Genomic DNA, 278,360 nt, shown 5'->3' on the forward strand with positions numbered 1-278,360 from the left:
GCTGGCCTTGGGGGCAGTGAACCCCATCCTTAGGGAGCTCCAGGCCACATGGGTCCTTCTCAGGATGCCACATGAAAGGGAGGTGTGGGATTTTGGGGGGATAATTGGTCCACAAGTGTGTCCCAGCTGCTTTCCCCATCTGGGTATTCCCATTCCCCACCCTGTGCTGCTGCTGTCATATCCCTGGTCATGGGATGAAGAATAAACCCACCTCAGAGCTCATGGCGTGGAGCATCCCAGTGCCATCCAGAGGGGATGGGTGGCCCAGGCTGGGGCTTCTGGGGGTTCCACAGTAGGAAAATCCACCCCCATCCTCACACTCCCTGAGCACCACTGGCCAGCCCCATCCCCAGGGCTGCATTTCCTTCTCCACTCCACAATTTGGGGATTTTTGCCAAGCTCCAGAGCAACACCAGAGCACATCCATAGAGAAGGAGTTGTCCAGGGATGCCCCAGGCCTCAGTTCCTTAAAAAAGCCTGTCAGAGCAGCTTCTCCTCCCCATCAGAGAGGGAAAACTGATGGGCTGGGAGCCAATTCCTGAGGAGCCGTTGGGGAGGGAAGGGCTGGGGCAGGGGAGATAACGGGATGTGCCAGGGCTGGGCTGATGCTGCAGCACTTGGGGGCTGCCCCTCTGGAACCTCACAGGGTCCTGGGGACAGTTTTCCTCCCCTCCTTCACCACCTGGGAGACCTGCAGGGTGCCAGCACAGGGTGAGTCCCCACAGCTCCACTTCCCATCAAGTGGCTTCCCCCAAAAAGGGCCTGAAGAGCAGCTGGGAATAATTGATGGTGGAATTTGGGGATTTTTTTTTTCCCCTCCAGTAAATGATTCCCAAATAGATGTTTCCCACTATCTGGCCAGAGAAATGTCAGACCCATCAGTAGAATTATTTGGGATTTTTGGTGTTTCTTCATGCTGACTAACAGTGGATAAATGATTCAGGGTGTTACTTCTGACACCCCAGAGTCACCAGCCCCAGGGATGGTGATTGAGTGTTGCCTGACATTTGGATTTCCTTTGAGCCTCAGCTCCATGGGAGAAATCCAGCCTTCCAGGCTGGACTTGGTATTTGTAAAGGCAGAAGAATAGGAGGCCTTCTGGAGGTGGAGAAAAGCCAGAACAGGAGTGGCAAAGACTCAAAAAATCTGATGGACAATAGAAAGTGGTTTAATATGTTGCATATTGCGGGAGAAGAGAGGGTGTGGGAGATGTTTGAGCCTTTGGGCTGGATGAAGGCGATGGTCCAACATCCCTGAGGGTTCTGGAGATGCCTGAAACATGGATGTGGACAGCAGCACTTGAGAGGGACAAATTCCTGCACCCCTGTGCAGCATTTACCACGAGAAGTCACAAGCTGAGGATGATGAGTGGTCCCAAAACCATCAGTCAGGCACAGGTGATGCAGAGGAAGATCAGCAATGGGAAGGATTCCTGGGCATGGCTCTTGGGAGACACTCAGGCACCAGGCTGGAAGGTGCAGGGATATTTCGCAGCCCTGGAGATGAATCAGCTTTTAGGAGAATTTACCTGGGATTTATCCAAATTCTCCATCACACAGATTCAAGTGTTCAGCTAACAACTCCCTTTGGCTCCAAGTGATGTTTTAGGATGCTCTAGAACCCACCAGCCCTTCCAGAAGGACACAAAATTCAAGGACACTCCTGACACTGAGGACAACCAACCCAGAAAATTATTTGGGGCGCGTTGCTCCCTGTGTGGGCCAAAGCAAGAGTGACACTCAGTGGAAGTCACTCCTGGCAGCTGGAAACATCAGAAGGACACAGAAAAGTGCTAAAAGATAAATGACAGCACGAGAATTAATGTCAGCAGGAAACCAGTGCCTGACACAGGCCCAGCCACAGTGCTGTGTTATGAAGAGCTGACTGCAGAGGACAAAACCTCCCAGCCTGAGGCTTCAAGAGCTTAATTGACCCAAATACCTGGAAAGAAGGTGAAGAGGGGGCAGAGAAGAGCCCTGCAGGGAGGTCTGTCCTGCAGCACAAGCCTGGCAGGCTCCAGTGGCTGATTTCAGGAACTAGAGGCAGGAAAATGAGAGGGGAATTTGTAGCTGTAGGGCCTCGAAACCTCAGCTTGACTTGCCAAGGAGGAGGCACCTCAGTGCAGCTTTGTGCCTCTTATCTCAGCACAGCTATCTCTTACAGCCTAGGATTTATTCCAGATGCTGCCAGGAGAAGCTGTGGATGCCCTGGAAGTGTTCCAGGCCAGGATGGACAGGGCTTGGAGTGATCTGGTCTGTGGAAGGTGTCCCTGCCCATGGCAGGGGAGGATAGAGATTTTTTTTAAGGTCCCTTCCAACCCAAACTATTCCAGGATTCTTTTCTATGATTTTGTAACCTTTGGGCATGAAGGACCAGGCTGGATCGTTGTGACAATGTTCAATCTTGGTCCCTGGCTTCATCCCATGTGGCCTTGGCCATCAGAAAAGGGACATGGACAAGGGACAGAGGGACAGGATGAGGGGGAATGGCTTCCCAGTGCCAGAGGGCAGGGATGGATGGGATATTGGGAAGGAATTCCGGGCTGGAAGGGTGGGAAGGCCCTGGTACAGGGTGCCCAGAGCAGCTGTGGCTGTCCCTGTATCCCTGGAAGTGTCCAAAGCCAGGCTGGACAGGGCTTGGAGCGACCAAATCACAATCACAAGCTAGAAAGACTAAACCTCCCCATCTCCTGTGCCTCCTCAAGATCCTCATCACAAATATCCTTCATCCTTTCATGATGGGAATACTGGATTAACTCCACCACAGGTGGTGGCACATTTCTAGGACACGTAACCACCACAGCATCATCGCCCTGCCTTTACATCCCGAAAAACAGAAGAAATCCACGTCATGTGGATCTTTCTGAAATGACAAAATCAGGGAAGAGCGAATGGGGGGCAGGAATAAACAAGGAAGCAGAGTTACCCAGCATGTTTCCTTTGCCAGAAGCATGACCTTGTCCTGCTGGGAAATGGTCATTTGTGAAAAGGGAGCCTTGGCTTCATCCAGAAGACGCCTGGAGGCGGAAGGGGATGAAGAAGTGGGGGTTGGAATGAGATGGTCCTTAAGGTCTCTTCCAACCCAAACTATTCTGCAATTCCATCATTTTGTGAAGTAAAGGCTTTGCAAACCCCACCTGAACAGTGGTACCAGTGGCAATGGTTTGGAAGGGAGAATAATGGGCTGGGAAGTGTTGGAGACACAAAAAATGGGGGGAATAACAAGCATCTGCATTTCTCCTTTTTGGCTGGTTTTTTTTCCCTCAAACTTCATCCTTTTTAAGAAAGAAGCTGCAGACAGGGAATATCAAGACCCAGGTGAATATCAAGACCCAGGTGACAGGAGTCTCTCACGACCAGGTCCGAGCATGTTGTGCTCAGACCATCTGAAGAATCAGAGCCATTTTTTACACAGAGATGTGGGGAATTTCTCTGTCTGTGTATTGAGACAGGCTGGGCACTCAGTCCAGTTGCTTTCCCAGCTCCAGCCCCCCAGCAAAGGCACCAAGCAGCAGAGTTCCATGGCTGGTGACCCTGGCAAGAGCCAGTCTGACCGGCTTGCCCGGAGCAGCCAGGCAGGAACACCAGCTGCCTTCAACAACTGCCCATAACACTTTAAAAACCAAAACAGAGGTCACAGGCTAAAAAAAAAAAGTGACAAAACAAACCGGGGACAGGGAAATTGTCACTCAGCTTCACCTCAGTTTTCCCAAGGATGCCCATGGAGCCATTTCACTGGGAAAGTCTCCTGGTTTCCAGGAAGAAGGAGCAGATGAGTTGGGAGCTGTGGGGAGGGCAGGTCTGGTAGGTATCATCCCAACCCCGATGGAAGCGGCCATGCATTTCGGCACCTTATTTGGCATTGCTGCTCCTAGGGAGCGAGGACTTGTTGCAAACAGTGGGAAGAGCCCTGGGGATGCTTGGCTGGCTCTGACGCAAGAGCTGCGCCGGTGCATTTTTGACCTTGCTTCGCCTCTCCGCCACCACTGCAGCTCAGAGAGCCTCTCCCTCCGCAGAGGGAAGGAGTCCTTGGGATGGAGAAGGCAGGGAGAGGTGCCCTGAGGAAAGGGAAACTCTGCCCGTGGGTTTAGGAGCAGAAGGAGCCGGCAGCCTTTCCTCAGCGTGCAGCCAGCTGTACTAAAAGGTTACCAGCTCCGGGGCCGTATCCAATTGCATCAGCTGGGAACCTCGTCCAACACGCCGGGCCGAGAGTAACCCTTTCTATTTATTGCCCTATTGTTTGAGGCTGGAGGAACACGGAGATACCATCTGGGAAAGCTTTGTTGTTACAGACCGGCTCTCGCCTGCGCTCCAGAGTCACCCTCCAAATCACGCTCCGGCTTCCACGTTTGGGGGGATGGAATGGGGGCTCCTCTGAGCAGGGATTGAGGCCCCAGGAGGGTTGGAGGGGGGAGGTCACCTGCTACAGAGTCACACAATTTCCCTCTGGCAGCACCAGCCACGTTAGCAAAAACCCCTGGATAAAACCTGGCTAAGTCTGCCCAGAGTGACCTCAGGAAAGGTTTTATTAGTATTAAAGGTATTAAAGGTATATTAGGTATTAAAGCAGAGGAACAGCCTTTATAAATATCTCCATTATATTATAAATATCTCCATTAAATGGCAAAGTGAAAATTAGAAAAATTTTACCATCCTGTCAAGAGGTTTTGTTGTCTGTGTGGTGCCAAAGCAACCTGGTCTAGTGGAAGTTGTCCCTGCCCATGGCAGCAGGCTGGAACCAGACGGTCTCGTGGTCCCTTCCAACCCAAACCATGCCATGATTCCATGGTCCTGAAGCTCCCACTGCCATTCACCAGGAATGTGGGAATGGTGTTCCTGGCTGGCAGAGCCATCCCCGAGGCTGCCAGGGCAGGCACAGGTTTGCTGGGATGTGACTTCCCATCACCTGGCATGGAGCAGGATACATCCAGAGCTCTGGACCTCAAACCACAGCCCCTTCCGCGTGTTGGATTTTCAGGAAGCGCGGTTGCTTGGCGGGATGTGTGTATCACTGGGTGGAGGAGCTACAGGAAGCGGATAATATTTTTTTTTCCTCCATTTGTGCCGGTTCAGACCCTTTTATTTAAAGACAGTTCCCATTTCCCATATTCACACAGATTATGAGTATGGAGGGAACCAACCCATCTCCCAGCCTCAATGGGGGCACGAGCTACTATGCCAAGGTAGGGTTTTGCCAAACGGGAAGGATTTTTCCTATGAATTTGGGGGCAGTGCTAAAGAACACCCCAAAGGGTGTGGAGTGGGCACAGCTGGCATGGAACCCACGCGTGGTTGGGATGCCAAGGTTCCGCCAGCCCTAATGGATGCTATCCGGGCTGGCTCCTAAATTTCCCCCTCTGGATGCCCTGGGACCAGCGGCCATGAGCCGAGGGAGGCAGGGCTGAGCAAAGCCGGGCACAGCCGGGCTGGGATGGGATAAACTGGGATGAGCTGAGCCTGGATGAGGTGGGCCGGGCTGAGCAGAGCCAAGGCAGGATAAACCGAGCTGGGATAAACTGGGCCGAGCCGGGATGGGCAGAGCCCAGCCGGGATAAACCGAGCTGGAATAAACTGGGCCGAGCCGGGGTGGGCAGAGCCCAGCCGGGATAAACCGAGCTGGAATAAACTGGGCCGAGCCGGGGTGGGCAGAGCCCAGCCGGGATGAGCCGAACCGGGATGAGCCAGGCAGAGCTGAGCCGGGCCGGGCTGAGCCGAGCTGCGTTGAGCCGGGCCGAGCCAGGACGGGCACAGCCGAGCCGGGCTGGGCCGGGCCGAACCGGGACGATCCCAAGCCGGGCCGGACCGATCCCGGCCGGGCCGCCCCCCGGCGATTCCCGGATGTTGGAGCGGCCCCCACTTACTCCGTCCTTCGCTTCCATAAAAGGCCAAGGGGCCCGGCAGCCACAGGCGCGTTTTTCCTTTAATTATTATCCCCCTCCTCCTCCTCCCTCCCTCTCTTCCCTCCCTCCGCCTCCCGCTCTGCCCGCCCGCGCTGCTCCTCCCGCGGCGGCCCCTCAGGAGCGGCGGCGGTGGCGGCGGGGCAGCGCTGCGGCCCCGATCCCGCCCCACCGCGCCCCCAGCCCTGCCCCGGGGCGCGGAGCGGGCACAGCCGGGCCCATCCCGCTGCCGCTGCCGCTGCTGATCCCGCTCCCGCTCCGTGCCGGGCTCGGCCGGCGGCGCAGGAGGCCGGGGCCATGGCGCTGGACGGGATCCGCATGCCGGACGGCTGCTACGCCGACGGGACGTGGGAGCTGAGCGTCCATGTCACCGACCTGGGCCGCGACGTCACCCTGCGGGTCACCGGCGAGATCCACATCGGCGGCGTCATGCTGCGCCTCGTCGAGAAGCTCGGTGAGTGCCCCGGGATCCCTCGACCGGCCCGGCATCCTCCCAGTGCTCAGCACCCTGCTCCAGTGCTGTGCTTTAACTCCCAGCGCTCTGCCCAGTGCAGTGCCCAGCTCCCAGCACTCTGCTCCAGTGTTGTGCTCCAGCTCCCAGCACTCTGCTCCAGTGTTGTGCTCCAGCTCCCAGCACTCAGCTCCAGGACTGTGCTCCAGCTCCCAGCACTCTGCCCAGTGCAGTGCCAGAGTACCCCAGTTTATCCCACAGACTCAGCTCCAGGATTGTGCTCCAGTTCCCAGCCCCCTGCCCAGTGCAGTGCCAGAATACCCCAGTTTAACCCCCAATACTCTGCTCCAGTGCCTGCTTCGGCTCGCAGCACCCTGACCCAGTACCCTGACCCAGTACCCTGCTTTAGCTCCCAGCACCCCTGCTCCAGTACAGTGCTCCAGCACCCTGCTCCAGGACTGTACTTTTGTCCCCCAGCTCCCAGTACCCTCTCCCAGTACTGGGTGGGCTTTAGCTCCCAGCATCCTGCTCCAGTGCGGTGCCTGAGCACCCAGTGCTGTGCTCCAGCACCCAGCACCCTGCTCCAGTATTGCGGTTTATCTCCGGGTTTATATCCCAGTACTGTGCTCCAGAGAGGCTCCCAGCACCCTGCCCCAGGTTCCAGCATCCTGCCCCAGTGCTGTGTTTTAGCTCCAGCACCCTCTCCCAGTACTCTGCCTTAGCTCCGAGCCCCCCAGGTCCCCACACCCTTCTCTAGCACCCCATACCTTTCCAGGCTCGCCCTCTCACCTCCTACACCAGCCAGACTTCACCACCCCGGGGGCTCAGCTCCATCCACCGGCTGTTGCACTCCGGGGCTTTTGCACAGAGTTAGGAAACAGCTCCGTTTTCGGCTTGGGGCTGGGGGTTTGTTTGGGGGCGCTCCACAGTTTACACCAAAACTCCATCCTGAAGTTCCGTGCGAGCAAAGCGCTCCCGAAGAGCCCTTGGGGCGATCAGTGGGGTGATGTGGGCCAGGGGACCTCGGGGACACGGCGGTGTGCGGTGGCTTTGGGAGCACACCTGGACAAAGAGCCCGTTTGTCCGGGACGCGTGGGAACGCCGGGACGCGGCCGGGGCTCGGCTCGGTCCCCGGCGAAAGCGGGGAGCCCGGCCCCGCCGAACCTCCTCCTCCCCCCCTTGTCTTTTTATCGGCTCTTTAGGGCTCGGCTGTGTTTACTCAGCGGTGCAGCCCGGGCTGATGGCTGTAATTGCTCAAATAAAATATTAATTGCGAGGTCCCGCGCGTGCCTGCGGCTGTGGGAGTAGCGGAGCTGTCAGCTGCAGGTCCCGCTCCAGTGCGGAGCCCGCGGGTGGCTTTAAAAAGCCCTTCTCTTCCCCCGTGCTTGGGTTTTGATTTATTAATTATCTCGGAGGCGCAGGAAGGAAGAGATGGATATAAATACGCTGGGTTTCCAAAGGAAGCGAGCGCTCGCATCAAAGGGTCTCGTGCTGGAGGTAGCCTGAACTCCTCGAAAACTTGATTTTATTCGGCTTTTGATTTTTGTTTGGTTTTTTTACTTTAACGCTGGAGGTGCACAAAGTTTTGCTGAAGTCGGCTGGGGAAAAAGCAATCCGGCTTTCTCGAGGTGATGAAACATCCCCCCGTGAGTGAAGGAGCGATGCTCCCTCGGTGCTGCGTGCCGGGAGATGCCGGAGCAGCTCCAGGAGCAGCTCCAGGGCCGGAGCGTGTGTGGAAATGTGGAAAGCCAGGCATGTGCGCGGGGCCGGAGCCCGGCAGGACCTAAATTAGCTCCTGACGTAATCCATCCCCCCCGAAATGTTTGCCCGGATCCTCTCCACTTGTTAAATTAGGGATTGTATGAGAGGGAAGGAATGCGGCGGCCGCAGCGGCGTGGGGAGAGAGAGGGGCTGGAGCTCCCCGGGGGGCTCAGCCCCAGAGCCTCCCTTCCCAGCATGGTCACATCCATGGATATCTCCAGCTGCTGCCTTCCCTTTCCCCTTGGCTTTCGTTGTCCAGCCAAGCTATACGTATTTAGTTCCTTCTAATCTTTCTGCGTGTCAGCTCTTCCAGCCCTCTCATTATTTTTATGGCTCTTCTTTGAGCTGCTGCCAGTTGAGCGGGGTCGGGTGGGACGGGGCTCGTTCCTCATCCTCCCCTGCTCCTCAATGCCTCCCTTCATCCAGCCTCTGCATCAATTCATTTTGCAATTTTTCCACATCAAAACCCTTTCCCTGCATTTTTAACCTTTTCCTGCCTGTCGTTCCTCTGTTTAATTCCTTACTTCAACAACTTTCAGTGTTAAAAAGAATTATTCTTCTCCTGGCAAGCACATTTTCTGCTGTGAGTTTTAAGGAAAATTTCCTAAAAATAAAGTTTTCTTGGAGTTCTCTGCTTCCCTGTGGGATGCCCCATGGGCTCTGGCGGGAGGAAGGAAGGTGGGTCAGTGCCTTAGGCTGGGGTTTGCCTGCTCCATCCTTTGGGACAAATCCTGCAGGCTTTGGAAAGGAGATTTGTGTGGCCTGCCTGGAGTTCCACTGAAGTTTAGGACATCAGTGAGAATCTGCAGCAGATCAGCCATGCTGTGGTTGTAGGGTGCTGGTAGGAAAAATGCCTTCCCTCCCCCCAGCAGCAAAGAGAGCTTGGAAAAGGCAAAAAATCAGCACTTTTTGATGCTTGTAGGAGGAAGAGTGCAGTAAATATCCTGTTGGGATGAAGCAGGAGCCCAGCAAAGGTTTTCCTCCTTAAATTCAGGGCTGCAGATATCCATAAATCCCATGGACTCAGTTCCTGCCTGCACAGAGCTGCAGTTGGACTCTTTGGGAACAGGCAATTAAAATCTGTGGCTGATGCAGGCAAGGATTGGAGGAAGCCCAAGCAGCAGATAGGGATTCTGGTAACTCAAGTGAATTGCAATGACCTGTTGGCTCCCCTGTTATTCATCACCCGCTGGATTAAGCCACTCCATTAATTGAGCCGTGCCAAGTTCTTGGCAAAGTCATCCCTGAAAAATAAGCAAAAAACTGCTGAGGTTTTAAGAGCAGCAGCATTTAGTTGCTCTGTGAGGGCTGGGGTCTGTACTGGAAACTCCTGGTGCTCTCTCTGGGTTTTTTAGGAATTTTTCCACTATTGACTTACAAACAAACAAAAAAAAATTAAGCGAGGTTTAAAATCACTGGGAGCAGAGGAAGGAAGGAAGTGAACGCAGGTTATTGTTGTTGTCAACTTGAGGCTGTTTTAAACACATGGAATTAAAAAAATCCTGCTTTTTTTGAAGCATGCTTGGGAGGAGTTCTGTGGAGTTTATGGAATTCTGTGGGATATATGGGGGATGCTCTGTCTGGTCATGGGAATAAAGGAATAGCTGACAGAAACAGGGCAGGGGGGACAAATGGTGTCTGGCAGAGGCACAGCCTAAGACAGATGACCTAAATGTGCACTGAGCAGATTCAGAAAGTCCCTGGATAGAAGTTTTGTGATGGAAATGTGGATTTCTCTCTGGGATTTTTTACAGGCAGGATATGGGTGGCAGGCAGCTCCAGCTCCCAGGCTTTGCTGGGAGCACTGAGCACCTTTTTGGGCTTTTACCTGAGGAAAAGAGATAAGTGGGTGAAAAAAAATAAAAACCCAGCAAGATTTGGAAATATAGATGTCCTTCTGGACCAAAAGGGGTTAAGGATGGGTAACATGGTAGAATCCCTATTTTAGTGATCTGGGATGGGCAGGAGAGCTGACATGGGTAAATGTCAGAGCAATCCCTCTGCCCTCAGCCAGGCTGATAATGGCAGGCAGTGATGACATCTCCTGAAGCCTTGGGGTTTGTTTTTGTGAATTGAAGCTGGGGTAAGGGTTTGTGCAACTGATTTAACCTCCATTGTTCCCTTTGGCAGCTCCTCCACTATCTCCTTTTTGTCACCTGGGAGAGGGTGGGATGTCACCTGAGGACTGGCACAGGAGTTGTCCCATGCAGTTTTGGTTGTAGCACTTCAAGCTCGTTTTTAAAGTGGTTTCAGCCTGCAAATGTGTCTGGGATTTACCCCAGGGGCTCTCTTCACCATTAAATAGACTTTGCTGTGTTATCTTCCAAGGATTTCAGCTCCACTCCTTGCAAGATCAATTCTAAATATTAGTGTTATTCTGCCTGTGAAGTCTCCTCTCCTTAATGGACCCCTGAAAGGTTTATGAATAAAACACCAGCAAAGTGCAGTGTCATTGATTTGCCCAGGTTTGTGTTTGAGGTTTTGCAGTGCTTATAAACACTCCAGGCCCTCGTGAGACTGGCTGGGGAATTTTTTTGCCTTGCAACTGGAATGAACTCTTAGAAACAGCTTAAGGCTATGGGAGAGAAATGCAGAGTCCTTGTCCCAGCCCATTCTTGTTGTGAACACGAGGCAGGAGGAGGCTGCAGGGTTGTCGTGTAGGTGGCTTGTTCCTTGTGCTTTGGACCTTGCTGGAATGCTGCATCCAGATCTGGGAACCTCATAGGAAGGATATGGAGCTGCTGGAGCAAGTCCAGAGAGAGATGCTCCAAGGGCTGGAGCCAGGCTGGGAGAGCTGGGGGTGCTCACCTGGAGAGGAGAAGGCTCCAGGGAGAGCTCAGAGCCCCTGGCAGGGCCTGAAGGGGCTCCAGGAGAGCTGGAGAGGGACTGGGGACAAGGCATGGAGGGACAGGAGCCAGGGAATGGCTCCCAGTGCCAGAGGGCAGGGATGGTTGGGAGATTGGGAAGGAATTCTTCTCTGGTTTCCCAGAGCAGCTGTGGCTGCCCCTGGATGCCTGGAAGTGTCTCAGGCCAGGTTTAACAGGACTTGGAGCAGCCTGGGATGGTGGAAGTTGTCCCTGCTCATGGCAGGGGTGGAACTGGATGGATTTTAACTTCCATTCCAACCCAAACCTTTCTGAGTTTCTCTGACTGTAGCCACACTTCCCAGAATTAGGTGTCTGAGCATCCCAGCTCAGTGCCAGGTGTGAGCTCGGGGTGTTTCCCAATCTGTGCCCACGATGTCACCTGGGCACTTTCACTTGGGACATCTACAGCTGCTCATCTGTCCCTCAGCTGCCACCTGAGATGAGGCTTTTTCCCTTCAAAATCAGTGCTGGTCACTGCTCAGCGTTGCTTTCCAAGTGCATGACAGCCATGGGAGGACTCCAGGTGCCATTCAGTCCTTGGGGAGCTGTTTGTGTCCCCTCTGGGGCTGGGTGCTGAGACCTTGTCCCAAATAATGTCACAAATGAGGGTGGTGTTTGGGGCAGGCACTGATTTCCCTGGAAGATTTCTTCCCAAGTTTTTAAAACCTGCCCAGCTGGCAGTGGGATGGTGGGCACAGAGGGGATCTGGCACCTGCTGAGCACCAAAATCCTCCTGCTCCAGATCCTGGCAGGATTTTGGGCTGTTCTGGGTTGGAATTGGTACCCCACTGGATGCTTCCACTTCAGCAGCATCCTCCAGGAGACCAGCAGAGCTGCTCCCATCCCAATTTCCATACTGCCACTTGCTGAATTAATTGTGGATTCACGTGTGCCCTGTGCTGATCCTCACCCTCCAAACCATGTCACTAAATGTCACCATGGTTTTGGTGACATTTAGTGACACCATGCCAGTGCTGTGAACACACCCCCCCAGCCATGCACATTGATCTGTGAGGGGCTGGCTCATTCCTTTACATCCAGGAAGCTCCACCGTGGGCTCAGATTGATGGTGGCTCAAATAAAGTGCTCTTTGTGAGCCCGAGTGGAACATTCAGCTGAGCTGCCAGTGACCAGAGGAATTTAGGGTGGGGGGAGGTAAGAGCCACGTAGAGGCAGCTCTGAGCTGCAGTCACAGCAATTATTGTCTGTACTCAGAGTAATGATGACTCTTTAGGGGCAAAAACAATTAGGAATTTATTTTTATTTATTTCTTTTTTTTAATTCTGTCACTCTGAGCCATCTGATTTGGTTGGAAAGAGCTCTCAGGTCCCAGTGGGAGGGGAAGGAGAGTGGGGTGGGAGGTGGTGTTGGTACTCCTGCAGATCCCAGAGCCTGGGTTTGTCACACCACAGACAGGAAATTGTTGGGGTTGCTGCTCCCACCCAGCCCAAATCAGCAGTTTCCTCTTCCAGCTCCCTCAGGTTTCGATTTGACACAAGGCACGTGGGGAAGCTGGTGTGGGGAGCTGAAAAATTATAGAAATCATCTCATTCACACACTTCCCCTTTTTTTAAATAATTTTTTTTCTCTTTCCCTTTTTCTTCCATCTTCCTCTCCATCAGGGCTTGTGTTTCACCCAGGCATCTGCTGAGTCTGTCTAAACCATACAAAAACTCAAAGAAAATTGTACTCAGAATAGAATCCCTGGAAATGCTCAAGGCCATCTTGGACTTAGAGCACCCTGGTCCACTGGGAGGTGTCTCTTGGGGTGGACTTAAATGGTTTTTAAGGTCCCTTCCAACCCCAGCCACTCTGTGATTCCATGGTTCAGCAAAGCAGGCACCTGGATTTTAACCCTTGGTCTTTGATGTGATTTAAAAAAAAAAAGGATTGTGGATTACTGCCTGAAATTGTGGATATGGGGAATGTTTACTGAGTTGGGAAAGATGAGGGATTATTTGCTCTGCAAACTTCAGTTGTTTCAACATCACCAGGGACACCAACACTGCCAGCTCCTGCTTTGGGTGGTGGAGGAGTTTTTTTAGTGGTGGTTTTTCTGACAGATGAGGGGAAGGAAGGAGATTTACAGCCCTTGTGGAGCTCACTGACTTCAGCCCAGCATCCAGCCCTGGGTGTGCTTGGGGGAAAAAGTCTGGTGGTGTGAAAACATCCTGGGGAAGCTGCATTTCTTCATTCCCATTCTGAAATGTGAATTTACTGATTGCTTACAAAGGGGCAGAGAAACAAGACTGAGCAAAACTCGGCTGGCAGGATTCAGTTCTGAATGTTCCAGTGGCTTTCAGGGGTTTGTGGTGTGTAATTTGGAAAAGTGCTGAGACCCCCAAATTCCTGTTGGATGGAATTTTAGCAGAGTTGCTGTAATTCTGTTTTCTTGCCCAGGTTTGCTTTTGTCACATTGGTCTCATCTAGGCTGAAGCTTCCACCAGGTAGAACTGTTGGGAGTGCTCAGAACTGCTGAGAAGGTGCTCAGAAAACCAGAGGAAAGCTTTTTTATTTATTTATTTTTTATTTCTGCAGAACTGATCTTGGTTTTTCTTTTACTCACCCATTTTCCAGCGAGGATGCAGCTCTCACTCTGTGGCCATTCAGATGTTCCCTTCAGCTCGGAGCTGGGTGCATGGCATGGCCCTGTGCCAGCACTGATCCCCCTCTCCCAGACCAGCTGGGATCTTGGGACACCTTCACTTTCTGATAAAATCTGGCTGAATTTGGCCAGCAGGTTGAGAACAGCTCTGGTGGGGGATGCACATAAAAAACCAGCCCCACCAGCAGCTGCAGAAAATTCACAACCTCAGCTGATTTTTAGCTTGCACAACATCCTGACAGCACCCAAAAAATCCATCTTGCCAAAGGATTTTAAATCTCTTTCCAACCCATTACACCTGCTTGGCTGGTGGTTCTTTTCTTTCTTTTCCCCTGCAGGCACGTGTATTTGGGAAGGGTTGGTTGCTGAAACAACTATTCAGTTAGAAAGTCAAATTTTCCGAAATTGCCTGGAAGAAGCTCTGTCCCTGTCTTGCTCAGCTTCCCATCCTGCCTGATGCTCCACAGAGCAGCTCCAGAGCTTCTGCAGCAGGAATTGTCCCCGTCCTTTGTTATAGTAACCTCTTTGAGCCAGGTTTTAGGAGGTTTATAATACACTCAAGATAGCTCAACTATCTTTGGAGGCATGAAAATTAGCAAGATGGCTTCTGTTGTAATGTTGGAAACAAAAAGGTTTAATAAAAGGCAAAATAACAAATAGAAAAACTGAGCTAAGTGCTAAACATTTTTACTCTTAGTAAAAACACTTTACAAAAGCAATTAGTTTCTTTATTTACTTCTTTTTCTCGTTTATTGCTCAAGCAGAACTTTTTTGCTTCTGTCTAATTAGCTATCTTTAAGTTTGAAGTAAAGTCTCCTGAGTCTTATGAAGTGTCTTTTCACTTAATCAAAAAGAAAAACTTCTGAACTTCTTTCCTTTCAAGAAGACAAAAGATGGTTTAATCACTCCATCAACGAGGAGCACACTCCTGCAATCCCTCATGTCCTGCCCCAGGGCTTTAGTCCAGGACTTGGGCTTGTGATGGGTGAGGCAGATCCAGGCTCAAGGCTGGGGGTGTTAAAGGCCTTTAAAAGTGTTTTGTGTTCATTAATGAGCTTTGGTGAACAGGCAGAACCAAAAAGAAATCATGGAATCCTGCAATGGTTTGGGTTGGAAGGGACCATCTCATTCCACCCTTGCCATGAGCAGGGACACCTCCCTCTGTCCCAGGCTGCTCCAAGCCCTGTCCAGCCTGGCCTTGGACACTTCCAGGGATCCAGGGGCAGCCACAGCTCCTCTTGACACCCCGTGCCAGTGCCCTGTTCTTCCAGCCATGATACCACATGGATCTGTAGGAGAAGGACCAGCACTTACAGTTATGGAGTGGGGTGAGGCTCCCTGCTATCCTCAGGGCTCCAAAGGGATCTGAGCTTCAACCAGGGATAAACCATCACTAAAGCCCTTGGGGAACTGCCTGGTGAGAGGTTGGGAATTCAGGTTGCCCATCAATCTCCTTTCCCTGCCTGATGCTTCTTCCCTCCCAGTACACATCCTCTGGCTCCCTTGCTGGGTGTGATGTCTTTTTGGCAGCACCAGCTCCTCTGGCTTGCACATTCCTTGGGGATGAGTCAGGACTGCAGGCTGCTGTCACCCTGGGACACTTCTCCTTTTTGGAGAGGGAAGGGAGCATGATCTCTGGAGAAGTGCCTTTCCTTTCCTTTCCTTTCCTTTCCTTTCCTTTCCTTTCCTTTCCTTTCCTTTCCTTTCCTTTCCTTTCCTTTCCTTTCCTTTCCTTTCCTTTCCTTTCCTTTCCTTTCCTTTCCTTTCCTTTCCTTTCCTTTCCTTTCCTTTCCTTTCCTTTCCTTTCCTTTCCTTTCCTTCCTTTCCTTCCCTTTCCCCTTTCCCCTTTCCCCTTTCCCCTTTCCCCTTTCCCCTTTCCCCTTTCCCCTTTCCCCTTTCCCCTTTCCCCTTTCCCCTTTCCCCTTTCCCCTTTCCCCTTTCCCCTTTCCCCTTTCCCCTTTCCCCTTTCCCCTTTCCCCTTTCCCCTTTCCCCTTTCCCCTTTCCCCTTTCCCCTTTCCCCTTTCCCCTTTCCCCTTTCCCCTTTCCCCTTTCCCCTTTCCTTCCCAATGTTTCCTATTTTGTGCTGGATTAATCATGGAAACCACATTCTTTAATCAAATTTTCTGCCCATCCATGATTCTGTGGAGGCAGGAGCAGCCAGTGAAAGCCTGGTTGATCAGTGGGGGGGAGCAGTTGGCAAAATCAGGTTCTGAAGATCCTGTTTCAGAAAAAATCCAATTAAAAAAACACTAATTCACCTTTGCTTTCCTTTCTTCTGTGCCATAGCAAAATGAGTAATCCACATTTCTCTGGCTTGCTGGTGCAAGGATTTAAAGGAATTCTGGACAGCACTGGCAAAGACCTTCCGGAGCCCATCAGTGCTGGGAGTGCTGGGGAGCTGAGGTGACCTCTGGAGAGTTTCCCAATATTCCAGCTGGGTTCAGCATCACTGGAAAATTTCTCTCCCTTCTCATGGGTTTAGACAGGATTTGGTATAGCTGTGCAAGCATTTAAACGGAACATAAAGCTACCAAATATCCAAAAACCTAAAAATTACAGGGGAAATTTTGCAGGAAAACATGATGCCACATCCATGGAAGTGTTCAAGGCTGGGCTGGATGGGCCTTGGAGCACCCAGGGATAATGGGAAGTGTCCCTGCCCATGGCAGGGGAGTGGAATGAGGTACAATCCAAGTTAATAAACTTTCAAATAAGCTAATTGAGCAATCCTATTAACACTGGAAAGAGCTTCCTTCCTCGAGAAAGCACAGTGGCTTTCAGGCTTGTTAGGATTTGCTCTTCTCCCTGCATCCCATGGGCTGAGCAGCTTGAGCCCTGCACTGCCAGCCAGGAGCAGCATTTTGGGACAGTTGGGGTTGATGTATCAGCTCTTCAGGGCTCCAATTACCACCCCTGCCTCATCAAGACACAGACTTTCCATTGCAGAGCTCACTTAGAATCCCAATAAAAGCCAACAAAAGAATCCCACTTCTCTTTCCAGCAGCGCCTTCCCTCCTTAGCAGCAGACACTCTGTCATTTCCCTGAGCAAGGACAGACACATGGAACATCCACATGCAGCACTGCATCCCAATGGGCTCAGTCTCCTCCACTGGGCTTTTTTTTCTCTTTTTTTTCCCCTCCCTCCCTCTTTTTTCCTTGCTCTTGAATCACTCTGTGCCACTGCACGGGGGCTTTGACGTCAGGGCTGTGCCATGAGCTGTGCCCTGGCACACTGGGGGAAGAGGGAGGTCTCCTCAGCTGGGTCATGCTCATGGAATCACAAAATATGGGAACAAGGCTCCTTTTGTCCATGGTTTGTGCTTTATTAAATCAAACTATTTTTTCATGCAAGAAATATTCTTCTAAGACTGAAATTCCAGCACAAGTCCATCCTTTTTTGGGCACCTCCATGGGTGGGTGTGGATCTTCTCCTGAACATTTGTTTTCCTGAAAATTAAGCAGGATGCAGTTTTTGCTGGGGCAGACAGTGATAAGACAAGGGGAAATCTCCTCAACTGGGTCGTGCTCATGGAATCACAAAATATGGGAACAAGGCTCCTTTGGTCCATGTTTTATGCTTTATAAAAAGTAGGCAAAAAAAAAAATAAAAGAGGTTATAAAAATAAAAGAATTCCCAACCTCTTTATAAAAAATAGTCAAACTATTTTTTCATGCAAAAAATATTCTTCTAAGACTGAAATTCCAGCACAGGTCCACCCTTTTTTGGGCACCTCCATGGGTGGGTGTGGATCTTCTCCTGAACATTTGTTCTCCTGAAAATGAAGCAGGATGCAATTCTTGCAGACAGTGATAGGACGAGGGGGAATGGTTTTGAAGAGAGGAGATTTTTAGTTCCCAGCTCATTCCTGTTGCAAACACAGGGCAGGAGGAGGCTGCAGGTGTCTTGTTCCTTGTGCTTGGACTTTGCTGCATCCAGATTTGAGATCCTTGTAGGAAGGATATGGAGCTGCTGGAGCAAATCCAGAGGAGCTGCTCCAAAGGCTGGAGCCAGGCTGGGAGAGCTGGGGGTGCTCACCTGGAGAGGAGAAGGCTCCAGGGAGAGCTCAGAGCCCCTGGCAGGGCCTGAAGGGGCTCCAGGAGAGCTGGAGAGGGACTGGGGACAAGGGAAGGAGGGACAGGAGCCAGGGAATGGCTCCCAGTGCCAGAGGGCAGGGATGGTTGGGAGACTGGGAGGAATTATTTTCTGTGAGAGGCTGGCAGAGGTTTCCCAGAGCAGCTGTGGCTGCCCCTGGATCCCTGGCAGTGTCCAAGGCCAGGCTGGACAGGGCTTGGAGCAGCCTGGGACAGTGGGAGGTGTCCCTGCCTGCCCAGGTGGGACTGGATGAGCTTCAGTGTCCCTTCCCACCCAAACCATCCTGGGATTCCATGAAAGCACTGGTGAGAGTTGCCCATGGTGGCAGATCCAGGGGAATTTCAGGTGCCTTTCTGTGTTACCCCTGGATAAAATCCCTTCCACAGGTGCTGGCTGCAGAGTGGCTGCTGTACAGGCTGTTTTCCATTGCATGTGTCAGATACATGTGGGAGATGTGATTAAAACCCCTCTCAAGTCCCTTTAGCTCTGGGAGCATCAGCTTGTCCTGGCTGCAGCTTTATTACATCAGTCTGATGATAATTTTATGGGCTGTTTATCTCCCCATTTCAAAGGATAATTTTTCAAGTGTTGTGACCAGAGGCTGGAGGGATTTTTGTTCCATTTTGAACTTTGCTCTGCAGTTAAATCCCTGTTGGGGGATGGAGGGGACTCTACTCCAGTGCACTCCTGTTTTCCTAAAATTACAGCTTTTGCCCCAGGACAGTGACTGTGTCACCCAGCAAACACATCAGCAGTTCTGCTGGACTTGTGATAAATGAAAATAGCTCTGTTTGTACATTTTTTTTTTTTTGCTCCATAATTATCCTGAAAGGAGTGGCTTTGGCATGTTTAAAGGAATCTGGGTTTCCAGAGGTCAGTGGGAGCAGGGAGGACATTGGAGGGAGGGAGCAGTGGGTTCAGCTACACAGATATATGAGTGTTACACTTTATTTATATATATATATATATATATATATATATATATATATATATATATATAATAAATACATAACCACTATGAATAAATATAAATAAATATATATATTTTAAGACAAATCTTCAGCATCTTTGGGACCTTCAGTAGCTTTCTTGGCTATTGGGGTGTCCAGGGCCCAGAGTTGGGCTTGATGATCCTTGTTTATCCTTGCCAACTCAGGGTTTTCTTTTCCTTTCCCCTTCCCTTCCCTTCCCTTCCCTTCCCTTCCCTTCCCGTCCCTGTCCCTTCCCTTCCCTGCCCTTCCCTTCCCTTCCTGACCTTCCCTTCCCTTCCCTTCCCTTCCCTTCCCTTCCCTTCCCTTCCCTTCCCTTCCCTTCCCTTCCCGTCCTTCCCTTCCCTTCCTTCCCTTCCCTTCCCTTCCCTTCCCTTCCCTTCCCTTCCCTTCCCTTCCCTTCCCTTCCCTTCCCCTCTTTTTTCCCCTATTCCCCTTCTTCCCCCTTTCCTCTTCTTTATCCTTGCCCTTCCCTATCACTGCTCTCCTGCTCCATTCACCAATTTAGACTCTTTTTTTCAGCATTTCTGGATATTTTAGGAATATTTCCCCTCATCCCTGATTTTGTTTGTGCTCTGAGGCTGTGCCTTCCCCTCTCCTGGACACACAGAAAAGAAAAACCCACCAGAGCAGCCCCACAAGGTTCTGTGCAATGAATTGTGAGGGTTGGTTGTGGGGGTTTTTTCTCTTTTTTTCAATTTCTGCCTTAAATACTTCTACCTTGTTTTCTGTGGCTGTGGGTTTCAGTGGGTTTGGATTACATCCCCAGGGAGCAGGAGAGGGTATCCCCCATCCCTGAGCTCACCCAGGGCATTCCCAGCTCTTTATTGCTGGAAATCTTTTTTCCTTTCAAGGACTTTTTCTCCTCCTCCAGCTTCCCAAGAGGGGTGTGGATGCAGCCAACACCCAGCCCAGGGCTTGGAGAGCCCCTTGGAGCTGTGGGGGCTGGATTAAGGTGTTATCAGCAGGAATTTGTGTTTAAAGTGCTTTAAAAAGTGCCTGCACTCTGTGCTTTTTGTCCACATCTGTATTTTTTCAATTCAGTATGAAGTGCATATTAATTATAAAATCCAGAAATCACCAAAAAAAACAGGAAGTGGCCACTTGTATTTTAATTTTTTTTATAAAAAACCCTTGAGGAGTTTCAGCCCATCTGCACCAAACTCAGTGAAAAAGTGGAAAACTTGGGGTTGGTTTTGTGTAGATACAAATACAAAAATGACTTTTTGGCTTGTGAGTTGGTTTCAGTCCCTGCACTGTATCTTGAAGAGATAGATAGATAGATAGATAGATAGATAGATAGATAGATAGATAGATAGATAGATAGATAGATAGATAGATAGATAGATATAGATAGATAGATAGATAGATAGATAGATAGATAGATAGATATAGATAGATAGATAGATAGATAGATAGATAGATATAGATAGATAGATAGATAGATAGATAGATAGATAGATAGATAGATAGATAGATAGATAGATAGATAATGTGTGGCATTTAATTATGTATATATGTGGATATATTTTTATATGCATTTATTTTGTATGTTTATCTATAGTTCTATATGCATATAATTCAGTTTTGTCTCTATTTTATATATGCCTATATAAATATGGGGTAAATGTTTATGTGTATGTTTATATGCATAATATATCTTTTATATATATATATATATATATATATGTGTGTGTGTGTGTGTGTGTGTGTGTGTGTGTGTATTTGTGTATATATATGTTTAAACATGCATATTTGTTTTTTAAAAATTATTTTTATATAGATAAATTTGAGATAATGGAAGGGCATTTTTTGCCACCTCAGATTCCCAAGTGTGCCTGGAGCAGAGCAGGGATAATCCTGATTAAACCCACCCCTGGGAAGGAGCCAGGGAAAGCTGTGGAGCTCATTCTGCTCCTGTGGAAACCCCCCCAGTGTTTTGGTTCTCTCTGGCAGCTTTTGCTCCAGAGGGGGATGGTCCTCTTGGATTGCTCCTGTGGGAATGCTGAAGACTTGAATCCATTGCTCTAAAAGCCATCACTTTTAATTAAGGAATGAGCTGCAAACTCTGCTGCAGCTGCTTCTGCTTTCTCTCTGAAGGTGGAGAGAATTCCAGGGAAAACAGCATCAGCTGCAAATCCTCTGTTTCCAAAATTCCACCAAAAATCCATGATCCAACTCAGGCAGGCTGCAGAATTCCTCCTCAAGCTTATACAGGAAATTTTTAATTATTTATTATTAACCCCCAATGTTAAGGTGATGGAGACATTTGCAGGGTCTTGGCTGCCCTGTGGATTTAATCCTGGAAGTGGGTGGGAAAGGGAATCTGGTGATTCCCAGAGGTGGGAGCCACCCCTGCCTTCCAGATACCCATCCAGTGGGATTGAACCATGCACTGGGAAGGGGGAAAAAAGAGATTTCTTCAGTCATATCAGGGCTCTGTTGTCCTGAGCAGTGCATGGAAGGAGAGCCCATCTGCAACAGGGGATATCCCAAAATAACAAGGAAAATTCAGTGTTTACACAATGCTGGAGACTTGTATCCTACTGCCTGTCCTAAGCTGGCCTGGAGGAGCTGCCAAGTGGCAGCAGAGCTTCTGCAGGAAGGAGCTTCAGTAGCTGCTGCAGCAGGAAAGGGACTGCAAAAAACCATGGACTGGCAGAGGGAGAGTGTTTGGGAGCAGCCAAGTCCTGGGATTAATGGGATTGTTGGATTATGGTTTTTTCTGACCCAGAGATGGGGCAGCTGAGAGGTGTTTTAAAACTTTTATTCCATTTTCAGTCTCATGAGGAGGGTGAGACAATACAGATGGTTCAATTCACACCATCACAATCAGAAGCTAATTATTTCCTAATTACAATACACTGGAAGTGTTTCTTGGCCTATCAGCTTTTGTCACACCATGCTGTAAATTCCTTAAAGCCAGTCATGTAAAATTACCCCTCATAAGTCCTACTACAATACAATCTTCCATAATTCTATTTCTCCAAAATACCTTATCTAACTTACAAAACCACCCTTTAAAACTTATTTCTAGTTCCATTTCTCTCTCAACAATCTCCATCCTCTTCCACAACATTTCTAAATCAACATTTCTTATCTCAGAGTTTACATGCAAATATTTATTATGTGAGTCTTTTACCAAACTTTAAGAATTTTCTACAAATCCACTTCCCAGATGGGATAAATGGGATAAATGGGCTGCCAGGCAGGGCTGGCTCAATTTTCTTTGCCCTTCACCCAGATTCAGCCTTGCTGCTGGAATTCTGATTGTGTTTGTGGGTCTGTGTGCGACAGCCAGCCCAGAATTAAAGCACACCCTGTGTGCATCTCAATTCAGACTATTTGCTGCTTGGATTGTAGATTTCAGGGAATTCAGTGGTGGCTCTGGGAATTCAAATCTGCTGTTGTAATTCATGCTGGATGAGCTGGCAGGATGTGACTGCGTCCGGATTGAAAGCTGAGGATGTTTCAGGTTTAAAACACTTCCTAGAGCAGCCCTTCACTCCTTCTCTGGCTGTTGTGTCCTCACAGAGGTCTCTGCAGCCATTTGTGTGATTTAAGATGCCTCTCACATTCCCAGGACTGTCTGAATGGCTTTCCAAGGGGAACAGCCCTGTGGGTTTTGCTGTACAAAACATCCTGAACGTCCCTGGTGCACGTTCCTGCCTCTTGGCACAGTTCTGGGAAGCAAATGAAACACCAAGGGGAAAAAAAAAAATAAAAAAAAAATCACAGCTGGGTTTGCCAGCCCTCCCAGGCTCCAGAGGTTTGGGTTCAGGCTGCAGGGAAAGGTGGGGGTTTATTTTGGAGGCCGGGAAGGAAGCGCCCTGCTTCCCTTTCCCGAGGGTGTTGCTGCTGGGGTTGGGCTCCTGGAGCTCCCTGAGCCCAGCCCCAGCTCCAGCTGATGCTGACAGCTCCAGCTGCCACATCCCTGCTGCCTTCACCTGGGGGCTTCCTTGGCTGGGAGGGTGGCAGTGATTTCCTGTCACCCTTACGTGTGTGCAGCTCGTTTAATGGAATCCTGGAAGGGTTTGGCTTGGAAGAGAGTTCAAAGCCCATCCAGTTCCACCACCCCAGGCTGCTCCAAACCCTGTCCAGCCTGGCCTTGGACACTTCCAGGGATCCAGGGGCAGCCACAGCTGCTCTGGGCACCCTATGCCAGGGCCTGCCCACCCTCCCTGTGAAGAATCCCTTCCCAATCTCCCATCCATCCCTGTCCTCTGGCAGTGGGAGCCATTCCCTGAGTCCTGTCCCTCCATCCCCTGTCATGGAGTCTTTCTCCATCTTTCTTGTGGCTTCCTCAGGCGCTGGAAGGGCACAGTTAGATCGACTCACAGCTGCTTTTCTCCAGGTTGAGCAATCCCAGCTCTCCCAGCAGATGTGCTCCATCCCTCTGCTCATCCTGTGCCCCTGCTCTGGACTCCCTCCAGCAGCTCTGTCCCCATCACATTCAGCAGCTCAGAGGAGCTGCTGGATCTACAAACATCTCTGAGATCTGCAGCCTGTATAAACTTCTACATCCCAGGTCTGGGATCTCTAAGGTGAATTTGCAGTGATTGGAGACTTGGCTGAGTTCTGATAAATAAATGGCCAACTGATAAATTGATAATAGTTGATAAATATGAATAAGCTGATGAATGATAGGTAGGTGAATATGAAGTGGTTGGTGACTGATGGTAGTAGATGGGAAGAGCCTGAGCTGAAATATTCAGCCTTGCTGTGCAGCTGTAACCCCAACAAATCAGTAACTCATGAATTGGGACTCTGGTGAAGGTTTGTAAACCTTTGGTCAGATTTAACCAGGCTGCTGGCATTCCCTGTCTGCAGGGATTGCTCCAAGGAGTCCTGGATCCCTTGCAAAGCACCCAAGGCCCTTGTCAGTGTGTAAAACTCAACTCCACAAAGCAGCTGCTAAACATTTGCCAGCCTCTTTTATATATAACTACCCCGTGGGACAGGCACAGACCTTCCCCTTCCTGCTAGAACCAACATCTCACTGTTAATTGAAAGTGTTAATTACTCTCAGGCCCAGAGTGTTGTTTTTGTGCTGTGGCCTGAATGGTTAATCAGCAGTGTAAACTCAAATCCCCTTCTGTTAGGCATAAATGTTACTGATTCCAAATGCCTTTGGTTTTTTCCTCCCCCTGATTTTTGGTGCCAACTTGTTCAGCCTTCAGTAGGGCAGAAGTTGGACTTCATTACCAGAGTCCATTGTAATGATTTCTTGGATTTTTTTCCGGGTAGACAAGGCTTGTGCAAGTTTGCATGCTTTTCTATATTTGGTTTTGTTTAATTTGATTGTACAAAGCTGTTGAAAAGTCCAGCTGGATGTTTCCACTTTCTGCAGAGCTGATTGTGCCATCAAACCAGGAGTTCAAAGGGAAAATCCAGCTCCTGCTGGGTTGTCTCAGTAACCCTGAGCTCCAGGTCCTGCTTTGAGACAGGGACAGACAAAAGTTCATTTGTCACCTTGTTCTCATCTCAGCTTAATTCAGATGTGGCTCGTGGGGACAATCTTCACTCTCACAGGATCATGGAATATCCTGGGCTGGGAGGAACCACGAGGATCATCCAGTCCAGCTCCTCTACAGGACACCAAGAATCCCAGCATGATGTTGGTGCTGGATTGTGTTCCTTCAGTCCCTTTGGCATTGAGTCTGCTGGGACTTTACCTAATTCTGGAAATTCTCCAGTCCTCTGGAATTGCTCCTGCCTTTCTGGCTGGTGCCCTGTGGTGCTTAAGGATGGAGACAGGAGCTGTTGGAATAAATGTCAGCTGCTGGTTTTAATTGGGGTTAAACTGGTGTTTCATGGTGGAAATCCAGGATCCCAGAGGGATCTGGAGCTGAAAACTGAATTATTCTGTTACTAAATATATTCTTATATTTCATATCATTCCATTCTCTTCTCTCTATGGTGGAAGGACATGGCACTGTCATTGGTTGTCAGAGTGGAAAATGCTCTACAGGAATGGCAGGACCAGATGTTAGTGAAAAATCTTCCAGGTGTTAGGGAGAATATTGCACAGGGTTTGTCTTTTGGTGTTATCACCATACTTTGGTTCTCCAAATGCTTCCCCACCTGAAGGTGAGCACAGAGTGGAAAATGCTCTGTAGTAATGGCAGGGCCAGGTGTTAGTGAAAAATATTCCAGGTGGGAATATTTTGCACAGGGAAAATATTGCACAGGGTTTGTCTTTTGGAGTTATCACCATACTTTGGTTCCCCAAGTGCTTCCCAACCTAAAGGCGACTTCCAAGGACCCCATGGTTACATCCCAGCTGGAAGGAGATGTGGCTGTTGAGATTTTTTGGTCATTTGGGAGGCAGTTTTTTGTTTCAGTTGGGAATTTTCAGGGTGTTTTTTGTAGAAACTGAAAGTCCTGTTGAATTCTCCTTGCAAACCTCCTCCTGGTTCTGTTTTCCATGTGTGCTGAGGTGGTTGGGCTCACCTTTGGGATAGCACAGTTATCCTGGATGGTGGTGAAAAACCCAAGAATTGATAGTTAACCCCAAAAACTGTGCAAAATCCCTGCTGGGAGAAGTGTTGGGTCACTCATGACCCCTTGGCTTCGTGTTCCAGGTGGGATCACTGCCAGGCTGGTGATCCACAGAGACGTTGAGTCTCATCTTTATTTTATCCCTTGGATTCCTCCCTGCTTTTATATCCCATCAAAACACTACTGAATACAAGCAGTTCCTTGTATCCAGAAAGAGCTGCTGGAGTTTTTGGGTCCATAGTTCCTTCTCAGGAAAGGAGAAAAAAAAAAAAAAACCTTTAAAAACTTCTTTTGTCCTCTGAATGCTCGTTCTGGTGCCGCTTTTAACTGGGGGAAAATGGCTTCTTTGTTGCAGATGTCAAGAAGGACTGGTCTGATCACGCTCTGTGGTGGGAAAAGAAGAAAACTTGGCTCCTTAAAACTCACTGGACGTTGGATAAATACGGGATCCAGGCGGATGCCAAGCTCCAGTTCACCCCTCAGCACAAACTGCTGCGCCTGCAGCTGCCCAACATGAAGTACGTCAAAGTCAAAGTCAACTTCTCTGACAGGGTCTTCAAGGCTGTTTCTGACATCTGCAAAACCTTCAGTAAGTGTTGAAAAACCTCCCCCACCCTGGGGAGTTTCCTGGTTGGTTTGGCTCCTGCCTTTCCTCTGGTGCTTGTCCTGTAAATTTGATAAATCCTGGGTGTTTCTGGCTTTGAACAACCAGGAGTCACTTGGACATCAAACAGCCCAGGTGTCCTCTCTTTTTCCCTTCCTACTCTTTTGTGTGTAAAACTTCAATAACAGGACCAATTGAGCCAAAAAGTGATTTAAAAATTCATTTTTTGTGCTGAATTCCCTTCCATAGCAGAGCTGTCCTCGGGTTTGTCACAGGCGAGGTGGTACCAGCCCTGCTTGATATTCAGACTGGTTGTGATTTTTTTTTTCCCCCCTGCAAATTTATGTGCTGGATGAAAAGCAAACCCTGAAATGGGAAATCTGCCAGCCCTGTGGGTTGTCTTCTAGTGGAAAATTATATTAGAGATTAAGTGGTGAAGCTCCACTGTAAAACTGTCTGGTGGAGAGAAGGAACAGAGTCTTGCTGTCTCCTCTTCACCCTCATTTCCTGGTGGAGGAGAAGCCCATGAGAAAGGAGGGAACATTCCCTACCAGGTATAATTTTTTACCCATCTTACAAATTCCTTATCCCAAAACCCAGTGTTTCTTCCTGCCCACCAAAAAAAAACCCAAGGAGGACATGGCAACCCCACCCTGAGGAGCTCCAGGAAGCACTCCATGCTGGAATTCTCCCCTCCCACAGGAGCCTGCAACCCATCCTCAGCTCTAGCAAATCTATTCCTGCTCTCAGAAGGCAGCTGAGGTTACTCTTGGCTGACCCAGTTGTTTGGGGAGGCAGGAAGAGCTCATCCCTACCTGCAGTGTCCAGCACATCCGTGGCTTGGTTGGTATTTTTAGCTGGTTATGGATCTTTGCTGTTGCTTTCCTGTTTTGTTGGGGATTTTTTTTGAAATGTAAATATTGGGCAATTTCTCCTTAAAATAGAAAAGGCTTAGCCAGCATTGTTTCTGAGTGGATTTTGTTTCCCCCACCCCCATGTCCCACATTTGGGCATTTGGGATGTCGTGCTAGACAGGGAGGTCCCAGCCTTGGACACTGATGAATCTCTCCAGCAGTGACTCATGTCAGGAAATTCTGGTCTGGTTCATCATGGGACAGGAGATCTGTCACTGATGCTGTCAGAACCTTATGTGGGTCTGAAGCAGCCTTTTCTTCCAACTACAGAGCTTTTGGTGTATTTATGACCAAACCAGAATAAACCTGATATTTAAAGGTCTGGGAGGCAGGAAAAGCCTCTGGGATAGCAGAGGTTGGAGCTGTGAGCAGGCAGCAGGGACACATCCATCCAGGCTGGTGCTGACTTCCCTTCTGCAGCCTCTGAAGTACTGAAATGAAGTTCCTGATTTTGGGTGAAGCAGGGCTTTTACTGGAAATTTCACTTTCCTTGGAGTGCCTCTCAGCAGTCTGAGCTGTTTGAGGACAGACACAAACTGCAGTGATTAAATTGTTTAGCCCTCCCAGTTGTGTTTACTGGGAGCCAGATGTTCAGCAGAGCTACTGGGAAGATGATACATGAGCTTGGCATCAGCTGGAGGGAAGAGGGACTGGGATGTGGGGGTGCAGAAGTGCTGGAGTTGGAGGGGCTGGGATGCTCTTCCCAGAACCACAGAGGTATAAATACAAATGATGTACAAATACATTTTATATAAGTGTTAAAATGCTCTTAGAGATGTTTGAAATACCACTATTTATAGATGTCGTACCTAATGTGTTTGAACATTTATATACTTTTTATATATATAATATATATATTATACATTAATATAAAACCCCATATATTATATATTATACATTATACATTATATATTAGATATTAGATATTATATATTATACATTATATATTATATATTGTATATTATATATTATCTATTATATATTATATATTGTATCTATTACTTATTATATATATATATATGACATATTAGGATTCAGATATTGGCTCTGAGGGTGGCCCAGAGAAGCTGTGCCTGTCCCATCCCTGGAAGTGTCCAAGGCCAGGCTGGACAGACCTTGGACACCCTGGGATAGTGGAAGGTGTCCCTGCCCATGGCAGGGGGTTGGAATGGGATAATCTTTAAGGTCCCTCCCAATCCAAACTATTCTGTGATTTTGTGATTCTATGATTGTCCTTTTTCCCTCCCCATTTGTGTTTTCCTGCCCCATTTTTCTTCCATTACCTTTCCCTGCCCTCCTCAACATCCCTGCACAGAACTCTCATATTCCATCTTAATCAAGCTAATTGTCTCTCCAAGGAAAACTGGGCAGATATTTCAAGGTGGAAGGGAAAGTGATCCCAGCATAGTCCTTGTCTCTGTAATCCCTTGATTTCTGAGCTCCAGGGAACTCAGGACAGAGCTGTGCCTGGGAGTTGCTCAGATTTTGGCTGTACCTGTTTGCTGTCCTTGCCCCTGCATCATTTCATTACACACCTGAGGAACTCCAGCACAAAGCACCCCCAGTGAGTAACTGAGGATAATTCCTGATGTTCTCAGGACTCTGGCTGGTTGCATTTATGAAATCCTCACTGCACAAGCAGGAACACCCATGGATGAATTATTTAAGGCTGTCTTTTGCTTCTGTTGCCTTTCAGTTGTTACCCAGAGGTGTGACCCTTGCAGAGTGTGGTTGAGTTTTAAAGAGAAGGCTCTGTTCTTGTGCAGAGGGAAGTTATTCCACGGGGCAGCTCCCTGGGGCTCCCAGGAGGTGCCTGTGGGAAGATGCTGGAGCCACTCACACATCCCTCACTTTCCTGGAGGTCGTGTGAAGCCGGAAAAATCCCCAGTCTCACTCCCAGTGCTGGATTGCAGCCCCTTGATTCCCACAGCAGCCACTCAGGAGGGTTAAAGGCAGGGATTGACCCCAGCAGGCACGAGGAGAGGAGCAGGCAGTACATGGGATGGGCAGCCCTCATCCAGAGGGTGGCCTGGAATCCTGCCCAGGAGCAGCTGCTGGCAGGCAGCTCCAGCCTGAAGGGCCAGCTTTGATCTGCAATTAAAGACCAGAGAAAGAGAAAGTAAAACTTCACCTTTTTTTTTTTTTTTTTTTTCCCTGAGCAGCAGGGATTTGTGCTTCCTGCCTGGCTGGCAGTGGGACAGGGAATTTGGGATATTTGGGATAGGATGCTCCCTCCTGCTCTCATCATCCCAATGGGAGATAATTCCACCCAGAAAACTGCCCATCAAATATCCAGCTGCAGATTTGATGGGCTGTGCTGCCTTGTGCAGGCTGCCCTAGAGCAGAGGCTGGATGGAGTCCCAGAATAAAGCAGGGATTGATTCCAAGGATCTCCTCCATGGATCCACCTTGGGCAGCACCAGAGCCCAGCCAGGGCTGCACCCAAGATGACCCAAAATGGCCCCAAAATGCACGGCCGGGCACGGGGTCTCTCCCTGGGATCAGCTCTGCTCCATTCCCACCTTGCAGTTCATTGTCCCAGCCCAGCTTTAGCCCAGGCACTCCCACCCTGCTTGTTTTTCTCTCTCCAGCCCACGGGGTTTGTGCTCCTGGCCTGGGATTTGGCTCATTTGTCCTTGGTGCCCAGCTGGAGCAGGAATTGTTTTGTCCCCCTGCTCTGTGCACAGAGCTCACCATCCCATAATATGAACCCAGACCCACACAATAAAGCAGCACAGAATGTGAAAAATAGAAAACCTAAAACCTGAGGTGTCAGCTGCACTGAGCATTTTTTGGTGTGAGTGGGAATATCCTCATTGAAGGTGGGATCTGGGTAGGCAGGAGATGCTCACCCATCATCCAATGTAACAACAAATGGAAAAATCCTCTTTTCCTACAAAGAAATTCTCAGCTGTGGGGGCAGTGAGACACAGAGTGCCCAGAGCAGCTGTGGCTGCCCCTGGATCCCTGGCAGTGCCCAAGGCCAGGCTGGACAGGGCTTGGAGCAGCCTGGGACCGTGGAAGGTGTCCCTGCCATGGCAGGGAACTGGATGATCTCTAAGGTCCCTTCCAACCCAAACCAGGCTGGGATTCTGGGATGGCTTCACTTGATTCCAGCCCAGTGGATCCCTTACAGCTGCTCATGCCCTTCCAGCTTTCTGCCTGTATTTTTTCCATGTGTCCCAGGAGCTCCCAGGGACTCCAGGCAGGCTCTGCTGCTGCTCTGTGGGCACGTGGGACAGGAAAAGCAAACAGCAAGATGAAGCAGTGAGAGCTTTTTCCCAGGGCTCGGCGTTTCCTGCCCCAGCAATGCTCCTTCTCCTGGGGACACGACTTATGTTGGAGCTGCAGGGTGAGGGGAGATGCTGTGACAGCAGAAAACCTCCCATCCTTCTCCTCTTCTCCTGGCTGTGAAGATTTGGGACCTCTGCTGCCCTCCAGCCTGAGAAGAGGAGCAGGGAAAATTCATGGGAGCACAGAGAGAACAACTCAGTGCCAGAGGAGGAGGAAGCTCAGGGAGGAAACACTCGAAGACTCATGACCAATCCCTCCCTACCCACCCTGAGGCTCTTTTATTTCCCCAGAGTCTGGTGGAGCTCACACCCAGCTCCTGCCTCATAATCCGTGTGTATTAGTCACCTGTTTTGGAAAACAGAGTCTGGGGAGCATCCTGTGCCCAGCTGTGGCATTTCCATGCCCACATTCCATCTTGCTCTGCTCCCCAGCTCCCCTTCTTGCACAGGGTGAGGGTGGTGTGATGCTGAGGAGCTTGTGGAGCTGAGGGTGCAGAGTCCCATGAGGGTGCAGAGCTGCTTCCCATCATCCCAAAAATAAGGAGGTTCCTGAGACTCAGCAAGTGGTGGGGAGGTGACAGCCAGCCTTCCCTGCCTCAGCCTCCAGCCACCAAATGCAACCTGAGCCGAGGTGGCAGCGACATTTGGGAGTGGCAGGATGCCAGCCCAGCCCAGCCCAGGGAAGGTGACACCATCCCAGTGCCAAATGTGACCTTACCTTTTTTTTTTTTCCCCCTCTCCAAACACTCCCCGCTCCAGGACAGAACGTCCTCTGACTCCTGAAGTATTTGCAATATTTCCACGCCCTCAGCTGCCAAAAAGACTTCTATAAAAAGCCACTGTTTGTTGTTTTTTGGGGTTTTTTTGTTGTTTTTGGGCTTTTTGCAAAACTGGAACGCTTTGGTGGACGATGTGCAGCGTTCCCAGGGCTCTGTGACAGGCACATGGAGCTCCATCCCTGGCCCAGTTGCTTTCCAGGAGGCAAAGCTGCCTGGAGTTTGTGCAATCACAGAATATCCTGACTGGAAGGGACCCACAAGGATCACCAAGTCAAATCCAATCAAGTCCATCATCCTGGCCCTGCACAGGACAGGACTTCCACCATCCCTGGCCACTGCAAACCTCCTAAACTTTCTTTTCTTCCTTCACACCCTGCTGGTAAATAAAGTAGTGTTTTCCCTAAAATCATGGAGTCCTGGTAGATGCACATGAGCACCTCAGGGGGAATTTGGGGAGCAACAGCAGCATTCAGGAGGAATTTCTTCATGGAAAGTGTGGTCAGGCCTTGGAAGGGGCTGCCCAGGGAAGTCTGGAGTCCCCATCCCTGGAGGTGTCCAAGGAAGGACTGGACATGGCACTCGGTGCTCTGGGCTGGGTAACAAGGTGGGGATAAGTCACAGGTTGATCCTGGATGTCTTTTCCAACCTCAGTGACTCTGGGATCTGGGCATTCAGGCTGTGGATGCTCAGGAGCATCAGGAGGATGCTCAGGGATGACGTTCACAGGGAGGCGGCGGCGGTGAAACCCCGAGCATGGATCTGCTGCCTTTTCCTGCCACGAGCACAGAGCTTTGGCAGTGGCACAGCAATTTCTAAATATGTCCAGGGAATGGGTGTGGAAGGAAATCTTCCCATTTCCAGAGCTGGCCAGATTGCAGCGTCCTCAGCTTTTTCAACTGCAGGGCCCAAGGTTGGCTGCCAGCTGCGGCGTTTTCCCCTTTTATTGCCTGCCCGTGCTCAGCTGTCAGACCAAGCCCAGGAACTGGGGTCAGGGAAATAACCAGATTTAATTACAGAGTGTCTGAGATGGGGAAAAAAAAATCCTTTCTGCTCTCCCCCCCTGTCCCCACCTCGTGGTGTTCTGCGTGTGGAGGAGCATCAGGTTTTATGTCACCGTGTGAGTCAGAGAATTTTTTCATCCTTACTCTGCTGTTGACAGAGACCCTTTAAATAGAATTCCATCCTGAAGACTTTAGGGCATGCTGGCCAAGCCTTCCTTGGAATTAGCTGGATTGCTCTTTATGGGCTGAACCTAGAGGGAAGAGTGTGAGTGGATTGTTTTTCTCTTGTTTGTGGGATTAAATTAATGGAGTTTAATTGCACTGGAGCTGCAGTTCAGCCACTTCAGTGGCAAGGCTTGTAGTGCTGCCTGTGCTCCAGGAGGCATCCAGATAATGGGAGCCTGGGGATTTCGTCCCACTTATGGAAAAAAACATCCAAACATTCGAGTGTTTGTTGACTCTGCCTCTCCAATGGCTCTTTTTATTGGCCTTGCAGTAATGCTTGGCTCCATCACCACTGCCTGCATCCTCCTCCTCCTCTTCCTCCTTCTCCTCCTGTGCCTCTCTGGGCTGGTGGTGCCTGATTTGAGCTCTGGGAACCACTGGCACAAACATTCACACCCCTCCAAACCCCACTGACCCCATTCTTGGGTGGTTTTGCACATCACTGCTCCCTTGGCAAATCCATAAGTCAACAGGCACTTGGATTTTCCACCCACAATTTGGGAAGGCTCCAGCAAAACCTCTGCCAGGGTCAGCCCCAGCTGATTCCACACCCATAGCACTCCTTGGGCATCTCCAGAGATGTCCTGAGAGAGCTGCAGGGCCCAGGCAGTGAGTGGAGAGCTTGGCTTTTGCCCAGATAAATATTTAAGTTCCTGGGCATCTGAAGAACCCATAATAAAATGTACTGAATGTACAAACCCAGTAAACTGTGCTGGGGAGGTGAGGACCTGCTCCATCAGATACTGCCCAGTGTCCAACCCAGCCACAGCCTTATCTCCAGACACTCCTCAGGTTATGTAAGTTCCTTTTTTAGTTTCTTTTTTGGTTTTTTTTTTTTCCTCTGGTTTGTTTTGCAGAACTTTATCTCCAGAGAATTTATGTTGCAGATAAGTCGGATGCTTCGTTCTGTAAACTTACACTGTGAAAAACCATCCACAGAATTCACTCATTCCAAGGAAAAAAAGAAAAAAAAACACCCTTATTTTTGGTTTCAAATCTGAAATGGGGTTTGAGTTGTCATTTTTCTAAGACTTGTCAGAGTGATGCACAAAGGCTGTAATTTTCATGAGTCACTGGTTGGGGGGAGCAGTGATGGAGTGCAGAGAAATCCCACTTCCCAGAGATATCCCACTGCAAAACACATTTCCTGAAGGAAGGTGGCTGGATCAGCATTAAACAGAGGATTTCCCCTCAATACTGTCTGTGCTACAAGTAAATTTACGGAGTTTTTATTTTCAAGAATTAAGGAGGTGCAGCAGCCCTCTGGCCTTTAGGGGAGCCAGAAAAGGGGAAGGAAATTGGATGCCAGAAGCTTCTCTGCAACGTTAATTTTCTCTCTGCATCAAAAATTTCTTTGTGTCTCAGATTATTATCTGCATTTATGAGAACTGAATACTGAAAGTAGTGTGATTTCCCATAATTTCAGTTTTTGGGGACATCCATCAGCCCTTCCAGTCAATGATGTCATGTTGTAAGAAAACCATAAATCTGATTTCTTGTGGGAATGGGAGCACCTGGATCCCTGGAAATGTCCCAGGCCCGGTTGGACAGGGCATGGAGCAGCCTGGGATAGTGGAAGGTGTCCCTGCCATGGCAGGGGTGGAATGGGATGAGCTTTAAGGTCCCTTCCAACCCAAACCTTTCTGGGATCCCCATCACAACACACCTTGGTGGGTAAAGATGCAGCAGCTGCAAGATTTACTTGGTGGATTTGGTGCAAAAGAGCATAAATTGGGAATTTTACACCCTGTAAGGAAGATTTTTTTTTTTTTTAAAGTCAGTTTGCAGGGTGCAAATGGTGTTTTGTGAAGGAAGAGGGTTTAATCCCAGCTCTGGAGTTTGTCTTAAATGGGAGATGAATGGGCACAGCTGGGCTGGGTGAGCTGTGCAGGGGCTGGATGAGAAATGAGGGATGACACTGGAAAAAAAGGCCAAGGATTTCCCTTCAGCCACAGACAGCAGGCACAGGCAGGATCTTGCAGGCAAATGGAAGAGAAGATGCTGCAGGCAGCAAAATGGCTTCATCCAAGAGCTGGAAGAATTTCTCTTGGAGATTCAAAGCTGCCTTTCTGATCACATTTTGAGCTCCAAAACTCTGCTTTCCAGGCTCAGGCCTTTCTGTCTCCTTCCCATAGAATCCCAGAGTGGTTTGGGTTGGAAGGGATCTCAAAGCCCATCCCATGCCACCCCTGTCATGGCAGGGACACCTCCCACTGTCCCAGGGTTCTCCAAACCCCATCCAACCTGGCCTTGGGCACTTCCAGGGATCCAGGGGCAGCCACAGCTGCTCTTGGCACCCTGTTCCAGGGCATCACCACCCTCCCAGCCAGGAATTCCTTCCCAAGATCCCATCTCAACCTCCAGTTTGAAGCCATTCCCTGCCTGCCTTGTTGGTTTTGTAAAGTCCTGGAGCCTGTGGATGGAGGCACTTGGGAGGAATTTGCTGCTCATCCATAGGATCCCGGCTCATCCATGGGATCCCTGCTCATCCATGGGATCCCTGCTCATCCATGGGATCCCTGCTCATCCATAGGATCCCTGCTCATCCATAGGATCCCTGCTCATCCATGGGATCCCTGCTCATCCATAGGATCCCTGCTCATCCACGGGATCCCTGCTCATCCACGGGATCCCTGCTCATCCATGGGATCCCTGCTCATCCATAGGATCCCTGCTCATCCATGGGATCCCTGCTCATCCATAGGATCCCTGCTCATCCATGGGATCCCTGCTCATCCATGGGATCCTTGCTCATCCATAGGATCCCTGCTCATCCATGGGATCCCTGCTCATCCATAGGATCCCTGCTCATCCATAGGATCCCTGCTCATCCATGGCATCCCTGCTCATCCATGGGATCCCTGCTCATCCATAGGATCCCTGCTCATCCATGGATCCCTGCTCATCCATGGGATCCCTGCTCATCCATAGGATCCCGGCTCATCCATGGGATCCCTGCTCATCCATGGGATCCCTGCTCATCCATGGGATCCCTGCTCATCCATGGGATCCCTGCTCATCCATGGGATCCCTGCTCATCCATAGGATCCCTGCTCATCCATGGGATCCCTGCTCATCCATAGGATCCCTGCTCATCCATGGGATCCCTGCTCATCCATAGGATCCCTGCTCATCCATGGGATCCCTGCTCATCCATGGGATCCCTGCTCATCCATGGGATCCCTGCTCATCCATGGGATCCCTGCTCATCCATGGGATCCCTGCTCATCCATGGGATCCCTGCTCATCCATAGGATCCCTGCTCATCCATAGGATCCCTGCTCATCCATGGGATCCCTGCTCATCCATGGGATCCCTGCTCATCCATAGGATCCCTGCTCATCCATGGGATCCCTGCTCATCCATAGGATCCCTGCTCATCCATGGGATCCCTGCTCATCCATAGGATCCCTGCTCATCCATAGGATCTCTGCTCATCCATAGGATCCCTGCTCATCCATGGGATCCCTGCTCATCCATAGGATCCCTGCTCATCCATGGGATCCCTGCTCATCCATGGGATCCCTGCTCATCCATGGGATCCCTGCTCATCCATAGGATCGCTGCTCATCCATGGGATCCCTGCTCATCCATAGGATCTCTGCTCATCCATAGGATCTCTGCTCATCCATAGGATCCCTGCTCATCCATGGGATCCCTGCTCATCCATAGGATCCCTGCTCATCCATGGGATCCCTGCTGGCATCCCCAGGATGTGCTGCCTGCTCCACCCCCTGCAGCCTTGTGCTGCTTCCAAGCAGCTGCCCAAAACTTGCCCTGGATCCTTCCTATCCCGCTGGGAGCATCAGGAACAACTGAGGGGCTATAAAAAGTCTCTTTGATATCAGATGGTCAAACCCTGGGATGATTCCAGGATTGCTTCCAGAATCCCAGCCTGGCCCAGAGCCTCCTCCTGGCCTCCCTGAGTGCTTCCAGCTGAGAGTTGCTAATGCACCATAAATAAACCTCAGAGCCTCAACCTTGCTCCAAAATACCAGGGGAACTCCTCCATTTAGGCTGTGCTGCCTCTTGTCCCCTGCATGTGACCCTGGTTGTCCCAGCAGATTCCTGCTCCATGAGGTCAGCTGGCTGGGATAAATGGGAATGCATGGAGCTGCCTGCACTCAGCCTCTGGCTGTTTGTTGCTAGAAATGGTCAAAAAGTTGGGCAGGGAAACTGGAGGGGTGGGTGGTGGGGTTTAGTGAGATGATTTGTGTGGTAATAAATCAGGGTTAAATTAAAGCTGAAATTAGAGAAAGGTTATCTATAGAAAGTAATAAAATAGGTGAATCATATAGGAATAAATATCTCTAAATACAGAAATAAAACCAAATTATAAGTTTAAAAAGTTTGTCTATAAAATATAAATATATAAAAATCTACATATTTTTTAGAGATTTAAAATCCATATAGATATCTAAATCTGTGTATTTTTAGCCTGGAAGTGCTCAAGGCCAGATTGGACAAGACTTGGAGCAGGCTGGGATCGTGGAAGGTGTCCCTGCCCATGGCAGGGCGTGGAACAAGGTGGAATTAAAAGTTCCATCCAACCCAAACCATTCTGGGATTCAATGATATGATTGAAAGAAATACATAAATAAAGCTGAAAATAAATTATGCCTTCTAAAAATAATATATATATATGTAGTATGTATAAGTAACTACAAGAATATAAATAAAAATAAAATTTAAATTAAAATTAGGTAGTGGGATGGGACACCTACAATATAAAAGGCAGTTAAATCCAGAAGTGTGAAGCCTCTGGATTCAGGAATGCCAGGTTTATTTAGTGGGATCCCACTGAAAATCACCTGGATGGGGGAAGTTCCCAGTGTGGCATTTCCCAGCCAGTTTGCAGGAAGGAATGATGCTGGTGAGGGTGGGCAGTGTGGGGCTGTGTCCTGCTCAGCTCACGTGCTGGGCACCAAATTCCAGTGTTCATTATAATCCTGGGAGTGCTCAGGGAACTCCCACTGCTGCCAGCACTAGGTGGGATCCCAGCCCTGTAATCTCCTGGCTGGGATTGTGGCTGATTGTCTCCTTCAGCATTCCTTGGGTGGGAAAGCCCAGCCTGGCTGCAGGCAGCTCCTGGCTCCTGATCTCTGCTGCAGCAGGGATGGCACCAGGGCTGCTTTCCCTAGGGCATTCCAAAGGGAAAGCTCTGCAGCTGAGCATGTTGGGGTGATAGGTACAAAAAACAGAGCAGGAAAGAGCACAGGAGCTTCAGCATGGACAGCCAGCTGCAGAGGAGACTCCAGAGCTCCTTCCAGGCACGTCCAGAATCCCTGTCAGAGAATCACAGGATGGTTTGGATTGGAAAGGACCTTAAATCCCATCCCATTCCACCCCTGCCATGGCAAGAACACCTCCCCCCATCCCACATTGCTCCAAACACCATCCAGCCTGGCCTTGGGCACTGCCAGGGATCCAGGGGCAGCCACAGCTGCTCCTGCAATTCCATCCATTCCCTCCCCACCCTCTCAGCCAGGAATTCCCAATCTCCCATCCATCCCTGCCCTCTGGCACTGGGAGCCATTCCCTGGCTCCTGTCCCTCCATCCCTTGTCCCCAGTCCCTCTCCAGCTCTCCTGGAGCCCCTTCAGGCTCTGAGCTCTCCCTGGATTCTCTCCTCTCCAGGTGAGCACCCCCAGCTCTCCCAGGCTGTATTTTACCAATCCAGGCTGTATTTCAGAGCTCTCCAAGGCTTTCAGCACTGCAGTTGGATGGCTCCATGCCCAGGTGAATCCTTTCCAGGTCAGCTCCCACACACTGGCCAAGCACTGGGACTCCTGGTCCTGCTCCAGGCCCTCTGTGGTTTCAGTGGTACCAAGGACAGCAGGCTCTGCTTTCCCAGGAAACTCCTTCCCACCTGGAATTGAGTGCAGCACACCCAAAGTTCTGCCTTGGTGGTTAATAAAAATTCCCTTTTTCCTTGCTCCTCATATTCCCATGGCTGAAATCACAAACACAATGGGATGCTCCTCATTTTAAATGGGTTTTACATTGTTCAGGTTCGTCCCAGGCAGGAAAATGGAGAGGTGTGCTGTGAAAAAGAAACACTTTGGCCAAAAATCTCTTTAAAAAGTGGGTAAATTACAGGCTTTAAACTTTCCAGTCTGATGTGTAAATAAATGGCTTAATTCTTGGATTGCTCCAATGAAAGTGAGAGGGTCTGGTCTGTTACCTACATGGCTAAATAGGGATTTGTGTGCTGATTTCTATTTCTATTTCTATTATTTCTATTTCTATTTCTATTTTATTTCTATTTCTATTTTTTTATTTCCATTTTTATTTCCATTTTTATTTCCATTTCTTTATACTATTTCTATATTATTTTGTACTACTATAATACTATGTATTATTTCTAATTTTATATTATGAAGGGGGGGTTATTATTTTTTTATTATTTATATTTAATGTATGAAGGTGTTACTAGGCTCTGTCACAGTGCTCACATTTACATTTGAGTGACTGTGCCTGGGAAATTCCACATTTTATCCAAATGTTATGTTACCTTTCCAGCCAAGGACACTGCTTGTTTCCAACAGACTTGCAGGGAAAATGTTCTCAACCTGATTTTTAAGCATTACAGAGCAGGAAATTCATCCAAGGGAGATACTGAGCATTGCTGGATGTTGTTCCTAATGGAAGGATATTCTTCCTTTTCCCCTTTTTTCTCCCTTTTTCTCATTTTTTACTCCTTTTTTCCCATCCTGCCATTATAAAAGTGATCCATTTTCCCCTCCAGACATCAGGCATCCAGAAGAGCTCTCCCTTTTGAGGAAACCCAGAGATCCATCAAAGAAAAAAAAGAAGAAATTGGACGATCAATGTGAAGATGACACCTTCGAGCTGGAGGGGCCTCTGATCACACCAGGGTCGGGTGAGCTGGCAAAAAAAAATGGGAGCAGGGGAAAAAACTGGCACAGCAAGGTGGGGCTGATTGAATTTCTGAGGGTCTGTGCAAGAAACAGACCCCAGATCCATGGCACGAGTCCTGGCGGGCTGCAGCACTCGCTGGCACGGATGCATGTCTGGGGCTGGAGCTGTCACGCATTTCTGGGAGCAGAGCAACCCCCAGGCTTCACAGAACAAACCAGAGCCCAAGTGTGGCCACTTGAGCACTCTGATGATGTTGCTAAGAGCTTTTCTTAGCCTGTTAAGAAAGGAGTTAAATGGAAAATCGTTGTTAATGTCTGCATTCCTGGCGTGGTTTAGGCTGTGCCACCGTTCTACTCCGTATTTACAGCCCAGCAAGGGCAGAGTTTTATTAATTGCTTTAGTGTTGCCTTACATGAGCGGTGTAGCTGTGGATTGTGATGCTAAATAAATCCTTTTATTGCTGGGGGCTGGTTGGCCAGTGTGGATTTCAGCTCCAGAGCAGGACTGGGAAGGGAATTTCTGGTGGAGTAACATCCCTGATGGAGTTGCCACAGGCAGCAAATTGATGCAGGTGTTTGCAAGCAGAGGGGGTTTTTCAGCTTTTTTCCGTGGCTGCTGGAAGTCTGGTGTCTGAAGGCAAATGGCAGGAGTTGAAACCATAATTTTGGCCAAGTGGAAGCACTTTATCCCAAATGGATTTGTGGAGAAAGCCACAGTGGTGAGCAGGAGAGACGTGTCTGGCTGCCAAAGCTCTCGGGTTTAAATCCAGTAATCCAAGGGCAGCAGGGCAGCTTTAATTAAAAAAACTACCTTGGAATTGTAAAGTTGTGTTAATTGGTGTTAAATCAGCTGCAGGGAAGGTCACACAGTGTGGTTAATGCCAGTGGTGGCACAGGGCTTGCAGAAAGGAAGGTTTTGGCTGTGTGAGGTGATGTGCACCATGGGTCTGGAACAAGGAACAATAATCCTCCTTCTGCTCTGATCCCACTCTTTCTCCTCTCTTAAAATTAAAAATACTTCTGGGCTTGTCCTCTTCCACTCCTGGCTCAGAGAATTCGGGCAAGGCTCCAGTCAATTTTCATTTCCATTTGGTATTTTCATCTTTAGAGTCCATTCTAAGCCTTTCCAACAGCCAGTGTTCACAGAGAGTATCTCTGTTAGATTAATAGGAAAGACTTGGCCTTCTTTGGGGGAAATGTATGCAAAAGCTGGGCTTTATTTTAATTATTTATGGCTCTTCCAGTGAGTCACTTGGCTGGTTTTGCTCTCCTTGTGAATGAAATCACTCCCAGCAGGTTGAATCCCTGCCTCTTCAGGTGCCATTCGATAAAAGTCGTGGGTTTCATCTGAATAAATCATTTCTAGTGTTGTTCCAACATCAGTTTATGTGCTGAAAGCTTCTGGAAAACTAATTAATAATTCAGGAGGTGCTGATTTCAATGTCTTGGGAGTGTTTTGTCACTGAGTACCCCAAACCTGGCAGTGAAACCATTTAAATCCCAGTGGGCAGAGTTGTCAATACACCCACAGGATGTGTTGCCCAACACTTTCCATTAGACCTGTAGTCACTTGTTTATATAAATTAGCCGAATTTGTAGCTATTTCTGCTGGAACTTTCCATGACACTGCCTGCCTGGGGCAAATTTTTTAAGGGAGGCTTCTTTTGAGATGTCTCAGGTGTTTGGAGAAAGAGATGAGAAGAAAAGTGCAGGGCAAGTTTTGCTCTGATGGAGCAGACACTCAGTCAAGGAATGTGGGGGATATTAATGGAAAAAACTTCCCCAAAATTTGGGGCAAAAAGTGGGATTTCCTTTTGTTGTTCCAGTTGATGCTCAGCCTTGTGTGCTCGAGCCATGTGAAGGCTGAAGCTGCAGTGAGGGTGGCTGGGGAGGAGGGAAGAGCTCTTTTGGGAAGTGGTTTATGGGGGTTTATGGCTGGTTTTTGTTGGAGTTGTCTGCTCCAGTGCTGTAACAATCCATGGGGAGAGCACCTTCCTGCTGCTTTTATAATCACAGAATCACAGGATAGCTCAAGGAAGGGACCCTCAGGATCATGGAGTCCCAGCTCCTAAAGTGCAAGGACCTGGTGTGAAAACCTGGAAATCATCCCTGGCCTTTTCCTTGCAAATGAAGGTGGATTTTTCCATCCCTTGACATCCCTGCTGCTGTTTTGCTCCTGCCTGGTTTGCTGGATCTGTCTTGGTGACAGGTACCCGTGGTGCTTACAGGTCCCCAAATGATTCATCCTGACTGGGATGCCAGCAAAACAAGCAGGAGCATTAAAAGCATCCTTGTTTGGTGGTTTTCACTTACATTTTCCACCCTGGCAGGCAGTTTAGAATCAGGTTTGTAATTCTTTGGAGTTTCCTAGCCATGATATTGGCTGTCAGTGACATTGATGCTGCTGATTCCCACCGTTCTTCCTGCTCCTTGAGATGCCCATTGTGAAAATTGAAGGTTCAGAAAGGTTTTTCCATTTTTTGGTTGTGGACTTTTCCAGTCCAGCTCAGTTTTCTGTCATTCCTTGGCTGTGAGGGTGTGGGGATGGTTTGGAGCAAGGAGCTGGAGCCAAGGTGGTGGCTCAGGTGGCACAGAAGGTTTTGTTTGTGGCATCTCAACTCTGTCACCACCTTCAACACCCTCAGCAGAGCTCTGGGAGGGAGAGCTTGGGTGCATTGAATTGCAGGTTCATGATTTAGGAAGGACACAGCCCTTTCCCAAAATCCAGTGTGGTGTTGGACCTTCTGGTTCTGGTGGGCAGGTTTGTGCCCAGCAGGTGATGCTGGGTGAGCTCCTTGGCTGATGTGGGCATGCAGGGGAGTTCCTGCCATTAGGAGATGGTGGATGATCCTCCCTTATTCTGAAAATCGGGATTTTATATGAAAATTCAGTGTCCCTGTGAGGTGAAGAGGGGCTGTTTCATTGGATGGTTTGGGATGGAAGGGACTTAAAAAGGGACTTAAAAAGGGACTTAAAGCCCTTTTTTCATTCCACCCTCTGCCAAGGGCAGGGGCACCTTCCAGAGACCAGGTTGTCCAAGCCCCATCCACACTCTCCTGGAACACTTCCAGGGATGGGGCAGCCACAACCTCTCTGTTAAGCTCTCAGCTATTTTAAGCTATGAGATACCAAGCTGGATTTGTTTTTTTTTCTCTTCAAATGAATAATTTTAAAATGTTTGGGTGTTTTTATGTCTGCTTTGAGTCGGTACGAGCTGTGAAGCTTCAAAAGGCCTGGGAGTAACATTTGCTTTGGGATCAGTCTGGCACCACATTGCACCACTCAGCACATTAATCCTGAACTTGTGTGGCCACCTCAGCAAGCTTTTCCATCCGGGAGCGCCACATTTCCATGCCCAGCTGTCCTGGGGAAGTCACTTCAGTTGCTTTGCTGCCACCAGCGCTGCTGCAAACGCTCCATTAGGGTGGTGCAACCTCACCTGTGCTGTTCTGCCCTCTTCCAAAAATGCCCATTTTTGGCTTCTGTCCTTCTCCTGCTCTCCGGGTGACTTTCTCTCGCCTTCTCACTTCCCTCCTTTCTTTTCCCTCTCTATAGGCACCGATATTCTTTACATCGGCCCCGTCAAAGGTGAGCTCCACCTCAATAGGACTTTTGCCCTCTGCCTCTGGTCTCTTTGGCTGCACCCTTAGTTTATTTTCCTGCTCCTCTAAAACTTTTGACTTCCAAAATCTTTAAGCAACAGGTAATACCGGTAAGTCGGGGGCCACTCATGTCCCAGATGCCACAGAAACTCAGGGGGCAGGAGCTTCCCGGTGTGGGAGACCTGAGTCTTTCCCCATCCTTTGGGCTGGAACGAGTTTTCCATCAGTTTTGCTCTTGGAGAAGAGCCAAGAGAGAGGAGAGGGACAGGGAGAACGAGCAGCGCAGCGTTTTCCCATTGCCAAAAGATGAGAAGGGAAGGTCTTCCACGCGCCGGCTCCGGGTTTGCGCGGAGCCGGCGCAGCCGGGAGCGGGCAGGCCTTGGCCCGAGGCTAATTCCCGGCTTTTATTCCCCTCGCTGGTAGGAAATATCTATTCAAGCCCAGGACTCTATAGCAAAACGATGACGCCGACCTACGACGCCCACGACGGCAGCCCCCTGTCCCCCACGTCCGCCTGGTTCGGCGACAGCGCCCTGTCCGAGGGCAACCCGGGAATCCTGGCCGTGAGCCAGCCCGTCACCTCCCCGGAGTCCTTAGCCAAAATGTACAAGCCCCAGACGCTGCTCGATAAGGCCAAAATCAACCAAGGGTGAGTTCAGGAGATGAGGATTTGGGGGTGGTTTTTTTTTTTGGATGATTTTCTAATTGTGTTCTCGAGAGGCGTCGTGGCGACTCCGCCGGAGCGTTCCGTGTGCGTTATCCCGTGTTGGCAATCCACAGGTGGCTGGACTCGTCCCGATCCCTCATGGAGCAGGAGGTGAAGGAAAACGAGGCTTTGCTACTCCGGTTCAAGTACTACAGCTTTTTTGACCTGAATCCAAAGGTACAGAGCTCCTTGTTCCGCCCCCATTTTGAAATTTCCATCCTTTGGAGCGAAGGGTGCCTGATCTCTAACGTACTGTTGTGTCGGCAAATCTCCCAAAGACTGGAAGTTTGAAAGTTGGTTGTGCAGGCATCAATCCCAGGATTTGTGCTCCATTATTCCAGGGGATTTAGGTGTTGCTAGAGGTGCTTAAAGAGTTCTTAAATCCACTTCTTGTCAGTGGTGGATTTTCAGATCAAAGTGAAAAAGTCTCAGATTAAAGTGTTGTGTTGAGATGAGAGATCAGAGTATTCCAGAATAGTTTGGGTTGCAATGGGCCTTAAAGACCATCTCATTCCAACTCCCTGCCACGGGCAGGGACAGCTTCCAGTGGATGGGGTGGTTTGTGTTGAGCTGGGCTCCTGGTTTTCCGAGCGTTCCGCGTTTCTGTGCCGCAGTACGACGCGATCAGGATCAACCAGCTGTACGAGCAGTCCAAGTGGGCCATCCTGCTGGAGGAGATCGAGTGCACGGAGGAGGAGATGATGATGTTTGCAGCACTGCAGGTGAGACTCGGCCCCAGACACCCCTGGGTTGGGTTAGACTTGGTTTTGTTCTCAGACTTCTCTGCTCATTAATCTGATAAACGAAATTGTGGAATCCCAAAGTGGTTTGGGTTGGAAGGGACCAAAAAGCCCATCCAGTCCCAACTCCTTCTGCTATCCCAGGGTGCTCCAGTCTTGGACACTGCCAGGGATGGGGCAGCCACAGCTTCTCTGGGCACCCTGTGCCAGGGTCTCACCACCCTCACAGCCAAGAATTCCTTCCCAACACCCCATCTAAACCATCCCTTCTTCAATTTAAAATCATATTTTAAGCCTCACCTTGTCTCTGGTGGGAGTTTGGCCGTCTCATGCTGGTAGGAGTTGGAAGAAGTCATTTCCCATCTCCAGATCCTCACTTGAGTTTATGAGATAATTTAAATACTTGCCACTGATTATCCCTCATGAAAAAGAACTTGACCTGATCTTACCAAATATGTTTATATCTATCTTAACTTCTAGTTTTGTCCTTCTTAACCCATCCCATACAAACACGGGGTTACTGAACTGTGCCTTTCTGGCTCTCTGCCCCCAAACCAGCTGGGGATAATCTGTGGCTTTCCCAGAACTATTTATTTATCTGGTTTGTGAAATGCTCTGTGTGATTTGGCATAAATGCTCCACCTGCTATTGACTCCATGAGAGGATGGCAGGCATTTCTTCCGTGTGGTCTGGCACACCTTGGAGCTGTAGGATGCAGAAATATCCCCCTCAGGAGCAGGGCTGCCTGCTCCAAGGGCCCCTCCCAGGAAAAAAGAGAGGAAAGCAGAAATATAATGACTCAGTTTATATCCAAGTGCTCCAGAGTGGGTTGGGCACGGTTCTTCCTGTGAGATTTTATGGATGTTTTGGTTTTCTGGGGTGAAAACAGATGCAGAGACATAGAATCCTACAATGATTTGGGTGGGAATGGGCTTTAAAGGTCATCTTGTTCCACCCCCTGCCATGGGCAGGGACATTTCCACTATCCCAGGCTGCTCCAAGCTCTGTCCACCTTGGCCTTGGACACTTCCAGGGATGGGGGATCTTAAAAATATCCATAAACACCTGGTGGGAGACAGGAAAGGGGGTGGACAGGGGTGCCCAGTGGCAGGAGCAGAGGCCATGGACACAGCCTGGAACATGGGAGGGTCCCTCTGCACATCAGGCAGCACCTTCATTCCAGGAGGGTGACTGAGCACTGACCCAGTTTGCCCAGAGAGGCTGTGGATTGTCCATCCCTGGAGTTACTCCAAAACCAGGTGGATTTGGTCCTGGACAACAGCTCCAGGTGGCCCTGCTGGAGCAGGGAGTGGCACCAGGTGACCTCCAGAGGTCCCTTCCTATCTGAGCCTGGTGGAAAGAGCAGCTCTGCCCTGTGGGGTCCAGAGATCTCCTTCAGGGATCAGTGCCTGGAGGCTCCTTGGATTGGAAACACCCAGGATGGTCCCAGCAAACCCCCCAGTATTTGCTGGCCTCTGCTCCTGGTGTCCCACTCTGCTTCCCAAGCATGGTGGCTGTGTCACCATGATCCCGTGGGATCCTGGGGTCCCGGGAGCACCCAGGTGTGACCCTGGCCTTGCCTTGCAGTACCACATCAACAAGCTGTCCATCATGTCCTCGGAAAACCACCTGAACCACAGTGACAAGGACGTGGACGAGGTGGACGCCGCGCTCTCGGACCTGGAAATCACCTTGGAAGGTGGCAAGACATCAACAATCCTGGTGAGGGCTGCAGGGAGGGAGTTTTTCCAGGCATCCAACCTCATTTATTTCCTATTTTTCTTCTAATTCTAATTGCCCACCCCCCAGTAATTTTTTCTTTAAAATACAGGGATTTTAGATACCAAGGGATAGTTCTGGAAAGAGGGAAGCCCAGGCAGCATCTGGAAAAGTCTTGGAGGAGCCAGGATCTTACTGATCCCCCCTGCACCAAGCCACCCTCCTGATGAAATAATGGAAAACTAAATGGAAATTAAGTTGGGTTTTTTATCCCCACTACTGACTTTCCCAAATAACTGAGTTTTCCACGCTGAGGTTCCTCCTGCACTGTTTCTAATTCACATTTTACAGCACCTAAAGCAGCTGCTGGATTTTCAGAACTAATTTAGGCTTATGAAACCCTATTTTTATTAGACTGGATTTTAGCCTAGGTCTGTATTTCAGAGGATTTGGGGTTTTTCTTCTTGATATGTCATTTTAACACTGGTTTTCCACCTTTAAAAATATAAAGCCTGAAAATTAAAGTGCATTAAAAGGACTCAGTCCTGTCAGCTTTGGCCCAGCACAGCTTTTCCAGGCATTTTGCACATTTAAACCGTCTCTTTCCAACCCTAAAATCTGAAATTTTCCACTTTTACACTTCATATAATTTTTTAAGTGTTTATGACAGGTCTTTTTGAATCAACATCCATCCTTAGATGCTTTATTGGCATTAACAACAGCAGAGCTCTGCAGTATGAACCAGAAATAACAACAAATTTTTATCACCAAGACATATTTTCTAACTCCTTTCGCAAAACCAGATTTGAACCACATCACTGAGGAACAGATTCTGCCAGACAGGAGTGAAGAGGACAATGATTCATCCAAAAAAATCCCATCCCTTTCCATAGGGCTTTGGAGCAGGAGCCATTTCCAGATGCATTCGAGTAATTGAATACGGATAATGGGCAATTACTGGATTGTTTGTTTAGATTCTGCATTTTTTTTCCCCTGTGGTATCTGTAAACAGTTTCTCATTGCAGACTGAAAGTAAACTGTCCTGCTACTGGAAGCTGTTGGAGCAATCCTCCCTTTCCCTGCCCCTCGGAATTTTTTTTTACTTCTGGGAATTGCAATTGCCATCCTGATGCAAAAAAGGGAATTTAAACTCAATATTTTCAAAATTTTGGGGGAGAAAAAAAAAATCTTTCTAGGCTTAGAAATCCCAGTTAGTTCTCTGCAGAGCTGCTTCTTCCCTTTTGTTTGGAGCATCAGGAATGAGTGAAGGGAGGAGAAAATTCCCTGTTCCATGGTGACCCCCAGGCAGCAGGAATTCCTCAAAGGAAAATCAAACCTTGTCCTCTGCTTCCAAAACAGCAGAGCTGGGCCTTGCATTTTCCCACTGCTGGGAAGTGACTGAGGCTTTCTCAGGAGCAGTTTCACAGCCCCTAAGCCCTGATGGTGCTCCTGGTTCCCTCCCCTGCACCACATCCTTTCCCTGCTGATCCCACTGCTCCCAGTGATTGGGATAATCTTTGATTTCCAGGGTGACATCACTTCCATCCCAGAGCTGGCTGACTACATTAAAGTCTTCAAGTAAGTGCTGATGGGAAGAGCTGCTGTGGAACTGGTAATGCCTGTGAATAATTAATGGTCCTGCCTCTCAATTTCCTTTTTTTTAATTTTATCTCCCGGCCTTAAAATATTCAAAATATTCAATACTTAAGTTGATTGGTTCTTAAATACAAAATTCAGGATGTTTTCCCACTCTGGTGCACCCCGTAGCCAGCAGTGTGTGCTTGGATGTTTCTTTAACACATTTAATGCCCAGGAGAGAACAAACCATCCTAAAATGAGGAGTGAAACCTAAAAACCTCCCTCAGAGACTCCTCCTGGTCTGCAGGAGGAATTCTGTCCAGCCAGGATTCCAGTCTCTCCATGCCAAAAGGAGCAGGTTAAGCTGACTCTGCCCCTCTCCCAGCTTGCTCAGGATTTAGGGGTTATTTTTTAGCTTGCTTTGACTTGGTTGGTGGTTCATGGAAACCGGGAGCGGCGGCGGCTGCACTTGGAGGAACATTTTTGGCAGCCACCACCATCTTTTGCAATTTATTGCCTGCTGCAGTGAAAGTTCTGGAAGCTGGAAATGCTGATGGGATTTCACAGCAGAGCTGCAGGATAGTGCTGGGGTGGGGGGAGAAGCTGCAGACAGTGAAGTAGCTCTGGAACAAACCTTTATTTCATGAATTATTTGGTTCTGGAGACAGAACCTGGCACTCTCTGCTCTGAAAACCCCTTCTCCCTCTCCAGAGGTGAATTAATGAGGTCTCTGCCTCTGTCTGGGCTTGTGGTCTGGCTTAATTGGGATGAAGTTGCAAGGCTGTGCCCAGCCCCTCAGTGGGGGATTTTTCCCTCCCTTGAACAAACAAACAAACAAACAAAAAACTTGTTCTTCCCCTTGATCTGCTGATTTGCCAATCAAATTAGGCAGCACTCTGGGAGCTAATTGCCTGCAAATTGGCAGCACCAGGGGATGGAGCAGCCAGAAGCTGCTGGTTCCTCACTCAGTGCAAGCCCTAAGCCCTGGGGCTGGGGTTTGAGGCTGTCACATTGAACACAGAATTCTGTTTGCTCCTAAAAATGGGGCTCAGGTGGTATTTTAGTGCCAGAAATCCAGTGTGAATGGTGCAATGTTTGGAGCTGTCCCAGCTTTGGATGTGCCTCTTGTCACCCTTCAGCTGGGGAGGAGATCTGGGGGAGCAGTGTGTGTCCCTTGTATTCCATACATTTAACTCCATATATTTATTTTTAAAGGTGCCCCAGCACGTGCCTGCTGTGGCTGTAGAGATTTGGAATGGTTCTCTCTCCCCTGCCAGCCAGGTTACTGCCCTTGCCAGCTGAAATCTTAGAATTCCAGAGTGTTTGGGGTTGGGATGGACTTTAAAAACCATCCTGTTCCAAGCCCCTGCCATGGGCAGGGACACTTTGCACTATCCCAGGCTGCTCCAAGCCCCATCCAGCCTGGCCTTGGACACTTCCAGGAATCCAGGGGCAGCCACAGCTTCTCTGGGCACCCTGTGCCAGGGCCTTCCCACCCTCACAGAGAAGGATTTCTTCTTAATATCCCACCTAAAATACTCTCAGCAGCTGTTTCTGAGATGAAAACATGAGAAGCTGCAGATCCAGCCTTAGAATAAAGTTTTGAAATCAGGGAAGGTTAAAATATTCTGACACTTGGGGCTCCTAAAGGCTCTGGGCTTGTGCTGAGATGAGTTCAGGGTGCTTCACATTGCAGGGCCACCAGTTCTCCTGCAGAATTGAGCAAAACCCAAGGTTTCTGCAGAAAAGAAGGGAACCTTCTGTGCTGTGGAGTGTTTAAAAAGAAAACAAGGAGTGCACTCAGGCGTGTGCGTGACTGACACGTCCTTGGAAGTGCTGCTTCCCACCAGAGCCTGAGCAGAGCAGTTCCAGTTTCATGTGGTGCCTGGAGAGGCAGATTTTGCAGTGCTTCATGGACTCCTCTGTTTTTGTAGCACAGTCCTCCAGCTCCCCCCACCTTGCCCCAAATTATCTCCCTAGGATTGAAGAGTCCAAATTTGGAATTGGAGCTCAGCTCCTTGATCCAGCAGTGAATGAATGGCTGAGCCCCCAGGCAGGAGTGGGAATAACCCAGGCTGCTGACAGCAGCTTGCCAGGGCTGAAATTCTGAGGAAACACTGAGGTTTCCAGGGGAGCAGCTTGTTTTAGGAGCTCAGCCCAAGTGAGATGTCCCTCCACGTGTCCTGCAGGCCCAAGAAGCTGACGTTGAAAGGCTACAAGCCCTACTGGTGCACCTTCAAAGATACCTCCATCTCCTGCTACAAAAGTAAAGAGGAATCCAACGGGACTCCTGCTCACCAGATGAACCTGAGAGGTAAGAGAAGCACAAGGCTGGGCTAAGAGAAGCTGCTTTTTATTCCAGGAATAAGCTGCTCCTCCTGCATCTTGTTTTCTCACTTCTTTATCGTCTCGGAATTCCATCCTGGGGTTGGGTAAAGGTGTGGACAGGAATGAGGTGGCTGGGTTTGATATCATGGCACAGACTTGGAGTTCTGACTGTGATTATGTGTGATCCCCTGGGGAAGCACCACCAGCCTCCCAAAACCTTGGGAAGAGAGCTTGGAGAACCATGGAATGGCTCTCCAAACCTTGGTTCTTCCAAACCTTGTTCCAACCTTCCACTTGCCCTTCTCCTTTTTGTCAGCTCTCCAAAGGAATGCACTGACTCCCACAGCACAAACTGGAAAGGACAGACCATTTTCTTCCTATGCTGCCTTTATTTCTCCTCCTCTCCCTGCTGCTGGTTGGAAGCAGCCTCACTCCAGAGCTGAAATTCCTGCAGTGGCTGCCTGTCCTTATGTCAAGTGAAACATTCCTGCTTCAGCAGCCACGGAGCTGCAGTGAGCTTGTGTGTTCTCCCCGTGGATGCAGGAGCAGGGGGGATGCCAGGCGACCTCAGGCTGCTGTGGGATCAAGGCCTGGCCCCCAGGACCTCTCTGGGAGCTTTTGACAAATCTGCTGTGACGGCACTTTCAGAAATCTGGGAGGCGGCTTTGGCGCGGCTCCCGCGCTGCCGTGGCTGGGTCGGTTCATCACCCCTGTGTTTACACAACCCCTTGGAATGCTCTCCAGGCACCAGGAGCAGGATGCTCACAGCCAAATCATGGAATCCCTGAATGGTTTGGGTTGGAGGGGACTTTAAAGCCCATCCAGTTCCACCTCACTCCCATGGGCAGGGATACCTTACACTAAACCTGGGTGGTCCAAGCCCCACCCAGCCTGGCCTGAAACACTTCATGGCATCCCATCATTCATCAGTAACATAGAGGGGATTCAGGGTGAAAGTCTACACCCATCCAGTCACCTTTTCCTATCCTTTCATTTTGGATAGGATTTTGGGGTGTTTTCCAGCCATTGGATTATTTTCTGATTCCAGGCAAGATCCAGGAGTTCTGTGGGTTCACTTTTGCTTCATTGCTTTCAGATCATGTTTTGCTTTTGCCCCAATTTTCCTGGCACTTGGAAAGAGGGACATCTGATAGGTTTTTCTCTGTGCTGTGTGGAGTCTTCATCCCATCAGAGGTGTGGAACAAACCTTTGGCAGCACTGAGATGCCACCAGCAACTCTTGGGTCAGGGAGCTTTGCTCTTTCTTTTCCTATTTTCACTTTTCTTTGCCACTTTTTAAATCATCGTTCCTCACACCCCTGCTAAACACCATCTCCCTCATTGCAGGATGTGAAGTTACCCCTGATGTGAACATCTCTGGTCAGAAGTTCAACATCAAACTCCTGATTCCAGTGGCAGAGGGGATGAACGAGATTTGGCTGCGCTGTGACAACGTAAGTTCATGTCTTGGACTGGCCACCTCTTCAGCCTTTTCCCACCATCCTGCTCAGGGGCTGTTCTTTAAAAAACAAAACAAAAATGCTCTCACCTGTCTGATCTCAGCATTCCAAATGTGCTGCAAGTCACCTGTGAGTTCATGTGGGATTCACATTCTCTGAACCTGAGAGAAGCAGAGAAAAGAATGATCAAAACAATTCTGATCTCATCTGTTGCTCCTGTGTGCCAGAGTAGCATGCAACATGGAGATGGTTTACCCAGAGTGGTGCTTTGTTTCCTTGGCCTATCAGGACCAAGGGCATGTGCAGTCTGTTGGTCAGCAGACACTCATGAGATTCTGGGCAGTGGAGTTGAGTTGGGTGCTTTGTGCAGATTCAGTTTGGATGTAATGTAATATTGTGCAGTATAATATAGAATAATATAGTATAATCAAGTAATTAATTAGCCTTCTGATAAGATGGAGTCAGATGCTTCATTTCTCTCCCCTCATTGGGGATTGCCTGCTTTTCCTAGAAGTTCAGAGCAGAAAATAACCTTGGCTTTGTCATGTGTTTTTTGGCCACACGTTGGTTGGGTTTCTGCCTGTCTTTGTGCGTGCTGGAGTCTCCTGAGGCTGGGAGGGGAATGAGGTCTCCATGGGGTGTTTCCTGAGGGGTCTGGTGGTCCCCCCATGGCTGTGACAGACACATGTCCCTGTTTTGGGGGGCAGGAGACGCAGTACGCCAGCTGGATGGCCGCCTGCCGCCTGGCCTCCAAGGGCAAGACCATGGCCGACAGCTCCTACGGCATGGAAGTGCAGAACATCCTGTCCTTCCTGAAAATGCAGCATTTGAACCCAGACCCACAGCTGATCCCAGAGCAGATCAACACTGACATCAACCCCGAGTGCCTGGTGTCTCCTCGCTACCTGAAGAAGTACAAGAACAAGCAGGTAGGTGCTGCTGGTGGCCTTGGCTGGGCTGGGCACGCGTCCCGGCGGTGACTGGTGTTTAACACGGCGTGGTTTGGATGTTTTGGATGTCCTCACTCACTGGGATGCACGTGGTTACTAAAAGGAGGTGGGACTGAAGGGTGTGGTTTGGATCCAGCACCTGGGGATGGCACCCAGCACCGGGATTGTGCCGCATGCTGTGTGAAGTGCACGGACACGGCGGGGAACCTTCAATTGGAAATACATTTGAAATTGGTTGCTGTTTATTTTAAACACGTTCTGGGAATGGTTTGGCCCCTGCTGATAATGGTTTGGCTCCAGCTGCCCCATCTCTGCCCGGTGCTGGGGTTAAAACCCCTTCCCCTGCACAGAATCCATGGAGAAGTCCCCGGGATCAGCGGAGTTGCAGTTGCTTGCAGTGCTTTATCCACACTTGGCTGTAACACGGTTTGCATATTTCTCTCTTTGCTTTTCCACTGCTTCCAAATGCCAGTCCTTGGAACATTGCTTTGGTTTTGAGTTGCTGTGACTCGTGCTTGAACTCCATCCACACTCCATCCCATCCCTGCCTGACAGGGCTGAACTGTTCCGCACTGGGAATAAATGCAGGATTCTCTCAAAGAGAATTATATGTCAGAACAGCAGCAAAAATAAGGAAAGCATTGCTCCGTGGCCTTTTGGTGACTTAAATCCTTCAGGCTGCTGGCTGGGGCTGGATATGATTTCTCCAAGCCCAGAAGAAGGCTGCAAGTCAGAGAAGCCGGAAAAATATAACTTTTTATTGGCACAGCACGATGATTTCCTGGCAGTGGAGTTATATTTTATATAGCCCTTATTATTCTCCTGAATAAGCCTTTATATCCCCTTGGATGGAGGAGAGGCTGCATAAATACACTATTTTAACATATATAGATATAGAGATATATATTTATATATATGAAATACTTTCTAGGTTTCCGGGAAAACAGAGGCACCTGGAAAAATATTAGCTTGGAAAACTTGCTTACTGTGCAGGTATCCTGGTTATAAAAATAAAATCCATGGAATTCTGGGGATGGGCACGATGGGGATGATCCCAGTCAGGATGTGGCCATGGTGTGGACACCAGGGCCCTCACAGGCATGAACTAAGCAGTGGATTTAGGATTTTCTTTGGTGGCCAGAAGCAAAGCTTGGAGCAGCAGAGGATGTTTGCTGAGAGGAATGAGGGATGGAGGCTGCAGGAATGTCAGGAATTTGACCACAAGGGTCCTTCTGAGGCACAGGGAAGGAGGGGGAGGAGGAGGAGGCTGTGCAGCCCACAGGAGGTGCTGGAATGGGAATTGGCTGTGGATTTATGGAGGCTCTGCGTCCTCACCAGCCCTAAACGCACTGGGGTGATGTTTGTCTCCGTGTGCAGCAGCGTAGGGTTGGCAGGTTGGCATTGGCATTTGGAATCCTAAATGAAAATAAACAAAAACTGACTCAAAATAGGGATTTTCAAAGCTCCCAGGTGCCCTGCCAGAGTTTGGTGTCAGAGCTAGCAAGGGCAGACACATCTCTGAGGAGCACAGCTGGTGTTCCCTTCATCTGCTTGTTATCCCAAGCAGCATCCCAATCATTTCTCCACAAATCCCAAACAGAAAGGTCTGCTGAACTCTGAGTGAGCTCCTGAGCTTCCTCTCAAGCTTCCCCAGCCAGAAAGTGGCCTTGAGTTTGTGCAGAGATCTGGAGAGGAAAGTGAGGCCATGAACCCACCCATGAACTGGCAGCTTCACCCTCCCCTTCACCCCCCAGCAGGAATCACAGAATGTCCTGAGTGGGAAGGGACCCACAAGGATCAGAGTCCAGACCCCCAACAGTCCCACCCTGGGCATCCCTGGCAGCGCTGTCCAACCCCCCCTGAGCTCTGGCAGCCTTGGGGCAGTGCCCATTCCCTGGGGAGCCTGGGCAGTGCCCAGCACCCTCTGGGGGAGGAACCTTTCCCTGAAATCCATCCCAAACCATCTCAGGACCAAAACCATCTCTCCACAACTCCAGGGCCCAGCTGGGATCACTCCAGTGTTCCAGCAGGGCCAGCATGAGCAGTGACTCTCTGCTGGCTTGTCCCTGCTCACATTCCCTTTGGCTGCTTTTCCACCTAAGGAATTGTGCATGTGGTTTGTTTTGGATTTTTTTTTTTTGCTTGAACTTTCGTTTGCAGTTAATTTACACTTTTTCTTTGCTTTGTTGCCATATTTCTGATTGCTTTTTTTTCTTTCTGCCTCCTTTTCTTTTTTTTATTTTTTCATTTCGCCTTGCCATCTTCAGCCAGGCTATGTAAGAGACTTGGTAAGTGACAGCAACAATAAAATTAAGATAAACTTAAAATAAATTTAATCTAGAACCCCCTTGGTTTAGAGAGCAGCGGTGAAAGCACTAACAAAACCTGCACCCTCCCCGTGACACTTGGGCCCTGGTAGGTTTTTAACAGTCCCCAGTGATTTATGGGGTAAAACTGGAAACCCTACACCACAAAATTGCCTCGTTGTTCGCTCACATCCTTAAAGTTCCCAGGAGCATGAGTGGCTCTTTGCCTCCAGACAGCTCTGATCTAGATTTGCTTTCCTGTATCTGGAGGTGGGAAGCTCCACGTGGGCTCTGAGCAGTTGGAGCTGAAACAAAACCTCAGGGCAGGAATTATCGATTATCCGCGCTCAGATCCGCGGCGGCTCCCCGGCCACTCCTGTGCGCGTGGCAGCGGAGGTGGCACCGAGGTCCCCTGTCCCCTGACCCCGCTGTGTCTCGCCGCCCGCAGATCACGGCGCGCATCCTGGAGGCTCACCAGAACGTGGCCCAGATGAGCCTCATCGAGGCCAAGATGCGCTTTATCCAAGCCTGGCAGTCGCTGCCGGAGTTCGGCATCACGCACTTCAACGCGAGGTGGGTGGGGCTGTGGGGCTGGGCTGGGCTGGAGGAGTGTCCTTCATGGCTACAGGGAGTGGGTTAAATTCCCTGGAATCATCGTGGAATGGGTTGGGCAGGGCTGGGCTGGATTGGGTTTGGTTTGGTTTGGTTGGATTGGGTTGTGTTGGGTTGTGTTGGGTTTGATTGCGTTGGGTTGGGTTGGCTTTAGTTGGGTAGGGTTGGGTTGCATTGGATTGGATTGAGTTGGGTTGCACTGGGTTAGGTTGGGTTGGATTGCCTTGGGTTGGGTTGGGTTGGGCTGGGCTGGGTTGTGTTGGATTGGATTTGGTGGGTTGGGTTGGGTTACATTGGATCAGATTGGGTTGGGTTGGATTGGGTTAAGTTGGGCTGCATTGGGTTAGGTTGGATTGGATTGCCTTGGGCTGCGTTGGGTTGGATTTGGTTTGGTTGGGTTGGGTTTGGTTGGGTTGGGTTTGGTTGGGTTGCCTTAGGCTGCCTTGGATTGGGTTGGGTTGTGTTGGGTTGCCTTGGGTTGGGTTGGAAAAGACCTCAAAGTTCATCTCATTCCAACCCCCTGCCATGGGCAAGGACATCCCTGTGCACATGATTGGCTGGGGAAGTCGTGCTGCAGCTGAAATTAAAAACATGAGCTGCTGTGATTTATAACAATGATTTTACAAGCAAACTCTGCTGCTGGGTTTGTGTGTCTGACTTGCTTTTCTCAATCCCTCTGCCAGGTTCCAGGGTGGGAAGAAGGATGAGCTGATCGGCATCGCCTACAACCGGCTGATCCGCATGGACGCCAGCACGGGCGACGCCGTCAAGACCTGGCGCTTCAGCAACATGAAACAGTGGAATGTCAACTGGGAGATCAAAATGGTGAGATGTGCCTGACACCCTGTCCTCTACCCTGCTCCTGTCAGTGAGACAGGAACCACTCCTGGAGTCCTGGAATCCCAGATGGGTTGGGTTGGAAGGGACCTTAAAGCTCGTCTTGTTCCAACCCCTTACCATTATCCCAGGTTGCTCCAAGCCCCATCCAGCCTGGCCTTGGACACTTCCAGGCATCCAGGGGCAGCCACAGCTTCTCTGGACATGCTCACCACCCTCCCAGCCAGCAATTCCCAGTTCCCAATCTCCCATCCATCCCTGCGTTCTGGCAGTGGAAGCCATTCCCTGTGTCCTGTCACTTGTCCAAAGTCCCTCTCCAGCTCTCCTGGAGTCCCTTTAGGCACTGGTGGAATTGTGTGTGACCCTTAAGAAAAAACCCCAAATCTTTCTCTCCTGTAGCCAGGAATTGTTTTCTCCATTCTCTGAACCCCACACAATTAAATGAAGCGAAACCTCAGCACTGATGCTTGGGCTCCATCCTAACCCATAACACAAATATACAGGGTCTTATCCATACTAAAATTCCTTTCATTTGCTGTACAACTTAGACTTCCATGTAAATAGAAAACAAAACAGAGTGGTTACTTCCCCAGGCTCTGAGATGGGCTTTCCCCCTGCTGTTACATTTGGATGCAGAAATTTTTGGGCTCCTTTTTGGCAGAGCACACAATTAAAACTGCCAGGGATACGTGAGGGCTGTTCTCCTGCAGTTTGCAGCTCATTAAGAGTTGCTGGAAAAATTATTCAGCGTCCCCCTCTGCCTCAGAGTCATTGTTTTGACTCAGTTGCAAGCCCAGATATCCCAATTATCCAGTTTGGATACTCTGCTGGGAATCCCCATCCCTCCTGCAGAGCTGTCAGTGATGGGGGGACAAAAAGAGAAAGAGCATCAATAAATGAATGGTTTGTTCAGTCACTCCAAAATGAGCTCCCCCAGCCCCCATAAGGTATTTCAGTGGCCAAAATTCAACTTAGAAAACCAAGGAAGAGTGGAAAGAAAGCCCAGACTTCAACAGGTCTGTGCCCAGTCCCTGTTTCTCTGGAAGCAGGGAAAGTGTGGCCACGTGTTCACCATGGAGAGGTGGAAACACACTGGGGGATTCTTTCTGAGTCATGGGGGAACACAAGGGGTAATGGTAATTTAAATAAATAAATGAATGGATAAATAAATAGAAAACAATTAAAAAGGCAACACAAGGTATTTCAGTATCTAAATATTTGAATAAGAGTCGTAGGGTATTTAAAGGGGGAAGGAACTCATAAGGATCCTCAGGGCCAAATTACTATTCACAGGATCCCAGAATGGTTTGGGTTGGGAGGGACCTTAAAAATCAACTCATTCCACCCCTGCCATGGGCAGGGACATCTTCTACTATCCCAGGCTGCTCCAAGCCTCATCCAGCCTGGCCTTGGACACTTCCAGGGATCCAGGGGCAGCCACAGCTTCTCTGGGCAACCTGGGCCAGCCACACACAGATAAGAATTCCTTCCCTGCCCTCTGGCAGCGAGAGCCATTCCCTGGGTCCTGTCACTTGTCCAATGTCCCTCTCCAGCTCTCCTGGAGCCCCTTCAGGCCCTGCCAGGGGCTCTGAGCTCTGCCTGGAGCCTTCTCCTCTCCAGGTGAGCACCCCCAGCTCTCCCACTCTGCGCTCACTCCTACATTGGCACCAAAAAATGTTGCTCAGGCATTAGAAAACCCCGTGAACACCCCAAAAATGAGGGAGAAGGGAAGCAGCAGCCCCTGCGGAAGGCAGGGTGGGGCTGAGCTGTGTGTGCCCGGCAGGTGACGGTGGAGTTCGCAGATGAGGTGCGGGTGTCGTTCATCTGCACCGAGGTGGATTGCAAGGTGGTGCACGAGTTCATCGGGGGCTACATCTTCCTGTCCACGCGGGCCAAGGACCAGAACGAGAGCCTGGACGAGGAGATGTTCTACAAACTGACCAGTGGCTGGGTGTGAGCCCCGCCAGCCTCGCCCCGCAGGAACCCCCATGGCCATATTCATGTTTAACTTTCCAAAGCTGTCCTTTGAGATAATGCTGCTTAATAAAGTAAGCTTGAAATGTATCTTTTTTTTTTTTTTTAAACAATTGGATTTTTTTGTTGGGTTTTTTTTTTGTTTGTTTTTTTGTTTTCTTTTTTTTTTTTTTTTTCTTTTTTTTTTTTTTTGTTTTGGTTTTTAGTTTGTTTTGTTTTGTTTTGTTTTTTTCCTGCATTACCAGACCAGTTAATCTGTGTGCACTAATGAGCACTTCTGTTAATTTGCTATAACCAGGACCGTGTCTGGGCAGGGTGACAGTGACCCACAGATCCAGACTCCGATGGGCAGATCAGGATAAAGATTTAACTGACTTTAAAAAGCCAATTTTTGAAGAGAACTCTAAGCCATCTTCTTGTAAAGCCATCCAGGGCTAACCTATATGAAGTCTATTTATCATGTTTAATGCATGAGTGTTTTATTTCCTTTTTTTTGTGTTTTTATTCTGTACATTTGACCTGTTTGAAGTCGTCCTGCTCCCAAGCAGAGCTGCCATCTCTCCTCTCACACTACACCAGGACTCTGAAGGTGCCTGACATGACTTTGAGGATAGTTTTGTGTGGCCTCGAAGATGATCTTCTGTTAGTCTGTTATAGCTTGGTTTTATTTGTTTAACTTGCCTTTTGATAATCATTTATATTGTCTTTTTTTTTAATTTTATTTGTACACCGTATTGTATTATGACACTTTTAGTATTCACCAGCATAGTCACTGTTCTGCCTCTGATATGCAAATTTTTTCATTACGATATGAAGTAAAAGGTTTATGAAGTAAAGGTTTTTGTGTAACTAATGTAAAAAACCACAAATTTTATAAAGTTGTACAGTTTTTGTAACTAGTCTCACAAGCCAGCTAGGATATTGCATAGATCAGCAGTAACTGTAGGATGTCTGGAAGGGGTACGGGGACAAACCAAGGAATAAAAAACCCACAAAAAATACAATTTCAGTCCAGTAAATTTTGATCTAAGTTACAGGGGATTCCAGAGCTGTGCCACAACACCCTCAGTAGCTGATCCCTAGGGCCAGGAATGCCAGGTTCATTAAGCCATTCCCACATTAATGCTAATGAGGAGGGATCCCGTGCCCACCTAATGCCAAGGAATATCCAGTGTTGCGTTCCCACAGTCCGTGGTATCAAGACTATGTTCAAATACGTTTTATTTTAAATAAAAGTCAAATCTTCTATTTAACATTCAGCTGCCACTCCTGTTTTTGGGGTCTACCTGTACTAGGGGAAGGCCATAAACAACTCCATAGGATGGAGTCATCCCATACCAGCCTTGGGCTCCCTCCTGCTGCCTTATCCCAAGTTTGCTGAAACAAATGACACCAAAAAGCAACAAAAAAGTTACAAAATTCTGGAATGGTTTGGGTTGGAAGAGACCTTAAAGCTCAGCTTGTTCTACCTCCTGCCAAGGGCAGGGACACCTTCCACTGTCCCAGGCTGCTCCAAGCCCTGTCCAACCTGGCCTGGAACATTTCCAGGGATCCAGGGGCAGCCACAGCTGCTCTGGGCACCCTGTGCCAGGGCCTCACCTCCTTCACAGGAAGAATTCCTTCCCAATATCCCATCCATCCCTGTCCTCTGGCAGTGGGAAGCTGTTCCCTGGGTTCTGTCACTTGTCCCCAGTCCCTTCCCAGCTCTCCTGGAGCCCCTTTAGTCCCCTGTAGATCCTGCTCCCTGGCCAGGCAGTGGGAAGCAGCCCAGGGATTGAGGGAATCACAGGATCTAAACTGAACCCACCACTAAACCGTGTCCCCAACTGCCACATCCACAGAACTTTTACATCACTCCAGTGACTCCCTGCTACCCTGGGCATCTGTGCCAGTGCCTGACCATCATTCCATCAAGGAATTTCCCCTAATATTTCCTCAAATATCCAACCTAAGCCTCCCCTGGCACTAACTCATCTCCCCACTTCCTCACTGATCCTTTCACACCACGTGCCCTGGGACTGGCTGCACCCTTGCTCCATAAAATCCAGGATAAGGAAGGGGTGGCCTGGAGGGCTGGGCAATTCCTCCCACTCCAGCAGCAGCACCCAGGACGTGCCAGGGATGCTCCCAGTCCTGCCCCACACCCCCAGGCTCCTTTGGGATGCAGCAAGTCCAGGCAGCTCTGAGACACGCGAGCGGAGGGCGGCGAGCGCGCTCCTGGCAGGCAGCAGCTGGAACAGCTCCAAAGCTGGGTGTGTGATGGGGATGGCTCCCTGAAAACATTCACCTCCTATTGCCTCTCTGAAAACATTCACCTCCTATTGCCTCTCTGAAAACATTCACCTCCTACTGCCCAGCCTGAGGTCAGGCAGGGAGAGGAGGTGAAAAGGTGCATCCAGTGCCCTCGGTCCCCAGGCAGGGCTGCAGGGCTCGGCCTGGCCGGAGCTGGGGGAGGTGATGAGGCAGGAAACGCTGAGCAGAAAAGCAGAGGAGGTCGGGGAAGAGCCATGGGAAGGCAGAGGCTGCTGTCAAGCACAGCCCTTCCCCACACGGCCCCCGAGGGTGGGAGCTGGGAGAAGCTGGGTGGGAAGCGCTACTGGAGCTGCAGGAAACAGGGAAGGGTCACAGGGGGTTTGAGGTGATCCACAGGAGTTTTCCAAGAGTTTTCTGCTGGATTTTCCTAGATGAAAACTTCTTTTCTCCTTGGATGAAAAGATGCAAGAGGTAATGAGTAGAGTGGGGTAAAAAATGATGCGGTTTTCCTAAAATCTGGAGAAATACCAGATAAAATATGGCACAGATGGGAGTGGTCACACGCTGAGGATGGACAGGAGCGAGGAGGAAGCGTGAGGAGCACACTGGAAAAGGGATTAAGGAGGGCAATGGGGAGAGCTGGAGCCCACAGGAAGGGAAGGATGATCCACCTCAGGGACAGGCAGCAGAGAGGACAAGGAGGTTTGTGGTTGTTTGCTCCATGATCCTGAGCCAAAGGAAAACCAGGATGTGGTGGGCACAGAGAGTTTCCAGTGATGTGGAAATCACAGCTGGGTTTGGGGTGTCTGGGCATCAAACCCAGCAGCATGAGGAGGGTCTTGGCAAGACAAGGCACAGCCAGTCCCAGTTCCTGCAGCTCCAGCACTGGAAGAAGACACAGAGATTTATTTTGCTGAGACAAGGAAATCTGGCAGTGGTTGTTTCTTTTGAGTAATCAAAGCAGTAATCCAAATTCAAACCCAAACCAAAACCCAGGAGAAGCCAGCCCGTGGGTGTCCCCAGCCCCCGGAGTGACTCAGCCTCGGGGAGGAAAAGCTGTGACTGCCTGGCATCCACAAACCCGTGGCTGTGCTTGGGAAAGAGGAATTATTTCCAGCTTCCAGTGACAAGCACATGATGGGGAGGGAGATTCAAAGCCAACAGGGCTGCTCCAACCTTGGTTTAACAAAAAAAAGTGGCAGAGATGCCTGAGAATGGGACAGCTCCAGCCCTCCAACAGCAGCAGGGCCAGGGGGATGATGTTCCTCCCTTGCTGACCCCGCTCCAGGACCTTGAGGAGGGGAAAAGGAAAAAATAAATCACTTTTTGGCAAGGTACTGATGCAAACCGGCTGCCAGGCTGAAAATGCACCTCTCTGAATGCATGCAGCAGGGGACTGGGATGCCTGTTCGAGCCAGGCATGGCCTGGGGGGTCGGCTGAGATTCCTACAGCCTTTTAAGCCCCAAGTAATTTAATACCGTGCAGATGGGCGAGTCCCGGGACGGGTTTGGAGCAGGATCGGCACAGTTTTGGATGTGGGAGAGGTTTGCAGATGCTCAGATATTTTTAAAAAACAGCAATAAAAGATAAAAAATATCTAAATATATATATAAAGATATAAAATATCTATGTCTAAAATATATAAAATATCTCCCCAGCAGGGCTGTCCCCTGCAGCAGGCAGGGGGTGAGAGGTGGGTATGGAGACATCCTGCTGACAGGAATTGATGGAAAAGGGACAGTTGGGGGAGCTGCTGGTTTGGGGGGGATGGTGGAGAGGGCAATCACTGCCCATCCCTGGAAATTTTCAAGGTTAAGTGGATGGGGCTTGGAGCAACCTGGGATAGTGGAAGGTGTCTCTGGTTGGAAGGAGATGATGTTTGAGGTCCTTTCCAACCCAAAACATTCTGTGATTCTTCTCTAACACCAACTGATCCCCAAGCACTCCAGAAGGAGCTGGGTTATTCCCTCCACCCAGGACACGTGGATTTCCAAAAGCCCTCCCGTTCCTCCCGCCCGGGATGGCCGCCCCAGGGGCTTTCCTGGGGTGGGCAGGGACTGAAAAAAGCTCCTTAAATGAATCCGTAGTAAACCCCAGGCGGATGAGTCACTGCAGTGCCTCGGGAAGCACACTGGGGCTCCTGGGTGGCCCGCAGCACTGCCCTGGCTGTGAGCAAAGATCTCCCAAATTCCCGGTGCTCCCAGCAAGGGGGAATGCGGGAGCTTCACCCGACCTTGCCCTGCCTTGTCCGACCTCTCCAACATCCCAGGGCTGGGAGCAGCAGCACCTTTCACCCTGACCTGCCCCACACAGGGACCCTCTGAGGGTACTCAGGACCAGCAGGGTTGTTCCTGGAATTGATTAGGGATGCAGGAAAGGCAGACCTGGTGTCGCCAGAGCCAGGATCCAGCGCAGAGCTGGAACCACACACGGATGTGGATGTGCCTGGTTCTGTCTGGCCTCATTTCCCAGGTGTATTATCCCTCATCCCCGATGCAGGAAGGGAAGGGGAGGATCCAAAGCCTCCCCGAGTTGACAGCACCAGGAGTGCTTTAATGGGTCTAATTAAATCCGGGCAGAGAAGTGACCGAGCTCGGGCGGCTCCAAACCTTTCTGGAGACCAGTGGGGGTTTTATTTGTTTGCTTTCAGTCTCACAAGGGCCCCGGGTGCTTTGATTTGCAGCCCTGAGGCACTAAACAGATAAAAGATCCATAAATATCTGCTGGATGTTATAGATCTGAAACAAATAAAGTGCCTCCCCCCTGCTCACAGCTCTTCCCGTAAGCACCAGTGTGATCCTGGCCTGCTCCCGTTTCCATTGGCATCCCAGCCTTCCCTTTGAAATCCCCTGCATCCCTCCAGCTGTTCCACATATTTCAGGCTTCAGTCTCCCCCCAGAAACTGCTCCTTTGGTTTCCCTTGAGCTCTCCCGTCTGGTTTTCGTACTTGCAGGATGCAAACGGGGACTTTTCCCAGGCCGAAGGTCTGCGATCCCTCGGGATGCAAACCTGGATCTTTCCCTGCTGATGGGCTGTGGGGGAGAGGATGGGAAACTCCAGTTTAAGAAGTTCTTGAAATCCCAACATGCCAAATTCATCCCAGAAAAGCTGCCAGGGAGCTCACATCAGTGTGATCAGCATTTGGTCTGATCTGAGGAAGAGGCTGTGGAGCTGCATTTCAGATTTTCTTTTTTTAGCTTGACACAGCAAAATATTTCCCAAATTCCCAAGTGACTCAGAAAGGCCAATCCCATATTTCACAGTGGCTCAAATAGGCAGGAACCTGTCAGATACTGAAATCATTCAGAAATTTTTCCCTTTGATCCCTAGCTAGGACAAAGAGTTGGTAACAGAGCTCCCCTGTGCTGTCAGCTCCTGGTGAAGCTGCAGATTCCCAGCTGGTGGGAAGCCTCTGCTTGGAAAACTCCCACTCCCCCTCCCCTGAGAATGCAGCACTTTGAGCAAATAAAGCATTTGCTCTGGGTTTTATTTTTGGCTTTCGGTCAACAGCTGGTCCGTCCCTAATGAGTGAGCTGGGCTTTGATTTCCTGCCTGGAGAAGGGGGTGAGAAATGGGAGAGGATCTGGGTTAGAAATTTGACTCACACCAGTGATCCCAGCTGGGATTTACTCCCATTAGTCCTTTGCCTGGGGACATGTCCCAAAGAGAGGCACTGGAACAGCTCAGGAACAAGCTTAGGGGCCACAGGGGAGCTACAGGGGTGCCCAGAGAAAGTGAAGCTCCTGATCCCAGGCTGTGCAAGGACAGGCTCTGCACTGCCCTCCAAAATGGGCTCAGGCAATGGGATGACAGTGGCTCTGTTGTTCCCCTTGTGCAATTTCTTCATCGACATCACAGAATCCCAGAATGGTTTGAGTTCAGAGTGGCCTAAATCCCATCTTATTCCATGGGCAGGGACACCTCCCACTATCCCAGGTTGCTCAGAGCCCCATCTGACCTGGCACCAAAAGCTTCCAGGGATCCAGGGGCAGCCACATTTTCTTGGGCACCCTGTGCCAGGGCCTCACCACCCTCACAGCCAGGAATTTCTTCCCAATATCCCATCTAACCTTGCCCTCTTTCCCGCATCTTCTTTTGTTTCAGAGCATTTGAGCCCACTGAGCTCAGGTTTGTGCTCTCCCCCAGCAGTGGGATGGTCCCAGTGGAATGAGCCCAACAAATTCCTGCTCACCCAGAGGCAGGGATGGCCAGACCTCACCTGGGAAAAAACAGGTTCCTGCTATCCCTAATGGCTCTCAGCAGATTTAGGCAGGAGGGCAAAGAGCTGCTGGGACCCTGAGGAAAGAGTTTTGTGAGTTTTACTTTTCCCCTGACGAGGCAGCAAGGGCAAGGAAAGCTCTTGGGAATGGCAAACCTGGGGAGAAGCCTGCCCATCCTTCCAGGGGGACAGGGCTACCCCGAGGCCACCTCCAGCCCCTATCCATGCTGTGTCCCACCCTGGGTGGCCCTCTGGAGGGACCACATCTGATTCACATCATCTCCCAGCTGAAAATCCTGTGCCAGCCCCTTCCAAGGATGCAGTTTCACAGCCAGGGGCTCCCTGGAACTCAGGAGGAGCCACAGGGTCTGGCTGATGGCTGTGGGCAGCTGCTTTATCTCCTGAATGTTCTTCCCCTTCCCATAAACTGGAGGAGAGGGTGGGAATGTGTCTGAGACAGGGAAATGATGGCAAGGAGGGAGAAGGATGTAAATCTTGCAAAGCACTGAAGTGACAGATCCTGGAAGAGAACTGAAGCAAGAGCAGGGACTGCTGCTGGTGAGGGAATGTGGAGCAGATGAAGAGCCAGGGTGGATGTGCCCCTGGCACAGCATGGATCAAAGGGAAGAGCCCGGCCCCAGCTGCTTCCCCAGCACCCACATTGTCCCAAATGTCCACAGGGCCTGGAAATGAGAGCACCTGGAACCTTCAAGTCTCAAATTGTCCTTCAAGCCCTCTGTGACCAAGTCAATCCAAACGATGCCATTAATTAGGCAGAGCTCAAAAACAACCCTGCAGGATTTTCTGCCTCCTCTTCCTCCCCTACAACTGTGTCACAAGGTAAGACAGAGGAGGAAAAGCTCATAAAGCAGAATTAAGGGAAGATCCTCCATGAAGCATACCTGATTAATCATTTTCCTTTCATTCTGAGGAATCCCCATCCTCCCCTAGTGCACACACCCCCAAAGCAGAGCTCACCTTCCCCATCCCAAGCATGCAACACGTGTCAGCTCTCTGAGGAACGCTGGGCTTCATTAAATTCAGGTCACTAAATTCCAGGGAAGCACCCAGGCACTGGCAGGGATCCCTCATTGTCTGCACGGCTGCAGGAGCAGCTCCAGGCACGGAAGAAGCTGAAATCTGATGTGTAAGAACTCCACCTAGAGGGAAAAGGGACTGGGAGAGCAGGGCTGAGCACATTCCCCATCCTGGCACGGAGGAGGGATCGCTGCCTGGCCACAGGGATGGCCACTGGGACAACAGGGGCATGGTCACAGAATTGTGGCTTCACAGAAGGGTTTGGGTTGGAAGGGACTCCCAAGCCCATCCAGTGCCACCCCATGCCATGGCAGGGACACCTTCCACTGTCCCAGGTTGCTCCAACCTGGCCTGGAACACTTCCAGCAGCCACAGCTGCTCTGGGCACCCTGTGCCAGGGCATCCCCACCCTCACAGGGAAAAGTTTCTTCCTAATCTCTAATCTAACCCCCCCGAGTTCAGTTTAAATGCTCTGTCCCTTGGGTGTCTGAGACCATCAGTTCCCAGTGATCCCATGGCTGGCTCAGATCCCAAAGCCACCTGTCCCTTTCCACCCCCAGGAACAGCTGCCCCTCACTGGTCTCACCCAGACTGTTCAAGTCCTTCACTTGGGACACTAAAATATATCCCTTAAATATATCCCCCAATACCCATGGAAGAGGAGGGCAAGGGATCAGGGCTGTATTTCCTTTGGAGAAACTTCAATCCTGAATTTAATGGAGCTTTGGGGGATACAGCACTCCTTAAGTGTCCCACTGATGGGACAGCAGGTGACAGCGTGGGGCAAATGCCATCTTGGTGCCACCTTGGTGGAAGGAGAAAAGGCAAAAGCTGCTACTTACTCACCAGTCCAGGAGAACAGCCTATGGAACCCACAGTGTGCTCATGTTGTACAGGAAGATCTGTCATCCCAAGTGTCTGCTTGTGGCTGATGAGAAAATGTCCTTGGACCCCAAATCTCTGGAGTCACCTGCAATGTGCACACCCCTGGACCTGCAGCACTTTGGGATCAGAAGCACCATTTGAGCTCCATCCCCCATTTCTCACCCTGAGGCCAGATTCATGCTGGATCTGAGCCCAGCTCCAATTTTTTGGGATGAGCTGATATTGTTTTACTTCCCATAAAACAGCCACATCCAAAGGAGGGTGAGAACCATAATTAAGTTGGAGCTTTTTTTGTTGTATTTTTAAAGCCTTGACTTGGACTCTGAGCCAGGATATCGGAGCATTAATTAGGGGAGAATATCCCTTTAGGTAGGGATATTCTCCTTTAAAAAAAAGTGGGTCTGGAACATGGGCAGGAAAGATGGGAAAACCTGAAGACACCAAACACTCCCAACCTCCATGGATGGCAGGCTGGGGCTGCAACACCCCTGTGGCTCCAAAGACTTTCTGGGCAGTTAAATTACATTTGCCTGCTTGGTTAAAGATGGGATAATTATTTCCAGCGAGGCAGACACGGTCCAGATGCACTTCTCCTTCCATAACTGCACTAACACTATCCCAAAGCCCAAGGAAATGCCATTTCCCAGGCCCAGGAGGCCATCTGGATGGCAGCAGAGCTTTGCCAGGTTTCCTCTTGACTTTATTAAGCTGGAGCAGATATTTAGGATCTCATTATCTGTCTGCAGGAAACACTTAGGGAGACACAGCAGCATCTTTCTCTCCAGGAGATAAACAGGCACTGCATCCTCTGCAAAATCCAGGTGCCTGGAGCTGGTTTGTGCAGCTCTTCTGATATTTCCACCCCTCAGGATTCATTTGTGGCTGCATGCAGCCCTGTCTGTGAGAGGTTAAAAGAGCCAAAGAGGCTGATCCCTGGGTATTCCAAGCCCTGAGCATGTTTCCAAAACAGAATATAAACACTTTTATTGTGGCAAGGATTCCTCTGCTCTTCCTGCCTTGTGTCATGCAGCCGAAGGAAAAGGAGAGCACTTTTTCTCCTCTCATAAAGCAGGGTGTGTGCAGGCTCTGACATTGACATCAAACAAGTGCATGGCTCCCTTCCCATCCTTCTGGCTGTCCTGTGGTCATGGATTTGCAATTTCCCTGCTGACAAATGCAGAGCAGCCAAAGGAGATCACTTGGCTGGGGTTTTGAGGTTTTTTTCCCCCACTGCAACAGAAAATGCCACAGTGGAACTGGTGGAGAGGAGATGTGGAAATGAGGGAACAGTGGAAAGGTGTTATTTCAACTTTCCCCTCTGTCTTCAGCAGCCAAATCCTGGCCTCAGAGATACCAGGGAGCTGTGGATCCTTGCTGGCCTTGGAAAGAATTACAGAATATCCTGAGCTGGAAGGGACCCCCAAGGACCAGCTCCCTGAAAGGTGCCTGTGCTCAGCTGGGGCTGGGCTCTGTCTCCAGCAGCACTGACAGAACCAGAGCACACAGCCTCGAGCTGCACCAAGGGAAATACAGGTTGGATATCAGGAAAAAGTTTTTACAGAAAGAGTGATGAAGTTCTGGAATGGCTGCCCAGGGAGGTGGTGCAGTCCCCATCCCTGGGTGTGTTTAACAAAGCCTGGATGTGGCACTGGGGGCCAGGGGTGAGTTGAGGGGTTGGGGCTGGGTTGGACTGGATGATCTTGAAGGTCTCTCCCAACTCAGTGATTCTGGGAATTCTGTGGATCAGAGTCCAGCTCCTGGCCCTCCCCAGACCCCCCAACAATCCCACCCTGGGCATCCCTGGCAGTGCTATCCAAACTCCCCTGGAGCTCTGACAGCCTCAGGGCCGTGCCCATTCCCTGGGGAACCTGGGCAGTGCCAGCACCCTCTGGATGAAGAACCTTCCCTAATGTCCAACTTGACTCCCCTGGCACAGCTCCATCCCTTCCCTGGGTCCTGTCCCAGCTCAGCAGAGAAGGAGCAAAGCCCATGTCAAGTGTGGACTCAGCAAAAGTGGCTGATCCCTGATCCAGTTTTTCCCATCCTGGAACACCAATCAATGTAATGGAGCTGTTGGAGCCAGTCCAAGGTGATCAGAGGGATGGAGCAGCTCTCCTACAAGGAAAGGCTGAGGGAGAATTTGGGTAGTTCAGCCTGGAAGAGACTTCAGGGTGATCTAATTGAAGCCTCCAGTGCCTGAAGGGAGCCTACAAAAAACATGGAGAAAGATTATTTACAAAGGCCTGGAATGACAAGGAAGGTTTTCCCATCCACATCATTCCCTGCTCTGGTTTAGACTCTTGCTGCTACAAAATCCACGTGCAAAAGGATTTGTCAGCACCTGTGGTGGGGAACAGGACAGCACTGGTCTCCAGGACTGACAAACTCAGCCTTGCTGGGACAGAGCAAGAGTTTTAACCAAAATAAAGGATTTTCCCCTCGTTTTTCAACATTCCACTGCTGCACAGGAATGCTGAGATGCACACACAGAGTGCCCTGCTCAGCTGTTAAATCCCACAGGCCAGGTGCACCTGCTGGGTCAGGATGTCCCTCCACAGCCACTGCTGGAAACTGGGAGGATGCTCCTGGAGAAGAATTGTCCAAAAGTTGCTGCATTCCCACTGCAGGTGCAGGAACTCTGCCCTGAGCCTCAATGGGGAAAGCTGGGCTGACCCCATGTGGTCATGGCCTTGTTATGGCATGGCTTTGGTTTTAGAAAGCATTGACTTTGCACTCTTACTTACACAAAGTGTAAAATCTACCTCAAATCCAGAAAATCTTTCCATCCAGGAAAAGGCACTGAGGTGGGGGTTAAGCTAAACCTCTGTCTGGCATTTTTCACACCACAGAAATGTGTCCACAATCCCAGTGTCCCTGTTCAACCAGGCAAAGCAGCACAATGAAATATTCATTTTTAGCATGGATGGGACATTCCCACTCCTCTGAATCCCTCAAAACAAACAAGAAGGGATTGGAGGGAAAACTCACACTCAGTTTGTGTCTTTCCCTCACAATAAAAGGTTAAATATTGCAGTGGTTCATCTGGCTGCAATCTGAGCTTCGCCCCCAGATTCTGGGTGTGCCTGGACGGAGGAAGGTCGGTGTGTGTCATCTGGTCACTCTGGGCCTGAAGAAGTCAAAAAATAAGGAATGTTGATTGTTTCCATGGTGACAGAATGATTCATTCTGATGGTAAAATAACAGGGGAGACACATGGAAAATGAGAATCATGTCTCAGAAGCGTTTCGTGTAATTATTGCATTCATCAGTTCTCCTGCTGCAGGCTACGTGCGTGCCCTGACCTCAGCTATCCGTAAAACTGTCTCTTGAGATGATCCCAAAGTTGGGTTTTTTTATTGAAAAGGAATTGAAACCCTTATTCATGGAGTCTGTCAGCCTTGGAGGCTGAACGAGGCTCGTCCCAGCATAGGTCTTGTCCAAGCAGAGCAAGAGCCTACAAAAAAAAATCCCACTGAGATAAAAATTATCAGAGTGAGGGCCTGGAGGGACAGAACAAGAGGCAATTGCTTTAAATTGGAAGAGGGTGGGTTTAGATGGGATATTGGGAAGGAATTCTTCCCTGTGAGGGTGGGGGGTGCCCAGAGAAGCTGTTGGCTGCCCCTGGATCTCTGGAAGTGTCCAAGGCCAGGTTGGACAGGGCTTGGAGCAACCTGGGATAGTGGAAGGTGTCCCTGCCCATGGCAGGAGGTGGAACAGGATCATCTCTAAAGGTCCTTTCCCACTCAACCCAGTCTGGAATTCCATGATTCTAGAATTCCAAACCCATCAAACGCCTCAGCCTTGGCATCCCTGAGGGGGTGCAAGGGGTGTGTGTTTGTGTCGCGCCTCGCTGCCTTCACCCTTCTCTTCGAAGAGGCCACTGGGACTTCTGTGAGGGTGAAAAGACCCTTCAGGCGGCGGGAGCACCGAGCCCGGACAGGACCCTACATCAACATCAGGCATTGTCCGCCATCTTGGCAGAGCCCTGAGGGGGCGGGAGGGGCGCGGCCTCACTGAGGGAGGGGCGTGTCCACGGCTCTCCCGCCCAATCCGCGCGAGGGAGCGAGCCGGGCCCTAAAGGTCGCGAGGCCGGCGAGGGGCCGAATAAGGGCGTGGCCGGAGGGAGGAGCTCGGCGGCGATTGGCTTAGGTCGGCTGTGCTCGGCTGCGATTGGCTGCGCTCGGGAGGGCGGGCGCGCGCGCGCGCCGGGCCCGGCATGGCCCCGCCCACCCATTGCCACGTCCGTGCGGCGCGTGCGGCGGGGCCGGCGTGCGCGGGTGAGTGCGGGCAGGGGCCCTGAGGGGAAGCGGGACGGGAAAGGGGGGGATCCCCTCAGAGGGGTTGGTCTGGGGACGGCTCCCACCCCCGGGGGGCTGCTTCAGCTCAGGGGCGCTGTGGGGACACCACCGAGGGGCTGCGCGTGTGTGCGGGGTTGATATGACCGCCCTGAAGGTCTGTGAGTGAGGCGGCGAGATGCAGCTCCACCGAGGGGCTGCGGATGGAGCGAGGGCTGCCCTCAGCAGGGCGTGTGTGAGTTGGAGGGCTGGTTTGGGGAAGGGTCCTACCCCCGATGGGCAGCTTCACCCCCCGAGAGACCGGGTGAGGTTGTGGGACCTCCCGAGGTTCAGTGTGAGGTGTGGAGACCCCCTTGAATGGCTGCGTGTTGAGGGGATCCCCTCAAGGGGCCCTGTGTGAGGTGGGGGGAGCCCCTGGAGAGGTTGGTCTGTCCCGAGGGGCTGCTTCAGCTGAGGAAAACCGTGGGGACCCTCCAGGGGCAGAGCTGGGCTCTGTCACCCTGTCCCCCAAAGCTGGGGGGCTGGCAGAGGTCTGGCCAGGCACCCACTGACCCTCCCAGGGCTTTGGGGGTGTCCCCCGGGATGGCAGCTCAGCTCAGGGGGTCCCTGGTCATACCCTGCTCCCAACACATGTGGGGACCAGGACGACCCACAGGCCTGAGCTCTCCTTCCCTATACCTTAACCCCTTTTTTTTTAAATTATTTTTAATTGACATTATCCTAAATCATATTCCTGCCTCCAGAAAATGAGCATAACTTACAACTCCATCCTGCTCCAGCTGTGCCGGAAGTAGTTGGGAAAGTGACTCTTAGTTGGTCACTGATTGCTCATAGAGCATTGAAAATTTTATTTTCTCTTGGTGCTTTTCCCTTGGTGTGCTGTAACCCTGAGCTGAAGTTTGAGGTCTGCTTTATTCTATACAGACACTGTTTGAATATTGATATGGGCACTTGGGAATTCTGGGGGACAGAGGAAAAGTGACATTGGACTAGTTGAGCTGGAGGAACAGAGAAATCTGTAGGAATGTTTCTCTTTGCAGTTCATCTTTCCCGCTGTTTCATTTCGAAAATTCACATGGGATGAGAGTTTGTGTTGCTGTTGAATTGCTGTAACAGCAAATGTTTTTACTTTTATATGCAAAATTAGGGTGAGAGCTGGGATTCAAAGGCCGGTGTGCACCAGCAGGTGGCAAAAAAAAAGATTTTGTGTTGGTTTTTTTTAGTTAAGAAATTTCAGTTGATTTTCTAGAGCCACTTTCACTTTTGAGGCTCATTACACTGTGATGCTTCACAGCAAACATTCTGTTCTTCCTCTGGGCTGTGAGATGTCTTTATTTTAAGAAGTGTCATCCCAAACACTTTTTTCTTTCTGCTCTTTGGCCTGACCATTAGTGTGTGACTGCTGTATTCGTGGTGCAGCTAAGGCAATCTGAAGATTTATAAAGAAATGAGAAGCTTTCCTGAGCTCTGCTCATACCAGAACCCTGACCAGGTATTCCACAGGGGATCGAATAAGATTATGTTCCTTATTATGGAATTTATCATGGAATTTATCATGGATTTCCAGAATTGGAAGGGACCTTAAAGCCCATCTCACTGCACCTCCTGCCCTGGGCAGGGACACCTTTCATGGTCCCAGGTGGCTCCAAGCCCTGTCCAACCTGGCCTTGAATGCAATAAGGAAAATTCTTCCCTTTGTCACCCGGAATAACTGAATCTCTTCAATCATTAACAGGTGTCTCACCATCACCTTGGCCCTGTTTCATGGCCACTGTGGGGCTGTGCTTGGCAGCTGAGCTCTGCAAACACACAGAGCAAACAGGAGAGGCAGGCTGGGCTGTGGCTGTGCTATCACCTGCTGTGGGACGTGGCACCTTGTGCCCCAGAGATGAAATGTTTGTGGGCTGGGACTGCCTGGAAAAAAGTGCGGGTTTGAAATTGAACAGGAGTGCAGGTGATGGCTAGCCAGGTTGTTGGGAGGTTTCTTGGGAGTGATGCTTTCCTTCCCAGAGGGCTGTGGAGGTAAATGCCCTCCTCTGAGGAATTGTTTATCCTGGACTGTCCCAGGACAAACATACGAACTCTGTGTTCTGGCCTGGCTGCACACGCTCTGGTGAAGGCTGAGCAGATAAAGTGAACAGCAGTGTATTCACCTTCCTGGAAATCCCTGAGGCAAATCCCATGGCATGGGGGAACAGCTGATTTAGAGATTAAACCATGCCTTACCTGTTCCATTCATTCCAGGTCTCTGTTTGCAGCCATGATGCCTGTGGCCACCGTGATGCCCGATGACACGCCCATGTTTGACCCCAGGATCCTGCAGGAACTCGACTGGAGCGAGAACACCACGACCTTTTCTCCTGCCATTTCTCCACTGGATCCAGGGGATGGGCTGGTCCTGAGGCCACTCTGCACAGCTGATTTAAATCGAGGTAGAATCCTGGTTTATTATTGCCAGAAATGACACTGGGGGCTGAGTTGGTAACTTGTGTTTCTGTAGGAGCTCTCAGTAGATTGGGATTGCTCATTTTCCCTGGTTTGGAAATTCCAAACAATTTGATGGAATTTTAGAACATCCTGAGTTGCAAATGACCCACAGGGATTATTGAGTCCAACCTGAGCCTGCACAGGACACCCCAGCAATGCCACCCTGAGCCTTGTCCTAATATCCCTTGGGCTCTGGTAGCCTTGGGGCTGTGGCCATGTCCTGGTTTGTCCTGTGTGACCACATCCCTGAATCTAAGCTTTTGGCATCATGGATTGCTGCTGTGTTGGGTGACCCTGAAAATTTGGTTTACTGTTTTAATCCTAAAATTCAAGTAAAATCTTCCAAATAATCCACAAGTTCCCATCCACCATGGTTTTGGAGAGAGAGCACAGTTGTTCATACTGTAGCCTTTAATACCAAAACAACATGAACAAGCATCTTGGTGCATGAATTTTCCTTCAGTTCTGGAATTTGGATAAAAAGGTTGCTTTGGACTCATTATTCCAGGCTCACTTGAGCTTTAGCCAATCCTTCAACATTTTTCCATCTCATTGTGATGTGATGGTGCATGGTCCATCTCCAAACAGCTGTGTTGGGTTGATCCTTGCTGTTTGGAGCTGGTTGTGTGTCTGTCCCTCACTGAGAGTTGTTTTCCCCCTCCTTTCCTGCCAGGCTTTTTTAAGGTTCTGGGTCAGCTGACGGAAACAGGAGTTGTGAGCCCGGAGCAATTCATCAGTGAGTACCTCATCATTCCTTGGCTTTTCCACAGGGCTTGCAGGGAACAAAGGATGCTGACAGCAAAGCTGCTCAGGTGTGAGGCTCCTGAGTGCCTGATGCCAGAGGGAGGGATGAGTTCAGCTCCCCTTGGCACCCAGCCTTGCATCCAGCTGCAGCTATCCCCAAGGGCTGCTTAAATTGCTGCCTAAATTGTGGAACTGGTTTTTAGACTGAGCTTTAGATAGCTGGTAGGATGGGTTTCTTTTATTTGGGTTCCTCCAAGCTCCTCCAACCTGGGCTAGTACACTTTCCAGGATGGGGCAGCCACAGCTTCTCTGGGCACCCTGTGCCAGCCCCTCATCACCCTTTTAAGGAAGAATTCTTTCCCAATATCCCATCTAACCCTACCCTCTGGCAGTGGGAAGCCATTCCCCTGGTGCTGTCCCTCCAGGCCCTTGACCAAAATCCCTCTCCAGCTCTCTTTGAACCTTCTTTAGATCCCCTGAAGAAAAAAAATCCTACTCCTGGGCCAGACAGGCAGTGGGGAGTCAGCTCAGGGATTCAGGGAATCACAGAATCTGAGCCAAACCTAGCACTAATCCATGTCTCCGGGTGTCACATCCACACAGCTTTCGAATCCCTCCAGGGATGGAGACTCCACCACTGCCTGGGGCAGCTGGGCCAGAGCTGGACAAACCTTTCCAAATAATTCTTCCCTGTGAGGGTGGGGAGGCCCTGGCACAGGGTGCCCAGAGAAGCTGTGGCTGCCCCTGGATCCATGGAGGTCCAAGACCAGGGCCTTGGAGCAACCTGGGATAGTGGAAGTTGTCCCATGGAAGGGGGTGGAATGAGATGAGCTTTAAGATCCTTCCAGCCCAGAGCATTCCATGATTCAGTACTGTATGCCCATGTGCAGAGCAGCTCAGCAAGGAGGGTTTTCTGGGAAAATAAGGAAAAGGAATTTGTGTAATTCCTGCTTTTTCATGGGTTCCTCTGACTCTGGGACATTCATTTTCTGGAGTCTTGGGTGCCTTGTCCTGTGGTCCCACAGGGATTTGCAGTCAGACACTGCTGCAGATTGAACTGCTGTTTTCTGTGAGCCTGAATTGCCTGTTCCACACTGTGCCTGCTCCCACAGAAACCTTTGAGCACATGAAGAGATCTGGAGATTACTACGTGACCGTGGTGGAGGACACCAACCTGGGGCAGATCGTTGCCACGGCAACGCTGGTTATAGAACATAAATTCACTCACTCCTGTGCCAAGGTAAATCTGCAGCTGGGAAGGGAGGAAAAGATCCTGGCCCTGACTCTGGCTGTGTTGGGTTTATGGTGTTACTGTGTGGTGACAACCTCAGGTTGTATCAGGGGAGGTTTAGGTTGGATATAGGGAAAAATTTCCATGTGGAAAAGGTGGTCCAGGCCTGTACAGGCTGCTCAGGGCAGGGGTGGAATCCCCATCCCTGAAGGGATTTAAAAGCCCTGTGGATGTGGCACTTGGGGACAGGGGTCAGTGGTGGCCTTGGCAGTGCTGGGGAGCAGTTTGGCTCGATGGTCTCAAAGGGCCTTTCCAACCTTAAAAATGTGAATATTTAAAAAGTATATTTTAAAATGTTAAGTATTTTGTGTATTTAAAAAATATATCACATCCTTGAGTGCTGGGCTGATAGCAAAAGGAGGCCTTGGCTTTTCCTAAGGAAAAGGAGCCCTTGGAGATCTGTCCCATTGTCCCAGTGAGCCTTGGAAGGAGTCAGAGGTGGTTCTGTCAGAGCAGATGGCTGAGGATCTCTGTGCTGGGAGTCCCAGCCAGGCTGTGAGCACAGGGAGCTGCAAGGGCAGCTCCAAGGCTAACAAACACTTGCCTGTGTTTTCAGAGAGGCAGGATAGAAGATGTGGTGGTCAGCGGGGAGTGCAGAGGGAAGCAGCTTGGAAAACTGTGAGTATTCCCCACCTTTGCCATTCAGAAGCCCTTTACACCTCACACCTTCCTGCCAAGCACCTGGGAAGAATTCAGCCAGCAGGGATCACCAGCTGGGCATAAAATGATCTGCAGGAAAACACAGAGAGTGCTGTCAGCCCTCGGTGTTGTGGCTGTGATAACAGAACTCATTAAATACTCACTGACCCAGCATTTAACTGCTGATTTTTTATCTTTTCCAGATTAACCTCCACCCTCACCTTGCTAAGTAAGAGACTGAACTGTTACAAAATCACTCTGGAGTGTCTGCCCAAAAATGTGGATTTCTACAAGAAGTTTGGCTATTTGGTATCTGATGAAAACTACATGTTTCAACGGTTCTTTAATTAACGACTTCTAGGTCTTCTGGGTTCTTTTTTTTTTCTTGGAAAGACTGTTGGTGGAGGAGCTTGTGCTGCAAACATTCTCTCCGTGGAAAATTTCTATAGTTTATTGCTGCAGATATAACAATCCCTATAAATAATGAACATCAGATGTGAAAATCTTGGGGAAAAAAAAATACTGAGGTTTTAGAAAGAGTCCTTTGGGTTAGAAAATAAGTTTAGAACTAATTTTTACTACTGTTGAGTCGAGGTGAAGCTTTTCTGTTCTAGCTGAGTTACAAAGGACTCGTAAAGGGATGGTTTTTAACCAAAGGTCTATATTTTTATCTCAAATCTTTTCTTGCATTGTATTTTTCTAAAAGTTTGTGCTTCTTTTCTCAGTAGCCAAAGGACAGCCCTGGGACTGTCCTGGCTGTGCTGATGGAAGGATGATGTAGCTGGGGAAGGGATGAGGCTTCTCTTATACAGAATTAGTGACACGGAACAGGCCTTAGTTCTGTTTTTTTCCATGACACCTCATGGAAGTGCTGGTGAAGTTTTCTAGGCACTGTTTTCCAAGACTGGCTTGTTACTGCTGGTGCAGGTTGGGGAGAATCCTTCCAGGCTGTGCTGAAAATGGATGTGTGCTTCTCACTGCAGGGCTCCTGCACTTTAGCTGATAACTTGGTTTTCAGGATAATTTTTTTTTTTTTCTGACCCCCAATAAAACCCCCAAATGTGGTTCGCAACAGGGCAGAGGGTAACTGGGAAACTGGAATGTCTGAAGGAATATATCCCATAGGGAGTGGGTTCTGGCTAGTAATCATGGGAAGGGGACTGGGATGGCAGATTCAGCTTCACCTGAGGGAGCTGGGGGTGGTCAGCCCAGAAAAGCCTTAGAGCCACTTCTAGGGCCTGAATAGGAGGGAGAGGGACTTTTGTTTTGTGTGGTCAGGACACAGGGATTGATTCCCACTGCCAGAGGGCAGGGATGGATGGGATTTTGGGAAGGAATTGTTCCCTAGGAAGGTGGGGATGCCCTGGCACAGGGTGCCCAGAGAAGCTGTGGCTGCCCTGGATCCCTAGAAGTGCCCAAGGCCAAGCTGGACTTTGGGGCTTGGAGCAGCCTGGGACAGTGGGAGGTGTCCCTGTTGGAATGAGATCAGTTTAAGGTCCCTTCCAACCCAAACCATTCTGGGATTTACTGAATCCCAGCCCAGCCACTGGAACCCCAGAGGGCCAGGAGGGATTTGCACCTGTGGCACAGCAAAGCAGGAGAGAAATCCCCTCCTTCTGCTCCTGAGGGATTGCTGCTGCTGCTGTGGAGCTTCCCTGGTGCTGCAAGATGGGATCAATGATTTTAGCACTTTTGCCAGGGGTGAAAAGCAAAGAACATGCAAGGCCAGTTGCCAACAGTGGTGTTTTGTGTGGGGAGTGACAAATCCCAGAGCCATGAATAGGGCATTGTACCCAGCCAGGGTTGTTTGTGGGCAGCCAGGCCTTCCACACTGTCCTGCTTTGTGCTCTGGAGAGCAGCTCTACAGTGCTGGGGGCTCTGCTTGATCTTCCTGAGGGTTCTCCACTCCATCCAGTGTCTCCTTGGTGATGTCTGCTTTATTTATTGATTATTTTTTTAAAGAATATCTTTGTTTAAGCTGAATAAATGATTGCCACCTGTATCTGGACTGTTTTTCATGGAGTGAGGATGTGCCTGGTGAGCAGCAGCAGCTGCTGCAGTTACCTGTTCCCCTTCCCTAGGCTTTAAAGAACACTTTCAGCAGCTCCATGTGGATTTCTGTCCCAATAGAAAGCAGATGTGCTCCTCTGCCAGCATCTTCATGGCTCAAGCCCTGACTCTCATTCTCTAAAGCAGCTCCTGCTTTCTGCTGGCCCAAGTGACTGAGGTGGATTGTCTTGCCTTTCACAGTTGTAATTAATTCAGAATTTCCAGGATTTAAAGTGGATTATTTGAATTCCATGGTATCTACACCATGTAAAGAGCCCCAGGCCCTCATTAAGAGTTAATGAGAAGATCAGAGTGAGGAGCAGGTGCTGTGGCCCTGCTCTGATCATTGTCAAACAGATGAATGGGGTTGAAAGCTGGGGTTTGTGGCTGCAGCACAATGGGCACAGCCCCCTCGGGGCACTGAAGAGCTCTTTGTTCCTCCCCGAGGTGACATTCCCACCCCTCTGCGCAAACAGCAGCTGGAGAGCTGGAAGTGCCCAGCCTGGGGACTGGGAGGTGCCACTGCGGGGTCAGGTGTGCCCCGGGCCACCACTGTCACACAGGGGGTGTTAGAAACTGTCACAGGGACAATGCCACAAGTGCCAGCTCTGCATGGCCCTGGGGGAGGAAAACACAGCAACTGCAGCAGCCCTGAAATTTATCCACAGTGCAAAGGGCTGAAGAGGGAAGAGCAAGGGCCCCTGTATATTTATTATGTATATAATAAAATAGATCTAAAATATAGACAAATATGTATAGTAGATATGTATATATAAAATCGATAGATGGATATTTTATGTATTTATAAATTCGATATTCGATATTGACAGATTTATAATGTATATAAATTTATATATACATATCTAGAGAGACTATATATATATATATATTAAAAAATCAACCATGACCTCCTTGAGGCAAGCACCAAACATTTCATAAATGTCTTTTCCCTGGATCACAAAGGCATCTGGGTACCTCTGTTTTAAATATATATACTTATATATAGCTATGTAGATTTCTTTATATATATAAATTTATATAAATATATATAATCATACAAATAATATATATACAAAAATAGAAGTATTTGGACCCATTGTTGATTAATACTGGAGAATCCCAGACTGGTTTGTGCTGGAAGGGACCTCAAAGCCCCTTATTCCACCCCTTGCCATGGACAGGGCCATTTCCACTCTCCCAGTTTGCTCCAAGCCTTGTCCAACCTTGCCTGGAACCTTTTTTTTTTTGCCAGAACCAGCCCTAGCAGCACTACCAGCTTCTCCAGAGGCTGAATGTTACCTCCTCCCTGTGATTTAATTTTTTAGCTGAGATCTTTCCCACCCTAAGAAAGAGATTTCCAGCTCCTTCACTCGGCTTCTCCTAAGCTGGAAAAGGCAATTTCAGCACCTCAATCAAGACCTGTGTATTCCCAAAGATTTGGGGGTTGCAGTTTTGTGTTTGAACCTGGGATATAAAAAATAATAATTCACCCTCCACTTCTTCCAGTCCACAGTGAGGGACCCTGCTTCCAGTTCCTGCCTTTAGTTCAACCCTCAAAACCAAATGATGAAACAAACCCCTCCTGGCAGTGAAACTACAGCAGACAGACAGGGGAAGCTTTAAATAGAAGGCTTAGTAATAGATCTGAGGAAAATTAAATCTCTGAATCCCCTGGGATCTGACAGGCAGACAGACCAGAATGACTGCAAAAGGCACCAGGAGGGGGTAATGCCAAGAAAAAAACAGGATTGATGAGAAATCCTTAGTCATGGAGCTTGTCAGTAGGAAGGGAGTGTTCCCAGGACCCCAGAGAGAACAGACACGGCCATGGAGCAGCCTGGAGATGAATCAGTGCCTTCCATCTGTGCTTCATGCCTCCCCTTCCCCAGGGACCTGGGACTGAGAGGGATTTGATGCCTCCCAGCCCAGCTCCAGCAGCAGCTCCTGGCTGGCAGGGCCTGGGGGCTGTGCAGGGCCAGGCTCAGCCCCACGTGCTCCAAAGGCCAGGAATGCATTTCCCAACAGCCCCAGAGCATTCCTTTATGGAGGGACAAGTTCAGAGCAGGAACAAACCCTCAAACCCTCTGCAACTGCAAACCAGCACTGGACACTGGCACAGTGCAGCTCTCCAGGAGGTAAATCACTTCCTTTTTTCCAGCTGAAAAGCTCCGCTCCTACCTAAAGCACACACTATTTTTTGCAGATTTTTTTCCCCCCTGAAGGAATTACTCTGTTCCATCAGTGCTGTAGGTGGCAGAGGGTATCAGCAGGAACAGGAATGTGCTGCTGGGTGCTCTGATCCCCAGATCCTGAGCCCATTTTTTCCCTGTTAAAACACAGTCTGCTTACCAAGCTCAGACTTCCCAAACACACATTCTTCTAACAGCCTTGCTCAGTCCCCACAGTGCTCCCAAATCATTCCAGTCTTGGCTTTTAGGGAACAAACATTGGGAAATAAAGCAGATGCAGAACCAGGACTGTGCTTGCACAACCTCTGTGCTGCTGAGGCAGGAGAGTCCCAGCTGCACAATGCCCAATTTGAAAACCTTAAAGCACCAAGAAGTGTTTCCTTAGCTCAGTCTAAAGCTTTACCAGAGCTGAGGTGAATTCTTTAAGTCTTGATCCCATTATGGGCAGGGCCTCAGTTTTCAAAGACAAATCCAATTTTTACCTCCAATGATGCCACCACTGCCTTGCAACAGCAACTACTCCTTGAAAACCAGCTTGAGGAGGTTCTAGGTAGTTCAACTTGAATTAACCTCTATGTTTATGTTCCTAAAGCACATTTCTGTCATAATACAGACTGAGAACAAGGTGAATTTTAGCAAACTTTTTCTTTACTAAAGTCTCTTGTTATAAATTACACAAATAACTTTATAAACAAATCCCCCCCCGCTTGCATTTTGTTTAAAGTAATAACTTTATATCATACAAATAAAGAAATTTCAAGTATGAAAAGTGCATTATTGCAATAATACCTCTTTGCAAGTCCAAAAATCTTGGTTTAGAATAAAACTGTAAAGTGTAAAAAAGGAGTAAAACAATCAGTGCCATCTATTCATTCAAGAAGTCCAACATCTTAAAAATGATGCTTAGTGTGTTGCAGAGGCAGATTTACATCTGAAAGCAACATGTAATTGAAAAGAAGCTATGTGTGTTCATTGTTTTGCATTAATTCTCATTCTGGTTTTTGTGTGGGTTTTTTTTTTTCCCCTAGTTTTCTTCACCTTTCTTGGCAGGAATTCTCACTACAACCAGGGCTTGTCCTCAGCCATCAGCCATTCTGTGCTGCTGCCACCTGCATGGTGCCAAGATCTTCATCCTCCTCATGCATCCTCTTCAAACTTCCTGCAGGAGGCAAGAGAGAACTTCAGCCATGGCAAACCAGGGCATTTAAACACTTCACACTGAAGTTTAAACTCAGCTTGCACACCAAAAGCCCTTCCCAAGAATTTAGGATTCTGCTGCTAAAGATTTGAAAAACCCCTCAGACCCCTATCCAGCAGGAAAAGCTTCTCACCTGTGCTGCCAGGTGGGACTGAGAGGGATCTCTCCAGCTGCAGAGGTGACATCATCTGGATGGTTAATTTTGCTAGATAGATGGCTTCATATTCCTGGAAAGGTCCAAAAATGTGGATTGGAATTATTCTGGCATAAAGCTTTGTAAGGATGAGCAGGGCAAATTCAGGGAGCATCTGATATTCAGGCACAGATCTGGGAGGAGGAGAATTCTCTGTTGCTTTGCCATGAATGACAAAACCATCAGGAAGTCAGAGGAAAAAGTTCAAGGATGACTAAAGATATTGCTTTAAGGACCAAACAACATTTCATTTGCAGCTCCTTCAGCACCAACCAAGACATTTCAGAGCCTCTTAATCACTGCACAAACCAGGATTTTTAGTTCTCCTCCATTCCTGGATTTGCTTTGTCCAAAGCTTAACTCTCTCTCAGGAGCTGAGGTGCCCACTCATCTTCCTCCCAAGCTTTCCTCCAGCTCCTGACATTTCTTTGAAGAATATTTGTGTAAATATCTATTTGGCAGGAAGATGATTCATTAAATGACTTTTCAGTTATGATCAAGAATTAAAAAAAAAAAATCACCTGAAGTTGATGGACAAATCCAGCATTAGGATTAATACAGAATCTTCTTTCTTGGACATAAGTAAATGCATCCCTTAAAAAAAGAAAACACTTCAGTGAAAAATATATAGAAGTCTCTGTGGTTTGAGTCTTCCTTCAGATTATCAATTTTTCAGCACTACAGTATCTCTAAACTCTCCCCAGAACTGGTTTTACAACTGAAATTGCTTGGCCAAAGCAGGAAGCAGCAGCAGCTGTACAATTCTGTCTGCCCAGCCCAGTGCTCAGCTCACTTTCCTGTTCAGCACAGGCTCAGAACAGCCCCTGGGGCTCTCCCAAGCTTTCACCCATGGATGGAGGCTGGTGCCCTCATTCCCTGAGCAGCAGGTGCCTGATTCTTTCAAAAAAGGGGGTAAACACAACTGCAGTGAAGGCAAATGGAATAATCAGCTCCTGGTAAAGCCTTAGGTAAGGCACTGAGACTGAGTGAAAACACAAGAGTTTCTGTTCCCTCCAAAATCATTATTCACTCACACCACCTGAATTAAAACCTGAATAACTTACCTGTACTTCACCCCAAATGTTTCCATTATGTATGCAATAACTAAGGCAGCACTGGGAAAAAAAATATAAAAGTTAGAAAAATATCTTTCAGTTGTTTAAAAATATTAATATCAGGGTGGATCATTTCCTACCTTCTAGAAATCCCTGCATTCCCATGGACAAGAACTTTTCCTGAGAAGGAAAAAAACCCCAAATTAACCATATTTGTATAAACTGAATAAAGTTCTTTGAAATGTGGTTTTCCCTTGTTATGGAGAGCCAGGCAGCAGCAAGGCACACCCAAACAAAACAGGTGGTGTCTTCTTTCACCCTGAATTTCTGACAGCACTCTGTCCTTTGCACTGGGATTGCTGTTCCTGTGAGGATTCTGAGTGACAGAATGGCCACAATGCAGATTTCAGGTCCTGCATCTGAGAGGGGACAAGGAAACCTCATGGACAGCACTCAGCTGAGTTTCATGGGAAAAAAACCCCAAACCCCAGAGGTTGATTTTCCAGTTAGAGGCCAAAGGAAAGAACACTTGGCTCTGAATTTGTCTAAGAGTTCAAATCAAGCATAATAAACCCCACAATTTTAAGAAAAGCTCTTAAGAGTCTCTAATCCATACCCCTAAAGTTAGTTTTGAGGGGAAAGTTAATTTTACCTCCACTTTGTAAACTTCCATCAATAAATTCTTTAGTCTGAAAAGAAAAAAAAAAATACAAGACTTAAACTTTCAGATTATTTTTAGTGCAAGTAGTAGTACCACCTAAATTTGGTGTAATTTTTGTATCAGTGACAATAATGCACCTTTATGCAGACTTAAGCCCCACTTCAATTGGACATTTGTATTTCTTTTGTACTTTAAACTATTCCTAAAATTGTCACTGCAAAACCATTGAAGGCACTTTTGGGTTTTTTGGTGGAAGAAGGAACAAAATCCTTTTGCTCAGTTGCAAACTGGACTAAAATAAAAATAAAACCTCACAGCTCAAACCCAGGAGTTTGTTCCGATAATGGGCACTGTTTAATTTACAAGTTACTTTTTAATTCCTCTGCAGCAAACATGTTTTAAGACACTGTAAAACTTAGCTATTATTTTGAATTTGATGCAAGAAATGTAAATATTCTTGAGATAAAATAAAATTCTTCCCCAAGTCAAGGGCCCCAGAATTCCCCCACAACCAAATCTCTGTTTTGAGGCCTGTGTTTTTTAATTTTTATTTCTTTTTCTTTTGATACCATGACAAGAAGCAGCTCTTACAACTCCACCTGTTGCCACACTTGTAAAAAGGAGTTAATTACACTTATTAAGGTGTCAATAACAAAGTCAGGAGCTGGCAGCAGTTCCAGGTGCCTGAGGCTGAGTATCCCAAATGTGCCACTGGTATTTGTTAGTGCAGAAAACTCCTGGGGATTTCCCTTCCCAAGCCATCTACTCACCATAGGGAAAAATCGGATTATATTCTCCACTGGATTATCTGCAATATCCAAGACTAAATACCTGCAATGAAAATTTCCTGTGAGTTCACAACACCACAGAGCTGCTGCTCCTGGGAGCTGCTCCAACCCCTCCCCTGCAGGAGGAATTCAGCACCACCTTTAATTCCTGCTCTAAACTCCAGGAATTCAATCCAGAACCTGGTGAGGAAAGGAGTGGGGGATCTCCTCCAACACCCCCCAACAGATTTCCCCTCTAAGAAATCACTGAAAACCAAAACCAGTTACTGCAAACTATGGATAAATCTGATCTGCAGCTCCTTCAGGATGAAGAAAATTCATGGTTTGCATTTCAACTCTTTCTGCACCTCAGCACATTTTTCAAATCATTCTGACAATGTGAAAATATTTGGAAAGAACACACACACACAGAGAGGAATCTTGATCATTTCTCACCTAAATAACTGCTGGAAGTTTGGTTTAATAAAATTTGCTTCAATGTTCTGCCGTATGCATATTACATGGGTTATTCCATGTTTCTGGAGTATAGGTAGCTGGGGAGAAAGAAAAAATGATCTTTTTTTAAATTACAGATTCATCTATTAGACAGCCATAGATAAAGAAATTATTATTATTATTAATAATAATATAAAGAAAAGCTGAAATAAATAGACTAGTAATATATATTACTGTATTATACATATTATTATCTATTTTATATGTTTATATATAAATAGTGAATAGCCAAATGTAGATAATAAATGTATAAAATAAATATACAAATATTTATATATTCTATATATAAATAGAAGTAGTAATAAAATAAAAGCTGTACTTAGATAAAAACAGGGCTCTATCAAGGAAAATCTGAGCTGGTTTTCTAGAATTCAGAGTGTAAAAATGTTGTTCTTCCAAAAGACAAAAATGACAAAACAGGAAGGCATTCAATGAAGTTGTTTGTCTCTCCCCACCTTTCACTTTGCCTGAAGTTTCAAGTCCCTACATGAGAGAGGAATTTGCAGCCAGCACTGGATTCTTGCTGGAAGCAGACCATGAAAATAAGATCATTTAAACCATGAGGCAAACTTGCAGAGCCAAGTTGTGCCTGAGCAGAGCTTGACTTTATTGTAATTTAATTTTCCTTGTTTTAAAGTCTGTGTGTGAGTTCCCAGTTCTGACTGGTCTTGCAACACTTCAGCAAAGGAAACAGGAATTGGTAAAGTGTCTCAAATAGCTTAAATTCTCTAAGAAAAATTATATTTAAGACTCAATTTTAATACAAATTGCTCAGACCATCCCAAAAATGCAGTACATATTCCTTCCACTCTGGCATTTTTCATGTTCCAGTGCAGAACTGCAACCAAATTTACACCTCTATAGATACACAGAGCAGATCTCCACAGTAACAAATCAAATCACCACAGCAAAGCTTCCCTGGGAGAGAATATTCTGAAAATCATACCTTGCTTTTCATAGCTGAAGAATATGGGCCTAAAAATAACCCAGGTAAGATTTCCTAGGAGTCAGGAGAAGAACAGACATTTAATACCAACTCTAGATGATTTGAAATAACACATTTCATTTACCTCAGAACATGGGCACAAATAATTTACATATTACTGAAATGTGTAATCAATGTCATTTATAGCAGGACAAGGGGCAAAAAAAATTGGTTTGGCAGCATAAAAGAAACATGATCTTGGTGCTGGAGATCTTGTTCTGGACCAGGAACAAAGCCGTTGGTTTGGATTAAGCTCCAGGTTGATTCCTGCATCTCACCCAGCCCCAGATCAAGGGAAGGGAACTCTTAACTTGGTTTATTATCCTGTCTTGTAATTAATTCCAAATTGCTCTCATGAGAAGGGATACACACATGGAAATTCCTCAAGCTTTGGCCTAGCAGTGGGAAAAGATCAGTTTTGAACCATTTATCTCCCCACCAATGAAGACATGCAGGTGTGTAGATCTTATCTTGTGCAAAGGTTTGACTGACACCACGGTAGGAAAATTTTAATTGTCCATCTCACTGGAGAACCCTTCTAAGGCTAAGGCAGAAAGCAAATCTCTGATACATTTTTTGTAATCATGTAAAGACATTCAGAAAGACCACAGTGTAATATGTGGGGGATTTCTGTTTTAGTACCTGCACAGAGATGCAAACACACCTGTAATTCCAAGCTGGCAAATCCTCACCTTAATTAACTAATTCATTCTGTTTCCCATGGTGCTGCCTGACATTTTACAGGTAAAGATTTTGATACCAGCTCTTTTTTCTCCTCATTAAATGCACCATGGGCTTTTTGCCTCAAACAGTAAATAAAAGTGTCCTACCTGCATCTCTCTCCTCATGGGATAGGTCCAATCCTTAAAAAAATTAAAATTAAAAGTATTATATATATAACAAGAGAAAAACATTAAGGCAGAGATGTGCATGTGCATTTTATAGAAAAGATTCACAAGTTCTGTACAAGCTCCCTGCTACCTTTCCAGCACCACCCAAGTGCAATTAACTATTTGGAAAGTCAATGTGAAGAAACCTCAAGTATTCTACAAAAAATCCTTAAGGCTGGAAAAGATCCTTATCAGCTTATCCACACCTCAGCTTTCTGCTGAGAAACTTCCCTCTGAAGTGATGAGGGAAAAAAAGAGAAAGGAAAAAAGCTTTAGAACATTTTGTACTGGTAAGAGAAGCAAAGGAATTCCTTTGGCTGATGCATTCCTGCAGCCACTGAAATAACAGAAGATAACAAGCAGAGCAGGTGACTCCCACTGCCTCACCTAATCCACTCTGAATATTCAGCATTCAGCTCAAACAAACCCAGAAATTTGTGCTCTCCATGACCACAGCAAGCCCCTAGTGAGTCTCCACCCCACAGTAAACGGTGAGGAGTTTTATTTACTCCTCACACAGTAAATAAAACACTCCTGCCCATGATCCTGCTGGGCATTTAACCCCTCAGCTCCCATTCCCCACTCCCAGCTGGCCAAACACCAGGATCAACATTTCCATCCTCTGCTCCACTCTGCAGCTCTGCCACAGCTGAACAGAAACTGCTCAGGCACAGACTATTCCTGTCTTTCCTTCCTACAACTCCCACTGGCCTCTATTAACAGGCTCTTACTCATTCCTTGACCCTCACACATGAAGGAGTTGGAGCTGAGATCCCAGTTACCATCTGGAGGTAAAAAAAAAAATAAAAAAAATACTCAAATATATCCAATGGACTGCATACATTTATTTACATAACTCTGTTGATTGATTCACACACACACAGCAGCAGTTAAGAAAAAACTTCCCTGATGTCCTCAGAAGTATGGGGAAGTTAAACATCAAATATTCCAGCTGGGAAGGGAGGTGTGGATTACAGCAGGGAGGATCCCTTAAATTGCAGCACTGTTCACCTGAACACCTACCCTTGTCCCAGTAGCATTAAATTCACATTAAACCTCCTTTTACCAACACAATAAAAATCCTGTGCTTCCCTCAGACACCCCCACAGTGCACAGGGAGGATTTTCCAGCTCTTGGCAGTGGAATTAAGAAGGATTTTAGTATCAGTAAAATTATTCTGGAAAAGCAAGCAAACAAACACTAAGCCACTCCAGACAATCCTTTGGATAGCAGCTAAAGTGGCAGCACAAACAGGGAAATAAAATGCACTGAAATGGGCTTTGCTGAAGACACACAAGTAGCTAAATTACTTCTGCATGTTCCAGCTGGAATAATAAACTCCTGGAAGCAGAAAGGAGAAATGTTGTGACAAAAGGATGATAGTTACAGAACTGTATCCTTTGAAGGGGGACCCCAGAGGGTTCAGCACAACCCTGCTGGCTTGCTCTGTACACAAAAGCATCATTCACCCCTCAAAAGGCCAGAAAACCCCAGGTTTGTCCAAGTCTGAAACCAAGCCTAAGAGCAATAAACTCTGAAAAGCTTAAACTGCACTCCAGGAATATACAAGCACTTTAGTAGGTTTATGACTCTGTTTGTAGAATTTAGCAATCTTAATCTGGAGCCCAATAAAAACACAAATCCATCACAATTTTGGCTTAACAGCACATTGAAAATATTCCTTTCAAAAGCAACAGAGGCAGGAAATTTTTAGTTCCAACAGCTGTAAAGTGTGCAGAATAAATAGGTAAGAATTGAGCAATGCAAGTCCAAAGGGAACCAAATCCCAGGAGACAGCACATATGTTCTGAACAAGAAAAAAAAAAAATCACTACAGGGCCCAGACATTGGTCTTTATTGCCCGACAAGAAGCAAAAAAATACAGTTTCCAATGGGATTTAGTCTGCAAAATAACTCTGAAAGAGAGTGTTTAAGGAAAACATTTAACCTGAGACAAGTACCCAAACTACTGAAAGAATGATTTTGGTGACTGCTGACAGCCTTTCAAGGCTTTCAAAACCAACAATGCCAGATTATTCAAATGTTATGCAAAGTTATGTAAAAAACCCAATCTATTAATGGAGACTGAAGCCAAGCACAGGTTCCATTTTAAGGAATTCATTCATCAGCCAGGTTTTCCACACTGTCTGCAGCACCAAGCAGATAAAAAGCAACGGAAAGTTTCTCTTTTGATCAGATCAGATGCAAGAATTTTGCTAAGAAAACAAAGGGTGATGCCAGAGGTGGAGGGAAGAACAGCATTCCTTGCTGCCAAGGATTTGGGAGGCTCTCCAGAACAAGTGACAACTCACTGGAAGTCTCACTCATCAATACTTGCAAGACACCAAAGAGATGGAGTGGAAAAAAATAATCCCTAGAATTCCAAAGTTTTAAAAATTACAGATCTCCAGGAGAAAGGGGAATAAAGCACATTCCAAAGCCCTCCCTTCCCCATCCAATCTGCAGCTGAAATAAATGGAAGCTATGAATTAATAGGTAATTCTTGTCCACACTACAAAGAGCCTCTCGGTATCCAGTAAATGTTAACTCTGCCAAAAATTTGGGTTATTTTGTCCGAATTTTCCTCAGCTACACCTGCTCTTCCTTAGAACAGTTTAATGGCAAAAAGTGATGAGGAATTTTTTTGTAACAGTGCCCTTGGCTAGGACTTAATCTAAAAAATTTATCTTGGGATTTTTTAAATGAGTTTAGCAGCCCTGACGTTGAGAGTCTGTACCAAAGCAAAGAGAGTGGTTTTTAAACACAACAGCCAACCTGCATCTGCCTCTCCAGAAGGAATGCAGTGAAATGGATGCAGGCGACACAGCTTAACCGGTCCCTCACTGACAGCTGAAGTCTGCAGACCCATCTGATTGTCACACATAAAAGGTACAGCCCCAGTCTTTGTCAAAGCTCAGCTCTGGCTGAAAAGCAAGCCCAGTTAGGACGGTTCAGCTCCTGCTGCCTTGTAATCAGCAGAGCCTGCAAAGCACAGGCTGGCCCAGGTGAAGGGAGAAGTTCTCAGAGATGCTGCAAAAACCACCAGGAAAAGAAATCCTATCAGTAGTTAGAGGAGGTGACCTCAGGAAGTCTCTTCTTGATTTTCACTGCTGCTTTTCACCTGCTCAGCACCACCCACCCCCTGCAATGACTCCTCCTGCTTCCCAGACCCCAAATCCTTCAGAAAAGCTGCACACAGCTCCCAGTAAAACCCCCCTGACCACTTCAGGTGTCCAACCCTTTCCCAACTCCCAGACAGTTTTTGTTGTTGATTTATAACGTCATTTCCCTCTCCACACAGATTTCTTTCCCCATCACAATCCAGCCCAGCAGGACTCCTGCATGATGGATTGTGCACCTCAGAAACCCAGGGCTCTCAGACTCCTCTTGCCTGAAGCTGTTTCCCTGTAACACTCCAAGCCTCTCCTCCAAACCTGCTACAAGGTTCTTCCAAAAGTTCTGAAGCTGGAGCAGCAGAAACTGTTACAGCAGCACAGCCAGGGGCTCTGACCTGCTCCAGCTCCTGCATCTGCTCTGGCCAAGTGAGCTCCTGGCTCTGCCTTTAATACTGCCCCGGAAATTCAAATTACAGCCTGGCTGTTTTATGTCAGAATTCAAATTTCAGCCTGTGTTATATATACAGAGGGCAGGACTGCATCAACTGCCAGCAGCAGCATCATCCCCCTGCCCAGGCTGCAGCTTGGACTGGGGCTGGGTCCTGATCCCACAACAATAACCTCGACACAACGGCTTTCATTCCCAGGCAGCTTTAAGGGTCATTCACACGACGAAATGAGATCACACCTTGGGTTTGAAAGCATTTTATACATTATTTTACATGGCCCGGCAAAGTGGAGGAGAGGGATGTTATCATCAAAGAACAAAAATCTCAATCAGTATTTGTAAAATGGAACAACTGCAGAAGAAATCCCGAAATAATAAAGCAGTAGCAGAGCACACTCACTTCCCATTTTTTAATAAGAAAGGAGACAAACTAAATGAGGTACTGAAAAGGAAAATATTTGAGTATCACTGAAACCTGTCACATCTATCACTGTGAAACGTGGTACTTAAGAGCCTCAAAATTAGCTACAAACAGGAATGAAGTGAAAGGTTGTGTCTTCAGTTTCAGTCAGGCTTCGTGTTCTTGGACACTTCTATTAAAAATATAAGGGTTATTGTACAAATAGAATTATTTAAATTGGAAGGAACCTACAATAATCATTTAGTGCAACTACCTGACCAGTGCAGGCTCAATTATATATATATTTTCCTAGGCAGAAATCCTGGTGCAAGTCTATAAAATACACAGAATTAAACCAAATCCTTCCATTCCCTGAAGGTGTGAGCATGGCACTGCCATGAGCAGAGCTCGAGGAATGTTTGCACAGTGCTGCTATCCCAAAAGTGGCTGAGGGCTGGAGAAAGGGGCAGCAGAAAGGGTGAGGCGACATTGCCACCCTTGCACAGCTGCTCCATCCCAAGGCCACCTCACTGAGCAGGGATGGAAGCAGATTTACTGGGAATTCTGTTTGTCAAGAGCTCTCAGATAATGGGAAGGCCCCACCAGAGACATTTTTGGTTTTAAAAATACAAAGGAATACAAAAGCAAGAAGGTGGAGAAGGGAAGGAGGGAAGGAGGGAAGGAGGGAAGGAGGGAAGGAGGGAAGGAGGGAAGGAGGGAAGGAGGGAAGGAGGGAAGGAGGGAAGGAGGGAAGGAGGGGAAGGAGGGAAGGAGGGAAGGAGGAAGGAGGAAGGAGGGAAGGAGGCAGGAGGGAAGGAGGGAAGGAGGGAAGGAGTGGAGGAGGCGAAGGAGGGACGGAGGGAAGGAGGGAAGAGGAGGAGGGAAGAGGGAAGGAGGGAAGCGGAAGACAAGGAAATAATGCTATTTTAGCAGAGAGAAACACAAGCCACAGAAAAGAATAAAAGGTGAAACTAAGGAAAGGTAGAAACAAAATTCCTATTTATCCCATTCTCTAACATTGGTCCTAAAGGCACTTCATCAAATACCATCAGTACACAGGATCAGCAGCTCTGATAACTTCCATCATGTAAATTTTTTTCCAATAGAATTGCAAATAAAGCAGGAGGCAGAATCCTTCAGCTGACAGGAAGCACAGAGGGTCAGAGTTAGGCACTTGGAGTGCCACACTCACAGATTATCAGAATTGTTCCTAATGCTGCAGGAATGGCCTTTGGAGGGAAGGAGGGAAGGAGGGAAGGAGGGAAGGAGGGAAGGAGGGAAGGAGGGAAGGAGGGAAGGAGGGAGGGAAGGAGGGAAGGAGGGAGGAGGGAAGGAGGGAAGGAGGGAAGGAGGAAGGAGGGAAGGAGGGAAGGAGGGAGGAGGGAGGAGGGAAGGAGGGAAGGAGGGAAGGAGGGAAGGAGGGAAGGAGGGAGAGGGAGGAGGAAGGAGGAAGGAGGGAAGGAGGGAAGGAGGGAAGGGAGGGGAAGGAGGGAAGGAGGGGAAGGAGGGAAGGAGGGAAGGAGGGAAGGAGGGAAGGAGGGAAGGAGGGAAGGAGGGAAGGAGGGAAGGAGGGAACGGAGGGAAGGAGGGAGGAGGGAAGGAGGGAAGGAGGGAAGGAGGGAGGAGGGAAGGAGGGAAGGAGGGCAGGAGGGAAGGAGGGAAGGAGGGAAGGAGGGAAGGAGGGAAGGAGGGAAGGAGGGAAGGAGGGAAGGAGGGAAGGAGGGAAGGAGGGAAGGAGGGAGAGAGGGAAGGAGGGAGGCGGGAAGGAGGGAAGGCGGGAAGGAGGGAAGGAGGGAAGGAGGGAAGGAGGGAAGGCGGGAGGAGGGAAGGAGGGAAGGAGGGAAGGAGGGCGGACAGGAGGGAAGGAGGGAAGGAGGGAAAGGAGGGAAGGAGGGAGGAGGGAAGGAGGGAAGGAGGGACGAAGGAGGGAAGGAGGGAAGGGGAGGGAAGGAGGGAAGGAGGGAAGGAGGGAAGGAGGGAAGGAGGGAAGGAGGGAAGGAGGGAGGAGGGAAGGAGGGAAGAGGAGGGAAGGAGGGAAGGAGGGAAGGAGGGAAGGGGAAGGAGGAAGGAGGGAAGGGAAGGAGGGAAGGAGGGAAGGAGGGAAGGAGGGAAGGAGGGAAGGAGGGAAGGAGGGAAGGAGGGAAGGAGGGAAGGAGGGAAGGAGGGAAGGAGGGAAGGAGGGAAGGAGGGAAGGAGGGAAGGAGGGAAGGAGGGAAGGAGGGAAGGAGGGAAGGAGGGAAGGAGGGAAGACAAGGAAATAAATGCTATTTTAGCAGAGAGAAACACAAGCCACAGAAAAGAATAAAAGGTGAAACTAAAGGAAAGGTAGAAACAAAATTCCTATTTATCCCATTCTCTAACATTGGTCCTAAAGACACTTCATCAAATACCATCAGTACACAGGATCAGCAGCTCTGATAACTTCCATCACGTAAATTTTTTTCCAATAGAATTGCAAATAAAGCAGGAGGCAGAATCCTTCAGCTGACAGGAAGCACAGAGGGTCAGAGTTAGGCACTTGGAGTGCCACACTCACAGATTATCAGAATTGTTCCTAATGCTGCAGGAATGGCCTTTTCATGCCCCTCCTTTATTCCTGAGTTGGGCTATACTGAGATAATCCCCATTCAGCTAAAACACCCCAAACATGCCTTAACTCCCAAATTTTACAAACTGCTCCACTGTGCCTGTGTGGATCCCACCAGGCCTCCCCTGGATGGGAGGCACAAATTAATCAGGACTGAGAGACTGCTCCACTCCAGCTGCCACAGAGCACTGCTCTGATTTATGCAAAGCACTCTGATAGTATCCCACTGAGTTGTGATCAAAATCTGTCACCTGATTTACATCTCCCAGCACAACACAGCATTTGTTCTCCATTTTTTTGGGCTCTATTATGTGGGCAGGTAAAATAATTCTAATGATACAGGCTTCCTACTTATTTTAAAGAGTCTGCAGAGGAGGGGAAAAGCTGTGTTTTAAGGGGTTTATTTGTGTTGCCTATCAAAAGTGAGAGTGAAAAGAAGTTTAATAGATTTGTTCCACCTTTAGATGGGCTGCATCACTTCATAGTTTAAAAAGCAGTCAGAAATACATTAGCATTTCAGACTAAATATAGCTGTCAAAAATGTAAATTTCTTTTTTAGAAAAACTCTATGTGCTAAAAAAGAACTCAGCTTTTATGCATAATAAAAAGGCAAATATGTCTGCTTAGTCAATATGCTGCTAATTTAATTACAAAACCCATGGAGAGTCTTCAAAAAAATTCTAAGTATATAATGAATACTTGGTTTGCTCAGCCTGACTACAAGCAAATATGTTTTAACAAAGAAATAAACTGGCAATTGTTGCTGTGTTCTCATTATATGTATCCTAATCCCTTTTTTTTTTGTTTTGTTTAAAATTTAATGGGAAAATAATTTCTATTAAATTCCTTCAATTATTCCAGTCCTTACTGACCTTCTTTCCAGAAGTACTAATAAACCAACATGTACTGGTTGTTACTAACCTGACCCTTTTAAATGGCTTTTCAGCCATATTTTTTCCTATTTTTTCCTCTCAGTATAAACATGTAACACAGAACTTCTCAAATTTAAGAAAGTTTGAGACCTGACCTTGGAAAAGGTGCTGATTTTAGGAGAAAAAAATAATCAAAGTTTAGAAATGGTTCCACATCACATATAATCACTATTACTCATAAAACTGAGATATTCACCATCACCAGTCTGTAAAAGAACACACAGTTCACAGACATTCTCAGGAAAGCTTTGCCAGAATGATGAGTTCCAGGTTTTCTGGCATTTCCCAAGCTCCCAAAAGTATCAAGAGCCAAGAGGTTTAGAAATCCAGCAATCCCAAACACCACACTATGGATTAGGGACAGGACAAACAACATCCAGGCTGGAAAAGTGACCTATTTATCAGAGGCCATCCCTGCAGCCTGCCCCAGTCAATCCAGGCTGCTCTCTCCCCTCAACACTTCTCCTTGTGCCAGGAAGGAATGGGATGCTGTGCAGCAAGTGATTTGGCTCTATTTTTAATTATTATTATGATTATCAAAGCTGTGACATGGTTAGGAGTGTCAGCTCAGAGAAGGGAGCTGGGGGTGGCATTGAAGCGAGTTAAAGCAGTGACAAAGCTGCACTTTTGAGCAGCAGGAAGTCAGCCAGGGATACCCCAAGCTCTCCCTTCTCCCTTGGAGGGAGAGCACTTGAAATCAAATCTGCCAAGCCAGCATTAAACCATCCATCACCAACTTCCCAAAATGTTAGGGATTACTGCTCATTAAAGAGCCTCCTCACTGGAATGCACATGAGCATCTTCTGCTTTCCAGGAAAACCCACATTTTGTGAGCAGGATGATTTTAGTTTCCTCAGTTCACTTTTCCAAAGCACTGTGTTAAGGACTGGGCTTAAGTTACCTCCACAAGAACTCTGACACTCACCACTGGCTTTCACTCTCCTGTTTCCCCCATATGCTCCAACTGTTTATTATCTTCTATCAGAGCTCAGAATTTGTTTACTTGATCTTGTATTTAGATCAAGTCAGACACAAATGCAGCATATTGAAAAGAAACTCTTACAGTTTTTAGAATCCATTCTTCAAAAACCCCCCTATGTCAAGTCCTAACACACTAAAAATTATATTATTTACAGACAGCCCATGAAGAAAGACAAAAGTAAAAGCTACTCTGAAAGACACTGTATTACAATCTCAGTTTTCATCAGTTAAGAGTTGTTAGACTGGCACTGAGCTCTGGTTTCATTTTTATTTTAACCCCACATTCCTCTTTAGCCATTTTAGATGAAAAGCCACCCAGGCTGATTTAGTTAACAAAACCTTGGATAACACGATTGGTTTCTCCAGAAAGAAAATATATTTAAAAACAAACAAATTATAAACCTCACAGGGTGGCAGATGATTTGTGCTGAGATACAAAGTGATTACAACTTTGTGAGAACAACTACACGACTTGTAACACCTCCAGAGCTCTGAAGTGATGAGGAGTATTAAATCCTGACAACAAAAACAGAACAAAAAGAGTCACTCCCATATTTCAGGTAATTTACCACCATAATAGCATTGAGCAATGCTGTTCAAATAGAAATAAATGCTGATGTTTAGAAATGCGACAATCTACAGACGTCTGAAGAGCTCAGACACTCTCAGCTTCCCTCATGCAGGTTGTGACATATCGCATTAAATATTTGAGGCCACCAAAGGTGGGGGGGGGACGACAAACACTCGGGGACGTTTGTGACACACAAAAACAAATCACCAGCGTCCAGGGTCAGCGCCGGGGAGTTCAGCCAAGTTCAGAAATCAGACACCGCGCTGCCGCGGTTCCTGTGACACCGCACAGCTCAGCCCGAGCACACATTGCCACCTGTCCTCGTCCGCAGAGGTCCCGGCTCTGGAACTCCGTGGAACAGCTCCCCGATGGAGCCAGCGAGCGCCGGCTGGCTCCGGGAGCAGCGAAGGGCACCGAGAGCCCCGAGGGGAGCCGCAGGTAACTCCCTGTGCGGCTGCTCACACCGGGACACGGCCGGGGGCCTTAACAAGGCAGGGGGAGACAGGCTGTGACACGCTGAACGCAGAAAGGGGGCATAGAAAAGAGTAGGGGCCGCTGTGGGTGAGCAAAAGCCAAAGGAGGTGAAGCGGGCGGGGGGGGGGGGGGACGACTCGGTCCCTTGAATGTGAGGGTGGCGAGATTGCCCAGAGCAGCTGTGGCTGTCCCATGCCTGGAAGCGCTCAAGGCCATGTTGGACAGGGCTTGGAGCAACCTGGGATAATGGGAGGCTTCCAGGCCGGAGGCACCGGGGAGGGGAGATGCCGGAGGGCCGGGGGTCTGCGAGGGCGATGGAGGGAGCAGAGCCCGGCAGCGAGCAGGGGAGTGGAGACGCGGCCGGTGGTCGCAGGGGGTGTCACCATCACAGGGCGGGACACGGACCCGCGGCCTGCGATGGATCCCAGCGGGAATCCCGCGGGAAGGGGCGCGGGAGGCACCGCAGGGCGGGCAGGGCTGTGAGGGGAAGCCCCGGCGGGGCCGCGGGCCGGGCGTGTGCGGGGGGCCGGGACCGGAGCTCCCGCTCACCTCAGAGTCCTCTTTGGCCTGCGGCAGCGCGGGGAAGGCCGGTTTGGCGAGCTCCATGGCCGGGCGCTGTCCGGGCGGGGCAGGACCCGGGGCAGGGCGGCTATTTGGGCAGCGGGGCCGCGGGCTCCGGCTCGGGAGCGGCAGGAGATGGAGGCGGCGGAGGAGGAGGCGGCGGCGGCGCGCTCAGCCTCTCGCGCCCGGCCGCCATGCTGCTGCTGCTGCTGCTGCCGCCTCTTCTTCCCTCCTCCTCCTCCTCCTCTTCCCACCTCTTCCTCCGCCCCCTCCTCTTCCTCCACCCCCTCCCCCTCCTCCTCCCAGCCTCCCGCCCGCCCCCGGGCCCCGCTCCCCCGGCCCCCGCCCCGCTCCGCCCTCAGCGCTCTGCCCTCCCCTCACGGGTAGCTGTTGCCGCCGCCGTTCGTTTAATGCACCTCCTCGCAAGCCCTAAATTCGGTGTAATTCACCCCAAAGTTTCAGTAATGGGCGCTTCGCCTGTTAGCAGTGACCAGGGCCCGGCTCGGAGCGCCTCACGGCATGGCGCGGCCATTGACGCTCCCTGTCGCCGTCCCCTGACATTGCCGAGTGCTCCTTCTCCTCACACGTCCGCTTCCATCTTGGCTCCATCGCCCATGGGAATGACGCTGCTGCCTCATGTTTTAGCCGGCAACGCCAAGAGGGTCATCTCTGCACGGCCCAGGGAGGTTTGGAGTGCCCATCCCTGGAGGTGTCCATGGAACGCCTCAGTGGCCTCGGTGCTCTGGGCTGGGGATGAGCTGGGGATCGGTCACGGATGGGACTCGATGATCCCAGAGCTCTTTTCCCACCTAAATGACTCTGGAATCTCCAGGACATCATTTACACTCCTCCTCGTGTAAATGATGTCCTCAGACACCTCAGTGTTGGGGCAAGAACCTGTTTTTCTGCTTTTTGAGGTCCCATGCTCTGAGAACCCCAGGAGAGCTGCAGAGGGACTTGGGACAAGGGAAGGAGGGACAGGACCCAGGGAATGGCTCCCAGTGCCAGAGGGCAGGGATGGATGGGAGATTGGGAACTGGGAATTCCTGATGTGAGGGTGGGGAGGCCCTGGCACAGGGTGCCCAGAGAAGCTGTGGCTGCCCCTGCATCCCTGGAAGTGTCCAAAGCCAGGTTGGACAGGGCTTGGAGCAGCCTGGGATAGTGGAAGGTGTCTCTGCCATGGCAGGGAGTTGGAATGGGATGGTCCCTAAGCTCCCTTCCAAAACAAACCATTTTATGATTCTATGAGATTTCACTTTTAACTGCAGTTTTTCATTCCTTTGCTTTTCAGTGAACCAAAATTCTACACTGGTGTCAGTGGAATTTCTGAGGGAATCTTAGTCAAAGTAAGCAAACTCAATGGGTTGGTTGCTTAAATAAAATTGGAAGTGTCCTTTTGGAAATACTAGCACCGGAATTTTAGAGTCTCAATTTTTATTTCCAGTGCACCTTTCTGCTGTTTTAATAAATAAAACTTGGAGAAAGCTTCAACAATCACCTTTCAGCAGCCATTCCCTCAGCCAGAGGCTCAGCTCGCTGTTTACATCACTGTTCTGCCCAGAAATGGACTTTGATTTCATGTTCTCATTGTTCCAGGCACATGGGCTGTACGAGCTAGACTCAAAAGGCTGTTAATGCTAAACCTGAGATTTGCATCTTTACACTCCTGACACAGCCACGACAGGGACAAAGGTTTGTAACAGCCATATAAACAAGGAAATATTGTTGCCTGTCCTGTTTTAACTGTTCTACACCATCTGTTTGAGCTGTGATGGGAAAGGAAATAAAACTACAGCTGTTAAAATTGCCAGGGAGATGCTGTTTGTTTCCTGGGAAGTCAAGAGCTAATCTAATGTACTTGCCTGTCAGCTGAGCAGGCCCAGAGTAATCCAATTAGGATAATTAGAAGTAGCCAGAAGTGCAATTTAGTGCATTGCTGCTCCAGTCCAACATTCAGGTGAGCTTCACAGTGCAGTGGGTCTGTGTGCACCCCTCAGGGTGGAACTGCTTGGAAAATAAAAATAAAGCAGATGCCCTTAAAACCACCACCACCACCTTGTTTACTTATTGCAATAAATAAACCCCAGCTCAGGTAAATCCTATTTCCAGAATTCAGCAGCAAATGAGTGAGCGCAGGTGGGCAAAGAGGCCAAAGGCACCTGGCTGGTACCAGGCACAGAGTGGCCACAGGAGCAGGGCAGTGCCTGTCCCCTGTGCTGGCACTGCTGAGACACCTCCAGCCTGGGGACAGCTCTGGGCCCCTCATGACAAGAAACACTGAGGGGCTGGAGAGTGTCCAGAGAAGGGAACAGAGCCCCAGGAGAGGCTGAGGGAGCTGGGAAGGGGTTGGAGAATTCCTGAGGGAGCTGGGAAGGGGCTCAGCCTGGAGCAAAGGAGGCTCGGGGGACCTTGTGGCTCTGCCCAGCTCCTGCCAGGAGGGGACAGCCGGGGGGGTCGGGCTGTGCTCCAGGGAACAGGGACAGGAGCAGAGGGAACGGCCTCAGGCTGGGCCAGGGGAGGTTTAGATTGAATATTAGGGAAAATTCCTTCATGGAAAGGATTTTTGTCCAGACCCCACCAGTTTCTTCTCTCTCCAAGGGTCAGGCTGCCTCTGGTATAGCAGGCACAGGACTCCAATCCTTACACCAGAGAAAAGTTGCTCCTCCAACTCAGAAGACACAAAATTCACCTCTTTGTGAGAGCTACACACAAAATCCACCAGGATAAACAGATTTGAACAGGTTTTATTCATAAACTGTTTGGGGAAAGGAGATTTACTGATATACAAAAAGTCAAGAAATGAACTGACTTTCTTCTGTTTGTGAATCCCTTCAGGCACATTTATAAATTCCCACCATAATTGCTAAGAGAACAACACATCTCCACACATTTTTACTGAGCCTGGGCTGTAATGAACATTGCATTTCAGAATTGTACAGAAAACACACTCCTGTAGCCAACTTGCAACTAGCATTCCCAAAATTACTAGCTACATGCTACACAAACACCTTACAATGATAATCAAGAGGTACATTATTTCTCTCCTTTTTTTTATGCATTAACCCAGTAGGATGTGTACAATCAATCACAAATTCTATGGTTAATTTACACAGGTTTGTAGTCAAGCTTGGACTCCAGCTTCTTGGAATCAGCCACTTTCCTGACAGCTTTCATGAAATCTTCCTGAACTACGAAGTCATGATCAGCACGGATCGCAAACATCCCTGGGAGGGAGGATTGAACAGTGTGAAGAGACACAACATGAAGTTTCACTCAAATTCAAATGAAAACTGATCCAGGTTACACTATCTAGATGACCTTCCCATGTCTTGGATGTTGGGAAGAGGAGGGAATTCACCTTTCTGAACTAAGGGAGTGCTATAAAGAAAACTTGTTTAAACTCTGAGTGTGCATTGACTGTGTTACTCAGCCTGCCCGTGCAGGCAAACCCCAAGTGCACAAATTTTCATGTGAAAAAAGCATAAAACAGCATCAACTCTGCAGATACATGGGTACCAAGAGCCCTGAATTCTCTCCAAAAAGGAGAAAAATGGGCTCAATCCCTGTTTCTGGAATGTATCTGGTTCTAATGAGACAGTGGGACACATCAAGATCAGCCAACAAGTGGCTGGCTCAGATCAGTTCAAGTGAAAGGTTCCAGCAGAACATTTCTGAGCTCCTGGGTTTAATCCACAGAGGAACAGCTCCAAGATTCAGCATTATCCAAGATTTAGAACATCCAAATGAAGAGTTAAGGAATTACCTGCTTCAGTACAGACGTTTCTCAAGTCTGCTCCGTTGAAGCCATCTGAAAGCTTCACGATTGCTTCATAATCTGTTCACAAAACACCAGCACCCATCAGGAATAAATCACCCTTCCCCTTAGGGATGCCAATAAAATACACATCCAGCCACCAAACTTGGATTTCAGTGCAGAGCTGCCCACTGGGCTGATAAATTAACTGGAATCAGCAGCTGTATCAGCCCTTCCATTAAAACAGGAATGTGTGGCAGCCAAAAGCTCATGTTATACAATTAAATCCCAAAGTTACCAACTTGTGGTTAAAAGAATCAACATGAAATGCAAAAGCTCCATCAAATCAATGTTCTTTTACAGCATTTCTTATCATTGAAATGCTGTAAAAGCCCAGAAAACTTTTCTCCAAGTGGTCATAACTCAGTCCCTTTCCACTTCCAACACTCCATCTACTACAGGCACTTAGTGTTCTAATATATTAAGTCTGATGTTTTATGCACATATATTTGCTAAAAGAGTGGCCATGGTTATAATTCAGTGGAAATCAATTTCTAAACCACTGTTGAGCCTCCAGCAAGTTCTGATTTTTGCAAGGCTGCTTATTAAAATTATTAACTCCCTGGAAAACTTTTCAGTTTCCCTTCTGTATAAAATTCAAAACATTTCAATTGAATGTTTTTATCTCAAGAATCCAAAAGCTCCTAAAGACGATTAGTTCTTCAGCTGTATTTTAATTCCACGTAGCACAATGATATATTTTAAAAATTTTCATAATTGGAAAGTTAAAAAACCTAAGTGAGGGGAATGAACAAGGCTGAACAGTGCAGGGTGAGTTTAGGGTTTTCAGCAGACACCAGGACTGAAGGAGAATCTCATGCTGGAAACTGAGCAAATTCTTATCTTTGGATTTTAATCCAATTTCCACCTCACCCTGCTGCTAAATTCAGGCCTTCCTTTTGCAGTATCAAAGCTGAGCATCACAGTCTTTCCACATCACATGCAGGAATTTAGCAAGGACCTAACACCTCAGCTTGCTGAACAGCAAAAGGAATGATCCCACTGCAGTGCCAAAGACAGGAGAACAGGATGCAGGAGAATTCCAGAATCCCACAATGGTTTGGGTTGGAAGAGACCTTCAAGACCATCTCCTTCCAATCCCTGCCATGGCCAGGGGCATCTTTCACTTTCTCCAAGCCTCATCCAACCTGGCCTTGGAACACTTCCAGGCATGCAAGGGCAGCCACAGCTTCTCTGGAAAACTGAGCCAGAGCCTCACTGTCCTCACAGAGAAGATTTCCTCCCACTACCCCATCTCTCCCTGACCTCTGGCAGTGGGAAGCCATTCCCCCTTGTGCTATCACTCCATGCCTTGTAAGAAATTTCTCTCCAAGAACTTTATATCAGGCTCACGATTTGCTTTGGAGCTCCTTCTCTCCTTAGCCTGCAGCCACGTGCAGGTTTAAGCCAGCACTGCTGCTAAGAAAAGCAGTGCCCAGCCCTGGCCCTCCCCCAGCTCCCTCCTGCTGTCCCTGAGCTGAGCTGCAGCTGTTGATGCAGCCAGATGGTGACTGGGATCAGCTCCAGGGGCTGCAGGAATTGCTGCTGTCAGCACAGAGGGGGTGGGGGTGGCACGGGGCCCTGGGGCTCTGCTGCACTCCCAGGCAGCCAGTGCTGCTTTAAAGGCAAAGCCCAGCCCCAGCTCCCCCCAGGAAAGCTGGAGGAGTCACTGTGAAAGCAGGACTCTGGGCAGCTCAGAGTAACCCAGACCTTAAATAAACCCTCCCCATTTTATCCTGCTATTCTCCCCTTACACTCCTGAGAGAATCATCCACACTTCTGCTTATGCCATCTCCAAACTCCAAGGTTTCTCCCTGACTTTTGAAGATTGTTGCTTTCAGACTCCTTCATTAGCAATCTTTCTTTCATTGAGGGGTGAATGAAAACACTCTTTACTTGCACTAAACCATTCCATTAGAAACAGGAAACTGCCTGATGAGAACCTTGTTGCTTTTCCAGTTTCCAGCTGGGCTCAAGGGTTTATATTCAGTTTTCCTTTTCAAAGACTTAACAACAGTTTAATCAGGATGCATTTAAAAATAAAGCAAGTAGAATTCCAAGAGGGGAAGTTATGTGGGCAGTATAAAGGTGGGAATACAGTCAGAATCACTGTAACAGCTCACCCTCTTCCCACCCCTACAAACAGCAGCAGGAATGACATCCAGGGAACTTCTACTTACCTATCTCACCATGTTTAGTGATAGGACCTGCATGAATCTTCAAAATATCTAATCTGGCTTGTTCATTTGGTAGATCGATATCTAGAAAGAATTACAGCTTCAATCAAAGCAGAAACCCACAATTCCCAGGGATCACATCCTCCTCCCAGCCACTGGGAAGCAGAAACTCACGGATTTTTCTATCCAGCCTTCCGGGCCGCAGCAGGGCAGGATCCAGGGTGTCAGGTCTGTTGGTAGCCATGATCATTTTAACTCTGTGCAGAGTGTCAAATCCATCCATCTGATTCAACAACTAACAGAGAACAGAACTTTGGTTTTAAACAACCCCCAATCTTCCCAGTCTGATTTGTTTTCCTGCCTAAGTATTCTTCACCAAGATGAAAAGCTCTGAAGTAAAAAAAAAAAAATCCTACAAGGCCTTGAGCTCCCTGAATATTCCATCCCAAGCAATGAAGAGCTTTGCCCACAGAAAAGGACATTGAGCAAAGCTGAGCTGAAACGTGAAACACTTGACTAAAACAATGAGGCAAAGAAAATACTGCAAGGACTGAAGGAGCCAATGGCTGCCTGACACATTTGGATTGTAGTGCACCAAGGCCAGGACATTCCAATTAGACTTGAAGAACAGCTTCTGGAATACTAATCCACACACAGGAAGGCATTTCATTGTGAACACTCAAAGCACTTGCTCTTTGATCACAGTGATTTAATTCTCTATGGAAGGCAGACACATTCTTTTGAACCAGGCAAACTGTTTGCAAACACAGGCTAAGGAAGGTTCCCATTAGCTTCAGAATTTCTAATTGTCACCAGTGGTTTTAATATTCTCTTCACACAACCCAGTTTATCAAAGCAATGAATGCAGAAACAAAGAAATACAAGTGCTCCTCCTAGCTTTGAAAATCCAACTGCAAGTCCAAAAATGTTACAGACTAAAAGAGACTAAAAGAGACAGAAAGGGGGGTTCTGCAAACCTTCAAAGATGCAGGAAGCAGCAGTAAGCAAAAGAAAATATGCCAAATCATTTCAGCAATTTACAAATATTCAATTAGTCTCCACATTGAAGTCATGGCTGAGTTACCAGGATGTGCAGCTGCCTTTTGTAAAAGCAGCACTTAGTTCACTTCTAGTTTATTAACCCAGCAAAGGTTCTGCAAAGCCAGATCCCAGGTAACAATTCACACCTGTACTATTATTTGATGTGGCTGTGCAGGCCGCAGTCAGGAATTGGACACTCACCTCCATCAGAGTCCTCTGAATTTCTCTATCAGCTGATGTGCCTTCGGAAAAGCGGCGCCCACCTGCAGCACACCAAACCCATCAGTTCTGCTACTTGATTTTTGCCTTTTAAACGGGGGGGAATTGGCTTTACAGCTGACTCCAGCCTTTAAAGGAGAGCCCAGCCACCCCCCAGACCAGGAGCCTTACCAATAGCATCGATCTCATCCATGAAAATGATGCAGGGCTGGTGATCTCTGGCATAATTGAACATCTCTCGGATCAGCCGAGCGCTCTCGCCGATGTATTTGTCCACTATGGAACTGGACACCACCTTGGGAAGGACAGGGGAGGATGAGGAGGCTGGAGAGCAAGCAGACCCCATGGGTGTGGGGGCAGTGCCATTACACACCTTGAGGAAGTTGCAATCCAGCTGGCTGGCAACTGCTCTGGCCAAAAGGGTTTTTCCTGTGCCTGGATAGACAAGAGATTGAATCTGTTTAATTATGGACTCAACACTGCCTGCCAGTGACTTAGGAAGGAGGGGAAAAAAAGGAAAAGGGAAAAAGGAAAGGGAAAGGAAGAGAGAAAAAAATGAGAAAGTGAAAGAAAAGAAAAAAAAAGGAAAGGAAAAGGAAAAAAAAGAAAAAAGAGGAAAGAAAAAAGGGAAAGTAAAAACCAAAGATGAGGAGAGAGGAGAGAGAGAGAGGAGAGAGAGGAGAGAGAAGAGAGGAGAGAGAAGAGAGGAGAGAGAAGAAGAGAGAGATCGAGAGAGAAGAGAGAGAGATGAGAAGAGAAGTAGAGAAGAGAGAGCGAGAAGAGAGAGAGAGAAAGAGAGAGAGGAGAAGAGAGAGAGAGAGAAGGAGAGAGAGAAGAGAGAGAGAGCAAGAGAGAGAGCGAGAGAAGAGAGAGAGAGAGAAGAAAGAGAGCAGAGAAGAGAGCGAGAAGAGAGAAGAGAAGAAAGAGAGAGAGAAAGAGAGAGAGAAGAAAGAGAGAGAGAAGAAAGAGAGAGAGAAGAAAAGAGAAGAAGGACAGAGAAGAGAAAGAGAGGAGAAAGGAAAAAAGAAAAAAAGAGAAGGAAAAGAGAAGAAAGAAATAGAAAAACAAAAATAAAAAAGGAAAAAATAAAAAGGGAAAGGAGGAGAAACAAAGAAGGCTCTTGCCACAGTTTGAAAACAACAAGCAAACACTTGTTGCCCTTTGCTGAGACTCACCAGGGGGGCCATAAAGCAGGCAGCCTTTTGGAGGGATAATTCCCACACGCTGGAATAATTCTGGGTTTGTCAGTGGCAGTTCAATGACCTGTGAAGGGACAGAGAGCAACCTGAGCCTCTGAGTTTTAAAACCGTTAATGATGCACATGCCAGCCCGTTTTTCACCTAGCTGCATTATTTATTGGCAGCATTTTTGTGTGAGAACCAGTTTAATACGAAAATGTGAGAGATCCTATGGATCAATCCACTCCCTTGCCTTGGCTCTGCAATTGCTGCTTCCTCTCAATTCTCTTTGCTCAAATCACATCCCTACTGTCCTAACTCCATTCCCCAGAGCAATCCTGGCAGTTTTTGACCAAATTCCAGTCTGCTTTGCTGGCCCAGCCACATGAACTTCAAGGTACTCCCACAGCCTAAAGGGTCCTGGATCCTTCATTTTAATCCCACTCCAAGCACTTCAAATGAAACATGAAAAGCACTGATCTGAGAGGATCCTTGAACAGCCCCAAGGTGGTTTTGCCCTGCAAAGCTTCACTGAGAGCATGGATCAGGATCTGATGGGGGTTTGAGGCACTGGGTACCTCCCGTAACTCTCGGATTTGTTCCGACAGGCCTCCGATCTCAGAGTAGGAAACATCTCCTGGGTCCTCATGAGACATGTTATAAACCAGTGGATCCACTTCCCTGGGCAGGTATCTGGAAAACAAGAGTTAAGAGGAGATATTTGTATGGTGTAGACACTTTTATAACTTCATTCCCATAAAGTCATTCCCATAAATTGTACAGCAATATGAACATTATTTCACATGGCTGAAAATACTCTAATTATTTTTCTAAAGAACAACCAATTTCTTTTTAAATCATATAAAACAGATACACCAGTCTTCCCTCAAAACAACTGTCCTTACTTAAGCATTGCTTTGCAGAAAGTGTTTACAAAACATGGCAGAAGTGATTATTCAAGCCTTTGTGTAATGTTTGACAGGAAGGGCAGAATCCTACCTCATAATAGTCAGAGTGGTCATGTCCAGAGCAACTCTTGTCCCTGGCTTCAGCTTACTCTTGTCAAGCTAGTCCCAAAAAAAGGAATTCTGTTAGAACCCACTCTAACACAACCCCTGATTTTAGCCAAAAGGTTCACTGGAGTTTGCACTCCTTGCTCCATCACACACAAGAAAAAACAAGGCTACAGAGTGACACACCAAGCAGCCATTAACTTACCTCCACCTCTTTTAAAACAAAGACTGTTTTCTAGTCCATCATTAATTTTTAATTTTACTGCTGTCAATCTGACTGCATCAGTGGGATCTAATCCTGCTCTCTGCTCCACACAGGAACAGCTGCTTCAGAATAACTAAACAACCCTCACAAAAGCTTCAACATTTCCTGTGTCATTACTCCCCCTCTTTGAAGTCAGCTGTTCAACTATTACTTTTTCACCTTGGATGCCTCCTCTCCTGCCTCAGCAGTTTTTGTCTGCTTATTCCATTTTTATGGGATTTTTAAACACATTCCAGTTTACCCTACTCAGTTTTGCTGGAATTAAAAGAGGATTTTGACAACCCTTTTCCAGGATTGCTGGAGGTTTCCCATTGTCCCTGCTGGGGGATTTACAAGGTCCCTTGCCACGTGGGTCTTTGACCCTCTGAAAGGATTTAGGATCAAGCTGTCCCCCCTCTCTTACTGGAGTCACTAATAAGGCCTCTTTCAAGCTTCCTTATCCAAAGAACTTTATAACACCTTGGAATTCTCTCAGATTCAACCCTGCCCAACAGACTGAAGTTATTTTGCAGTGAGAAGAAAACAAAAAGAAACCACTTGACCTTCTTAGCTAATGCACTTGAGATAGGGAAGTGATTTTGCTCCCACTTGAACAGCCTTGCTCTCCTCCCTCCAGAGCAGCAGCAGCTCAGCCAGCAGGGCTTTGATCAAAAACTCGTCCTTCTAGTCAAGGAGAAATTGTTTGTCTTTGGTATTTTGACATTTTGAAAACAATCAGGGTTTTCTGTTTGGTTTTTTTCTTTTCTTTTCTTTTTTTTTTTTTTTTTTTGAGCCTCTGGTAGCAAATGAAGGATCTTTTAAGATGAAAGAGTGTTTTTAGTGGAGAATAAACTCCAAAGTGCTGGTTCATCCAAGGACAAACTATCCCTTAGGATTCAGCTCTGTTTCAACACAGAACATCAAGATTACCTCACATGCCCCAGAGTGGAATTAAGTTTACTTATGTCCCAAAATTCTGCAATGAACATCAGTTTCTCTCCAGAAAGAGGAAAAAAAATACATTAATATAGATAATGGCTTTAGATAGACAGAGAGTAGGTTTAGATGGGATTTTGGGAAGGAATTCCTGATGTGAGGGGTGGGGAGGCCCTGGCTCAGGGTGCCCAGAGAAGCTGTGGTAGCCCCTGGATCTCCGGCAGTGTCCAAGGCCAGGCTAGACAGGGCTTGGAGCAACGTGGGACAGTAGGAGGTGTCCCTGCCATGGCAGAGCTGGAACAGGATGGACTTTAAGGTCCCTTCCAACCCAAACCATTCCATGATTAAGATATATGGTAAAATAACATTAAATCTAAAACTCAGCAGCGTGACAGCAACAGTCACAGGACAGCAACTGTGAAATTACACAATCAGTTTTCATAATAATTAATTTTCAGAGAGTCCAAAATCAGGCAGAAGGTCAGAGTTTTGACGCAATAAAAATCATAAAACACATGCAAGGTCCTGGGAATGCTGTGGATTATTTTGTCTCCACCAGGAAGTTACACTGCTACCACTACAAAGGGAGAGAAGAGCAGGTACCAGTGGTGTGCACATTAAAGGAAAAAAAACCACTCCACTAAGGACCCAGCGGATGAAAAGCAATTCTAACATTCCAGAGAAAAGCAAATTTTAAAGGAATATTCACAGAGATCAATTACCTGACGGCGACAGCCAACCACATATCTTGGTCCATTTGTAGCCTTCACAATGACTGCAGAAAGAAAATTGGAGAAAAAACCCAAATTTACTCAATATATCCTCTGAGCTGTGATTCTAAATTAATCAGAATGCTTTTTGCCAATAATCTGATCACCAACACTTTAATTATTTACTTCTCCATAACTTTAATAAGATTTAAAATTTAAAAGCTTATTATTTTGTGGCTGCCCCATCCCTGGAAGTGTTCCATGCCAGGCTGGACAGGGCTTGGAGCAGCCTGGGACACTGGAAGGTTGGGATGAGATGCTCTTTAAGGTCTCTTCCAACCCAAACCATCCCATGGCTCCATGATTTTCACAGTCTCAGAGAATATAACAGTTCAGGGTACTCACACTTCTCCTCTGTCAGCTGTTTAAGAACCTCACCAACAATCTGTAAAAGAGTAAATACAGCATCAGCCTCAAGGGAAATTAACACTGCAGGACTCAGATACCTGTAACCATCCCTGAGCCATCAGCTCCTGCTTGTTTTACCTGCACTGTTCCCACTTTCCTGATGCTAAAAATGGATGTAAAGGTTACTTCAACAGCCAACACCTCGTTTCCCTCACGTACCTGCCCAACGCTCTGCAAGGCCTTGAGATCATTTTCTGACTTCTCATACTGCTTGGTGAGTTCCTTCAGCTGTTCCCTTACTGAAAGAGGAAAGAAACACAAGATTTTGGTGTTCAACCCCACAAGAGCACAGGATCAGACCCTTTTCCAGCAGCAAAGCTGCAGGGAGAGTGAGACTGGGAGACCAGTAAGGACCCCTGAGCTAATGGGGTGAAGGGAACAGAGCTGGGGAAGGATCTGGAGCACCAGGAGAGGCTGAGGGAACTGGGAAGGGGCTGGAGAATTCCTGAGGCAGCTGGGCAGGGGCTCAGCCTGGAGCAAAGGAGGCTCAGGGGGGACCTTGTGGCTCTGCACAGCTCCTGCCAGGAGGGGACAGCCGGGTGGGGGGTCGGACTGTGCTCCAGGGAACAGGGACAGGAGGAGAGGGAACAGCCTCAGGCTGGGCTAGAGGAGGTTTAAATTGGATAACAGGGAGAATTTCTTCAAGGTAAGGGAGGTCGGTCACTGGGGAAAGGCTGCCGAGGAAGATGGTGGAGTCTCCATCCCTGGAGGTGCCCAAGGAACGACTGGACACTGCACTCAGTTCTCTCGTCCATTGACAAGGTGGTGACAGCCACAGGCTGGTGTCGCTGATCCCACAGATCTTTCCAAACCTAAATGACTCCGAGATTCCGTGATCCTCCGGAGCTCTCCCAAGGGGACCGGGACCCAGCGGCGGCGCTGGCAGCGCCCAGCCCGGTCCGCCCCCGGGGCCCGGCCAGGCCCATGACGAAGCGCGGGCAGCGCCGCCGCCGCCGCGCTCCCTCTCGGGGCCCCGCTGGGCGCTCAGAGACGCCCACCCGCCATCCCCTCACGGCCCGCCGTGCCCGCACTCACACTCCTTGAGGCGGCCGTCGATCTCCTTGTGCTCCAGCAGCTTCTTGCGGTAATCCTGCAGCGCCTTGTCCCTGGGGTCCGCCATGATGAGCAGCCGCCGCTCATAGGGAATGCCGGGAAGGGCCATGGCGGCGGCGCCGGCCCTCAGCGCCGCGCAGCGCCCCCTGCTGCCCCGGAGGACTGCGGATGTCGCGACAGGCGGCTGCTGTCGTGAGGGGCCGCCAGTGTCACGGACACTGAATGCGATGGGCACGGGCTGTGCCAGCGCTCAGAGCGTGGATTAAAGGGCGGCCGCGGAGTGTGGGTAGAGGCGGAGGGAAGAGGAGGTGCGGGGAGACCTTATGGAGCTCCAGGAGTCATGGAATTGTTTGGCTTGGAAGGGACCCTAAAGGTCATCCCATTTCCTGCTGTGGGCAGTTTGTGGGACATTCCTGATAAAAACGAGAGCAGGCTCCCGTTACTAAAGTGATTTCAGCTTTTATTATAAAAAAACGAAAGGCCTAAAGGCAAGGGGCCGGGGCCGGGGCCGAGCAGGAGCGTTCCCGTCGAGGATGGAGCAGCACCGGTGCTGGGGCTGCTCAGCAGCGATGGCCCCGAGGGAGCAGCACAATTCCGTGGCTCAGGAGCCCCTTTTTATCCTGGTTTTTGTCCCTTTGGATTGGTTTCTTTTTAGATCCTTCATTTGCATGAAGGTTTAAGGTGCTCGATTGGCCCATGACAGTTCTGTCCAGGCTGGCTCATGGTGCACTTCCCTGAGGTGTGTTATGGTACCTTGGGTACCAGATTTCTCATAACTACCCTTCTAACTCCTTCTACAATACAATAACCAAACTAACAGTACATGCTTAACCATCTATCAGCTATTTTACAACAGCTTCTAACCCATTTTTTAACAATTCCCAAGGCAGACCAACAGCTGCTGTGGTCTGGAAAATCCCCCAGAGCCTCACTGGGGGTATCAGGGCAGGCAGGGGTCAGGGTGAGAGGGCAATGGCCAGGAGAGCAAGGAGGGATGAGCAAGAGCTGAGCTCTGCAGAGAATAAAGGGACCAATAAAGTGACCAATGTCAGCACTGCCAGCTGGGAATGAGGGCTGGGAGGAACAAAAAGTCACCTTTGTCCATCTGGGCAAGAAAATGGACCTGGCTGTAAGGCCAAGAAAAGCTGCCTCCTGTCACAGCATCATGGAATGCTTTGGGTTGGGAGAGACCTTAAATCCCATCCCATTCCACCCCTGCCATAGCAGGGATACCTCCCACTGTCCCAGGCTGCTCCCAGCCCGGCCTTGGGCACTTCCAGGGATCCAGGGGCAGCCACAGCTGCTCTGGGCACCCTGTGCCAGGGCCTGCCCACCCTCCCAGCCAGGAATTCCTTCCTAAAATCCCATTCATCCCTGCCCTCTGGCACCAGGAAGCCAACAAAAACTTTGGGTTTCACTCCTGTCCCTATGGCTCTGCAAGTCACAGAGCAGCTGCTCCCCCAAATCCTGCTTTACCCCTGGAGCTCATCCCAAGTGGTGTGCCAGGGAAGGCTGGTGCCAGGGAAGGGCTTTTGGCTGCTGTCACTGCCAGGGAGGGATCAGACACCTTCTCCTCATGCTCTGCCTCAGAGTGGAGCTACTCTGGGTGAAACCTGGAAGGTTTGGTGTCCTAGAATCCCGGACTGGGCTGGAAGGGACTTCAGATCCCATCTCACTCCACCCCCTGCCATGGCAGGGACACCTTCCACCATCCCAGGCTGCTCCAAGCCCTGTCCAGCCTGGCCTTGGACACTCCCAGGATGGGGCAGCCCACAAAATAATGAGCTTTTGTAATTTAAATCTGCTTAATGATTTTGAGGAGCAAAGAATTAAAGTATTGGTGATCAGATTATTGGCAGAAAACCACACTGGATAATTCTGAACCACAACTCAGAGGGTGAATGAAGTAAATTTGTTTTTTCTTTAATTTTCTCTCTCCAGTCATTGTGAAGGCAAAAAATGAACTGTGGTACAAACATACCAAAAGGTTGGCTGTCACTGTCAGGTAATTAATATGTGTGAATATTCATTAAAGTTGGCTTTGGTCTGGATTATTAACATTGCTTTTCACCCTTAGTGACATGGTTTTTTCTTCTGTAACATGCACATCCCTGTTTTATATTGGCACCTGCTCCTCCCTCCCTTTGTTGCTGGTAGTGCTGTAACTCTCCTGGCAATGACACACTGGGGAGCTTGAATGTGTTTTATTATTTTTAATAATAATAATTTTGATCTGATCTTCATCTGTCAACCCCTTGGGGTTGGGGGGCTGCACCCCAAATCCCCCTTTCAGAGTGGGGCCAGGAGCACTGCCAGCCCCTTGTCCCTCCAGTGCCACTGTGTGACTGAAAAATGACCAGGTAATATTGGCTTTTGCATTTATGTGTTAGATTTTGCATGTTGTTAGTGTTTATAAATAAATTATTATCATTACTTAATTTAATAATTAAGTTAATTAAATTAATTAATTTAATTATTATGATAATTGGTAAGAAGAACCAATTATAACTCTTTTTAGCTGCAATATAACATATAATGATATAATGTAATATAATGTAATATATGTAATGTAAGTGTAATGTAATGTAATATATAATATAATATAATATAATAATAATATAATATAATATAATATAATAAATATAATATATATCATATAACTATAATATAATATAATATAATCTAATATAATATAATATACTATACTCTATTATAATATATATCTAATCTACTATACATATAATCTAACTTAGCTCAAGTATGCAGTGTATTGCTTATAGAAATAGTGGTATAATGAATATAATATCTGTGTATCACTTATGGAAATAATGGTGTGATTAATGCATTGTTCTATATGTGGAAAAAGCTTTTGTGTAACTAAAACCAGGGTAAGGCCATCCACTGACCAACCTGTCCAGGTGATAACAGTGACACAAACCAGAGCAGTTAGGGAATACCATGCTAAATTTAATTTAATTTAACACTAAATCCTTATCAGAGGATGTGAAACAGAAGGATGGAGACACAGGAAATAAAACACATTGACCTGACATCCAGGATGTCACCCAGATAAGCCAGAGTGTGAAGTAGTCAAACAAAGGAGTTCCTAAAACCTCAGAAAGTCTGAAAGAGTGTTTGAATAATGCATGAGACACATGAATATGCATGTACCTCAGCAAGGTAACAGGATAAAGGTAACACTGGCTGTACACACCGGAGTGTGCTTTGGCTGTTGGCCAGGAGCACCCCAGCACTGGAATATTGTCCTTTTAGCATCTAAGAAATAGATTCGTAGAGAATTTTTAAACCTGATTGAAGGTTTTTATATAGTATGTATTTGTATATGAATTTTAAGGTAAGAAATATTAATTTAGAAATGGTATGGAATAGGAAAGATATTGTTATGAGAAAAATAGAAATAAGTTTTAAAGGACAGCCTTATAAAAAAAAATTAAATACTTTAGAAAAATAGAACTATGAAAGATACAATGTATTAAGCCCCACAAAAAGTAATTTTAAATTATTAGCTTTAAAATATTTACAGTATGGTGTGGCCAAAACTTATAGGCCAAGAAATGCTTCTAGTGTATTATAGAGTGTAATTAAGAAATATGTAATATAATATAATATAATATAATATAATATAATATAATATAATATAATATAATATAATATAATATAATATAATGTAATGGTATTATTACCTGTAAATATATAATGTATATATTATATAATATCATAAATAGAATGCAATACAATATAATAGTATTATTACCTGTAAATATATAAAATGCTATATATAATATAATATAATATAATATAATATAATATAATATAATATATAGTATTATTACCTGTATATATAATGTATATATTATATTCTATAATATTATAATTTATTATATAGTAATAAATAAAATAGAATAGAATACAACATAGTATGTACATATATATACATAGAATAATACATGTTTATTATACATAATATATAACATATATTATGTTATATATAATATATTACGTATATTATGTTCTATATAATATATTACTAATGTAATATAATATATGCATTATATATACATATATTAATGCACTTATGTATATATTATATAATAAATAGAATGTAATACAATATAATATAATAGTATTATTACCTGTATAGTATAACGTATATATTATATTATATTATATTATATTATATTATATTATATTATACTATATTATATAATATTATATGCAAATCTAATATAATAATATAATATATGCATAATATAATATAATATATATAATATATAATATAATATAATATAATATCATATAATATAATATAATATAATATAATATAATATATATAATATATATATATATATAATATAATATGTATATTATAGTACAATTAAGAATAATTAGCTTCTGATTGTAATGGCATGAATTATAACATCTGCATTATCTCACCCTTCAAACGAAACTGAAAATAGAATAAAACTTTTTAAATCGCCTCTGAGTCCAAAAAAAAAAAAAAAGCCGAATCCGACAAGCTGGATCGTTACTGTTATGAACCTTATGAACCTATTACGGCTGTTAACCTCAGCGAACACAAAGGCCGAGGAGCGCACCGTGTCCCGCAGGTGCCCCCGGCGGGCCGGGCCGTGCCCGCTCGCTCCGTGCCGCTCCGCGCGTCGCCGCCGGGGCCGCGCCCCGGGCGGGGCGGTGCGAGCGGGGCGGCCCCGCCGAGCTCCGGGCCCGAGCGCGCACGGAGATGGCGGCGTGGATCGTCCTGCCGGGGCTGCCGGCACGGCTCGTCCTCCTGGGGCTGCTGGCGCTGCCCCGCGGCGCCGAGCCGAGCTGCTTCTGCCAGGTGGGCACCGGGAGGCAGCGGGGTGGAGGCTGGGCTCGGAGGGGGTTCGGTGGGCAGCTCTGGGGTGCCCGGCGTGGGGAGGCAGGGGAACTGCTGGGGAGAGTGAGGAGGAAGGCTCGGAGATGCTCCCAAGGCTGCGGGAGCTTTCCTGGATGGACAGGCTGGAAGAGCTGGGGGTGCTCACATGGAGGAGGCTCCAAGGAGAGCTCAGATCCTCTTGCGGGGCCTGAAGGAGCTCCAGGAGTGCTGGAAAGGGCCTGGGAGCAAGGGATGGAGAGACAGGACACAGGGAATGGCTCCCACTGCCAGAGGACATGGATGGATGGGAGATTGGGAAGGAATTCTTCCCTGAGAGGGTGAGGAGGCTCTGGCACAGGGTGTCCAGAGAAGCTGTGGCTGCCGCTGGATCCCTGGAAGTGTCCAAGGCCAGGTTAGACAGGGCTTGGAGCAGCTTGGGACAGTGGAAGTTGTCCCTGCCAGGGCAGGGGGTGGGACTGGATGAGCTTTAAAGTCCTTTCTAACCCAAACTATTCCAGGGTTTTGTGGTTCTCTTCCATGCCACCTTAGCTGTATGCTCTCCCTGTTCCCATCAGTAGAGGGGAGTGCTCCAAGTCGTTGAGCATTTCTTCCCCAGCTACCCAGGTGCCTCTCCTGGGATGTTTCAGGGATACCATTGCTGTCCCTGGCAGCTGCTTCATCCCCTCTCCTGCCTTGCTGATCTCCCAGCTCTGCTGTCCAGGAGAGAGCATGGCTGCAGCTCCAGCCACCCTGCCCTGCCATGCCCAGGTGGGAGCTGGGCTGCTCTGCTCCCTAAAACTCCTCCAGGGTTAATTCCTCTTGTTGTGTGCCAGGGGTGTCACTGTGCACTCAGTGCAGCTTCTGTTGAGGTACAGAAATGGGAGAACTGGGTACTAAGCCTGGATTTAAGGAAGAGATCACTTTGCATTCCTTCTGACACCTCTTTGCACATGCAAAGTGGCTGCCCCTGGATCCCTGGAAGTGCCCAAGGCCAGGCTGGATGGGGCCTGGAGCAGCCTGGGACAGTGGAAGGTGTCCCTGCCCATGGCAGGGGGTGACATAAAATGGTATTTGAGGTCCCTTGCAACTTGAATAATTCCTGTGATAAGCACATTTGCAAGATCAAGGAGTGAAGATGTCACAATGTCTTTTGCCTTTAAAAACAGGAAGCTTTTATAAAGGCTGCTCTTGCTGTATTAAATTTCTAGTCCTTAAATTTGGGTCAGGAATTGAGAATGGAGAAAGAGAACAAATGGAATTCCACTCTTGGCTTTGGCTTTGCCTTCTGGGGTGGTTCTTGACACTTTCAGCTTCCTGGGGAAATGGTAGATAAAAACTCTGCTGATAAAGAATTGAAAAATGTGCATTTAGATTCTGGATCTCTGCAGGGCTTTTTCTTGAAGTTTCCTGTAAGCAGGGAGGTTTGAATGTTGAGTCAGGAGTGTGGAATGGGATAAGGAGCTGTAACCACTAACTGAAGTGGCATTCTGGCATGGCAGTGGCTGCCAGGCTCTTTTCCTTGGGCTGGAGGAGCTGGTGTGGTGCTTTGTGCACTGCTGGGTTGTTGCAATGCACTTTTTATTCTGTGAAGCAGCCTGGTTTTCCCTACAAATGTTTAGGGGAGGATTTTTTATTGCCTTTAGGAAAAGGTATCATGTAGGGCAGCATTTCTCAGCCTTTCTAACCACCAAACCCTTTAAATCACACCTGAGGGCTGCCTCATCTCTTGGTTAAAAATAATCTGCTGATCCCCTTGGTCTGGTGGTTTTTATTTGCCACCAAAGAAAATATAAGGCCAGCCTTCAATGATGTGGTTTGCCCTCCTTTGTTTAGCTCCTTGAAGGGCTGGTACAGCTCTTGTTCCTCCTGTGAACCATCTCCTGCTGTCTCATGAGATGAAGAAGCCTCAGTGTGGGTGACTGGAAGAGCTCTGACTTGTCTGCCAGCCTGTGCTGGGACAGGTGACAAGGGCCACTTTTGGGAGTGCTGCTCCAGCAATATTCCAAGTGCTGACTTCAGCAGGCTGTGATTCTGGAATGGGTGTTGCACTCCTGTCTGCCTGCACCCAGGGCAGTGCCTCACCTGCTTTTTGTCACTGTGATTTTACCTCATTTCCTTAGAGACCAAGCTCCCCTGAAACTTTTATTAGAAACATCCATCTGTTGCTACAAACACTGGTGTTTCAAATACTGCTTTCTGCTTCCCAAGCTCTGATTAACATTCCAATATCAAAATCCCCTCAAATTTTACAGGCAGCTCATCCTTCCCTCGAGATATTCCTGTTTGCATCACAGCTTTAGTCAGCCATGGATGTCTTCTGTATATTCCTGGTAATTATTGTTCATTTGCTGTTTACAGGCTGATGCAGCTGCATTAAGGATGTGCTGCAGGTGTTTGGCAGAGGGGATTTTGTGAAGGCTTCCTGTCTGGTTGCCTTTGGGAATGTTTCTGTGGGCAGGATGCTGTCATTAGGGGTGAGTCTGGCCATGGAGAGTTTCCTCCCTGGGACCTGGGCAGGTTTTCAGGCTGTCCTGTGTTCCTGTGGCATTGGTGTTCACTCGGCAGCCTCCGGGGCAGCGATTCATTCCTAGCACAGCTCCCATTTCTCTGGGAAAGAGGAACTCTTCTCTCTTCAGGAGGAGTTTCCAGGTGGAGAGAAGATCTTTGGGGGTACATTCTGCCCCTCTGCTCTGCTGAGATCCCTCCTGGAATAGTGTCCTGCTCTGTGGTCCTTGCAGACAGGAGGGACATGGAGCTGTTTGAGTCCAGAGGAGGCCACCAAGATGATCAGAGCAGCTCTCCTGGGAGGAAAGGCTTGGGAGAGTTGGGGCTGTTCAGCTTGGAAGAGAGAAGACTTCAGGGTGGCCTAGTTGTGACCTTCCTGTACCTGAAGGGAGATGACAGGAAAGATGGAGAGAGAGGATTCACAAGGGGTGGAGGGACAGGACACAGGGAATGGCTTCCCACTGCCATAGGGCAGCGTTAGATGGGATATTGGGAATTGGGAATTCCTGATGTGAGAGTTGTTGAGGCCCTGGCTCAGTTTTCCCAGAGCAGCTGTGGCTGCTCCTGGATCCCTAGAAGTGTCCAAGGCCAGGTTGGACAGGGCTTGGATCAGCCTGGGATAGGGGAAGGTGTTCCTGCCATGGCAGGGGTTGGAACTAAATGGTCTTTAGGCTTTCTTCCAACCCAAACCATTCTGGGATGTTGTGACAGCCCTTCAGGCCCTTGTTTGACCCCATCCTGATGCTCCCATGTGAGATTCACTTCTGTATGAGTTCTGGAAAACCTAGTCCTTGTTTTCTGGGCAGAAGATGGGGACAAAGCACCTGGAGTGGCAGATAATGCTTCCAGGGCAGGTGCAGGAGTGACTGTCCTCAGCTGGCTGCCAGCAACTTGCTCCAAGTGCACTGGCAAGGATAAAAGGGAAATAATTTCATAGAATCTGGAAGGGACCCACAAGGATCATGGAAGTCCAACTCCTTTGTGCCAGGTGAGGGAGCAGGGAAGGCATCTGCTCACCATCAACATGGGACTTGTCCAGAGGAGCAGGCAGTGCCAGGGAAGTTGGTACAGGCTAAACCCAACCCCTCAGCCTCTGTGGCATTCCCTTCCCTGTGCCCTGTTGTGGCTGTAGTGGGAGATGCAGGGAAAAGTTCTTCTTTCCTGCCTCCTGGCTGTGGTGTGGGACACAGTGAGAAGAAATCCCAAAATCTGCTGCTCAGGGGATGTTCCTGTGACACTCAGGGCAGCAGAAAGAGGTGGGAAGAGCAGCCTGGAGGGGGGAAGGAGGCTGAAGCAGAGGCCAAGCCCAGGGATTGCACAGTCCCTGCTGTTGGTGTTCCCAGCACATGAGGTGCAGGTTGGATTCTGGGCTTGTGGCACATCACCCTGGAGCTTACTCAGCCCCCAGAGCCACTCCTGCTGCTCTGTCCCAGTGGGACAGCCCAGCCCAACCCAGCCCAGCTCCTCAGCCTCCTGCCAGCTTCTCACACCCAGGGCAGGTGGAGCAAAACCCCTCAGCTGGGTGATTCACAGTGCCAGCAGGCTCGTGGCACATGTTGGGGACTGGTCCATCCCTGGTTTGTCTCAAACAGCTGCTCTCCTTGGCACAGGCTGAGGATGTAGGTAAATATTTTGTTTGTGGGGTGGGAGGAAGTGTTTTAATGTACCACCCACAGGAGGGCACGTTTGACACAGAGCTCAGCTGCTCTGGCAGCAGGAGGTGGAGTCCCAAACCAAGTGGGGGCTGAAAAGTGGGTTCTGGGGGGGTCATGGAGCAAGAGGGAACCTCTGAAATGAAGACAAATCCTGCCAAATGGTCTGGCAGTGCCACTTCCCTGAGTCTTGAAGTGGCTCAGCTTCAAGCTGTTTGCTGGGGCATCACTGGGGCTTTCAGCAGGGCTCTGAGGAGCCTCAGCTCTGGATGTTCTTGGTGCTGCTTCTCTTCTGTGCTCCTCTGGCTGTAGGTTGGGCTCACACAGCCTGGGGAAATTGTCCATTTTTACCCATTCTGGCTGAAATCCTTGGAGGAAGAAAGATTGAGCAGATGTGGAGTTTTCCCAGCACCTTTCCCTTTGCCCCTTGCCCCCACAGGTGTGTTCAGGGTGACCCTGAGGCTGATCCCACCAATAAACTTTGGGGAGCTCCAAAGCACAACCCCCATCCAGTCCTAAGGATTTTGGGATCATCTGCAGTGCTTCCCTGGTGGGGTAAAGCACAGACAGCAGCTCCTGGTGGAAAAAGTAGTACAGTGACATTATCCATTAATGCATTTATTTCCAGCTCCTGTTACACTGTTGTCCTGTTTTCTGACATCTTTTCTTACTACTAGAAGAAGACAAAGTGGGGTTACAAGATTGCAGCTGAAGCCCCAAGCTCAGATCTTTCAGTGTATAACTTTCATGTAATTTCAGTCAAGAATCTGGCTTGTGTGCAGTTCCATGCAGTGTTCAGCCTGCAAACTGAATTATTGAATTGCCCTGCAGGGTATGCAAACCAAATAAAATTAGGTCCACGTGAGCTACTCTCTTGTCAAGCCAAGAGCCATCTCTCTTGGCTTGACAAGAAAAAAAGTGATGTTAGTTTTGCATCTCTGGATTATATTCAGGATGAGATTGGTTCTGGCTTGAATTGGTCACCAGACATAACAAAACCAGCCCTGGCCCAAATGGTGCTGCCAGAGGGGGGTTGGTGGGAGCTCCAGTGCTCCCACTTTTACAGGGATGTCATTCCTTTGGAGTGACATCTTTGTCAAGAGAGCAGCTGAAGACTATCCCCAAATCTTTTTAATGTCACTTTTAAACCCAACCTTTAAGCTTCCTGCCTTGAAGGATGCCAAGATTTCAAGAAATAAAAATGTGGTTGGTTGGTGGCTTGCTGTGGTTTGTTGTTTTGGTGTGTTTTTTTTTAAATGTATATATAAATTTGCAACAGCTTTAAATTGGGTAACTGGATTAGCAAATTGCTGCTGTTTGTTTTTACAAGGGTGATTCAGGTTAGTGGAAATCTTAAATCACTGTTAATCTTCATTACTGTGCAAAATGCAGGACAGAATTCAGTAAATGTGTGAGGGTGACACACTGAGCTGCAGTGTAAACACTGAAAATATCAGTGAGCCTCCAAATCATGCTGCCTCAACAAAACAGGGTTGTTCCAGTGGGGTAGGGAATTCTGGCTATTTTTTCCCCCACCTCCCCATTTCATGTGACTTTGTGCTCCATTTCTGCCATCCTCCTCTCAGCTCCATTTCCATGGTGGTAAATATAATTTTGTTTAGGTTGTTGTGTAGCTCTGGCTGAATTATGAGGAGCAGCTGAGGGGGCTGGGAAGGGGCTCAGCCTGGAGCAAAGGAGGCTCAGGGGGACCTTGTGGCTCTGCCCAGCTCCTGCCAGGAGGGGACAGTGGGGGGGGTGGGCTGTGCTCCAGGGAACAGGGACAGGAGCAGAGGGAACGGCCTCAGGTTGTAACAGAGGAGGTTTAAATTGGATATTGGGGAAAATTCCTTCATGGAAAGGTTTGTCCAGCCCTGGCCCAGCTGCCCAGGGCAGTGGGGGAGTTCCCATCCCTGGAGGGATTTGAAACCTCTGTGGATGTGGCACTTGGGTCAGTGCTGGGGGAATGGTTGAACTCTGTGATCTTTTCCAGCCTGAATGATTCCAGGATTCTCTGATTTCCCCAAGGACTCACTGGGGCTGTGGGGGAAGCAAAACTACTTCTGTGTTGGGCAACTTTGTCATCTGCCAGTAAAGGATGTGTCAGGAAACCACAGCTGAATTTGAACTACTTCTTTCTTTGTTGTTTTTTTTTTCTTCAGGACTTGCACAAAGCCTGTTGAGTTGTTCAGGATGATGCAAGAAGGTTCCATCAGATGTAGAACAGATGTTTTCGTGCCAAATGGCTCTCTGAGGCCAGCAGAGGCACTGCTGCACTTAATCACAGAATCATGCAATGCTCTGGGTTGGAAGGGACCTTAAATCCCATCCAGTTCCACCCCTGCCATGGCAGGGACACCTTCCACTATCCCAGACTACTCCAAGTCCTGTCCAACCTGGCCTTGGGCACTGCCAGGGGTCCAGGGACAGCCACAGCTGCTCTGGGCACCCTGTGCCAGGGCCTGCCACCCTCCCAGCCAGGAATTCCTTCCCAAGATCCCATCCATCCCAGATGAAGCCTTTCCCTGTGTCCTGTCCCTCCATCCCATTAAATCCCCTCTCCCCATCTTTCCTGCCAGCTCCCTCAGGCACGGGGGGGCTGCAGTTGGCTCAGCCTGGAGCCTTCTCCTCCCCAGGTGAGCAATCCCAGCTCTCCCAGCCTTTCCTGGCAGCTGAGCTGCTCCATCCCTCTGCTCACACTGCTCTGCTTCTCACCAAACCAAACCAAACCAAACCAAACCAAACCAAACCAAACCAAACCAAACCAAACCAAACCAAACCAACCCAAACCAAACCAAACCAACCCGACCCGACCCGACCCGACCAGACCAGACCAGACCAGACCAAACCAAAGCAACCCAAACCCAACCAAACCAAACCAAACCGAAACCCAACCCAACCCAAACCAATCCAACCAAACCAAACCAAACCAAAGCAACCCAAACCCAACCAAACCAAACCAAACCAAACCAAACCAAACCAAACCAAACCAAACCAACCAAACCAAACCAAACCAAACTCAACCCAACCCAACCCAAACCAAACCAAACCAAACCAAAGCTGACGAACCACAAGGACTTTCTTTGGGGATGGCATTATGGCATTGTTGCCCAACTGGTCCCACATGCAGGCTGCAGCTCTCAGCTCTGTGTTGTGCTCCAGGAGTGGCTTCCTGAGGCTCATCCAGGAGGGGCCTGAGCTGGCAGCCCGTGCTCATAGCAGCCATGTCCCTTCTGCTTACACTTAACTTGGCTTGCTGGGAAAAGGAAAGAAAATGATGAATTATTTTATTGTCTGCAGTGTTAAAAAGTCCTGGCTGAGTTGTTTATAGTTGTTATATATTTAGTTGCTTATAGTTTGTTGTTATATTTGATTTCTTGTTTTGATTTTGATGTTGTTGATTTTGATTTTATTGTTTTTTTCTCCCCCAGGTTACTGGTTATTTAGATGACTGCACCTGTGATGTAGAAACCATCGATGCCTTCAACAACTACAAACTTTTTCCTAGACTGAATGAACTCCTGCAAAGTGACTATTTTAGATACTACAAGGTCATTTTTCCTTGCAAGAATTGTATTTATTTGTGTGCTGCTGTCTTTTTTTCCTTTTAAATCTCCTGTGAACTTTTTGCTGCTCTTTTTTAAATCAGACACCTGCATTTTAACCCTGATCTTTTAAGGGTGCAGTCAGTCAGTTGGAGCCTTCTGTTATGAGGAGAATCTCAGTAAGATGCAATGTGCTTTTAAGAGGATTTCAAAGATATTTTCTCACCCATTTTTCCCTCTTAAACAACACTTTAATGAGAGAACTTCCTTTGGTGAGCTGTGATTTAAAGATGCTGCTGACCAGTGATTCATAATGAGAGGATTTCACATGGAAAACCTGCATTAGTTCCAGACCCTCAGGTTCATTGATGGCTGTTGCTGCCAGACATTCCATGGATTGGATTCCATGAGGTGGATTCTGCTCCCATTCAGTCACATTCCCTTTATGCCCCTCTCTTCCAAACCCACCAAATCTTGTTAAATATTAATTATTTTGGAAGAATGGTGCTCAGTACCAACTCATGGAAGAGAAATTTGGTTTTTGTTAAAGAAGCTCATGTCCTTTCTCTTTCCAGGGTTGGGATTTGTAACAGAAATACTGAGACTGGTCTGAGTGAAGTGTGGAATCCTGGAATTCCAGAATGGTTTCGTCCAGTTCCACCCTCTGCCATGGCAGGGACACCTCCCACTGTCCCAGGTGCTCCAAGCCCTGTCCAGCCTGGCCTTGGACTCTTCCAGGGATCCAGGGGCAGCCACAGCTTCTCTGGGAAGCCTCTGCCAGCCCCTCATAGAAAAGAATTCCCAATTCCCAATCTCCATCCATCCCTGCCCTCTGGCAGTGGGAGCCATTCCCTGGGTCCTGTCCCTCCATCCCTTGTCCCCAGTCCCTCTCCAGCTCTCCTGGAGCCCCTTCAGGCCCTGCCAGGGGCTCTGAGCTCTCCCTGGAGCCTTCTCCTCTCCAGATGAGCATCCTCAGCTCTCCCAGCCTGGCTCCAGAGCAGAGGGAGCTCCAGCCCTCAGAACATTTTGGAATTATAGAAATGTCTGGGTGGGAAAGCCCCAGCAGAAAGACCCAAGCAAGGATTAAAAGGATTTAAAGCTGTGCTGATAACAAGGTTGTGAGTGATGTTATCAGTCTGGGTCACCAGGGAGTTGCTGGTGTGGAACCAACAAGTGCAGAACTTGGATTTCTCTTGGAAAGCTGGGGAGTGGAAGGTTGGCTTGGCTGCAAGGGGGAGATGTGTTATTGATGGGTGATGTGATATTTGCAGGTAAACCTACAGAAACCTTGTCCCTTTTGGGAGGACAACAGTCACTGTGGGATGAGAGACTGTGCTGTACAGCCCTGCCCCTCTGTAAGTACCAAATCCATTCTTTTACATATATTTTTTAATTTAACTTTTGCAGAGCAAGAGGCGACAGCAGACAAGTGATTGAATCTTGTTATTTTAGCAAAACTGGGGCTCTGATGGATCTTTCATGGGTGCAGCAACCCTGGTGGCCATAAGAAAGGCCAAAACCCTAAATTCTGTAATAATACTAATTAAAGTTTCAAGGCAGGCTGGGATTTTAACAGCTGACCCTCTGCAAACAGCCAAAACCTTCTCCTGGTCCTTTTAATTTCTTTTTCCATTAGTTAGTAGTTTTTAGGGCAAATCCATTATAGTTTTTGTGTTAATTGACAGAATTTGTTGCCCATGAGCTGCACTGTGATTTCGTTTTGGCTGATGAATTTGCCTCAGAGCTTTCCAGCCCTGTTGGAGGAGAAATGGCTCTTTGATTAAAAACCCCATTTCCAAGGGCTCTCTTGTCCCTGTATCCTGGACAAAAGGGTTTTGTTCCCTCAGCTGTAAGAAAGCACAGACTGCAGATGTCTGCCCAGAAGAAAGGGCTGAGAAGGTGAGGGAGTCACAGCTTGGTGGCTGGTGGCCCCTTTGGGGACATTTCATGTTTTGGTGTTGACAGCCAGCACAGACTGTCTCACTCCCTCACTCTTGGGTTCTAAAATGGAATGATGATTTTTTTTTTTTTTATTTTACACCTCAAAATAACCCTAAATGTTGTTTAAATACTTTTTCTTCCTTAAAAAATATCTATTTTTGGTAGTGATTATGAGTAATGTGACAGAGTTCTGTTAAAATTACCTAAGTTTTAGCTGAAAGTTCCTCTTATTTTAAGAACTGACTGTCCCTGCTGTTCTTAATTATTTTGATTTGGGTCCATTTCATCCTGAAATCAATAAAAATAACTCTTATTGCTTAATTTTTCATTTTACCATCACAGTATTTGCTCCTGTAGAAATGGTTCTATTGCCTTCCTCCTCCTCGAGAAAATGGAAATTGAGGAGAATTTTGGGGCTGGTTGTGTGGGGCTGACATTCCATGATGGAATGGTCATAGGGAAGTTTGGAATGCCATGTGTCAGGGGATGACAGATGAAAAAATATCAGGAGGCGCCTGGGCTCCTGCCAGGAAGGTGATGCCAGGCCTGGCTTCCCCGAATTCCTGCTGGGATAAGCAAAGCAGAACCTGATAAAAAAAAAATCAAAATGAGCCACTAGGAATGTTTCTTCTCCTTGGTCTGGGCAGGAGTGAGGAGTTGGGTGTGTTGCAAGCTGGGCTGAGTGTTGTGGTCACCTTGTCACCTCTGGCAGCTGTGGTGACACCCCAAACCTTTCCCAGAGGTCTCACCAGCCCCACAGGTGGCACTTACTTTGTTTTGTCTTTCAGGATGAAGTCCCTGATGGAATCAGAGCTGGAAGTTACAAGGTGGGTGTGGCTGAGCACAAAAGGATGAGGGGGGTTTATTTTGTGGTCCAGTTTTGTGCCACGGAAGTGACAAGGTTGGAAAAGACCTGGAAGATCATCGAGTCCAGCTGTCACTGCACCAGTGACACACACCACAAACTGGGGGTTTTGATCACTTCCAGGGATGGGAGCTCCCCCACCACCCTGGGCAGCTCCTTCTAATGCCTGCCAACCCTTTTCAGGAAGAAATTTTCCTTAATATTCAACCTAAACCTGCCCTGGCCCAGCCTGAGGCCGTTCCCTCTCCTCCTGTCCCTGTTCCCTGGAGCACAGCCTGACCCCCCCCACTGTCCCCTCCTGGCAGGAGCTGTGCAGAGCCACAAGGTCCCTCCTGAGCCTCCTTTGCTCCAGGCTGAGCCACTCCTGGTGCTCCAGCCCCTTCCCCAGCTCCATTCCCTTTCCTGGACCCTCTCCAGCCCCTCAAAGTCTTTTCTGTCCTGAGGAACCCAGATCTGCCCCCAGGCTTTGAGCATGGCTCAATAAATGTCAGGACGTTCTTTAGACTTGAATTTTTACTCTCTTCAAGTGCTTGGAGAGCCCAGAGCTCTGAGGTGGCTGTGCTGGAGCCAGGTGTTCCCATCTCTCCAGGAGCAGGAGTCACCAGGCACACAAAGCTCCCAGGGCAGTGCCAGGGGCTGCCCGAGGCTCTGCCAGACTCCTCAGCATTGCACAAACCTTTGGGTGTCTGCAGACATCTCTGCAAACACAGTGGGGCTGAATCATGAAAGGCTTCCTGGGGCTTAACCTGTGTTAATAGTGCATTGAAGGCTAAATTAAAACAGGAGAAAATTTCCTTTTTAATCCTCATCCCTCCCCACCCCTTTGCTTTCCAACCCAGTATTCGGAAGAAGCCAACAGCCTCGCTGAGGAGTGTGAAGAAGCCAAGAGGCTCGGAGCTGTTGATGATTCTTTGAGGTTTGACTTCTTTTGCCATAATCCTTCCTTGTCCTGAAGGAAAGCTGGGATCAGAGCCCTCTCTGAGAGCTTTTCCCCACGTTTTTTTGCAGCAAGGAAACGCGGCAGGCAGTGCTGCAGTGGGCACAGCATGACGACTCCTCGGACAGCTTCTGTGAGGCTGATGGTATGGGTGGGCACCTGGCAGGGCTGCCAAGGCTTGCATGGGATTGATGCACTTCTGCAGAACTTTAAATCATGGAATGGTTTGGGTTGGAACCTTAAAGCCCATCTTATTCCATCCCCTGCCATGGCAGGGACACCTTCCGCTATTCCAGCGTGCCCTGTCCAGCCTGGCCTTGGGCACTGCCAGGGATCCAGGGACAGCCACAGCTGCTCTGGGCACCCTGTGCCAGGGCCTGCCCACCCTCCCAGCCAGGAATTCCTTCCCAATATCCCATACATCCCTGCCCTCTGTCAGTGGGAAGCCATTCCCTGTGTCCTATCCCTACAGTTCTTGAGTGAGAGCTCCTCTCCCACTCCTTGTAGCCTCTACAGATCCTGGAATGTTGCTGTGAGGGCTCTACACAACCTCCTCTTCTCCAGGCTGAACAGCCCCTATTCCAGTGTAATATTTCATCAAAACAGCATTTCTGCTCCTTTCCACCCCCCTGACCTCAGTATTTTGAAAATAACACACAAATATTTCTGACAAAGCTTCCTTGCTGCTCTGGGCCTTGCTGTGTTTAGCAAGGTGGGGCAGAGGTGGCTGGGTCAGCCTTGGAAAATGTCATTTTCCCTGAGAAATTCGTTGTCCCTGAGGCAGCTGTGCTCCACAGACATCCATTCTCCTGATGCTGAGTACGTGGACCTGCTCCTGAACCCAGAACGTTACACTGGCTACAAGGGCCCGGATGCCTGGAAAATCTGGAACAGCATTTATGAGGAAAACTGCTTCAAGTAGGTGCTTTGGGGGACCACTTCCACAAACCTGAGGGTGCTGGTTTGTGCAGAGGGCAGGAATGAATCCTCATCCTCCTGTCTTTGCTCCAGTGCCTGTGCAGGGTGGGATGCACCCGGGACAAGCCACGTGGCTGGCCCAAAAAAAGAGAATTGAGCTTTCCTGCCTGCTTTTTCTAAAAAAAAGGAGAAAGCACCACCAAACCCCCACAGAAACCCACATTTTTCTCTATCCTTTCCTTTCCTGAGCAAAATTAAGAGGATTTTAGATCCCCTCAGGCTGTTTGAAGTAGCTACTTCTGCTCTGCTCTGTTTGTGCACACAAGAGACAGTAACTTATTTACATCTCTTATTTAAATTATTTTTTTTCCTAGGCCTCAGAATGTAAAAAGACCTTTGGCATCTGGCAGAGGTGAGTCATTTATTTATCTCACTAAGTGGGTTAGTAGTGAACTGACCCCAGCTCCAGGAGCAGTAAATGTTCCCTGGGCTCCTTCTCCTGCTGGATCAGAAATATCTTGTAGCTCTTGACCAAGTGTAGAATTTTGTGGCACCTGGAAGTGAGTTTTTCTAGCATCCACTGTGCAAAAAGAATGTCTGATCTTCCAGTCCTGGAAGGAAGGTGAGTTTTGGAGGGGCTGGGAGCAGGGCTGACCCCTGAGCTCTCCCTGGGTCCCTGGTGTCTGAACTTGGCAGTGCCAAACCACCTGTGATGGCTGGAAATGAGAACCTGGCTGGGATCCTCCATGGAGCCTCCCAGAGAGCAGCTCAGAGCCAAGGCCAGGCAGTGTCAGTGAGAGCAGGGAAGGGGTCTGGGAGCAAGAGAGCATCATCAGCCTCCAGCAGCACCCTCTGCCACCATCTCCTCATTTCCCCTGAATTATGGAGCTGTTCATCCCCCTCCTGGGAGCCTGGTGTGAAGGAGTGACTCTTCTCCTGCTGAAGGAGATGTGCAATGTCCCTGGAAATATCAGCTTTTACTTCCTTTGCAAGTATTGATCCCTCCTGCACTGGTCAGGTTACTCAGCACCGTTCTCATCCGGTGTCCTCACTGCTGCACTTGGCCTTCCTGTGTTCAGAACACTTCCAGACCTCCCTGGAGAGGATCCTTCTCTTGTCAGAGCAGATCAGCAGAGCAGTGCTTGTGCTTTGGAGCTTAATTTTGGTTGTGTGTAATGTTTTTATCCTCTTTTTCTCTCTCTCCCTCCACCACTTGTGCTTTTTCCCCCCAGGAGATGATGGAGGTGAGTGGCACTGTTTGTTTTTACTGATAACAGAAACAAGTGGGGTGTCCTTATCCTGCTGGCACAGGCTCTGCCTTAGATCATGCACCTGGTTAGCAGAATTATTCATCAGGCAAACCAGGAATTGGAGTTATGGCATCATAGGAGATCCTGAGTGGGATCACAAGGATCAGAGTGCAGCTCCTGGCCCTGCACAGACACCCCAACAATCCCACCCTGGGATCTCTGGGAGTGGTGTCCAAACACCCCTGGGGCTCTGGGGCTGTGCCCATTCCCTGGGGAGCCTGGGCAGTGCCAGCACCCTCTGGGGGAAGAACCTTTCCCTGATATCCAACCCAAACCTCCCTGGCATAGCTCCAGCCCTTCCCTGGGTCCTGTCCCAGCTCAGCAAAGTGGAGATCCCTGTGAGCTCCCTGTCCCACCCACCCTCATGTGAAGGGCTTAAAAAGTCCACCAGCATTTTTTTAACAGCATGAGTCCAGTCTGAAGGCAGGCACTCAAGTGTGAGAAGCCTTTGGGAACAGGAATTGTCCTGGGTTTTTTTAGTGCTTGTTACTGAGAAAGCTTTGAACAGACTCATAATCCCAAACTGGGATTATCTGGAGCTGTAGGAGAGGGGTGCCCAGCTCCCTCAGGCCCTGGGAAGGGCTGTTCCCAGCAGTTCTCCATTCTCCACAGCATCTCCTTGTCCCCAGGCCATCCCCAAATCCTGATCTCCAGACAGGGAAGCCCTGACTCGTGGCGTTCTGCACGCTCGGTTGCACTCTGTGGTTTTGTGGTTGGTTGCTTTGTTTGTTTTATAAAAATATCCCTCTCCCCACTGTGGCCAGAAGAGGAAAGCAATCCCTGATCCTTGTTTTTCCCAGCACTGAGCTGTTGTGCTCCCCCAGCCCCCTGGGGAAAGCCCACGTGCTGTTTTCAGCTGCTGCCATGCCCTGTTAGAGAAGCATCACTCACAAGGGTGGGCAGGAAAACTCTTTTCATGCTCTTTTAATGCTCCTTTCCTAATTCCTGCAAACTGGAGTGGGCAGAGGGTCCTCTGGGGCCAGCCTGGAGGTGGATTCAGGGCATCATGCTCGGGCTGTAGCCTCACTGATGTGTTTCCCTTTCTTTGCAGGGCACACCTTTTACAAGTGGCTCAAAGGTAATCCTTGCTCTCAGCATGGTTGCTCCTGCTGGGATGGACAGGAAATGGCCAGGGCTGGGTGGGATTAGTGGCCACTCTCAGTGGGGTTGGATTCCTGCCTCACAGCCAGGAGGATTGACAATCCAGTGGGTGCTTCCAGTGTCTTAAACTGCCCTTTTCTCTGCAGGGGTCTGTGTGGAGAAAAGAGCTTTCTACAGGCTCATCTCTGGTCTCCATGCCAGCATCAACATCCACCTGAGCGCCAGGTACCTCCTGCAAGGTAAATCCTGCTTCCTGCCCCAGCCCTCCTGCCTCACTCCTCACTGACACTTCCATGGCTCTGCCAGATGCTGCTTGGAGCCTGTCCCAGCAGGACTCAGGCCTGTTTGTGCTCTTCCAGCAGCCAGCTGGTGTAACAGGGTCAGGGATGCAGCTGCCTCACGCCTCCAGGTCTGACAGGGGCTGGGCCAGGCTCTGTACCAGCACTTCCAGCAAATATTCCCTCTGTTCTTACTCCAGGGTTATTTTGGAGTGAGTTTCTAGCTGTGGGTCGAGGCTGTCCCTTCCCAGCCTGGTTTTATGGTGGTCAGTTCAGCAAGAACCTCACCTGGACTGGGAAATGCTTGGCTGGGCTTTCCCAAGGCCATTGATCCATTCCCAGCAGCAATTTCCATGTCCATGTCCATTTCCATTCCATGTCCATGTCTATTTCTATTTCCATTCCATTTCTATTTCCATTTCCTTCCCATGCTTTGGTCCATAAATATCTTGTCTGAGAAATCCCAATTTCAACCCTGGACTTGAGAATCAAGGTGATTTCTGTTGGAATTTGGGAAAATCATTTAGATTTAACTAAATAATTGTATTTAAATGTCTACAGCCCACTTGGACCTCACCTGGGTGTGAGTCAGGCCAGGTTGGAGTTGGGAGATGGGATAATGTGGGAAGCATCAGAGGCAAGAGATGAGCTGGGGCTGCAGCATTAGCTTGGGATGACTTTTCTATCTTCCACTATGTATTTTATAGAATAATCTTAAATACATGGTAAAATGAGCAACAGAAATATTCTTTGTGGGCTTGAAAATGGAAAACAGAGGCCAGTTTCCTCCATTCTTGTTTTTCCATATCATCAGGAATTGTCCTGTTTGTTAGGAAGTTTCAGGAATTACCTGAAAAAAGTCTGCAGGAGTTTTCTGTTTGCTGGGGTTTCCACTGAGTTACAATCCTGCCTCACTTGAACAATTTTCAGGCAAAATTTCTTCACTGGAAGGGTTGTCAGGCATTGGAAGGGAATTCCCCAGGGAAGTGGTGGAATCACCATCCCTGGAGGTTCAAGGAATGACTGGATGTGACACTCAGAGGTTGGACTCAGTCAAAGGCTGATCTTGGGGAGATCTTTTCCAACCTTAATGATTCTGTGGTTTTGGGTCAGTGGTTTGGAAATTTGGGATCTGCCTGCCTGGAATCCCATTCACCATTTCCCTGGAGGGAGGAGATAACCAGAACTAAACCCTGTTGGAACCCAGGGCACAGAGAATATTTCTCTGCCTGTCCTGAGATGTCCTGACCCCCAGGAGAACACTGCTTTTAACCTTCATCCATGGAGAAAGCTTCCAAGACTTTGGGATGAACTGGAATCTACAAGTGTGTGAAATATTAGTATAGTGAATTAGTACTAGTATGAATTATATTAGTTATTAGTATGAATTATATTATATTATATTATCTTATATTATATTATATTATATTATATTATATTATATTATATTATATTATATTATATTATATTATATTATATTATATTATATTATATTAGTGAATTAGTATATGAATAAATATTAGTATAGTTTATCACAGGGTGAAAAACTCAAAGTTTTGGATTTTTAGTATGGAGGTAGATAGAAAAAAAGCTGGAAGATTTTGAGCATTATCTGATCTCCTTGTTCTTCATCTACTCCATTTTCTACAGTATTAATAACACAGAGTAATTGATTGGAAAGAACCACAACACAAATATTGGGTGAACAACCAAATAATTAGTTGTGAGTAGAAAGGTAGAAATAAAATGCATTCTGAAAGTTAGCTGAACAAAATAACTTTAAAATTCATTAAACCTTTGTGTCTTGTAACCTTTTAGCACCTTTCTCTTTGTGCACTAAGTTTAGTGTGTAAACAACATTCTAAACTATTGATAAGAGAAAAAATAAAATTGATAAGAGAAAAAAACAAACAACAACCCAAAGGTCAAAAAAAAAAAAGTCCCATTTGTCTCTCAGTTCTACACAGAATTTTTTAGTGATGTCCCCATCAAAAGAACCTTGTGGGGGGGGTTCTCCCTCAAACCTTCACCTCTGATGCCTTTTGGGGTTTCTGTTTCTGTCTCAGATTCGTGGTCAGAGAAGAAATGGGGCCCCAACATCACGGAGTTCCAGCAGAGGTTTGATGAAGTTCTCACCAATGGGGAAGGGCCCAGAAGACTCAAAAACCTCTATTTTCTGTACCTGATTGAGCTGAGGGCCCTCTCCAAAGTGCTGCCCTTCTTTGAGCGCCCTGGGTTCCAGCTGTACACCGGGAATGAGAGCCAGGATGCAGAGATGAAGCACCTGCTGCTGGAAATTCTCCATCTGGCCAAGTAACTGCACTCGGTGCCTGGGGACAGTGGCTCTGCCACCATCTCTGGGTGTGCTTCACCTGACATGTGAAGCTCCTAGAAGGGCAGTTCTGGCTTCTTCTGGAGTCATTTGTGCAGCAGGATCACAGAAACATGGAATGGTTTGGGTTGGAAAAGAGCTTTTGAAAGGTCAGCTACTCCAGCCCCCTTGCCTTGAGCAGGGACATGGAACCAGTAGTGTAATTTTGCTGGGAGCACATGAATAATATCTGTATGCAAATTACAGAATTTGGCTGATTAGTCCCACAGTTTAATTAGTCCCATGGTTTAATAGCCCTGGCTGCCTTTTGGATTTAGCAGAATTGAATTTAATAACTGCCTACGTGTTAGCCCTAAAATTGGCTACCTGTGTGACTCATCTGTGGGATCCCAGGCCTGGCTTTGTGTTTGCAACAAAAAAAAACATCCTAAAGATCTTGGTAACAGAGGTTGGATGGAGTTTGGATGGAGTTTGGAGTAAAAGGAATGGAAGATACTGGAACCAGACAGAAATGGGTGTCTCCTAAAGTGATCAATATTTCATTTATCTCATCACCCTCCTGTGCTTCTGTCTGTCAGCACTGAAATTGCTTAAAAACCCTTTTCTGCAAAGTCTCCAAGATGAGATGCCAGCTCAAATTGGAAAATACAATCAAATACAAATTGGAATACAATCAATAAAAAATTGAAGAGAAAAATAAAATCCCAGGGTGGTTTGGGTTGGAAGGGACCTTAAATCATCTCATTCCATTCCCTGGGAGTGGATGTCAGATTAAAACACCTCTGGAGATGTCCAGGGGCTCCCACCTGTGTTTATGCCCACCCCTGACTGCAGCCATACATCCAAGGAGGGCAGAAATCAAACTCTCATCTTTCCCTTCCAGGTCCTTCCCACTGCATTTCGATGAAAATTCTTTCTTTGCAGGGAATAAAAAGGAAGCTGCCAAACTAAAGGTAATTTCTGCCAAGGACCCCACTGCAGGAGGCTTTTCCTACCTCAGTCCCACTGAATTCCGGGATTAATTCAGATTAATACCTGGAAGGAGCCCTAATTAGTGCACAGCCATGAATGTCTTTTCCCCCAGGAGGAATTTAGGCTGCACTTTAAGAACATTTCCAAGATCATGGACTGTGTTGGCTGCTTCAAGTGTCGGCTGTGGGGGAAGCTGCAGGTGAGATTTGTCAGCAATATCTGGGAGCTCTGGGGCTGGGATTGGTCCTTGGATACCAACCAGCTCCTGGATACAGCTCAGGGCTGCTGATTCCTCACCTGTGCAGGCAGCAGGAAGCAGCTGCTGGCAGCTTGCTCAGCCTGGGAAACTGGGATGAGCCAAGAGAGGGGAGGGGTGCAGAGCCTGCCTGGAGGGAAATCCTCTTGCCCTGGTCAGGGGATGCGGCCCAGGAGGAGGGAGGTTGGAATGCTGCTGTTCCAGGATCCTCTCTGATCCCTGCACAGACACAGGGCTTGGGCACAGCGCTGAAGATCCTCTTCTCAGAGAACCTCATCGAGAAGATTCCTGAGAGTGGCCCTTCCTATGGATTCCAGCTGACCAGACAAGAAATTGTGGCCTTATTTAATGCCTTTGGAAGGTGAGCTTGAGGCTTTCCCGTCTGTTTTGCATAAGCTGCTGTGCTACACCCAGTTTGAGCTCTAATTTCAGGCAGTTCCACAGTTTTGGTGGGGACTCTTGCTCTGGTCATAGTCTGATATCAGGTGTTGCTATGGAGTACAACAGTTGGAATGATTTAAAATATTTTTATACTCTGCATTTCTGTAAGGAATTCAAGGAAGCATTTATGCTAAGATAGAAAGAATTTCATCATTTTTAAGGGACTGTGTGACTCTGTCCTTGGAGCACATTGTCCCAGGCAAGGGCTGCAGTCCTTAAGCCTCTGCCCCAGTTTATTCCCAGATCATGATTGCATTTAACAGGAATCCTTCAGCCCAGCCTCTCTGGATGAGGAGTTTTTGTCAGAAAAGGAGGATAATGAGGCCTTTAGGAGGGGATTTCAGGACACTCTGCTTATACATGAGCTCTTGGTGATGTTGAGAGGCTGAGAGTTTCTGGCAAACAGGATTTTCCAAAGATGAGTTCCTTAACATCCTATTCCCCTGTGAGTCCCAGAGTTTGCTTTAAAAAGAGGCAGGGGAATAGTGAAGGGCCTGGTTGTAACCTCAACCTAATTAAGCTGGAATTCCAAATCTTCTCTTCCCAAGAGCTGCTTGAAGCTTTGCTGGATACAGCCCCTTTCTCCCAGATTTTAAATAATTCACTACATGAATGCTGCTGTAACATTTCCCTTTTGCTTTCCTTGCACACAGGGTTTCAACCAGCGTGAAAGAACTGGAAAACTTTAGGAATCTCTTGCAAAACATGAGGTGAATTCAGTGGAGAAAGAGAGATTTGAGGACAAACACCATCATTGCACCACTCTGACTTAAACCATGGAAACCACTTGCTGGGCCTCCTGTCCCATGATTGTCTGGAACCTGCTGAGGAGATATTTTATACAAGGGGAAAAAAAAAAGCTATTTTTTGGTATAAAAATGGGGACTATATGTAAATTTTATTTTTGGAATAACTCTTTGAAATATTGCTGTGCTATTTGGATGGATCAAGACCCATGGCCTTGCCTTTGGAAGCTGGAGGTGAGGCCAGAACTGTGCCAGTGAATAAATTTGGGGGAAATTCCTTATCTGCTCCATCATTCCAACCTGCCCCTCACTCACAGGGTGCCTACACCAACTTCCTGCTGCATGAAAAAACAACTTCAAAGGGATGGCAGGAGCTGCTGCTGTCCCAAGGTGAAGTCCTCTTCTTCTTGAGGGAACAGGGAGTTCCTGGTACTCCTTGCAGCCACTGGAGGCTGGGAAGATGTTCCCAAGGAGGATCATGCTGGAGGAGCCCCACCTCTTCCCATGTGGCACCTGGGGGCTGCATTCCTCCTTCAGAAGCAGAACCCACCCTCAGCTGTGCCAGAGTGTCCATGGGGCAGCAGCTGCTGCCAGGAGCCCAATCCCAGCCCTCTCCTGCCCCTCCCAGCCTGGCCAGCTGGGGTTGGCCTCATTTGGGAGCTAAAATGGGAAAGGATGTGCCAGGGATGGGGCTGCTGCTCCTCAGGGCTGGCACAGGGGGAGGGGCAGGGGGATTCTGCTGCTCCAAGGATCAGCAGTGGAAAAGGGCAGAGGGTCCCTCCTGGGCTGGACACAACCCCTGGATCCCCCACAGGAATGAGGGTGACATCCCCTGTTCCTGCTCTCCCACAGGGATGGAGCCAGCCCTGACTGCAGCATCCCACAGGGACAGAGGACAGGTTTGGGTGAGGGCAGTGCTGCTGGAAAACAGCCCCTCCAAGCCTGGATCTCTGTGGAACCCCCTCTGCTTTCCACCTAAAATGTGGGGAGAGCAGAAGAGGCAGCCTGTGCTCCAGCAGAGCTGCTGCTCTTTGGCTCAGGGCTGTGTGGATGTGGATAAAGCTGGGGAAGGAATAAAGGAAGCTCCAGGGCTGGAGTGCCAGTCCTGGGAAGGACAAAGCACAGCCCCTGGCCAGAGGTGTCTCTTGGGACGCTGGTTTGAGCACACTGCACCTCACAGGATGGAGACAGAATCATGGCAGAGCCTCCCTGAGCTGGGAGGGCTCCCCAGGGGTCACAGAGTGACCAGCCCAGCTCCTGGCACTGCCCAGACCCCCAAAACCCCCCCGGGCATCCCTGGCAGCGCTGTCCAAACCTCCCTGCAGCTCTGGCAGCTTCAGGGCTGTGCCCATTCCCTGGGCAGTGCCAGCACCCTCAGGAGGAAGAACCTTTCCCTGATTTCCACCTGAACCTCCCCTGGCACAGCTCCAGCTGTTCCCTTGGGCTGCAACCAGAGAAACACCAGAGGATAAAATAAACCCCCTGTGCCACCCCAGCTCAGCCCTCAGAGCCCATCCCAGAGCTCCCAGAGCAATCAGCTGTGCCAGGTCCTGGCAGGGCACAGGGGACCACAGGGCCACACCTGGAGCTGGCTGGGTCACCCTGGGAGCCATCCCAGCACAGAAAGTTCTCTTTTTATTATTATTTTTAATTTATTTCAACAGAGTAGTGCTTGGTTACAGTTTAGTGAAGAACAAATAGGTACATTCATTGGCCACAGCTCCTGGGGCAGCAGCTGCTGCCCACCTGCAAAGCCAGAACACTGTTAAACCATACCAAAAAAAAAACAAAAACCAAAAAACAAAACAACCCCACAAAAAAAAAAAAAAAAAAAGAAAGTTTAATGAAAGGCAACTATGCATTAAAAAAGTCCTTGTAACTTCTGAGCTATAAATGACTTCAGTAAAACACAGGACCAGCCCCAGCAGGAGCTGTCAGTCCGGAGAGAGGAGGAAAACCCAAACTTGGCCACTCGCTCAGGGGCCCATCAGCAACGAGGCTCACTGCCCTGACCTGCCCTCCCAAAAATCCAGGAAGATCATAGTGTGGGTGTGTGCTTCAGTGCAAGAGGAACAATGAGCCTGTAGCCCTTGGATTTTGTAGGTTTTTTTTAATTATTCTTTTTTTTTTAGTTTTTTTTCTTTTTTTTTTTTTTTTTTTTTTGCACTACACTCCTTTCCCTCCAAAGTAAAACTTAAAGTGCTCCTAGTGCTTTGGAATTTAAGCAAGAACAGGGGCCACGAGTGTCACTTGCTGTCTTTGGAGACTTATGGGAGCAGAAGGAAGGGTGACAGTGCCTGGCCCTTCACCAGCTTTGCCATAAGCCAAGCAGGGATTGAGATGGAGCAACCTGTTCCTGCAGGAGACAGGGGAGCAGCTGGGGTGGAGCTCTGGGTCAGGGACTGGAGCAAGGGGGGTGCTGAGAGTTCCCATCTTTGCCTTCTCCAAAAAAGAAGCAGGACTCACTGCTTTTCTGGGCCAGCAGGAGGTGAGCAGGGAGAGCACAGGCCACACACAGGGACAGGGCAGTGGGACAAGTGACACCAAGCTCAGCACAGCCCCAGGGGTGAGGGGGCCAGGCTGGTGAGGATGCCCAGGGGCTGGGGTTGCTTTCACCACTGAGCTGCCCTGGGGTCCCCCCAGCTCCCAGCTGTTGTCCCAGCACAGCATTCCCTGTCCCCCAGCGTCACACTGGGGCCGGAGCAGCACGAGCCAGGTTCAAAGCAGTCCCAGGGTGAATTTGCCCCATGGTCAGAGCAGCTCCCTCCCTGCACCAGTGCCTTTATCCAAAGCTGCTCTGCTCATCCCCACAGCTGGCTCAGGGACAAGCCAGGAGTAACACCAAGCCTCATCTCCAAAGAGCCCAGGCTAGGTCACTAGCCCTTGGCTAGTGTGGTTAAGGAAAGACAGAGGGACCTGTCCCAGCCTGACCCAGCACTCCCAGCTCTGGGAGGCCCCAGGTCCACAGGGAGGGCAGAGTAAGGAGCCCAAGGATCAGAGCCCTGTGGTTTCTGCCCCTTCCTTCAGCAACAGCAACGTTCCACAGGCAGCCACACACGCCCTGCACCTCAGTGGGGACCCAGCAGTTCACATTCACTTCAGGTTAAAACTCTTGGTTATCTGCTAAATGCAATTTAATACTGAGAGGGACGAGGGGAGCCCCACTGTGGGCAAGGAGGAGGGGGAGCAGGGCTGCTCCCAGCACCCAGGGGGTGCAGCAGCCCTGGATTCACACACATTCCTGCACACACACTCCTGCTGAGCCAGCTCCAGCCTCTCCCTGCAGGGAAAAGCCAGCCCTGTCCCTCTGCCTTGGGCCAGCGGGGTCATCACGAGGCCAGCAGGAACAGTGACCTCCCTCAGGCTCAGGTAGGACAGGGCAGCAGCCAGGTGGGACCAGCAGGCAGGGCAAGACCCCCTGAGCCCCAGGGCCTCACCCAGCCCTGCCAGGTGGGAATATGGCACAGTAAACTCCAGCATCCAGTACCAGGGGCCCTGCCCAGACAGAGCTCCCCACTCCCAGGGAGGCAGGATGCAGAGTCCTTCAGGGAACACGTCTTTGCAGAAGACGGTGCCTCTCCCAGCTCTGGGTGTGCAATAAAACAGTAACTAGAACAGTCTCAGGCCAAGCACGGCCCGAGCGAGATTCGTTCCTTCCAAGTGTGCAGATAAAAGTGCAAATATGCATTTGATGTTTCTTTTCTAGTGAGGAAGCTCTGGTGCATTTAGCTGCCAACATCTTGAAGACCAGACCAAGAAAAAAAAAAAAAAAGCTTCCAGAGAGTTCAGCTTCACTTTGCTACATGGTACCTTAAAGTCACAGTTCTCTGACTGAACTGCCTGCAGCCCTGGGCTCGGTCCCACAGCTGCGGCAGGTAGTGGAATGTTTGTGTCATGAGTTAGATGCTTCGGGGGGAGAGGAGGAAGAGAGGAAAAACCAGGTTACAATCCTATACACGAGTGCCACTCTGGGAAGAGAGGGAGCCTCCTCAGTTCTGTGGGGCAGGGTGGGAGCTGTGCTGGTGCTGGTTGATCTCCGAGCCGCCGGCGGCGCAGAGCAAGGGCGCGCTGTCCGCGGCGCTGCCGCTGTCGGGGCCGGCCAGGGAACCGTAGCAGCCCGAGCACTGAGGGGTGGCCAAGCTGCAGAAGAGACAGAAAAACAGACTGAGAGGTGGCCAAGCTGCAGGAGAGGCAGAAATAAACCAGGCATGGAGTTTTTCGGGATGAATAATTTGGCTTCTCCAGACTTCTGCTCCCAGCACTGGTCAGGGGGTTGACGTTTGAAGGTGCAATATCTGCAAGGAACTTAGCTTTGATGAGACAGCTACAAGGAGAAGAGCACCAGGCCCTGCTGGTCAGGAGGAGCCAGAAACTCTGAACTGCTCTCTACACCCCTGGGCAGCAAGTGAGGTGGGGTAGACAGGTAGAAGAATTATAAAAGAAAGGCCTTATGAAATCAAATTGCCAAAGCTGGCCTGTCATTTCTTCTAAGTGCAGCTAACAAGCAATTTGCAAGTTGCCATGTGAAGCTATTTTGAGAATCAAGTTCTTTTGACACAACAATCTATTCTGAGGATGAAAAACAAATGCACCTGTGAAAACAATAAGATTTGTCCCATGAGAATCCACAAAGGAAAAATGTAAACATATGTAGAGAGAGAAAACTTGATAGACATTTACAGCAGCCCTTACTGACCAGTGAACTGAATTTCACTGCATTGCTGACAAAATAGGTTTAACACATTGCTGGTATTTCCTACAAACATGAGCTTTGTGAATAAAGAACTGGCTTTCTGCATGAAGAAAATGGAGTCTTGGCTGATTTATTCCAACATATGGTGACCCCAAAGATGTGACAGATGCGAGATGAACAGCCTGTTGCAAAAAAAGGTGATATGAGCCAAGCTGACCCCAGGACCGGGAAGCAAGACAGGATTTAAAGATGGAATATACAAAGTCATGAAAGGAGGATGGAGCTGGCCATGAGTATGGCCAAGGCAGGAGCAAACAGCAGCGAGATGAGACACAGCACATGGACACAACCACTGGCAGCACTGCTGGCTGCAGGATCAGCAGGAAAAGAAATTCAAGCAATGAATTTCCAAAGTAGCAAAAAGCTACGGCTACTACCAGCCAACAGGATCGGCAGGGAACAAGCAAAGAGAAGAGGCAGCCAGTGAAGGGGAACCCGGGCAGTGAGTGCAGACTGCAGAGGGCGTGGAACACACAGAAACGAACACAACTCCTGGGAGAAAGGGTGAGAAAAAAACTGCGAGTGGCAGAACGAAAACGTGGTCTCCAAACGTCGGGAGAGACACGGCCCGAAGAAAGTCACAGAAGGTGAGGCAGCCTAAGAGCTGCCAGAGAGAAGGGCTCAGCAAATTGTGGGGACAGCAGTCTCAAGAACCACGGTGAGTGAACAGTCAACTGCTGAGGTGTGGGGAAACGAGTCACAGAATGGAACTGTGATGTGGAAACGGTGAGGAAATGTACACGTCATGGAAAGAAAGGCAAACTGTGAGTTAGAAGAGGCAAAATATATTGAGAAAAGGAGAAAGTATGGCAAGTATATGGTGATAGCTTTCTTACGGTGTTGTGTGGTCCAGGGGCTGGTCCCTGATTAGGTAAATGCATTTAGCAGAGCCTGTGCCTGCACTCTGGTTCTGGGACAGTGCCTGTGTGTGTCCCTGCCTGCAGATGCTCGGAAGCACGTGGCCCCTGTGTCAGTCATTTCCCTTCTATCCCAGAGCTGGAGACAGCAGTAGGGGCAGCAAGAGTCAAACCATGTGGAGAAACAAATGAAGAACCAGGAGCCCAGAACCAGAACTTGGTTGTGTGCTCAAGCAAAATTACCTCTGTCATGGTTAAGTTACCCCCGAGATGGTGCAGACAGGCAGCCATCTGAGCAGGTCTCATCCTCCAGCAGAACTCAAACTGCAGGACCAGTGGGTCCAGACAGTATTTTTGTAGCAAAGCTTCTTTCCAGACACAGTGGATCCACCTGGGCTGGGCCCCTCGGTCAGCAGTCCCCCGCAGAACTCACAGACTCCAAAACAGAGGAGGAGAGCTGGGGGTGTTTGGTGCCTTTCAAGAGTTTTCCACCTTTGTCTTTTAGTATTTTTCCCCTTGGTGTGCAGTTTTTAGGGTTTGTTTTTGATTGCTTTTTTCTCCTCCTCTTTCTCAACCACAAGTGTTTAGTGGGGAGAACAGAGGTGAAGCAATGCAGGATGGTGCCACAGAGTTATCCCTTCCCTAGCTGGCAGAGGCACAGGGCAGCTCAGCCCTCCTGCCCCTTTTCTGGGGCAGTGCCTGCCCATTACTTGAGCTCAGCTGATCTATATTTAATTGCTGTTCATTTAAGAGACCTGTTGTAGATATGGGGCAGTGTGGCAGGCATCCTCCTGCCCCACTGCACCTCTGTTCTTTTGGGGTTTTTTTTTTGGTTTTTATATAAAACAATGTCTAAGGGGCTTACTAGAAAGTGACTCTATAAGGTATTCTTGAAATCTATATTCATGCACATGCAAAATCCAGACAATGAAGAAGTCAGAGCTGTTGCCAGATCCATTCTCTCTGCAGATTTTCTCTGTGATCTTTCACCTGGGGACAGCTACAGCAGCCCTTGGCACTTTAGGTCTTTGTAGGTCTTTTTGTTCACCACGTTCCCACTGGAATCCTCATAGTCCTCCTCTGTGTCAGGCTGCCACCTCTCTGAAGCCTTCTGCTGTTTCAGCTTTGCCCACAGTGACACTGCATCCTCAATCTGTGGGATGTTGGCAAAGTGTGCAGTGCTGGGAATGCCCAGGCACCACATTCCATGGGCGTGTCTCCAGTCTGCAAAGTGCCTCTGGAACACCCTGGGCCCTCGGTAGGTGTAGTTACCACAAATCTCACAACTGCAGCTGATGTTCAGACCATGGAGTTTATACAACCAGTATGGCATGGGCTTCCCATCCCAATCAAGAGGCAGATCTTTAGGGTTATAAATTATTTCATTTTCTTCATCTTCACTCTCACTGATCTGTTCTGACTCCTCCTCTTCTTTCTCCTCCCCTGTCCGTGCCTGCTTACGCTGCACGTTCTCGTGGGTAAGGTGTCTTTGTTCTCCAAGAACTTCCACATACCCATAAATCTGAGCTTCCAGGAATGCAAGATCTTTATTTCTTTCAGTGTCTCTCATGCTTCCTTTTGTCTTTGGATTCTTAGCAAACAAGGAAGGATCAAGTGCTTCCAGGGATTTGCCTTTAGTGCTAAAAAGCCTCTGAGCACGCTCCTCCAGAGTCCCACCACACTTCAGCCCCAAAGCCAGCAAAGCTGATTTTAACCTGTCCAGTCCCAGGGAGGCCAGTTCCTCCCAGGAGGAGAAGGCTGAGAGGTCCAGGTGAGCACCAGCATGGGTGAGGGCACTGCTGGTCTCTTTTGGCCAGCCTGGGAATGTGCCATTCTCCCACTTCTTCTCAAACTCTGTCTGAATTTTCCCAAAAAGTTCATTCTGGTCCAGTAATGGTTTCACTCGATCTGTGTAACCCTGCAGGTACCCAAGGAGCATCTCAAGATACCTCTTAATTCAGCATTTTTTCTCTCCTTGGGAATACTGAATAGTTGGTCAAATGTGGATAAGTAAGTGATATAATCCAATTTCTGTGATGATTTCAGATTAATGTACTTGAGGTAACAATCATGCAAATCCAAGTATCGCCCATACCATTCCTCATCTGTGAACTCCACCAGATTCTGAGCTTCTTCACTTGGGTTGCCTCTGGCCTTCATCAGCTCCTCAAACTCCACTGATATAGGAACACAGATCTCATTTGGGTGCTTCTGGTGAAACTCCTTAATTTGCTTCAGTCTGTTGTAAAACTCCACAAATTCATTTGGCCTGGAAATGGCACTGAGCTCCTCCTCATGCAGGCCATCCTTGTCATCATACAGGTCCCACAGTTTGCTGCTCACTTCCATGTACCTGTCCTGCATGGCTCAGGTGCAGTGGTCCGAGTTGATCTGGTTGTGGAGCGTGGACTTCTTGGTGAGCATCTCCTTCACCATCATGTCCATGAGCTGCTCCCACTCCTCATGGAGCTGCTGCTGCTGCTGCTCCAGGATTGTCTCCATCCCGCTCACAGTGCCTGCAGCTCTCCTCTTCTCCCAAGATTATTGGCAGCAATTACTTTCTGAACCAAGTCCTATAACCTTGAATTCTATCTGCAGCAGCTCCTAAAAGTTTAGAAATAATTAGCTCACAAATAAAGTGTTACTGCTGAAGCAGATAAAGTCAGAATATAACCTGACACCCTGTGGGTCAGGGTGTTGGTAGCTGTCCGAGTAAATGGTGGCTGCAGTCCTCCTGGAGTGACAAAGGTGGCTCTGTTGAAGGGGTGATCCTGAAGAAGGCTGTAATTGTCCTCTGAAGGTCCAATGGTGTCTGGTCTTCCTCTGGGAATCCAGTGGAAAAGGCTGCTATGGTGTTCCCAGGCTCAGATTATATCCAGGTAGGAATGCTTTGGCTCCTCCCCCTGAGCTGAGCATCTCCCAATGGGATGATGGAATTTTATCAGCCATGCAGGGACACCATTAAGAGAAGATATCTCCTGGGGGGATGATCCATTGTGGAAGAGATAAAAGAAAACTGCCCCACCTGGTTCTGACAGCTGGCCCATTAAGAGAAGCTATTTCCCTGGAGTTTTGAGGGATGAGTCATGGAAGAGATAACACTCCCCCACCTGGTTTAAACCAATGGTGATAGAACACATCTGGTTACATCTTGCATTGCAATCTAAGAGTTAAATATTACCTTTCTATGCTGTAAGATATAAAGCTGTTTTCTTTTAAGAGATAAGATGATTCTGACAAAACCAGCTGTGATGAAACCCTGACAAACACCTGTTTGTGGATAAAGATGATACAGTGTGTACACCCTGGATTTTGTGAAGATTCTATTGCTCTTTACAATCTCTGCTGTTTTATCTTCCATAGATAACACAAAATAGTCAGTGAAGATTCTCCATTATGGCTGTTGTTGACTGTAAGCTGTTTTAGTACTTTCCTTTGTTTCATTTTGCTGTCACAGATACATGGCTGTTTAGAAAGGTGTTATCTCAACTTCCTGAGAGGGTTACCACTGATTAATTATATGATGTGAATTTACTGATTTTATAATAGGCATCATTCATAAGATAATACTGTATTTATAGCCAGCTTCTTATATGCTTTAACATCTCTTTGTGCAATTACCTAAAAGACTCATGTGGTTTCAGGATCCTTCTTTTTTGTTCTCTAGTTACTTATGCATCTCTTGGACCAGCTGAGCTCTCTGGCTGTCCCTGCACTGGCTCTATGGTTTGACCCAATGCTGTCACATAATTAAGTATTTTTCAGAGTTCCAAGAAAAGATATTTGAGCTTTGTTGAAAGCCTCCTCTGAACTGCTGGTCTTGTGGTTTTCCCAGTTATTACAGAAGCACTCCAGAAGTTTGCTGTGTTTGAAGCATCTCTGTCCTGAAGGAAACTTTGGAGGGATCCAACTACTAGATGGTTTGATTAGTCTTTAACCCCAAGGCCTTTAGTCATAGCTGCTATTCTTAAGAGCCTTGTTTTAAAATGTGTTTAGGGAATTCCCTCCCAGATGGAGCCTGGGCTGTGGCCAGGCCTCAGCTCTACCTGGAAGTAGAATTTGTCAATAAATCCAATGTTTTCTGCATCAAAACTAGATTCAGGTCACTTTGACTTGGCAATTTGACCCTTTATATGTGACAGCTGAACCTATCTTTAGAGTGAGCTTGGGAATTATTACCTGGAAATAATTATCCAAGCCCTCACTAAATTGAGGTTTGTCAGCTGTTCACAGACTCTGGGATGATGGTACAGTATTTCAGAGGTTCCTAATTACCTAATTTCATATGTATTATTAATTATGTGTATTAGCTGAAGTAGTCTTAATTGTTGTAGCTGGCTTATTCCTGATCACCGCCAGTTTCTTGTTCACTACATGTATTGTTTTGCCTTGATGTTTCCTCATGCTCGTAACCAAAGACATGTATCTCATAAAAAAAAAAAGGCAGGAGAATTTAGTGCCTTAAGAACATCCAAATAATGTAATATGTACATTAGAAACTTAGACAAAGAATTTTGAATAAAGCAATATTTGCATTAGAAATTTGGTAAAAAGATCATCAAATCTAAATCCCAGTTGAGTGTGCCTCAATTAGCAAAGCCTAATTGATTCATTGACTTCAAGAGAGGGCGTGCTTGTGTTTTACCAGCAGCAGGTTCTAAGAGGTCACCTGTTTGTTCAATCAATCACCCATCACCTCTGGGAAAATGAGGCCCAGTGGAAAGAGAAACAACCTCATCACCCTGCAGCCCTCGTGGCCAGAACAGGAACAGAAGCAGGACTGCCAAGGCTTAGCTGTGTCTGCAAACTACAGAGGCAATTTGCCAACAAAAGCCTCATGTCATCATCACAGTATAGTGTTCCTGCTAACCTTCTTCAGCTACTCCCTGTTCCAGGATCCAGGAGGACATTCAGTGGTGGCCAAGATCAACATTTCCAGCTAATGGACTTTCTCCTGAGTCTCAACTATTTGACTTTAAAACAATGGTCATTTATCTCCATTTCCCTAAGAGGCATTGGACATTATTCTTTTGTTTCCTCATGCTGAGAAGTCCTGTGTCAATGACTTGATAGAATTTGATAAGCTTTGTTGATTGTAATCAGTCTTTCATCCCATATCTAATAGATAACAAGTGATAACCTTAATGAGATAATACCCTATCAAGTGCAAGCTGTTTTAAGATCAGAACAGAGCCTTTTCTAAATTAATGAAAAGGGTGAGATGCTGTAGACAGGTAGAAGAATTATAAAAGAAAGGCCTTATGAAATCAAATTGCCAAAACTGGCCTGTCATTTCTTCTAAGTGCAGCTAACAAGTAATTTGCAAGTTGCCATGTGAAGCTATTTTGAGAATCAGAAGCTCCTTTAACACAACAGTCTATTCTGAGGGTGAAAAACAAATGCACCTGTGTAAATAATAAGATTTGTCCCATGAGAATCCACAAAGGAAAAATGTAAATATACATAGAGAGAGAAAAATTGATAGACATATACAACAGCCCTAACTGACCAGAGAACTGAATTTCACTGAATTGCTGACAAATTAGGTTTAACACAGTGCTGGTATTTCCTACAAACATGAGCTTGGTGAATAAAAAATTGGCTTTCTGCATAAAGGAAATGGAGTCTCAGCTGATTTATTCCAACAGTAAGGGACTTGGAAGTAAAGTGGAAAGTAAGTAAAGTGTTCCAGGCCAGGCTGGACAGGGCTTGAAGCAGCCTGGGATAGTGCAAAGTGTCCCTGCCCATGGCAGGGGTGGAACAAGATGGGCTTTAAGGTTCCTTCCAGCCCAAACCATTCCCTGGAGACAGGTGACAAGGGCTGCCAGGATGCCTTGTAAGAGTTCTGCTGGGGATACCTGACCATTGTCCCCCACACCAGCACTTCCTGCAGAGCTTTGTCCCCACTCCCTTCCACAACTGCACCAGCTCTCACTCCCCAGTGGAGAAACCCCTCTGGAGATCATTTCAGAGCCCTCTGAAATGGATCCCAGCCCTCCTGGATGAGGTCTCCTGTCTGCAATCACCACCTGTGAGCACCTTCCACCTCTCTTTATTGGGCAGAAGTGACCAACACAAACAGCTCCTTGTGAGCTGCACGAGGGAACAAAAGCTCTGTCAGAGGCTCCCTGCCCCATCTACCTCACCCACAGTGCCTCTTCCACCAAAGCTTTTCCTAGGAGCAGAAGCCAGGAGCTCTGGTGCTGCCCCAGAGGCAGCAGAGCAGCAGCACAACCCTTCCTTACCCTCCTTCCCTGGCCCCGAGCCGTGACAAGTCATCGTCGCTGTCGTAGCGCCTGGGATTGTCAAAGAAATAGGCCCTGGAGCTGTAGCTGTGGCTGTTGACCATCCCTGCTGGAGTCTGCCAAGGAGAAAGGAGTTAGGCCAGAAGCAAAACATTCCCAAAAAGTCATCCCAGGCATCCTCCCAACACAGGGGGACTTGCTCAGGCCTACCAGGTTCTGGCTCAGTCTCTGAGCGCGGAAGAACAGCACCACAAAAGTGGTTGGCACCAGCTCCCAGAGGAACAGGACCACTCCAAACACCACGTACTCCTCACTGCTCACCTCCACGTGCACCTGTGGGCACAAGGCAGAGAGGTCTGTGTCATCCCAGCCATCCACAGAGCTCCCAAAAGCTGGAACTGGGAGTGCAGAGAAACCTTTCCAAAGGCAGGAGTCCCCAGAGCAGCACAGTGACCTTCACCTGGCTGTTGCTGCTGGCTGGGTGAGCTGGTTCTGCTCACAGGGTGCCAACCAGGGTACTGGGAGCTCCTGCCCACAGCAGAGACTCTCCCTCACACACAGCCATGCCCAATTAAGCATTGCTGTTCTGCTCTAGTTGAGTTGTCCCTCCTCTCCCTCAAAAAGAATAGTTGGCAGGCTGAAAGGGAAGAGCACAACGGGGAATCCTTCCTGAAGAAGTGGCTGGGGAGAGGAGGACTCAGGTTTGCTGGGTGCAGAGAGAAAGCAGAACAGAAAGGCAGCTCATGTGGGGGGTTCAGCTACCCAGACACTCCCCAGAGCCCCCTGTTCATCCTCACAGGATGAGGAGTGACTGCATCTCACTCCACTGGCTCTGGATTTGGGGGTCACACACTCACCTTGTCTGAAAGGTTGTCCCAGCCATAGTTAAAAGGACCAGGAACATTGTCTGGAGATATGGCCACAGCTACCAGGTTATAGCAAGCCCTTGAGGAATACAGGAGGGCCACTACAGATCCCACCAGAATAGCCTGGCAGACAGATGTTCCCTAGGACAGGAAGAAATAAAAAGAGTTTTAATAGAGAGCTGTGATGTTCTTCCCTGTTCCCTTAAATGCATGAGCAGCTGTGCAGGCAAGAATGACCCAGAACATTTGTATGTTGTTGCTAAAATATTCAGAGCTGGGTAAGAGCTTTCTCATGTGATGAGTTCATTGCAGGAGCCACACAGCCAGAGCTGCCTGGGAGCAGGGAAGGATCTGAGGCACTGGAGTGTCTCTGGCAGGACTCTGTCAGTCAGCTCCAAACTGGGGGTCCAGGGAGATGCTGTTCCAGCCCTTGCTTTCCTCTGGGAATATCCATGAGGCCAACAACCCACCAGCAGGAAAATCAACTTCTGCTTCACAGCCCAGACCCTGCAGAGGTGTTCACCCAGCCCTTCCACTTGCAGCCACCCAGCACCCCAACACTGCTCACAGTGTTTGTCTGGAAGGAAGCTCAATATTTGGGGTGGGCAGAAAGACCCAGAGCTTGAACCCCAGCACCTGAAGGGAGCCCACAGGAAAGATGGAGAGAGACCATTGACAGTGGCCTGGAGGGACAGGACAAGGGAATGGCTTCAAACAGACAGAGGGCAGGGTGGGATGGGATATTGGGAGTAAATTCTTGGCTGTGAGGGGGCTGAGGCACTGGCACAGGGTACCCAGAGCAGCTGTGGCTGCCCCTGGATCCCTGGAAGTGTCCAAGGCCAGGCTGGATGGGCTTGGAGCAGCCTGATCTATTTAAAGGTAACCCATGGCAGGGGGTTGGAACTGGAAGGGATTTAAGATCCCTTCCAACTGAAACCATTCAGGAATGCTGAGACAAACCAGGTTTTGTTAAATCCATCCATGAATCCCTTTAATGGCTGCTGGGAGGCACCAAGTCACAGTGAAGGGCAAACACCCTTCAGCACCTGAGCTGTCTTTGTGTTTAAGCAGAGAATCTGCTGGGGAAGTTCATCCCAGTGATCTGCTCCACATCCCAGCTCTATTTTCCTGGATATGGTACTCAGAACAGTGTCTTGAGAGTCAGCAGGAGAGAGGTGCCAAGAGACAAGTGACAGCCCTGAAGCCCAGCACACATCCTGCTGCCACTGGAAGCTGAGCCTGTGGTGCTCAGGCCAGCACAATGAGGCACAAAGGCTGCTGAAAAAAACATCCAGCTCACAAGGACCCCAGGACAGGAGCTGGCTGCACTCCAGCCACCTTCCCACAGCTCCAACATTCCCACCTTCAGTGTGGAGGCAGCAGCCTCCAGCCCTGCTGTGTGCCTTTGAGTTCAGGGACAGGACAACCTTCTGGGGCACCTGTGTAACATTTCTGCTCATTCCCAGCCTGTTTCTGCAGCAATTTCCCACACACAACATCAGAGGATGCCCCCAAGGCAGGGGAGGGAGGCAGAGACCTTCAGCAGACAGGCAGGGTGAGTATCCAAGTGGAGAGCAGAGGTTTCCCTGGAGCAGGTTGCACACAGCCCAGGGGCAGCCTCGGGCATGCGAGGAGAGGAACTTCCTGCACTGGGGGAACTGGGTGAGTTAATGAGTGTCCAGAGCCAGTCAGAGCTGGATACCAGGCCCAGGCCAGCAGGGATGTGAGCAGCTTCTCTGCTCCTGCCTCACTGCAGAGCTGGATACAACCTGCAGCCACTGGACAGCTGTCACAGGAGCCAGGCAGGACACCAGACCCAGCCCACACCCCCTGGATTCCAGGAAGCCACCAATGCCCTCTACTGCTTAAGGAGCCAGACATCTCCTAGAGAAAGCCTCAACTTCAGCTGGCTGTGCTCCGATTTTTCCTCTAGATGTTTCCAGGCACTCAGGTGGACACTGATTGCAGCCTCCTGCCACAGTGCTGGTGGCTTTTCCACTTTCCTATCTGCTGGAAAAGAGCTGTGTGTGTTCAGACCCTCACCTGTTGCTCCAGACTGCAAGGCAAGATGTATTCTATTCCCATCTGTATGGCAATTCTCCTTATCTCTCTCCCTGAGTGATCACAATCACCCCTCCCTGGCAGGGGACACCTGCTGATAACAGGCTATTGAGTGTCCCTGCATGGCTGATAAGAACTGTAACATCCCATTGTGAGATGTGAGCCCAGAGGGAGGAGCCAAGCATTCCTACCCAGATATAATCTGGAGATTCTGACACACCAGCACAGGTTCCCACTGGATTCCCCAGAGGAACAGCAGCTGCTTCTACTTCCATGGATCTGCACAGGAAGAATACACCCTTTTCTACAGGACCCCCTGCTCCAACAGAACCACCCCTGACACTCCAGGAGGACTGCAGCCACTCTTCCAACTGGACTGCTACCAACACCCTGACCAACAGGGTGTCAGGTTGAGTTCTGACTCTGTCAGGGTTGTTCTAGTGCATTGCACTGTTTTATTTTATCCTTTAATTTTTTTTCCCTTCCTTATTAAAGAACTGCTATTCCTGCTCCCGTATTTTTTGCCTGAGAGCCCCTTAATTTTAAATTCATAGCAATTGGGAGGGGTGGGGAGGGTTTGCATTCTCCACTTCAGGGGAGGCTCCTGCCTTCTTTAGCAGGCACCTGGCTTTCCAAACCAAGACACCTGTCCTGCTTTGGGACAGGCCCTACAGCAACTTCTCCTCCCATTCCAAAATGCTCATCTCATCCTACCCAAGCAGAATCCAGCTAAAGCTGGATTTCTGGGGGATCCCCTCTGCAGGGAATCATGACACACCTGCTACAGGTAAAACACACAGCATAAACTGCATCTGCTTCTCTGAGAGAACCCTCCCTTCAAGGCAAACCTGGGATTTTCTGTGCCTGAAAAGCAGAAGCAGCTCATAAATCTGTTATGCCAAAGCTGCAGACAAAGTATTCCCCTAAAACATGCAGGAAACATCACTCCCACAGCAGGAGCATGCACCTTGTTGAAAGGGAGGAATCCAAGAGTTGCCACCTCAACTGAAAGGAGAATTTGAGCAAAAGCAGCTGAGGTGCCACCAGGCCAGCGCTGCCCTGAGTGAGCACACCCAGATGCAGCTGAGCAGTCCCAGAGGGAATTCCCAAGGCATTTACCCACCTTGGACTCGAGGTAGACATTGGCTGAAGACATCTTTCCCAGTTTGCACATGCAGCAGGCCAGGGAGATGGCACAGAGGATGAAGAGGCTGTCATTGACCAGAGCCCGGGCCAGGACCGTCCACCTGAGCTGCTTCTCCGGGACCTCGCCGTGGATCAGCATTGCACAGGTTAAATTCACAACCAGGAACAGGAGGCTGGTGAGGATGGAGCCCAGGTACAACAGGACCCTGGAGACACGGTCAGGGGGGGAAATGGTCAGTGACACAAGCCCAGGTTCATGCTGCACCTCCCTCCTGTCTCAGCAGAGCCTCCCAGGGCTCTGCTTGCTGGGAAGCTCAGGCATTCCAGCAAATTTCAGGGGTTGTATTGGCAGCCCAAGGCTGCAGAGGATTTGTTGGAGCTGCTCTCATAACACATGAGCAGCGTAAGCAGTCATGAGTTACAAGACTCATCTTCTGACAGTCAGGTTCTTATCTTGCAGATTTTAAGTGTTGCTCCAGCTCTGCATTAACTCCAGTCAATAAGCCATGAGTCATCACAACCACTGCAACTCCTTTCTTGAGAGCCACTGGAGCTTGCATTTTCCACCATGGGTTTTTCCCTGGGAAGCACCTGGGCTGCACAAAGCTGGGGTTCACCCATGGCTCAAGCCTTGTTCTGCAGATCTTTCCTGGGCTGGGACAGCTCAGAGGGACCCTAAGAGTCCACCCAGGGGAACTGGAGTGCTTGAGCTCCTCCTGCACCCCTGAAGCTCCCAGTCCTGCTCCAAGGTGCAACTCTGCCCCTTTCTCAGAGCACAGTATGGAATTAGTGCTCTGTTCAGCTTGTGGGGCCTGACCCTCCCCTTCCCAGCCAGTTCCCCTGGGACCAGCTTTGAAGGGGAAGGTCAGGACAGCAGCACTTACTTGTACTTGTTGAATTCAGCTGCACATTTCACTTTGAATATGACCTGGAGGAAAGATTTGCACAGGGTTACTTTAGGTTTCCTTTCAACTTCATCAAGAGATAAACAGGGAAATCAGAATCCAGCTGGACATCTCTAAGGAATCTGGATTATTTATCAGCACCAACTCCTGCTCTGGACCCAAAAGAATGCTACTTTCTCCATGTACAAGCCCAGCCCAAATACAGGTTCCCAACAGCCATAAACATATTTAACACCCCATATGTGACAAGCACTTTAACACCACACCTTGAAGACTTCAAGAAAAGAAGGGAGTTTAGCACTTCAAAGTCCTTCAAAAATACATCTCCTTTTCCCAATGTTTTGGGCTATTTTAGGACCTCAACCATGCTGGATTTCCATGTGAGAGGAGCAGGGACAGTTTAGGAAGGTGCAGATACTCCCAAGTCACAGCTCAGATGTGAATTCCTGCTGCAAAGGCACAGGGAACCAGTGCTCAACACTGCTCAGGAACTGGATTATGGTTGTGTCCAGGTCCAGACCCCACCAGGAAGGATCCCAGAGCTGGGGTCCCATTCAGCCACAGGCAAAGCTCATGTCCTGATTGGACACTTTCAAGGAACTTGGGAAGAGGCACAGACACATCCAGAGTGATCCCACCTGCACTTGTGAGATCACTGCACAGCTGTGGAGGTTCAGTTTCCCTTCTCCCACAAGGAACCTTTCCTGTCAGCAGTAAAGGATCACTCATCTCCTCCCAGGCATCCTCAGGCAGCTTTTATCCTGGTGGGATTCCCTAGCTCTTGCTTCCAAGTCAGCACTGAGGTAGAAATGGCACATGAGCTTCAGGAATCAGGCTGCTGCCAAAGGGTTTTCCAGAGCCATTTCAGGATCTGAGGGCTGTCTGAGCCACTGCAGGGCTTCCAAGCATTTCAAAGGACATTGGACAGCTTCAGTGATTCTCTTCCAAGAGCCACTTCTACTGCCTGGCTCCTCTTCCCAAGGCTGAGAGAGGATGAGTTTAACTTAGTGAGGAATGAGACATGGTTCTTCAGCAGAGGGAGGTATCCAGCCCCAGGAAACTTCTCTGTCCCCTTGTCCTGGCACACAGAAGTACAGGAGTGTGGCACAATCCACTCCGAGCCCTAAAACTCATCTCAGCTACAAGAAACTGAGCCTTGGGAAGGGCCAGTGGTGACTCCAAAACAGAAATATCCCTGAATCCTCCCTTGTTTGCTGTGGGTGACATTCAGGCACTTTGGGAGTGTCATGGAATCACTGAATCACTGAGGCTGGAAAAGCCCTCCAAGGTCATCAAGTCCAACCATTAACCCAGGAGCACCACATTCACCACTAAACCATGCCCAGAAGTGCCACATCCACGAGGTTTTTTGAACACTTCCAGGCCTGGGGACTCCACCACTGCCCTGAACAGCCTGTTCCAACACCTCACCACCCTTTCAGTGAAGAATTTTTTCCTAACATCCAGTTAGAATCTAAATATTCCCTGGCACATCTTGAGGATGATTCCTCTTGTCCTGTCAAAACAGGCAGTGGTCAAGACATCCAGCTGGGAAACTCCTGGTTCAGCAGCCATTCCAGGAGCATGGAAATCCACTGAGCAATCTGCACTCCTGCTGTAACCTCAGCCTCTGAACTGCTCTGCAGAGTCCCTGGCTTGTATTCCAGCTGGGAATGTCGTGTTCTCAGCTCAGAACAGCCCCTCAGCTGAGCAGGGAAGTGCCCCTGGCTCACAGGAAGATGCTGTTTTGGGCAGGACACTCTTCCCAAAGCCTCCCCTGCAGCCCCAGGGATGAAGGCACACAAAGCTGAGTCAGGGTTAAGAGTGCAACAGCAATTTGAGCCTCACGCTTGGCATGCTGCCATGGAAAGCAGAGGGAGACCACAGCTCCAGCCTTGCACTTTTATTAGCCCCTGGATAGTTATAGGAATAACTTCAGGAAAGGAACAGCCACCTCTGCTTTGGTGGTTTTGGTTATTAAGGCTGATAAGTTATCTGAAGGTTGCTTTTCCTTCCCAGGGACTGGGTCAGGAGGTGCCACCAGCAGAGTGCACAGGGTGTCTCTGGGTTCTTATCCTTGAGATGAGCTCTGAGCCTCCTGCACGAGGCTCTGCTGCTCCCAGAGCCCAAGGACAGCTCAGGCAAAGGGTTCTGCTGTGAAAAATTCAGCACAGAGAGCTCAGGAGCAATCCTGTTCTTCAGAAACACAGGAAAAACAGACCCCTGTGCTTCAGCAGGTGCATTAGGCCAAGCTGTGAGCAGCAATCCCTGCAAACTGAACAGTTCCTTCAAATCTGAGCTGAGCCCAGCTCCAGAAATCAAGCATGAAAAGAGAGAACAAGGGTCTCAGCAGCACAGAGCAGCAGGAGAGGCAACATTTACTCTGAACAAATCTTTCACAGCAGTTTGGAACACTCAGGTGCCTTTCCAGAGCCAGGGATCCCCCAAGAACTCCACATCAGCCAGAAGGTGAGGCTGAAAGGAGCTACAGATCCCAAAGCCCTCCGTGATACTGGAGGCTTTTGGGTGGGTTTATTCCATAAAAGTGATTTCCTTGCTCACATCACAGCCCAGAGAGCCCCTAGGGTGTGTTCGAGAGACACTCACCCTTAGAAGATGCACTGGAGGTGTCACAGCTTCTAAGAGAAGAAAAGTGACACGTCCCAGATCCCACAGATGAACCCAAGGACCACTCCCAGTGCCTGCACAAGGCAGGACCTTAAACCTTAAACCTTACAGTGAGGCACTTAGGCTGGACCAAAACCAAGCCACTTTTCAGCAGATCTGAAAGATCCAGGAACTTGTTGCTGTCCACTGGAATCAAATCCTTTTTTTGCTTCATAAATACAACATGAATTTGGGCTCTGCAGACACAAGACACAACCATGCCCTGCCCCAACACAGCTCAGCTGCAGGAGCATCTCCAGACAGATCCCTCTCCTCACCACACAAGATAATGGGAGCACAGCACAGACTATTTTGGGGTCACACCTTGTACCAAGTGTGCAAAGCCCAGCTTCAATCCACAGAGGAAAAGCTGGAACAGTCCATGAGGATCTCTCACCATCCTCATATTAGTGTTGAGATCATTCCATGCCATCCTGAACAGGGGCTGCAATTCTGCATGTTCCCTCTTTTCCCAGAATAGCTGGTCCCCAGCAGGGCCACCTGTTCATCTGGAAAACATGGGAACCATCAGCTATGGGATGGAGCAGTTTGGAGTTTCAGAGATCCCTCACCAGCTGTCCCTCTGAGGCACAGGGCACTGCCAGGTGTCTGCTGCACAGAGAAGGTGAAAGAGGCAACTGAAGGATGGAGGTTTTCCCAGTTTTCCATCTGAGAAGGCAGGAAGATCCAGGACAGTACAGACAAACATCTCCCAGGCTGGATGCTCTCTCCACGCCTGTCTGCAGTGCAATTAGAGCAGGAAGGGATGAAAGGAGCTGATGTCATCTCCTCACAGGGAGCACTTAGAGCAGCCCAGGCAGGTGAAGGGCTCTGGCCACACCACCAGCCCCACCAGGCCAGCATTCCTTGCTCATCCCTGCTGATTCCCAGGACAAGCAGGGGTGCAAAGGGCTCAAGAAGGTCTTTCAGATCAAGGCTGTTGTGGCTTCATTTCACAGAATCATTTGGGTTGGAGAAGACCTCCAAGGCCATCAGGTCCAAGCTGTGGCTGATTCCCACCTTGTCACAAGCCCAGAGTACTGAGTGCCACCTCCAGGGATGGGAACTCCAGACCTCCCTGGCAGCTCCTTCCAATGCCTCACAACCATTTCCATGGAGAAATTTTCCCAAATTTCCCATTTAAACATCCCCTGGCAGGGGTTGAGGCCATTTCCTCTTGTCCCCTTGGGAACAGAGCTCAAGCCCCCCTGGCTGTCCCCTCCTGTCAGGGAATTGTGCAGAGCCACAAGGTCCCTCCTGAGCCTCCTTTTCTCCAGGCCAAATACCCTGAGCTCCTTCCATGCATTTCCATTTCCGTGGACCATGCTCCTGACAAAGACCTTGGGAAAGGTGCCATTGTTCAAGCAGCACAGGAGCTATTCCAAAGGCAAAGGAACATCCTAGGTTGGACATCAGAGCTCTTGAGGCAAGACTGGGAGTGGATCTGAGGAATTCTGACCTGATGGACTCTGAACTCCAGATTGCCAGGAAAGGATTCCTTCTGGTACAAGCTGAAGTAGAAAGGAAGAGATGCTCCCAAGCTAAAGGGATGTTCCTGGTGGAAAAAGCATCCCAAGGGAGCCTACAAGAGAGCTGGAGAGGACAAAAGCATGAAATGAAAGGACACATGGAATGGCTTCCCACTGCCAGAGGGCAGGGATGGATGGGATATTGGGAAGGAATTCTTCCCTGGGAGGGTGGGGAGGCCCTGGCACAGGGTGCCCAGAGAAGCTGTGGCTGCCCTGGATCCCTAGAAGTGCCCAAGGCCAGGCTGGACAGGGCTTTGAGCATCCTGGAATAGTGGAAGTGTCCCTGGATGAGCTTTAAGGTCCCTTCCAATCCAAAATATTTCTGGGACTCTATGAAAAATAAATACACATTCCACACTGATACTGTCAGGTCTCTGCATTCCCTCAGGAATCTCAGGGGCCAAGATGGGACAGGAAGAGGACAACCCATCTCCACAGAAAGGAGGAACACCAGGCAGTTTAGCAAATTTGAATTTCAGCCCCAAAACAGCCTGGAGTGTTAAGTAATGCCAGTTCTCCACAGGTATCTGTTTCCTGGAGCTTCTTCCCCACCACCTTTCCATCCTCAGCCTCTATGCTGCATGAGAAGCTCTGTAAATCAAGCAAGAGCAGCTCAAATATCAGCACAGACCATTTTCTAGCCCAGATGCCATTTCTCCAGCATCTCCACAAAGGAGGCTCTGTGTACAGGGACAATGAGCCAGGCCCTCAGCACAGCATCAGCCCCTGCTTTTATCTGAGGACATCTCAGCTCAGGATGCCACTCCCAGGGCAGCAGAAGCTCAGTGTCCTTCCACAGGCTGTTGCCAAGTGGCTCTTAAAAACTGGGAATGGATAGGCACATTCTGCTGGAGTGACACCACTGAACACACCAGACACCTCTAGATCATGGGAGCCAGAAAAATTCCAGGCTTCCCGTTTTTTTTCTCCAAACTTCTGGAGCTTCACCACTGAGATCTCCCAAAAACCCCACGGAGTGCTGGACACCTTTCCTGGTTGTTCCAGGGAAGTGTCAGGCCCTCCCTGGAGCTGAGCAAGCAGACCCATTTTTATAAGTCACTTTATCCTTCCCCACTCCAGATTCAGAGCTCTTATTTCCTCAGACAGGATTTCCCTTGGCTCTAGGTCTTCAAGGAGAAAGAAGTGGGATACATGCAGAGTTCACTGAAAAACAGATATCGTGGGAGGAGGAGAAGCCTGGGAATCTATTTGGATTTACTTTAAGAGGACCTTTAAACAAGCCAGCAGAGAAGCAAATCTGCTGTCAAATCCAGTGACCTAGAGGAAAACAGAAATCCAGCCACTCTGTGGAGCAGAGCACAGAATCCCTGCCTTTCAAGGGACACCAACCCCTCCTGCCTGGAGCAACTGGGAGGTCAGGCTCCCTTAAGCAGACAAGATGGATTTGTGCACTCTATGCACCGTTTGTTATTCCACTGCCACTCCATCAACAACATCTTTTGCAACAGGCAGCTCACCCCCAAAGCCTCCAGGTGTTTCCTGGGGGGGAAGAGAAGGGGGAAAAGAACCAGAACAGCAGAACAACCCCAGTGCTCCAAGTGTCATGTGAATGTTGGTGTCCTGGGGAAAATGAAATCATAACTCCCGTGGGTGACACATCGGAGAGATTTCTGTGCGCTAGCCATTCCTTTGTGAGGCTGGGGAACAGCTGAGAGCTGCAGAGCAAAGAATCCCAACAACAACAACAAAGCTGGAAGGAAAAAGTGGTGACTTGTTTCATAAATAGGCAGCGAACCGGGAGGCAGGCGAGCAAAGGGCTGCTCAAGAGAAACTGGAGCAGAAACAAAATATTCAGAAGGATGGAGAGGGGAGAGCCAGGGCTTTGGGAGATAAAGGCAAGTGGAAGGACTAAGGAAAGGAGGCTAAAAATCACCACACGAGTGATGGGAAACCCAGAAAAGCAGGGACACAGCTCGGTGACAATAACAAGCGGCTCCGCACTGTCCCAGCAGCGATGCTGGCGCTGGGAAGGGGCCCCCCTCGGCTGCCCCGAGCTGTTGTGTGAGGGATCTCGGGGTTTTTTTGTCTGACAAGCTGCGGAACAACAAGCCCGGTTCGCAGCGGAGCGATGGAGGGAAGGAGGGAGCGCAGCAACAATAGCAGAAGAGGCTCTGGCTGGTGACGTAATGGTTGGCATCACTCCAGGCCAGAGCAGCCCCTGCTGCTGCCACTTTCTGGTCCCCTTTGCAGAAGGGGAATCAATTAAAAACCACCAAAAAAGATGCAAAACAGTCCCTCAAGTGACGCCCCCCCCCCCCCCCAACACACAAACACCCAGCGGTGGGTCTGGGTTGCAAAGAGGAAAAGCCCAGCTGGGAGCAGGGCATCTCCCTGCACCCCCAAATCCCAAATTCAGGACATGGGGCTGTCCCCTTCATGCGGGGTCTGCAGTCAGGGTACAGCCCTGCACCCCAAAGCCCTGGTGCTATGATTCTGGGCACACTTTTAGCTCACACCATCCCCCCCAAATCCCACCCCGCCCCCCCAAGCGTGGATTCAGGGCACAATCCCTGTGCTTCTCCCCAAGCCTGCATTCAGGGCACAATCCCTGTGCCTCCCCTCGCCGAGCTTGGATTCAGGGCACAACCCCTGCATCCCCCCCAGGCTGTCCCAAAGTCTGGACCGAGGGCTGGATTCAGGGCACAACCCCCGTGCCTCCTTCCCAGCCGGGATTGAGGGCACAGCCCCGCATCCCCTCAGGCTGCCCCGAAGGATCAGCCCCCCAGCATCGCCCCCACCCTCACCTGGGCGCTCACATCCCCATCCCACCCCAAAGCCCCGGCTCCAACTTTGGAGAGGCGGCTGAAGAGGAGCTTCCAGCCCCGGTGTCCCGCAGGGTGGAGGTTTGGGAAAGAGAATTTTGGAGGGGTTTCGCCCAGAACGCAAAACTTACCTCGGCGAAATAGAGGTTGAGGAGGCAGAGGCTGGAGAAGAGGAGGCAGCCGGGCAGGCAGTACAGGAGCCAGTGGGCGAAGGGCTGCTGGAGGCGGAGGGCCTGCAGGGAATTCTGCAGGTAGAAGGAGAACAGGGTGGTCCTGAGGGCTGCCCAGAGCAGGCAGAGGAAGAGGCAGAGCGTGTGGTAACTCAGCCGCCGCTCGCGGTAGTAGAGCAGCAGCCAGAGCTGCAGGTAGGCGAAGAGGAAGAGCGCGGCGTAGAGCGCCGTGTGGAGCACGGTGAGCCCCAGCTCCACGGCGTAGGGCACGGCCGCCCCCTCAGCGAGGGCCATGGGGCAGCGGGAGGCACCGACCCCCTCCCTGCCTTCCCTCAGCCCCGGCTGGACACCCCCATGCAACAAAGGGGAAACCCCCCCTTTTCCCCTTCTCCTTCTTCTCTTCTTCCTCCTCCTCCCGCCCGCCCGGCTGCACCGCCCGCCCGCCCGCCGCCAAACAACTCCGTGCCGGGGACAGCCGGCTGAGCCCGCTGATTTGAGGGGCGGCGGCGCGAGCTCCCCATTGGCCGCCTGTCGGCCACGCCTCTCGCCGCGCCCACCCGCCGCGCCCACTGGCCGGCGCCGCCTGTCAATCACCGGCGCGACGCCCCCGGCGCGGCGCCGCTTTGCTTGTTGGGTTGGCGGCGTCGCCCGCCCGCCGTCCCTCCTTCCCTGAGAGCCGGTGAGGGGTGAGAGGGAAGGGGAGAGGGGAGAGAGGAGAAAGGGATGAGAGAGGAAAAAGGGATGAGAAAGATGAGAGAGGGCGGCGAAGGGTTGAGCGGAGCCCGGAATGGAGCGCTGAGGGGCCTCACGGAGGAGCCGGGGGAATGAGGGCACCCCCGCAGGCAGAGTGGGGCTGCGGGAGCATCCCCGCTTTAGGCTCTGTGGGGATGTCCGGGTGTCGCTTACGGACCGGGAAAAAATCCTGTTACAGGCTGAGGATGTCCGGGTGTCGCTCAGGGACCGAGAACATCCCCGTTACAGGCTGAGGATGTCTGGATGTCGCTCACGGATCGGGAAAATCCCGTTACAGGCTGAGGATGTCCGGGTGTCGCTCACGGATCGGGAAAATCCCGTTACAGGCTGAGGATGTCCGGGTGTCGCTCACGGATCGGGAAAATCCCGTTACAGGCTGAGGATGTCCGGGTGTCGCTCACGGACCGGGAACATCCCCGTTACAGGCTGGGGATGTCCGGGTGTCGCTCACGGACAGTCTGTTCCTCCCGTGCAGGCGGCCATCCCTGTGGATGCAGGCGCAGCTCGGCTGCGAACAGCTCCCGGCTCGGGTGGAGCCCCTGGATACCGAGAGGCCTCGCTGGGCTCAGGGATCGCTTCCCCCGGCTGGCACGGACCTGCCCGCCCTGCTTTGAGCCCATCCCGGCTTTTCCAGCCGTGCAGCCGGGGCCGAGGAACAGCCGGGGCCGAAGGACGGGCGCTGCAGCGCGGAGCGGGGCTGAGGACATCGGCCTGAACGCTCGGGACACCAGGTAGGTGACAGCCCGAGCCGCCCGGAGCTTGCTCGGTGATGTGCGTCCAGTGCCGGCTGCTTTCCAGGGATTTCGAGGGCTGGTTCTCAAGGACAGCCTGAATGGGGCAGCAGCAGCAGCAGTGGGTGATGCTGGTTCCAGCAGGGAAGGAAGGGGTGGAATTCAGCAGGTGGAGATTCCTGCAGATGGTGATTCCAGCATGTGGTGATGCTGTCGGGGAAGTGGTGGATTCATTGTCGTCGGAAGTGTTCACAAAGCACCTGGGGACGTGGGTTTGTGGTGGGCTTGGCAATGCTGGGGGCATGGTTGGACTCTCAGAGCTTTTCTCCAGCCTGTGTGATTCCGTGCTGCAGGCTGTCTGCTGTGCACAGGAATCAAAGCCCTCCTCTCCTGCTGTGGGCAGAGGGAAAGGCTGCACTGTCCCTCCTCCAGGAATAGCAAGACCTAGGGAAGTTGGACCTGGAAATGAAAATGAAAGTGAAACTCTTCTGGAAGTAGTAGGATAAAGGGCAACATGGGAGCATCAAAAATCCAGGCAAAAAATCCAGCAAAAATTCAGGCAAAGCACACTGGGCAACAGGCTGGGATGTACTTGGATGTTCCCAGAAAAGGAACTCTGTGCTTCAAGATGCTCCCACAGCTGCCCTTGTAGGAGGTAGGGAGATGCAGTGAGTGCAAAGGGCCAGTGGTTATTTCAGTCCCATAATTGCAGGCTCATCCCAAAGCTCTGGAGAAGCATCTCACTGTTATTCCAACTCCAGATGCTGGGGAATTGCAGCTCTACCACTCTGCTCAAATCAGTTGTGTCCAAGAACTTTTCTTTGGAAAATTTGAAAGGATTTGGGTTGAGCTCTGTGCCAGCTAATTGTGTGATGATAATGAACCTTTGATAATTATCGTGGGGTTGTGATGAACTTGTTGGCTGTGTAGGAAAAGTTTGGAGCAAGGAAAGAACGTGGGTAGTGAAAAATATGAAAAGTCAATATAATTCCAGGCAAGGAATCATGGGTTGGATTGGAAGGGACCTTAAAACTCATCCAGTTCTACCCCTGCCATGGATGAGGGGTGACCTTCCTCCATCCCAGGATGCTCCAAGCCCCATCCAGCCTGGCCTTGGATTTGTAACAGAAATACTGAGACTGGTCTGAGTGAAGTGTGGAATCCTGGAATTCCAGAATGGTTTCATCCAGTTTCACCCTCTGCCATGGGCAGGGACACCTTCCACTGTCCCAGGCTGCTCCAAGCTCTGTCCAGCCTGGCCTTGGACACTTCCAAGGATCCAGTGGCAGCCACAGCTGCTCTGGGTACCCTGTGCCAGGGCTTCTCCACCCTCACAGCCAGGAATTCCTTCCCAATATCCCATCTAACCCTAGCCTCTGGCAGTGGGAAGCCATTTCCCCTTGGGGAATGTTGGACTCAATGATCTTGGAGGGCTTTCCCAACTTTAAGGATTCTGTAATTTTTCTGGATCACCTAAAGGAAACTTGTTTGCATGGACAAAAATAAGATGGACTTAGAGGAAGAGCTGTCAGTGTTCCTCTCTGCCTTGCATTTTGGAGCAGCAGCAGGAGGGATATTTGTGCTGGGACATCCAGGTGAGCTGGAGAGAGAACTTCAGCCTGTCCATCCTGCTGGAGCTAAGGGACTGAGTCAGTCCCACGTGGGTTTGGGGTCTGGTTTGTGCCTTCCCTGCCAGGAAATTTGGGAGAGCCGCTCCCTGGTTAAGTGCTGCCAGAAGGGCATGGAAGGCAGGTGAGAATCCTGCCAAAAATCTGTGCCAGCAGGGTGTGGGGTGAATGTCCTGCTGCAAAGAGAGCCCTGATTTGGGTCAATCAGCACAGGAGAGCTTGAAGTGACTCCATTTAGGAGCATCCTAAATGCTCCTGGTTTAGGAACATCTACCTAGGGAGTTAAAATTCACCAGCTGAGGCCTCTGCAGGCTGGGAGAGGATGGAATGGGATAAAACTAACAAGGGTGGTGTATTTCTGGGGAGACACTGGCACAGGACTCCGAGAGCAGCTGGGGCTGCCCCTGGATCCCTGGCAGTGCCCAAGGCCAGGCTGGATGGAGCTTGGAGCACCCTGGGATGGTGGAAGTTGTCCCTCCCATGGCAGGGGTTTGGAACTTTGCTTTTTAAGGTCCCTTCCAACCCAAACCATTCTGGGATTCTGTGATGATATTTGGACAAGACAAAGTGTAGATTTTATATCACTGGCACCAAAGCCCAGGCTGGTGGTGTTTCTGCTGAGTCCAAGGAAGCCCCTGGGTGGTGGAGGTGGCTCCAGCTGGCTGTGCAGGCCATAATTCCAGCAGGACAGCAGTTCTTCCCTGTCTTGTGACCCTTAAATCCCACCTCACAACACCCTTCTGCGGGATTATGTTTTTTTTCTGACTTAGAGATGTGGTAATTGAGAGGTGTTCTAAAAACTTTCATCTTATTTAAGTTATATGTGAAGGATAGGATAATACAGATGTTATAATTTATGTTATTATAATTAGAAGCTATTTCTTAATTATAAGTGGTTTTTAGCTTTTAGTTTTTGTTTTATTATGTTGTAAATGTTTTAAAGTAAATGATTTAAAATTACCCCTCGTGGGTCTTACTGCAATGCATTTTTTATAGATTTATTTTTCTAAAGTATTTAGTCTTATTTGTAAGGTTATCTTTTGAAATTTGTTTCTTTTTTAATAATGTTTGCTTTATTTGATGCTATTTCTTTTTAATAATGTTTGTTTATTTTATGGTATTTTAAGTTAGTATTTCTTATTTTAAGGTTTGTATATAAATATATACTATATAAACCTTCTATGAAACTTTGAAAATTCTTTATAAATTTATTTCTTACATTCTCTCTGAGGAAGCTCAGCTTCCTCAGTGATCAATCTTGGCAGCTGAGATCTGTGTGAGGAAAAGTGTCAGGGAAAGCAGCTGGGATCAGAGGTGATGCCAGCCCATGGATTCCACTGCAGGATTCCCAAACAAAACTGATGTGGCACAAGCAATTTCTGCCCCCACAAGAGTTTGGGCTGGAGATCTCTGCTGGGTTTGGTTTCACTTCAGGTCACCTACAGTGACCTCAACCACCTTGCCTGGCTCTGCCTTGGGATGATGACAGTGGGAACATGAGCCAGGCCTGGCATTCCCTCCGTGCTGGGCTGGGCTGCCCCTTGTCCATGGGCTTAAGGCTTCCCAGCAGTGACACAGAGCTGGTTCACACCTCCCTGGTATTTTTACACATCTCTGGCAATCCTGCAAGTGTCAGTGGTGCAGGGTTCTGGCTGTTTGCAGCCCTAGGGGGTTCATTTTCCATTGATGGGAAAGAGGTGGCAGAGGAAATGCCCTAAAAGCTGAATATCCAGGTCTGGGTTGATGGGGAGCAGAGGGAAGCTGCTGGGCAGGATGGATTGGTGAGGAGGTCAGAGGACTAGAGTAGGGAAGGGGTGAGCACACATTTTTCACTGGACCCCAGAATGGTTTGGGTTGGAAGGGATCTTAAATCCCATCTCATTCCACCCCTGCTGTGGGCAGGGACATTTTCCACCATCCCAGGTTGCTCCAAGCCCCATCCAGCCTGGCCTTGGACACTTCCAGGAATCCAGGGGAAGCCACAGCTTCTCTGGGCACCCTGTGCCAGGGCCTCCCCACCCTCAGAGCCAGGAATTCCCAGTTCCCAATCTCCCACCCATCCCTGCCCTCTGGCACTGGGAATCATTCCCTGGGTCCTGTCCCTCCATCCCTTGTCCCCAGTCCCTCTCCAGCTCTCCTGGAGCCCCTTCAGGCCCTGCCAGGGGCTCTGAGCTCTCCTTGGGGGCTGGAGTTATGTTTAAAACTGCTGACCCTTTCCTCCAGATATAATCCTGTGACATCTTTGAGTCCTTGGCGGCTGCTCCTCTTCCTTCCCTGACAGTGAGCTCTCCCATTTGACCTGGGCTGGTTCCCACGTGCCAGGATCAGGACTGTGTTTATTTTTCCATCCTGCCATAGCCAAGTTTGTCATTTAATAAACATCACCCCTGCCAGCCTGATCCCTGTCCCCTCTGTCAGCCAGGGGAACAGATGGGAGGGCACAGGATCAGAAATGCCTGCCACTGCCCAAAGCTGGAAAGGAGACAACTGGAGATTTTGAGATGAAAAGAAAAAAAAATTAATGTATTTCCAGCTCTGTTGTGCCTTCAGACCTGATCCAAAGCCCTCAGCTCCTGGAGAAGGAGCCTGTGAAGGCTGAGTGTGCCTGTCAGTAGCTCCTCACTCCTGGAGCATGGCAGAGGATCTTTCCCTGCTTGTTTTTGGAGTGTTGGAGCTTGGGTTGATCCCAGGGCGGCCGTGGTGAGCTGCCAGCCTCTGCCAGGGTGTTGGAGGAGTGACAGCCCATGGACACAGGGATGTTTGTTGAGGGAAGCAGCTGCAGCTCATGATGTAAATTCTGCATGGATTCAGTCCCAGCTTTGTGCCTTTGTTGAGCAGGGAGCAGCCACGCTCCAGCAGCAGAGAGCAATCCCTGAGGAGCAGGCTGGGGAGGAATGGAGTGGGAAGAAGGTGGCTTCTCATCCTTTAACCTCCTCACATCATCTGCCATGGCCTGAAGTGAGCAGAATCTCAAAATCCCAGATTGGTTTTGATTGGGAGGTACCTTAAAGATCATCTTGTTCCATCCCAGGGGCAGGGACACTTCCCACCAAAATCAATCAGTTCAGGAAAATTCACACTTAATGAATGTATTCTCTGGGAAAAATCAAGGTGGCTACCAAGAAGTGGCAAAATCAGTAGCCAGAAGCAGAAAAGCTTTTACAGAATTCTTGTCTGACTTACTGCTACACATATTTTAGGTCAAGGGTAATCTGATTTTTTAATTACTCCTTTAAAGGTTAAATTGTATAGAACGTCTGATCACAGAGTAAAGAAAAAACCCAGCAGTATATACAAAAATAGCATCCATTTAAGTTACATAAATCCTTATAAATATAAGAGAGAAATCAGTTATTCTATAAAAAAAATAATTTGGAACATGTGTTCCTGAAGCACCAGCAGAACATCCTCATGCTAAGGACTTCAGCTAGCAAATCTTTATAAATATACCTGCAAAATTCTTCCTCACTCTGACCAGAAACAAGTGCCAGAAGATGCACATTTTTATTTTGCACTGCAACAGGAGCTCTCCTGTTTGAATCTCAAATGACCATGGGGTTTTTTGGCAATCACAACACGTCCCATCCCTTTGCAAACACCTTTCAGGGCCACATAAATTCTACTGGCATCCTCGAAGCTTTGTGGCAGGAATTGAGACAGTTTGGGCGGGGGTTTGTGGATGATGCTGTCACTGCTTTGATGCCTGTGCATGGAATTTTTGTTTGACTCAAAAGACATAAAAAGGAGGGAGGAAAAGCAGCCCTAAGCTGAAAGCACTGAGGGTCTGTGCACTTGAAGGTGCCACTCAGAGGGAAGAGAGTGGCCTCTGCTGTCCTCTTTGCAGTTGTCTGAGTCACCTGTGGATTGAGTGACTAATTCATAATATCCTCAAGATGTTTGTGTCATATTAATAATGATTTCCACAGTTGGAAATTACAGTCATGTAACAGAGTCTGAAACAGAGAAACATTCATACATGTGTTTGTGTGTGTTTATGGATTATATTTTATTTTTATTATTGTTTCTCCCAGTTGTGACTCCCCTGTGCCTGTAGCTGGGAACAGCCATGCCAGCCCAAAAGGACAGATGGGTTTCTTCCTTGGTTTTCCTTCTCTCCTGTGCCTCCTCCATCCCACAATGTGGAAGTGCCAGCCTGCAGCAGGAGCAGAGCCCCCAGCACTATTTCAGTGGCTTGGAAGCTGGAAAACCATCCTTGGCTTTTTTCACCCCCACTGGTATGTGTTTCATGTGAGTTTCCATCAGCCTGGGGGCTCAGCAAGGCTCGGTGAGAGTGGAACAATCACAGAATCGTGGAATGGTTTGAGTTGGAAGGATCTTAGATCCCATCCAGTTCCACCCCCTGCCATGGCAGGGACACCTTCCACTGTCCCAGGCTGCTCCAAGCCCTGTCCAGCCTGGCCTTGGACACTTCCAGGGATCCAGGGGCAGCCACAGCTGCTCTGGGAATTCTATCTCCCAATTCCCAATCTCCCATCCATCCCTGCCCTCTGGCAGTGGGAAGCCATTCCCTGGGTCCTGTCCCTCCATCCCTTTTAGAGTCTCTCTTCTCTTCCTTGTTGGCTCCTTCAGGCACTGGAAGGCTGCAGGTAATTCACCCCAGAGCCTTTTCTATTTTCTCAGCCTTTCCTCTAGCAGAACTGCTCCATCTCTCTGATCAACTTGTGGCCCTCCCCAGTGAAGGAGAAGTTCCTGAGATTTTTAAACCCAAAGAGGTTTTGAAGAACTGGTCAAGTGCTGTGTTAGCACAGTTCCAAGTGCTCCTGACCTCTTTCCTGGGATGAGTTCTTTCCTGGCTGTGTCCTCAGGCACCATCCTTCAAACATCTTCATTCATTTTCTGGATTATTTTCTGGAGGTACTGTGGAGGAGAAAGCCAGTTTCCTAAGGAATTTTCTCCTCTTCCATAACACCTGCTAGAAAAAGCAGGAATCCCTTTCATGAGGGAGAACTAAAGGCTGTCATGGATTAGGAGAAGATCCTTGACCTTGCTTTTGTTCTTCATGATCCTCTGGGTATGATTTCCCAAAGACACTGGCGTGGGCTGAGGAACATCTCCCACATCTCAGGAGGAATGTGTGGCAGGAGGAATGCTCTTCACCCTGAGGACTTGCAGAGGATTTTTTTGTGTGTGTGTTTCAGTTTCTCCTAGTGCCCAGCCCTTCTTGGAGCACATTGAGAGCTCAGCTGAGGCCCTCCAGGACTATGGTGTTTCTGTGGTGAAGGTAAATGGGGCTCAGGGAAGCTGCTGGGTGGGATGGATGAGTAGGAGATGAGCAAGGAAGGGATGGGCACAGATTTTTCATAGAATCATGGACTCACAGAACAGCTTTGGCTTTCAGGGAGCTTAAAGCTCATCTCTTTCCACCTCACCTTCCATAGACAGGGACACCTTCCACTATCCTGGGTATCCCTGTCCAGCCTAGGCTGGAACATTTCCAGGGATGGAAAATCCCCAGCCTCTCTGGGCAGCCTATTCCATGTCCATGTTTCATGATGGATGAGGTTGGTTAACTTCTTTTCAGCTCAGTGCAATAAATATTTCAAACAAAGGAGTTTTTAGCTGCAATTTTATGCAGATTCACGTGAGGGAATTACAAATTCAGGCAAGTGTAATTAGACTCTAAGAAGTGGTTATATATTTATATTTGGATTTATTTAGTTTCCTCCAGCTACAGACCAAGTTCAGTAAGGAAGCACTGATCTGTCACTTTGAATATGCTGGGCAGATCATGGGGTCCCCAAATCAGCAGGCTGAGCTGGAAAACTGAATTACAAACTCCACTCTCCATCTCTGGTCTCCATTTTGGTGGATTTTCCCTCCCAGAAGGTTTGGAAAGGCTGGATTTACACTCTTGGATGGAAGAAAGCTTTAGGGGATGTGTGTGGCCATTGTGGGGCTGAATCTGTAATTACATGTATTTGCTGTCTAGGTGAATTGCCCCAAGGAGGATGTCTCAAGATATTGTGGAAAAGAAAATGCATTAAGGAAAGCCTTCCTGTTCAGGTGAGGGGCATTTCTGGGCACTGCACTGGGATTACTTCCCAGTTTGAAGGAAATGTTTGAAGGAAACACTGTCAGCATTCAGAGATGTCTGTGGAGGAATGAGAGGAGCCACAAAGACAGCAGTGACCTGCAGAGTTCAGCCAAAGGTACCCCCAAAATTCCAGTACAGGCAGAGGAGATGCTTTGTCCTCAGTGTGAATTCTCCCATCCTGCCCCAAGTCCTCGGAGCAGCAGAGGGATGAGCTGTGGAATGAAACCACAGGAGAAACCCTCCATCAGTGTTCTGCTGTTCCTCTGGCCTCCCACACTCAGAGCTAAACTCAGGCCACAAGATTTTGGGTCTAGTCCAAGAAAGAAACACTTTTTGGTGCTCTCCTTGTTGGTGGGGTCAACTCTTCTGCCGTGGGTGGGAAGGTTCAGCTCCTGGTCTCTCCAAGGGTTGTCACATGGAAGCTTTTCCATGTATCAGCTCAGTTCTCATTGACTGTTGTACTGATAATCATGGAGTAATTGAGGTTGGAAAAGACCTTTAAGGTCATCAAATGCAACCATTCCAAAGATGTTTAACGTCATCAGGTCCAACCATTCCAAAGATCTTTAGGATCATTGAGTCCAACCATTCCATTTAGGATCATTGAGTCCAACCCTTCCCCCAGTGCTGCCAGGGCCACCATGTCCCCAAGTGCAGCAGGAACCTGCTCACCTGGGCTTGAACGATTCCCAGCTCCAATCAAAGACATCTCAAGTGTGTTCTGCCATTTCTCCATCGTCCTCCCTATCCTTCTGAGCCTGCCTTGGCTCCCTTTTCCCATGGGTCCATGCAGTGAATCTCTCTCAGTTCCCTTGGTGAGTCTCTCTTCCCTCTGCAGAGGGAACCGACTGATCCGAGAGTTCCCCACCGACGCCCTGTTCGACGTGAACTCCATCGTCGCCAACGTCTTGTTGTAAGTCCAGACCACATCCCACTCTCTGAAATCCTTTTCCTTTCTAGTCCCACTAAATTCCAGCCCCAGGTTGATGCCTTGTGTCCCATCTGGGTCAGCAGAAACTTATACCTTGTGAAGGCTGACCTAGAACCGAGAGTAGATGGAGCTAAAGAATAAAGCAGGGATTGATTCCAAGGATCTCCTCCATGGACCCACCTTGGGCAGCACCAGAGCCCAGCCAGGGCTGCACCCAAGATGACCCAAAATGGTCCCAAAATGCCCGGCCGGGCACGGGGTCTCTCCCTGGGATCAGCTCTGCTCCATTCCCACCTTGCAGTTCATTGTCCCAGCCCAGCTCTAGCCCAGGCACTCCCACCCTGCTTGTTTTTCTCTCTCCAGCCCACGGGGTTTGTGCTCCTGGGCTGAGATTGGGATCATTTGTCCTTGGTGCCCAGCTGGAGCAGGAATTGTTTTGTCTCCCTGTTTTGTGCAGAGAGCTCACCATCCCATAATAAGGAGCCCAGACCCACACACTAAAGCAGCACAGAATCTGAAAAATATGAAATCTAAAACCTGAGGCATCAAGGTGTTCCAGAGGCTGCTCTCAGTCAAGCTGCTCTCTTCATTATGGTTTGACCCTGTTAAACTTTTTCCCTTGAGACAACTCACCAGCACACACCTGGGCACCTTCAGTTGGCTGTGAATCCTTAATCTGCCAGCAAGGAGCTGGAATTTTACCCTGTTTTTCCCATCATGATTGTGTGGCCGCAAATTTACTCTTCAACCAGTTGCTAATGAGGTTTTTTTCTGCTTCCTCAGTGCCCTACTCTTTAATGAAGTTAAATATGTTGAAACACTGGCAGATCTTGAGAACATTGAAAATGTGTTGAAAGGAAAGTCCAACATGGTCTTTGCCTACGTACCAGCTACTGGGACAGCAGGTATGGATCCTCACCTTTCCTTCTTTCCTCTCTTCCCCCAGCCTTTTTTTTTGTAGAGTATCTAGGAGCTGAGTTTCTGACCCAAAATCCTGCAAATGAAAACCTGAAAGGGCCTCCCAGCCACAAAATCTCTATTTCCATGTGTCTTGCTTTGTTTTCAAAGGGATCAGTTGCACCAGAAAAGTTTTGCTGGGAGCATAAACCTTGAGAGATGGACGTGGAGAGGGAAAGCAAGCCAGTGGTTGCTGTCTTAAAAATAGTAAATCCTGGCTCTGCAGTGGAATGGATTCTCACACAGCACCTGTTTGCCGGGGAGCAGGAATGGGATCCAGCTCCAGTTGCTCACTTCCCTTCACAGTGTGTTTCCAGACAGACTCATTGTACCAAGAGTTTCTAAAAGCCTTGGATTTGAAATTTACACCTGGGATTTGATATTTACACCTGGGAAGGATGAAACAGGAGATGTGGAGGAAACAGAGCTGAGCTCACCTTGCCTTTCCCTTTCCAGAGCACAGAGCTGTGATGGAGGCAGCTTTTGTCTATGGGACCATCCACCAGTTTGTCCTGACAACTGAGGCAGCACTGCTGAAAGCCACCAGGTACTTCCAGAGACGCCTCCACCATGGAGAGCTGCTTCCATGCCCTGTTTGCCTCACTCCTGGTGTCTCAGATTCCCAGAGCAGCTCTGGCATGGCATGAGGATGCTGTGCCCAGGGTGGACAGTCAGATCTGTTTTCCAAAAGCTGCTGGTGTTCCTGGCTTTTGGAGTAGCCTTGCTGTTTGTGGCTGTATTGGGTGGTTTTTCACAGGGGAAGAGCCCTCTGTCTCCTTTCCATGGCTGGTGGATCAAACCTCAGCCATGGCTTTCCAGGAGAGTTGATGTTAAAATCCTACAGCACTCCCCCCTTGTGCTCTGATATCCAAGAGCAAGAACTGTAGCACTGCTCATGGATCTGGGAATTCCCATCCCATGGCCTCACTGGCCACCCCCTTCCCCTGCAGGAGGAGCTGCTTTAGAATGGCAGATCCTTCCTTGTGACTGCTGATGTGACCTCCTGCAGTCAGGAATGTGAGGGAGGAGCTGGGAACATCCCATGGGATGTTGTTTCCTCAGCCCAGAGTGTGCCCAGCTGGCCAAGAGGCACCTGGTTTGTACCAGCCTGTGGCTACAGGAGCAGGGCAGTGCCTGTCCCCTGTGCTGGCACTGCTGAGGCACCTCCAGCCTGGGGACAGCTCTGGGCCCCTCAAGACAAGAAACACTGAGGGGCTGGAGAGTGTCCAGAGAAGGAAACAGAGCTGGGCAGGGTCTGGAGAACCAGGAGAGGCTGAGGGAGCTGGGAAGGGGCTCAGCCTGGAGCAAAGGAGGCTCAGGGGGACCTTGTGGCTCTGCACAGCTCCTGCCAGGAGGGGACAGTGGGGGTCAGGCTGTGCTCCAGGGAACAGGGGGAAATAGCCTCAAGTTGTGCCAGGGGAGATTTAGAGTGGATATTAGGGAAAATTTCTTCATGGAAAGGGTTTTCATGTCAGAACAGGCTGCCCAAGGCAATGGTGGAGTCACCATCCCTGGAGAGATTTAAAATCCATGTGGATGTGGCACTTGGGGACACTGCTCAATGATGGCCTGGGCAGTGCTGGGGGAACGATTGGACTCGGTGATCTTGGAAGGCTTTTCCAACGTTAATAACTCCATCATGAGTTACCTGGGATTTTGTCACCGGCACCGGGGTGGCCCTCCCCGAGGTGCCCTTCCATCCTTGCGGGGTTTCGGGGAGTTGTGCTGTGCTCCCGCTAGATGGCACGGTTGTCATTGCACAGGAACCGCCTGAATTCTCCTTAAAGCGGCGCCGCCCCCTCCCGAGCTGCTGAAGTGGGGTGGGAGCTTCTCCAGCAGGAACAGCTTCCAGGCAGCCGGGGCAGCAGGATTTGAGGTCTTAATAGTGCACTTTGCTCTTCCATGGAGAGCTCTTAAATCCTTACCCAAAGAAGGTGATCCCTGTTTTAGGGGTAGGGAATGGGTGTATCAGAAAAGGAAAGTGACTTCCCGAAGTTAGCACAGGCCAACAACAGTGAAGGTGTCACAGCTAACTAGAGACACCTTCCACTGTCCCAGGGTGCTCCAAACCCCATCCAGCCTGGCCTTGGACACTTCCAGGGATCCAGGGGCAGCTACAGCTTCTCTGGGCACCCTGTGCCAGGGCCTCCCCACCCTTACACTTCCCAATATCTCCTCTCTCCCTGCTCTTTGTCAGTGGGAAGCCATTCCCTGGGTCCTGTCGCTCCGTCCCTTGTCCCCAGTCCCTCTCCAGCTCTCCTGGAGCCCCTTCAGGTCCTGCCAGGGGCTCTGAGCTCTCCCTGGAGCCTTCTCCTCTCCAGGTGAACATTCCCAGCTCTCCCAGCCTGTTCCACACCCTGCCAAAACCCTGGGCTTGTGGACAGTGTGTGAAACACATCAGCAAACCTGCTCCTTCTCTCAGGGCACTTTGAACTCTTGCTCAGAGTGGGTTTTGTTTCCTCTCTCACAGCCATGATGACCCCGATGTCTCCTCTGCCTGGCTCTTGTTTTGTCACTGCCAGCAGGTCACAGAGCCAGCCCAGGCCTGCAGGAGGACAGCCCTGGCACAGCCCCTGACCCTGCTCAACATCCACAGGCACCTCAAGCTCATGGCAGCTCCACTGGTGGTAGGACTGGGAAGGAGGAGCTCCCTGGGTGGGAGGGCAGGGAGGGATGTGAGGATGAGGGTGGTGAGAGAAGAGAGAAAGGCTGAGTGTGGGAATCTGCCCCTTCCAGGGTGGGTCCAGGCAAGGAGCAGGAATCACCTGGTGCAGCTGCCTCACCAATTCAGGGCTGGCCAGAACCTAAATAAATTATTGGGGGGCATTTTCCAAATGACTCTTGAGCACTGCCCAACTCAATGTGAAGTTTGTTCCAGTGCTCTTGGTAAAGAACCCTTCCTAATGTTCTGTCCAAACCTCCCCTGATGCAGCTTTGAACCATTTCCACATGTTCTATCCCTGGATACTCTGGAGACATCAGTGTTTCCTCCTCCACATCCCCTCAGGAAGCTGTGGAGAGCAATGGGGTCATCCCTCAGCCTCCTTTTCTCCAAACTAGGCAACCCCAAAGTCCTCAGCTGCTCCTGTAGGTTCAGGAGCATCCTTTCAGAAAGCTGTGGAGAGCAATGGGGTCATCCCTCAGCCTCCTTTTCTCCAAACTAGACAACCCCAAAGTCCTCAGCTGCTCCTGCAGGCTCCCTGCAGGAGCTTCAGCACCCTCTGGAATTTGCTGGCAGTCCTTCCCACCGTGGTGATCACAAGGGACAGGAGGTTCCCTCCTATTTCCTCCTTCCAAGGGGCAGAGAACTTCAGCAGCCTCCTGTTGCCAGTGGTCATTCCTGCCCATCCAGAAGGATGAGTGGATGAGCTGGGAATGCTCCTTCAGCCATTTTCCTGGATCAGGCCCATGGAGCTTCATCAAGCACCTCTGTGCTGTCTTGAAGCAGCACGTCCAAGGCAGGAAGGGAAAGATTCCAGCTCTTGCATGTTGGGGCTGGGATTTTCAAACTGCTCCAGGGAGTGGATGCCAGGTAAATAAAAATGAGTGGAAATTTGACAACTGGAATTGCTAAACCACAAAAACCCCCCACAAAATAAAGCCCAGGTTTTTAACAGGGAAGGTCGTGACATGTTGGAACAGCTTAACTGGAGCTGTGTGGGTTCTGCTTCATGGATGTTTTAGAATTGGGGTTGGAAGCTTTTTCCTGAGGATTTCTGTGGCTGGGGAAGAGGTGAGGTACCTTCAACTTGTGGAGCTGTGCTTGCAGCATAACCCTGGCTGTTAACCCTGGCTGCTCTCCAGACAGAGGTTGCTGAGGACCCAGAGAAGATCTCCACTGTCCACTTGCAGCTCGGGCTGCCCCTGGTGTTCATCCTGAGCCAGAAAGAGACCTATGAGGCTGACAGGAGGACAGCAGAGTTTGTGGCCTGGCAGCTCTTGGGGAAAGCAGGAGTTGCCCTTTTGTCCAGGTATTTCTCTCAGGTTTTTTTGGGGTTCTGCTTGCTTTTTGGGGGGTTTCTGAGCTGGGTTACCCCAACACCAGCATGACAGTCTGTGGACTCAATCACACTTGGATGAGAGGCAGTAAAACCAGGCTATGTCCTATGACAGGGCGTTTCATATTTAAGGATTTATCCAGAATTGTATTAATTTGGAAGTTTTGCTGACTTAGGGATGGAAAAATATTCAGATTAAGAGAGATTTTGGAGAGGAAACTTAGCAGTGATTGAATTAGTGATGTGACCTTCTGTGTCCCACCATCTCATGTTCACTTTGTGTTTTGGAAGGGACCTCGTGGAGCTGAACGTTCTGCAGCGGTCAAACGTGGCCCTCAAGACACCAGATGAGGTTGGATGCTGGATTTCTTCATTGGACACCTCTGAGCTCTGGAGAGGGTGGTGGGATGTTGCTCATCTCTGGGATTGATTTGACAGCATTCCCTGAAGCTCAAGGAGAAGTGTCTTTCCTAGGTTATCCAGAGAATCTGTGGATTTCCCAGCCCTGGAAGTGTTGCAGGCCAGGCTGGACAGGGCTTGGAGCAACCTGGGACAGTGGAAGGTGTTCCTGCTCATGGCAGGGGTGGAATGGGTGATCTTTAATGTCCCTTCCATGATTTGGGTGCTGCAGAGCCACTGTGCCTGCTGGGAAGGAGAAAGCAGTGAGGTTTTTTTGGGTTCAAAACACTGAGTGCCATCTCCACTACCCCTTAAGGCAACACAAGGTTGTGAACTCCATCCAAGTGCAAATTCCCCAAAAGATTTGGACTTCTGAAGGCCTTAGGAAAGGTGTCAAAAGATGGGAGAGGGACTGAGTGTGAAACAAAGAGCAAACAAGCAAAGCTCTGTGCTGAGCTGATGTAAGCCAGTGCCTCTGGCAGGGAGCTGGGAGAAGGGCAGGGTGTGAGTTAAATGAGGCTGATCAAGATGAGTTAAACTCTGGAGGGACCTGACCCAGCTTGTGAGGCAGGCTGGGATGGGGTGCTGGCAGATGCCAGGGAACACAGATGCCCCAGATTACCTGAACTGTCCCACTGGTGATTTCAGGTGCAGGATCAGACCTGAGCATCCCCTGAGGGCTTCCTGTGGCCTGCTGAGAGATGTGCACTTGGGTGGCTCTGGGAGCCCATGGGAGGTGCCAGCACTTTGTCATTTCTCTCAGCTCCTGATGAACTTTCCATTTTCTCTCCAGTGCCTTTGTCTGAGCTGGTGCCAGCACTGGTTTTAAGCTGACAAGGTCTCATTTCTGAGAAATTCATGGTGCTTTTTTGCTTCTTTCCATGGGTGGCCAGTCCCTGTACACTTGGGAATATTTCTCCTGGCTGAGCTCCATGAGATAAAGGATTTTTTGAGCTGGTTTCCCAGGCTGTGATGGGCTCCTTGGACCCAGCCTGACCCCTCTAATGAGGGGACATCCAAGTGGCCCCTGTACTTCCCTGCACTCCTTCCTTGCTTGGCCACTGGGATTTTTCCTGCAGTGCTGGATCTGAGTTAAGTTGCTGGGAGATGGGGCTGGTGTTCACTTTCACCACAGGATCCCTCATAGCCACATTTACTTACATAGCCAATTTTCCTTACATTTTCAAGGAAACATCAGCCTGGAGTGAGAAAATCTCAAGCACAGGAGAAATTGAGATAAAGAAACATTACCTAGACATTCCCCTGTTTGGCAGCTTCAGGGAACTGTGACATATCCCAAAAATAAGGAGTTGGGAGATGGTTTCCATCAGCCTTGAGTCTGGTCTGCAGACAAAATAAGCAGAGGGAGATGTTGTGCTGCCACTGATTTATTGTTTTCCTCAGGGAATGCCAATTCAATATCTGGTCTTGGAAGACACTGATGAAGTTATAACCCTGGTGGAAGATAAGAACAAGGTGAAACAAATCCAGGAGGATGAGCAGGAGGAGGAGGAAGATGAAGATGAGAAAGAGAACAACAATCAAGGTGTGCAGTTAATCAAGTGAGAAGCTGATTGTCATCAGACAGAAGGTGCAATCAGCATCAGACATGGCAAAGCAATAGAGAACACTTGCAAACCATCACAGTCACTTCATGGTGGCCACAAAGTGGCTCTTTCATTCTCTGAGGTCACTGGAATATGACAGACAGGTCTGAGTTTTAGTGGAAACACCAGGGAGAAAAATCAGAGCTGTTAGAGGAACAGCTGCTGTGTGAGGGACAGGAATGTGCTTGGATGCTCCAAAGGCTGGGGGGGTTAAAGTGCCCCCAGCATTGTGTCCTCTACAAGCATCTGAAAATCATCCATCCCTTTGAAAGGGTTTGAGACATGTTTTTGTAAGAGCAGATCCAGACTTGCTTCCTCCAGGGAGAAAACTCTGGTTCCTACAATGCAGAATTGAAAATGAATTTGTTCTCTCTGCAAATCTGGGGGTGTTTTCTTAAAAAAAAAAGGGGGGCAGGATCCTAGAGGAGCTTAGAGTATTGTTCCAGTCAAGGGCAGAGCTGGTGTGAGATGGATTGAGGAATTTTGGGGGGGTTGTTTGTGTGGCTGGGCCTCCTCTCCCCACACAAGATTTCACTCACCCCACTGAGAGATTCTGGATTACAAAATCATGCCCTGGGGTGGCCCAGGGGGCTGAAGTTCCCCCTGCCCTGGACACACCTGTGGGTTTTCTTGCAGATATTCAGGATGACCAGGTGGTGGAAGCAGTTTCCAGGGACAAGAAGAGAGAGCTGCCCCTGGAGCAAATCCTTGTCCTGACAGAGGAGAACTTCCACTCTTCCCTCTCAGAGGCTGCCAGGACTGTGGTGGTGCTGTTTTATGCCAGCTGTGAGTATGAATTGTGGCCTGGCTGTCCCTTCTGTAACTTTGGGATGTTCTCTTTGCTTCCCATGATCCTGGAGACAAGTTTTGACCATTAATCCATGCCACATCCTGTCCCATGGGCAGAGATTAAATACAGTTAATTAAATAAAATTAATAACAATCAGATTAAATCAGTTCTTCCCATTGGCTGATAATACCAGCTATTAGTCTGATATTAAGAGATTTTAACCTTTATTTTATAAGAAAAAAGTGTGGGACAAGAGGGGAAATTAATTTAACATGGATTCATGGGCTGGCCTAGACACAGGCAGAGACATGAAGCATGAAGTTAAATTTTTCTTATTTATTTCAAATCTTCCAGAGTTTAAAGCACCCGAGGTTGCAGAGATTGCTAATGTGGCATTGTCAGGGAGCAGGGTGGGGCTGGCTGTCCCCTGGCTGTCCCTCAGGGCTGTGTTTCCCCTCTCCTGTGTTTCAGGGGAAGCTGTGTCCCTGGCAGTGCTGCGCTCTTACTCCGAGGTGGCCGCTCACCTGCAGGGTAAGGAACCTCAGGGCTCAGGGTTTCACCTGCTCCTCTTGGCAGGAGGAACCAACACATTGATGGCACCCCATTCCCTGGAATACACTCATTTTTCCTCCTCAGACTCCTAAGGAAAGTCATATCCACACCAGGTTGTTTAGGAACCTTTGTGTCTGATTTAGGGACCTTGCAGAGTCTCTGTCCCCAGAGAAAAAAACACAGGACAGGAGGAAATGGCCTCAAGATGCACCAGGAGAGGTTTAGGATAGATATTAGGAAAAATTTCTTCATGGAAAGGGTTGTCCAGCCCTGGCACAGCTGCTCAAGGCAGTGGTGGAGTCCTCATCCTTGGAGGGATTTAAAAGCCATGTGGATGTGGCACTTGGGGACATGGGACAATGGTGACAGTGCTGGGGGAACAGTTCGACTCAGTGATCTTAGAGAGCTTCTCCAAGCTAAACAATTCCATGATTTTATGATCCTGGAAACATTCAAGGCCAGGTTGGATTTGGCTTGAAGCAACGTGGCATAGTGAAAGTGTCCCTGTCCCTTCCAGTCCAAATGACTCTGGGATGCCATTTGCTGGGCACGGTGACTGCATGAGGGAGAATTTGGGAAGGGCCAGGGAGTGACACAGAGCAGCAAACAGCAGGAACTGTGACCTGGAACATGGAAATAGGGTCCTGTCCTGCCCAGGCCCAGGAGATACCCTACACATCAATGTGCTGGGTGGCACCTCAGCTCTGCTGGAAAGAGGAGCTGTGATTTTCCCTGGCTTTGGAGTAAATGGGACAGACAGATGGGCCAGGGCACAGGGCAGGACAATGTCACATTTGCAGGGATGGTGCCACCAGGGTTTGCAGTCTGGCTCAGCTGTGGGAATTCTCACTGGTGGCCACAGAACTCCATCAGTAACACAGGGATGGTGAACAATCAGCACTTAGAGTCAGCACATCAGGGAATCTGGGAACAAAGGCAGGAGGGAGGGATCCTTCAGCAGGGTCTGTGCAGTGTGAGCCCCACTTTCAGGCCTTCAACCCCATCCCACTGCTTTGTGGAGAGATGTGGGTTCTTACATGGGCTGAATCTCTTCCAGAGGTGCCTCTTTTCTCCCCTTGGCTGCAGGGGACACTGAGGTGGCTTCATCCCACTGTGGCACAGTGGGGAAGCCACATGGATGTGGGCAAGAGCTATTCCAGCACCTCTGGAGGTGGCTGGTGCCTTCTCCTGTATTTTTTCTCCATCAAGGCTCATTTTTCATGGTGCTGGCAGCCCCCTGGGACTGGGCACTGTGTCCTGCAGGATTCAGCACTGGGGACATGAATGGAGAGTACAGAGGACCCCACAGTTTTCTGGGAAGCAGCTGCAGTGGGAATTGCATACAAGAAGCTGTCCTGGGAATGCTGCAGGCAGTGCTGAGGTCTGGGGGAAAGCAGCTCTGCATTCATGGCCTGCATGAATTCATGAAGGGAAAGTCACCAGCAGCTTTGATCTGGACTGAAATCCCAGCAATAAACAGGAAGGGACAGGAGAGGTTGTTGTTGTGGGGTTGGTGGTGGTTTGGGGTTTCTTTTGGACTTCCCCAGCAGCCAGACCAGCTAAAGGAGCAGCACAGGAGGGTCTGTGGGTAAAACCCAGCCTCTTCCCAAGCCAGTGGCCAACCCTTGGTGGGTTCTGCAGGGCCAGGATTTCACCATGTGTGTTCTGAATCACTTGATAACAATCTCAGGGCAGGGAAGCAGCCACAGACAGATTCTCAGCACAGATCATGAACTGCCTGGGGTCAGGGCCTTTCCTCTGTGATCACTGAGGTCTCTCCAAAGACCACCAGGCCAGATGTGACCCTGTGGAATGACTCCAGTCTGCTTTCCCTGCCATGACCTGGGAGCAGACACAGAACAGCTGTGTTGGTGGATCTGGAGATCCTTTTTCCCTGCTGCTGAAGGAGCCTCAGGGAGCTGGAAAACCTCAGAGGATGCTGTTCCCTGGGCTCTCAGTGATGGCTGGAGCAGGAAGAAGACCTCAAGCTGTGCAGGACTGAGAACAGGACATGGGCTATGGCTTGGGGCACTCTCAGTTCTCCAGAAGCTCTGGTACTCCTGCCTGCTCTGGGGTGGAGCTTCCTTCCCAAGGGCTGGGAATCCACAGGCAGCTGTCTGAGGAGTGAATCACCCGTGCTGGAGGCACTTTCTGAGTTGCAGAAGCAGGTCCTGCTCCCCATGCCAATTCTTTGTGCAGAATGGCACTGAGAACAGGCCATGTGTGATCAAACACAAGAGAATGGAGGAGGCTGGAGACTGCAATGACCCCGTGAGTCATCCCATTCCAGATGCTCAGCAGATCCTCACCAAGTGAAGTTTCCAGCCCTCAAGTGTTTTCCATTTGTTGAGAGATCCAGTTTAGCAGGAGACAAAGAGGAGCATCTCTGCCTTGCTGAACTGAGCACGTTTTCTACCCTTGGAGCAAGAACTTCCCAGTCCCCCTGGGGCTCACTGCTGCACCTCTGCTTTGCTTTTGGGAGATGGGAATTTTTGGAAGCAGCAGGGTTAAGAGCAGAGGATGTGAAGGTGAGACAGTGCTGAGCATTCCTTGAGTGGGTTATTGGCTTTTTTTTTTGCAAAGAAAAGAGGAAATCAGTATCTAAGAAGAGCATATTGTGATGAAAAATGGTTCTGCTTCCCTCCTCTGTGCTCCTGGGGTCTTCTTGACCAGGGACTTACAAAGACAAGGTGAAATTGTAGCTCAAAGGCAGGAAGATCAGCTGAATGATTTATCAATTTGTATCCATGGAGCCTAACGCTGGAGTGAGAATTTCAGGGTTCATTGTGTGATGTTTTAGGTGTAGATGTTCCCATTCTGCATTGGATTCTTCCTCTTGAAGTGCAGCACTTTGTACATAACTTCTCTTTCATGTTGTAGCCGTTGGACCAGCTCTTCAAGTGAGCTGGCTTTTTAATACAATCATGGAATTGTTTAGGTTGGAAAAGCCTTCCAAGATCACCAAGACCAACCATTCCCCCCAGCACAGCCAAGGCCACCACTGTTCCATGTCCCCAAGTGCCACAATCCACACAGCTTTTAAAACCTTACAGGGATGGGATTTAAAATGTCCTGGGCAGCTGTGCCAGGGCTGGACAGCCCTTTCCATGAAGGAATTTTCCCTGATATCCAGCCTAAACCTCCCCTGGCCCAGCCTGAGGCTGTTCCCTCTCCTCCTGTCCCTGTTCCCTGGAGCACAGCCCGACCCCCCCGGCTGTCCCCTCCTGGCAGGAGCTGTGCAGAGCCACAAGGTCCCCCTGAGCCTCCTTTGCTTCAGGCTGAGCCCCTTCCCAGCTCCCTCAGCCTCTCCTGGTGCTCCAGACCCTTCCCCATCTCCATTCCTTTCCCTGAACACTCTTGAGCACCATGCCAGTCCTGCCTTCCAAATAATTCTAAGTTCAAATGATTATAAGTTCAAGGGATTGCTGATTTTTCTAGTTCCCTGTGGCATTGATGGTTTGTCTTGTCCTGGTTTTCTAAGACCTCTAGGACAGAGGTTCTTGCTGTTGCTGGGTTCAGTAGCACCTAAAACCACCGGGAGGATTTTGTGTTCCTCTTTCACCTTTCCTCCCACTCATCAGTGACCACAGGGCTGGACAGTCCTTTGCTGAGTTACTCAGTTCCTGAAAGTTCTGCTTGTCCAGTCATTAATGAAGTGGTGCAGGTTGGGGTGGGAGAGGGACCATCCTGTACCAGATGTTTTTCAGGCCAGATTGGGCCCTTCAGAGCACATGGTAGATAATTCCCTGAGCTAATATCCAAATATCAAAATTCATCTTTGAAAAAGCTTCAAGCAGCCTCACAACTCGATTTTAGCAGGACATCAAAGCCCCATTTCCATGGAATTATTTTCCAGAGTTGGGCAAGACACAAGATGATGTGGTAAGAGATGATGAGAACCAGCTATACTGGCTCAGAGGTGTGAAGTAAATCTGAGGTCAGGCTTTCAGTTTGAGATCTTCTTGCAGAGTCTGGGAATGACACAAACCATTTCTGCTCTCGTGGAGTGTTTTGACAATTGTTGCCTGAGTGGATTTGCAGGCCCTTCACTTTTTCTGCACAAGAGTTTGACACGAGGCAGAACAGCAAACTCCTGATGTGAGCTGCAGTGCAGAACCTGAAATGAAGGTTGCAGAAAATGGTCCTGTGGGAGGCCAAGGGTACAGGGAGAAGGAGGAGAAACTCGTGCTGAGGTCACCTCTGCCTTCACCCCCATCTACAAAAATCCTCATGGAATCCCAGAAGGGTTTGAGTTGGGAGGGACCTTAAATCACCATCTCATTCCACCTCTACCATGGGAAGGGACACCTTCCACTATCCCAGGCTGCTCCCAGCCCTGTCCAGCCTGGCCTGGAACCCTCCCAGGGGTTAGGGGGTCCACAACTCCTCTGCACAACATTTGTGCAACACTCAGCTGTGCTCAGTTCTCAGGAACTTGTTTCAATATTTGGTCAGCCCTGCCCACCTTGGCGTGGGCTGCTGCTTGAGCCTGCCCAGTGCTCCCAGTGCCCCTCAGAGCACCCCTGACGTTGTTGGATTTTATTGTTTCTCTCTCACTGGTGATTCCCAGGCCAAACTTGGTTGGGTTTTTCCTCAGGAGGAAAATCTTTCAAACTGCTCCAGATTTGCTTAAACCATTCCAAAAACATGTTTCCCAGGCTGCCTTGCTGGGCTCTGCAGAGGTTTCACCAGAACAGAAGAACTTAATTTTCTTCCCATGGGCTGCAGATGCTGTTGAGTGTCCATCCCTTTCCTGCTTCTCCTCATGGAATGCTGCTGTCCTTACACTTTGCCCTTCAAATTGCTTTCTGCCCCTCTAGGCTTGAGATCAAAACCAGATTGGATGTGTTTTATTCCATCAGCCAGGCCTTTAATGAAAATAGTGATCAGAATCAGAGCCAGGACAGGGAGAGAAGAAAGCTTGGCTGGTTTCTCTTGAGAAACTCTCATCATCTGCCCCAAGCCGGGTTTCTGGAGGATTCTTTGCCATGGTCTGCCTCCATGTGTGTACTTGTCTCTAGGGTTTATCCCATCTTTCCCAGGCAGCTTTTGAGTCTTGTTCAAAGAAGGATTTGGGGAAGGAATGAAGATTTCTGAGATTGGGCATGGACAACTGCACACTGGTCAAGGCCCTGAGGCAGCTCAGGTGAGGCTGGAAGCCAAGGGAAGGGAGGGAGTGAAGCTGCTCAGGATTTAGGTCAGGCCTAACATGGACCAACAGCAGCCTGTGCTGGGCTTCACCCAGCTCAAAGATGCAAGAAAGGCTGATAAGGTGCCTGGAAGTGTTCCAGGCCAAGCTGGACAGGGCTTGGAGCAACCTGGGATGGTGGAAGGTGTCCCTGCCATGGCAGGAGGTGGAATGAGATGAACTTTAAGGTCCCTTCCCACCCAAACATTCTGTGACTCCATGATTCTTTGCTGAAGGAAAGGCTGGAGTTGCACAAATCTTGGGCTCATAGAGAGCACTCTAGAACCAACTTTTCATTTGCTTCACTTCTTACCAACCTCTTGAGTTTCTTGGGTTGGTGAGACCCATAAAAAGCCTTTTTAGGACATTTCCCAGGACCCACAGTTGGACTGACTGCTCTGTAATTCCCAAGTGCTCTTCCTTTCCCACTCCCTTATTGTGAGATGCCTTTCTTGAGGTCCTACTGGTGTCTGCTCATGGCTTGGGTGGGATGACAGAAAATCCTGACTTGGAAGGGATCCACAAGGATCATCAAGCCCAACTCCTGGCTCTCAGCACAGCCCCAAGAATCCCACCCTGTTCCTGAGGGCAGTGGATGGGACATCTCTCTTCCATCCCCTTTAACTGGTCCATGTGCATTTGGAATCATGCTTGAGGTAGAACAGAGATTTTCCAATATTGAACAGCTTAATAAATGCAAATACCTCAGCTGCATCCTCCATCATGCCAAGCTTTATCTTCCCTCTTTCCTGGAAGTGAGTGCCTGCATTATTTCTTTCTCTTGGCCTCATTCCTAAGGTATTTCCAATACCTTTCCCTACTGCCTTTTAAGCTCCTGGACAGTTGTCTCAGGATTTTGTGGTGTTGCTTGGAGTTACCAGTCAGATGTGAATGTTTTGGGGAATGAATGATTTCCAGAGGGAAGTGGGCTGTATTCAAAGGGATTTGTTGGTTTTGGGGCTGGATTTTGATAGATTTCTGCCAGCATTAATACAAATATAGACAATAATATCCACTGAGCTAATAAAAAGCTCTATTTTCCAACCAATTGATTGTTGTTTTTTCATATCATTCATGAGTATTTCTTTTCCACTCTAGGAACCCCAGGGGTTTTGCTGTCCCGGGTGAACTGCTGGGACTGGACTGGCCTTTGCTCCCAGGAGAATGTCACCCAGTTCCCCACCATCAGGATTTACCAGGAGGGACAGCAGTCAGTGACATATGGTGGCATGTGGGGAACTGAAGAGCTGAGCAGCTTCATCCTGCTGTGAGTGACAAATCCCCAGTGGGACATCTGCCACATCTTCTGTCACCATCCCTGTCTTTTTGCTGGAATTCCTTCTCTGCTATTTTTAGTGGGGATCCCAAGGCTCTCAGTTTGGCTCAGGCTGTTTTCTCTTTGCTGTCACCAGCTCCAGCAGCTCTCTGATGATAATTATCACCATGCCAAATGATAATTTTGGTCTCTAATGAGGTGTCACACTTGTCCCATTGTGATGGGGCCTTGTTGGGTTGAGGTTGCCCTGTTGTCTCTTCATCCCAAAAGCAGAAAAAACAACAGCCCAGGTTCTTTCTCTGCCTTTCCACAGGAGCCAAGTTTCCTGCCCCCTGAAGCTGGCCACCATGGATGAAGCAGAAGGATATTTAAGAGGGGAGTTTCCATCTGAGCTCTCATCCCTCCACCACCCCTCACTCCTGGGAGTTTTTAGCTCAGCCACCAGCGAAGGTTTGTTGGGATTGGTGGGTTAAGCACTCTCCAGCTTCAGTCCTGGTGGGACAGGGCTGCTTCCAGCTGCTGGAAGTTCACAACACAACACCTGGCACTGCCTTTTCCAGTTGTACAGTGAGAGGGTAGCAGGTGGTTCCAGGGCTGGGATTTCAGATCCATACCCTGGCTCAGAGCACATTCAGCTGCCAGGGGGGTTTGCTACACCCACTGTGGAGTAGAAACTTCCTCATCCTGTTGTCCCTGTTGTCCCTCTTGTCCCTGACCCTGAAGAGTTTGGCTCTGTCCTCTTTATGAGTCCCTTCAAAGTAGTTGTAGGCTGGCACTAAATTCACTTTAAGCCTCTGGTTTAGCCAAGATCCATCAGCCTCTTCCTGGAGCCCATGTGCAACTTGTCCCAGCATATTTTTCCTTAAAAAAAGGGAGAGATCCACTCCTGGATCTTGCTGGCTTCTCCTGAAGAAGCAGTAGCCCCAGTTCTTGTAACACACAATCCAAAACCTTTATTTTTTTTAAGAACAGAACAGCAATAAGATAAAATAGAAGCTTCGTGCAACTCCATGAAATCCACTCATGGGTTTTGGAATAGATGGACACAGAAATACAATGTGTTACCAGGGGAGAGGGAATAAAGCCAGTCTGGAGAGAGAACATCAGGCAAATCACAGAATCTTGGAATGGTTTGGGTGGGAAGGGACCTTAAATCTCATCCCATTCCACCCCTGCCGTGGCAGGGACACCTCCCACCATCCCAGGCTGCTCCAAGCCCTGTCCAGCCTGGCCTGGGGCACTTCCAGGGATCCAGGGGCAGCCACAGCTGCTCTGTGCCAGGGCCTCACAGTTGGGAGCTGAGATCTTCCAAGCCCACAGACTCTCAGTTGCCAGCTTCCCCTGGGAATTGCTGCCTTAAAAATAGGAGAACTTCCTGATCTTGCTTAAGATCAAACTTTCAGACTATTTTTCATTTTAGAGCTCCCTTGTGCCTCTAAACTTTGGTTTAATGCAAACCAAGCTACTTTCTCATGTGAGAGGGTCTAGAGGGAAGAGGTAAGAACAAGACAGGATGCCTGGAACCAACCAGAAAACACTTGGGCTGTGTTCCCTGAGCCAGCTGAGAGCCAAATCTCTGCCTTCCTCTGGAGATCTAATCTGGCAAATACAGCAGGAAACCCTACTGATCCCAAAAAACCTTTAATCCATCCCAGAGAAGCTGTGGCTGCCCCTGAATGTGTCCAAGGCCAGGTTGGACAGGGCTTGGAGCACCCTGGGATGGTGGAAAATGTCCCTGCCCATGGCAGGGGTTTGGAACTGGGTGAGCTTTTGGGTCCCATCCAACCCAAACCATTCTGGGGTTCTACAGAGAAGTTGTTCATTTCCTTCCATGCAGACAAGAACCTTGGGGGTTTCCAGACAGCTTTTGTGGATCCTGCAGGATTGCCTCTTCCCTCAGGACACATCTGCAGTCCAGAATGGCATCCTCAGCCTGGGGTAACTCAGCCACTGGGAGATGAAATTTGGGATGTCTTCTCCACCCACTTGCTGAGAGTGCTGGAGCTGTGATGCAGAACAGCCTGAGGGAGCAGGAATCTAGAGCCAGCTGTTCTGGCACCTAACCAGCCTGAAGTCAGGAGAACCACATTGTTCCTCTTACCAACCTGCAGATTTATCTGGAATTCCCAGGCATTTTCTCATGGCAGAATTCCTGCTCTAACCCCGAGCAGCAGTGAGTGAGGTCAGTGTCATTTCTGCTGAACTGAACCACAGCAATGAGATGTCCTGCTAAAAACATCCTGGATGTTTTCCAACCCTTAGCATCAGGACTATGTTAAGAAGCCCTTTGTGGGGTCTGAGCTAAAAGAGGCTTGGTGGAAAAATCCTAAATCAAATTTACTAGGAAGAGGTGAATGTATTATGAGGTTTTCCTGGAAACTCAGAGAACTTTTAAGACAGAAATTTGGTTTTGATGCAGAAACTGGAAACATCTTAAGAAGTAAAACTGTCCTAAACCCTAACCCAGGAATATTTGAAAATATTGAAATATTTGAAAATATTTTAAAATATCCCTGAGCTCTGGTGCCTCACAGGGCTTGGCAGCACCAGTGAGGAAGGCAGGAGAGATGCAGCAGGAGCTGCTGTGCTGGAGAGCACACTCAGAAGATGCCTCCTTCCAGAGGGATAAAGGTGGGGCTCAGATCCTGCTTCCCAAAATTCTGCAGGGATTTTAGACCCTTCCTCATCAGGCAGCTTGAGCCCTTCTTGTTCCCAAAGCAGTGAAGTTGTGCTTGTGCAATTCAGGGCAGCTGGGATTTTAGCTCAAGGATTGTGCTGCAGAGCATGGTCAGCCCCCTCAGGGAATTAAAATTGTGCTTTCAGGGGGGACTGATTTCCTAGGAAATAATTAAATTTTTTTTTGGAAGTGCTTCCTGTCTGCAGTGGAGCTGTATGAATTTGAGGGGGTTTTGGGTACAAAGCAAAGAACCTGGAGAAATATGGGCTGGTGTGGGGCTCTGGGTCTAGGACAGCCAGAAATAGGGAATAATTTGGAAGTGTGATGGGGAGGGAGGATCTCATCAGGTCCTGGAATAAGCCTGGTGTTGCTGGAGGTTGTCCTGACTTAGGAGGGAATTCCTGCAGCCAGGGCTGACCCAGGGCAGCACATCAAGACAATTTCATATCTCAAGTGAGGATTTAAAGCTTGGTGGAGGAACTAGGGATGGAAACTTGTCTTTCAGCACTGATAAAATCAAGTAACCAAACACCAGAAGAGCTGGAAAGCAACATCCAAGAATGGTTTCTCTGTAGCAGCTGGAAAAAGGGGCTTTGGACAATGGCCTGGAGTGACAGGACACAGGGAATGGCTTCCCACTGCCAGAGGGCAGGGATGGATGGGATACTGGGAAGGAATTGTTCCCTGGGAGGCCCTGGCAGAGGGTGCCCAGAGCAGCTGTGGCTGTCCTTGGATCCCTGGCAGTGCCCAAGTCCAGGCTGGGACACCCTGGGACAGTGGGAGGTGTCCCTGCCCATGGAAGGGGTGGCACTGGCTGATCTTTAATGTCCCTTCCATCCCAAACCATTCAGAGATTCTGTGATAATCACTGAGCCCTCAATGAGCCAATCCTTAAGGAACTCTTCCATTTGAAAAGGAAAACAGTTTAAATGAAAGTTTTTGGGCCACATGGGAAACAGTGGAAAATACAGCTTTGAGTGTAGCTGCAAAACAGGAATCAAAGAACCAAAAAGTCACCAACTGAGAGGCAGCTCCATCTATTGAGCTCTGAGTCACTGCTTCCAGGAGCTTGGGCTGGCCTGCTGTGCTGTGAAGGTCCTGAGGAGCAGTCACTGGTGTGATGACAGCAATTTATGTCATGGCTGTGTCTGAGATACCCCCTAAATTCTCAGGAAAAACCTGGCTTCTCCAAAAAGTGAGATTTCTCCCTCTCCTTGGGTCAGAAGAGCTGGTTTTGTTGCTTTCAGTTGCTCAGTGCAAAGGAAGAAGGGGTGGTGGTGTTGAAATCCTCCCTGTTCTCACCCCACCTTTGGCAGCAGCTGTCTGGAGCTCTGATCTCTGCATTTCACAAGCTCCCCACCATGCCTTGCCTGTTCCCACAAAGCTTGGCTTTCCCTGGATCCACTGAAACCACAGCCAGGCTGGACAAGGCTTGGAGCAGCCTGGTCTGATGGAAGGTGTCCCTACCCATGGCAGGGGGTGGAGCAAGATGAGCTTAAGGTCTTTTCCAACCTAAATCATTCTGGAATTCTGTGAAATTGGAGGCTTTTTATAAGGGAATAAAGCAGCTCTGCAGTCAGCTTTGTTTTGGAGCTGTGCTCTCAGTCTCAGCTTTGATCAAGAGAGCCCAGCCTGGTTTTTCCTTATCCTGCAACAGCCCCAGTCTGCTGGGAAGAGCTGGATAAACCAAGAGACACTTGAGGGAAAGGTTGGTTTATCTCCAGGCTCTTAGCCCTACTCCAGTAAAGCAACCATCCATCATTTCTCAAAGGTCACTGGGATTTGTAAGATTTCTGTTTAGAGTTATAATTGGTCTCCTGTTTCCAAGAACACTTACAGACTCTTAGACCTTAAAGACATTTCATTTTCCAGCAGTGCCTCTGTCCTGCAGATCCTGGAGGCTCGGTGCTGGTGGCTGAAGGGCAAACATTGTTCTCATAATGGGAATTTTCCCCTAATCCTTGCTCTCTGCCTGCTCCTCCTCCCACAGCCTGCAGCCCTGAGCTGCAGTAATTTCTTGGGAGCCTCTAATCCTGGTTTAATTCCTGAAAATCTGCTCTGGCAGGATGTTATGTGTGCAGACATCAATCAGGTTTCCAGGAAAAAACCTCAACACCTCTGTTTGTATTGTTTATTCTTGTTTCTTTGTCTTTCTTGCAGCCAGGGAAGCTTTTGAAGAGGCAGGAAACATCCTAAGTGGCCAAGTAAGGATGGGGATGTATTTTGAAGATGATGCCTTGGCTTTGTAAGTAGTTTCTCTTTTTCTTCGGGAAAAATTCAAGCTGATCTGCACTTAGTGAAAGGCAGTGCCTGGGGCAAGTGTCACTGTGCTGAGGGACAGCTACAAGTGACTTTTTCCTGCAGGGAGACGGCTCAGGACTCATCCAAAAGGAATTGTCACCTTGGCTCTGCCACTGGTTCTCAGCCTGTCCATGGTCACCTTCCTGCTGTTCATATTCACTTTCATTTCCAGTCCTTCAGCCCCCATGGATGTGGTTGTGTTCCTCACACAAACAGGAGCAAACCCTTCTGAAAATAAAAAACAGGCTGGAAAAATGACACCATCAGTGTGTGAGGGAGGAAAAAATGATGGATAGCCACTGCAGTGCTTTCCCTTGCTCTGGTGGTTGCCCCCAGTTGCCAAGAACAGGCAGAAGAGAAGCTGCTTGTGACTACTTGGGCTTGAAGGGGAGTGGACATTGAGTCTGGGTGCTGGAAAAGGCTTTGGAAGCTGGGAAATAAATGTTGTCTTGCCATGGAGCTGCATTCCTGCTGGAATTGCTTCCCTGACTTGAAGCCAGGTGGGAGTTAATGGGATCTTACTGTGTCATTAGGACTCCAGCAAGGGACAAAGTCCTCTGGGTTGGAGTGTGAGAGGTGCTTCAGTGCCTAGAAATGCAGCTGGATCCAGGGGGAATCTCCAGCTTGCCCTGGCATCTCATTTCCAACAGGAATTACTTAGCAAGGCAGAGTTAAAAATCTCAGGAGGTCCTTGGCCTGTTTTCCAGGTGTGGGTTTAACAGCCTGCAGTGCAGCAGGAAATTATTTTTCATTAGTTCCTCAGAGGTGTGATGCATTCCTGATGACACACTGGCATTTTTGTGGTGAGCACGGAGAATAAAAATGCAAATACCTTGGGAATACATTTCTATTAACCAAACTGCTCCAGGCATCAGTGAATACTTCTCTTTCCTGAGGATTTCAGCCCAGCTGATAGAAGGAAAAAAAAAAAAAAGCAGAGGACAGGGTGATCTCAAGGTACCAGCAGAAGAAGCCTTTGTTCTCTCAGAGCTGACAAATGCAAGAATCCCCCTCCCTGCTCCTGGAGTCTGCAGCCTGCTCCTGTTTAGCTGGAATATTTAGTGCAGTTTATATTGATAGTCCTTCTGCCAAATTTGGATTTTGGCTGTGATTTGTGGGTGAAGCTACTGTAGCTGATGGACTTCTCAACTGTAAGCAGAAAGTAAACACTTACAGGAATTCCTTATGCAAGAGCCAGGCTCACTTCCCTCTTCAGAAAATGAAAAGCCATTCTTGAGCTCAGTGCTCAAGGAGAAAATATTTATGGCTCCCAGGTCACAGAAAGCTGATTGCTCTTTTGTGCATCCTGTAGACCTTTTCCAGAGTAAAAAGGGCTGCAGGATACACAAAGGCTGTTGTGGGCAAAGCTGTTTGCTCAGCAGGCACCTGCTGGGCTGGTCACTAATGAAGGGGAAAAAGGCATGAGGAAGAAATGCTTTGCATGAGGTCCTTATTGTCAGAGATTCCTGCCAAGTATTTGTTTGCAGATGGTTTTGATTGAAATGCAAGACTTGTGTTACCCACTCAATGGTCCTGCTGTATAAATAGAAAGCTGTGGTGAGCAACAGCAGAACCCCTCAGTAGCAGGAAGAGGAGAAGGCATTTCAGGACAGAGTGTAGCTGGGGAATTTGGTGATTTTCTGGAAGTCTATAAGACATTTCCCTATAGAATCATAGAGTAGAACCCCAGAATGGTTTAGACTGGAAGAAATCTTAAAGCCCATCCAGTTCCATCCCCTGCCATGGGCAGGGACACCTTCCACTGTCCCAGGTTGCTCCAAGCCCTGTCCAGCCTGGCCTTGGACACTTCCAGGGATGGGGCAGCTTCTCTGGAATCCTCTTCCAGTGCCTCTCCCCCTCACAGATGCTTATCAAAGGCTGCTGAACAAGGTGATGTATTTTAGATACAGAGAACAAGAATCCTCACTCCTCTGAGCCATGACCAAGCCAAAGAATCTCTGTAAAACCCACAGAAGTTTAGTAAGTTTAGCATCCCTGAATTAAATATTTTTTAGGGTTTTGCCAGACTTAATCAACTGTAAATGCATCAGCTCACAGTGAGGTTTGCAGTGGTTGTGTTAGTCCCAGAGAGATAAATGCTGTGATGGAGGATGGGAGAGGCCTCCATAAGAGTTGGACATCATGGAGATGAATTATCTGCAGTTCCCTTCACTTGTTGTGTCATTGATGACCTGGAGAAACTCCTTCCTGGGAGGGTGGGCAGGCCCTGCACAGCGTGCCCAGAGAAGCTGCCCCTGGATCCCTGGAAGTGTCCAAGGCCAGGTTGGACAGGGCTTGGAGCAGCCTGGGACAGTGGGAGGGGAGTGGAAGTGGCTGAGCTTTGGGGTCCCTTCCAACCCAAACCATTCTGGGATTCTTTGGTGTCACAGCCTTTGAAAAATTGCCAGGAGCCTTTGAAAAATGAACCAGACACGACCCCAAAATCTGCAGAGGCAGCTGATTTCCCCTGTCACACCCTTCCTCTGGGTAGTGCCATCTGGAGCCTCCAGAAGTTCCTCAAACTTCTAGAAAATTGCTGTCCTGGCTTGGTGTCCCCCCTGCCCGTTCGTTGCTCAGACTTCTCCTATTTTTGCTTTTCCCACTTTCTCAGCTTTTCTTTGAGTACCTTAATCCCTCTTATCAGAAAAGAATTGTGGGACAAAGGATCATCTGACTACTCCACCAAAAGTGGGTGGGTGCAGCCTGTGTGTGTTGCTCCAATGTGGGGCTTGGACTTCACCAGCATTTTTGGGTTTCTTCACTGAGACAAAACCTGGATCTCCTGGAGGTTGTTTTGTGTGAGTTGTGCCCCTTGGATGGAATCTGAGAGCTCTGTTTGCCTTGGCTGGGGAGGCAGAGAGAAGCCCTGGGTGGGTTTTTGCATCACCCAGCCATAGTGTGAACATGAAGGAGAAGTAGGAATAAATTCCCAGAATCCCAGAATGGTTTGAGTTGGAAGGGACCTTAAAGCTCATCCCATTCCACCCCATGCCATAGGCAGGGGCACCTTCCACTGTCCCAGCGTGCTCCAAGCCCTGTTCAACCTGGCCTGGGACACTTCCAGGAATGGGACATGTCTCCAGGAGGATGCCAGCTCTGTGTGCAGCATATTTGGGGTTGTCTGAGTTTGGAAAGCCAGGTGTCTGCTAAGGAAGGCAGGAGCCTCCCCTGAAATGGAAAATGTAAACCCCCTCCCTCCAAATTGCTATAAATTTGACATTAAGGGGCTCTCAGGCAAAAATATGGAAGCAGGAATAACAGTTCTTTAACAGGGAAGAAAAATTAAAAGATAAAATGTGCCATTCACATTCCCTGAAATAATCTCTTTGCCCAGGATTTTTCTCCTGGGAAGCTGAGAAGCCCCAGAAAAAAAAAAACCAATTCTGATCTCATTTGCTTCTCCTGTGTTTTGCTCATGTGGAATGTGTTTGGAGATTGTTCACCCACAGGTGATTGTTCCATTGCATTCTGCTGGGAGTTGTTTTCACTCTTTGGCCAATCAGGGCCAGGCTGTGCCGGGGCTCTGGAGAGAGTCAGGAGTTTTCATTATTATCTTTTTAGCATTGAGTACATATCCTTTCTGTATTCCTTAGCATAATATAGTATTCTTTAATATAATATAGTATTATAAAGTAATAAATGAGCCTTCTGAGAACATGGAGTCAGATTCATCATTCCTGCCTTAGGGCAGATTCCCAGCAAATACAATAATAAAATAAAAAATGCAGTGAACTAAACCAAACCCTGGCAGAGCCAGAGCACAGCCTGACACCCTGTGGGTCAGGGGCTGGCAGCAGTGCCACTGGAATTGTGGCTCAGCCCTCCTGCAGTGCCAGGGCTGGTTCTGCTGGAGCAGGGATCCTGGAGAAGGGTGCAGTCTCCTCTGAAGGGCCAGGGGCAGAGGCAGCTGCTGCTCCTCTGGGAAATCCAGTGCAGAAGCCGTGCTGGTGTTCCAGGATCTCCAGATTCTATCCGGGTAGGAATGCTTGGCTCCTCCCCCTGGGCTCACATCTCCCATGGGATGCTGCAGCTCTTATCAGCCATGCAGGGACATTCCATGGGCTGTTATCAGCAGGGGTCTGCCTGAGGGAGGAGAGGGTGTGGGAGAGATAAGGAAAAACTGCCCAATGGACAGGAGACAGCTGCCACACAGATGGCAAATAAAAACCATCTTGCCTTGCAATGTGGGACAGGGTGTGTCCTAACCCCTGTGCCCATCCCTGTGTTTCAGATCCCAGAAATACTCTGTGTCCCCCCCTGCCCTCCTCCTGGCCCGGAGCAGCGGCCAGAGCGTGGAAGGCATCGCTCTGTCTGAACACAGCGTGCAGGACATGGTGCAGATGATCAGATATCAACTGCTGGACATTTTTGTGAGTAAAAATAAAATCTAAATGTCCTTTTTCCATTGCAGTCATTTGCAGAGCCCTGATTATAGCGTAGAGCTCTGTGGAATGGTCATGTCCACTTGTTATTTTTATCGTGCCGAGTTTGTTTTTAAATTTTATGGCTTGGAGCAGAGAGGCAGAAAAGAAATCTGCTCTTTGCTGTGTGGTCTTGGAGCAGGAGACCCTGGAGTTGAGGGACTGGCCTCACAGTCACTCACCTGCTCGTTGTCTCAGTAATTATTGGGTCTATTCCCAGGGCTTTTTCCATGTGCCTTCTGGAGCCTCTGCCTGCTCTGCTCACATCCCCATCTCCAAGCTCACAGCTGCTCCCACAGACTTGGTGCACTTGGGTTGGACAAAGATATCTCCAAGTGCACCAAAATCCCAGCCCTCTTCCTGCTTCCCACATTCCACTCAGACACTGCAGCCTTGCTTAGCAGAAATTGGAGTTTTCTCCTGTTTTCTCCTCCCAATAACCCCCAATTTCTTGTTTGTGTCATCCTGCAGCCAGAAATCACCGTGCCAAATCTGCCCCAGTACTTGCAGCTGGGAAAGCCCTTCCTCATCCTGTTCAGTGCTGGTGACATCAGTCAGGTGGAAAGCAAGGAAATGCTGAAGCTGGCAAAAAGAAGACCGCAGAAGACATTTGTGGTTTGCTGGTTGAACCTGTGAGTGTTTGAAAATCTCTTCTTTCCATTAACTCGCTCTGAGCCTTGCAGAAAAAAACCCCTGAGGCTGCAATTGCTGAGAACACAAGCTGGTAATGTGAATATTTGGTCTGAAATCATCAGAAACTGGAGGTCAAACCATTGAGCAATGGTTCACTCAGTGTTCTGGGCAACTGTAAAAATTGCCTGACAAAGTAAAATTAGTAAATATTTAATTGATTGCAGAAATCGTTTTCAATAGAGGAAAATGTTCTCTAGTGCTTGTAGTAGCTTGACCCTGGGGCTGGTGTTATTTGCATTATTGTTGGGATGGAATGAAGTGCATATGGGAAGAAAAAAAAATGGAAATTTGCCCTCCTGGAATGTCTTATGGTTATTTTCCACCAGCAATTAGAGGGAATGACTGGTCATTGACTGGGGAAAGAAAATTTTCACAAGAAGGTTCAACCAGAAGCCCCATAAATTAAACTTAAAAAATATTCAAGCATCAAAATTAATTTAACACCTAAGGAAGAGAAGATTGTAGGAAAGGGGATTTCTTTTTTTTTTTTTTTAAATCCTCCTCTTCTTAGTTGCATTTTGAATTTTTGGCCTCTGATTGTTGTGCCCAAGCCCAGAGAAACTTCAGTGGCTTAATCATAAGTTGCTTTGAAGTCTGGGGAGCGCCGTCCAGCGTGGGCTGGAGTTTAGCTGAGGGGAAAATGCACATGTGCTCAGGGAGAAGGGGATTGGGCTGCCAGTAATGCACCAGAAATCAGAGCCCTGGAACTTCCCCACCTACACATCTGCCTTTGCTCCGTGCTGAGACACAAAAAGCCTTCCTGTGCCAGAGCAGAATGGCACTGCCACAAACCAGGGCAGAACCCCAGGAGGGTTTGGGGTGGAAGGGACCTTAAATCATCTCATTCCAACCCCTGCCATGGGGGCTTGGAATTATTATAACCTTCCACTATCCAAGATATCCCATCCAACCTGGCCTTGGACACATCCAGGGATCCAGGGGCAGCCACAGCTGCTCTGGGCACCCTGTGCCAGGGCCTTTCCACCTTCCCAGCCAGGAATTCCTTCCCAATATCCCATCCATCTCTGCCTTCTGGCAGTGGGAAGCCATTCCCTGTGTCCTGTCACTTCATGTCCTTGTCAAAAGTCCCTCATCCTAGAAAGAGGCCCTCATTCCCAGGGCAAGAGCCAGCTCAGACCTGAAGCCTTAAAATAGTGTTGGAATGTCTCAGCACCTCTTGGGCTTGCTGTCCCTCTGGCTCAGTGTCCTGTTTTCACTCTCTGTGTGTCACCTGAGGAATTTGCCTTTCCATCCCTGTAGAGCTGCAGTGGCAGCAGCTGGCCTGGAAGGAGCTGGCAGCTGTCCCTGCAGACAGGGCCTGACCCTGGGGGGCTGCAGGACCTGTCCCACTCTTGTCCACCCTCTCCTTAGAAGCTTAAGGTGGAAAACATCTCCCACCTTCCTACAGACTTTGTCCTGCTCAAGGATTTCTTCACACATCCAGGCTGTTGTCTGCTCTCTCTCCAGTGGATCCTAACAGGTTCCTTGAGCACCAGGCTTATTTACAGTGCTTAGAGTCACAGAATCCTGGAATGGTTTGGGTTGGAAGGGACCTGAAAGCCCATCCTTGGCCAGGGACACCTTCCCAAGTCCCAGGTTGCTCCAAGCCCTGTCCAGCCTGGCTTTGAATACTTCCAGGGATGATGCTTCTGCAGTCCCACCAAACTGTGCTTTGCTGCATGTGACCCAAATGCTTCGGTGGTTTTATTGCCTCTCAGTCCTGTTGTGCTGCCAAACCTGAATCTCCTCTTCCCAACAGGAAGAAGACTCCAGTAGGATATGGGATCCTGAGGACATACTTCTCCACCATTCCTCCCTTGCCCCTTCTCCTCTGGGTGAACCTCCATGCTGGGGGTCAGGTGTTCAAGTTCCCCTCAGAGCAGTCCATCACTGAGATGAACATCTTGTTGTGGCTGGAGAAGCTCCAAGCAGGACTGGAGATTCCCAGCAGTAAGTGGACACAGGTTTACAACGTTCCCAGGCACACACTGTGAGCTCCAGTGTGTTTATGAGATGATTCTACGTGCAATAAATTGTCTGCCCTGGAATTTAACGATGGAAAAAGCAGCTCTGCTTGTTAGAGCTGCAGAAGTACAAATAGTCCAGCCAAGAGAGAATGCCCACACTCACAAGTTTGCTTTGGGACTGTTTAATGCTCAGAGCCAAACGTGGATAGTTTGGAATTGACATCTTTTCCCTGTGATAATCCCCAAATCTGGCTGTGTTTTCCCATTCCCAACCACAGCTTGCTAATAAAAAAACCTCCCAGCTCCCAATTGACAGTGTAAGAAGTAGCTGCTCTTCAGGCACCTTCCTGCATTTCTTTTTGGATGGGAAAGGCTGAGGGAGCTGGTGTTTTACTGGAGGCTTTAGGACATAAAGGGTTGGCTTGTGCTGTGAAGATTTCACTGCATCCCTCCTGTCTTGCTCAGCCTGATGAGGCTCTGGAGGAAACCAGCATGGATCTGACTTCCTCAAGAGAGCTGGAGAGGGACTGGGGACAAGGGATGGAGGGACAGGACACAGGGAATGGCTTCCACTGCCAGAGGGCAGGGATGGAAGGGATATTGGGAAGGAATTCCAGACTGTGAGGGTGGGCAGGCCCTGGCACAGGGTGCCCAGAGCAGCTGTGGCTGCCCCTGGATCCCTGGAAGTGCCCAAAGCCAGGTTGGACAGGGCTTGGAGCAGCCTGGGACAGTGGGAGGTGTCCCTGCTGTGGCAGGGGTTGGAATGAGATGATCTTTAGGGTCCCTTCCAACCCAGATTGTTCTGTGGTTCTGTGATCTTTCAGAAAAGATTTTTAATTTTGTACTCATTAGAATGATGGGGGGGGAAAGCCATAATATCTCAGAAAGGGAAATATCCAGGGAAGTGGGAGGGACACAACTCTTCACCTTCTAACTGGGGCTGTTTTTGCTGCTCAGGTACCTTGTCTGAGGAAGACTGGAAGCCACCACTCCCTGCTTATGACTTCCTGCAGATGATGGAGCCATCCGTGCCTGAGCTGTCCCCTCACCCCGGGGACACCCCAGCACAGCACCCACCCAAAAACCCCGGAGGGGACACTGCTGGAGGGGACAGTGCCACCCGGGAGGAGCCATCCCAGGAGAGCACGGCAGAGGAAGGTGGTGCCCCTGGGAGGGGCCTGCGGGGGACGGCCCCGAGGCTGGCAGCGAGGGACAAGCAGGGCAAGAGGCACAGTGAGCTCTGAGAGCTGGGCTGGGGAAAGGTGTGGCACTGCCCTGGAAAACCTGGCACTGTCCCAGCCTTTTCTCCAAGGAGAGAAGAGGTTTTAGCTGTCAAGGAATGGTGAAAGGAAAGGCCACTCCCTGCTGCTGAGTGCTGGGGGTTTTTGATCCCAGGGAGGTGTTTGTACATCCCACTTGTTGTTCCCTGGCTGCTCTGAGGAGCTCATCAAGCAACAAGCTACACTGGAAAAGACAATTCAGCCCTGCTCTGTAGATTCCCCAAGTCTCAGAGTCACTTCAGTTGCCCCTGAGCAGGAAGGGGTGAGTGAATCCAAGATAAAAAGCCCATTTCTCTCCTCCCTGGTTGCAGGAGAAGCTTTACTGATGTTTGACAGAAAATCCTGCAATTCCATCTGCACTGGAACCGTGTGCATCCAGCATTCCACCACTCCAGGGCTGCTCCAACCAGCCCCAGTTGTGTTTACACCTGACTTGTGACCTGAATTTGTGAGCATGTTCATCCTCCCAGGGTGAGAAGAGGAGGATCTGGTCAAAGCAGATTTATTCCAGAAGCCAGAGCTCAGGTCACACAGCAATCCTGAATAGCCGGGACAAAACTCTGCCAGCAAATCCCAAGGGTGGGCAGGTTGGGAGATGGCTTTCCTCACTGCTGGCATTTTCTTGGTCACAAGCCCAGGGGCTATTTGCAGCCTCCATTTGTCTTTGCTCTTGGTGACAACAGCAAGGTTGGTGCCTCCTGAGCTGGGAATGGTGCAGGGAGCGAGGTCTGTGGAAAGCTGAGTGCTCTGGAAGAGGGGAGGGAGATGAAGGGCAAGGCTGGACTTTTCCAAGGTGGGATGGAGTTGCTTCACATCCAAAACTTAAGTGGGGAGATGCAAAAGCTGGGGAAGTGGATTTCCAGCCTCTGCACACCTCCTGGAGAAGAAATGGCAGGAGGTTGAAAGCAGATGGTCTAGGATTCCATGATCATCCCACTCCCTTCAATGAACTTGATCTCCCTTCCACAGCACTGCTGAGATGTGCTGGGACAGTCAGATCCTCTTCCTACTCCTTAAGGCTCTGAAATTACTGGGAAGAGGGAAAAAAATCCTGGTAAGGGACTGCTGAGAGCATTGCAAACTCAGTATTTCTCATCCTGCGAGCAGCACACGTGGCTGTGGCTCTTTTGAAATACCCAGAAATAGATTATTAGTCCTGGGCTGTCCTGGAAGGCCTTAATTGAGAGTGACCATTTTTGGACTGAGTGACAGGCTTTGAGCCAAAATGTATGTATTTAAAGGAATAAACTGCAGCCTGCTGATCAAAGGCATGATTCCCAAGGGAAGGGTGTGAGCAGATCCTTCGTGTGTTCCCGTCATTCCTCTCTGCTCCTTGAGGTCCTCACGCTGCTGAATTCCATGAACTGAACATTGCTCATTTCCCATGCTGGCCCTGATCATCAGCATCCAATCCCAGAATGGGTTGGGTTGGAAGGGACCTTAATTCTCATCCCACCCCTGTCATGGCAGGGACACCTTCCACTGTCCCAGGCTGCTCCAAACCCCATCTAGCCTGGCCTTGGGCACTTCCAGGGATCCAGGGGCAGCCACAGCTTCTCTGGGCATCCTGTGCCAGGGCCTGCCCACCCTCCCAGCCAGGAATTCCTTCCCATTATCCCATCTAACCCTGCCCTCTGGCAGTTTGAAGTGCAATAATTGGATTTTCATTGCATCTTAAATAAACTCCATCTCCATTAGGCTCCTCTGCATCTTTTGGGTGGTGGGAGCAGGGGGTCTGGGGCAGGTACCCTTCATCAGCAGCAGGATCCTTTCCTTCCCCAGGGTTTCTGAGGAGCATTCCCACATCCCTGCTCTTATCCACGTGTCCTTTTCCAGGCACAGCCCTTCTCGGCTGCAGGGCTGGGGCAGGAGTTGTCAGCAGGGGTCAGTGCCACATCTCTGTTGGGGCTTTGCAAATCCCGGCCTCTCCCAGTGCTGCTGGAGTGTCACCAGCAGCTTCCCAGAGGGATCCTGTGGGGATGCTGCTGCTGAGGGGCCGAGCCTGGATAGTCCCAGCTTGCTGGCTTCATCCCCAGCATCAGCAGGGGGATCCAGCAGCTCCAGCCTCCCAGGCTGGGCTGAGTCCTGAGCCGAGTCACCTTGCAGGTGCCAGCACAGAGACTTGGGAAGGGAAGTGCTTATCCATGTCCCATCACTGCCAGAATCCAGCTGGACTGCCAGCTCTGGTTTTGCCAGCTCTGGATGTAGGTCATCATGCTCCTGGACCACATCAGCTGGCTTGGAGTTTATTGGGGTTTTATTTCTCAATTCAAAATGTCTTTTCCACTGTGTAGCTCAAACAGGCACTTGGGGAAATCCATGGAGGCAGAAATGTGCCAGGTTTTGTGTGGGCAGGGGGAAAGTGTTAGGGATACTGAGGGCAGTTTGATGGGGGTCTGCATGCCAAAATTTCCTCATCCACCAGAGGAAATGCTCCAGCACTTGGCTGTTTCCAACAACTCCAGTTGTGGGGGCAGAGCAGAGTGGAAAGAAACACTCTGAGGGTGTTTATGGAATCAGAGCCACAGAGTGTTTTGGGCTGAAAGGGACCTTTAAAGGGCATCCAGTCCAACCCTGCCATGGGCAGGGACACCTTCCACTGGACAAGGTTGCTCTGATTCCCATCCAGCATGGCCTGGAATTACAGCCTTGGGTGAGAAGTGAGGCAGAGGAGGCAGAGCTCGGGGGGCAGCTTTGAGGGACAGTGATTTCCTCTGGAGTGGGGTCTGTCCTATGCCAGGAGGCTGGAGGAGAGGGGTCTGTCCTATCCCAGGAGGCAAGAGGAGCAGGATCTGTCCTGCACACAGAGGCTGGAGGGGCAGAATCTCTCCTCCACACAGAAGCCAGCAGGGTCTTCCTGCTCATCAACCTCCCTGTGTCAAAGCTGCTGCTCAAGTGAGGTGAGATCAGCAGGGACACTGATGTTATCAGCTCCCTCTTCAACCATTTAGCAATAAAAGTCGTGTATGGATAAACCACAGCTCTGCCTTCCTCGGGGGTGCAGGCTCAGCTCAAGATTTCCTGGCTGATATGGATCAAGTGCAGTTTCAGACCAAAATCTTCTTCTGGTGGAACTTCTTTTCAGCAGATATTTGGATGTGCTTCAGGAGCCTTTCAAGGGGTGTTTAAATTATCAGAAGATAAAACAAAGATACACACACACCCAAAAAAGGATTATGTGCTTGTACTGAAAGCAAAACAATTTATTGTCCAAAACAACAGGAAATTTTCCATGCACTCTTTGTTGGCCCTTTCCAACTCAGGATATTCTGTGGTTCTCTGATCTGTCCCCATCCTTTAGGAATCCCACAAAGCCAGGCTGGCAGCAGTGCTCACTGCAGGGCAGAGGGAATATTTAAAGTGTCTGTTGTGTTTTCCACATTGAAAAGATTTTAGAGGGAGTGGTCTCAAAGCCGTGGGGCATTGGAAGCCGTCACGACATTCCTTCCATGTCTTCCACCCTTTGAGCAGAACCTGGGTGCTGAGGGACAAGGCCTTGTGTTGGAATGCGGATTTTCCAAATTGGCTGAGAAGTTCCAAATTCCCAGCCCATCCTGGAGCACTGATGGGCAGCCCCAGCCCCTCCTGGGCAGCCTCATTCCATATCCAGGCTCTGCTCTGGGATACAGCTGCAGGATGGCAGGAGAGGAGGCAGGACAGGGCATGATCCCCAGGAGGGAGATGCTGCCAGGCAGGAGCAGAGCCACGGGAAGGACAGATCTGCCTGGACAGATTCCAGCAGGATGTGGAGCAGGACAAGACCTGGCGAGCTGGCTCATGTCCCCTGGGCTCATCAGTGCCTGGGGCTGGGTGGGGACAGTGAGAACCAGTCCCTCCATCCCATCTGGTGGCTCGGCCTGGCAGGGATGCTCTCCCTGCGGGGCAGGGTCCTCTCCAGCCCGGCTTGGCTCTGATCCCTGCCCTGGAGCTCCCTCTCTCCCTCCCCTGCCGCTGGCTCCGGGAATGTTTGTCCAGAGCTGCTGGCTGAGGCTGGGCTGCTGCCGAGGGTGTCTGGAACAGCCTCCTCCAGACCTCAGCCCACCCCTGGGGACATCCAGGGTGATGCAATCCATCCTGGTGCCCGGCATGTGTTCCCTGTGCCCCTGGCATCGCCTGAGGGGATGGAGAAGGATCCTGCAGCTGCCTGGTGTGTCCATCACTGGCAGCGTGTCCTCACCCCAGCGTGTCCCCACCCCAGCGTGTCCCCACACTAGTGTGTCCCCACCCCAGTGTGTCCATCACGGGCAGCGTGTCCCCACCCCAGTGTGTCCCCTCCCCAGTGTGTCCCCTCCCCACCCCAAACCAGCTCCTCCAGCCCACACAATGCCCCTGCCGCCTGTCAGTGTGGGGCAGGTGGTGGGGACCAGACAGGGACAGTCTGGGGACAGACAGACAGACAGATGTTGGTCCAGGGGTGGGATGGGAAGCAATTGGTGCCATAGTGGCAGGGTTGGAGGTGGCTGAGGAGCTGAGCTGGGGACAGGAGGGTGCAGGATGGAGCTGGGATGGGGGATAAGGGGTGCTGGCTGAGCAGGATGGGGTTCCTCACAACATAGGGTGGCTCTTCCACCTGGCACTTCCATTGCTAAAAATCCAAATGGCCCAGGAAAGTACCCCCAGTCCCCAATCTGTTGCTTTCAGGGTGGCCAGGATGGGGTGTCCATCCCTCCTGCCCCATGCCCAAGATGGGCAGGAGTTGGGTCTCAAGGACACCACTGGCTCCATCCCCCTGGATGGGGATTGGGATGAAGCTGGGAAGATCAATCCAAACCAGCTCCTCACAGAACACCTTCTGTTTGTATTTTCATTCCCACAGAACGTGCTCCACCTCCAGCCTGTCCTGGCACTGCACCCACAGCTCTGCTCTCCTGCTCCATTCCCAAACCAGGTCCTTGCAGGGTTCTCACTGCTCCTGACCCACAGGCTGGGGTTGAAATCAAAGTCCAGGCTGGAAGAGCAGCACCCACCACGGACCATCCCACAGTAATCCCTTCCCAGTGCCTTTCCTGCTGTTCTCACAAAGCAGGAGCCCCCAGGGCTCCGTGGGGCAGTAGAGGGAGCAGGAGTGGCACGTCCCCTTTGGGGACATTGCTGTTCTTTGTCCATTGTTCCCTCTTGGCTCAGCAGCGGGAGCGGGGAGCGATAAGTGGGGAGAGGGCAGCGCTCGGTTCCTGCTCCCCGACAGGTTATTTCCCGACCTCTCCTTAGGTAAACTCAGCCCTTCACCTCCCCCAGAGTTTGCTTTGCTCTCCCTCACCCCTCCAGCATGCCGTGGGGCCCAGGAGAGCAGCCTGGCTCTATTAATAGCCCCTGGAATTGCCAAATCCCTCCTGTGTGTTGAAAGAGCGGCCGCGAGCCCATGATTCAGCTCCGTGGTAACGCACGGGACGGTTCCCCAGCTTGGCTGTGGTGGGAAAGCTCCCAGCTCTGCTCCAGCCCTGCAGGGCAAGCTGGGCTCTCCAGTGGGGAGGGGAGATGGGGAAGAGCCCTTCAGCTGGGATTTCTTGGCTTGCTGGCAGCACAGATGGTCTTTATTGCTAAACTTGGTGGTGTTCTCTGCTTTGGGCTCTGCCCGAGCTCGCTCTGCACAGGGATCCACAAAGAGTGAAATCCAGGAGGCTCAGAGAGGGCAAAGCCATGGGAATCATGGAATCCTGGAAACATTTCAGTTGGAAAAACCCTCTAAGATCATCGAGTCCAACCATTCCCCCAGCACTGCAAAGTCCCACCAAATCATGTCCCCAAGTCCATCCACAGTTTTTAAATCCCTCTGGGGGTGGTGGCTCCACCACTGCCATGGGCAGCTCTGCCAGTGCTTGGCAACCCTTTCCACAAAGAAATTTTTCCCAATATCCAATCTAAACCTCTTCTGGAGCAACTTGAGGCTTTTTTTTCTTGTTCTCAGGGCTGAAGCAGGCACTTGGGGTTGAAATCCATGGTGTCTCTATCCCAGCCTTGCTCCATGAGCAGTCCTGCCCAGAGGAGAGGGGAGAGCATCTCCTCAGGCTCCTGCTGGGTTTGAAGTCTTGGAGTCTCCTTAAGTTGGGCTTGTGAGTGACTCACATTGGGGAGTGGGAGCTTTGCAGGGCTGAGGTGGCTCCCTGTGGATCCTGGACCTGCTGTGGGGACATGGGTGACACAAGTCACCCATGGGGAGAGGTGGATCCTGGATGTGGAAGTACAAGGGAGGCTGCAGCTGGGAGAGTTCAGCTTAGCACAGCAGGAAGCAGGCAGGGAGCCCCAGCTGTGAGCAGGACCAGGCACCAACACCAAGGCAAATCTTTGGAAAGGCATTTGCTGCCCAAAAGTAGCTGGAAAAGCTTTCAGGAGCAAAGTTGGAACTGTGTCTGTGGGCAGCAGCCACAGTCCCCCAGCCCAGGGCAGCTCCCAGACACAGGGGACAGAGATGGGAAAGGGGAATGACCAACATCTGTCCATTAATTCCTTTCCAATGGCAGAGGGGGAATCTGTGGGGCTTCTTTTGGAGACATCCCATCCCATGGACCTGGAAACTGAAGAGGGGAAAAGTAGCATCATCCTCCTTGTCAACACAGGGGTGCTGAAATGTGGGAACCAGCAATCAGATAATTTCATTTGCCCCCAGGAACCAGCACCTTTGGATTCAAAGGGCTGTGTGCTTTTGGAGGGCACAGAGGGATGGAGCAGATTCCTCACTCCAGACACCCAGCTGGGAAAACAGCAGCTCAGAAACACCCACCCACTCCTGGACACCCAGCTCAGAAACCTCAGCCTGCTCCCACTGAGCCAGAGCTGGGTGTAAATCCAAGCAGGCAGCAGGGACAGGCACCAGGAACATCTGGGTGGGATTCCTTGCCAGGTGAATGTGCCCAAAACCAAATCCTGCCTCTTCCTGAACCATCCCTGGCGTCCTGCATTTCCCTCCTGCTGAATCCCACTGTCTCTCCCCAGATCCCTACACACTCCCCAGGAAGGGCACAGCCCCCAAAAGGACAGGGGGTGGGTGACAACACCCATCTCCAGGTGTGGCAATGAGCTAAGAGGACAACCAGGGTGGGAACAACCGGTTTGAGTCACTTGGCCAGTGTCCCCTCCTGGGTCCCCACCCTGGTGACACTCCTCCTTCCTCCTCCTTTCAAGAAGAACATGATAAATATGAGCTGGCAACTCTGCCATGCCATCCTCAGGGACTCTGGCTCCCAAGGGACACCAGCTGAGGACCCCAGAGGGACAAAACCCAAAAGCTCCAGGACTCTTGCCTCTCCTGCAGCCCCTTGCTCTTCCCCTGGGGCTGGGGAGGAGGCAGCAGTGAGGCTCCACAGGCTCCAGGTGCAGCAGGATCCTGTTTCATTCCTTCTCCTGCTCTGAGGCCAGGCTGAGCTCCTCACCCGAGTCCTCCCTACCAGGGATGCACTCAAAGTGCTTTCGGAGCTTAATTAAGTGCTGGCTTCATTATAGGGCTGGCTGTGACATTCCTCTGTCCCTGTGTCCCACCTGGCAGTGCTCCATGTTCCCACTCATCCCCATCCCTGGGGCATCAGCAAAACCCAAAATCCACAAATAAAAAAGCCACCAAACCCCAACCTGTCTGTTTGTCCTCACTCCATGATTTCCAGTGCTGTTGGAGACAGGAGTTGGGAATGCCTCTGGCCTCCAGCTCAGACATGATGCTGCCGCATTGGGTTGTTGGGTGTTGGAGCAGGGTGGGAGATTGGTCCCAAAAGGTTTGGAGGTCCCAACACCAGTGCTGGGAATGGGTAACCACCTTGGGGACCCATCCCCAAGGACACCAGGGTGGCCATCCTGAGGGGCACCTGCAGCAGAGACCCCCAGGGTGAGGGTGGCATCCAGCCTTCCCTCTCCCTGTCCCTCCAGAGGGACACCCAGCCCTTTTTCCCAGTCTGGAATTGCTGTGTGCAGCTTTCTGCACTGGGGACAGATGTGTCCTTCACTCCACCAGGACTGGGATGCCCAGCAGGGACTGTCCCCACTACTGGGAGTGGCAGACAGGGATCTCTCTCTCCCTGGGAGTGAAGCAGCTCAGGAGAAAGCCACAGAGAGTGAAATGGGAGGGTGGGAATGTGATTCAGGCTGTGTCAGCCCAGGGCAGCGCTGCCCTGGCCAGAGGAAATCCCTCCTGAATCATGGCCTGGCAAGTCCTGTGGCTTTTTGGGACCTCAGTGACCCAGGGATGCCACCCCCCAGCACAGAGGGCTCTGGGTGATGGGGCACTGCCAGGTGCCAGCCCTGCTCCCTGCTGGGCAGCCTGGCCACAGAGGATGCAGGAGGACAGGGAGATTCCAGGGATGACACACAGGTCACCAAAATGCTGCCTGGGCTGAGTAAGCCACCAAGCTGGAATTTTCCCCAGCAGGGATTTCTCCCTTCCTTGCTCCCAGCCAGCAGCACAGCTTTAAGGAGTCTGCTCCAGCTGGGACAGGTCTCACATATTTCACTTCATCTGACTTGACTTTACTGTGCAGTCTGATCCCAGGGAATGGGAAAGGCTTCCCAACACAGCCCAGCCTGGCTCCTGATGGCAGAGCCTCAACTATTCCTCATGTCCTGCCTTGTCAGAGGGGCCAGCTGGCTGCAATTCCCACTTTTCCCCCTGGCAGGGCATCCCCCAGATCCCTTGGCCCCACAAGGTGTGTTCCCCACCCATGATAAATCCCTGGGTAGCCCCCAGGTGCCTTGGGGGTGGGGGTCCCTACAGGAAGGGGCTGGGTTGGTTTTTGGGAATCACCAGCTGAGGTTGTCCTGGCTTCCCTTGTCCTTGGACTTGTTCCCTAAATCCCAGCTCATGTCTGCTGCTGGAGAAGAGCTACAAAGAGACTTTCAGTGTGAGCCAGCAGGGCCAGCCCGACACATTCCTGTCCCCCAGCAGCTCCCCAAGCAGATCTCTGCCTTTAGGATGTGAGTTAAAGCCATTTAATCACAAACCTCCTGTTGTCCATTTCCTTTGGATGTCCTCAGCTTTCCATGATTTTTTTTTTTTCTTGAGCAACATCCCTCTGAGATCCTGGGGATGGCTGGGAGTTGAGTCATCAGCAAGGACTGTGTAACCGTGCTCTGCTCTCTCCCTCTCCCTGGATCTTCCCTGATCCAGCACAGTCCAAACTCCCCTGTGCTCCCACCCTCCAGTGCAGGAAAATCCAGTGGTGCTGGTTGATATCCAGGATATGGAGCCAGGCTGGCAGAGCTGGGGGTGCTCACCTGGAGAGGAGAAGGCTCCAGGGGAGAGCTCAGAGCCCCTGGCAGGGCCTGAAAGGGCTCCAGGAGAGCTGGAGAGGGACTGGGGACAAGGGATGGAGGGACAGGACCCAGGGAATGGCTCCCAGTGCCAGAGAGCAGGGATGGATGGGAGATTGGGAATTGGGAATTCCTGGCTGGGAGGGTGGGCAGGCCCTGGCACAGGGTGCCCAGAGCAGCTGTGGCTGCCCCTGGATCCCTGGCAGTGCCCAAGGCCAGGCTGGACAGGGCTTGGAGCAGCCTGGGACAGTGGGAGGTGTCCCTGCCCATAGCAAGGGTTGGAATGACATGATCTTTAAGGTCTATCCCAACCCAAAGCATTCCATGATGCTGTGACAGGAGGCAGCTTTTCTTGGCCTTACAGCCAGGTCCATTTTCTTGCCCAGATGTACAAAGGTGACTTTTTGTCCCTCCCAGCCCTCATTCCCAGCTGGCAGTGCTGACATTGGTCACTTTATTGGTCCCTTTATTCTCTGCAGAGCTCAGCTCTTGCTCATCCCTCCTTGCTCTCCTGGCCATTGCCCTCTCACCCTGACCCCTGCCTGCCCTGTCCTGCCCTGATACCCCCAGTGAGGCTCTGGGGGATTTTCCAGACCACAGCAGCTGTTGGTTTGTCCCACAAACTGGATTTTCAGCCAGCTCCTTGTCCCCTTCCACCCTGGCTGTCATCCCTGGAATGTGGCTCCCTGTGGGAGACACCCAGCTCCCCTCGGCTCTGCCATCCCCTACAGATCCCCTAAGAGGGACAGCGACCTCAGAGCAGGACAAGGACACTCCCAAAGGGGTTCAGACCCTCTGTGAGGATGAGAACCCCACAATGAACCCCTGCAAGGACAGGGATCACCCACAGGAGAACAGGGACCCTCCTGTTAGGGCTTAGGGTCCTGATGTCAGCACAAGGATCTCACAGTGATTCCCTAAGGAGTCTCTGAGTGACTCTCTAAGGTCTTCCCTGCAAGGATGGGGACCCCAAAAGTGTCCCCTGTTAGTTATGGTCCTGTGGACTGCCAGCAGCCTTCCAGTCTCAGGAAGGAACCAGTGAATCCAAGCAGGGGTGAAAGGGCAATTAAATGGGATTTAAAAATGCTCTGGGCACTGCTGTGTGAAGGAAAGTCTGAGAGAAAACATGCCCTCGAAAAGAAATCCTCCCTGGCTTAGCACTTCCTTCTAAAAACACACAATGACTTCAGAAAAATGCGAGCAAACACATTTTCTCTCCCCAGAGGGAGAGAGGGAAAACAGAGAAAAGCAGCGACGTGATGGTGTTTGGTGACTGAGCCTCAGTCCTTGTCCTGGCAGGGGTGGGGAAGGTGCTCCAGGGGCTTTGGGTGGGCAGGCTGGAGCTGTGGGGGCCCTGGCAGCAGAAACCCCTGGGAGCACCTCTGCAGTGCCCAGGCAGGGCTGATCCCCCTCAAAAAGGCATCGAGTGCTCAAGATTTGCTCCCAGACAGAAGGGCTGTGCCAGCCCTGGGCCCTCCAGCCCCCTCTCAGAGGAGATTATGGAGTATAAACCTTGGAAATCCTGATTTATTCCAACAGCATTCATCCCAGCCATGAGCAATTTGGGGAATAGCTCTTGTGAAGCTCTGAGAAGTGTTTGGCACAAGCTGAGCCCAGTTTGTCCCTGCTGCAGTTGGAAGTGGCACCATGGCAGGAAAATGCTGTGCCCAGGGAGGCAGAACTGGCCTGGACTGAGCAGAAACTCCAACAAGGAGGAAAGTGCTGAGCAAACCACTTGGGGAAGGACCTCTCTGGGGGGAAAGAGCTGCTTGAAGCAGAGGATGGCCTGTCCTGGATGTGCTGGTCGTTGGTTTTGATCCCTGAACCCTCTCAGGCACTGAGATCCCTGAGCCCTGACTCTCAGGCATGTCAGGGTTCTGTGTTTTGCTGTCCTGGGATGCTCCCAATGCTCTCAGCAGCACCAAGGCTCCAGTTCCAGATCACCCTGCAGGAAATGCTGAGCTTTCCAGGGCTGATTGGCTCCTAAAATTGGGGAATGCAGAGGGTAATGAATGGAGGGATGATGGCAAAATGCCACACACTGAGGAACCAGCCAGGCACAGCAGTGCCAGTGGTCAGACACACCAGGACAGAGCCTGGAAGCTTTTCCCTTGTCCTCTTTCCCCTTTTCCCTTTGCCCTTTACCCTTTTGTCTTCCCCTCTCCCATTCCCTTCCCCTTTTCCCTGTCCCCTGTCCCCTCTGCCCTGTCCCCTGCCTCCTCTTCCTTTCTCTTTTCTCTTGTCCCCTTTCCCTTTTCTCTTCCATCCCCTTGACCTCCTTCCCCTTTCTTTTGTTTCCTGTCCCTTGTCCACTTTCCACCTTCTTTTGCCCCATTTCCTCTTTCCCTTTCCTCCTCCCTTTCCCCACCCTCTTTCCCTTTCCCTTGTCCCCTGCCCTCTCTTCCTTTCTCTTTTCTCTTGCCTCCTTTCCCTTTTCTTTTTCATTCCCCTGAAATCCATCCCTCTTCCCCTTTTCTTTGTTTCCTGTCCTTTGTCCTCTTTCCACCTTCTCTTGCCCCATTTCTCTTCCCCTTTCCCTTGTCCCTGTCCTTTTTTCCTTCCCATTTCTCTTTCCCTTGTCCCTCTCCCCTTTTCCTTCCCCATTTCTCTTCCCTTTCCCCCATCCCCTTTCCCCTTTCCCTTGTTCCCTGTCCCTTATCCCCCTTCTCTTTCCCCTGTGCCCATCCCTATCTGTAGAGCTGCAAATAGGGAGGTTTGCAGAGGCTCCTTGCTCCTCCTCATCCTCCTCGGGGCCATTGTCCCTACCAGGAGGGATTCCAGGAACAGCCCCAGGGGGCCCCAGATGCCTGGGATGAGGATGAGGATGACCCTGGAGGAGTCAGGAGCACTCCACAGCTTTCCAAAACCAATGCCTGACATGATCATTCCAAGATGATGAGCAGCTTCCTCCAGCAGCCCCAGGGAGCTCTGGCAGAGCCCCTGAGCAGAGCAGGGGCTGCTCCTGCCTTCCCCAGGCGCTGATCTGCTGGGAGGGCTCATCCTGATGGATCTGTTCCTCAATCCAGCCTCTGCAGGGCCCTCAGAGAGACCTCCCAGCTCAATTAGCTCAATTCCCAGCCCCAGTTGCATGGAAAAGGTCTGGAGCAGAGGAAGCAGCAGCTGCTCATGACAAATAAAAGTTGTCTCATGTACACATCCCCTCCCATGACAAACCCCATTGCTGTGCAGGGCCAGAGCTCTGGTAGCACGAAAGTCCAGGGATAAACAGGCTCCAAATCACCCTGGAACAGCTTCTTGTAAACAGAGACTTTTCTTTTTAACTCTGTTCAAAACTCTGTCTGCTTTGATGTTTCACATCTGGGCTGGCCCTGACCATTTCCTCCTGCCCCCACAAGAGCAGATTGATAGCACCTTGTCCCTGCTGTGGTGTTTGGGATAGGGGGGTCCCAATAAAAGCCATCCATGGTGGATTGATCCATCCCAGTTCTGTGCTGCTTGTCCAGAACCTTCCAGGTGCAGGGGGAGGAGAGTGGTGCTAGAGTGGGTCTGGGGAGGGTGATGTGCTCAAGGAGCTCTGGGGGTTCTCCCAACCCCATTTCCAGCACCACAGAGGGGAAACTGAGGCAGAGCAACCATAGAATCCCAGAGTGGTTTGGGTTGGAATGAATCTTAAAGCTCATCTCATTCTACCCCATGGCAGGGACATCTTCCACTATCCCAGGGTGCTCCAAGCCCTGTCCTACCTGGCCTGGAACACTTCCAGGGATGGGATGTGCCAGACCTGAGGGCTGGAATTTTGCCTATGGCAGGAGCTCACTCACAGCCCAGCTGCTGAGAAAAGCAAGATTTCCAGGTGGTTTTTCAGCGAGTTTTTAATTCAGCCACAAAATGGCACCTTCTGCATCTGGGGCAGCCCAGTGGGAACCACAGCGAAACCACAGCCCCAGCACTGGCACATAAAACCCTACAAAGATTTATGGCCTGACTTGCTTGGCAACCCCAGGACCTTTGCTCTGCTCCTCTCATGAGCTCAGCTCACGAGGCTGCTGCTGGGGTTCTGATTTTTCCTAATAAGTGTGGGGGTCTTTTTGGGAGAGGTCACAGGCTCATCCCACGGGGCAGGATGGTGAGAGATCCACCCTGCTCCACGATGCCTCGCAGCTTTTATGGCCCCTATAAAACCCAGATGCTCCATGTGAGTTTGACACTGTTTAGTCTCTTGGTTTGGAAGATTTAGGTCTCTTTGGGAGCAGCAGATGGGCAGCATTTCCCTGCGGATTTGATGGACGTGGGTGTTTGCACATTCCAGGGAAAGCCAGTTAAAAAAAGAGCTGCCTGGCATGGGAAACCCTGGCCATACCCAGGAGTGTCCCCAGCACATTCCCTGCCTCAGGCTGCCAAACAGGGACACCAGGTGCCCCTTCCAGAGCTCTGGAAAAGCCCTCGGGCACCGGGGGAAGTGTGATCCCACCCTCCCTGCCGGGTGCCTGGGGAAGGAGGATATAAATTCCCTCACACCTCATCTGGATGCTCCTCAGGGACAGGACTTTCTCCGGGGGCGGGTGCCCAAGGCAGCGGTGCCTGAGAGCCGCTCCCTCCCCGAGGCACAGCCCCTGTATTTTTAGCTCCACGTCCCAGCCAGGCTTGGAAAACTTTCCCTTCTTTCTGTTTTCAGTCGCTTGTGGATCATCTGGGAGCTCTGGCTGGGTTTTTCCCAGTCCTTCTGGTTGGATGTAGCCCAGTGTGAGGGGGGGCTCTGGGGGGCTCTGCTCCATCCAGGCCTTTGCCTGTGTGTGCATTTTGGATAAAGGGTGGAGCAGGGAAGAGCAGGGATACAGGAGTACAGGGATACAGGGACACAGGGATTCAGGGATACAGGGATAGAAGGATTCAGGGGTACAGGAATTCAGGGATACAGGGATTCAGGGGTACAGGGATACAGGAGTACAGGGATTCTGGAATTCAGGAATTCAGGGATACAGAGATTCAGAAATTCAGGAATTAAGGGATACAGGGATAGAAGGATTCAGGGGTACAGGGATTCAGAGATACAGGGATTCAGGAATTTAGTGATACAGGGATTCAGGAATTTAGTGATACAGGGATTCAGGGATACAAGAATTCAGATATTCAGGAATTCAGGAGTTTGGGGATACAAGTATTCAGGAATTCAGGGATAGAGGGATTCAGGGATTTAGGAGTACAGGGATTCAGGGATTCAGGAATTCAGGGATACAGAGATTTAGGGATTCAGGGGTACAGGGATCCAGGGATCCATGGATTCAGGGGTACAGGGATACAAGGATTCAGGAATACAGGGATTCAGAAATTCAGGAATTCAGGGGTACAGGGATCCAGGGATCCATGGATTCAGGGGTACAGGGATTCAGGAGTACAAGGACACAGGGATACAGGGTCCAGTCCCATCCCAAGATGCTCCAGCTCACCCTCCCGGCACACCCAGCTCCATCTGTGAGGAAAAATGAGCAGCAGGAGGGCTGGAGCTCCATGGAATCATGGAATATTTAGCTTGGAAGAGACCTTAAAGCCCATCTTGTTCCAAGTCCTGCCATGGGCAGGGACACCTTGCACTAAAGCAGGATGTTCACGTTGTTGTTTTGGCGTCAGAGGAAGAGAAAAACAGAGTTCCAGGAGAAAACGTCTGGGCACAGCCCTTCTGAGTGAGGGGGTCACAGCCACAGCTGAAATAAATCTGTTAGGCTTGAGAAATGGAGAGTTTATGGTGATCTGGGGAAATTAATATGAGACCTTCACCCCCCTGCAATGCTGAACCCAAAACCAGAATGAAAATTGTTGTTATTACTCACAGATGGTAAAAAAGCTTGAGAATTCAGGGCTCTGCTGGGAGAGCTGGGAGTGTTCACATGGAGAAGGCACCAGGGAGTCTTTAGAGCCCTGGCAGGGCCCAAAGGGGCTCCAGGAGAGCTGGAGAGGGACTGGGGACAAGGGATGGAGGGACAGGACCCAGGGAATGGCTCCCACTTCCAGAGGGCAGGGATGGATGGGACATTGGGAACTGGGAATTCCTGGCTGGGAGGGTGGTGGGGCTGATGCAGGGATCCCAGCCCGTAGATTTCACTGCAGGATTCCCAAGGAAAACTGATGTGGCACAAGGAATTTATGCCCCACCCAAGTTTGTTCTGGATCTCTCAGGTGTATTTGGTTTCACTTTAGGTAATTCTGCTCAGCCCTGCTGCTTGCAAGGTCTCATAACCCCTCACAATGACAGGGGGAAGCCACAAATGACTCATTTTGGGTCTCAGCGTTGGGCACCAGGCTCTGATTTTCAACCTATGAAATTTGGGATGCCACAAACAATCCCTGGAAAAGGCTGATCCCTCTTTCAGAACGGGATCATTCTGATGTGGGTGACCTGAAGGACTCAGAGGAAAGGTTTCACATGAAGATGTGGGGATGCAGAGGTGCAATACCAGCTGCAATAGCAGAAGGCAGCCGTGGCAAAGCCAAATGTGACATTTTCCTGTGGCATGGGAAGCCCTGGAACCACTGCAGAGCCAGATAGGAAGCCCAGCCATGCCATGTCCCCATAAGTCACTTCCTTGGCTAATTAATTTAATCCAATTTAACATGGATCACACTCTCTGGAGCCCAGGGAGGGTTTCTGTGCCTGGAAAGGCAGCTCTGCTTTGCTTCCAGCATCCCAAAGGTCTGGAGTAGAAATTCCAGAAGTGCTCTGTAGGAATGTGCTGGGCTTGGACACACCATTGCACTCATCCCATCCCATGGATCCCATCCCATCCCATGGAACTCATCCCATCCCATGGATCTCATCCTATCCCATGGATCCCATCCCATCCCAACCCATCCCATGGATCCCATCCCATGGATCCCATCCCATCTCATCCCATCCCATGGATCCCATCCTATCCCATGGATCCCATACCATCCCAACCCATTCCATGGATTCCATCCCATGGATCCCATCCCATCTCATGGATCTCATCCCATCCCATGGATCCCATCCCATCCCATGGATCCCATACCATCCCAACCCATTCCATGGATTCCATCCCATGGATCCCATCCCATCTCATGGATCTCATCCCATCCCATGGATCCCATCCTATCCCATGGATCCCATCCCAACCCATTCCATGGATTCCATCCCATGGATCCCATCGCATCCCATGGATCCCATCCCATCCCATCCCATGGATCCCAACCCATCCCATCCCATGGATCCCATCCCATTCCATTCCATGGATCCCATCCCATCCCTAGCCCACCTTTCCAGGGTGTTCCCAAATGTTGCCCACATTTCCTGATCCCCCTGAATGGGACTGAGGGGCTTTTGTGCCCCCCATAAAACCTCAGCCAGAACAGCCCAAAAATGAGAATTTCCTCCCTGCTGACGGCACAGGAATGCGGGGGAGATGTTCCAAACAAGCCAGGAAAGGAGGGAGCAGGAGGGAAGTGCTTTTCCTTTCTTCTCTACTCTCCCAAAATGCCCTTTTCCCAAAACCATTGTGTGGCACCAGCACCATTTGGGAATGGACAGGGATTATTTCCAAGGGGCTGAAGTGCCAGAACAAAGGGGCTTTCCACTGCCAGAGGTCAGATGGGAGATTGGTGCCCTGGATTGCCAAGCAAGTTGTTTTCTCTTTGCCATCTGTGTGGCAGCTGTCTCCTGTCCATTGGGCAGTTTTCCTTATCTCTCCCACACCCTCTCCTCCCTCAGGCAGACCCCTGCTGATAACAGCCCATGGAATGTCCCTGCATGGCTGATAAGAGCTGCAGCATCCCATGGGAGATGTGAGCCCAGGGGGAGGAGCCAAGCATTCCTACCCGGATAGAATCTGGAGATCCTGGAACACCAGCACGGCTTCTGCACTGGATTTCCCAGAGGAGCAGCAGCTGCCTCTGCCCCTGGACCTTCAGAGGAGACTGCACCCTTCTCCAGGATCCCTGCTCCAGCAGAACCAGCCCTGGCACTGCAGGAGGGCTGAGCCACAATTCCAGTGGCACTGCTGCCAGCCCCTGACCCACAGGGTGCCAGGCTGTGCTCTGGCTCTGCCAGGGTTGGTTTGGGTCACTGCAGTGTTCATTTTATCCTTTTATTTTCTTCCCTAGTAAAGAACTGTTATTCCTGCTCCCATATTTTACCTGAGAGCCCCTTAATTTAAAATTTATAGCAATTGGGAGGGAGGGGGTTTGCATTCTCCATTTCAGGGGAGGCTCCTGCCCTCCTTAGCAGGCACCTGGCTTTCCAAACCCAGACCATTGGGAAGGAATTCTTCCCTGTGAGGGTGGGGGGGCCCTGGCACAGGGTGCCCAGAGGAGCTGTGGCTGCCCCTGGATCCCTGGAAGTGTCCAAGGCCAGGTTGGACAGGGCCTGGAGCCACCTGGGATGGTGGGAGGTGTGGATAGGGGGTGAAATGGGATGGGATTCAAGGTCCCTTCCATCCCAAACCATTCCATGATTTTATGGTAGATTTTGGACAAGATCCCCACTTCCTGCACCCCCCAGGCACTGTGGAAAGTCTCACAATTTTTAGGAAGCCTGAGGGGCAGCAGATGCTCTCTGTTGTCTCCAAGGAATGGCTTCTCCCTCCCTCCTGTCCAGCAGCAGATTCCCAGGTGGAAATGCAGGGTTAAAGACCTGCCTGGAGCTTCCCTGTGCCAGCAGGTTTCCGGTGTGGGAATAAAAAAGTCATTAAGGGCTGGCACAGACAATGAAATGAAACTTTGTCATCGTGGATTTGAGCTGAGCAGACGCTGAGGGAGCTGATGAGAGGAAAATTAATTTGCTTTTTCCGAAGGCTCCTGCGTGACGTTAATAAAAGCAGCATTTTGTGCAGGCTCATGGCTCAGGACGCAGAGATTCACAGTCCTCCCTGTCCTCCCAGAGCTCTGCTGAAGGCTCTTTTCCCCTTTGGAAGCAGAAAAAGGAGGAGTTTTTGGATTCCAGAGCTTGGGTGTAATCCCTGGCCAGCAGCTCAGGATGTGTCCTGGCAATGGGACTCAGGTTTAAGGGGTTCCTCTCCTTGCCATTTCCCTTTTATTTTGGCATTGAATTGGATCCAAATCATTTCCCCGAGCCTGCCTGCCAGGATTGCTGCCCTGATGGTTGGGAGAGTGCCTCTCCTGCAGCAAAAAGCCAATCCCAGGGGATGGATGCTGGGAGGTTCTCTCCCAGCCCTGAATTTCCTGATGAGGAGCCATAAACCTCCCAAAAAAACCCAGCAGCTGCTAATTAGTGGTCAGCAGAGGAGCTGGGGGCTGGCAGGAGTGAATCCTTGGATTCTGGGAGAATCCTGCCTTTGGGCTGTGCCACGCCTCCTGCTGGGCTCTCCTCCCACCCTGTCACATCCCTGCAGGATGCAACCTCCTTGCCATTCCCAACATTTTCCCCTTTTTTTTTTAAATTTTCTTTCTATCTTTTGCACTCCAGGCAGCCATTCCCTCTGGCTTAGAGGAGAATCAGGCAACTGGTCCTGAAATTCCAGCGTGAGCAGCCAGGTCATGACCATCCAGATAAATAAAGCTCAAGGACCCAGGGCTCTTCCTAAAGTTTTTTGGCTCCTTTTCCAGCTGAGCACACCCCTGAGACATGATGGGAGCCCCAAAACTGAGCCCAGAATGTGCTTTTCCTGCTGCTGAGGGGATCATTTGGGAAGGGACAGCTGTGCCCTGCCAGCGCTGGGTGGGACGGTGCCAAGTTTGGGTTCCCAAGGTTGGCACCAGGATTAATGACATTCCATGGGTGTGGGGAGCACCCCAGCTTCCCCTCCTACATCTGGAAACCCTATCCCTAAAATTCCACAGCCCCTCCACAGCCCCCCAGGCACAAGGTGCTGCCAAAAACTCATCTGAGCGAGAGCAGCCCTGCCTGGCATCTGCCCACGGGCATTTGGGAGGCCAGGAGACTTCCTGTGGACATTGGCTGCCTGACAGGAGTGACCTCAATCCTGCCTTTTTTTAGGGTGGGTATTTTTGGGGGTGGTGTTTTGATAACAGGTGGGAGCTTTGCCTGCCTCTCCCTGGCTCTGGGACTGGCAGGTTTTAGGGAAGAGCTCAGACATAGGGAGGGGAATTCTGTAGCTTTAGTAAAAAAATGTCATTCTGCATCTGTAAAATGCATTTTAATGCCAATTTTTAGGAAATTGGAGGCACTCACTTCCCCCTGCCAGCCTCTCTCTCCACTCCTGTGGTTTCATCCCACATCCAACACATTTCCTGCAGGAGCCAGACCTACCCTGAGGAGCATCACAAGCACAAATCCACACATGATTCAGCAGTCTCCTTTGAGAGACATTTATTATTTAAATAATAACTCTTTTTTTTTTCTTTTTTCTTTTACATCACCTCGACTCACAAACCACAGAAAAGCCCCAAATCTCAGCACTTTTGGGCTCCCTGAGCAGAGCTGCAGCTCCCAAATGAGACTCCACACTGGGAATTGCACAAATGCCACTGGCTGTGTTGGATGCTGCTCCAATGGCAGCCACAAGAAAATTCCTAATTGGCAGTGGTGGCCTTGGGATGTGGAGTTGGGTGCTCCTCATCCCAGTGGGAACCATCCTGGAGTCCCAAAGAGCAAGAGGAATCCAAGAAAACAAAACAGTGGTGTTGAAGGATGCTGCCCAACTTCAAAACCTCCTTGGATTTTTGCTTTTATTGAATTTTTGGGGTTTTATTTTAAATAAATATTCGTCCCAATCAAGGACTAACCCAAACCCCAGCAGCAGCACCACCCTGGATGTGGGTGAAGCTCATGGCTGTGACCATTCCCTGGTCAGGCTCTTTATTCCCTTTGTTGGCTCTTCCAAAGGGAATTTCCAAATGGGTGCTGAGGAGGGGCTGCTCTGCTCCATCACAGTGCCAGGGAAGTACCAAAATTTGGCTTTTTTAGTATTTTGGTGCCCCTCAGGGACCCACCAGTGCCTACAATCTCAGGTGTGTGGCACAGACAGACAGACAGACAGACTTGGCCCTGAAAAGGTGCATTTCTTTAGGCAACCAGCCTAAAGAAATGGGGATTTTTTAAGGACACACTGCTCCCTTCCTCTCCTTCCCAATCCTTATGGATCTGGGGACACAGATGGATGTTTGCAGCCACCCAGCCCCATCTCCAGGAGCTGTAGCCCTGCCTGCATCCCAAAACTCCACTGAGACCTTGCTGGGAAGCACAGCAGCAGGAACCTCTGCTTCCCAACACCCCCAAGCCGTGGGGTAACAACAAAACCCCCCAGGCTTCACCCCCAACCCTCCCCAGCAGGGCTGAGCCCTCCTCCAGCCCTAAGGGTGCCAGCAGCACCCAGGGACTCACCAGCCCTTCCAACCTTGACCCGCTGCACTTCTGTCCCTGTGAGAGCCTGCAGTGACTTGCCAGGTGACAGCTGAGCCACCCCCAGCTGGCCCAGGCTACAGCAGCCACTGGATGGCCCCCAAGGCAGAGCTTCACAGAATTCCCAGAATCACTGGGTTGGAAGAGACCTCCAAGGTCACCGAGTCCAACCCAGCCCCAACAGCTCAACTCAACCCTGGCACCCAGTGCCACATCCAGGCTTTGTTAAACACCCCCAGGGATAGGGATTGTACCACCTCCCTGGGCAGAACATTCCAGAACTTTATCACTCTTCCAGTAAAAAACTTTTCCCTGATATCCAACCTGTATTTCCCTTGGTGCAGCTGGAGGCTGTGTGCTCTGGTTCTGTCAGTCCCTGCAGACAGAGCCCAGCCCCAGCTGAGCACAGGCACCTTTCAGGAGCTGCAGAGGGATGGGGACACCCCCGAATCTCCTTTTCTCCAGACTGAGCCCCCCCAGCTCTCACAGGGCTTGTGTTCCCAGCCCCTCTCCATCCTCGCTGCCTCCTCCAGATGCTCTCCAGCACCTCAACATCCTTCCCAAACTGAGGGGCCCAGAACTGCCCGTCAGGAGGCAGGATCCTCCTGGATCTACTGCCCGCAGAGGTGTGGCCGTGCTGGCAGCTTTGTCACAGCAGAGGACACGGCGTGGCTGTCAGGGGCCGTGGGGGTCACCTGGCAGCAGAGCACGGAGCGCATGAGGCGCAGCACGGGCGGCCGCAGGATGGCAAAGACCCAGGGATCCACGATGGAGTTGATGGACAGGAAGCGCAGGGCCAGCAGGTCCCACTCGTGGTCGCCCTCTGCCTCGCTGAGCTTGTTCACGTAGGCACGGATCTGTCAAATCAGGGGTGGAAAGGAGGTGAAAAACTGCCTCGTTTCGCCCTCCCCTGCTGTTCTGCCAGGCTGGGGTCAGGCAAGGCCCATCCACAGAATTGACAGAATCACAGAGTGACAATTCACAGAATGACAGAATTGACAGAATTGACAGAATTGACCGAGTGACTGAATTGACAGAATTGACAGAATCACAGAATTCACAGAATCACAGAATGACAATTCACAGAATGACAGAATGACAGAATTCACAGAGTGACAGAATTGACAGAATGACAGAATGACGGAATTCACGGAATTCACAGAATCACAGAATTCATAGAATGACAATTCACAGAATGAACGAATTGACAGAATTCACAGAATGACAGAATTGACAGAACCACAGAATTAACAGAATGACAGAATTCACAGAATTCACAGAATCACAGAAATCACAGAATTCACAGAGTGACAGAATTAACAGAATTAACAGAATTCACAGAATCACAGACTGACAGAATTGACAGAATTCACAGAGTGACAGAACGACAGAATTGACAGAATCACAGAATTAACAGAATGACAGAATTCACAGAATTCACAGAGTGACAGAACTCACAGAATTCACAGAATGACAGAATTCACAGAGTGACAGAATGACAGAATTCACAGAATTCATAGAATCACAGAATTCCCAGAATCACTGGGTTGGAAGACACCTTCAAGATCATCGAGTCCAACCCAGCCCCAACAGCTCAACTCAACCCTGGCACCCAGTGCCACATCCAGGCTTTGTTAAACACACCCAGGGATGGGGACTCCACCACCTCCCTGGGCAGCCATTCCAGAACTTCATCACTCTTTCTGTAAAAAACTTTTTCCTAGTATCCAACCTAAATTTCCCTTGGCACAGCTTCAGACTGTGTCCTCTGCTTTTGTCAGCTGCTGCTGGGAGGAGGTGCATCCAACTTGGTCTGGAACCCTTCCAGCCACAGCTTCTCTGGACAACCTGTAGCAGGGCCTCTCCACCCTCACAGCAAGGAATTTTTTCCTGATATCCCATCTAAACCTCCTCTCTGTCAGTTTGACCATTTCTCCCTGGTCCTGTCACTCCAGGCCTTTGTAAAGAGTCTCTCTCCATCTTCCCTATATCTCCTTTCAAGTACTGGAAGGTCATAATTAGGTGACCCCAAATCCTCCTCTTTTCCAGGGTGCACAATCCCAATTCTCCCAGCAGAGCTGCTCCATCCCTTCAATCAACTTGGTGCCTCCTCTGGACTCACTCCAGCAGTTCCAGGTCTTTGCTGTGCTGGAATGTCCCCAGAGCTGGGCACAGCACTGCAGCGGGGTCTCACAATCACCTCCCTCAACCAGGGAGAAACCACAGGGAGAAATAATTCCGAGTTTGAGCTCCCAAGATCTGCCCCCCCAGGCAGCTCTTTTGGGGCGATTTGGGCTGTCACAGCAAATCTGCAGACTCTGTGGGTTTAAATGAACTTTAAATGCAAGCCAGCCCCGTGCTGTGCTTCGTTCAGAGCCGCAGTTAGACCGGGGCTGCCGGAGGAAGTGGCGTCTCTCACCTTGAGACCACACGGCAGCCAGAACCGTGGGACACGGAGAGGATGAGCGCTGCCGGACCCCGCCGGTCCTTCCTGCGACTGCCGACTCATCCCAGCCCGTGGGGCTTCCTGGAAGGGTGACTCAGCACTCCTTACTCACTCGGGTCACCCGCCACCCCCTCGCTCCGGGCTGGGGACACGCAGGGATAGGGCTGGGCGGCAGGAGCATCCCTGCCCTGCCTGGCATCCGCCGGGTACCACCCCGGCGCTGGCCGCACGCAGCATTTCCAGGCTCTGGTGTGTTTTGGGGAGGAATTGGTGGCCCGAGGGGTTTGTGTGCCTGGGCTCCTCCTGGGAGGAGCTGTGGGCAGCCGGGGACAGGAGAGAAAGTGTCACCCCAAGGAAGGAGCTGGGTTTGAGCCGCTGCCAAAGCACAGCCCCACAAGGGAGCGGGGCGGTGGGAAAAGGGAAGCTGGCTCTGGATAAGGCCATATCTGCCACCACAGGGCCCATGGGATCCCAGCCAGGGCTGCTTTCCCAGCCCCTCTGCCCCCAGCACACTCACAGGGCCCTGCCCACGTGCCTCCACCAAGGGGTTCCGCTCCTACTGACCGCAGCAGCCAGCCCAGGGCTTTTTTGGGACACAGGAAGAGCTGTCCATCATCTGTGGGTTCATGGTCAGGAGCTGGAGTCTCTCAGGGCATTGAGGCTCCTGGGATGCTCACGAGCATCTAGACATTATTCCTTTGTTATAAAAGCCTGGCTCGGCTGTATCCTGTGGTTGTTTCCTTTTCCCTTAGGAAAAGCAAGGGAGGATGAAGGGAAGGTAGAGTCTATGTGTAAAATTAGCACTGGCTGTGCTCCCAGCCTTGGTGGGGTCACTTCTTCAGGGACCCACTGACCTCCTGCCCTGGGGGGCTCCCACACCCGGGCTCTGGAGCCATCGATGCTCCTGGTGGAAAAGAACTTGGATGGATGAAAAGTGGCCTTGGGAGGGGAGACCCCAGACAGGCAGGGCACTCGCTCTCTCCACTTCTTCACTTGCCTGTTTTGATCCTGGATTTCTGCTGGAAGCCTTGTGCATGGATGGGGCATGGGATGTGGGGATGTCCCTTGGGATGACACGTGCTGTGGCTGCTGTGCCAGATCTCTGTTCCCAGAAATCTCCCATCTCTGTGCCAGCGCCTCCGTGCTGCTGCAGAGGAGCAGAAACCTCTGTCTGACAGCGAGGTGGGTGCAGCCTCCCACATCTCCAGCTCCCTCCTCAGAAATCTGGGATAACTCATCCTGCCCAGCATGGATGTCCACTGCCTCCAGCCCAGGGCAGCTCCTTCACCCCCTCTTTAGAAGTGTAACTGGTTGTTTTACCACTCCTCACACCTCCACCGTGAGTTCCTGGATCCTGGGAATGTCAGTGATGATGTGTGATCCAGGAGACCCTGCCTGAGCCACACGGCCTGGCCTTGGAGCCTCTGTGGGGTTGGAGGGCACCTCTGCTCCTGCCACATCATTCTCCTGTCAGACCATCCTCCTGCCACTCCATTCTCCTGCCACTCCATCCTCCTGCCACCACCCCATTCTCCTGTCAGACCATCCTCCTGCTACTCCATCCTCCTGCCACTCCATGCTCCTGCCACATCATTCTCCTGTCAGACTATCCCCCTGCCACTCCATGCTCCTGCCCCCCCGTGATCCCGACACCCCATCCTCCTCCTGGCCCTGGGGACACAGGGAGTGATCCCCTCACTCCACAGCGATGTGCACATTGCCAGGCTCGTGGCTGAGCTGGGCTCTCCCCACCTTTAACCCCAACCCTCGAGGTCTGGCCAGCAGAGTTGGGGGCTGCTTTACAAAGGCCAGGAGAGAAATGCGAGCGCTGGGGAGAGGGGACAACCAGCGACACTCACCGTGAAGGGCAGGGAGCAGATGACAAAGGTGATGGTCATGATGGAGAGCAGCAGGAGGTGGTCGATCTCCTCGGCCATGGAGAACATGCGCCGGCCGCAGCCGCCGGCCCCGCGGGGCTGCTCGGGGGCGGCCACCCTGCGGCTCCTCTGCCCGCGGCGGTGCATGCGGGCCAGGTTGGCGATGACACTCAGGTTGCACAGCAGCACGGCGAGGATGAGGAAGAGGAGCAGCGTGGCGTAGAGCACCGAGAAGGCGACGTTCAGCCCCGCCACCTCCCCGTCGCTGCGGCGCGGCTCCAGGTGCATCTGGATGAAGCACCAGGTGCCGGGGCAGTACTGCACGTAGCGCCCGAAGCCCAGCAGCGGCAGCGAGCAGAAGGCGGCCGAGAAGGTGTAGATGGCCGGCAGGGCCACCAGGCCCGTGCGGGGGCTCAGGAAGCGCTCGTAGAAGTACGGCCGCCCCAGGGCCAGGCAGCGCTCCAGCGCCATGGTGAAGAGGATGAGCATGGTGGCGAGGCCGAAGAAGCTCATGGCGAAGCCGAAGTAGAGGCAGATGTGCCCTCCGCGGACCAGGCTGGTCAGGGTGAGGTTGCGGTGGTAGGAAGCCAGCACCAAGGGACTGACGGAGCAGGTGCCCAGCAGGTCGGTGACCACCAGGGCCAGCACCAGGACGTGGAACAGCGCGGGCGGGCGCTGCCGGGCTCCGCGGCGGCCGCGCAGGAGCAGCCCCAGCGCCAGGAGGTTGCCCAGGAGCCCGGCCGAGAACATGAGGGCGCTGACCAGCGGGCGAGCCCCGGCCGGCAGCGCTGTCCGGTCGCTCCCGTACGCCCGGCCCGTCCCGTTCATCCCGCGCCGCTGCCGCCGCACGCCCGACTGCGCTGCCGCCCCCGGCACCGGCACCGGCACCGCCCGCCCCGACGGCACCGCCCCGCCCGCCGCCCCCGGCACCGCCCCGGGCCCCCGGCACCGCCCCGGGCCCCCCCGGGCCCGCGCTCGCAGGGATGGACCGGGCGGAGGCGGGGAACGCGCACGGACCGACCCTGGCCGGACCGAGAGTCCCGGTACCGGTCTGGGAGCCCCGGACACGGCCAGTCCCGGTGCGGGTCTGAGAGTCCCGGTACCGTTCTGAGAGCCCCGGACACGGCCAGTCCCGGTGCGGGTCTGAGAGTCCCGGTACCGTTCTGAGAGCCTCGGACACGGCCAGTCCCGGTGCGGGTCTGAGAGTCCCGGTACCGTTCTGAGAGCCTCGGACACGGCCAGTCCCGGTGCGGGTCTGAGAGTCCCGGTACCGGTCTGAGAGACCCGGACGCGGTCAGTCCCGGTGCGGTCCGAGAGCCCCAGCGCCGAGCCGGGAGTGCTGGGGCAGCCCTGGGATCGCTGGGACAGTCCCCGGTGTGACCCAGCCCCGGCTCCGGCACGCCCAGCCCCGCTGCCCGACCGGGAGCGTCTCTTATGACCGGCCCCGGTGTCGGTCCGGGAGCCCCGGTGCGGCTTCGAGAGTCTCTCCCATGGCCAGCTCCGGTGCTGGTCCAAGAGCCCGGTGTCGGTCCAGAAGCCCGGTGTCGGTCCAGGAGCACGGTGCGGTTTCGAGAGCCCCGGGGCACGGCCAGTCCCGGTGCCAGACCGGGAGCAGCTCTCACGGCCGATCCCGGCCCTGCTCCAGCAGTCCCGGTGTGTCTCCTGGAATGGCATGGAGTCCCGCTCTCTCCCGGTGCTAATCCAGGAATCCCAGCGCCCTCCAGCAGCCCCTCGGTGGTCAGAGACTCCCGGGGGTGCCCTGTGCCAGCTCCAGTCTGGCCTGAGAGCCCCAAGGCACAGCCGGTCCCGGTGCTCCAGAACCCCTGAGCCCCCTGAGCCCAGCTGAGCCCAGGCTGTGCAGGGTCATTCCCATTGCTCCAGAGGAACCCAGGGAGAACTCCCTGCCCCGTGGCTGGCACCAGGCCATGTCCCCATTGTCCCCTCTCCTACATGCCATCAGAGGTCCCCAGAGGGGTGCAGCCTGTCTGGACATGACCTTAAAGCCCATCCAGTCCCACCCTCTGCCATGGGCACCTTCCACTATCCCAGGCTGCTCCCAGCTCATCCAACCTGGAACACACCCAGGGCTGGGAAATCCACATGCTCCATCCCCATGGCCTCAGATGCCTCCTCCATCCTTCAGGACCCCAGCCCTCACCCAAGCTGCCTTTATTTCAGCAGTTGGTGAAATAAAGGTAACTTCCGGAATAAAAAATCGTTTCCCTCCCATGGCCCTGGGGCTGTCCCAACAATTTAATTTTTTAATTTACTCCCTGCACCTCAGTGAAACCCTGCAGCAGGGACACAGCAGGTTGCAGCCACACCGGTGGCTTTGGCTGTTATTTTAAAAACCACGCTTTTGTAACAGGAACTTCGCAAAGGAAACACGGGGCACAACAAACCCCAGGGCCGGGGGAGCTGCGGTTTGTGACAGCACCTCCAGCTCTGAGGGGCCACTCCCAGGCCTGGCTTTGCTTTCCCCTCTCACTCAGCTCTAAGGACTCTTCAGAGTGCTGGGGAGGACGAGCTGAGGGTGAGCAAAGCCACAGCCCCAGCTCTGTTCCCACGGTCAGACCAATGGGTGGGATGGAGGGGATGATGTTTTAGCCATCCCAGACCACCTCACTACAGGTGAGCCAAGAAAACACATCCCAGGAGATTTTTCAAGCCTGCTTCCAGTCCTGATCCAGCAGAGCACCCAAGCACAGGGACACATCTGTTGATGTCCCCTCTGTTTGATCCCAGAGGGCTGGGTGGCACCCTGGCATGTTCAGCCCTCCCTTGTGCCTCCCACAAACTCAGCTGAGGCTGAATCCTGCCCTGATCCATCCAGGCAGCTGCAGAATGCCCATCCAGAGCCCTTTTCCAAGCAGCAGGCACCCTGTAGGGTGCTCCAAGGGTTTTCCCAGCCTCCCACTCCTTTCTGGCATTCCGTGTCACAGCTCAGGAAGGGGTTTTGGCTTCTTCTGGAGCTCATTTTCCTGGCAGACTAATGGAGCCTTAAATACCCTTCTGGGGCTTCAGGCTTCTCCACTGACAGTTGTCTCTGATGGGATTTTTCTGCAATAATAGGAAAATTGCTGGGCTTTTGTTTTTTTTTTCATTCCCCCTTGTGTGCTGGAAACCAGGAACAGGCTGCTTGGTACAATCTGTCCTGCCTTGGGAAGTGTTTGTTTTCTTCCCCTTGCTTCCATGTTTAGCTCGTGTCCTGCCTCTAGTGAAGGCCATATCAAATCCTAGAATTATTTAAGTTGGAAAAGTCCTCTAAGACATTGAGCCCTACCATTCCCCCAGCTCTACCAAGTCCACCACTGACCCATGTCCCCAAGTGCCACATCCTCACAGTTTTTAAATCCCTCCAGGGATGGGAACTGCCCTGGGCAGAGAAGTTTTCTCCAATATCCAATCCAAACCTCTCCTGGTACAACCTGTGGCTGTCTCTCCTTATCCTGTCCCTGTTCCCTGGGAGCACAGCCCGACCCCCCCGACTGTCCCCTCCTGGCAGGAGCTGGGCAGAGCCACAAGGTCCCCCCTGAGCCTCCTTTGCTCCAGGCTGAGCCCCTTCCCAGCTCCCTCAGCTGCTCCTGATGCTTCAGACCCTTCCCCAGCTCCATTCCTTTCCCTGGTCACGCTCCAGCCCCTCACACATCCTCTCAAGGTTTGTTGGCATTGTTTTCCCTAAAATAAGATTTCCAGGCTTGGCCCAGTTGGAGAAAACTCTCTGAGCTTGTAGGAAAGTTCATGAACTTCATAGAGAGGGCTCAGCCTCTGGAGTTTGCTGCCTGTGGCTGGGGAGGGTGCTGGGATCCTGCTCCATCCCTGGTGGATTTTAAAGGGTGGCTCTGGCACCAGGGACATGGAGGAGTCCAGCCCTCCTGCTTATGGTGAGTGGATTTCACCCTTTTGAACCAAACCTGTTTATGGTGAGTGGATTTCACCCTTTTGAACCAAACCTGTTTATGGTGAGTGGATTTCACCCTTTTGAACCAAACCTGTTTATGGTGAGTGGATTTCACCCTTTTGAACCAAACCTGTTTATGGTGAGTGGATTTCACCCTTTTGAACCAAACCTGTTTATGGTGAGTGGATTCCACCCCTTTTGAACCAAACCTGTTTATGGTGAGTGGATTCCACCCCTTTTGAACCAAACCCCCATCCTGACTGGTGTTCAACAAATCCACACAGCACTTCTCTTCCAAACCTCCCCAGCCCTTATCTCGTGCTCCAGAGCTTCCAGCAGCCTCACTTCCCATCCTGGCCAAGCAGGGCTGAGCACTGGGCCAGGTTTTGGTGCCTTGTCTCCTTATCCTGTACCAGGACCTGGGTGCATGGGTTAAAAACCAGAGGAAGCCACTGCTGGGCTGGCTGGGGCTGCTGGCAGCCCTGGCACTGCTGCCTGCCCAGGCACGCGCCTCCCTGCTTGCAGAACAGCTGAAAAATGCAGGAGGCAATAAAAGAAAAAAAAAAACAAACATGGGCTCTCTGCAAGAGCGAAACAATTTGTCGGGAAATGAGCTTGAGCAAAGTTGTGCTTGGATTTCGTGAGCTGAGAAAAAACCCAAACCCAACACTCTGAGAGTGATTTATGTCCAGGAAAGGAGTGGGATGCAGGGAGAGGTGATGCTGGTGGGACAGAGCATCTGGCAGTGCTGGAGGGTGACAGGGACATAACAGAGCTCCCCCGAAGAGCATCGCTGGTGTGGAGCTGCAGCCCCGAGCTGAGCAGCGACTCTTTATCGTCTCTTTATCGCCTCCATTAAGCGCCAGGTCCGGCCCTTGGGGAACGGCTGGGCTGGCACGGAGGGGTCCCCAGGGGAATGACTGAGCACTGCAGGAGCCTGGGGGGAGGATGCGATCAGGGAGGGCTCCACAGCAGCTCTCCCCTCCTCAGCTGCAGCTCCCTGAGCTTTTTTCCTATTTAGCAACATTTACAACCAAGCCGCGCGTTGTCGCGATTTTTCATTTCAGTTCTTATTTCATTTATATTCCCCTTTTATTTTGATCTTTCCCAGACTGAGTAAGGAGGGTATCTAAGCTTCCACATAACTCCTGAAGCCCCAAACTGTACGTGTTTTAGGAAAAAAAAAATCACTGAAAGAATAATAAAGCACTGGAATGCTCTTCCCAGGGAGGTGGTGGAATCACCATCTCTGGATGTGTTTTAAGAAGCCTGGCCATGGCACTGGGTGCTATGGTCTGGTTGAGGTGTCAGGGCACAGGTTGGGCTCGATGATCTTAGAGGTCTCTTCCAGCCTCATTGTTCTGTGATTCTGTGATTGATTCTGTGATTCTGTGTTGAGGCACTGAAAAACGGGGTGCCCAAGGGACCAGCCTGGGGTGGAGGACACCCGTGGGCTCCTGGCTCCTCCTTGCTGGGGACGTGCTGCCATCTCTGGCGAGGACGGGGACACGGCAGCCCCAGGAACAGCCGGCAGTGAGGATTTATCCTCCTGGAAGCTGCAGCGCCGAGCCCAAACCTCTCTGGCTGCAGCCGCCGCTTGGCTCGCCCGGAGGCAGCAGCGCCTGGCTGGAGACTCCAAGTCTGTTCCCAGAGCAGGCAGGACACCAGGAAGGGCAGGATCGCGATTAAAAGTGCTGCTCCAGCCAGGGGAGCGTGTCAAGGTCACTGGGAAATGTGTAGTCCCAGCCAGGGAGCAGGGATGCTGCAGGGATGGCAGGGTCACTTGTGGCTCCATGGTTTATTTCCTGAGATGATAAAATCATGGATGGGTCAGTGATGAGGTGTTTGCATGGTCTCAGGGCTCAGGGGAGTCTATTTTTACACCTTAATAAAGAACAATGATTTGGTTTGTGTTGGTTTAATTACTGATTTCCATGGATGACGTCATGGGCCAGGGACTTTTCCTGGGCCAAGGCCTCTCCAGGGATGAATCCTCACAGGCACCAGGGGCAGATGATGCCCTGCACACCCAGAATGCCCTCAGCTTGGAAATCTTATCCCACCCCAGTGACCATTCCATGATCCTACATCAAACACTCCCAGCCTGGCTGTGCCTGCTCCGTCTGTCCCGAGTGGAGCACAGATGTTTGGGGGGGGAGATCCCAGTTTAGGGGGACAACAACAAAGTTTTGCAGGGCTGTTATCTCATCTGGCTGCAGTGGAACAGATCCCAGGAAAGCCACGGAGCAGGCTGGGTGCTGTTGACTCTGCAGCCCCACGTGAGCCATCTCCAAGTCAATACCATGGCAGTAACATGAAACCAATCCATGAACCAACCCTCGTTTCCTTTCTCCTCGGAAAACCCCGAGGAGAGGCACTGAGCTGGCAGCTCACAGGAGCCCCCAAAACATCCCCAAATACAGCTCTGCCCTTTTCTGAAGTTGGGAGCAACAGCCAGAGCCAACCCCATCAGGTCACCTCCAAAAAGCTCCAAGATATTGCTCCTTCAAAAGCAGAATCTGTTTGACACCAAGAGTAAACATCACATGAGAGCAGGCAGGAACACAGCTACACCTTGCAAGGCTTAGCTAAACAGAGGAGAGAAATACCCTCTGTCTCCTCCAAGGGCACTAAACAATTGGTCATCGTAATTTTTTTGGCCTAAATGGTCACTTAAGGCAAAAATTAGATCCAGTTAATACCTGTGGTTGAGAGGAAATGGATCTTCCATTAAAAGGATTGCCCTCTTGCACGCTGGCACCGAGAGCTTTGCACACAGAGCTTGGGCTCTGTGTTCTCTCAATTACTGCTCTCATTAAGGCTCAGGACAGTCGTAAATACTGAATTTAAATAATTACAGCAGAACAGGTACAGCTGAGGAGCACAAATGCAACAGCAGTGCTGGGAGTTCTCCAGAGAGAGATAAGGGTGGACAAACCACAGCCCTGCCTTGGGAATAGGGAAGACCCAGGGCAGGGGTGGAGGGTGTGCCAGGGAGGGATTCCAGCTGCAGCCAGCTCCTCCTCACACCAGGAACTGCTGCTCGAATTTCTGAGTCCCTCCTGCCCCTCACCCAGTCTGGGACACCCCAAACCCATTCCTTGGCACGGAGTGGGATCACGCACAGGCCAAGGCGATGAAACACTGAACCACTTTTATTCCTGGGGGACACAGCCACACTTCCCCTCCCTGTGCGTCCCCACTGCCCTGAACCACACTCCAAAGCCCCTCTGCCTTCCTGGAGCCGGGCTCTCCCCAAAGCCTCCACAAAACGCTGCTGCTCGGAATATTCCCGGATCTCAGGAGATCCCAGATCCTCTCCGGGGCAAAACGCAGCCTGGGGAGGGCACAGAAACCCTTCACGGCGTCCCTCGCAGCGAGCTGGACGCTGTCCCAGCCCTGCCACCGCCCTGTGGCGCCTCGGGATGCTCCAGGGCAGGGCTGCGGGGCCGAAGGCTCGCTCCTCATCCTCGCCAGCAGCCGCCGGCTTCTGCAGCAGCGCGGCGCTCAAGGGATGCCGAGCGGCGGCGGAGCTGTCCTGCGGCAGCCCGGGGGACAGAACTGGCTGTCACCAGCAGGGCTGGAGCCCTTCAGAGAGGCTCTGCGGGAGCCCAGGCGGCGGCAGACGCGGCGCACGAAGGAGCGGAAGACGGAGGTGCGGAAGATGATGAAGACCCAGGGGTCCACGATGGAGTTGACGGAGAGGAAGCGCAGCGCGCTCAGGTCGGCGTTCTCATTGAAATCGGCAGCAAAAGCTCCCATGTAGGCTCGGATCTGGCAAAAAAAAAAAAACCCAGGAAATGGGAGAAAGTCAGGGAAGGAAATAGAGGGGAGTTAAGGGAGGTCTTGGTATGGTGGGGGGAAAAATATTCACAGGGCAGCAAAAGCTGTAACCCCATGGATGGCATCAGGGTGTGCTGTGGGTTGTGGATCCAGCTGGGAGTGGGGCTGGTTGTGGCTCAGGGATAGCACATCCTATCAGGACAAGGATGTTAGAGGTGGAAATGTGGTCCCAGTGACCAGGACTTCTTCATGGATGAAGGAATCATCCAACCTTGGCAGGTGCTGCTCTGTCCCCAAGGCTGGGGCACCCCACTTGTGCTGATCCCCCTGCCATGGAGATTGGATCTATCCATTGGATAACTCAGCAGGGATCCATCCTGGGCTGGTCACAAAACCAGTTTGAGCCCAGCTGTGCCAGGGCTGTGGGTGGCTGACACCTCATGGTGTGGTTCCAGAAGTGACAGGAAGAGGATGTGGAAATTGTCACCCATGCACAGCTCCCACCCTGATTTTGGGGTGGCCCCGCCTGTGGCCCCAGCTCTGCCTGCAGAGGGTGATGGAAAGGTGGAACTGCAGGGTCTGACCCATGGAAAGGTGGAACTGCAGGGTCTGACCCAGGAGTGGGGGACAAAGGGGGCAGAGAGGGCTCCCTCCTGCCAGGGGGCTCCCATCCCTGGGGAAGAAGTGAGAGGATTTCAGGGGGATCACAGGGAGCTGGATCTGCCCAGAAGCTTTGGGACACGGGGGTGGGGATGGGGGTTACTGAGGGGGTGATGAGGGTGGGAATGGGGGGTTTTGAAGGGTTGATAAGGGTGGGAATGGGGGGCAATTGAGGGGTCTGATAGGGGTGGGGATGGAGGGATTGAAGGGTCTGACAGAATGGGAATGGGGGGCTTTGAAGGGTCTGATAGGGGTGGGGATGGGGGGTAATTGAGGGGTCTGATGCAAGGAACTGACACCCCCCTCCCAAACCTTAAACCCCTCAGGGGCACCCTCAGAGGAACAGAGGGGTGGTGATGGCGTGGGGGTGGGTGTAATTCCAATGGAGTTAAAGCAGCAAATTTACCCCTGGGATGGGGAGGGGACACTCAGCTGGGACTGGAATAATTACCTGAGCCCTCCAACGCCTCTGGGACAGAGTGATGATGATGGGGGGGGTTGTTTTTGGGGGTTAAAACAATGAGCTGACCCCTCATGTGGTGGGATGTGGTGCTGGGATTGGGTATTCCAGGGAGGGGCAATGGAATGGCCCTGCCTGGGACAGAGGTGGGGAGGGGGGCAAATATTCCAAGGAAATTTGAGCAATAAATCAACCCCCAGGACAGGGTGATGGGGTTGTTGTGGTTATTCCAGGAGGATTAAACAATGAATTAATTCCCCCATCCCAGGATGGGTGTTGGACATTATTCCATGGGGGTTAAAGCAACACCCAGATCCCTGGCATAGGGTGGGGGACACTCAGAGGGGGGACAAAGTAATTATCTGACCCCTCCCACCAGAACCTCTGGCACAGGGTGGTGGTGCTGGGGGGGGTTATTCCATGAGGGTTATAGGATAACCTTTAATTAAAATATATTTATTTATTTATTATTATATAAATTTATTTAACTTAATTAATTTAAATAAATTGAGGACTGGGGATGTGGTGCTTGTGTCGAGGGTGGACAACATCCCAGAATGGGATAGTGGAGCCAGGGGGGATTTATTCCAAGGGGATTAAAGTCATAACCTGATCCTTGGAGAGGATCCTAGAGAGTGGCAGGGGTGGGTTACCCACAAGGGACTAAAGCAATGATCTCCTGGCATCTCCAGGAGTGGGGGGTGGTTCCAGAGTTTATTCCAAGGGACCTAAACAACGCCTGACCCCTGGGAGTGGGGGGTGGTGGTGGGGGGGGGGTTATTCCAAGGAGTTTTAGGCAATAACCCGGTCCCTGTGGGCAGAGTGGGGATTTAGAAGGGGGATTTAGAAGGAGGATTTAGAAGGAGCCAAAGCCTTGTCCCCCAGGAGCTGGTGGTGGTGTCAGGGTTTATCCCAAAATCAGAGCTCTGACCTCTCCAGGACTGAGTGGTGCTGGTGGGGGGAATATTCCAGGGTGCTTTAACAACACCCTGAGCCCCATGGACAGGGTCAGGGACCATTCCAAGGGGGGCAAATCATCAATCCAATCTCCCTGTGAGGAGATGGTGCTGAGAAAGGATATTTTTCCAAATGGATTAATGCACCAACCAACCCCTGAGGCGTGGGGTGATGAAAATTTGAGGGGGGCCAAAGCAGCCACCCACACTCCCAGGGACAGGGGCTGGTGGGGGGAAAATTCCAGGGTGCCTGACCCCCATGGACAGGGTGGGGGGCTATTCCAATGGGGCCAAATCACCAATCCAACCCCCCTGCTAGAGCAAGGTGCTGAGGACAGGATATTTCCCAAGGGATTTCACGCACTGACCGACCCCCTGCGAGGCACCAAAGCAGCCCCCCCACCCTCCCAGGGGCAGGGCGATTTTCCCGGAGCCGGGGGGGCGCTGGGATTACTCACGATGAGCGGCAGGGAGCAGACGGTGAAGAGGACGGTCATGAGCCCCAGCAGGACGAGGTGGTCGAGCTCCTCCATGCGCGGGGCTGCGGCGGGGGGGGTCCCGCGGCGGGGCTGCCTGCGGGCCATGCCGTACAGGTGCCGCATGCTGCTCACGTTGCACGCCACGATGGCCAGCACCAGCAAGCCCATCAGGCTGGCGTAGAGCACGGGGAAGCCCAGCTGGCCCGGACCACCGCCGGCCATGCGGATGAAGCACCAAGTGCCCGGGCAGTACTGCATGGGCTCCCCAAAACCCAGCAGGGGCAGCGCGCAGAACAGCGCGCACAGCCCCGCGGCCGCCGGCCCCAGCGCGGCGCCCAGGCGGCGGGTCAGGTGCCGCCGGTAGAAGTAGGGGTGGCCCAGGGAAAGCCAGCACTCCAGAGCCATGGCCAGCAGCAGCAGCGTGGGGGCCAGCCCGAAGAAAGCCATGAGGAAGGCGAAGAGCTGGCAGAGCACCCCCGGCTGCTCCTCGCCGCGGCCGCCCGGCCCCAGCTCGCTGAGGCTGCGGTTGTAGGCGTAGGCTGCCAGCACCATGGGGCTGATCAGGCACTTGCCCAGCAGGTCGGTGACCGCCAGCGCCGTGACCAGCACGTAGAAGGCCGAGACCCGCGGCGGGCGGCCCCCGGGCGAGCGGGAGCGCCGGCGGTGCTGGCCCAGCAGCAGCAGAGCCAGGACGTTCCCCAAAAGGCCGGCGGCGAACAGCACCGAGCTGGGCACGGCCGACTGGCCGCTCTCGATGTGGCGGCTGCTGCGGCAGCGGTAACCCTCGGCTTCCATGGGATGCCCCGCTCCGGGATGCGCGGCGAGGGATGCCCCGCTCCGCCTCGGGACGGCCCGCGCGGCGCTTGGCTGCGGTGGATATCCCCACGAACCGGGATGGGATTGAACCCCGCACAGCACCGGGGGAATGGGATGGATGCGATGGGATGGATGGATGGATGTCCCGCAGCGGGATGCGGTGGGATGGATGGATCGTACCGGGATGCGATGGGATGGTTGGATCGCACCGCGCCGCGGCTGCCGCTGGCGACTGTCCCCTCGCCGCGGAGAGAGGGAGGCGGGAGGAGGAGGAGGAGGAGGAGGAGGAGGTGCGGTGCAACCGGGCACGGCCCCTGGTACAGCCCCTTCTCGCCGCCCGGCCCGCCCCGGCCGTCGGAGCTCGGCTGCGGGGCGGGGGGGACTGCGCTGCTCCCCCGGGAGAAGCGAGGCTCCGGCAAGAGGGAGGGGAAGGGGCCGGGGGTGAGTGCCGGGGGTCAGGGTGAGGGACTCTGGGATCAGACACTGGAGGGGAGGGAGCTGGAGCTGAGCCCCTCGGGGTGGGGGGTGCCGGAGAGGGGACAGGGCGGAGCCCCGGGAGGGTTACGGGTGGGGGAGCTGGGTCCGAGCACGGTGGGGGAGTTACGGAGAGGGGGGACCGAGCCCCTGGAGGGGTGTCAGGGACCAGGGCTGGGGCTGAGCCCCCGGGGTGACAGGGAAAGGTGCTGGGGCTGATTCCCTGGGGGTGTCGCGGCACAGAAGCCAAAGCAGTGCACAGTGTCCCTGCCCGCAGCTGGAGGAACGGCATGATCTTTGAGATCCCTTCCAACCCAAACAATTCTGGGATTCTAGGGTATGAGCAGGTGCCACATCTGCCTGCAGCCCATCCCGCAGGTGTGCCGTGTGCCGCTGACACCCAGCCCCTGGCAGTGCTCCTCTGTCCCAGCAGCAAACTCCGGGAGGAGCCCCCGGAGCTCCTTCCAGGAAAAGCAACTCCGACGGCAGCACCACGGCTGCAAAAAACACACACAGCGGCTTGCAGGATGCATGTGATGATGAATAAGCATGAAACCGTGCCTGTCTGCTTTCAGAGCTCTCTTTGCTGCTCTGGATGAGTGTACACGAAGCACAGGGAAATATCAAGATGACAGCAGGAGTGGGAAAGGAGGTTTGTGGGGCCAAACACCAGCATGGCAGATTTTAGTGGTGGGCTGTCATTCTTGTAACTGGTGATTCCTCCAGCAGTGAGGGCACGGACTGTTTGTGGCAGTGCAAGGGAAAGTCCCAGGTCCGGAAGAAATCAAGATAAAACTCGTGGTAGCTCAGCTCTCACCCAGGTCGGTGTTGAAGTGCTGCCCTCATTAGGGCTGAGCGTGAACCCAGAGGCTGCTTCCTGCCTGGGGCCCCGGGGGAGAGGAAATTCAGGCTGCCCTGGGAAGCAATCCGAATGGTATCCTCCAAAATAGCTCCTGGAAAACACCCAGTGCCTTGAGCTGACCCTGCACTCTGGTCACTGTGGGAGTCCCAGCAGCAGGGAGTGGGGGAAAGAAGATGTGGTGGGATCAGGTTTTCCCCAGGCTGGAGATTGGGAAGGAGAGCCCAGCACCTCTGGAGAGGTGATTTAGTGGGAGCGCAGTGTCTGTCCTGATCCCTGGAGCAACTGGTGCCATTCCTGCTGTGATGATGCAAATACCAGGGGGGAGAGCAGCTGTGGCTGCCCCTGGATCCTGGAAGTGCCCCAGGCCAGGCTGGACAGGGCTTGGAGCACCCTGGGATGGTGGAGGATGTCCCTGGCATGGAAGGGGGTTGGAACTGGGTGGGCTTTGAGATCCCTTCCAACCCAAACCGTTCTGGGTTCTGTGACCATCCCAGGGATGGGATCAGCTGCCAGATGAGCCATGACCCTGCACACTCCCACATCTGCTCTGATGGGGAAGAGACTGCAGTTCTGGGCTGCTCCCCCAGCACGGGAAAGTCCCTTCACAGCCACCAGAAGGCCAAGGTCAGTGGCAATTCAACTCTTGGCAAGAGGAGGAGGAAGAACTGAGACAAAACCCATCCCCTTCTGGAGGTGGGTGCTGCCCTGGATTGCACCAGCTGTGGCTGGAAACCCCGAAAGATCAGGGGGTGCTGCTGCTCCTGACCCTGCACTGCTGCATGGGGATGGAGAAGGGACTTTTTGGGACCATCAGGGTGGCTCTGATGCTCTGGGAGCAGGCACAGGAGGTACCACCAGTGCAGGTGTGGCTGGGGGTGTCAGAGCAGGTGGGCAGGGGATGATTTCACCTGCTCTGGATTCCTTCCCCTGCTGCTGAGGATGGCCAGGCACAGTGCCTGCTGGAACCCTGCATGCTGAGAGGTTTAGATTTTCTCTGTTCAAAGGCACAAACCCTCAAGAGAACACTGCATTTGACCTGAGGCCCTGGAGAAGCTTCCAAAATGGAATGCAGAACTGGGATTGTGGGTGTGGGGTTTGAATAGAAGTGTGTAATGTCACAGGGTGGGAATCTCAGAGTTTAAGGGTTTAGAATGTAATAATATAAAGCAAGATGGAGGTTTTAAGGAGGCTGATCCTTCTTCTGGCTCTCTTGAGGGTCTGTGCCTTTAAACACAGAAAATTCTCAGTGTGCAGGGCTCCAACAAGTGCCCGTCCTTCCCTGTGGAGAGGGATGGATCCCTCAAGCCAGGCTCGGGCTGGGGAAGGTGTCCAGCCAGGAATGTAACCACAGACTCATCTCCGCTGGGAGAGAGCCGGGCGTGGGCAGCCGGGTTCCATCAAATCCCCATTTAGCTCTTTTCGGGTTCATTTGCATAATTTGCGGCTATTAGAGGAGGGGAAAATTATTTGGAGAAAGTCTCATCACCACGGGTGACGAATCTCCCCCGTTCGTTCGTCACTCTTCCGACGTGACCCTCTTCTGGCTGGTCACATTCCTGGAGGAGAGGAGGGGGAAAAAAAAAACGGAATAAAAACAACCCAAAACGGAAGAAAAAGCAGCCACAAAACCCAGAGACAAATGAGGAGCTGGAAAAACTTGAAGCATCCGCAAGGAATTTTAGTTGTTTGGGGTTTTTTTTTTTTTTGATTTTTTTTTTTCTCCAAAACTTTTGTTGACTCCTTCCAGCTTTTCCTTGCCAGAATTTGGTGAGGAGCTCCTGCCCTGCTGCTGTGCCGAGTTTTTTCCAAGCCTGGCTTTTCCCAAAGAGCCGCTGCCGCCCGGAGGAGCCGTGCCCGCCTGTTCTTTGTCAGGAGCACGGGATTTTCTTCCCGCAGCTCAGCGCTCCTTTGGGAAGTGTTTATCCCGGTGTTTGAAAAACCTCACTTAGAGCCCGAGGAGGGTTTTGGAGGGCCGGGAATTGAGGCTTTGGCAGCTCCTGCTGGATATTCCCAGCCTGGGAAAAGCCTCTTTCTTGCCTGGGAGCTTTGGGTCACCCCCGCCTGGAGCTTCCAGCCCCATCCCAGCCTCGCTCCCCTTCCCGAGGACCCTCCCCGGGCTCCTTCCCCCAGACTGAACAGGATTTCAGCCTTTCCCTCTTTCCAGGCGGCGGGATTTGGGATTTGGGGATTTGGGATTTTGGGATTTGGGGATTCACAGCTCCCTGGTGGGGGCCGGAGGCGCTGCCGCTGCCAAAAGGATGCGCTGGGAGCTCGGGGTGGCACCCAGGGATGGGGGCACAGGGATGGGGAACCCTCACCCTGGGGACACCCCAGGGTTTTCCATCCCTTAGAACAGTGAGGTTTTGGGTTTTTTTTGTTTGTTTGGGGTTTTTTGTTTGCTTGGTTTTTTGTTTCTTTGGGCTTTTTTGAGTTTTTTGGGTTTGGTCTTTTTTTTTGTTGGTCTTTTGTTGGGGTTTTTTTTTGTTTTGTTTTGGTTTTTTTTTTTTGAGGATTTTTTTGTTTGTTTGTTTTGGTTTTATTTTGGGTGGATTTTTTTTGGTTTTTTCTGGTTTCTTTTGGTTTTGGTTTTGGAGTTTCTTTGTTTGGGGTTTTTTTGTTCTTTCTCTTTCTTTTGGTTTTGTTTTGGGGTTTCTTTGTTTGTTTAGGGTTTTTTATTCTTTTTCTTCTTTGTTCTAGTTTTCTTGTTTGTTTGTTTGTTTCTTTTGTTTGGTTGGTTTTGGGGCTTTTATAGTTTTGTTTTTTGTTTTTTTTTTTTTTGTTTGGTTTGGGTTTTTTTTTCTGGGAACATGCACCGAGCATCTTATACACGCCCAAAGCCCCCGATTTAATTTGATAAACGCAGCCAGCGCTGCTCCCCACGTCCCGCCATCCTGCCTGCGACAGTGTCGCCAGCAGAGGGGACTTTTGCTGCGCGGTCCCTCCTCTTGGGGAAGGCACCAGCCCCGCTCTGAGTCACCCGCCGCAGCCCCGCCGATTGCTTCCAGCTGCGGGCTGGGCCCGGGGGGGAATAAAAACCCTGGGAAATTGGGAATTGTGCCCTGGGAGGGCTCCAGGGGCTGCCGGCATCGCATCCCACCCCTGCGAGGGCAGGAAGAGGAGGGGAGGGAGAGCAGAAAGCGGCGCGGAGGGAGGGCTGGGCAGGAGGGGAGATGGAGCAACGCTGGCCCGGGCGTTGCACAAGGGTTTGTCCCGGGCCAGGGATGGCCGGGAAGGAGAAGGAAAGTGGGTTTGGGCTCCGTGGCGTTTCCAGCACAACCGAGGAGGAGCCGCGGGGAGGGATCCGGGCAGGGCTGGGGGCAGGGAGGGACAGGAGGGGACCTGGAACTGGCGGGAAGCAGGAGGGATCCCCTGGGATGGGAGGGAGGTGAGGGAGAAAGGAAGAAGGAAGGAAAGGAAGAAACGGGGAAGAAGAAGAGGAAAGGTAAAAAGTACAAGGAAAAACGGGGTGCGACCATAGGTCCGAGGGGAATAACTCTCCAGGAGCTGTCGACACCACAGTGACCCCCTGTCATGCCGACCCTTGGACTTCCCTTCCATCCCTTACTGCGACCTTCCCTTCCGCTTCTGCCCGTGCCCGGCCACCGGAATGAGACTCCTGTCCCGGCCACGGGTCCCTTCCCTTCCCTTCCTGTCCCTCACTCCGTCCTCAGCCCGTCACCTCCCTTCTCCCCGGACCTTCGTCCCGTGCCCTTGCGCCCTGCCGGCCCTGCCCGTCGTCCCTTCCCGTCTCCAGTCGCCCTTCTCCCGTCCCGTTCCTTCCCGTGCCTCGGCTCCTCCTTCGCCTTCCTGTTCCCTTCCCTTTTCCTGCCATTGTCCCTTGTTCCCTCCCTTCCCCGTGTCCTCCCTGCCCCTTTCCAGCTTCCGCTTCCCTCCCCCTCTCTCCCTCCCCCCTTCCCCTCGCTCCTTCCACCCTCCTGTCCCCCCCCTTTGATGGCCCCGGTGTGTGTCCGGGGTGCGGCTCTGACCATCCCCTGGGTCCCGGCTGTGCCACCCCGGGGTGTCTGAGGGGTGTGGGGGGGATTTGTCCGGAGAAGGGAGCACCGGGGGGTGCGGGGGCACAGCGAGGGGTCCCGCGGGTGCGTGTGTCCCATCGGTGCGGGCTGCGCGTCCCGCTGCGGGCGGCAGGCGGCGGCCGCGACCGGGATCACCGGGATTTCTGGGATCACCGGGATTTCTGGGATCACCGGGATTGTCGGGATCACCGGGACTGTTGGGATCACCGGGGTCACCGGGACCGGCCCCGCTCCCCGCCCCACCCCGCTCCTTTCCCTCCCCTCCCCGCCGTGCCCAGCGCCACCCGGCCCGTCCCACCGAAGGTGCTGCCTCCAGCATCAGAGGGACCTGGAGCTGCTCCGAGGGCTGGAGCCAGGCTGGGAGAGCTGGGGGGGCTCACCTGGAGAGGAGAAGGCTCCAGGGAAAGCTCAGAGCCTAAAGGGGCTCCAGGAGAGCTGGGGACAAGGGATGGAGGGACAGGACACAGGGAATGGCTCCCAGTGCCAGAGGGCAGGGATGGATGGGAGGTTGGGAACTGGGAATTCCTGACTGGGAGGGTGGGGAGGCCCTGGCACAGGGTGCCCAGAGCAGCTGTGGCTGCCCCTGGATCCCTGGAAGTGCCCAAGGCCAGGCTGGATGAGGCTTGGAGCATCTGGGATAGAGGAAGGTGTCCCTGCCATGACAGGGGTGGAATGGGATGATTCTTAAGGTCCCTTTCAACACAAGTCCATCCTTCTTTCCCTCCATCCTTTTTTCCCCTCCATCTCTTTTTTTCTTCCTTCATGAGCAGCCCATACCTCCTTGGGGAAAAAATCCTCAAAAGAGTTGAATCTCAGTTTAAGGGGAGAAGAATCCTGAACTAAAAAAATAAAATAAAATCTCAGGAAACATAATAATTAAATCCAAGCGGGCTGGCTCCTTGCTTAGGCATGGAAAGGTTGTGAACCCCACACATGGGAGGATTTCCATCCCTCTGGATGTCCGTGTGTCCGCGGAGCTCCCCGTGGGAGCACAGCCCGTCCCGAGGACCGGGCTGGGCGGAGCAGGCAGCTCCCAAATGTGCTGCCCATGTGTCCCGCGATTTCCCATTGAATTTCCATCTCCCCCAAGCCCTCTGTCCCCATTTAGCTGGATCGCTCAGCCCTAAAATCCCTTTTAGCCTGAAACGCCGCCGGCGCTGCATCCGTCTTTAATTTAAAGAACAAATCCATCCTCCCGCAGCCGGAGCGGGTCCTGCCGGGCCCGTGACCTCGGCGCTGCTGGCCGCTGCATTCTGGCGACAGCAAACGCAGGGGACACGTGTCGAGGGGCAATAACCTCTTCACCCAGCCCCGAGAGGCTCCGCGGGACAAAGGCTGGCAGGGGAGATGGAGCCGGGGAAATGCGGCCGGGAGAGGATTAGCTCTGAGGAGCCGTCAGGGGCAGACAAAGGCAGGAAGCAGATAAATGCAGGGAACGAGGCTAATTGCTGGGATTAGCTACCCCCCCCAAGCCCTCCGGGGCTGCAGGGGTCAGGGCTGGAGGCCCCAGGAGGTCAGGCCAGGAGAGATGAGCTGGAAAGAGGTTTTGGGGGGAGACTTGGATTTGTTAGTGTTCAGAATAGGTTAGAAGCTGTTGTAAAATAGTTGATAGATGGTTAAGCATGTACTGTTAGTTTGGTTATTGTATTGTAGAAGGAGTTAGAAGGGTAGTTATGAGAAATCTGGTACTCAAGGTACCATAACACACCTCAGGGAAGTGCACCACGAACCAGCCTGGACAGAACTGTCATGAGCCAATCGAGCACGTTAAACCTTCATGCAAATGAAGGATCCAAAAAGAAACCAATCCAAAGGGACAAAAACCAGGATAAAAAGAGGCTCCTGACCCACGGAATTGTGCTGCTCCCTCGGGGCCATCGCTGCTGAGCAGCCCCAGCGCCGGCGCTGCTCCATCCTCGATGTCCCAGAGGGAGCAGCACAATTCAGGGGTCAGGAGCCCCTTTTTACCCCGTGCTGTGTCCCTTGGGATTGGTTTCTTTTTGGATCCTTCATTTGCATGAAGGTTTAAGGTGATTGATTGGCCATGACAGTTCTGTCCAGGCTGGTTCATGGTGCACTTCACTGAGGTGTGTTATGGTACCTTGAGCACTGTATTTCCTATAGCTACCCTTCTAACTCCTTCTACAATACAATAACCAAACTAACAGTACATGCTTAACCATCTATCAGCTATTTTACAACAGCTTCTAACCTATTTTTAACATTAGGGCTGTGGGAAGGGCTGATTCCCATCTCTGAGGGCGCTCCCAGGGCAGGCTGTGGGATCCCAGCTTCCCCAGGAGCTCATCCAGGAGAAGGTGTCCTGTCCCTGGCTGTGAAACGAGATGGGATTTAAGGTCCTTTCCAACCCAAACCATTCCAGGATTCCCTGTCCAGGTCCAGCTGGGGAGAAGCTGGGCAGATTCCAGGGGCACCTAATCCATGCAACAAATAAAGCCTAATTCTGCAGCAAACTCTTGGTTCTGGATATAAACACCCAAGGAAAGCTCTCAAAGCTGCAGCAGCTCAGCCCAGCACATGTTGGGGTCAGAGCCCTGGGATGGGGCAGGATCAGACCTGTGTTGGGGGGGGTTAGGTTGGACATCAGGAAAATTTTCTTCCCCTAAGGGCACTGGCACTGCCCAGGCTGCCCAGGGAGTGGTGACATTCCCGAGGCTGCCAGAGCTCCAGGAGTGTTTGGACAGAGCTGCCAGGGATGCCCAGGGTGGGATTGTTGGAGTGTCTGTGCAGGGACGGGAGCTGGGCTCTGATCTTTGGGGGCACTTCCAGCTCTGGGAATTCTGTGATTCTGCTCTGGTTCTGTGCTCTGGAGAGTGGTGGGGACAGGCAAGGTGTGACTGCTCTGTGCTGCAGGGACAAACAGAGATTCCCTGGAAACACCCCTGATTTTCTCTCTGCTCTGAACCTTGATTTTCTCTCTGCTCTGAACCTTGATTTTCTCTCTGCTCTGAGCCCTGATTTCCTCTCTGCTCTGAGCCCTGATTTCCTTTCTGCTCTGAGCCCTGATTTGATCTCTACTCTGAACCTTGATTTCCTCTCTGCTCTGAGCCCTGATTTCCTCTCTGCTCTGAACTCTGATTTTCTCTCTGCTCTGAACTCTGATTTTATCTCTGCTCCCTCCTGACAGATGCCCCAGCACAAACCCATCCGGGCTGCTCTCCCTGCAGATGCAATCCCCTCTGCCAGGGAATTTGCTGGAGCCTGGACCAAATAAGGAACTCCTGGCTAATCTTGGGGAGCAGGAATCAGCCAGAGCCAGGCAGGGCTGGGAGCTCCCTGCAAGCTCTCTCTGTGCCTCGCAGGGCTCCTCACGCTCATCCGGCAGCTGCTGGAGCAAAAACAGCCTTGCAGCAATATTTAGAGAGAGGAAGGAAGGAAGAAAGGAGATCCCCAGAGATTTAAATTAAAAAACCCCTTTTCTTTACCTTTGTGTCTTAAAATACATTGTAAAACCTGGAGTGTTTCTTTGGGCTGGGGCTCAGATGGCTCAGAATGGTTTTTTCCATGTTTTTCCATCCTGTGAGTCTTCAGCTCCTCAGGGTGCTGGGAGATCTGAGCTCCACCAAGCTGCTGAATCCTCCCAGCTGCATAATCCTGGAATCCCAGAATGGTTTGGGTTGGAAGGGACCTTAAATCTCATCCCATTCCAGCCCCTGCCTGGGGCAGGGACAGCTTCCACTAGACCTGGTTGCTCTGAGCCTCATCCAACTTGGTTTTCCTCCTCTCCATGCACTGAAACCTTTTCCCACCTTTCTGCTCCAGCCAAGTTGCCAAGAAACCCTCTTTTTATAAAAATCTAGTTCTGGACCCCATAATTCCAGCTCTCCATAAGGAAAACCTCTCTGCCACAACACCTGTGATGCCCTGAGCAGAAAGATCCGTGCTGGGTCATGGCTGGAGGGTGGGAAATCACCTCAGCATGGGTGGCTGTCCTTGAGCAAATCCTGGGTCCACTGGGAAGGAAATCCATCCCTGCATCCTTTGGGAAGTGAGTCCATCCCTGGATCCTTTGGGAAGGGAATCCATCCCTGGATCCTTTGGGAAGGGAATCCATCCCTGGATCCACTGGGAAGTGAATCCATCCCTGGATCCACTGGGAAGGGAATCCATCCCTGGATCCACTGGGAAGTGAATCCATCCCTGGATCCTTTGGGAAGGGAATCCATCCCTGGATCCTTTGGGAAGGGAATCCATCCCTGGATCCTTTGGGAAGGGAATCCATCCCTGGATCCTTGGAAGGGAATCATCCCTGGATCCACGGGAGGAATCATCCCTGGATCCTTTGGGAAGTGAATCCATCCTGATCCTTGGGAAGGGAATCCATCCCTGGAGCCTTGGGAAGGGAATCCATCCCTGGATCCTTTGGGAAGTGAATCCATCCTGGATCCTTTGGGAAGGGAATCCATCCCTGGATCCACTTGGAAGTGAATCCATCCCTGGATCCTTTGGGAAGGGAATCCATCCCTGGATCCTTTGGGAAGTGAATCCATCCCTGGATCCTTTGGGAAGGAAATCCATCCCTGGATCCTTTGGGAAGGGAATCCATCCCTGGATCCTTTGGGAAGTGAATCCATCCCTGGATCCTTTGGGAAGTGAATCCATCCCTGGATCCATTGGGAAGGGAATCCATCCCTGGGTCCTTTGGGAAGTGAGTCCATCTCGGGATCCTTTGGGAAGTGAATCCATCCCTGGAGCCTTTGGGAACTGAATCCATCCCTGGATCCTTTAGGAAGTGAATCTATCTCTGGATCCTTTGGGAATTGTGTCCCTGCAGCGGGCCAGGACCAGGAGCTGCTGAGTCATGAGGCAAAGCTGAGTCAAGGAACTGAGAGGAAAATGAATGAGAAGTGTTCCCAAAAATGGAGATGTGGAGAGCTGGGTGCTGTGCTGGGGGGGACCTGCCCTGCTGTCAGCTCCCTCAGGATGCTCCCAGGAAAGGAAACAGCCCCAGGGTAGGCAGGGAGATGGAGAAATCCCTCAGGATGGCCTGAAGGGATGCAGAGCCACCCCAGAGGAGGGCACAGCCACCCAGAGAGTGTCCCTTTGTCCTTGGCACCGCTCAGAGCTTGTTCCTGCTGCTGGAAAGGGGCACTGGATGGGGGTTCCCAGATGGCTCCTGGGGGCTGGGCTCAAACCAGGCTGTGCCAGGAGACCTTCCTGGGCCAGGGAGCAGCTGATGGCGTCTGGGTTTGCTCTCTCTGGTTTTACAGAGCCTCAGAAGTGCTGCTGTCACATTTGGCTGGTATTATCCAGCAGATTCCAGTTATCAAGGATGGAGGAATTTTCTTTCTATCATTCCATGAGAGGAGAGGACAACCAGGTGGGGATCAGGCTCTGTTCCCAAGGAACAGGGACAGGAAAGAGGAAACAGCCTGAAGTTGTGCCAGGGGAGGTTTGGATTGGATATTGAGAAAAATTCTTCACAAAAATGGTTTATCCTGGTTTGTCCAGCCCTGGCACAGCTGCCCAGAGCAGTGGTGGATTCCCCATCCTGGAAGGATTTAAAAACCACCTGGATGTGGCACTTGGGGACAGGGCCAGGGGTGGCCTTGGCAGTGCTGGGGGGAAGGATGGACTGGATGATCCTAGAGGACTTTTCCAACCTCAGCCATTCCATGATTCTGTGAGAGGGGTCCCCAGAGACTGATCCTTTTCTTAGACATGAGGCCAAACCCCTTTTTGGTGCTGCTCCAGGGAGCCCAGGGTGCACAGCCCCATCCAAGGCAGGGCTTCCTGGCCCTTCCTGCCAATCCCCTGAGCTTGGGGAGGGCTGGTTTCCCATCTCCAGGGGCAGAAAGGCTCCAAGGGTTTTATTGCAGTGACCCACTAACCCAGCTGGCAGCGGGACCCTGCTGGCCGAGCCGTGCCAGCACCGGCTGAATCCCTGCTCTCATCCCAGCCCTGCAGACATCCCAAAGCCCCAGCCGGCCCCGCTGCAGCATCCTGAGAGCCTCTGCTGCGTGCTGCAGCCCCCAGCCCCGCTCCCATCGCCGGGAATGGCGCTTTTTTCTTTCCTTTCCTTTCCTTTCCTGGCTGCCCCGGGAGAGGTGAGCGTTTCCTGCTGCTGCCCTTATCTGTGCTCAGCGATTCCAGCGCTGCCAGGCTCGGGGGAGAGAGAGGCTGCCGGGATTTCCTGCCTCAGCAGCCTCTGAGCCAGGGATTCCTCTGCTTTTCCTGCTCCTCGCTGGGAGCCCAGGGGAAGGTGAGCCTTGGGCAGGACAGGGAGGTGCTGGCAGCCACATCTGGCAGGAGTGTGACCAGTGCCTTGTCCTGGAGTTCCCAGTTTAGCACTGGGATTTTTAGCACACTCCAACTGGGAGTGTCTGCTGGGTGGGGACGGATCCATCCTCAGCCCCATCCCAGATCTTTCCCCTTTTCCATAATGTCAGCACATCTGTTTCTGCCCAAAATGCCTCCCAGGAAATGGCTCTGGATTGTTTTTATGCCCAAGCTGAGAGAAGGGATGGACCCTGCAGCCAGAGGCTCTGCTGAGGCACATGGAAGTGATTACAGGGTCCCTGTGCCACCTCCCTTCCCAGCACAGGGTGTGGGCGAGCACAGCCTGTCCCTGTCCCCATCCATATCCTGTCCCCAGCCTCATCCTCGTCCCCATCCTCATCCCTATCCCATCTACATCCCAAAACCTCTTCCTGTGCCCATCCACATCCCCATCCTTGCTCCTTTCCTCACCTTCCTTTTCATTCTCTATTGCCCATCCTCATCCTTGTCCCATCCCCATCCCCATCCTTGTCTCCATCTTTATCCCTGTTCCATACCCATCCCTGTTCCTGTCCCCATCCCTGTCTCTGTCCCATTCCAACCTCCCCATCCTCATCCCTGACCCCATCCCCATCATGGTCCCCATCCTTATCCTCGTCCCCTTCCTTGTCTCCCTCCTCTTCCTCATCCCCATCCCAATCCCTGTTCCCACCCCCTCTAAGGCTCCTAGCTCCTCCCAAAGCCACAGGGATGCCCACACCAGCAGGATTCTGCTCCCAAGGCCAGGACAAGGACTCCAGCTCTTCCCAGCTGCCATTTTTTAACTGTCTCATGCCAGTCTGGCTCAGGGAGTCAGGAAAATTCACTTTTTAGCATCCTAAAGGCTGCAGGAAGCCTGGCAGCTCCTCCTTCCCTGCCCAGAGGATTCTCAGGGCCTGTGGTTTGGATTTTCAACAGCTCCCAAAGGTCTCATGGAGCAGCAAGGCTTTCCTCCCTTTCCCTCCCTCACCTCCTGCCCCCTGTGCCCGTTGCCACCTCCGAGGTGCCACCAAATGCCACCATTCCCCATGGGAGTGACGTCCCAGCTGGGATCTCACCAGGCAGAGGAGCTGCTGGCCCCTGCAGCTCCCAGTTTCCCTGGAGAGCCGTGGAGGTGTTTGAGCTTCAAAGAAAAGCCACATTTTGGCACGGGAAGCTCCTCAAAGGCTGCAGATCGTGTCCAGCTGGCCTGGACCCTGCTCAAAGTCCTAATGGTTTTCCATGGCCAGGCAAAGGACTCCTTCCAGGGGCTGGAGCCAGCCAGCTGCCTGCAGCCAAGGGGCAGTGGCTTCTCCAGATGTGGCCCCAGCAGTGACACTCCCTGGAACAGCCAGACTTCAATGCCAGCAGCAGTGGGAGCTGCTTTCCAGGGTGAGCAGGGTGCAGAGGACTGCACTCTGCTGGGATGGAGGGGCCACGGTGACAAATCCCTGTCACTGCAATAGACGGGGTGGAGGGTGTCCAGCTGCTTCCCGTGTGAGGATTCCTGTTGGGAATGCCATGAATGTGTCCCTGATTTATTTCTCTCGACAGCCTACGGGGTTTTGACACTTCCCTCCTGGTTATCTGGCATTCCTCGGGCACGGCTGTGCCTGGGGACAGATGCAGTCTCCAGGCCAGGGAAGGGGGAAAGGCTCCAGGAAGCTGCAGCCGAGCTTTTGGCTGCTCCCAGCCCGGATTTCCAGGAGCACTCATGGAGTGCAGCTGTCGGGATTTGAGCTCTTCCTGCCCTCCACCACCGTGGGTGCTCCCACCCCGACCCAAAGGCAGGGAATTCTCCTCTCTCCATCGGTCGCTGCAGAGCTGGAGATGATGGATGACGGCACAGAGGAAGGACAAACAGCGCTGACCCTGCGTGCGTGGGGGGCCGCTCGCTGGCCCGGCCGGGCTGCAGCTCAGCTTTTGGCCGGGGACTGCCCTTGTGCTCCCCCCGCGGCTCCCGGGGGATGAGGATCACGTTCCTTCCTGGCTCGGGGGAGCAGGATCCGAGCGAGCGAGCGGGAGCGGCCGGAGCCTCCCGCCCATGCCGCGACCCCGGCCCCGACCCCCGCTGGCTGCGGGCCCGGCCCCGGGGGCGTTGGGGCGAGCAGGGGGGATGGGGGGGCTCCAAGATGGGGGGGCTCCAAGATGGGGGGCTCCAAGATGGGGGGCTCCAAGAGGGGATCCCCCCTTCCTTCCCGGGATGTCCCCTCGGGACACCGCCGCTGCGGCACCCCGCTCCCCCCGGGATGCCGGTACTGGGCGGAGGGGGAGGGTGGGACCCTCAAGCCTGGACGGATTTTGGGTAAGATCTGATTGGCTCAGGACGGGGACGGCCGCTGCTTGGCCCCGCCCCTCGGGCTACTCCCCGTCCCGCCCCGCGGGGCCGGGGTCGCCCCGTCCGGTCCGTCCGGCTCCGCTCGGCTCCTCCCGCTCGGCTCCGCTCGGCTCCGTCCGGGGCTCCCGTGGCCGCCGTGGGGATGCGGGCGGTGGCGGCGCTGCTGGCGGCGGTGCTGGCCCTGGGGGCTGCCCTGCCCCGCCCGGGGCTGCTCCCGCACGGCCCGGCCCGCGGCGATGCCCGGCTCCGGCCCGGGGACGACGAGAGCTCTCCCGGGGTGCTGCTCCGCCGCGCCCTGCGCCTCTATGGCCGCGCCGCCCGCCGCCTCTACGTGAGTCCCGCTGGCCCCACTCCCTTCTCCTTCCCTGCCCTCCTTCCCCCCCGGGCCGCTCTTTCTCCCTACCCCGCTTCCTCCTCTCCATCATCTCCCTCTGTCCCTCCATCTTCACTCTGTCCATCTCTCCACCCTGTGTCCCTCCCTCCTTCCAGCCCTGTCTCTCTTCATCTTCCCACTCAGCTTCTCTCCATCCTTCTGTCCCACCATCCCTCCTTCCCTCTGACTTTTCACCCCTTCATCTTTCCATCCTTCCTCCCACTCACTCCCTCCCTCCCCTGCCTTTACACCCCCTCCTCCTCCTCCTGCCCGCCCCTGCCCCTCCATGTGCACCTTCGCTGTCCGCTGCACGTGTTTTATCCGTCCGTCCATCCATCCATCCATCCATCCATCCATCCATCCATCCATCCATCCATCCATCCATCCATCCATCCATCCATCCATCCATCCATCCATCCATCCATCCATCCATTCATCCCTCCATTTCCCCCTTCCCGCGGTCTCCTGCCCTGTGTCTCCGGAGGAACAAGAGGGCTTTCTCCTCGGCTTTCTCCCCCGCAGCTGTTCCCCCGCCGCAGCGGCTGCAGCTGGGATGGCCCCCGAGCCGCAGCTCCCTGGGGGATGGAGAAGCCCGAGGTCTTTGTTTTCTGCCCGGGCCGGATGGGGCCACGCGGCCTCAGGGCTCTCACTGCACCGAGGAGGGGGGCACAGGGCAAGGGGACCGGCAGTGGTGGCACCTCTTCAGCTCCTGAGCACCCTGCACCGCTTTCCCCGCAGGTGGGGACCAACGGGGTCATCTCCAGCCAGGATTTCCCCAGGGAGACCCAGTACGTGGATGACGATTTCCCCACAGACTTCCCCGTCATCGCCCCCTTCCTGGCCGACCTGGACACCTCCGGGGACAGAGGGAACATCTACTACCGGCAGGATGACTCCAGGGACGTGCTGGACCAGGCTGTGGGATACATCCAGGCCGGGTTTCCCCGCTCTGCTGCCACCTTCGTGCCCACCAATGCCTTCATTGCCACCTGGGAGGAGGTGGGCGCCTACCAGGAGCTCTCCCAGGACACCGAGCCCTCCAAGAAGGTGAGGCCAAGGGGCTGAGCTTGGTTCCCATCCTGCACATCACGGGAGGATGAGTTTCTCTTGTGTGGTACCCAAAAGTTCTTTCTGAGCAGCTGAGTGGTGGCTCCATCCATCCATCCATCCTTGGGCGAGCACCAGGAGGAACGTGGAGCTTTCCCCCTCTGCTCAGAGCTCTGGCAGGGGTGGGGCTGTTGGCCAGAAGAGGTTTAGAGGTTGCCTTCATGGCTGGAAGTGCTTGAACAAGGATGTGGAGTGACAGGACGAGAGAGAATTATCCACATCCATTGCTTGGATCAGATGTTAGGAAGGAATCCTTGGCTGTGAGGGAAGGGACACCCTGGCACAGGGTGCTCAGAGGAGCTGTGGCTGCCCCTGGGTCCCTGGAAGTGTCCAAGGCCAGGCTGGACAGGGCTTGGAGGACCCTGGGATGGTGGAAGGTGTCCCTGCCATGGCACGGGGAGGAATGGGATGAGTTTTAAGATCTCAGCCTGAACCATTCCATGATTCTGATTCTTTTCAGACAAAGCTTTCCAGTGCTGGTGGCTCTGGCTTTGCAGGAGGGCAGAGGGTGGCTGGGGGCAGCTGGGGACCCTGGGTTAGGTCACCCATTGTGCTCCTGACCTTTCCTGCTGGCTCGGGGTTGGTCCTTCCTCCTGCCCTGCGCTGATTGCGCTGCTGGTGAGCAACCAGCTCTGGAATTTCCACCGTGGGCTGATTTTGTGCCTGGAAAACAAGCTCAAAGGTGGTCTGCCAGCTCGGGGGCTGACCTGTGCTCTCCACCCACGGGGCTGATAAGGCTCCTGCGTGGGTGGACCTCCAGCACCGCCGGTCCCGGGCCCTGAGCTGTCACATCAGGCTGATGACGTGCTGAGGAGGTGACAGCGATGCCCCGCCAGCTGCAGGGACGAGCTGAAAGGGATGAGCTACACGAGGAAAACTCTGGAGATGGACACCCAGAGCTGGGTGGTGGGTGATGGGCTCTCCCCCAAAGCCCAGCAGCAGCCACCAGGTCCCCAAGGGCCACCAGGAGCCATCCCCCCACTCCAGGGCCCTTCAGTAGTGCCTTGCTGAGAGGGAAGCCAAGCAAGGCAAGAAGCTGAGGTTTGGAAGGAGACAAGGCACATTTTTTCCTCTCATTTAAAAGTTGGGAAAACAGCTGAAGAGATGCCATCAGGGGCCTCACAGCGACCTCGTGGCCATCGAAAACGCAGCCTCCTCTTCTTTTCTCTTCCCCGTTGTGTTTTTTTCCCCCTCTGGGAAGTTTTGGATCAGGCTTTAAAATGAAGCTGGTCTGGTTTGGAAACGAGGAGCTCCAGGGAAAGCTCCTGAAATGCAGCTTGTTCCTGTGCTTTGCTGAGCTCCCCCTTCGCCAAAACTGCTAAAAATCTCCCCAAACACCACTTTTTTTTTTCCTTTTTTTTTTTTCCCCTGACCAAATGTGGTGTTTATGGAAACGCTGCCCTCCTGCTGCTCAGAACCAGGACTGACTCCAAAGCCTTTCCCCCTGCCCTGGAAAGTCACAGCTAATCCCTTTTGAGCCCCAAAAGTAGAAAACTGGGTTAAGATGGGGAGCAGAGGATCCCCAGACCCCCTCTTTGGGGGTCCTGCCTGGGTGGGAGGTCTGGCAGTGCCGTGTCCCCTCCAACTCCTTGGGACATTCTCCTGGTCCCTGCAGTGACATTTTCCCGGGCTGCAGAACGGGACAAGGCTGAGCCTGCTTCTGGAGGAGCAAAACTTGCCCTTTTGGGCTGGAATTTGCCCTTTGCAGCTCTTTGCTGGGGGCTTCCCCCCTCCTTCCCTTCACCCCACCGTGCCAGCACATCGATGTCACCCAGCGTGTCCCCCCGGCCACCCGCCCCGAGGCAGAATGAGTCCTGCAGCTGCTGCTGCGATTTGGCTGCGTGGGGGAGGAATCCAGCCCCGGGGGGAGGGAAGGGGGGTTATTCCACCCCCCTCCGGCTTTTTGGCCGCCTTTTCGGGGTCTCTGAATGCCCGAGTGTGTGACAGGCACAACAAGGCTCTTTATATCCCGCGGGGCTGCCAGGAAATCCAGCGATGCTCCGGGGGCCCTGCGCCCCAAAATCAGGGTGGGTGGAGCTGGGGGGAGCCCCCAGCCTCCCTCCCTCTGCTCCAGGGGGTGAAACTGGGAATTTAATCGCTTTTCCTTCGCTCGGGCGCCGTTCCCGGTGGGAAGGGCTGCCGCTCCCCGCTCGGAGCGGGAGGAGCAGGAGCTCGGTGGGGTTGGAGCGGGTGGGATGCCGGGTGGCTCGGCGGGGCTGTGCCGGCTCCCGGGGTTGTGGCCGCGGTGCCGCTGCCTGGCACGGCCCCAAGGCTCGCAGGGCTGGCAGGGCAGGCGGCCAGCTTGCCTATAGCGGGATGTATGGGAAGCTGGGATGTTTTTTCCGGAGGAAACCGAGCTAAAATTGTTCTCAGGGAGGAGCGGGGGGGGTGTGGGTTTTCCTCTGGTGCTGATGGGATATCGGTGGGAGGACAGGAGTGAGGGGCTCCCAGTGCAGGGGATGCTCTTGGGACACCCTTGCACTCAGGGAGTGGCCTGGCTGTGCCATGGGCTCCTCGGAGGATGCTGAGCATCTTCCCAGGATGTGGCACTTGAGGTTTGGCTGGGCATGAGCAGCCCCAGCTCCTGCTCTTCCCCAGGAGATCTCTGCAGGCTGATCATGGAATGGTTTGGGTTGGAAGGGCCTTAAAGGACATCCAGTGCCACCCTGTGCCATGGACAGGGACACCTTCCTCTATCCCAGGCTGCTCCAAGCCCTGTCCAGCCTGGCCTTGGGCACTGGCAGGGATGCAGGGGCAGCCACAGCTGCTCTGGGCACCCTGTGCCAGGGCATCACCACCCTCCCAGCCAGGAATTCCCAGTTCCCAATCTCCCATCCATCCCTGCCCTCTGGCACTGGGAGCCATTCCCTGGCTCCTGTCCCTCCATCCCTTGTCCCCAGTCCCTCTCCAGCTCTCCTGGAGCCCCTTCAGGCCCTGCCAGGGGCTCTGAGCTCTCCTTGGAGCCTTCTCCTCTCCAGGTGAGCACCCCCAGCTCTCCCAGCCTGGCTCCATGGAGGCGCTCTCTGTCTGAGGGCCCTTTTGAGGTGGTTTCATGCCCTGTGGTGTGTGTGGTGCTGCCTCTCACATCCCTGCTCCCCTTCCTTCACTCCTCTGCTGTGTTCCTGCCCCTCTGACATCCATCTGCTCTCCCTTTGGCAGCTCAACACCTTCCAGGCAGTCATAGCCTACAACGATGAGGACACCTACACCATCTTCCTCTACCCCGAGGGTGGCCTCCAGTTCCTGGGGACACGACCCAAGGAGTCCTACAACGTCCAGCTGGAGCTGCCAGCCAGGGTGGGCTTCAGCTGGGGGGACAGCGATGACCCCAAGAGGGACGGGCTCTTCCACAGCCTGGCCAGCAGCGAGCAGGCTCTGAGGAACCTGGAGAGGTGGGTGGAACCTGGGGGGCTGTGGGTGTGGGCAGGGGAAGCAGGGTCACCTTCCCCCAGCCCTGGAGCCTTTCAGAGCCTGGAAAAATTTGGGGAGTGACCTTGGGGTGCTGGGTTGTATCAGGGGCTCAGCCCCCCATGCACAGAAGCTGTATTGGGGTCCTGGAAGGATGCTGCCACCTTTGGGGTGGCTTTTCCAGCATGGCTGTGATGACATTCATGTGTGCTGTGTCCACAGGGAGAGCAACACGGGAATCCCTGGCGTGTGGGTTTTCCACGTGGGCAGCACGGAGCACGTGGAGCCAGGGGGTGGCCAGGGAGCTGCTCCTGCTGTGCCTCAGAGCCCCCTTGAGCACCCCAACCCTGGCATGGCCAGCTACCCCCACCCTCTCTCCAGCCACACACCCATGGCCCAGCATCCTAGCCACGGGTCCCACGGTGGCCCAGTGCTCCTGGGCTTTGTCCCTGGGAGGAGGGACACCCAGGAGCGGAGCCGCTGGCTGCAGCCCAGAGGGGACGGTGGCACCGGGCAGAGCTTCTCTGCCAACCCCTCCTCCTACAGCTCGGGCCAGCACGGCGTGGGCGTGGAGGAGGACGTGCATTTCAACCCCGACGGTGAGCGGGGACAATGACCCAGTGGGGACAGTGACTGAGTGGGGGTGGCTCCCTAAAAGAGGCCCCTGGCTGGAATTTCACCCCGTCCCAAGGGCTGCTGCTGAAGGAGCTGCTCCTGCAAAGCTGCTGCCCTTGCAGCTCCTCCTCTCAGCCTCATCCCGCTGCCAAGGGGCTGATGGAGCCACACAGCCCTGCCTGCCGGGCGTGCCAAGGGGAAGGAGGGAGGTCTGGAGCTTGGGATGGGGTGGGAAGCTCAGGGGACAGGTCCCAGAATTGGCCTTGCCACCCTCCCCGCCACCGAGCCAGCTGTGGAGCCGCCGTGGCACGTGCCCGGGGGAGCAGAGCCTTGTCCCAGCCAACTGTCTCCCAAAAATACCGTCAGGAATTTGATCTCGTGCCCTCTGTCAGATCTGCCTGAAATCAGGCAACAGGTTCCAAACCCTCCACCAGCCCTCTGCATCCCGGGTGACTCCCTTGGGACCCGCCACCGCCAGCTGGCTCATTTCCAGGCAGTGCTTTTGGGGGCCAAGAAGGCAAAACACCCACCCGGTGTGAAGGGTGGCTTTGTCACCGTGTCCCCAAGCTTTCCCCCTTGTCCCCAGTGTTCACCTACAGCGCAGCCAGCAAGGAGACGTGTGCCCAGCACCACGGGAGCTGCTCCCCTCACGCCTTCTGCACCGACTACGCCGCCGGCTTCTGCTGCCACTGCCGGGCCACCTTCTACGGGAACGGGCGGCAGTGCCTGCCCGAAGGTACGCGGGGCGGGCAGCGGGCACGGGCAGCCCGCGTGCCCGGGTGGCCGCTGCCAGGGGTGCCCATCTCCCCACCCAGGCGCCGTGCATCGCCTCAACGGGAAGGTGAGCGGGAGCCTGAGGGTGGGACGGGCGTCCGTCCGCTTCCAGGACGTGGACCTGCACGCCTACATCGTGGGCAGCGACGGCAGAGCCTACACGGCCATCAGCGGCGTGCCCCAGCCCGCCGCCCGCGCCCTGCTGCCCCTGCTGCCCCTCGGGGGGCTCTTTGCCTGGCTCTTCGCCCTGGAGGAGCCTGGCTCTGAGAACGGCTTCAGCATCACTGGTGAGAGGGGATTTGGGAGGTGCCGTCGCTCCGAGGGGTGTGGCTGCTTGGGGGTCAGGGCAGCTCTGTGGTTTCCCCAGTCCTGCTCACCCCTCGCTGTGAGTAGCTGGGAAGGACGCTTTGGGGTTGTCCCTACAAGTGGTGCCCGTTCCTTTTTCCTGCCCAGGCGCTGAATTCACCCAGAGCCTGGAGGTGACGTTTTACCCCGGCGGGGAGACAGTCCAGGTCACTCAGACAGCCGAGGGCCTGGGGCCGGACAATTATTTAAGCCTCAGGACACACATCCAGGGTGAGGTGCCATTCCTGCCCGAGAACGTCACCGTCCACATCACTCCCTACAAGGAGCTCTACTCCTACTCCAGCTCAGGTAAGACCTGTGCTCACCAGCCTTCAGTCCCCTACACACCACCCCTGAACGCCCAACAACACCCGAGCCACATCCATGCTGACACCGTTTTTCCCACATCCCACGGGGTTCTCCGTGCCATCCGGCAGCCGTGACATCCTCGGGCCAGCGGGAATACGTGGTGGCCGCGGGCACCGCCAACCAGACCTTGTCCTACCGCCTGCGGCAGAACGTCACCTTCTCGGGGTGCCCGCACTCGCGGCTGCCGGCGCGTCAGCGGCTCTCGGTGGCGCGCGCCTTCGCCCTCTTCGACAGCCACGAGCACGTCCTGCGCTATGCCCTGGCCGCCCGCATCGGCCCGGCACGAGGTGAGCGCCAGCACCCACCCCCGGGTGCCAATCTGTGTGCCAACCCTGGGTGCCGGCCCCAAGCAGGGGTGCTGCCGTCTCCCAAAGCTGGCTTTGCCCAAAATCAGCCAAAAAGGAGGGGTATTCCAAGCAGTTTGAGTGCAGCGCTGCCGGCGTGGTGGGGGTGGCACGGCCGTGGCTCCCTGCACGGTGCTGCAGCGCAGTGGTGATGTCTGCATCGGGTGTAAGTGGGGATGGTCACTCCCTGTGTCTCCCAGATCTTTTATTCCCCCCAATATCCCTGTGTGCCCGCAGACGATGCCGAGAATCCCGGGGTGAGCCCGTGCCATGATGGCAGCCACACATGCGAGGCACCGGCGCGCTGCCAGCCCGGCGTGGGCACCGAGTACGCGTGCGAGTGCCCGGCCGGGTACCGCGGAGATGGACGGGGCTGCCGAGGTCAGCGGGGCTGGGGCGGAGCTGGGGGAGAGCTCTGGTGCCCACAGGGATGCTTCATGGGGGGAAACTGAGGCAGGGTGCTGGAGGAAGCGCGCCAGGAGCAGATGAAAAAGAGAAGGGGAAAAAAGGAGATACAGGAAAAAAGCAAAACCAGTTGAAAAATTATTTCTGCGTTTCATAAATCCAGCCAGCTTTGTTGTTGCTTTGCTATCACTTCAAAATTCCACGTTGCAAATTTGTCTTCCAGTTTTAGAGTCCCTTTCCACAAGAAGCTGCCCTGTGCCAGTGAGTTGCACTGCACAGTGATGCTGGCAAGGAATTCGAGGATCCTGCCTTTCAATAATGAAAGGTTTCCCTCTCCTAAAATCCCAGGTTAAGTGACCAATCTGATCACTTAATTTCAGGTGAAGGAAACCAAGTCTTAAACCACAAATAGTTGAGAACATTGGTGTGCCTTGAACAAATGCTTCTTTGTCACAACTATACACCAAAAGCGATCTTGTTCTTTTTTCCCTTCCATTTTGAGCTGATTAGAAAGTTCATTCCGTAGTTGATTAAGTTCAGTGACAGACATGGGATGGGCAGCGTGGGGCAGGATATTCCCTGTCAGACCACGAGCAACCAGGCCATGAAAATGGGGGTGTCCCACCACCATCGGGGTGCCCGGTGTCTCCTCCTTTCCCCAGATGTGGACGAGTGCACCGAGGGCCTGGGCCAGTGTGGGCCCTTCTCCGTGTGCCTGAACGCGCCGGGCAGTTACCGCTGCGAGTGCCGCGGCGGCTACCAGCCAGCGGGGGACGGGCAGGCGTGTGTGCGTAAGTGCTGACCCCAGCCGGGGTGTCCCCCACTCCCGTGCCCCACGGACGTGCCCTGAGCACCCCTCCCCTGTCCCCACAGCGCTGGCACCGCCGAGTGACCCCTGCGAGGACGGGCGGCACCCCTGCGCTCCGGGGGACCGGGCGCGGTGCCTGTCCCGCGGTGACGGCCGCGCCACCTGCGAGTGCCTCCCCGGCTACACCGGTGATGGCATCCACTGCTCGGGTAAGGTGGGCACGGGAGGGACCCCACACCGCAGCTCTCGGGGTGTCCCTGTCCCGGCTGATCCCGTCTTCCCCCTGCACAGACGTGGATGAGTGTGCTGAAAGCCCGTGTCACCCGGCCGCCATCTGCTACAACACCCCGGGCTCCTTCTCCTGTCGCTGCCGGCCCGGCTACGCGGGCGACGGCTTCCAGTGCACGTACGGTGAGGTGCCCGCTCAGCCCCGTGCCCTTTCCTCCTGGCACAGCTTCCCCAGCCTCACTGTCCTCTTTCCTGGCTTTCCAGCGGTGGAGGGGAACCCGCAGCGCCTCACGCCCTGCCAGCACGAGCGGATGTACCCGCGGGAGGTGCCACCCCTGGGTGACGGCCACGTGCCCCAATGCGACGAGCAGGGCCGGTACCGGCCCCTGCAGTGCCACGGCAGCTCTGGGCACTGCTGGTGCGTGGATGCTGCGGGGCAGGAGATCGCTGGCACCCGGACAGCGCCGGGCACCACCCCCCCACGCTGCGGGAGCCCAGGTCAGTGACACCTTCCGGGGGTGAGGGGAGCACGGTGGGGTCCTTGGGCATCTGGGTGGTGTCTCAGTGGCTTCCCACTTTGGCCCAGCCGCCAGCAGTGTGGGGACAATGAGGCCGCAGCTAGTGGAGGGGAGCCATAAACTAAACAGGCATAAATTAAAACTTGAGAAGTTTCACCTCAGCATGAGGGAGAATTTCCTATTGCTGAGGGTGGCAGAGCCCTGGAAGAGCTGCCCAGGGAGAGTGTGGAGTCTCCCTCTCTGGAGATATTCCAAACCCCCCTGGACACATTCCTTCTCCAGGTGACCCTGCCTTGGCAGGGAGGTTGGACTGGAGGATCTCCAGAGGTCCCTTCCAACCCTAAGGATTCTGTGACTCTGTGACCCCCTGCCCAGCCACTGATCTGGGGCTTCACTGAGGGCACGGTGCTGTCAAGTAGGTGCATGGGGGGGCTCCTGGGTGTTTAGGGTGCCCTGGCCCATTGGGTCACAGTGGCTGTGGCCATTGGGCCACCTCCTCTGTCAACTTATGATGGAGGCAACAGCTGTGGGGTGTCAAGAGGGCTGGAGTGGGGCAGCCCCAAACCAAGGGTGCTGGTAGACAGGGGAGAAGTGATGCCAAGGTGCCAAGTGTCTCCACAAGAGCTGGTGGCACCCCCTGAGGCCGGGCTGGGGGCGTTTGCTGCCAGCAGAGTCCATCCAGCAGCTGACGCCCTGCGAGCACGCACGGATGTACCCGCGGGAGGTGCCACCAGGGCCGTCACCCGTGGGCGATGGCCACGTGCCCCAGTGCGACGAGCAGGGCCGGTACCGGCCCCTGCAGTGCCACAGCAGCTCCGGGCACTGCTGGTGCGTGGACGCCGCCGGACAGGAGATCGCTGGCACCCGGACAGCGCCGGGCACCACCCCACCCCGCTGCGGGAGCCCAGGTCAGTGACACCCTCCAGGGGGGCACAGCCAGCAGGGACAGGGGGACACAGGGCTCTGCAAAGCCCTGAGTGCCCTGAGTAGGGTGGTGACTGTCGCCCTCCCGTGCCAGAGCCCACGGAGAGGCCCCCCAGCATGTGCGAGCGCTGGCGGCAGAGTTTGCTGGAGCACTACGGGGGCAGCCCCCGCAGGGACCAGTACGTGCCACAGTGTGACCCCAGCGGGGACTTCACCCCGCTGCAGTGCCACGGCGACAGCGGCTACTGCTGGTGCGTGGAGCAGAGCGGCAGGGAGATCCCGGGGACGCGCTCCGAGCCTGGCACCACCCCGCCCTGTAAGAGCCCAGCGCCCCAAAGTCACCCTGGGCACCGACAGCGCGGGCACCGTGCCCCGCTCTGGGCGTGGAGCCGAGGGGATGACGCTGCCTGAGCCATCTCTGTCCCCTCCGACCTGCCAGGTCTGCCCAGCGTCGCCCCGCCCAGCGTCCGGCCCGAGCCCCGGCCTGACGTGTCCCCACCGGCCACGGGGACATTCCTGCTCTACGCCCAGGGCCAGCAGATTGGCTACCTGCCCCTGAACGGCACCCGGCTGCACAAGGAGGCGGCCAAGACCCTGCTCTCCCTGCATGTACGGTATCCGTGGGGTGGCCATGGGGGGTTTGGGACAGGCTGGGGCTGCCGCTCGGTGGTTTCACCTCTCTCTGAAGCTCCTGTCAGGGTTTGAGGGGTCACCTCTTGAGGGTTGATGCTGTTGTTTGGGGACATTGGCTGTGCTGGCTGCCTTGGTGGCACTTTGGACAAGTGATGAGGGGGAGTGGCTTCCCAATGACGGAGGGCAGGGTTAGATGGGGTATTGGGGTGAAATTATTGACTGGGGATGGGGAGGCCCTGGCACAGGGTGCTCAGAGAAACTGTGGCTGCCCCATTCCTGGAAGTGTCCAAGATCTGGTTGGAGCAGCCTGGGATAGTGGAAGGTGTCTCTGCCCATGGCAGGGGTGGAACTGAATGATCTTTAAGGTCCCTTCCAACCCAAGCCATTCTGGGATTCTATGGATTCTATTTTCACCTCCCTCCAGCCATCCCCAGCAGAGAGACAGGTCCCAGAGAGGTCCCAGACCTGGGACTGCTCACAATGGTGCTCCCAGAGCTCTCCAGGGTTGGTCTCAGTCCAGACTTCCAGCTGCAGGACTGGCCTTTTTTCCTTCCTTGGACTCCCCTTGGAGCATGGCCACGTGCCTCTCCAGCCAGGCCAGACCAAGGCAGAGGAACGCTGAAATCCGGGCCAGGACCCTCCCTGCACCCTGGGGAAGTGAAGGACCTCGCCAAGTATCCCCTCTCCCCATCCTGAAGGTCATTCCCCGGGCTGGCTTCGCTCTTGGAGCACCCTTTCCTTCAGGCAAAGGGTTCAAATCCATCTGGATGTGAGTGTGAGCTGGCCTAAAATCCTCTGCTGGGGGATTCAGCTGGGAGGATGCAGAGGGAACAGAGCAGAGTTTTGCTGGGGAAAATGGGATTTGAGTGTCATTCCCCACTTGCAGAGTATCCCAGGCAGCTCTCAGTGCCAGCTGAAGGGTTGAGGATTCTCCCTGAAACCTCAACATGTCCCAGGCAGCTCTCAGTGCCAGCTAATGGGTTGAGTATTCTCCCTGAGCCTCCTGGCAGGATCTCACCCTGTTTTTCCATCCTCTCCTGACCCTGGCAGGGCTCCATCGTGGTGGGGATTGACTATGACTGCCGGGAGAGGATGATCTACTGGACTGACGTGGCCGGCCGGAGCATCAGCCGGGCGGGCCTGGAGCCAGGCTCCGAGCCAGAGACCATCATCAGCTCAGGTGTGCTCCTGTCCCCAGGATTTACTAGAAAATATGGATATTGATCTAGTACCGATATCCAACTGTGATGGACAAAGACTCTCTGACAGTTTAGAGTTAGACAGTGTGTGTTTATTATGGGATAGCTCCCAAACACACACCCCAATTTACAGGTGATGACAGAGCCCTTTTATCTGTACAGGTATTGAGTACCCAAAATACAAACCCATGTTCACACCTTTGGCACATCCCATTCCCAGTATGGATATTGATCCAGTACTGATATCCAAAAACTCTCTGACAGTTTAGAGTTAGACAGTGTGTGTTTATTATGGGATAGCTCCCAAACACACACCCCAATTCACAGGTGATCACAGAGCCCTTTCATCTCTAAGTGTATAAGAGAATATAAGAGTGTCTGTAAGTATATGAGAGTATTGAGTACCCAAAATACAAACCCCTGTTCATACCTTTGGTCCATCCCATTCCCATGGGAATCAGTTCCAAAGCTTTAAGCATGGGCAGTTTGTCCCTTGGAATGGGTCCCTGGTCCCTTTCATGGGGAGGGGTCCCAAAATGAGGAAGTCAATGAATTCCTCCTCGTTCTGACCTTTCTGCCTTTCCAGTGCAAACCTGACAAAGGAACCCTTGGTAGAACTCCCATTCCCTGACTTCAGCTGGGCTCAGAGCAGAGGAGCCCCACAATTGTCTGATGTTCCCCAAAGCCATTGATCAGTTCCTGTGTTCTTCATTACAAACCCAGCTCACCAAACGTTGTGCTGACCAGCAATCAGTTATTAGTTAACTACTAACTCTTAACTTCATCCAGGCCTACCCAGTGATTTTAATTAACTCCAATAAAGTTATCTCTAACTAGAATCTTAGAGATATCGCTCCTCTAAAATCTCTAAATTCCTTAAAGTTCGTGTCTCACCCAGTGTCACCTGCCCAGAGCCACATCTGCTCTTCCCATCCCAGCTCCAGGCTCCTCCCATTGGTGCCTTATCAGGCTACCTGAAAACAGAGGCCAGACAAAATTAAGGCAATAAAAGCAGTTATAATTATGTTTATTGAAGGGCCTTCAGGTACATTTTGGGCAGACAAAGCCCATCCAGGGCCTACACACAAAAATGGACAGTTTTCACACTTTTATAAGTTTGGTTCATTTGCATATTGAGGGTTAATCTTCCAATTACAGCTTCAGGTAATTAAGTCATTTATAGGAATGTGCCCTCTGTTGACTGAGTGACAAAACCTTTAAAAGGAAATAAGCCCAGAAGTTTCTCTCCTCAATGAGGTGAAAAGACATCTCATAGGACCTGGGAGACTTAAACTTAAGGATAGCTCATTGGACAGGAGCCAAAAAGTCCCACCTGGGCAATTTACTAGAAAAAGAAGAGAACAAAGAAACAAATCACTGTTGTGAGGTGTTTCACCAGGGGCAAGGACCTCCTACACCTGGCTTGGTTTTTCTCTGTAGGTAGTTTTGTTATTTTGCCTTTTATAAAAACCTTTTTGTTTCCAACACTCCCACAGAAGCCATCCTGCTGATTTTATGCCTTCTGAGGTAGCTGAGCTATCTTGGGTGTGAAATAGATCTCCAAGAGCTTGTGAGACCTGGCTTGAGGAGACCCTTATTTCATGATTTACCCCAAGTGCTGAATTTGCAGGCAACCCCAACAAGGGAAGAGATGAGAATCTTAACTCCATGTTTCAGAAGGCTGATTTATTATTTTATGATCTATATTATATTAAAAGAAAATGATATATTAAAACTATACTAAAAGAATAGAAGAAAGGATTTCATCAGAAGGCTGGCAAGAAATAGAAAGGAATGATAATAAAATCTTGTGACTGACCAGAGAGTCTGAGACAGCTGGACTGGGATTGGCCATTAATTAAAAACAACCCCATGAGACCAATCCCAGATGCACTTGTTGCATTCCAGAGCAGCAGGTAATCATTGTTTACATTTCATTTCTGAGGCCTCTCAGCTTCTCAGGAGAAAAGATCCTAACCAAAGGATTTTTTGTAAAATATGTCCGTGACACCCAAGTTTGCTCCCTCCCCAGCTCCCTTTTGTTTAAATCTCTCGGGGCCTGAGTCAGTGAGGTGTCCTTGAGGAATTGTGTCTGACCAAAATGGCAAAGCAGCAGCTCACACTGTAGTTTTGAGTTGTACACTCAAGAATTATGGGATTAGAAATATATGAAAAATTTAAAAGCTCAAACCTTAAGGCATCACCATCCTTGACTTTGGTCTGGGGATGCCTGAGGGCTCCCGGAGTAGCATTTCCCCACCATGAGCATTTCCCCACCATCTCCCAGCAGGCCTGATCAGCCCCGAGGGCCTGGCCGTGGACCACCTGCGCCGGGCCATGTTCTGGACGGACAGCGGGCTGGACAGGATCGAGCGGGCGCGGCTGGACGGCTCCGAGCGCCGCGTGCTCTTCGACAGCGAGCTCGTCAACCCCCGCGCCATCGCCGTGGACCCCGTCCGAGGGTGAGCAGCACAAACCCCACTGGGAGCTTGGGGTTTGGGCTTTGTCTTGGTTTCAAAAGCCAGGTGTTTGCTAAGGAGGGCAGGAGCCTCCCCTGAAGTGGAGAATGCAAACCCCCTCCCTCCCAATTGCTATAAATTTTAAATTAAGGGGCTCTCAGGGAAAATATGGGAGCAGGAATAACAGTTCTTTACTAGGGGAGAAAATAAAAGGATAAAATGAACACTGCAGTGAACCAAACCAGCCCTGGCAGAGGCAGAGCACAGCCTGACACCCTGTGGGTCAGGGGCTGGCAGCAGTGCCACTGGAATTGTGGCTCAGCCCTCCTGCAGTGCCAGGGCTGGTTCTGCTGGAGCAGGGATCCTGGAGAAGGGTGCAGTCTCCTCTGAAGGGCCAGGGGCAGAGGCAGCTGCTGCTCCTCTGGGAAATCCAGTGCAGAAGCCGTGCTGGTGTTCCAGGATCTCCAGATTCTATCCGGGTAGGAATGCTTGGCTCCTCCCCCTGGGCTCACATCTCCCATGGGATGCTGCAGCTCTTATCAGCCATGCAGGGACATTCCATATCCCGTTATCAGCAGGGGTCTCTCCAGCTGTGGAAGAGATGAGGAAAACTGCCCAATGGACCGAATACAACTGCCACACAGATGGCAAATAGAATACAATTCCCTTGGCAATCCAGGACAAAGGTGCAGAACTCAGCCATGCCAAGGCTCCTGTGGACCCCCTGGCAGGGCATTCCCTGGTTTTGGGAGATATAAGAAGTGATGCACATCCTGCCTGGGCTCCTAGGCAGTTCCCAGCCACAGGATACCTTAGCAAACTTAGCTCTTAGGTGATATCAGCTCTGTAGTGGTTATCAGCTCATTTGTGATTTCAGCTCTTTGGCTTGCTAAGTGCCTTGGGCAGATGCAGGGAGAGAGAGGAGATCACTGCGTGAGGTTCCACAGAGAAATCTTTATTTGCAGCCTCTGCAAAGGTCTCAGGGACAGCTCTTCTGCCAAGCTGGGCAAAAGAAGCCCTTTATATAGAGAACAGGAGTTTTAGGAATTGTCCAGTAGTAAGGGTTGAGGTGAAAGTGACCTATAGTCTTACAGAGAGATAAGCAGTGGTCTGAAGGTGGAAAAAGGGGCTTCTTAGGGCCAGTCATCATGACCAGGCATTTCCTATCTTAGGCTGCTGAATGCCAGGGAGGCCTTGCAGGCTCTGTGCCTGCTACACTGAAGCTTCCCTCAAAAAGCTGTTAGATCCTGTTGGCTCCTTCCCCAGTTCCTATGTCTGTTCCTCTGTTCCTGAGCCATTCCTCCTGTGAGGGTACCAGTCATGGGTTTCTTTGGGTCTGGATTGGAGGCACTTGAGACAGCAGTTCATGCTGGGACTCAGGTGTCCATTATTTCTTATCAGTGACACAGTCTCACTGCTGTGAGTTCAGCAGCTTTTCATTGGAAGGCACAAAATGGCCACAATCTCTTGGTACAAAGTCTTTTAAGACTAAACTATCCAATTAAGAGCTGACACCTGGATTATTTTCCCTTTTAACCCAATAACTGATCCCAAAGAGCCCCAGTGCAGACTTGTCTGCCCAATTACAAAATGCCACCCAAACCCATGGAGAAGGAGGAAGAAGCAGCATGAAGAAGAAACCCAGGATCACACCCTGTGTCCTCCACCTTGCTTCCATCCACAACACACTAAAAACCCCAAACCCTCAATTTCTCACCCAGTGACACACCCACCCTGCTCTCTACAATCTATTTCACACTTTTGTGGATTCCAGTCTGTCTTGAAGTCTGGGAAGCTTTCTCCATGAATGAGGATCAAAGTCAGTGCTGCCCTGGGGGTCAGAACACCCCAGAGCACACAGAGAAATATTCTCAGTGCCCTGGGTTTCCACATCCTCCCTGACTGGCCCTGAGACCAGGGTCACCCCCCAGGCTCCTGGGCAGTGAGAAACTCAGACTCTCCATGTGTGGCTGCTGGGACCTGACCATCTCTCCAGGGGCTGAATCAAACATCTGTGCATGTTATGCAAAGGTCCTTTTTGCTTCCTTACCCTGGACTATGCTAGCAGCAATTCAGCCTGCTGCGGGCCCCGTCCTGACCTTGTCCTGTAGGAGGGATTGGCTCTGCTCCCCAGCCCCTCTTTTTATTGAATTATTTGAGATCTGCAGTTTCAGTATCAGGATGTAGTTTATTTTGAAGAGCTGTGCCTCCAGGGTGCTGTTGGGATATAAAATGTGCTGCTCCTCAGACTCGCCCTGGTCGAGGAGCCGCAGTTTGGGTCGTAAACATGTCTGATATTGCTCTGCTTTGTTTGGAGAGGTTCTTTCCTAATCAAATAAAGATGGTTCAGGCACTGATAAGGGAAAAACCAGGCCTTGCTCCTGGCAAGAACCAGGATAATCTCTCACCACTCCTTACTCTTGTGCCCTGTTTGTGCATTATTTCCCAAGCAACCTTTACTGGACGGACTGGAATCGCGAAGCTCCCAAAATCGAAACTTCCACTGTCAATGGAGCCAACAGGAGGGTTCTGGTGCACACAGACATTGGTTTGCCCAATGGCCTGACTTTTGACCCCTTCTCCAAGCTGCTGTGCTGGGCAGATGCAGGTAATGTCCCCAGGGATGGAGCAGAGAAGGTCACACTGAGCCTCAGGGGAAAATCCTGGGTGTCTTCAGCCCAGTGCTACCTGTGGGCTCCAGTTGTGCCAGACTGGATTTTAGGAAATATTTCTCCATGGAAAATGTTGTTGCTCAGGGCAGTGGTGGAGTCCTTGTTCCTGGAGGGATTTAAAAGCCGTGTGGATGTGGCACGTGGGGACATGGAGCAGTGGTGGCCTTGGCAGTGCTGGGAATGGCTGGATTTGGTCTTAGGGAGTTATTCCAACCCTGAATTTTATGATTCTACATCTTCAGGCTGAAAAGCTGTTTCAAAATGAAATAAATAAGGATAAGGTTCTTCCCCCAGAGGGTGCTGGCACTGCCCAGGCTCCCCAGGGAATGGGCACGGCCTCGAGGCTCCCAGAGCTCCAGGACGCTCCCAGGGATGCCCAGGGTGGGATTGTTGGGGTGTCCTGTGATCCTTGTGAAATACAAAGAACAAATTTGGTGTGGCATTTCCAGTGGGATGGGAAATATGTTGTGTTGGAACAGGCACCAAGCACCTGGAATGCACATTCCCCGACGGCACCGGCCGGCGCCTCATCCAGAGCAACCTCAACTACCCCTTCAGCATCATCAGCTACGCCAACCACTTCTACCACACAGACTGGAGACGGTGAGCAGGGAAAATCCCACCCCCTGCACGCCTGGCAGTGCTCAGCTCCCCTCCCTGAGAGGAATCCCAGCCTGCTCCCAAATCCTGGAGCCTCCCCAGAGCTCTCCTGGATCTCTGAGCGTGGCTTCAGCAGCACCTGCTTGTAAATCTCAGCACGGAGGAGTTGTTTAGACACAAGCTCAGCTCCCTGGGAGGGACAGAAACAGTGGTTTGGGTTTGTTTTTTTTTTTTTTAAACTGAAACTTGGCTGAAGTCTCTGGATGTAGATTAGGTCCAAGGAAAGATCCTGTCCTCAGCCGTTCCCTTTGCCTCTCTTCCCGCTCCAGCTGGAAGCTCTCACAGCTCCCATCCAATCTTGGGTTACAACAAACACTTTAGGGCTTGCCACGCTTGGAGGAGACTCTCAGGGAGATAATCTCTCCTTGGAAGGCTCTTTTCTGTGGCTGCATCACCACAGAGAAATGCACTGACTGAGCTGGAGGAGGATTTTACACGGCAAATTTCTTTCCACTTGTCCTGCAGGTGTTCAGAGCAAGCTTTTCAGCTGCCTGTTCTAAACAGGGGAAAAAACCCAAGTTTCATAGGTGAATAAAACATTTCTTCCCCTTTTTTTCACCAGGGATGGGGTGATAGCTGTAAATAAAGAAACAGGCTCCTTCACTGATGAGTATCTCCCAGAGCAGCGATCCCACCTCTATGGAATCACAGCAGTTTATCCCTACTGCCCTGGAGGTAAAACCCACCCAAACCCCATCCCCTTGTGAGTTCTGGGGGCCTGAAAAATCTCCACACTAAAACATCTCCATTTCTCCCCACAGCCAGGAAATAGTAACTCCATTTTCAAGGAAACGAGGATCTTTGCACCCAGAGGAATTTCAGACCCAGAGACCTGGCACTGCATACAAGGGGGGAGAAGTCCCTCACCAAGGCCAATGAAGTGCCCTGCTTTCCTGCAAAAAGATTTTCAAGTATTTTTTATAGTTATACCTCAAGACTTTACTACTGTATTTTTGTACCAAGTGGAAAATGCTGAGATATCACCAAAAAAAGTCCTGGGAAGCTCAAGCCATGACTCGAACTCTTGCTCATGCAAGATTTAAAATGTAGCTTTTTTTTTTTACTCCAATGTTTTATTTTATTGGAAGAAGAATGGATTCATTTTTCATAGTTTTGACAATCTGACCAAGAGGTCCTTTTCTCCAAAAATAAGAAATTAAGTGCCTATGGGAAGCTGTGGATGCAGTTAATTACTGGGTCTAATTAACAAACAGCCCTGAAGACAGAGACTGTGTGTGTGCTCCAAAATCCTGCAGAACAGGGATGGGATGTGGCAAAGGCATTGAAGATTTTCCAGAGGATGATTCTGTGTTTTCACCACTGCCTCCATGCATGTCTTTTAGTATTTATATTAGAAGAATATGCTAGAATTGATCTGTTCATGCTTGTTGGGTCTTCCAAGTGCCTTCCTAGACCTACCCAGTGTAGACCAATACATGTTCAGAAATACCAGTTACGTTGTAATGCTTCACTTTTTCTAGGTTACTTCAATAATTGAATAAAAAAGGATGGTTTCAGTTGCCCTTTGGATTCAGTTTTTCACTATTTCAGTTGTAGGGGAATATTTCAGCGTGGTGAAGCAGCAAGCAAGCTGTTCCTAGGGCAGGACCTCAGGAAAAGGAGATTTGATGGAACATTCCCCTCAAACACAATGAAAAAGAGACACAGACACACAAAAAAAGTCCTGTTTGCTAACTCAGAGCTCACCAGAAGAATCTCAATTTCCCCTCAATTTCATTTATTTCAAGAAAAATCTGATAATTCATCAGAAGTCAGAATTCCATTCCCTGTTTTCTTTCCCAAACAGGCAAATGAATCCCGTTTCAAACAGCATGCCAGAGTGGAGCTGTTCCTAATTGCACTGGAAGCTTTTCCCCCCCTTCACCTGCCCACTTTGCCCAGTCTGTGGTCAGTCTTGGGGTCAGCAATGATGGCCTGCACAGCCACGATGGCCTCGTTGATCTTGGTCTGCAGCTCGCGCAGCTCCTCGATGTGCAGCAGGCGCAGGATCTGGGCAGCCTCGTTGATGACAGCATCTGGGGAGGGCACAGAGAGCAGCTGCCATCACCCAGCATTTTATCCAGCATTTTATCCAGCATTTTCAGCTCACAGGAGGGATTTAAGGAAGTTTTAGTGCCCTGCTGGTGGTTTCCAGGGTGGAAATAGAGAACAATGTTCCCTGCTGCTAGAGAGGGATGGGGTGGCCTCCAGACCTTCCCCACCATCCTGCAGCCCAGGGTCAGGGAGTGAGGGAATCATAAAAATCAAATGTTTTAATACAAAAAAAAACCCCAAAAATCAAACCAAACCAAAAGCAGCAACAAAAGAAAAAAAAAACCAACAAAAAACCAAAAAAAACCCAAAAAACCCCAAACAAAAACCCCCAAAACAAACAAACAAAAAAACCCCACCCCCCAAAAAAACCCCAAACAAAACAAAAAACCCCCACCAAAACAAAAAAAATCACAAAGAAACAAAAAACCCCAACCCCCCTCAAAACCTTCCATAAACACAAAAAGATTTAATTCACAACCCCTAAAAAAGCCTTAAATTAACAGAAAAATAAAATATACAAATTTAAGAAACCAAACTTATACTTCTATAATTAGAAATAAAAACATGCATTAAATAAATAAAATTATATTAATAAAATAATAACTATAACGTAGAAATATAAAAATTATATTAACAAAATAATGATAACGTAGAAATATAAATATATAAAATAATTTAAACATTATAATGAAATTTATAACATAAAATAGGATTATATATAGAATTTAAATATTATAGTAAAATTTATAACATAAAATATAACTATATAAAATAAATTAAAATTTCAAATATTATATAAAATATATACATAAAATAACAACTTTATTAACTTAAATATCCACATTACAATAAAAATAAATAAAAATAATAAATTAAAAAAACCCAAAAGCCTGGGTTGGGCTGGAAGGACCTTAAGGATCATCTCATTCCAACCTCCCACTCCAAAGTCGCTGTGAAACATTCCAAGCAGTGATTTAAGTAATGTGGAGGAGAAGTGAATCCTGTGGAGCCCCAGGTCACCTGGCTGGTTGTTCCTTATCAACAGCCCATCAGGTTTATCAACAACCCATCAGGTTTATCAATACCCCATCAGGTTTATCAATAGCCCATCATGTTCATCAATAGCCCATCATGTTCATCAATACCCCATCAGGTCTATCAACAGCCCATCAGGTTTATCAATACTCTATCATGTTTATCAATAGCCCATCAGGTTTATCAGTAACCCATCATGTTTATCAATAGCCCATCGTGTTTATCAATACCCCTCATGTTTATCAATACCCATCGTTTATCATACCCATCATGTTTATCAATACCCATCATGTTTATCAATACCCATCATGTTTATCAATTCCCTATCATGTTTATCATAGCCCATCAGTTTATCAAACCCATCATGTTTATCAATACCCATCATGTTTACCAATACCCCATCAGGTTATCAACAGCCATCAGGTTTATCATTCCCTATCATGTTTACCCATCAGTTTAATACCCATCAGGTTTATCAGTAGCCCATCAGGTTTACCAATACCCCATCAGGTTTATCAATGGCCCATCAGGTTTATCAATAACCCATCATGTTTACCAATACCCCATCACGTTTATCAATACCCCATCATGTTTATCAATGGCCCATCATGTTTATCAATTCCCTATCATGTTTACCAATACCCCATCATGTTTATCAATAGCCCATCATGTTTATCAATACCCCATCATGTTTACCAATACCCCATCAGGTTTATCAACAGCCCATCATGTTTATCAATTCCCTATCATGTTTACCAATACCCCATCAGGTTTATCAATAACCCATCATGTTTATCAATACCCCATCATGTTTATCAAATCCCTATCATGTTTATCAATACCCCATCAGGTTTACCAACAGCCCACCAGGTGATGCCCACCTGAGGTGCCTGGATGGGGGTTGGGAAGGAGGCAGCTGCAGTGCTGGGAGCAGCAGAGCTGTCCTCTGCTGGCAGCAGCAGGATTTACCAGCTGCAGGATGCATTCCTGGGGCTGCAGGAAAAGCTGGTATTTCAACAGATTCCAACCAGACTGGAGTGAGGCTTTGCTGCTCCAAACCCAAAATGCTCTGGGATGCTCATAAATAACCAGCTGGGAGGGAGGAATTCTTTCCACTGCAGGGTTTTTTAGTGGCCACATCAGCTCTGGATTTGACAGTAATAACTCTGTCAAAGGCAAACATTCCCATTTAAAAGTCACATTAGGAGCAGTGCTCACCTCCCGTGTCAAATCCAAGAATGTGCTTTTCCAGAGCAACAGGCAGACCCTGGAAAAGGAAAAAAAAAAACCTGTTAAAAATGTCATTTGAATGTTTGGTAAATCAAATCAAGTACTGCAGCAGGTACTGGGGAGAAAAGATGGGTTTTATTAGACAAAAATGTGTAAAAAGTTTGAAAAGTTGATTAAACAACTCCCTTTTTGTCCTGAAACACCAAACCCTGAGAATTATTACAGAAAAATCTTCCTGCTCAAGAATCCCTCAGTGGATCCACAGTGCCTGCATTCAATCCTTAAAAGGCCAACAGCAGGACTGGGAGCCATCACCCAAGCCTGCAGCTTCCCAGGAAAACAAAACTGGGCTTTCTTAAAAACTTCTGCCTTTCAACAGCTGCCAGCCCCTGAGCAGGGGCTGACTGCAGAGAAATCCTCTGTAATCGAGTTTTGCTGAGCTCACAACATCCCCAGAAGCATCTGCTCAAGTGTTAAGCTTAAGAATAAAGGGAAATATTCCATTTTCTAAACATTTTCTCTATTAAAACACTCCGAGGCAAAAATTATTGGTGGTTATTTCTGAGCATTGCTCTGTTTCCTTTGTCCAGCTGCAGAGGAGTGGTCACACTAAATCTTTACTCAGGGAGCTTCAACATGCACTTAAAATTAGATTTAAACATTCCAAATGCCAGAATTTGCTTTTATTACCCTCAGCAGTTTTTTTTTTTTTTTCAACATTTGCCAAAAGCCTTGCATTTTGCACAACAAAACCATCAGAGTTCAACACCATTAATTTCTGCAGGGATGGGGCTGCAAAGCTTTTAGACAGTGAAAATTTCCTTTAAAGGCTTTTATACACATGGCAAAAAAAAAAAAAAAAAAAGAAAAGAATCTGAGCTGATCAAAACACACATTAAATACAAACTGCTGGCTGCAACTCATCTGCAAAAAGTGGGGTTTTATAGTAAAATCTATATTCAACTGCAACCTTAAAAATCCATCTCCACTGTTAAAATTGGTGATCAAAATGCCACTAAAGCCACTTCAGAAAGATTCCAGAAATATCAGACTTCCTACAAGGATTTTTTTAAGGTCCCTGCCAGCCTGGGGTGCTCCTGAGGAAAAATTCTCATTTTTTTAGTCTTTTTTTTCCCTCTCAGTTCTTTGTGGATGAATTCCCCAAGGTTTCCCCAGTGTCACCTGGCAGCAGGAAATTCCTCACCCTCCCTTCTCCTCACACTCCCTGAGTCTGATCCTTTTTGGGAAGCTGCCTTTGGAATCCCTCAGCCCATCCTACAACAAGCTCCTGATCCTTCAAACAGGGAATAAACTAAAAAAAGAGCACCTTTACATCAGGAACTACACAGAGCTTCACTCCCAGCCTCATTCCCTCCACAGCTGATTTATGAATGCTGCACAAAAATGTGGCCGTTTACAAATCAGTCAAAACCTGAAGAATAAAGCTAATTTTCCATTATTTTTTTAAAATTCCCAACCCAGCCATCCTCTCTGCTTTGGAGATATTTCATTTTTTTTTTTTTTTCCTCTGGCACATGAAGATGTTGATGGTCCTTCCTGGCACAGATTTTCCTGCTTCTCACCACTCCCTTTTCTCCACACCCCTTGGAATGTGGCATTCCTAAGGAACAAACACTCCTAGGTTATCTCCCTGACAGAGACCTCTCAGTCCTGCTGATGCTTTGAAGATCTATCAGAAATGAACAATTCCCTGGGAGAATAAAAAAATAAATAAAAATTCCCCGTTCCTCCAAGAAAATCCCATTTTGATCCCAGCTGTGCAGCTACGAAAACAACAACTAAAAGCTGTTTTTTATTAACATTACAGGACCTTAAAATGAAGACAACAGGCTCAGCTGCTTTCTTATTTTCCTGTTCTTTGAACAGTTTGATGGATTTGAAGGTCCAAAGCTTTGATTAGTAAATAAGTAATAAATAACTCATGGATTGTTGTGAGCAGCTGCCAAAAAAAATCTAGGAATTTGGGTTCTTTGAGCAGATCCAGCTGCTTTAGCAGGGACACTCACATTCATACACCTGCAGGGTAGGTGAAGCTGCCTTTCCCAGCCTTTCCCAGCTCTGACAAATGCTGGAGAGATCTGGAATGATGAGGAAATCCCAAACTAAAAACCCACAGTCATTCCCTGTAACACCTTCCCAACAGCCAGCTCGTGGTTAGCAAAGAATTCTGCAAAAATCTGACTTTAAGGGCAGAAATTTCCTTCACTGCTCTTTCTTTTTTTGGGGTAGAAAGAAGGGAGGAGCTGCATCTTCAGCATCCCATTCCTTGCACACATATGAGGTGTCCATATGAAAAAAAACCACTCCAAACAAGGAATATTTCAACTTTATGCAGCCAACACTGGTAATTCCAAGGAAAATCCAGGTCATGCATTTCTCCTCACTCTACAGGCTTGCTGCACTGAACAGCCAGGATAATCCTGTGGAAAATCACCCAGGGAAGAGCTTTTCCATGATTTCTCACACAGGTGTATTTGTACTGCCATGGAACAAGCCCAGCTTTGTGTCCTGCTCTCCAGAATCCCCCAGATCTGCTGGAACCAGCACGGCTGGGAGAAATGAAGCTGCCTCCATCCTCCTAAATGAAGTGTTGGAACTGAAGTGGTTTTGACTGAGAGGACAGAGCTTTATCTTCATTAATTAGCATGGAATAAAGAAGGCTGGCCATGGGTACAAACCTCTTTGGACTGGCTGGCTTTGGCTATGGCATCCTGTGTCAGGCGCTCCTGAACCAGAATCCGAATGGCCTGGGAAAAACATGGGAAGGGGACAGGAATTAATTCACATCCTGAGGCATTTCTCAGTAATTCCAAGGGAAAAGAGCCGAAATTATAACCTCAAATCCAGTTTTGTGACAGTTTTTTTTAAACTTTTCCAGCCCTTAAACCTTTCCATTTAGGAATAATCCTGGCATGTAGGATCTCACCCAGGTGACAGAACCAGAAGTGACAAGGATATTGATTTTATACCATTAATTCCTGCCCCTCCTGGGACAGAAGCTGTAAAATACAAGGAATAACTTGGAAAGCTTGGGAGTTTTAGCCTGGAGAAAGGGAGGCTCAGGAGAGTGACAGGAGGGAGGAGCCAGGAGGGGGTCAGGATGTCCTGGCAGGGAACAAGAGACAGGACAAGAGGAAATGGCCTCAAGCTGTGCCAGGGGAGGTTTAGGTTGGATTTCAGGGAAAATTTCTTCCTGGGAAAGGTGGACAGACACTGGAAAGGGTTTCACAGGGGTGGAATCCTGAAGGGATTTCAAAGCTGTGTGCATGTGGCACTTGGGGACACGTGGCAGTGCTGGCAATGGTTGGGCTCGATGGTTTCAAGGTCTTTTCCAACCTAAACAATTCCATGATTCCAAAATGAGCTGATCACAGCCCCAAAGCAGCAGCACCAATCTTCTTTTCCTGACTCCTCACACCTTTAACTCTGCAGCAATGCAGCTCCTATGGGAAGGAAATGCTGCCTTGGGAAGGATACGCTGAAATTGGGAAGGAAATGCTAAAATTGGGAAGGAAATCCTGTGTTAGGAAGGAAATGCTTGCTGAACTTGGGAAGGAAATCCTAAACTTGGGAAGGAAATCCTGTGTTAGGGAGGAAAACCTACCTTGGGAAGGAAATCCTGTGTTAGGAAGGAAATCTTGCCTTGGGATGGAAATGTTGCCTGGGGAAGGAAATGCTGAATTGGGATGGAAATGCTGAATTGGGATGGAAATGCTGAACTGGAATGGAAATGCTGAATTGGGATGGAAATGCTGAATTGGGATGGAAATGCTGAATTGGGATGGAAATGCTGAATTGGGATGGAAATGCTGAACTGGAATGGAAATCCTGTCTTAGGAAGGAAATGCTGTCTTAGGAAGTAAATCCTGTGTTAGGAAGGAAATGCTGCCTGGGGATGCAAATCCTGCTACCAGCATCTTTTAGGAGGTGCTGAACCACCTCCCTCAAGCAGGGAAACCTGGAGCAAGGCTTCCCAGGCAGGCTTGGAAAAGACTGAGAGCAGAAAGGAATGAATTTTAGCCTTGGGAACAAGAGCAGCCTTGACTTTGACAATGCTGGTGCTCATCTGTTTTCCCTGGCTCCAGCAAATGGGGTGAAATCTTATCAGAGCTATCAGTTACTGATACCTACAGCTCCAAATGCCTCCAAAAATAACTGCAGGAATACCATGCAGGCAGATTTGCACAGGAAAGAAGAACTGGCTCTGTCCAACACATTGCTCAGACTCTCCCTGATGAGCAGCCAGAAGTGACAGAAGCAGCTCTGTGGTTTCTCCCCCAGGATTTCTCCCAGTTTTGGTCATGATTAAAGTTGAGCTGGTACCAGAAAGTTGTCACTTAAATACTTCTAGAAATCTGTCACTGAAGGAAGTGGCCTGGACAAAGGAATGGTTGGATGGGGAGTTTAATTCCAGCAGTGAAACCAGACCTTGTGGAAGAGAATTCCAAGTGCTTTTGGCATTAGGAAATATCCAACTGTGTCCCACAGATGCTGTCTGATCAACTTGCCAGGTTTCAATGAAGAAAATGGGATCTAAATCTCTGGCCAGATGTCTGTGCTGTGCCTGCACCCTCTGGCTCTCCCAAAAATCCACTCCTGAGTGTCCAACCTGGGCAGGGAGCAGAAATTCCCTGCAAACCTGCTTATTGTGGGGGAGAATTAAAGAGTTTGACACTTTCTAATATCATCATCTCAACCCCAAAAGCAGCTTTGCATTGCTCCTGGAATGGGGATTTTCACTGCAGGAATCCACTCCTGCTGGAAATAAAAGCAAGAAAATTTAAGATGGTTTTGCCCAAATCTGTCTGAAAAAAAGAGATGTGGAAATAAAAAAATATTTATGCAGAATTATACACCCAGTAAAATTTGCTTTACTGGGTGTATAGTTCTGCATAAAATTATTTATGCAGAATTATAAATTCTCTAAAGTTCCCTTCAAAGAAGATCTGAAGGAATTTTGAGAAGAGCTGAGCTCATTCAAGCTGCAAATGCTCAATTTCACCACACCCAGGGTCTCCTCTCCCTACCTGATATCCCTTTTCACTGATTTTTGTGGGGTTTTGAGTGGTTTTTGGTAGGGGGTATGAGATCTCCATGCTCCTTAAAGGCTGAAGAAAAATATTTTGGGAAGGGAAAGGAGGAAACCATACTGGAGAGAAGGAGAAAAAATGGATGGAATAACTGGAGGCTGAGAATTCCTTAAAAAACCAGTTTACCATAATACTCTTCCAAGAGTTACAGACTCACATTAAATAAACTTCAATGTCCACAGCTTTTGGTTTCTCTAAAATAAATTTAGCAAATATCACAACTATGGCCATGAACAGAAATTTATGTGGTTTTTTTTTTAATTAAATACTTTTATTTTATTCCAAACCAAACATGATCAAGCAGGAACTTGGGATTTTACACTCTCATCAAAAATGTATTTTTTATTTAAAAAAATACACCATGGGCTTAACCCCAAATCTCTAAAGTTTCACCAGAAAGTCAGAAATATTCTTAAAGGCATAAAAGAAGATGGTTTAGAAAATTAATTAGCCTATTTAGGGCACTTAAAGCCCATAATTAGTTGTCAAAACTAAATTAAACTGATTTCAGTAATGACAAGGAGTAAACAGTTCATAGAATCAAAAGAAAAAGGAAATTCTTAACAGTGGTTCCTCCCTTGGATGTTGTTTTAAACCATCTTTGGCATCTTTAACTTTTAAATTTCCAACTTTCTCTAATTTCTAGCACAGGAACAGAAATTTCTCCTTTGAGGATGTTCCTTAAAGTCAGGTAAAATTGTTTACCAGGAGAACTTTCCCTGCATGAATTTCCATGAATTGTGTTTTATCTGCTTGAAAAGACACAGAAATGGGTTTTTTTTTCCTGTCTTTGCCTAAAAACTCATGATCATCAGTAACTGCACCTCAGGCTATGAACACACACCAGGCACTGGGGAAAAGAAGGGAAAAAGGAGGTTGGGCAAAGAGTGAAACTCACCTTGAGCATCACCAAGTAATCATCATGTCTCTGGATCTGAAGCAGATTAGCCAAAGCCATCACTCCAGCCTTGAAATCAGGATTATTCACTGGAAAAAAAATCAGGATTAGCATTAAAAGAAATGTTAATTTATTTTGGTTTCACAGATTCCAGCAGGCAGAACTGGCTCCCTGACTCCACTGGATTGCTCCTCAGGATGGACAAGGCAATTCCTCAGCATCCTTGAGTTGCTCAGAAAACAAGGATGTGGCACCTGGGGACATTATTGAGTGCTGAATGTGGCAGTGCTGGGATCATTGTTGGGCTCTGTGATCTTAGAGGGCTTTTCCAACCTTAATTCCAGAATTCCAAGGAGTGAGGAAACAATTGGGCTGCAGAGGAATCAGCACTGGGCTACAGAGCCTGTAATTTGCTTTATTTTATTTGAAAATAAAGCAAATTACAGGCAGATATTGTCTTCTGAACATTCTTTGTACATTTTTATTGTTTTCTATCTTTTTATCCCTGCTGCTGGTGAGGGCAGATCAATCCCTGCCTTTCTGGAGAGGGAGGAATGGAAGAATATTTGGAAGATTTAGGGCTGATTTTTAGCAGCTCTTTCTCACCACTTCCATTTATTGTGACTGTGCCTAGCAGGAAAAAAAAAAAAAAAGAAATTATGATGACAGAACAGCTGGGGAAGACTGAGCCAAGATGAAATCCCTGACAGCATGGAAGTAACCAGCCTGCCACCAGGCTTCCTTGGATATTTTTATTTTTTAAAGCATCTTGCTACTTCTCCCTCACTTACAATCAATAATTATGATTTACAGAGCAAAGATGTTCATTTAAATGTTCAGATCTGCATTCCTAAAGCTTTTATTTAAAATCTACATCATAGCATGAACCAACTGAGGATCACCCAGGCCAGGGAGCACATCCCCATCCAGGAGCTTGTGGCACACTCACCATCCAGGTTAATCAGTGGCTCTGCATTTTTTGCTGTGTTGTCTGCATTTTTAGCACCATCAGGGGTGGAATCCTTGTATTTATCAGCTGCAAAAGGAGAAGGCAAACACAAAAAAATCATCAGCACTAATGGCAAAAAGAACTATCTCAAAGTTTAGCAAGGAGCTGTGGTGTTACAGCTGGATTTTTAGGGTGGGTGATTGCCCAAGAGCCTTGTGGGATTATAAACTGAGATTTCTGGGTTTATGGACTGGATTTTGGAGCTCCCCATTAATGATTCCAAATGCTGCCACTCCTGTGAGCTGCTCCAAGAGCTCCCAGCTGCAGAGAGATCCCAGGAGCAGCCTCAGAGCCTGCTCCACACTTTCACTTAGGGCAGGATTCTCTTCATTACAGCCCCAGCCCAGAAGGATGAACAAGTGTTGGAACCCTGGGAATTGCTGAGAATTCCAGACTTTCTGTACTGAGGCTCTGACCCCCAAGAGAACACTGCACTGACCTGAGGTCCTGGAGAAGCTTCCAGAATGGAATGACAGAGCTGGGGTTGTGGGTGTGGGGTTTGGATAGAAGTGTGTGACATCACAGGGTGGGAAACTCAGAGTTTGGGGTTTAGAATATAGCAATAGGTATAAAACAGGATGGAGGTTTCAGGTGGAAACTCAGATTTGGGGTTTAGAATAGCATAGTATAAACGGTGGGTTTAGGGAGGCTGCTCCTTCTTCACCTTCTTCTCCATGGGTCTGGGTGGTTTTGTGTAATTGGATTAAAAAGTCCCCATGGCAGCCATGGTTGTTGGTTATTGGGTTAAAAGTGAAAATAATTGAGGTGTCATTTCTTAATTGGACACCTAAATTAATTGGACACTTAATTCTTCAGTTTATCCTTAAAAGGCCTTGTAGAAAGAGAGATGGGGCTCCACTTTTAGTTTGTTAGAGTGGAGTGCTGCAGAACTCTGGGTTTGTGAGACTGTGACAGAGATAAGAACTGATAAACATCTCAGTCCCAACAAGAAATTCCATGATGCTTTGTGCAGGCTGCCCTGGAGCAGAGGCTGGATGGAGTCCCAGAATAAAGCAGGGATTGATTCCAAGGATCTCCTCCATGGATCCACCTTGGGCAGCACCAGAGCCCAGCCAGGGCTGCACCCAAGATGACCCAAAATGGCCCCAAAATGCCCGGCCGGGCACGGGGTCTCTCCCTGGGATCAGCTCTGCTCCATTCCCACCTTGCAGTTCATTGTCCCAGCCCAGCTTTAGCCCAGGCACTCCCACCCTGCTTGTTTTTCTCTCTCCAGCCCACGGGGTTTGTGCTCCTGGGCTGAGATTGGGATCATTTGTCCTTGGTGCCCAGCTGGAGCAGGAATTGTTTTGTCTCCCTGCTCTGTGCACAGAGCTCACCATCCCATAATATGGAGCCCAGACCCACACAATGAAGCAGCACAGAATGTGAAAAATAGAAAAGCTAAACCTGAGGCATCATCACTGTCCTGCAACTTAATCCCAACCCTGGCAAAAAAGAAGCAAAGACTCAGCAAAAAGCTGCATCTCCAGATCTGCCACTTCTAAAATCCATCAGTTCCTCTGCCTCAAGCAGGGATCAAGAACTGGGGGATGGTTTTGGTCCTGATGAGAAAATAAAACATTTCCAGCTCAGGGTTTGTTTCACAGCCCACACTTGGGGTTTTCCAAGCCTTTGGAGGATGGAATCTCCTGAACTCCTCCTTTTTCACACAATCCCAAGGAACAGGCAGCTCATTTTGCCCATCATGAGGGACTGAGAATCAAAGCAAGGTGTTTGTATTCCACCCCTGCTCTGGGCAGAGCTCAGCCCTGCAGGAATTAAAGGAAATGGAAAAGCAGCACCTTGGCTGTTGTTATTTTGCCACCAGTAATTACATTTGTATTCCCACTCTCTCCACAAGGAGATGGAACTGCTGTGACTTGGGGAGATTTAAATCCATTTTTTCAGAACTTTGTCCTGGTTCCCAAAGGTTCCACATCCACTCCTTGTTAAAAAAAATAAAAGGGGGGTCTAAGAATAACTTCTCTGAATAAATCTAGTACTAAATATAATGCATTTAATTCACTTCAGAGGAAGTTCTCATAGAGGCAATCCCACAGGGAGAAGGGGGTAAATATCTACAACGGGATTGGCTCAATGCAGAAATAAAATAAAATAACAAATGCAATCATGCTGCTCCAGTCTCATGGGAGCTGAAAAGAAACAGTTCCTCTGAGCAGGGGGTGGAAACAAGCACAGAAATTTGTGGTTTATTTTTGAAAGAAGTGAAATATCCTTTTGACACCGTCTGGTTTTGCTGAAAACTTAAAACCAGTGTGAATTTCTGCAGGGGAAAGTGTCCCTGCCTATGGAACTCTGTGTGTGCAAGGGCATTGTGACATCACAGCACATTTGGTGACACTGTGGGGGTGACAACTCCTGTCCCCACGCTGCAGAACTGCAGGTGCCACACAGGGATGCCCAGCCTGGAGGAGCTCCTGCTGGTGGCCTTTGGGTTCAGCTGTTTCTACCCCAGCAGCACCCCCCGCTCCTGCCCACCCTCCTGGGCCACCCTGGTGTGGGATGTGCCCCAGCTGGAGAAGGGCAGTGCCCCCAAGGGCATCACCATGGCAGAGGTGCTGTACTGGAGCATCCCAGCCCTGTGCCTGCTGCTCCTGCTGCTTTTCCTCAGCAGGAACTACTGGAGGAAGGTGAGGGGGCCAGGAGCCCATGGGGACAAGGAAGGGCCTTCCCAGACTGCCCAGCCTCAGCAGGCACAGGTGGGTCCTGGCTACTATGGAGAGAACCAGGACAGGGTAACATTCCTGGGGATTGGAATGAGATGGGGTTTAAGGGACCTTCCAAGCCACCCCATTCCATGATTCCCACACCAGCTGCTCCTTGGGGCAGCCCTGAGGTGCCTCTGTCCCTGTCCCCCTGTGCCTTCCAGAGATGTGGCAGGAAGCATGGATGCTCCTGCAAGACCTCCAAGCTGCTCTCCAAGCTGAAGGAAGATCCTGACTTGCTGAAGCTCTACCTGAAGCACCTGCAGAAGTGCAGGACATCCTTTGTGGAAGTGTTCCAGGTCAGGATGGATGGGGCTGGATATGGCCCTGCCCAAGGGGCTGGACTGGAAGGTCTTTACAGCTTCCTTTCAATCCAAATTTCTCTGTGATTCTCCAGAAAAACCAGCAAGAAAATACAGGAGGGCTTCAAGGAGGAGGAGAAGACACATTTGGTGTTTGCCAATAAATTCCCAGCTGTAGCAAGGATCCAAGGAAAGCTGGGCAGTGATGGAGCTGTCCCAAAGCACAGGGACAGCACGGCTTTGACAATAAAGGTTGCAGGTGAAACTGTCTCCAAGGTGAATGGAACATGGAATGGACCCAAGGAACAGAGGGAGTGACCTCACACTGGGAATGCTGCAAAGCTCCTCCAAATCAAAATTCCTCCAACCAAAGGGAAGGAATTCCTGACTGAGATAAAATTACCAGGGAAGATCTGGCTGCTCCTGGATCCCTGGAGGTGCCCAAGGCCAGGCTGGATGGGGTTTGGAGCAGCCTGGGGT

The 278,360-nt window shown here is 50.5% G+C and overlaps 12 protein-coding genes and 1 long non-coding RNA gene across 25 annotated transcripts in view; 6 read left to right on the top strand and 7 right to left on the bottom strand.

Moving 5' to 3' along the window:
* Positions 1–5,095: 5,095 nt before the first annotated feature.
* On the top strand, positions 5,096–57,762 carry FERMT2 (FERM domain containing kindlin 2). 5 transcript variants are annotated; one of them, XM_018907055.3, is made up of 17 exons: positions 5,096–5,182; positions 6,182–6,350; positions 25,521–25,754; positions 38,729–38,863; positions 42,417–42,449; positions 42,887–43,112; positions 43,244–43,346; positions 43,784–43,891; positions 45,497–45,631; positions 47,157–47,206; positions 49,396–49,520; positions 50,881–50,987; positions 51,701–51,922; positions 54,211–54,231; positions 54,698–54,822; positions 55,545–55,686; positions 57,482–57,762. In XM_018907055.3, exons 1-17 carry the CDS (start codon positions 5,120–5,122, stop codon positions 57,653–57,655), a joined length of 2,172 nt encoding a protein of 723 aa, XP_018762600.1. In that variant the 5' UTR covers positions 5,096–5,119; the 3' UTR covers positions 57,656–57,762. The 5 variants fall into 5 exon arrangements, with proteins under 5 accessions (XP_018762600.1, XP_018762601.1, XP_009099860.2 ...); XM_018907056.3 differs by lacking the exon at positions 54,211–54,231 and having other exon boundaries at positions 5,097–5,182; XM_009101612.4 differs by lacking the exon at positions 42,417–42,449 and having other exon boundaries at positions 5,097–5,182.
* Positions 57,763–70,202: 12,440 nt separating this feature from the next.
* Positions 70,203–77,526, top strand: GNPNAT1 (glucosamine-phosphate N-acetyltransferase 1). Of its 4 annotated transcripts, none has more exons than XM_050975700.1 (7): positions 70,313–70,345; positions 71,756–71,855; positions 72,608–72,795; positions 73,524–73,586; positions 74,707–74,834; positions 75,442–75,503; positions 75,728–77,526. In XM_050975700.1, exons 3-7 carry the CDS (start codon positions 72,624–72,626, stop codon positions 75,873–75,875), a joined length of 573 nt encoding a protein of 190 aa, XP_050831657.1. In that variant the 5' UTR covers positions 70,313–70,345; positions 71,756–71,855; positions 72,608–72,623; the 3' UTR covers positions 75,876–77,526. The 4 variants fall into 4 exon arrangements, with proteins under 4 accessions (XP_050831658.1, XP_050831659.1, XP_050831657.1 ...); XM_050975703.1 differs by having other exon boundaries at positions 70,325–70,345; positions 72,622–72,795; XM_050975701.1 differs by lacking the exon at positions 71,756–71,855 and having other exon boundaries at positions 70,203–70,345.
* Positions 77,527–80,388: 2,862 nt separating this feature from the next.
* Positions 80,389–96,302, bottom strand: STYX (serine/threonine/tyrosine interacting protein). The gene is made up of 11 exons (XM_050975698.1): positions 96,086–96,302; positions 85,968–86,000; positions 85,099–85,152; positions 84,093–84,190; positions 83,640–83,700; positions 82,861–82,897; positions 82,349–82,388; positions 82,218–82,268; positions 81,675–81,747; positions 81,094–81,187; positions 80,389–80,921 (listed from the first exon to the last, which is right to left on the bottom strand). The coding sequence occupies exons 1-11, from the start codon at positions 96,140–96,142 to the stop codon at positions 80,848–80,850; spliced, it is 672 nt and encodes a 223-aa protein (XP_050831655.1). The 5' UTR covers positions 96,143–96,302; the 3' UTR covers positions 80,389–80,847.
* On the top strand, positions 92,068–99,308 carry LOC108961210 (uncharacterized). Its single transcript, XR_001989384.3, has 3 exons — positions 92,068–95,500; positions 97,694–97,789; positions 99,211–99,308. It is a non-coding gene; the product is annotated as an uncharacterized LOC108961210 (long non-coding RNA).
* Positions 98,824–109,099, bottom strand: PSMC6 (proteasome 26S subunit, ATPase 6). Its single transcript, XM_050975697.1, has 14 exons — positions 108,933–109,099; positions 108,057–108,136; positions 107,835–107,874; positions 107,442–107,494; positions 105,526–105,593; positions 105,105–105,219; positions 104,524–104,611; positions 103,722–103,783; positions 103,520–103,643; positions 103,331–103,392; positions 102,263–102,383; positions 102,092–102,172; positions 99,861–99,932; positions 98,824–99,321 (listed from the first exon to the last, which is right to left on the bottom strand). The coding sequence occupies exons 1-14, from the start codon at positions 109,057–109,059 to the stop codon at positions 99,203–99,205; spliced, it is 1,212 nt and encodes a 403-aa protein (XP_050831654.1). The 5' UTR covers positions 109,060–109,099; the 3' UTR covers positions 98,824–99,202.
* A 4,542-nt stretch (positions 109,100–113,641) lies between these two features.
* Positions 113,642–133,899, top strand: ERO1A (endoplasmic reticulum oxidoreductase 1 alpha). 2 transcript variants are annotated; one of them, XM_050975694.1, is made up of 16 exons: positions 113,642–113,808; positions 121,412–121,531; positions 122,797–122,880; positions 124,255–124,293; positions 125,171–125,247; positions 125,340–125,413; positions 126,066–126,186; positions 126,561–126,598; positions 127,419–127,430; positions 128,548–128,574; positions 128,744–128,836; positions 130,942–131,188; positions 132,091–132,160; positions 132,292–132,378; positions 132,663–132,796; positions 133,530–133,899. In XM_050975694.1, exons 1-16 carry the CDS (start codon positions 113,710–113,712, stop codon positions 133,588–133,590), a joined length of 1,383 nt encoding a protein of 460 aa, XP_050831651.1. In that variant the 5' UTR covers positions 113,642–113,709; the 3' UTR covers positions 133,591–133,899. The 2 variants fall into 2 exon arrangements, with proteins under 2 accessions (XP_050831651.1, XP_050831652.1); XM_050975695.1 differs by having other exon boundaries at positions 130,942–130,993.
* Positions 133,900–134,948: 1,049 nt separating this feature from the next.
* Positions 134,949–158,045, bottom strand: GPR137C (G protein-coupled receptor 137C). Its single transcript, XM_009102295.4, has 7 exons — positions 157,566–158,045; positions 150,435–150,478; positions 149,528–149,756; positions 146,335–146,484; positions 145,688–145,810; positions 145,478–145,593; positions 134,949–137,762 (listed from the first exon to the last, which is right to left on the bottom strand). The coding sequence occupies exons 1-7, from the start codon at positions 157,896–157,898 to the stop codon at positions 137,612–137,614; spliced, it is 1,146 nt and encodes a 381-aa protein (XP_009100543.1). The 5' UTR covers positions 157,899–158,045; the 3' UTR covers positions 134,949–137,611.
* LOC115485477 (splicing factor 3A subunit 3-like) lies at positions 137,771–143,354 on the bottom strand. The gene is given in 2 exon segments (XM_050975696.1): positions 137,771–141,188; positions 141,191–143,354. Coding segments are annotated over 2 exon segments (1,362 nt in total). The 5' UTR covers positions 141,597–143,354; the 3' UTR covers positions 137,771–140,232.
* A 158-nt stretch (positions 158,046–158,203) lies between the features above and the next one.
* On the top strand, positions 158,204–197,491 carry TXNDC16 (thioredoxin domain containing 16). The gene is made up of 21 exons (XM_009101608.4): positions 158,204–158,283; positions 158,833–159,088; positions 164,748–164,951; positions 165,876–165,958; positions 166,667–166,740; positions 167,610–167,684; positions 168,486–168,607; positions 169,116–169,206; positions 171,130–171,286; positions 172,464–172,630; positions 172,949–173,009; positions 174,461–174,602; positions 175,300–175,449; positions 175,925–175,984; positions 182,292–182,460; positions 182,783–182,919; positions 187,307–187,391; positions 191,679–191,817; positions 192,340–192,500; positions 194,321–194,511; positions 195,486–197,491. The coding sequence occupies exons 3-21, from the start codon at positions 164,783–164,785 to the stop codon at positions 195,770–195,772; spliced, it is 2,520 nt and encodes an 839-aa protein (XP_009099856.2). The 5' UTR covers positions 158,204–158,283; positions 158,833–159,088; positions 164,748–164,782; the 3' UTR covers positions 195,773–197,491.
* Positions 197,492–215,280: 17,789 nt separating this feature from the next.
* Positions 215,281–221,497, bottom strand: PTGER2 (prostaglandin E receptor 2). The gene is made up of 2 exons (XM_050975740.1): positions 220,635–221,497; positions 215,281–217,186 (listed from the first exon to the last, which is right to left on the bottom strand). Exons 1-2 carry the CDS (start codon positions 221,478–221,480, stop codon positions 216,941–216,943), a joined length of 1,092 nt encoding a protein of 363 aa, XP_050831697.1. The 5' UTR covers positions 221,481–221,497; the 3' UTR covers positions 215,281–216,940.
* Positions 221,498–227,690: 6,193 nt separating this feature from the next.
* On the bottom strand, positions 227,691–231,956 carry PTGDR (prostaglandin D2 receptor). Its single transcript, XM_018907050.3, has 2 exons — positions 230,871–231,956; positions 227,691–228,327 (listed from the first exon to the last, which is right to left on the bottom strand). Exons 1-2 carry the CDS (start codon positions 231,684–231,686, stop codon positions 228,061–228,063), a joined length of 1,083 nt encoding a protein of 360 aa, XP_018762595.3. The 5' UTR covers positions 231,687–231,956; the 3' UTR covers positions 227,691–228,060.
* Positions 231,957–245,800: 13,844 nt separating this feature from the next.
* On the top strand, positions 245,801–265,036 carry NID2 (nidogen 2). Of its 5 annotated transcripts, none has more exons than XM_050974949.1 (22): positions 245,801–246,004; positions 246,785–247,093; positions 250,313–250,545; positions 250,784–251,160; positions 251,763–251,912; positions 251,992–252,237; positions 252,404–252,604; positions 252,733–252,951; positions 253,246–253,389; positions 254,076–254,204; positions 254,287–254,430; positions 254,513–254,632; positions 254,714–254,947; positions 255,636–255,875; positions 255,986–256,207; positions 256,331–256,500; positions 257,575–257,704; positions 260,011–260,185; positions 262,633–262,790; positions 263,334–263,457; positions 264,077–264,189; positions 264,276–265,036. In XM_050974949.1, exons 1-22 carry the CDS (start codon positions 245,816–245,818, stop codon positions 264,284–264,286), a joined length of 4,038 nt encoding a protein of 1,345 aa, XP_050830906.1. In that variant the 5' UTR covers positions 245,801–245,815; the 3' UTR covers positions 264,287–265,036. The 5 variants fall into 5 exon arrangements, with proteins under 5 accessions (XP_050830906.1, XP_050830907.1, XP_050830908.1 ...); XM_050974950.1 differs by having other exon boundaries at positions 260,014–260,185; XM_050974951.1 differs by having other exon boundaries at positions 255,639–255,875.
* A 195-nt stretch (positions 265,037–265,231) lies between these two features.
* RTRAF (RNA transcription, translation and transport factor) overlaps positions 265,232–278,360 on the bottom strand; it is a 17,775-nt gene continuing 4,646 nt past the window's right edge. The window contains exons 4-8 of the mRNA XM_050974954.1: positions 274,793–274,879; positions 273,844–273,932; positions 270,534–270,602; positions 267,823–267,871; positions 265,232–265,550 (exon numbers count right to left, since the gene is read on the bottom strand). Of these exons, the coding sequence (XP_050830911.1) occupies positions 265,396–265,550; positions 267,823–267,871; positions 270,534–270,602; positions 273,844–273,932; positions 274,793–274,879 (449 nt within the window). The 3' untranslated portion in view covers positions 265,232–265,395. The remainder of the gene's footprint in view (positions 265,551–267,822; positions 267,872–270,533; positions 270,603–273,843; positions 273,933–274,792; positions 274,880–278,360) is intronic.

The sequence above is a fragment of the Serinus canaria genome, chromosome 5, assembly GCF_022539315.1.
Source record: "Serinus canaria isolate serCan28SL12 chromosome 5, serCan2020, whole genome shotgun sequence".
In the NCBI taxonomy this organism is placed as follows: domain Eukaryota; kingdom Metazoa; phylum Chordata; class Aves; order Passeriformes; family Fringillidae; genus Serinus; species Serinus canaria.

Bases quoted from the DNA above. Each gene is read 5' to 3' on its own strand.
- FERMT2 (XM_018907055.3), top strand. From the start codon at position 5,120: ATGAGTATGGAGGGAACCAACCCATCTCCCAGCCTCAATGGGGGCACG. The intron at 43,113-43,243 runs GTGAGTTCAGGA...GGCAATCCACAG, and splicing joins AAGGCCAAAATCAACCAAGG to GTGGCTGGACTCGTCCCGAT. The intron at 54,823-55,544 runs GTGGGTGGGGCT...TCCCTCTGCCAG, and splicing joins ATCACGCACTTCAACGCGAG to GTTCCAGGGTGGGAAGAAGG.
- GNPNAT1 (XM_050975701.1), top strand. From the start codon at position 72,624: ATGATGCCTGTGGCCACCGTGATGCCCGATGACACGCCCATGTTTGAC. The intron at 73,587-74,706 runs GTGAGTACCTCA...CTGCTCCCACAG, and splicing joins GAGCCCGGAGCAATTCATCA to AAACCTTTGAGCACATGAAG. The intron at 75,504-75,727 runs GTGAGTATTCCC...TATCTTTTCCAG, and splicing joins GGGAAGCAGCTTGGAAAACT to ATTAACCTCCACCCTCACCT.
- STYX (XM_050975698.1), bottom strand. From the start codon at position 96,142: ATGGAGCTCGCCAAACCGGCCTTCCCCGCGCTGCCGCAGGCCAAAGAG. The intron at 86,001-96,085 runs GTGAGCGGGAGC...AATTTTTTTAAG, and splicing joins AGGCCAAAGAGGACTCTGAG to GATTGGACCTATCCCATGAG. The intron at 81,748-82,217 runs GTAAGTTATTCA...TCTTTTTTTAAG, and splicing joins ACATTTGGGGTGAAGTACAG to GGATGCATTTACTTATGTCC.
- PSMC6 (XM_050975697.1), bottom strand. From the start codon at position 109,059: ATGGCCCTTCCCGGCATTCCCTATGAGCGGCGGCTGCTCATCATGGCG. The intron at 105,594-107,441 runs GTAATTGATCTC...TTTTGGGACTAG, and splicing joins TGGTTGGCTGTCGCCGTCAG to CTTGACAAGAGTAAGCTGAA. The intron at 102,384-103,330 runs GTGAGTGTCCAA...GTTCTCTGTTAG, and splicing joins TTCAGAGGACTCTGATGGAG to TTGTTGAATCAGATGGATGG.
- ERO1A (XM_050975694.1), top strand. From the start codon at position 113,710: ATGGCGGCGTGGATCGTCCTGCCGGGGCTGCCGGCACGGCTCGTCCTC. The intron at 128,575-128,743 runs GTAATCCTTGCT...TTTTCTCTGCAG, and splicing joins CTTTTACAAGTGGCTCAAAG to GGGTCTGTGTGGAGAAAAGA. The intron at 132,379-132,662 runs GTGAGATTTGTC...ATCCCTGCACAG, and splicing joins GGCTGTGGGGGAAGCTGCAG to ACACAGGGCTTGGGCACAGC.
- GPR137C (XM_009102295.4), bottom strand. From the start codon at position 157,898: ATGGCCCTCGCTGAGGGGGCGGCCGTGCCCTACGCCGTGGAGCTGGGG. The intron at 146,485-149,527 runs GTGGGTAAATGC...TTCCTGTCCTAG, and splicing joins ATGTCTACCTCGAGTCCAAG to GGAACATCTGTCTGCCAGGC. The intron at 137,763-145,477 runs GTAAGGAAGGGT...TCTCTTCTGCAG, and splicing joins CTCGGGGCCAGGGAAGGAGG to CTTGGCCACCCCTCAGTGCT.
- TXNDC16 (XM_009101608.4), top strand. From the start codon at position 164,783: ATGCCAGCCCAAAAGGACAGATGGGTTTCTTCCTTGGTTTTCCTTCTC. The intron at 171,287-172,463 runs GTAGGACTGGGA...GCTGCTCTCCAG, and splicing joins TCATGGCAGCTCCACTGGTG to ACAGAGGTTGCTGAGGACCC. The intron at 191,818-192,339 runs GTGAGTAAAAAT...GTCATCCTGCAG, and splicing joins ATCAACTGCTGGACATTTTT to CCAGAAATCACCGTGCCAAA.
- PTGER2 (XM_050975740.1), bottom strand. From the start codon at position 221,480: ATGAACGGGACGGGCCGGGCGTACGGGAGCGACCGGACAGCGCTGCCG. The intron at 217,187-220,634 runs GTGAGTGTCGCT...CTGATTTGACAG, and splicing joins TCTGCTCCCTGCCCTTCACG to ATCCGTGCCTACGTGAACAA.
- PTGDR (XM_018907050.3), bottom strand. From the start codon at position 231,686: ATGGAAGCCGAGGGTTACCGCTGCCGCAGCAGCCGCCACATCGAGAGC. The intron at 228,328-230,870 runs GTGAGTAATCCC...TTTTTTTGCCAG, and splicing joins TCTGCTCCCTGCCGCTCATC to ATCCGAGCCTACATGGGAGC.
- NID2 (XM_050974949.1), top strand. From the start codon at position 245,816: ATGCGGGCGGTGGCGGCGCTGCTGGCGGCGGTGCTGGCCCTGGGGGCT. The intron at 251,161-251,762 runs GTGAGCGGGGAC...CCTTGTCCCCAG, and splicing joins CGTGCATTTCAACCCCGACG to TGTTCACCTACAGCGCAGCC. The intron at 256,501-257,574 runs GTACGGTATCCG...TGACCCTGGCAG, and splicing joins AGACCCTGCTCTCCCTGCAT to GGCTCCATCGTGGTGGGGAT.